The 256333-nt window shown below is 35.8% G+C and overlaps 12 protein-coding genes, 1 long non-coding RNA gene and 5 pseudogenes across 16 annotated transcripts; 8 read left to right on the top strand and 10 right to left on the bottom strand.

Moving 5' to 3' along the window:
• Positions 1 to 13437: 13437 nt before the first annotated feature.
• On the top strand, positions 13438 to 14910 carry LOC122318203 (EG45-like domain containing protein). The gene is made up of 3 exons (XM_043135405.1): positions 13438 to 13615; positions 14232 to 14508; positions 14626 to 14910. The coding sequence occupies exons 1-3, from the start codon at positions 13504 to 13506 to the stop codon at positions 14630 to 14632; spliced, it is 396 nt and encodes a 131-aa protein (XP_042991339.1). The 5' UTR covers positions 13438 to 13503; the 3' UTR covers positions 14633 to 14910.
• Positions 14911 to 20126: 5216 nt separating this feature from the next.
• Positions 20127 to 21549, top strand: LOC122318205 (EG45-like domain containing protein). Its single transcript, XM_043135406.1, has 3 exons — positions 20127 to 20313; positions 20893 to 21169; positions 21283 to 21549. Exons 1-3 carry the CDS (start codon positions 20202 to 20204, stop codon positions 21287 to 21289), a joined length of 396 nt encoding a protein of 131 aa, XP_042991340.1. The 5' UTR covers positions 20127 to 20201; the 3' UTR covers positions 21290 to 21549.
• Positions 21550 to 38992: 17443 nt separating this feature from the next.
• Positions 38993 to 40075, top strand: LOC122318935 (EG45-like domain containing protein). 2 transcript variants are annotated; one of them, XM_043136699.1, is made up of 3 exons: positions 38993 to 39239; positions 39456 to 39762; positions 39872 to 40075. In XM_043136699.1, the coding sequence occupies exons 1-3, from the start codon at positions 39119 to 39121 to the stop codon at positions 39876 to 39878; spliced, it is 435 nt and encodes a 144-aa protein (XP_042992633.1). In that variant the 5' UTR covers positions 38993 to 39118; the 3' UTR covers positions 39879 to 40075. The 2 variants fall into 2 exon arrangements, with proteins under 2 accessions (XP_042992633.1, XP_042992634.1); XM_043136700.1 differs by having other exon boundaries at positions 39019 to 39239; positions 39486 to 39762.
• A 674-nt stretch (positions 40076 to 40749) lies between these two features.
• LOC122318934 (RING-H2 finger protein ATL56-like) lies at positions 40750 to 41473 on the top strand. The gene has a single exon (XM_043136698.1). It carries the CDS (start codon positions 40901 to 40903, stop codon positions 41411 to 41413), a length of 513 nt encoding a protein of 170 aa, XP_042992632.1. The 5' UTR covers positions 40750 to 40900; the 3' UTR covers positions 41414 to 41473.
• A 6202-nt stretch (positions 41474 to 47675) lies between these two features.
• On the top strand, positions 47676 to 50319 carry LOC122318933. Its single transcript, XM_043136696.1, has 5 exons — positions 47676 to 47865; positions 48695 to 48779; positions 49460 to 49573; positions 49821 to 49922; positions 50071 to 50319. The coding sequence occupies exons 1-5, from the start codon at positions 47768 to 47770 to the stop codon at positions 50113 to 50115; spliced, it is 444 nt and encodes a 147-aa protein (XP_042992630.1). The 5' UTR covers positions 47676 to 47767; the 3' UTR covers positions 50116 to 50319.
• Positions 50320 to 51824: 1505 nt separating this feature from the next.
• LOC122318932 (cyclic nucleotide-gated ion channel 17-like) lies at positions 51825 to 58703 on the top strand. Its single transcript, XM_043136695.1, has 7 exons — positions 51825 to 52098; positions 52914 to 53481; positions 54870 to 55082; positions 55281 to 55561; positions 56413 to 56524; positions 56859 to 57095; positions 57609 to 58703. The coding sequence occupies exons 1-7, from the start codon at positions 52070 to 52072 to the stop codon at positions 58329 to 58331; spliced, it is 2163 nt and encodes a 720-aa protein (XP_042992629.1). The 5' UTR covers positions 51825 to 52069; the 3' UTR covers positions 58332 to 58703.
• A 14464-nt stretch (positions 58704 to 73167) lies between these two features.
• Positions 73168 to 77949, bottom strand: LOC122318547 (protein SUPPRESSOR OF MAX2 1-like). Its single transcript, XM_043136004.1, has 3 exons — positions 75929 to 77949; positions 75170 to 75470; positions 73168 to 75054 (listed from the first exon to the last, which is right to left on the bottom strand). The coding sequence occupies exons 1-3, from the start codon at positions 77143 to 77145 to the stop codon at positions 73459 to 73461; spliced, it is 3114 nt and encodes a 1037-aa protein (XP_042991938.1). The 5' UTR covers positions 77146 to 77949; the 3' UTR covers positions 73168 to 73458.
• Positions 77950 to 94180: 16231 nt separating this feature from the next.
• LOC122318597 lies at positions 94181 to 95225 on the bottom strand. Its single transcript, XR_006244883.1, has 2 exons — positions 94967 to 95225; positions 94181 to 94566 (listed from the first exon to the last, which is right to left on the bottom strand). It is a non-coding gene; the product is annotated as an uncharacterized LOC122318597 (long non-coding RNA).
• A 254-nt stretch (positions 95226 to 95479) lies between these two features.
• On the top strand, positions 95480 to 109621 carry LOC122318596 (diacylglycerol kinase 7-like). 2 transcript variants are annotated; one of them, XM_043136112.1, is made up of 12 exons: positions 95480 to 95828; positions 96720 to 96842; positions 97010 to 97147; positions 97231 to 97316; positions 97946 to 98033; positions 98837 to 98912; positions 99780 to 99862; positions 100871 to 100941; positions 103094 to 103171; positions 103437 to 103524; positions 103947 to 104063; positions 109183 to 109621. In XM_043136112.1, the coding sequence occupies exons 1-12, from the start codon at positions 95493 to 95495 to the stop codon at positions 109339 to 109341; spliced, it is 1443 nt and encodes a 480-aa protein (XP_042992046.1). In that variant the 5' UTR covers positions 95480 to 95492; the 3' UTR covers positions 109342 to 109621. The 2 variants fall into 2 exon arrangements, with proteins under 2 accessions (XP_042992046.1, XP_042992047.1); XM_043136113.1 differs by lacking the exons at positions 103094 to 103171; positions 103437 to 103524; positions 103947 to 104063; positions 109183 to 109621 and adding an exon at positions 102613 to 103001.
• Positions 109622 to 110433: 812 nt separating this feature from the next.
• On the top strand, positions 110434 to 132380 carry LOC122318454 (conserved oligomeric Golgi complex subunit 3-like). Its single transcript, XM_043135817.1, has 24 exons — positions 110434 to 110596; positions 110765 to 110965; positions 111378 to 111422; positions 111511 to 111585; positions 111720 to 111815; positions 112262 to 112339; positions 113333 to 113418; positions 113693 to 113759; positions 113900 to 113962; positions 114138 to 114239; positions 114444 to 114548; positions 114862 to 114954; positions 115638 to 115723; positions 118595 to 118814; positions 127577 to 127663; positions 128172 to 128288; positions 128388 to 128420; positions 128700 to 128786; positions 128877 to 128939; positions 129503 to 129619; positions 130357 to 130449; positions 131177 to 131302; positions 131635 to 131735; positions 131936 to 132380. The coding sequence occupies exons 1-24, from the start codon at positions 110510 to 110512 to the stop codon at positions 132066 to 132068; spliced, it is 2361 nt and encodes a 786-aa protein (XP_042991751.1). The 5' UTR covers positions 110434 to 110509; the 3' UTR covers positions 132069 to 132380.
• Positions 132381 to 132508: 128 nt separating this feature from the next.
• On the bottom strand, positions 132509 to 144648 carry LOC122318455 (annotated as a pseudogene).
• Positions 144649 to 145131: 483 nt separating this feature from the next.
• Positions 145132 to 151048, bottom strand: LOC122317975 (glutamate receptor 2.1-like). Its single transcript, XM_043135073.1, has 5 exons — positions 150628 to 151048; positions 147133 to 148445; positions 146583 to 146895; positions 146055 to 146464; positions 145132 to 145807 (listed from the first exon to the last, which is right to left on the bottom strand). The coding sequence occupies exons 1-5, from the start codon at positions 150890 to 150892 to the stop codon at positions 145250 to 145252; spliced, it is 2859 nt and encodes a 952-aa protein (XP_042991007.1). The 5' UTR covers positions 150893 to 151048; the 3' UTR covers positions 145132 to 145249.
• A 23472-nt stretch (positions 151049 to 174520) lies between these two features.
• LOC122318730 lies at positions 174521 to 181105 on the bottom strand (annotated as a pseudogene).
• Positions 181106 to 181219: 114 nt separating this feature from the next.
• On the bottom strand, positions 181220 to 187278 carry LOC122317985 (annotated as a pseudogene).
• Positions 187279 to 190358: 3080 nt separating this feature from the next.
• On the bottom strand, positions 190359 to 210965 carry LOC122318729 (annotated as a pseudogene).
• Positions 210966 to 211191: 226 nt separating this feature from the next.
• LOC122274206 (glutamate receptor 2.2-like) lies at positions 211192 to 215638 on the bottom strand. 2 transcript variants are annotated; one of them, XM_043083213.1, is made up of 5 exons: positions 215267 to 215629; positions 213218 to 214527; positions 212672 to 212984; positions 212155 to 212564; positions 211192 to 211933 (listed from the first exon to the last, which is right to left on the bottom strand). In XM_043083213.1, the coding sequence occupies exons 1-5, from the start codon at positions 215517 to 215519 to the stop codon at positions 211289 to 211291; spliced, it is 2931 nt and encodes a 976-aa protein (XP_042939147.1). In that variant the 5' UTR covers positions 215520 to 215629; the 3' UTR covers positions 211192 to 211288. The 2 variants fall into 2 exon arrangements, with proteins under 2 accessions (XP_042939147.1, XP_042939148.1); XM_043083214.1 differs by having other exon boundaries at positions 211734 to 211955; positions 215267 to 215638.
• Positions 215639 to 216669: 1031 nt separating this feature from the next.
• On the bottom strand, positions 216670 to 217452 carry LOC122318727. Its single transcript, XM_043136311.1, has one exon. It carries the CDS (start codon positions 217450 to 217452, stop codon positions 216670 to 216672), a length of 783 nt encoding a protein of 260 aa, XP_042992245.1.
• A 21658-nt stretch (positions 217453 to 239110) lies between these two features.
• On the bottom strand, positions 239111 to 256246 carry LOC122318726 (annotated as a pseudogene).
• Positions 256247 to 256333: the final 87 nt, after the last annotated feature.

Genomic DNA, 256333 nt, shown 5'->3' with positions numbered 1-256333 from the left:
ATATATAAACCCGGGTTAATCGGGTTATAATCCGGAATCCGGATTTCATACCCGGGTCCGGACCAGATACATGTGGTGGAAGATGGTTCTTCGAAGGCCTATCAAGAACAACACCACACTCGGATCTCAACACCGAACCCATCTTCTACATGTATCGGTTCTTCCTCCATGGAGGCACGGACAGGCCCCTGCTCCTCAGTTGGTCTGGCGATGTTGAAATGGGCTGCGAGGTTGAGCTTAACGAAGTACCGGCTTCCTCATAAGATCGTCAAGCAGATCGCGTTGGGATGGAAGCCATGTATTGAGGAGGAGGATAAGAGCTTTGTTCTGGGTGCTCTGGTTGGACTTCCAAATCTAGCGCCCCCTCGCCCGAGTAACTACCGGAGGGATGAAACCAATTTCTTCATATTTTTCAAAGTCCTGGATCCCGGTAAGCATGCGGCCGAAGGCAAATTTTTCACGCATCGTGCTGATAATGTGTTGTAAATCATTGAAAATAAAGAAAGCCTCCAGGAGAAAGAAAGAGAGAATGAGAGAATTCTTCTTATTGATCTGTATATTATGACATCAATATATCCATATATAGAGGATTACAAAAGTCTTAAATGACGACTACTACTTAGTCAATTACGATTGTTAAATGTGGTCATACAATACAAGTTGTTTTATAACATATATATATGAGCTTTGCTATTCATAAGCTTCATACACTATATATCACATAATTTTTTATTTTTTAATTTTTTATTTTTTTTTAAAAAAATTAGTTTTATTTTTCTTAAAATAATTGAATTCTTTTACTCATCATCTATATACTAGGCCTGTAACCCGATCCTGCACAGCTGGATTTCAAGTCAGATAAACTAATTTATGGTGCCAAACCGATATGACCCGATTCGATCAAAATAAACTTGGATCGAACTGTATGACCCAACCTTTGAAAAACAAAATCTACTTTCTACCCATCAATTTACAATCTACCTATCGATTTACAAAATATCTCTCAGATATGAGATGACAACATGATAGTAAATTAACATTCATCCTCAATCTTAAGAGAAGATCCTGAAAATCAAAAACTGAAAAGGGCAGAAATCGTCTTCTATATGAACTTGATGCAATCGGCATGACTTCGCAGCTTCGTTGTGGTGAGTCTTTTTTTTGTCTTTCTAATTTTTTTTTAACAAAGCCCAGAGCAATTTAGATGTGTATTCCTTGTTTTTTGTCGACTACTACCACTTTTGAAAGTATCAAATGCATGATTTAAAGGCTAAGAATCATGAGATGGCTAGATCTCTGATTCTCTTGATCTACCAATTTTAAAGGGGAAAAAAAATACTGAAGAAAATAAAATTTATATATGATTAATATTCTCATTTCCGTTGATGTACCTTTTGATGCTCACGGTTATCCTCTTCCTTGTTGTCGTCTTCATCGGACGGAGGAGAGGGGTTGAGACAAGCTGCATCCTTAGCCCACTGGTGATATCATTTCCTTCATGCCCATTCCCCGATTACTTCAAGTTTCAGCAGCGACCTCCTAAATTCGAAGAATCAAACGATCGATCGGGAAGCCACTTCCTCCCTCGTGTATACAGGGTCTATGGAATGTGCGACGATGATGCAGATGCCACTGTTAAGACCCAGAGAAATCCTAGAATTCTCCCAATCCCCACCCATAAATTCTCCCAAAAAATAAAATACTGAAAACGATGATGAAAACAAAGAAACCTTGAAAGTAGCGAATCTAGCGAAGAGCTCATCACCCAAAATGGCCTTCAATTCCTCATCCTCATCACCAACAGAAGCAACTAATGGAATCAATTTCTGGGATTGAGACAGAGATATAGGGAGGGATGGTCGGGATTTGAGGGATTGGAAACAACACTCGAGATCGGTGTGGAGGTAGTCGAGAGGAATGAGGGACATGTGGGAGTCAAGAGAAATCAAGCTTACGAAGCAACTTGTCCTACGCTGCTTGAAGTAGCTCTTCAACCTTCTTCTCCTCTTTGGTTTTAATCACTGTCCTCTTAACTCTTCTCCGTCTTTCTTCCTTCTGTTGGGCGTTGAGTCAAGAAATATTAGGAAGAAAATCGTGTTTAGTCGATTTCAACGGGTTCGACTTTGTTTCAACCCGATATGTATATTTTGACCCGATGACCCTTCTTTGACTGGTTGAGTAGGGGCGAGTTGTTCAGACAAATTGGGCCCAAGCTCTATGTGCACAGGCCTACCATATACCACACATTTGATAAGAGAAAAAAAAATTAAAAAAAAAAAAACAAAAAAGAATGGTGTGTGGTGTGAGGCTTATGAACAGAATTTTTCACATATATATATATATATATATATATATATATATATATATATTTATATATATAACTTTCCCTAGATCGGGTTTCTTCCACAACAGCTAGCTAACTCATGCCTAATCTAACAGAGAAAATGGGATTGCTCATGACTTGGTCAGTCCAATTCCACATTTTAATATTTCTATAGCTTAATTAATTAAGGTGCATCAATTATGATTAACATTAATTAATATTAATTATTTAATGTTAAGAGATGATAAAATAATGATAAATATTACTTCTCTTTTTGCATATATATTAGAGATGGGCAGTAGGCCCTGCACCCCTTTCAATGGGCAAGGTGGACCCTCATCTACCAGATGCAAGTGGCAGGGTCACCCGCCCCTCATCTGGGCCCTTAGCGAAGGCGGGCGGCGGAGGTAGGTCTGCCTCCACCCACTTTTTAAATTTATAAATATATATTAATATTTTACAAATTATATATATAAATATATCTTATAAATTGTGAATTACATATTGCATTGACCTCCTAGGCCAGTCATATATAGAACTTCAAGATTATACAAGAGTCTTATTTGAGCAAAATGGAACTTCCAGTGCAATCTATATATGATTGGCCTAAAAGACTAATGCAATGAGTAATTTTATAAACAAATCTCATACTCTTATGAATAAATTTAAAAATTGATGACATAATTTTTAAATTATTAGTCTTTAAATCATTGTTATACATATAAATTTTAATTTACGATTTGAATTTATCTAAAAAAATATTTTTAGACTCAAAAATAATTTTTAAGTCCAATAAAACATAAGTATTTTTGAAGTGGGTAGAAAGCGAGACAGATTGGTTGTTCACCCCACCCCCCAATATATATATACTTTCTTTTGCACACAAACGAGGCATTAAAGATAGTTGTGAACTGCGACGTTTATAATTTGGAATGTAATATTTTATTGAAATACCTCCTTGATTTTAAAATTTTTCATATTAATAGTATGATCAGTTCGTACGTGCTACCAAAAAAAAAAATTCACACCGAATGCTTTCCCACCCAGCCAAGCTTCTAGTTCTTGAAATGAAGCACATGAGAGTTGAGTACACTACAACAAATTTGGCTTTTAGTGACAGATTATAAATAGTGACGGTTTCCAAACTGTGACTAAAACGTATTTATTGTGACGGTTTGTGAGAACTGTCACTAAATGTTGGGCAAAAATTTTAAAACGTTCAGACGTTTCACATAATACATTCGCACGTCACAATAACGTTTGAATGTTATGTATATTTACGTGTGAACGTAAAAATATTAGCGCGAATGTTCAAACGTTTTAATAAATTGCATGCGAACGTTAATATATTAGCGCCAATGTTCGAACGTTAAAGTGATAAGATTCGAACGTTATATGTTAATTTACATAAATTAACCATAATATATATTTTTTTAATAGTAAGGTTGAGTAACGGTATATTAAAATAAAATTAAGAGTAGAAATTAAGCTACACAATACATACATTAAATATTTGTGTCCATTACATATGTCAAAAATAAAAAATAAAATATGATAAATTTTTACAAATCACTTTCAGAACTGTTGGTTTATAAAAGATCGAAACTCCTCAGTCAATGTCTCAGCCTTATTGTTTAGCACATCTACATGATGTGCGACAGCCTGATCTATATGCGCAATCTATCTATCGATCTGTCGGTCTATATGCGCCTTCATATATGTCGTCATTGCATCAACCCAAGCAGGTCGCACATCTCCAGCAGATGTAACTCCTGGCTGCTGACTAGTACTCGCCGACGGGGGAGCAACATCGGCCCCAGACTCAGTCAGGGGAACAAGATTTGGCGTAGGACCAGACTGACGCCGATCTGAGCATCTCCCCTGTCCAATGCTCCGGTGGTGTGTGGTTATGTCGATGAGGCTCATCTGGTTTATCATCATCTCCTCCGCCTAAAGTGGCACTCCCCGGGCTAGTAATAAGCGGCTGATGATGACTCCGTACGGGAGATTATCCCTGGTAACGATGCTGGCCTTATAACGGATCCGCTCAAATATAACAAGGGGCAAGTCAATGGGCTCACCACGTGCCAAGCAAATCAGTAACTGTGCACGAGCCCGACTGAATGTGCTCTTATGTGCCACCGGGTCTACATTTGTTGCAACAAAAATGTGCAACATGCGAAAGAAAGGCAGCAGCTGATTCTGACTAAAGGAGTTTGGCCTATCTAGCTTCGTGCGGTCCGTGCCAGTGAGGATGTAGAAATCCTGGTCCCGCTCATCATCACCAACCTCAGCAGCAATAGGATCGCCCTCGGGTCGATCTTCTTCATAACTGGACATAAACTCAACAGGGCCTGAAGATGAAGCAGAAGCGGCTGGATCTGCCTCGAATATGCCCGGGAAAAATGCAGCCGCTATGTCACCAACCTGAGCAGCTGTCGACTCAGGTAGTATACGCGGAATTTGAAGTAAGTCGGCAAGAACATCCGTTGAGAAATGAAACTGTACACCGCGTACACTAAGAGTATGGATGATGCATCGTTAGGCATGGTGGCCATGCCAATGTAAAACTCTCGAACCATTGAGGGGTAAATCTTTTCCCTTAATGTGCATATGGGGCTGGGCCCCAGCCTCTGGTGACGAAGATGTCTCTCAGCGTCTTCTGCTCCCAGTTGAACTCATCAAACTCATTAATGAGGATTTCTCGTTCCCTCATAACAGTTCGTGCCCCCAGTCGAGCAATGTCTGGATTGCCTCCATTCCTCCCCCGCTTCCTTGTCATCATATACTAAGCTATATCCTGAAAATTTTTAAAAAAATATAAGTTATAATATTTAAAAAAAATGATTAGAATCACAGATACATACGTATTATGACATATATGGATTATACAGAAAATTAAAATATCATCCTTATAAAGTTACATAATTTTGCCAGTAAAATTTTTAAATAATTTCACTTTTTTCAATATCTAAAATAATAATAATAAAAAGAAATAATATAAAAATATTTTAATAGGAAACGTTCGAACGTTATTAAACGTACGTTCGCACGTTAAAATTAAAATTGTCACGTGGGAATTTACAAAGATGATACGTTCGGACGTTTTTATCGAACGTGTCATTCAAACATTCGATAAAAACGTACGAATGAGTTCATTACGTCCGAAAGTATGATATAAACATTCGGACGTAATGAATTTGAACCGGCATACGTTCGGACGTTCTTACTAGTCGAAGAAGACCAACGGTTTACGTTCGAACGTTTTATCCAACGTTCTGTTAAAGCGTTGGATAAAAATGTTCGCACATAAAAATAATACATTCGCACATTACAATTTAACATGCGAACATAAAGAATACTAAAGGTCACACATTCGGACGTTGTGTCGTGACGTCCGAACATTACGATACGAAATCGCTAAGTCGACTCAGCCATTACCGAAAGCTTCGAAATGCATGTTTCGAAGCCACAAACAATCAAAATAAGCATCTACTAACAGTGAAAAATGTTTCTACGGTCCTATTTTATCAATTTACTGCGAATGGTGGCCGGAAATGCAAGTGTTATAACCGGCCTACGGTGGGTTTCGAATTTTTGAAACCCACCGATTAAAATGGTACTAAATAGAAGAGGGAGAGGCACATTACCTTTTAGTGACGGTTGCGGTGGCGGATGGCGACGGTTGCGGTAGTGTGTGTGGCAGAGAGGAAGAGAGAGTTTGAGTTTTGGATGAATGTTATGGCCTAGAAACCGTCGTGCCTGACTTTATATGCAGTTAACGTTCGAACGTTCATTAATTAACGTTCGAATGTTTCCTCTACATGAGAACGTTATGCATTATACGTTCGGACTTAGAATCATACGTGCGAACGTATAACGTGTACGTTCGGACGTTATATTAACATGCGAACGTATAACATATAAGTTCGGACGTTAATTAACACGTCCGAACGTTTTTACACTATATATTATATTATATAATCTATATATTACTATATAATATGATATATTATATAATATATATTATATATTATATACGTATAATATACATATATTATATAGTATATAGTGTTAATAGTGTATACTATATAGTGTTATACGTGTATATAGTGTATATTATATACTATATTATATAGTATATAGTATTATAGTATATACTATATTATATATGTATATTATATATGTATTATATACTATATATAGATATAATATATATACGTATGTTATTATATATTATATTATATATACTATATATTATATAATATCTAGTGTATACTTATATAATAATTATATAATATTATTGTATATATTATTGTAATAATATTAATATATATATTATATACTATTTGATATGTTAATATATATAGTATATATTATATAGTAGTATATAGAGTTATTTATATATCCAATACTATAGTTACCTATTATATATATATATATATATATATATATTAATATAAAGTAGTATATATAATTATATATAATTATGATTTTTATCTTATTTATGTTAAACTATATTATTATAGTGAATAATATATATTTGTAGTATAACTAATATCAGTTATTTATATATATTATACTATAGTTAAAATTATATAGTATCTATATAATAACTATTGTATATACTATAGTGTAATATATTTGTTATATGTATAGTATACTATATATATAAAGTATATAGTATAGTATACTATATATTACACTATACTTAATATACTATTGTATCTATATAATAAGTATATTATATAATATAGTATATAATATAGTCTAATATTAACAATAGTATAATAACTAACGTATATTATACTATTGTTATATAGTTATTAACTATATATATAATATATTTTCCTATATAATACTATGGTATTAACTATGAAATATATATAATATATACTATAGTTACTATAGTATTAACTATAATATATATAGTAACTTTATATATTAACATAAAGTTATTATAAATATTAATTTTCTAAATAATATATACGTCTTAATATAATTATATATATAATAGGTTAGTATAATATATATATCATAGTTACATATAGACTATAGTAGTATATGACTTTAATATACTACTATAGTCCATATATATATTGTTGGATATATATATACACTAATTGTATACTATAATATAGTATATATTTGTAGTATATATACTATATTATTATACAAGTTGTATATATACTATATAATATACTAGTAGCATATTATATCTATAATATATACTATATATTATAGATACTATATTATATAGTTATTATATATAGATTTATATACTATATAATACTTATACTATATTATCTAATAACTTTGTTACTTTAATATAGTTATTAGATATAGTATAATATACAATTAGTACTATATAGTATATTACATATATATTTATTATAACTATAATATAAAATATAGTTATTATATTATAGTTATAATATAATAATATATTTTATATTATTAGTTAATATAATATTAACTAATATTATAATTTAATATTTAAATTATTTATATATTATACTAACTTCAGTTATGTAAAAATAAAATAATCTAATTTACGTTCGAACCTTCTTTAATAACGTTCGGACGTAATAATAAATTCGGAAGGAATTTTCTCACTTAAACCAAAAATTAACAGTAAGTTCGAACCTTAAGTATAATGTTCGAACGTTATTAAGTTAAGTTCGATCGTACTGTATAAATGGTAGGCGGGATAATTATAAGTTCGAACGTTACAAAGTGAACGTTCGAGTGAACGTTCGGTGGGTAAATTAACATTCGAACGTTCATTAATGAGCGTCCGAACCTTAATTATATAAGAAATAGAATATAAAAGTTTCACACACGGGAAAGCAGAGTCATTTATGCTTTCTGCCGTGCGTGAATTTGGAGAGAGAGAGAGAGAGAGAGAGAGAGAGAGAGAGAGAGAGAGAGAGAGAGTTTTAGAGAGAGGGAGAGAACGAGAGAGTGAGAGAGAGTTAGTGTGAGAGAGAGTTTGCAAAGGAATTATAAGCATTAAGGTAAATTATTTTTTTCTCTATTTTGTTTGTAATTTACATAATATTTGTCAATGTTTTTTTTATATATATTTAACTAACTAATATTGTGTATTTTTTGAAGGATCATTTGTTGTGAATTGTTGAGAATTTTTATTTTTGAAGAGGAATTTATTTTGAGCACAAGGTATATACTAAACTCTATTTAGTTACATTTTTATTGTGGATTTAATTTGTGATATGGATTGTGTTATTTGGATGAATTAAAAAGAAAAATTGTAGACTTTTTATATGTTTATTCTTAATGTGATAATGTTTTAGTATATTGTATGGTGTTGAATAATAATTATTTGTGAATTTTTGTGTATGTTTTAGTTGTAGTTTTAGTAATATGTTGTAATTAAAGAATATATATAATAATTTTGAAATAAATAAATAGTGTGATTATTTGTTGTGCATAGTAGATATTAATGTTTTAGTATATTGTATGGTGTTGAATAATAATTATTTGTGAATTTTTGTGTATATTTTAGTGTATGTTTTAGTAATATGTTGTAATTAAAGAATATATATAACAATTTCGAAATAAATAAATAGTATGATTATTTGTTGTGCATAGTAGATATTATTCACTAATTGGAGGACTATATGCAATAGATATAGTATATTTGAATAGTTACCATAATTATAAGTTATAATATTATTTACAACTATTATCTATATAATTAGTTAAATAACTAATATAATAAATATTTTATATTACTAAGTGTCAATTATAAGGCATAATTATATAGTAAGAATTAAAATTCGTATTAGTAAAATTATCAATCACATATAAGTATCTATATTATATATTAACAATTATTAAAAATTATAATTATAAAATAATAATTCCTAAAAATATAATAGCTCAATAATAACAAATATTTTATCTAATAATATATTGTATAGAGTTATTAGTATCAATCCCTAATAATAATTATCAAGTAATTATAAATAGTATTAAAGAAGGAATAATAAGAAATAGATAAGTAATTATAATAATAATTACTTATTATTATAATAATAATTATAAGAATTTTGGCAATAATAGTAATAATTATATAATAACTTATAACAATTAAGTGTTATCAATATATAGTATAACTAATAATTATAATCTAATTTACTATATATTATATTAAATAGAAAATAAATAAGTCTACAACAGAATAGAAAAACTCTAGACCGTGAACGTAATAGAAAAACTCAAAACTGTGGTGTCTTGGTCGAGGGGAGTCATGGAACAGATGATATTGATTATTATGGTGTCATTCATGATATTATCGGATTGAAATATTTGGGTGGGTCTATAACATATGTCTTTAAATGTGATTGGTGGGATCTAGGCGGTGGTCGGGATTCGATATATAGGGATAATTATTTTACGAGTGTCAATACTGCATCTAAATGGTACGAAGATGATCCATTCGTACTGGCTTGTCAAGCTACTCAAATCTATTACTTGATTGATCCAATGAAAAATGTTGATGAAGATATTGGAGAGAAAACTTGGCGAGTTGTACAAAAATTTGTCCTTCGAAATATATATGAAGTAGGAACGAGTGCAGATTACGATAATAGTGGAGATGAAGATGACACTCCAAATGTAGAGGCCTACCAGGAAGATGGAGGAGGGGGTATTAACTTATTTGTTGACCTCGGTGCACTCGAGTTGCTCCCCTTATGTAGAGATGACGTCCCACTCATCCATCTCGATCCATCTTTATTAAATTATCATTCAATTGAAGAAAGTGAGAAAAGTACAGAAGAAGAGTCAGAAGAAGAAGACGAACAAAAATCCGAGGGGGAAGTGGATAAGGATGACGAAGAAGAGCTTGATGATGATGATGAAGATGTTATACAGAGAGATTTTGAAACAAACATGGAAAATACATCCGAAGATGAAGACTAAAAGTACTAAAAAGTTCATTCATATACAGCCATTATAGAATTTTATAATAAATATAAATTTATTCTAATAATATTTTTTATTATATATAATCATTTCCAAGTATGCCGCCAAAAAGACAAAGGAGAAATGTGCCTCCTCCACCGAGTCCAAGTCTTGAACCCATTGAGGACTCCCCACCTGAGGAGTCCATTCCTGAAGATGAAGTTAACATTACAGAGAACGATGCACAGTCGACACCTACCGGTAAGGAATGTTTACGTTAATACTATATATAATCAAGAGGTTTGTTTCAATAAATAATATATATAACCTTCAAAATTATACTATCATCTATTAGTTGATGCATCTGCTTGTCGTGGTCGTGGCTATACACGCGGCATCTCACTTGAGAAAAATCGAAGGCATGGTAAACTAAAAATCACAATTCCTGATAATTCTACTGAAGGAGTGAATGATAGTGCAGCAGCGCTTTCCTTCTATATTGGCACAGTAGTTCGAGCTTATGCTCCATTTTATGTGCGCTCCTGGAGAGATATGCCAAATGAGATTAAGGAACACATTTGAAATCGTGTGCTGGTGAGTTTACTTATTATATTATTTTTTTCACCTACATTAGTTTATCATATTTTTAACGTAATTAATTTATAATTAGGATGAATTTGACCTCGACTTTGGCCGTAGCGAGGATTTGAGAACTGTGAATGAGTTAATGGCTACACTATTCCGACGTTCACAAGGGACGATGTCTCGACTATTTCAAGAAATTTGAGACGTTTGAAGAGACTGCACAATGCCCTTTCCAGCAGATTAAATTAGACGACTGGATAAAGTGTTGTGATCTTTTTGCCTCTCCAGAATATCAGGTATTCTAGATTTATTTTCTATAATTATTTATATTTATATTTGTTGTTTATATTATATGTATGTACATATATTACAATTAACGGTGGAAATTATTTTTGTAGCACTTAAGTTCTACAAATGTAAATAATAGATCTGCTTTGGCTATTCACCATCGTGCTGGTTCAAGATCATTCTATCGTCTTGCTGAAAAAATAGTAATTAATAAACGCAATAATTCATATTTTTTCTTATTATTCTTTTATAGAAGTACTAACACTGTCGTTTTCAAATTGCTAATGTCGTTTTTTTAGAAACGTGATGATCCTGAAAACTTTTTCCTCATTCATGTCTATGCTGCTGCTTACACTAATGAGAATAAATTGTATGAAATGAAAGTGGCATAGAATCCAGATAAGTATTACGTTTATTCTCTTCTAGGTTTTCTATCGATATGGAAATGAAAGAGAAATGTTTTATTTATGAAAATGAAATAAATGCTTTTATAAGAAAAATGTTATTTTATGTAACAAAGGAAAAGGAAATGTTTTCCTTGTAATGATGTTAATGTATTAATGTTTAAATATATGTATGTGATGAATTTCTTTGACAGTCCTTTTTACTTATCCTAAGAATAGTTATATGCATGTGAATGGATAAAAATTTTAAATAAATTAATTTTATGTAATTTTTAATTAAAAAATTAAATCAAAAATCTTATTCAATTTTATCAACTTTTTTTTATATAAAAACCTACACAAACTTTATCTATTTAAAATTTGTGTATCACATTACTCTCAGACGATGATGATGTGATGTTGTGAGGCTGGAAGTCATGACGTACGCCGCCGGCCATGACAATTTTGCACGTTCATTTGAATAGAGACCACGAGAAAAGGTGCTTCCAAGCAAAGAAAATAAAATTATTGTACGTACCTTTGTAGTGATAAGTGCAAAAATATAAATCGGTAGAAAAATATATTGTATTCACGGATTGATTCAAAACATTATAATATTGTATGAGTTTTATTATATATAAATAGAGTTGTATATTAATTTACGTATTAATACTGATTTTTTCATATTTAAAATTTAAATTAATATTATTTTTTATCAAATCTACTTTTTGATTAATCATATTAGATTGATTTACATATTAATGCACAATTATGCTTACAATTATATTTTTTCATATTGTATATATAGACAAGTGCACCCATAATTGATGGAATTACAAAGTAATTCAAAAGATTGTATTACATTGAAAATGAATGTATGCGAGTTAGAATTAAGGAAATAATGGATTAAAAATTAGAGGCAGGATATTTGACACTTTGTCATCTTGGTCGGTCTTTCCACACTTGTAGTTGACCATTACTCAAGCCACTAATTAAGCCTCTATCATCTCCATCTGAATATTTTCTAACATCTCCCGTCAATCTGATGGGTGAGATAGTCACTCTCAACTTGTCTCTTAGTAGCAAGAAACGTGATGAAGTAAGCTCTTTTGTAAAAATGTCAATTGCTTGATCAATAGTGTGAAGGTACTTGATAATGATATTCCGATATACAACCTTCTCTCAAATGAAGTGATAATCAACATTTATGTGTTTTGTTCTTGCATGAAAAACTAGATTAGTTGCTAATGATAGTGTCCCTAGATTGTCACACTAGTGAGTAGGAGATGTATTTAAGGACACTTGAAGTTCTTGTAGAAGCATTCTGAGCCAATATAGTTCAGTTGTGGTGAGTACAAGTGCTCTATACTCCTTAGTGCTGGATTTAGACACTATACTTTGCTTTTTGACACTCCAACTAATGAGACATGGGACTAGGTAGATAGCATATCCAGTACGTAGTTGACCTCCTTAGCGACAAGTAAGAATGAATCGAAAATATGTTTTAGCCCTTAAGGGGCTCTGATACCATGCAAAAATAGGAATTGGATGAAAAATATATTGTATTCACCGATTGATTCAATACATTACAGCATTGTATATATATACAAATGCACCCATAATTGATGGGATTACAAAAGTAATTGAAAAAATTGTATTACATTGAAAAGTAAATCATACAAGCAGGAATTAAGGAAAGAATTAAAGAATGTATTAAAGACTAAAGGCAGGACATTTGACACTTTGTCCTCTTGGTTTGTCTTTCCATACTTGTAGTTGGTCTTCACTAGAGCCACTAATTAAGCCTTCATCATCTCCATCTAAATATTCTCTAAGAATAACCACATATTATTTATTTATTAGTGTGGAAAAATATACCAATTAGTCTTCTTATATTACTCTATAAATTGGAGGCATTATTTCTACTTCTTTTGCATCAAAGAAGTAGAAGCGTCATAGGCTCATCGTGTAGTTTTTGATAGGCCGGGAAAAAAGATGGGGTTGGGTATTCGTGCTTTGATCATGGTGTTCATGACCATATTTACTCTCACGTCAGTAGCAAATGCTGCAGAGGGGACGGCTACTTTCTACACTCCTCCTTATGTTCGTGAGTATATCAATTTATAAGTATCTATTAATTAACAGATGCATGTATATACATGTATATATATTTTATGAACTTTCGTGTATGCTATCTATATCTTTCAGATTTTTAATGTTGACATATTTTCGATGCAAAGAGTTCTTATATTTCTTAAACTTCTCTTCTCAATCAAAATCTGTTATATATATATATATATATATATATATATAAATAATGTGGAGAATATATATATTCTTTGCATATTCTTTAATTTGCATCGCCTTGTAAATGTAAATATATTTCTTTCTATTTTCAAGCACTATCATGTTTCTTTTTTTCTAACAAGCTAAGATTCATAGAAATCAGAACAAAATTAATTAGATTTCTTAAAAATTCAACTTAACTAAAATCCCATCAAGTTAGCAATCTTAATTTATTTTCTTCATGTGCTCAAATTCATCTCAATAAAAGTAAACTCTGGAATATGAAATCAATCTAGCTAGCTAGATAGCATGCTCAATTAATTCATATGGGGCGGGCAAATGCTATGTACTTCCCTGCAAGCATCAAACTCCAATTACGTGATCAGATTTATAAGAACTTTTCACGAGTTTCAACAATTAATTATCGTTTAATACAGCCTCTTCGTGCTATGGATATCAAAACAATGGTGTCATGATAGCTGCTGCAAGCGATGCAATATGGGGGAATCGGGCAGCCTGTGGGAGAAGTTATAGAGTCAGATGCACCGGAGCAACAAATCAGGGTGTACCACAACCTTGCAAGGGTACCAGCGTTGTGGTTAAAATCGTCGATTACTGTCCAGCAGGATGTCAAGGAACCATCGATCTCTCTCAAGAAGCTTTTTCTGCAATAGCTAATCCTGATGCCGGAAAAATCAAAATTGAGTATACTCAGTAAGTCTCGATTCATGATTAATTTAGTACATGCTTCTGTTTGTTAAGTATGTACATTAAATATCAAAAGCATGTAATTAATCCATCATTGTTTTTCTTTTTATTTGTGATTTTCAGGGTTTGAAGATATTTAGATCAGTACTATGGCCTCCTAATAACGAGTTTTATATGTAGATGATGGTATTGAAATAAGCTGCATGCAGCTAGCTCGATCGTGATGGAGTACTTCTTTGTTTCAAGCGTATGTGGCAAGTTTTATATATATATGGTAACATTAATGAAATAATTAGCAACACGTTGAAACTTGTATGTATCAAATATGATGATGCCAAGTTGATGTTGAAATGTGCATGATATGTATGTAAGCTTCAATGCAAAAGGGTCCTTACTTTTGATCTTTTACTTTCATCTCGTGCGTGCTCGTGCGCGCGCATACATACATACATATACATATATATATATATATATATATATATATATATATATATATATATGTATGATACTTGGGCATCATATCATACGAGTTGCAAAGCGACAAAATTCTGCTATGAAATTTATCATGGCCTTGTTGCTAATAAAAATAAGAGAAATACTTTAACCACAAAGAGATTATATAAAAGTAATCTTACAAATTGATGTAGTTTAATGTGATTCGTCATATTGTAAAATTACTTTTATTATAAAGTAGATCTAATGGATTAGATAAAATTATATCAGTTTATAAAATTATTTTAATGTGATTCCTTTGTGGATGTAGTAGTGCTCTAAAAACAATTAAAGAAATATTAAGCGTAAAAATTTGGAGAGAATCTCTATCCATATGTATTATTGCTACTCATACATGGCACATGCCGAGTATACTTTATGTTGCGTGCTTCGAATACCCACAAAGCCCTTTTCAATTTTCACTTTCCTGCTTTTGTTTGCCAATTCATGCATAGAGAAGGTCTGGGTTTGCTGTTGTATGACTTGGCTTAACTTTATCCCCCGGAAGATTTAAGTCCCCAAGTGTTTGGGGTTATCTGCATAACTCTTTTTTTTTTTAATATAAAATATTTATTTTAACTAATCACATTAGTAAAATATCAAAAAAATACACAAAAGTGACTATATATAACAAAACTCGTTTGGATACAAAAATGGTTTCAACTGATCTCATATAATAATTACAATATTTTTAAATTTTCACACAAAATATAATAATTAATTTAAAATTTTCAAATTCTAAAATAATAATAATATTAAAAAATTATATTTTAATAATATTTTATTTAACTTTCATCTCATCTTAACTTACTATCTAAACCTCATATTATATAGACGATTTGGGAAATCAAGATGGTGTTAGTAAAATGTTGCATACTTGAAGTTAAGGACAACAACCGTCAACAATGAGCAACCATTCAAAATAGAGAGATGTTTTAACTAAGAAAAGATTTCATAAAAAAATTCTATAAACTGACGTGATTTGATGTATTACGTTAGATTGTAAATATATTTTTATTATAAAATAGATTTAACATGTTATATAAAATCATGTCAATTTATAACTTTACTTTAACAATATCTTTTTACGATCATAACACTTCTCTTCAAAATATGACATATCAGTAAATATATATTAAAAAATAAAAAGGAATTTATCTAAAAAGAGAATTGTTATGATAATAACATTATGTTAAAAAGTTTTGTAGAAGTTGTGCAATTATCATGTCTGTATCATTTCACATTTATTTTTTAATGTATTTATGCTAAATCACCGCCAAGGAATACGCATGGGTACTTGATGAGGGTGCGCAATTGTTACCATAAAATGGAAAAGAGTAAAATCTACGAAGTAATTATTATGAAATTTTATAATATGGATTCGTGATATTCACGTCCTATTATATCATGTCGAGTCAATTAACTCGATATTTGTATAATTAATTTTAATTATATAACATATCATAATTATCACATTATCTATATGAGTAAATATTTTTATTTTACTATATCACATCTTATATTATAAGATAAAAATAAAATTATACTGTGATACATAGAATTTTCTATCTCGAGAACGTTTGATAGTTGGTAGGTTTTCAAAACTATAAGGAAGAAGTAAGATATAGGGCCGTGGATTGACCTGTGAAACAGATTTGATAAGTAGGCCTTTTTTTACATGAGTCATGCTACTCTGCCACCCACCGGTCATTGCTGGACATGGGTTAAATGTAACTTTTATTTATTTATTTTATATTTTTAAATATTTTTAAAAAATAAAAATACATCAATATATTAATATTTATTTTTTTAAATAATAAATAAAAATAATTAAAATATATGAGTAGTCAAAATAAATAGATAAATTCACGAGGGACTTTAACATTTTTCTTATTACGGGGAAGACACTATAATGGGGGAGGTGTATGGGTGTTAAATCGTGTTAACGGATCGTGTTCGTGTCGTATCAAAGTATATATATTATACTATATAGGTTAACCCTAATCCAACCTCTTAAACTTATCGTGTCAAAATCTCAAATCCTAACACGATCTGTTAACATAACGAGTTTGTCGTGTCAACCCGTTTTGATCCATTAGTAAATATTATGAAATAGGTTAACACGACACAATACGACCCGTTTCAAATTTTTTATGTAAATAGATTGAATATACTTGAAATTAACCCGTTTGATCTAATTAAATTTAGCAAAATTTTATATAAATGTTAAAATCATAATATCTACAAAAATTATAAAACTAACTATAAGTCCAAAATTACAATCTAGATAATAAAAATATCGAAATTGAAATTCTAACAACTTTATTTTTAGGTATAAGGGTATAATTATAATTTTAACTTTCTTAACGTATCATAACGGATTATAACGTGTCAAAACGGGTTGACTCATTATTAACCCGTTAAGCAATCGTATCTTAATGGGTCAACCCGTTTTAACCTGAATCCGTTAAGACCAAACCCTAACCAGTTATTATCGTGTCGTGTTCGTATTAGATTAACAGATTGTGTAACATATTACCACCCTTAAAGAGGTGGGTCTGTTTCCAACCATGCTCGTTCATTCTTTCTTTTATATTTTTTTTTAATTTATTTCACTTTAATTTTTGGGTGAGATCCATATCTCGGCCCACCTTTATTGTTGGAAAATGAGTCCCGGTTGTTCTCAAACCAAGATAGGCCTGTGATTGGCCCGGCCCATCTTCAACCTCGAATCATTCTTACCCGCATAGTCAAAGGCAAGGCACTAACAACTTATATAAATGATTTAATGAAAAATATTTTAATTATTTAATAAAAATTATTTTAATTAAATTTTTATAAAAATAAATTTAAAAATTATACGAGATTGACCCATCTTTAACCTCGAATCACTCCTACCAGTATGGTCAAAGGCAAAGGCACTAGCTACTTATATAAATGACTCAACAAAAAATATTTTAGTTATAAAAAAATTTTATAAAAATAAATTTATAATCGACATGATTTGATATGATATAGCAGATTATAAAATTATTTTTATTATAAAATAGATATAATATATCATATAAAATTATATTAATTTTTATATTTATTTTTATAAAATTTTTTTGCATAATAATACTTTATCATATAAATATGATTTGAATTTTTTCTGTTTAGAGATATAATGCAATTGTCGGTATGTACGTACTATATGTTGAGATAAAGAATATATTTTAACGTTAAGTGACTTTTGGGCTGAAGTGATCATGAATCAAAAGACAAAAGGACCATCGATAGATCAGGTTTCTTCCACGACAGCTAGCCAACTTATGCCTAATCTAATGGAGAAAGTACTACAATTTAACCAATACGAATTATAAGGATAATTCATATGAGAAAGTACTACAATCAAAGTCAGGACCTACTTTTTCAGAATATAATTAAAGGATTAGAACAATGTTACGTTCAGCCTCTATTTAAATATTATATTATAGATATAAATAATTTTATTTTTAAAAATTTTTAAAATTATTAAAATATTTTTCTTAAAATAATTTTTTTTTTTTTTTAAATAAAGAATCTGTACATATAATTTCAATTGAGGACGGTAAATAAAATTTCTTTAACGACTAACGTAACAAAATTAAGAAGTTAGAATCGGAATGCAAGTTGCAACGAAACAAACAAACAGACAAATAAATAAATATCATGGTCAACGTAACGAAAACATTCAAAGTTAAACACCCTATTTATCTACGTTACATTCAAAGTTAAACACCCTATTTATCCATAAATAAATAAGCACGACAAAATTGAAAATACATCAAGAAGTTGGGACCATAAACATAGTACGTATTTTTTTATTTTATTTTGTTTTGGTTTGTATTTTACGAATCCCGGTCAAGACTAATTCATTTATAATAGGAAAATGATAATATCACTATCAAATATTTCTATTAAATATACATACTCATATATATATATATTCTTATTAATTAAAGAAGTATTTATTAGTAAATTTGTATTTTTTTAGTTTTTCATGGTTAAAGATGTTTAAAAAATATTTTAAAAAATAAAAAATTAAGAAATTAAAAAAAGGACTTATTTATATTAAAATACACATTTTAATCGCATTTTATAAACATTTTAACATTATACTTTGTAATATTAATTCATGAAGAATATTATTCGGTATATTCCGTGGACAATTATGAAGTCCCTCACGAGCACGGCAATTTGTTCTCACTCCCCATTGTGGTCCAAAAATTGAAAAAAATAAAAATAAAAAATGAACGCAACCTCTAGTACTACTCATCCTAGTGCATTCCTAATAGTTTATGAATCCTTTTTTATTTTTTTAAATATATCATCAAAATTTAATTTTTTTTTATTTTACATATTAATTTTTATAATATATTATATATCAGTTTATCTATTTTTATTTTTACATCATTTAAATATTATATTATTTAATAATTTGTTGAAAAAATAGTACAAAAAGAGAGAAACTATCATGGGAGACAAAGTATATGAAAAGAGAAAAAATAAATAAAATATTTTTACATTTGTGTACAATTCACACTAAATCTAGCTTAATATTACAGCAAAATATAAAATAGATTTAAAGATACATAATCCGTAGTTTTGAACTACTTTTATTCAAATTTTACGTAAAAATAAATTTTACACCCATTGTGGACGTGCCCTAAATCTAGTACTTTCCAAACCTGTTCTCGAAATCGATATAGATTTATATAAATTTTAAATAGATAAATTTTATACAATTTTTTATAAAAAAAAAAAAAGACATAAAAAAATTTATTCAATTTTATAAATAATTTTTTTAAAAATAAAAACCTAGACAAAACTTATCTATTTAAAATTTGTATATCACATTACTCTCAGACGTTGATGGTGTGATGTTGTGAGGCTAGAAGGCATGACGTACGCCACCGACCCTGACGATTTTGCACGTTCATTAGAGTAGAGACCACAAGAAATTAAGGTGGTTCCAATTGGAAGAATATAAAATTATTGTACGTACATTTGAGGTGATAAGGAAGAAAGGGAAACCACATATTATTTATTTATTAGTGTGGAAAAATATACCAATTAGTCTTCTTATATTACTCTATAAATTGGAGGCATTATTTCTAACTCTTTTGCATCAAAGAGGTAAAGTGTCATAGAGTCATCGTGTAGTTTTTGATAGGCCGGGAAAAAAGATGGGGTTGGGTATTCGTGCTTTGATCATAGTGTCCATGACCATATTTACTCTCACGTCAGTTGCAAATGCTGCAGTGGGGACGGCTACTTTCTACACTCCTCCTTATGTTCGTGAGTATATCCATTTATATGTATCTATTAATTAACATCGATGCATGTATATATATATGTAAAATATATATTTTATGAATTTTCGTTTCATACATTATCTATATCTTTCAGATTTTTAAAATAGACATATTTTTAATACATAGAACTTTTATACAACCTCTCTTCTCAATTAACATGATCTGTCATGTTAATAATGTTGATAATACATATATTCTTTGTCTCGCTTTGTAAATAGAATTCTTTCTATTTTTAAGCACTATCATGTTCTATCAAGCTAAGATTCATTTAAATTAGAGAAAATTTAATTAGATTTCTTAATAATTCAACTTAACTAAAATCCCATCAAGTTAGCAATTTTAATTCATTTTCTTCATGGGCTCAAATTCATCTCAATAAAAGTAAACTCTGGAATATGAAATAAATCTAGCTAGTGTGCTGCATGCAAATTAGCATGCTCAATTAATTCATATGGGGCGGGCAAATGCTACGTACTTCCCTACAAGCATCAGACTCCAATTACGTGATCAGATTTATAAGAACTTTTCACGAGTTTCAACAATTAATTATCGTTGACTGCAGCCTCTTCGTGCTACGGATTTCAAAACAATGGTGTCATGATAGCTGCTGCAAGCGATGTAATATGGGGAAATCGAGCAGCCTGTGGGAGAAGTTATAGAGTCAGATGCATCGGGGCAACAAATCAGGGTGTACCACAACCTTGCAAGGGTACGAGCGTTGTGGTTAAAATTGTCGATTACTGTCCACCGGGATGTCAGGGAACCATCGATCTCTCTCAAGAAGCTTTTTCTGCAATAGCTAATCCTGCTGCCGGAAAAATCAGAATTGAGTATACTCAGTAAGCCTCGATCCATGACTAATTTAGTAATGCTTCTGTTTGTTAAAGTGCATTAAATATCAAAAGCATGTAATTAATTAGTCATTATTTTTCTTTTTATTTGTGATTTTCAGGATTTGAAGATATATAGGTCAGTATTATGGCCTCCTAATAACGAGTTATATGTATATATATATATATATGATAGTATTGAAATAAGCTGCATGCTGCTAGCTCGATCGTGATGGAGTACTCATATGGTAACATTAATGAAATAATAAGCAACACGTTGAAACTTGTATGTATCACATATGATGCCAAGTTGACGTTGAAATGTGCATGACATGTATGTAAGCTTCAATGCAAAATAGGCAGGCCTTACTATTGATCTTTGACTTTCATATCGTACGTGCTCGGGTATACACATATATACATGATCTTTGACTTCCAAATATACTTTATATTTTATTTATAATTTTATAAATATAGCAAATAGCCTTCCAAAAAAATTTACACTCCCCATATGTTCTTTAAAATTTTTTAAAATCTTAATATATTTATTTTCAAGGATGTATCCTTACTAAAATTAAATTAAAACTAAGTTTAGGAAAAATAATAAATTTATTAATATGGTTCTCTAAGTTTTTTTTGTTATACAATATTGGACTTCTTAATACAGAATCTGAAATAAAAATTTATGAAAAATCATTTAAGATTTATAATTTACTTGAAAAATAGTTGAGAGATTTTATCTCCTAGACTTTATTAAGTAAAAAAAATTTATTTAAAGTCTTAATTATAACATTATATACTTAATGTAACATGAAAATATTTAGATTTTAAATGAAACTTGATAAACTAGCTTACAAACTAGAATTAAAGATGACATTTTAAAAAATCACTTGATAGCTTCCATGATCAAAATAAATTGTAAATATTTCTTTATAAAAGTAATAATGGATTAATATTATTCCTTAAAATATTCTCGTTAGAAATTTGAAACATATATTAGGTTGTGTTTTTTAAAATTTTATTTTCATATATATATAATAAATTGTTAAGATCTAATTTTATATATAATTATATTTTATTTTTAATTTTTTTTAATTTTATATAAACGTCATACAATTAATAGAAAAGTTGACCCTCTCAAGAAATTCAAGACGAATATACAAGTACGTACTTCGAGCCCAGCCCAATCAAATTAACATTCGAGATTTTAAATGGCTAGTAAAGAAAATTACTCGATTTAAAACAGTAACAGCGGATTCATTTTTGTTCGGGATGAAAATTTAAACTGAAAAATCGCTCTGGACCGATTTAATGTTTTTATATATATATAATTAATTTTTAATGATACATAAAATATTATATATAAAATAATTTTATTTATAAGTTATAAGTTTATAACATAAAATTATAATATTAAATATGAATATTTATTTGATCATACATTATTAATATAAACTATATATTAATTATATTTTTAGGCCTAATAAATTTTCAACATATTTCTTTAAATTATTTTGATAAATATATAATACATTAATAATACTAACAAATATTAGAATATTAATTACATTTCACTTTAATTAATTGGTATATTAATATATATTAATGCTAATACTTTATTAAATCACTATAGTATACTAACACTATATTAAATCACTATAACTTATTAATATTAGATCACTTTTATATAATAATATTAATACTAGTACTATATTAATATTAATACTATACTAGTACTTAGTGATTTAATAAAATTGACACTTGATTAAAATCGGATCGAATTGGTAAAAATAAAAGTACCAATTTAGAAGAGTAATTAGTATGGAATCAGTTTTTGAAAATTTAAAACTAATGTAACGGGTTTGGTTCTAAAAATTATACAAAATTGAATCGAATCGGACCGATTACATCCCTAATTTTTATTTTATTTGGCAATCAAAAGAGCTCCCCTAAAAAGATTAATATCAAGCATTCAAATATTTGTGTAAATTATTACGCGTGCAAAAATATTATATTTTGGTATAGAATTTTGTTATGTACAAACGAATTTGTGTATTGATGTGCATATCAATATTATTATCTTCATATTTAAAATTTAAATTAACATTATTTTAATTAATATCTAATTTTCTAATTAATCATATTAAATAAGTGTACATATTGATACACAAAATCGTTTCCTATCAAATTTTTCTTTAGAGATATTAAATTTATCGAGGTGGCTAGATTTTGAAGTTTCGTATTGATAGGCGTACGTGCTCCCAAAACTTTCAATTGTCATCATAACGATGGAAGTGGACAATTGTCATAAGCTTTTATTGACCTGTAAATATCAATTGGTCCAAAGTCTTCCACTAATGCCTTCGACAAAAGGATAGACAACTTATCTAAACATTCATAATATTACAAGTGCTAATCCTTTATTAATTGAAAAATGTTACTTCCTCCGGGTTGCTTGATAAGGTTAATTATCAAGAATTTTGAGTACAAAGTAAATAAAACACTTGCTTAATTATTAAGTAAAAAAAAAAACACATTCGTTTATGCAAAGTGCAAAATTCTTGATAATTCTTGAATTTTGTTTCAAGAAAAATATACAAGTACGCACAAAGTGCTTAACACATATTTGTTTTGTATTGATAATACAAAGTGCCAAATTCTCGATAATTTGGAAGGTATAAAGAATAAAAAAAAAATCACGAAAAATGCTTTATGCAACCAACTTGTGGGGTAGTCAACTGAAGTGTAGTTAAATGAAACGACCGTGTCTCATGAAATGTAGCAGCATATGAAACACTCTTGGATTTGGGTGGCCGGGAGCTCAAAAATTTCAATAGGTTAGGGATCGATATAATATACTTTACCTTACGTGAGTTCTTCGTTACCACCCTTCTCTCTTCTCCTTCAAAAACCCTTACCCTCCATTTAGAACATTGTTAATAGATTATGTATATATAAATGACACTTTTGATGTATGTAAAATGAATTTAGATTTTAACTTTTTCATTCACATAAGTCTTCACATTAGAATAACTATTTTTTATTATATAATAATAAAATAATATGAGATGAATTTGATTTTGACTATTCTATTCACATCAAATCTCTACTTTAGATTATTCATTTATTCATTATATAGTAATAAAATAATATTAACCTTAAAAAATATTTAATATTTAATTATTAATTTTATTTAATTTTATCATATTTTACCATTCTACCTATCATATATTGTTGGTGAAATTACACAATAATGTAATAAAAATTACAATAAAGTTAAAACTGAAACGAAGTCAATTTGGACTGAGGTACGGAAATCTTGCTTTCTTTAAGGAGATTCAAGCCCTTTGCGGTGTACAAGATCTCAAATTCACCGATGCAGCAGAATTCTTCTTGACTTGACTCCTCCAGAATACAACAGTCTAACTTATCGTTGTATAGTTCAAACCAACTCTGCACAAGTAATTAAGCTCAAAGGTCCACTTAAAGAACACCTCTCTATTATCTAGAAAATCTCTCTAAGTATATATATATATATATGCACGTATTTTTTTTTTCTATCTTTATATCCATCAAACTCTTCTTCATTATATCTCCAAAAAATAAGTCGTTAGACCCTTTTTAAAAACACCATACGTGCTAACCCCTCTAGAAGATATTGTTTCAAATCAAGAAATAAAAGCCAAATAAATAACACCTCAATAAAGCTGAAAAATATATGAAAGAAACGTACAAAGCCATAAACTCAGTTTTACGTGCAGTTATCCCTAAGGGTACTAAAAAGTTCAGCTATGAGGTATTATTAACACCAACGTTCGGTTAAGAATAAAAAGATGACAGTAAAAAAAATTTACTTTCACATATAACAGTTTGTTTTTATTCAAAAAAAAAAAAAAAAACTGGGCTATTGAATGGAAGGATAAATAAACAGTAATGTTTTTTTCTTTTAACAACCGAACGGCTAAAGAAAATAACTGTAGCCAACGTTAATCATAAACTGTAAATATTACCCACTTGAATGTCAAAGTAAATAGTTACTAGACAATAATGACGCTTAAGAAAACGTTATTAATAAATATGATTTATTAAAAAGAAAACCAACATATATTAATTAGTAATTATATTCTAATTAAATTATTAGTTAACAAAGTATTTTCAAAAATCATAATCTACTGGAAAATAAACGGAATAATAAGTTTGTGTCATGTCTTTTTATTTAGCTGAATTAAAGCTACTGGGTGATGCGATGTGATATTTTCAAAAATTAAAAAATTATAAGTTCGTATTTTTATTTGAGTCATGTGTTTTTATTTAGCACATGAATTAAAACTAATGGAAAATAAACGGAATGATATTTGGGACATGTCTATGCGAGAGAAGAGAGAGAACGTGCTAAAAGTAATAATAAAAAAATATTTGGTTTATCTACCGTATACATAAAATTTGACTTCTCTTTTAAATTTATTATAGCAAAAATTAACTTTTAAATGCTTTGTCTAATCCAATGTGGAATACGTTTTATCCCAACAGCTCTCCACATCTTTTTTATTTTTTATTTTTTTGACTATTCCATTAGGACTGCTCTAAGCCCAACGAGGTCCTTCTCATAATCCTAATCCTCATAACCATCTATGGGTGAAAATAGGTTGGTGCTAGAATTTCACACCAAACCAACCAATCATCTCTCAAGTTTAGTTCTTATTGTTTCCGTAGTCCGAGAAAGCAAAGTTCTCTCTATCTCTTGCTGTCTGTACAAGTAAACTTTCTTTCTCATCCCCACACAAACACTACCTAACAAGTTGTGATGAATAGGAGCATAAGTGTTCCTTTTTCTCTCATCCCTGCAAAAACCCAATAACAGAGTTGTAAAATGAAAGGAAAAGAAAGAAAAGTCAGTGTTAGAAAGAGTATTCTTGTGAGGTTTGATAAAAAATGAGTAGATGCTGAGAGTTGCCTTTATTAAAAGCAAAGAGAGACATGAAGAAAAATACCTAGCGTTGAATTTATTTATAAAGAAATTATAGATAGTGTGTTAAGTTGAGATAAAAGTTTAAAATATTATTTTTTAATATTATTATTATTTTAAAATTTGAAAAAGTTAAATTGAAATTTTAAAAAGTTAAATTATTTATTATATTTTATATTGAAAGTTAAGAAATTTGTAATGATTAAATGAGTTGAGTTGAGTTGGGTAACCAAACATAGCTTAAGAGTTGCAAAGCAAAAGCTTGCAGAAACAAAAGCAGCAAAAAATAGAAAGAGGAATAATTCTTCCAGAATCTTCATTTTCTCTTATTTTCCAAATCGAAATTAAAAACCGACTCTTAAGCATGTAAACCATGCAGAAAGAAGGTCGTCTTTTGGTTTTCTTTTGTTACTAGTGTCTTCTGGTTTTCTTTTGTTACCAGTCTCTTAGAGCACTCTCAATGGTTTTTCTATCTTATCCTTCAAAATACATCACAAAAATTCATTTTTTCTATTTTACATACTGATTTTTACAATATACCATACATCAGCTTATCTATTTTTTTTTTCATATCATTTAAATATTATACTTTTTATTCTTTTTTATTCATTTCAAATATTTTTAAAAATGTTTACACATGAGAAGGAAATGGAAAATCACATGAGGAGGAAGTAATTAAAAATATTTACATTTGATGAATAGGATCCTCTACATGTAGAGGGATCACTGTAGCAAAATGTATAATGTTTTCAAAATACAAAATCCAATAGAGTAGCATTTTAAGAACATTTCTTTATATTTTGAAAGAAAATACATTTTACAAAAGTCATTATGAGTGCTCTTAGAGCATTCACATTGGACTATGCATCCCCATATGCAAAGTCAATTTTGCATAATATTAACATAAATTAGTCTACATTGGATTCTCTATCTCTAAAGTTTTAGCTAACTATGAACAGTAACATTACAATTTTCCATAGCCACTATTTACTCTCCAAGTTTTATTTTAATGTTTATTTCTCTCTCCTCCCACAGTCTCTCTCCCCGACCCCCCCCCAAACGGGATTATTTCCACACTTTCTCTCCCTCGGTTTCTCCTTTCCGAATCCCCATCCCTCTCTCGACCCAAACAACCCCATCGGAAGAAGCTTGGATCCGTGCACCTCTCTCTCACGACGGTCATCGACGGAGCCTGTGACTGTTGCTAGGAATCACTGGAGGTTGCTGGTTTCCTTAATTTTCTGCTATTTCAGGTATGATTTCTCCCTTTCTCTTCACAGTTTCGGTTAGGGTTTTAGATCGTGCATGTGTTTTTCTGTTTTTCTATTTTTCTGTTGCCATTTCTTCATTTGATTTTGTTCTTGGTTTAGATTAGGGTTTCTGATTGTGTGATATTATGGGTTTCTTGGTTTCGATTTTCTATTCTTGGGTTCTATTATCTGAATTTAATGGATTTGGTTGCTGTTTTAATTCGATCATAGCAATTAACTTTAATGGATCATGGCTATTTCCTTTAGTGGAACCCCAAAATTCCTATAAGGAAAAACAAATTGGGATCTGCTCTCCGATTGTGTTTAGGAGAGTTTTCCATTTATTTGGTTTGAAATGTTCATTGATATTAGAGTGGTTGTTTATTGAAGCATGAAGATGTTAGGTGAGGGTTGAATACCGCTGAAAACAGAGGCTAATTATGATCTTACCATTCAGTTTAAATTAGTTAATATTTGGAAGTGTCATTTGTCCTTGAGCACCTTTCACATCATAATTTGCAACTTAGTATGAGAACAGTTAGATATGGCACTCTTAACTGGAAAAGTGAGGGGGGGGGGGAGGATAAACTTCTTCAAATTCATATAAATGAATATATAGGATATAGCCAGTTGATTTCAGTAATTAGTAACTTTATGCTTAATTACCCAGGGTTGTGTCTAATGAAAACATATTCTTCCTACTTATAAAAAAAAAAATGAAAACATATTCTTCCTGTTTGAGTAAAGAAAATAACAACAATTAATAGGTCAAGTCAAATTCAAATTCTTCTTATACAAGTCTTGCATACTCAGTCTATGCCCTTTGCATTTTCTAATGATAAAATTTATAGTACTTATAAAACACTCATAAATAGCATTTTCTCGTGATATTATTGTCTGGTATAAATAATAAGATGATTGCTTCAGTGATTGAGTACAAATCGATTACAACATTGATAAAAGCACTTCACAACATATTTTAAGTCTTTTTTCTCGGTAGTGACCATCAACAGATGCCAACACAGTCATCAAGGCAACTAGAACTCCCAATATTCAAATTTTACCAACTAGAAATTCTTGAGGAACAAAGAAATAAGGCCTAGGGTGGTACATAGTTGTCTTTTTTGTTTTGTGCAGTTTTTGAATGTGTATTTAAAACAGTCTTGGTGACATTGTTGTGGATATTTATATACTACTGGTTGCTATGAACACCAAACCTTTTTTTGTACCTCTCTTTATGGGGAGATTGTTTTGTTGGTGGTTGGTGGTGGGTGGGAACATTTTGTTGGATGAATTTTGTTGTGGGTGGGATATTGTTGTATTGCTTGCTGCTTGTTAGTGCTGGAGCTGCTGGAGGACCCAATGGCAAGGCTGTTTTTGTTGCTGCTGAAGAGTGCTGGAGCTGCTGAAGGGTGCTGGAGCTGCTGAGGCTGCTGGAGGGTGCTGGGCGTGCAGTTATTTTCTGGTTGCTGAACATATATGCTGAATTTGTTGGTTGCTGAATTTGTATAAAAATCAACTTTTTACAACTTGTATTAAGTTGATTTTGATACATAGAATTAGTCACATGTAAATTCTGAAGTTGATATTAGTCAAATGTAATCTGAAGTTGATATTAGTCAGAAATTATTATATATAGAATGCTGGAAATTTGGATGCATGAAAGGGTGGTATGGATGCAGTACATAGTCTATATTATTTCATTGACAGGTTCGGTTTTAATGGATATTATCTATGTACTGGGTATTGATTGCATGTACAAACCAGTACATGGAAATTGCAAGGTAAAAAAATTAATATTAGGCAAAAAAAAAATATATTAAAATAATAATATTTTTTTATTATTTTGCTTTAAATATGCATAAGCCAATGTGGAAGTTTTGTTGAAATGCCAAAGTGGATATGCAAAAGAGTTAATTTTGCATATGCATATCCATATACCAATGTGAATGCTCTTATAAGTTTGGTAACTCACCTTTTTAATTTAGATGGCCTTCTTTCCCTTTTTCAGAAATGCAGTTTTTTTTTTTTTTAATTTTTGTTAGATGCTGCCACATCACACACGATTACACAGCAGTTCAGCATGGGCGGTTGTACCTAGCAAAATTGTAAAAAAATAAGAATGGATGCGAAAGAGAGGGGGAAATGGAGCAGTCCACATCTCCTTACTTTATCAAACTTATTATGCCACTGAGATGATAAAGGGGCAGATAAAACGGAATTATAAGGCAGACTCCAAGAAATATAAATCACATGGCACAAACTTGTCTGGCGGCCTATGAGTGAAGCAGGAGGGAATTTCAACGGTACTGTGGAGTTTCGTGGCTTTGGGGCAGGTGATAACGAGAACATTTATATATTAATGTTGCTAGTCTAGTGAAATATTAAGGCACGAATAAATATTATAAGTCCCATTGGGCTAGATATTTTGTTGGTTGTGGAATTGATAAAGTAGAAAAAGCAGAAAGATAAAAGATGCTAAGGAGTTTTCTGTATATTGATGAAAAACTTACTGCGTACAGTGTGATGACTAGCTCTATATATAGTAAGTACAGTAGTGTAAAAGAATGAAGCAGAGAGAAAAAAATAAAGAATCTTTCTAACAAACTTTGCGGAAGATGCTAACGGAATGCTAGTATTTTTATTTTTAGAAGCATCTTGTGATTGGCTGATTATTTGGATGACTCGTGGCATCTTGCTGTGATGAAGTAGCTGGCATGGTGTGCTGCTGTGATGACTGTATTACTTGATTTAATATCCCCCCGCAAGATGGGGAGTGGAGATCAGTAACTCCCATCTTGAGCAACAATGAGTAGAACATGGGGGAATGGAGGGCCTTAGTTAAGAGGTCTGCAAGCTGCTGCTATGAGGGTGTGTAGGCAGTGGAAAGAACTCTTTCTTGAATTTTGTCCCGAATTAGATGGCAGTCTAATTCAATGTGTTTGGTTCTTTCGTGAAAGACGGGATTTGAGGCAATGTATAAAGCTGATTTGCTATCACAATAGAGAGTGGCTGGTTGAGGATGAGGAACCTGAAGATTAGTGAGGAGATATTTGATCCATACGATTTCACATGAAGCATATGTCATGGAGCGATATTCTGCTTCAGCAGAACTTCTTGATATGGTTGTCTGTTTCTTGCATTTTCAGGAGACAAGAGATTGGCCAAGGAAGACACAGTAGCCTGTTGTTGAACGCCTGGTGTCTGGACATGATGCCCAATCAGAATCGCAGTAGACAGTCAAGTGACATGAGGATGAAGATGAGAAGAACAAACCCTGTCCTGGAGATTTTTTGAGGTACCTCAGCACTTTATAAGCAGCATTTAGATGAGGAATCCGTGATGATGACATGTATTGACTCAAGATATTAACTGAGTAAGAGAGGTCAGGCCGTGTAATAGTGAGGTAGAGAAGTCTTCCAACCATGCGTCTGTATTTACTAGGATCATCCAATAATTGACCTTCATCTTTGCACAATTTAATATTTGGATCCATTGGGATTAAACTTGGTTTACAACCAAGCAAACCAGCATCATGTAATATATCTAATGTATATTTCCTTTGACAGATTTGTATACCAGTAGCATTTCGGGCAACTTCTAAGCCCAAAAAATATTTTAGATAACCAAGATCCTTGATTTTGAATTTGGTGGCTAAAAAAGCTTGTAAGGCAGAAACAACCTTGATATCATTAGAAGCTACAATCATATCATCAACGTAGACAAGTAATGCAATGAATGAAGGACCATTGCCTTTGGTAAAAAGAGTGTAGTCAGCCCGAGATTGAATGAAACCAAATTGAAGTAAAGATGAGGAAAATTTGGCATACCATTGTCGAGAGGCCTGCTTGAGGCCATACAAACTTTTCTTTAACTTGCACACTTTATTTGGGTTGGAAAGGGAGTAGCCAAGAGGCATCTTCATGTAAACTTCTTCATTTAATTCTCCATGTAAGAAGGCGTTATTTACATCAAATTGATGCAAACTCCAGCCTTTAATAGCAGCAATGACCAATAGAGATTTGATTGTGACAAGTTTGGCAACCGGTGAAAAGGTTTCATTGTAATCAAGTCCTTCTTCTTGGGTATACCCTTTAGCAACCAGGCGTGCCTTGTGTCTTTCTATAGAGCCATCTGAGTTGTATTTGAGGCGATAAACCCATTTTGAACCAATTGCTTTCTTTCCAATAGGCAGATCAACAACATCCCAAGTATGATTCAATTGTAAAGTATCAATCTCAACCCATGGCTTTGCGCCATTCTAAAGATTTGACAACTTGAGAATAAGTGGTAGGTTCAGAATTTTGAAGAATGGTAGCAACAAAGGCAGCATATTTTGGAGACAGATTTTTGTTGGATAAATAAGAAGACAAAGGGTAGAGAGAAGCATTACCTTTTACCTTGGAGGTTGGTTGTGAAGAGGGAGTCACAATGACCTGTTGACAAGAATAATCTTGTAAATAGGAAGGAGGTTTCTTTTGTCGAGTGGATCTTCGTGGGGCAGAAGGAATGTTAGGAGTAGTAATTTGAGTGGTGGGGGATTGTGGGGTGGACTGAGTGTTAGGGAAATGAGGCTGGGAGGTAAAAATAGAAGTGTGAGGTGGGGGGTAGTATGTGTAGGTAAGGGATTGATTACTTGATAAAATTGGAGGGGTAGGATTGGACTTGTTCATGGATTACTCTATTTCTTAGAAACCAAATTGAGTCCAAGGCAATGGTTGCAAATATTTGAAAGCTGTGGTGGTCTTCTTCAAGGATTTTTAGTATAAAACTAGGATTGAGGATGGTTTGGATCCAGCTTGTGATTGGTTGGTTTGCAAATAATGTGGAATCAATCGGCCAATTGGAGTGTCTCTACAAAATTTTTGAGTATAAACAATGAAGAAAAGATGTGGGAGATATTCAGCTTCAGTGTGACAAAGGGGCCAGAGGAGTTGTTCCTTCTCAAGAGTAATAATTCTATGGATTAGAGATTTTGTGGGAAGAATGTTGTTGCATATTTTCCATAAAAACAATTTCAGTCTATCTTGCATTTTCAATTTTTAAAATTTTTTCCAATTTATTGTATTTTGCAATAGAGGAGGGCTATATCTGGTTTTTACCAAGGCGCATAAGTAGATTTGATTGAAAAGATTCCTGATGAGTGGTGTAGCCATTTGATTTTATCATTGATGGATTGAAAGTTATGAGTAGATAGAGGAATTTTTTGAATTTCACTAACGGTTTCCTTTGAAAAGAGGGTGTTGAGAAGTGGCAAATTTCATCTTCTTGGTTCTTCCAGGGTGAGCTTAGAGACTGTTGAGCTAAGATCAATGAATGAGGAATTGGGGTTCGATTTGGTCTTTGGGATGGCATGGTGGGAATCCAGGGATCACTCCAGATTTTTGCATTGGTGCCATTGTTGACTTGATAACTGTAGTTATTTTTCAGGAAATCTTTTTGTTTGAGAAAGCATTTATAGAACCAAGAATATGGGGGTTTTGGATTGACATTGATGAAACTGACAGAACCCAGGTATTTCTTGGATTAGATTTCCATCGAGGGACTATTTAACCTTTTTAGGAAAGATCATGCAGATTTCAAAAGGAGAGCTGAGTTGAACAAGGGCATTTGTTTAAGTCCTAATCCTCCCATAGATTTTGGTAAGCATATGGCTTTTCATGACTTAGGGGTATATTTCTTCTTTGTGGGATCATCAACTCCCCACCAAAATCTCCTAAAAACTGCATCAAGTTTATTAGTAATAGATTTTGGGAAGAGAGTTGTAAACCATGGCATAGCTAGGAACTGCACTAGCAACTGTTCTGATGAGGACAATTTTGGAGTTTGGCTTGAATTTTTTCAACTATATTCAAGAAGAATTTCCTTGTATCTCCTCCTCTGGCTAGTGGGAGTCCGAGATATTTTGTATAGGGAGGAGAGATTTTGAAAGGGAAAATGGATTTGATCTTAATTATGATGCTTTGAGGGGTGTTTTTACTAAAATGAATTGATGATTTTTTTTTTTTAATTAATGCTGTGTCCCGATCAATAGTTGTAGGTTTGAAGACACTCTGAGAAGGCTTGAGTTGTATCAATTGAGACGAACCAAAAATGAAAAGATCACCAACAAATAAAGGGTGGGAAATCGAGGGGCATCTTCTAGACATCTTTAATCCTTTGATAGAGTTTAAATATTCACTTATAAGAATTAGACACAAGAGTACTTCACTATCCAAAATGAAAGGAATGGAGAGAGGGGGTCGCCTTATCTGAGGTCTCTTGTTGGATGGAAAAATCCATGGGAGGATCTATTGACTATAATTGAGTAAGAGACTATAGTGATACATTCCCTTATCCAGTTGATCTATTGTTGATTGAACACTACATGGTGTAGGACAGAGAAAATGTAAGACTATTCCATTGAGTCGCTTTGCCATATCAATATTTGTGGCCATTTGTCCTGTCTTACCTTTCATTTTATTCATGTGATGGAAGATTTCCTAGGCCAGGATGATATTCTCTTGAATAAATCTTCCTGGAATGAACGCTGATTAGCAAGGGGAAATAATTTGAGGAAGGACATATTTGAGATGATTAGTAAGAATTTTTGCTATGATTTTATAACACACGTTTGAAAGACTTATGGTTTTGAATTGATGCACATCGTTCGGGTTGTCCACTTTTGGAATCAAGATTAGACTAGTATGGTTAAGCTCTTTTAAGAGTTTACCATTGAGGAAAAAAAAAACTTTGAATACCGGCGATCAAATCAATTTTTATCACCTCCCAGTAGGTTTTATAGAAAAGGCCAGTGAAGCCATCTAGACCTGGAGCTTTTGATGATAGGAGTTGGCGAACAATTAGGGCAATGTCCTCTTCAGTGGGAATTGAACAAAGGAAATCATTTTCCAAGACTGAGATATTTGTTGGGAATAGGTTATCTAGGTTTTCTGGTGTCGATGGATTGGAAGTTGTGAAGATTTTCTTGAAGTGATCATGGATTTTGGAGATAATGGTGTTATGATCAGAAGTCCAAAGGTCTCTACCTTCCTTTAAACAATCAATTGTGTCATGTCTATGTTGGATGCCCATAGATGCATGGAAGAATTTCGTATTGAGGTCAAGAGTGGTGAGCCAAGTGATTATGGATTTTTGCTTCCAAAGAGTTTCTGAAATGAAAACAACTTCAGGGTTATGTGCCCTAATATTTGCCCTCAAAGATATAATTGCACTTGGTCAGGCAATACCTCGGCAATTCTAAGATAACAGCTTCATGGCTCATTGGGTGACAGTGAAGACCCTGTCTCCTCAGCCGTTGGATTTGTAGGGAAGAGATTCATGGTTTAAGTATGTACTTTGTTACCCAAAGCATGTAGTTCCTGATTTTGATATGGAGCATATCTGATGGTAGTCTACTCGTCGGGTTCCTCTTTGGTTGTTTCCTTTGGACTTTTTCTTTCATTGCTTTCTAAGTCAACTCCTTCTTTTCTGGAATGGTGGGAGGCATTGCTTGAAGATTTGTAGGTTCTGTCTCCTTTTCTCCATCATCTTTAATCAAGAAAGTTGAACTAAGAATACATCTCTTTTGGGGAAAAATAGGTTCACTCTTTTTCTCGACTGAGCACTTCCTCTTATTAAAAGTCTCACTGGTTAGATTTTTTTTGGGGGGGGGGGGGGGTGGGTTTCATTTTGGGGCAGAAGCTAATTTTCCATTGGAGATTTCTCTGTGAAGATATTTGCTATCGAGGGCGATGAGATGGTCTAAGTGTTTGGGAAGGATTGAGGGAAGACTTGGGTGGGGCTTAGATGGAAGGTGTTAAAGGCAAGACAGGCCCGATCAGATGGGCTAACTAGCAGAGAAAGATTGTGGTTGGGCTTGAGGGATTTTAGGTGGGCCAGCAATCTGTTTCATTTGATTAATGATTTGATTAAAGAAAGATGGATTGGCCCCTTCTATGTGGTCCTCCGCTGAAATGAAAGGGAAAAGAGGCTTGGTGGGCTTGAAAAGGTCCAGAGAAAACTAGCTTGAGGGATTGGCTAGGAGTTGAGGGATATTATTTCCTGACTCTTGAGACATGTGGATGGTTGGAGTGAAGTTGATTTTGGTGTGTGCGGCATAAGTGAATGCATTATGGAGGTTGATGGGGATATATTGGTGTACTTTGCTCAATAATGGAAATTGACAAACATGTCAGTGAGATTAGATCCGCACCACGTGGTCCTAGGATGAAGGAATCTGACCTTACTTTGCATTAACTTTCTGAAGGTTGAACATTGTTGTCTTCTAGGGTTTGTTCACTACTCCCTAAACCAGAGAATAATTGCTTGATGCAAAATTCTTTTTTCTTGGGTGATGATGACCTTCACTTTTCCTTTACCAAGATGTTCAACCTCGGTTTACTTTCTCTTTCCAATGTCTCGACAATGACACTTCAGCTGAGAGGTTTCAGAGGGCTCTCTTATTTTCACTAGTGGCAATGGGCGATGGATAACTTGTGGTTGATCAACCTGTGGAACTACTTGGAGTAGGTTGTGAGGGAGCTCTTCGGTTTTGCTTGCTTGACAAAGTTCTTGTGAGTCTGCATGCATCCAATGTCCATACCATGGTTCTCCATCAGAGTTTATATAGATAGGGCAGCTTTGTTGAAGGTGTCCTAGATGTCCACATCCATAGCAAAATTCAGAGAGCTACTCATATTTGAAATTGATCTTTGCAGGACTTTGTTGACTCTAGGGAGAGTAAAGCCTTCAAACAACGGCTTTTATGTGTTTATTTTTACTCTAATTATGAGGAATGGTATTGCACATGAACTAGGGAGATATGTTAGGTCAATATCCAATAGATTACCGAGAATTTTCTCTATTTTTTCAGCATTTTTTTTTTCATCATTTCGAGTGGAAGCCCATATATTTGTATCCAAAATGCAAAGAATGTGAGATCAATTTCCTGAAGGCTAAGTCCTGGATGCCATTCTTTAAGAACCATAAGATACTCTTTGAAATTCCAAGGATGATGCAGAAACACATGGTATTATTCTAGAGGAGAAGGAAATATGTTTGTTTAAGGCTTTTGCAGTAACCAACTTACCAACTAGAGTGTGGCCTGAGATCTTCATGGCTAACGCAGAAGCAGGTTTGAGAATTATATCGTTCCATTTGAGTGCCTTTGTCTGTTGGATGAATTGGTCAGTATTTCTTTTTCCTAAGCAAGCAAACTTCATTAAAATAAAAGATGATACAAGTTAAAGAGAGTGAGGTTCCCCAACAAAACACACCAAAATAACAACCACAACACAAAAGAAGTGGAAAAAAAAAAAAAAAGGTTGTGAGACCAATTTCTTGGTCTCTGTCGAAGCCCTACAAAGAGGATATCGTCTTAAAATGCATTTTGAAGGTAAGCCACCACTGGAGGTGGTGCAAGCGGATGTACTGTAGTTGAAAGTCTTGAGGTATTTGTTGGTAAAGTCCTTAGTCTCTTTCACAAGATCACCGATTAGGGAAAGTAATAACCAAAATAGACTGGTATCAAAATGGCAGATATGCAGTGGCGGAATAGTCAACCCACACCTCTGGAGTGGCGCGTGAGGACCACGCGCATGTTGAATAGAGGTGGGGTTAGCCAATCTGAAAGATCAGAGGGTGGGAAATCTACTGGTACAGTACGTATAGCCAACAAAGCTATCAGAGCGTGGCGGCATATGAAGACCACACGCAGAAACAAGTAGCACGTGAGGGCAACTCGCAGACATTTTGGGCGTGGTTCTGTATCGTCCAAGTAGATCTGTGGGAGGGGAACGTCATGGTAGGGTGCATGTTGACTGTTCATGGCTGGAGTGCTACAAATCTGAAAAAATTTGAACTGGTGAAAAAATACTACCATAGAAGCATATACACAAAATGGTAATGAAAATGAAGACAAAAATAAAAAGAAAATTGAGAGGAAGGTGAAACCAAGACTCGCACCTTCCTCTCCTGCAACAGCATTTGAAATGATTGGTTTTCTTTCTAGAAAGAAGGTAGAGCTTCTTTGCCTAGAAAGAGACAGTAGCTCTGTATAGTAGCACTGAGTTGGTCAATGTTTGTTGGTTCTTTGAACATTGTTTAAGATAGGTGGATCTAGTTTCTAGGATGGTAGTTATGGCAAATGGTGGGGTTTAGGTGAAGGGAATAAAGGTGTTAGGTGTTTGGTGGGTAGGAGAGACTACAAAGAGGGGGAAAGACTCATCTTCGGAGAGAGAGAGTTGGCCTTTATGATAAGGATAATATTCTATGTCGATGGTCATGCAAGATTTTAATATTAAGAACATTGTTAATATATTATGCATATGTAAAAGATATTTTTTTATAAATATAAGATGAATTTAAATTTTAATTATTGTATTTACATAAGTTATTATATTGGAATAGTTATTTTTTTATTATATAATAATAAAATAATATGAGATGAATTTGATTTTAACTATTCACATCAAATCGCTATATTAAATTATCTATTTATTCATTATATAATAACGAGTAATTAATAATTATAAAAATATTTAATTTTTTTTAATTATTAATTTTTTTTTATTTTATCATATTTTACTATTCTATCTATTATATCTTAATTAGTAATTATATTTTAATTAAATTATTTAAATGTTTGTGAATGTAAATAGAAAAAAAAAAAGAGAGAGTGAATACTGTAGATCAAACTCAAATTATTTAACTCTGCACCATCCAATGTGAGCTTCTTTTCATTCATAATAATTAAAAAGTATTATTTTTTTACATATATATAATCCGGTGCTCTAACATGAGCAAAAGAGCCAGCTTTGTCGCGGTGAAATACACTGACAACACGTAAAAGAAAAATAAGAAGGAAAAAGTACATTTTATATCCTCAAACTATAAAGGGTTTTTACAGTTTATTCTCAAAACTATCAAAACTGAAAACATCATACAATCGAAAACTTATATTTGATACTGTAATTCAATTAGGACTGTTGGGGTATAACAAAAATAGATAACATGGCGTAATACCGATGGCCCAGATTTTAATGGTGGGTACTGATTTACTAATTTGAGGTGGAAAGTAGCCAAGAGTGTTGGTAATAAAAAACAAAAAAGGAGACGGTGACCAGAAGAAATGGAGTACACGTCATATCGAGCTTTTATGCCTTCGAAGTGATCTTAACTAATACAGATAATTTAATTTAATTTTTTTTATAAATTTAAAATTTTGAACAAATAATAATTTATACGGTATTAAAATAGAAATTATGAATTTGAATAAGTTGAACTCACTCGTGGAGAGATGACCAATAAATAAGGAAAAAGTATTAAATATATAATATAAATAATTACAATTACCTCTCCTCACATATTTAAATTTTTAAAATAAGCAATAATTTCACTGGTGTAAAAAGAGAATTAAGAAGTTACTCTCCATGGAAAATGAAACCTCAAACTAGGCGGCTCAATTATTTCCATGGCTATGATTGAGTTGGAGGCCAGAAGTCAGAAACCGTGTGGACCTCTTGTCTCTGGGTACTGTTGCTAGTCTATTAAAAAAAGACATGCTTTCGTCTCTGGGTCCTGTTGCTAGTCTATTAAAAAGAGACGTGAAGAATTGAAGATCATACATTTGCCGGAGCTCCTTCTCCTCCTATAAATTAGAGGCAAATCTACTTGTCTGCATCACATAGTAAGTGTAATAACATCATCAGATAGTTTTTTCGGAGAGAAGTAAGAAAAATAAACAAAAAGAAAAAAGAAAAAATGAGAGCATTGGGAGTGGTTATTCTCGGTTTCATCATGCTGATCATAGCCATATGTCTCATGCCAGAGGCAGCAAATGCCGCACAGGGCACTGCTATTTACTACGATCCCCCTTATATTCGTGAGTATGCTTACTTATATGCATCATTAGCTATATATATATAGACATGACACGTTTAAATAATTTTTTTATTTATAAATTATTGGTTTATAAAATCACTTTAAAACAGCCTGCAACATCAAATGGTGTGACTTGATAGGACAGAAGAATGATAAACAGTAAAATTAAGTTATATATAGATATATTATAACTGTAACATTTTATTAATTAACGTAGGAGTTTTAACAATTAAAATCCATTCGACAGCCTCAGCATGCTATGGAAGACAAAACCTTGGTGTGATGGTAGCTGGAGCAAGTGATCAGATTTGGGGGAATCGAGCAGCCTGTGGTAAAAATTACAGAGTCACATGCATCGGAGGCGCAAACCTGGCGCCACATCCTTGCAAGTCTGGCAACGTTGTGGTTAAAATCGTAGATCACTGTCCGTCACCGGGATGCAATGGAACCATAAATCTCTCTAGAGATGCTTTCTCCAAAATAGCTGATCTTAAGGCCGGAAAAGTCAAAATTGAGTATACTCCGTAAGATCTATCTATCTATCTATCTATCTCTAACATTATATATATGGCTAAAGAATGTATGTATGTATGTAATTAATGGTTGCTTCTGCATTTTGCCATCCATTTGCAGGGCTTGAAGTTCTCTGGCCTAGAACATGGTCTGCCTCCTAACAAGCTAGGGATTTTTAAAAATACTGAAATGAGCAGCTAGCTCATGGATGAAACTTCTATCTGCTCAATGCATGTCAACATGATGTAGAAATCACTGTATATGCAAGCGATACATGTTCAGTGCTGCAATAAAGAGAGGCCATTAGTACTTTAGAATCGATCATTATGATGAGTACGTCGTTGGTTACGCATGCAATCTTATAGAACCTGGAAAAGAAGGCAAAATTCATTTCACGAATAAAATGCGAGAATTTGGCTTGGTTGAGGGAAAAAAATATATATATTAAAACAGAAATAATTAAAAAAAAAAGGAAGAAATAATTATTGCTCTTTGAGTTCATTTATTAGTGTATAATAATAATAATAATAATAATAATAATAATAATATGATTTTATTTTTATTTTTTCCCAATTTTTGAGAGTCTAATTTTAATTTCCAGAATATGACACATTTTTTTTTATTTATTTTAAAAGTTAATAGACATCATCTTAATCCTCTTCTACATCATAAAACAATGTTACGCGTGCACGACAAAGGAGAATTTTCGTGTAACAAACATGATAACTACTTCACTTGTAGCCAAGTGCTATTTATTTATGCCTGCTTTTATCATCGTCGTACTCATTTTTTATTTGAATAATATTAGATAATTAAAAATTATGTAATTTTTTTTTTAATTTTAATAAATTAATTTTTTATATGAATTTTATATCTATTCATATTTTAGAATAAATATGTAGACTCAATATTCATATTATTTTATTTATAATTTGAGAAGATAAAAGAAAGACGGCAAAACAAGTCTACGACCCCCGGAAAAGAAGCCCACAGATTTGCCATTTAGCCATGGCGGATGGGTACGCATTCCTATGATTAGAGGCCTGTCGTTTCCCATTTAAGGTCGGTGTCGCTCTTTAAAACATGAAATTGCACGCCTCTTCCTTTCTCGCGGATCACTCCGATCTCTGAACAGTCCGAGGATTAACAATGCCTGCCCATGACCAATCATCACCACCAACACCGTCAAAACCGAATCCAAAGCTCCTATCCCTCTTCCTTAAGGCCATCATCATGACCCTCCTCACCTCTCTCTTCTTCCTCTTCCTCGGCCTTGCCTCCGCCGTCTTGCTCCTCCTCCATATTTCCCTCTCTTCCCAACGCCACCGCCGCCCTTCTCTCCCCTCCACCTCTTCTTCTGGGCTACCCCCCAGAGACCTCAACACCCTCCCCTACTTCAGATTAAAGCGGCACGCCACGAAGAACGGCGCCGCTGAAGATGAAGATTGCGTGGTCTGCCTCGATTCCTTCAGGGACGGTCAGTGCTGCAGGAAACTCTCGGCTTGCGGTCACCTGTTCCACAAGCGGTGCGTGGACTCGTGGCTCGTCAAGGTAGCCGCCTGTCCGATGTGCCGGGCACGTGTTCAATCAAATGTGGGAACGAAGGGTTCCATGGTGGGTTTGGAGGAGGATGGGGATAAGAAGCTTTGGAGGATTTGGTAGGCTTGTAATTATTGTAAGTTCTTGTAACTCCGAAATTATATACTGCATTAATTTTTGTTCCCCCTTCCTGTTTTCGGTTAATTTATAGCGTCAGATATAATTTGCTCGCATGTCCATCCTGACTTATATTTGCTTCCGTTCTCTTGTTTTTCCTATGATGGGTTTTGTTTGGTTGCCGAGCAACGTAAATTGAGACTATAAAGTTACATTCTTGTTGCAATATACCAGTTCAGATATAAAACTATTCCAAATGCGTTTGTCCCAGCTAATTGGCTTGCTGGATATAATTTAAAAGGATGAATGGGGGGAAAAGTAGAGGGCTAATACCGGTGAATTGCACTCCTTCAGACCATATATTCCCGAAGTCATTGCTCTTATGGAAGTTGGAAAAAATATTGGGTTGTTTACACTGGAGCCTGTGTAAAACTCTCTCGAGATGGAAGAGCATTCACATCCGGTTTCCTATCATTTTCCTTAAATTTTAGGTAGAAATTATATTTTCTATAATTTTCTTCTAAATTTTACTCATCCTTACAAAATTTCTTACGTCTCATTTCTTGTCATTTTTCTATTCTATTAAAATAATATTTTTATATTCTTTTTTTATTATTGTTTCTATAATTTTATTTCTACATCTTTAACTATTCTTTATAAAATATATATAAAAATTGATTTAGTGAACGAATAGTGACTCTAAATATAGGGAGTCACTATTTACATCCTAAACCCATATCTTAAAATAGGGAACCGGATAGAGTGCTTATTTTGTCAAAAAGTTAAATTGATTTCCTAAAATTTAGAGATTTGGAAAGTATAGTTAAATTGATTTCCTAAAATTTAGAAATTTGGAAAGTATAGGAACCGGATGGGAATGTAGAAAGCACGAGGAAAAGAAATAGGTGAAATCAAAGTGCTGTATTGGTTAGCAAATCGAGTTCCTTTCTTCAGCAAGTGACAACTTTTCTTTCTATGCGTCGTTCTTTCCAAGATTCATAGGGAGGGCGAATCGTTGAATCTTTGCATTGCGTTTGACTGCGTTGTGCCCTGTTGTATCAATCTTTTTATGATCTCTTTTCAAGTATTTTTATTTTATATTGCTGCACTTCAGGCTGTGTATAGTTCACTATACATATTTCCTTTATTCTCCCGTAGAATGTGGACCAAACAAGAGTTTTAGGCCTGTTTGGATAGTGAAAGTATTTCATCTTATCTCATCATTATAATTTTTTCAAATTCTCACACAAAATATAATAAAAAAGTCAACTTTTTCAAATTTCAAAACAATAATAATATTAAAAAGTAATATTCTAACAATATTTTATTTAACTTTCATCTCATCTCAACTCACTGTACAAACAGCACCTTAATCTTTGAACACTGTACCTAAAAGCCCCCAGCTAACATCATGAAAGGATACTGGCTTCAATGAGTTAATATATGTCTTTCGTAGGGACCTGGTGCAAGTTTCTTGAGGGGTTTATGAGAAGGGGATTGGTTTGAGTCTTCTTTACATGTATCGGGTTCCATTAATTACGTATGATTAAAATATCTAGTAGCTACTACAATCCTCCCTTACATAGAAACTCAAGGTGATGGTTTTTGGTGTGGATAATTTGCTAGAAAGTAGGAAATATAACTTGATAAGTTGAGAAGTTTGCTGTTTGGATTATTTCGTACTCTCATCTTTTCTACTGCATGTTAAAATGTTTGACTTTACTCTGTATGTGTAATTCCTTTTGGCATAAGAGTGATTAAAGGGCAGTCAACAGAATCTGCCCTTCGTGAGACTACGCTGTGCTATTAAGCCTATTATGTGGATCCTGCTTTAATGAGCTTTGTGTTTGATGAGTTAATCCTCTTTTAAGCTTTGCAAAGCATTCTCCTATGGGAGGCTTGGGAGCATTGTGCATTGCTCGAGCTATCCACGGAAAGTAGTCTAGTCTGCCAAAAGTTCATGGGTATTTGAGACTTTCTTTATGGATTTCTTCTTAATGATTTTATTAGATTTCAGAATTCATTTAAACCTGCTGAATTAACTGCATGGGTAATCGTTTGTCTGCAATTTTTTTTTTTGGAATGGTTATGAAGATATCATTTAGAGAGGAATGCATTATGGAAAAAGAAAAATGTAATAGATGTTAAATATGGGGGTATGTGGGGGAGTTGGTGTTCAAATGAAGTAAGAGGTGCTTATGGGATGGTATTGTGGAAGTCAATTTGTATGGGATGGGGGGACTTTGTTAAACATGTCAAATTTAAGGTGGGGGATGGATCAAGAATACATTTTTTACATGACAATTGGTGTGGTGAGTCAGCTCTCAAGAATGTCTTCCCTTCACTTTTTCAGATTGCAAGGCAGCATGATGCAACTGTGGCTGATTCTATCTATTTTTTGCATAATAGTATTCAATGGAATGTTGATTTTGTGAGAAATGTGAATGACAGAGAAGGTAATGTTTTTAGTAGAATATATGAGTTGAAGATTGTCCAAGGAAGAGAGGACATATTGATGTGGATTCATGAAGGAAATTCTAAATTCTCTCTTCATTCCTATTATAATGCATTAATCTGTCAAGATGTGTATGTGATTACCCTTGGAAAAGCATTTGGAAAGTTAGGTGCCGAGTAAGGTGGCTTTCTTCTGTTGGCTGGTGTCTCATGATAAAATTCTGACTAGATAATCTATGGAAGCATGGATTTTGTGTAGTAGATTGGTGTTGTATGTGCAAGAAAGAGGGTGAATCAGTAAATCACTTATTTCTATCTTGTGGGGTGGCTAAAAGTTTGTGGCATGATATTTTTGGAAGGATGGGTATAGCTTGGGTGATGCCTAAGCAAGTCGTCGATTTATTAGCTTGTTGGAGAGGAGTTGGGAGGAGTCGATGTATTGCTACCATTTGAAAAAATGATTCCTTTGTGCTTGATGTGATGTTTATGGCTAGAAACGAATGAGAGATGTTTTGAAGACAAAGAAAGGTCATTGGAAGAAGTTAGGGAATTCTTTTTCAAAACTTTATGTAGATATTTTCTTTTGTATATCTCTTATGGACTTGGACTATTCCTATTCTTGATAATAACACTCTTATTTAAAAAATAAATAAATAAAAAAGATTATGCACCCAACCATGTGTGATGTGAGAGATATTGACTTTTTGGGAGAATGGTCAGGTTGTGATCCTAACTTTTTAGAATTTTGTGAATAACAATAAAAATAAAATAATTTAAGCCAAGATGTTTTATTAGATTTTGAGAAATAAGATAGAAAGTTAAATAAAAATATTGATTTTGTAAATGTTGTATTGATTTTTGTATTTAGATAATAATTAAATGAAAAAATTAAAAATTTGAAGCTGAAAAATATATTGTGTTTTAATGATATTTAAAAATAAAATTAAGAGAAATTTTAAGAATTCTTCGACGGTCCAGGCATGTCCTTATTAAGTAGGGATGGGTTTCCGACTCTGGCCAACATCTGCTCCCATTTTGACTCCAGCGGAGACGGAGTAATCGGGATTCACAATCGGAGTAGAATTATTTTTTAAAATATTGTTGGAGTTATCCGACTTACGAACTCCGACTAATAATATCTCTGCTCTTTGTTCACTGTATTTCCTCCACTGCCTTAATATTTACCATTCTCCTACTGTAAAGAAATAAGAGTGCTCGATTTCCTATGAATGTTTATCCTTTTCACTTTTATCGGCCTTGCAGTTGGACTTTCAAATCTTTAATCGCTTAATTTTTGTATTCTCGCTCAACCGAAACAACTTTAGTTATAAAAAATAAAAATACTGACACGATTCATTCGCTTTACTGCCTAATGGCTAATGATGAACCAACTTAACATTGACATCATGCTTTTTATCTGAAGTTATGAAGCAACGCAGTTTTTCTTTCGCTTTTGGTCTCTCGGTAAGCATAACTAGAAAGATGGAAAGCACATTGAAAAAGTCTTTAATTTTTTATTCACTCAAGTCTCGAGTCTCTCAGCCTTTGGCTTCAAATCACTGTCGTTTTATTTCTTTCTATCTTTCTTTGTTTTCTTGATTTTTGGTTCTGATACATGCATGTCAAGTTTTATAGTTGGTGCTAGCTTCGAAATACAATTCTTGTTCACTTTTTACAGTGTACATGAAAACTAGATTTTGAAAGATAGACCCAATAAAAGCAGAAAAGGAAATGAGCAGACTGAGAGGAGACTCGGTGTTGAGGCTTGGAGCAATTGAGAGTCTCGCCATGATTGAAGGGGAGGAGGGATTGCCACCATTCGATAGCGATATAAACCCGACCGACCAAGCTCTCTCTCTCTCTCTCTCTCTCTCTCTCTCTCTCTCTCTCTCTCTCTCTCTCTCTCTCTCTCTCTGACACTCTGCCTCTCGAATTTCGATTCCAACAATTTTGATCTGAGTCAGAGTCTGTTCCTAATTGGAGTTGAGAGTTTAGAATTGGATTTTCTTACTCTGATAGAGTCAGAATCCAGCCCTATTATTAGGTGATAATGATGGGAAATGCCACAAACTGTATAACCAAAAAAAATGGAACTGAAGGGATTACTTATTATTTTCTTTAACATGTTGCATCCAAAACCATTTCCGACCAAAGGAAAATTAAGCAATTGTTGTATTTTTTAATATGTAACGTAAAAGTTACCCTGCAAAGTTGCTCCAACTCTCGCCCTAAAATATTTTTTCCTCTCTTTAAAACGAAAGAGAATCCCCCCAATATATGGATTAGCAACCTTCTCTATTCTCCTCTAATATCCCATTACTGCATGTAAATCTGTGGGGGTTTTTTTTATTCATATTCTTCCATGTTAGAAATGGTATGATCTACTGACTTTCAGCTATCCAAAATCTATACGCCCCACTTCACTAAACTCTGCAACTGTAGATCTAAAAGAAGACACTAAAATCGTTGCCTTCGGGCTAGCATGTGATCATGTGAGGTTCTGAAGTACCTACTAATTTCTCTTTGTAGATGTTGTTAGAGGTGTAATTAGTCCGATTTGGTTCAACCTGAGCACAGATCAAAAATTTCAATTCATCATTTTTGTGAGCCGGACCATTAACTATTGGTCCATTTGATCTATTAACATTTTTTACATCTTTTTTTTCTTTTTTGACAAAAAAATTAATTAAAATTAAATATTTTTTAATATTTTATATCTAATTAATGAATATTAAATAATTTCACTATATATATTATCATTGACGATCCCTTTGATGAAAATTATATAAAATAATATATTATATATATATTGACGATCCCTTTGATGAAAATTATATAAAATAATATATTATATATATAATATTTTAATATATATATATACACATTTAGTCAATCTTGATTTAATCCGGTCCAAAAAAATTACATTTTGACCTTGATAAATAAGACTTTTAATCCAATCTGGACCAAATCATTCAGTTTAGTAGATTTTTCCAATCGGGACTAATAATCTTAGAGCATCCTCAATGGATTAGCCAAATGCTAAAATCCATCTCCTATTTAGCTATTATACCTCAAAATATCATCACAATGGATTAGTCAAAATTCAAATATTTAGACTTTAGCTATAATAAACACCAAAATTATTTTCGCATACAACTCAAATAAAATAAATTATAAAATTGTAAAAAGTGATAAAATAAAATAAATTAATATATAGTTAATTATTTCATTACTATATAATGAATAAATGAATAATTCAATATGAAAATTTGATGTGAATAGTTAAAGTAAAATTCATCTTATATTATTTTATTATTATAGAATGAAAAAATAACTATTCCAATATGAGACTTATGTTAATAGATTAGTTAAAAACTAAAATTAATCTCACATTCATTAAAAGTGCCTTTTAATTTTGACTAATCCACTGAGGATGCTCTTACACCCCTAGATGCAGTAATGTTGGGTTCTTTAAAATCGACTCCACTCCGTCTTCAACTATTAATCAAACATGTTCTAAGGTTTTTTTTTATTATTATTATTATCAAAAATTCTATGTGTAGTAAATTTTATGTATTTTTTTATATAATTTATTAATGTGATTGTCTTTTAATAAAATAAATTCTACAAAAATTCACCTTTGCTCCCTCCTTGAAAAAGAAAAATTATAATTTTATCCATCTAAATGAATTTCTGGTTCCCGGCCAGTCAAACAAAGAAAACTGCAAAAACAACGTTTGCCCAAGAAAAAGCAAAAGACCAAAGTTGTTTGTTTGTTTGTTTTTGGTTACTGAAGTATGAACTAAAAATACTTGCAAATGCTAAAAAACATGGACCAAAAATATTAAACGCTACGGATAGAAAACAAGGAACACGTAAGGAAGTCCTCTGGAGTCTGGACTGTAGATGGCTTCCACATCTCTGCCCCTCATCAATGGAGGCATCATTTTCTCCTCTCAATACTCATCCCTTTCCAAACACCATCACTCCGCAACTCCCCTCAAGTAAGTCCAATCCTAACGCACCCAATTCTCGACCTTGCTCATACCTGTATTTCTTTTAAGATTTTCTTTACTCCTCGTTTGGTTCCTGAGACTGAGTTGGAGATAGAAAATAATTATTTTTTTTAAATATATTTCGCAGTTTACCCACCTCTTCGGTTACTTGATTAATTGATTTCTTGAAATTTTCTCTACTCCAGATGTGTAGTCGCCGAGCAAATTGCTGATATGAATATGTACTTGTTCTTCAAAATATTTGACTTTGAATTTCATCTTCCCCTCCTCTTACATACACTAATGAGTGGTTTGCTCTGCTTATTTCTTGGATTTTTTTTTTTTAATCTTTTGGTTTCTAGGGAAACTATTGAAATAATCTTAATCTTGAAGAGATATCCATCCATAATCTCTCATCTTCACTTCTCCATTTTCTCTAATACGTGGATGGTTTACATTGTTCCAATTTTCAGATTTTCTTTGGCCTTCGTTTGTTCGCTGAGAAAATTAATGGAACTAAAAGAAAAATGAATAGTTTTTATTCTTGCCATGTGCGTTGCTTTGATTTCGACTGTTGGAAAACCTATACTCTTGTACTGACCTTTACTTATAAATCACTTAAACCTTTATAAAAAAGTATAAATGAGCTTAGGGCGGGGGAATTCACAAAATGGTTGAGCCATTCATTGTCAATATGGTCAAATGGTATGCATCCACCTTTATAAGTTCATATTGTACCATCTCTACTGAGTTAAAGCTTAGTGAGAAAGAGGCTGGAATTTCCTTACCCTTTTGAGTTACTGATTTCCTAATATTCTTAAGTTTCTATTCTTCTTAGGCGGGGATTGAGAAGAGACCAAGACACAAGCATGGTCATTAACAGAACCAGAGGACAAGCATTTCAAATCTTGGCTAATCCCAATGTACGCTTTAATCCAAGGCTCCCACATGTCTAATGCACAGATATATTTGGTTTAAATATTATCGAAGCTTTTTTAGGTATGTCATTGATGCTACAATTCTTGTGGGAACAAAATGTTTTGACTCAGCTTGTGTGTTAGATGGTTCAGTTTAACTGTTTGATTTGTATTGTATGATAAGTTTATGTAATCTACCTTTTGCAGTGGTGGTTACATATTTGTTTTTCTTCCTTTTTTCCCCACTTCAATACATTCCAGTTCTTTCTTCCGTCTGAAATTATCAATAGGTCGGTTCAAATTCCCATTAGAGGCAAACATGGCCGTCAATAAATTGACTTCTTTATTGTTTCCTGATCATGGTTCCATACGAGCACCAGATTGGCATACTTTTGTTCAAACTTGCCTACACTTTTATCTTTTGAAAGGAATTTTGTTACATTCTTAGCCACAGATTCAATGAAGTTGCAATTCGCAGATTTTCTATTGTTTTTCCTTTTCTTTTTTATTTTCCTTTATCTTCTATGTTGCTTGAGAGAATTGCACAGCACGTGAAGAAAATTTTTTTTTTTCTTTATTGAATTTCCATTCGTGCAAATTAATAAACTGGCAGCAGTACCATTAAGATTAACTGCTGCTTCTTGTCCATTATGGGCTGTACCTAACCAAAATAAATAAGTGTACAGGTGTCTTCAGGGAAACGAGGCTCGGTTAATGAAGTGATCATGGTTGATCCTTTGGAAGCCAAGCGGTTGGCTGCCAAACAAATGCAAGAAATTAAAGCAAAACAGAAATTCAAGGCATGTTTGGTGCAGATAATAACTATGAATTGACTTGTCTAGCGAACTCTGGATGTTATTTTCAGAGCATATTTTTGCATTCATGGGTTATGTTCTATGTTAGATAAATTTTCATTATAAGAAAAGAGGAGCAAGTTTTTATTTTTGCTCCCAAATGCAAGATGGACTGCATCAGTCAAAGATGCAGAAGAAGTCCACAATCCTCATGCATCAAGTTACTTATCAGTCTGGCTGGTTGTGTTTGCAGAGGAGATGTCAAATTGAAGCAATTAACGGAGCTTGGGCAATGATTGGTCTTACAGCAGGTCTGGTAATTGAAGGTCAGACTGGAAAAAGTATTTTGGCTCAGGTAAACTTACTTTTGCTCCATGTATGCTCACATGTATATGGTTCATTCTCTCACACACTGATAATAATTTGAATTTGGTTAATTGATAGCCTTGGATTGACTGGTACTTGGAATTACTGCATATATGATTAACCGTTTTCACGTTCAGTTGGCAGGATACTGGAGCATTGTTGTCAGTCTTTTTGTGCAGTAATTGTAAAGTTTGAGAAATTGCAGATTTTTTCTCAGATAATTCTTCAAAACTGATGCTGTGAGCCTGTGAGTTCTTTCCAAAAATGTTGCTTCTGTCCACAATTCTTATACCATTTTAATAGTGAGTTGTATAAATATTATATGGTGGTTGTATGCATACCATTTCTCTTGAAAAATGATAGAATTACAATTGTTTTTTTAATTCTATTTTAAATGTAGGAAATTTCAATAAAATAAAATTGTAAAAATCCAAAAATGAGTTATGAACAAGTTGCTTGTATTCCGGCTGTGCAATTACAGTTTGTTGGGCGAGTTGTTATTCTCAATAACTCGTTTAGGCCTCGTTTGGTTTCGTAACATAAATTATCTCATCTCATTTCATTTAATCATTACAATTTTCAAACTCTCACACAAAATATAATAAATAATTCAATTCTTTCAAATTTTAAAATTAAATTAATATTAAAAAATTAAATTTTAATAATATTTTATTCAATTTTTCTCTATCTCTTCTATGTAATCAAACGAGTTCTCATTAGGAGAAATTAGGAGTTAAAGGTGTCGTGATATGCATCTTGCGGGTTATTGAATTATTGGCTTTTGTTCAAGTTTTCCACATTGTTAGATGTACAACTTTTATCTCATCTCTACACATTGTTGATATACAAGTTTTCCACCTCAAAATTATAATGAGTCTCACTAAAAGTGATGTACTATCCCACTTATTTATATGTAGTAAAATTTTTTTATCAATAAGAAATGTTTTAATTATAAATTTTTTTTATAAAAATAAATTTATAAAGTGATACGATTGCGTTAGATATAATTTCTTATATTATAAAATTATTTTTATTATAAAATATATTTAATATATTATATAAAATTGGGTCAGTATTTATATTAATTTATGTAAAATATCTGTCCGGTTGAATATTCTTTGCCAATACCTGACAATATCTGACAATTGTCCTTTGGGTCGAACCATGAATCGGCCACGTTCGACGTCCCAACAATTCTTGCACCCAAGTTGGGTTAAATTATTGGCCTCCACATTAAAGTAAAAAAATAATATCAGGGTTACTATTAAATATACTAATTAAATATGCACAACAGTATAAATAATTTTTTTTTTTTTAAAGTTTTTTAAACATCTTTAATTATTAAGAAAAAATTAAAAAAATATAAATTTATTAACAGTTATTTTTTTAACCATTAAAAAAATAAATAAATAAAATAAAATAAAATAAACATATATGAATGAACATATTTAATAGTTAAACATCTTTATTTTTTTATCATTTTCTTTATACATTTTTTATAATCTTAGACATTTTAAAAAGAATAAAAATTTACAAATTTATTTAAAAATAATTCCTTAATAATTAAATAAAAAAATAAAATATCAATAGACGACTTTTGTGGTGATGCAGCAGCATTTTCCTTTGAAAAATAACTCCAAGATGAAAATTGAACATCAGATATTTTTTGATAAAGAATTATGAATATATATATATATATATTTTATTTCCCTCAAGTCTTCACGTGCTGCTGGCAATTCCAGTGCATTGGCAAGATGTCACAAAATTCAAACCGGGTCTAAACGATGGTTCAGACATAACCAACCATTGGTGGAATCGGTCCAATTAGACGTGTCAGAGGTCAATATTTATGTCTACGTAAGTATGTTTGGTTTGCTTTTAAATCAGATCTTTACATTCTTAAACACGTTCCCATTTCGTCCAGCAAACACCTCGTAAACATTGCGATACCCTGCAAAATCCCATCTCGCTACCTTTACCTTTCGCTCGCCTCCACCTACACCCCACGTTACTCTCCTACTCATTGAACTCTGATTTGGTCTCAAAGAGAGTGAGTTCTCGAGGGCTTGGAGTAGGGTGTGAAAGCAGGGGTACGCTTGGAGGATCGGATTTCAGCTGTCCTCCCTCCTCTTTGGCATGAAACTGAAGAAGGAAAAGTTTGTCAGGTAAGCGTCTATTCTTCATGTTCTCTTCTGGGTTTTGCTTGGTTCTTGGAATATAGTTTCTGGGGAAGCCTTTTTTGCTCTTTATGCTTTGTTTGGTTGGTGAAACTAAACTTCTGTTGAACTAGAGCCATGGCTTAAATGAGCTCGAATATCGGATACTTTATTGCCTGAACAGCACAAAGCACGCCATTCTCTAAAAGAAAGGAAAACAAGCTTTTTTTTTTTTTTTTATATAAGAAAAGAAAAAAAAAATTGCCTACTACTTAGATGTTCTTTCTTTGCACAGAAATCAGGATCTTAGATTCCTAGAAGCTCGAACCCTACAATCCGACACAGCCCGTCCTTAATGCGTAATTTCAGCTGATGGGCATAATTGTGGCAAATTTTTAGTTGTTCTAACATAAAATATCAGATTCTCTGAAAAAAAAAAACTCACGGATCTTTCATTTCTTCAAATGGTCCGTCCGATTGATAAGACACATGTTACGAGAATATGTGAATCTTCATAAAATATATTACTTTAATCTAAAATTGTAAAGGAGTAGGTAGTCTATCATTTTTCTTGTTTGAAACCCAATAAAACTTGAACTCTACTTTCACTTCTGTTTTTCTCCAATTCTCTTGGTCCTTGGAAACCTAATGGAGGGTTTACTAGAGCATGCCTTCTGGGAGAAATTTTTTATGTTTATTAAGTTCCTTTACATGAAAATCTTTATTTTTCTGCACTTCAAATTACGCTTTTTTAGAATTTTATTTTTAATTGAAACTCTGCTTTTGGAAATTATGACAATTTTGTTTCCCATAAAATGTTGTAGGTTTTATTCTGATGGAAAAAAACAAAACGAGTCTCCATGGGGAAGAACTGAACCAACACAGCTAGAAAGGTCTTCATCTGCATATAAGGTTCCGCCATCTTTGCCAAAATCTGATAATGGACTAGTTGGGGGTAGAAATAGATTCACTGAAAATCTCAGAACTGGAAAGTCTAAGGTGTTTCCAGAGGACCATGAGCCATGGCGCAAGAGAATACTTGACCCCGGTAGTGAGATTGTGTTGCAATGGAACTGGGTTTTCATGTTTTTTTGCTTGGTGGCACTTTTTGTTGACCCATTGTACTTTTACTTGCCCACGCTGGGAGGAGATGCTGACTCTTCATGTGTAAAGACAGACTTGAATTTGCGAATTGTTGTGACCTTTTTCCGGACAATTACAGATATATTCTATTTGTTGCATGTGATTATAAAATTCCGGACTGCTTATGTTGCACCTAGCTCTCGGGTGTTTGGCAGGGGTGAACTTGTCATGGATCCGAAGAAGATTGCACAGAGGTATATTCGATCTGACTTCTTGATAGATCTCATTGCCACACTGCCCCTTCCTCAGGTATTTTGTTGCAAGTGTTATTCACTCTTCTATGCATGATAGTTCTTCCTGCAAATATACCTCACTTTTGAGTTTTCTTTTTTTAAAATATAATTTAAATTTGAAGCAAAGAGACACTATTTAATGATGACAACTCATGAAGAGAGCTTGGATTTTGGTTTATACTAGGTCCACTGCATCATTAATTAGATAGGAAAAATAATGTAAATATCCATTTTGCAATTCTCCAATAACTTCCCGGATTGGTTACATAAAACCAAAAATCTCATCTCATCTCATCTCAACTCATCTTTACAACTTTTTCAAATCCTCATACAAAATATAATAAAAAATTTAACTTTTTCAAATCTCAATACAAAATTAATATTAAAAAATTATATCATAACAATATTTTATTCATTACTATTTAAAACATCTCATCTCATCTCATCTGTGTAACCAATATACACGGGGCCTTAAGCTATTGGTCTATGCTTAGATATCACGATAGGGAAGCCCAAGAAGTACGATACTCATAATTAAGCATACACCTTACTAATGTGGGATTCCTTTACAATTAGATTGAATTGTGACTTAATTTCACTGTTGCTGTGTCCAACAATACCTTGTGGAAACCTTTGGTCTGATCTATTCTTGCTGAAGAGTAGTGGGTAAGGGCTGTCCTTTTGGTGCCATAGTGCCATCATGCCCCTGTGTGTGATCTTTGGGGTAATTTAACTCCTTTTAAATTGAGGAGTTTCTATAGTGTCATGGGCTAATTTGGCTCTTGTTGGATTGAGGAGTTACCATAGTGTCACTGATAGTTTCTCCCTTTTTAGATTCAGGATTCAATAAAAATAGATTTAAGCGGTTTTTTATGTCTGTGGTCAAGGTATATTTATTCCCCCTTTTTTATGCTTCTAGAGCCCCTTGTACCTTATAAAGAAATGTATTTATTACTACCACACATGTGGGAGCTTTTGGCTAAATCTTATTCATGCATGATGATAGGCTTGCAAATCATGTGAAAAGTGGATCTGAAAGTTGATTGAAATATTGGAGGTTGGCCATAAGTGAGGTTTTATCAATAAATTACTTTTTTTTTTAAAGAAAAAAATAGGGGAGGTTGGAAAATCTGTGCTGTGTCTTTTTGGACTGTTGGTAGGTATCAATGAGTTGAAAGAGAACTAACATTAAAATTTATCCCAATTTAGATTACCACGGATAAAATTTTCTCTTCTTGTATGGTGGGAAGCTATAACTGATTTAGTTTCATTAGTCCAACATATTTAGCAAATTTTGATCTTAGCTGTTTGTTTTGTCACAATTTTGTTATTGTCCTGGCTTTGGTCCAAAACTTTTCCAGGTGTGAAGGTTGAAGCATAGTTGATTCGAAATATTTTATGCAGATAGTTATCTGGTTTATTATACCAGCAACAAGAAGTCCCCAAGCTGATCACAAGAACAATACCCTTGCACTTATTGTTCTGCTTCAATATGTTCCGAGATTATATCTGATTTTTCCATTAAGATCGCAAATAATTAAAGCAACCGGACTGGTCACCAAAACTGCCTGGGCGGGGGCTGCATATAATCTGCTGCTTTATATGCTTGCTAGCCATGTATGTACTTCCAGTGCTTTTTTTATCCTCTCTCTCTCTCTCTCTCTCCCCATTTGTCTAATCTTGTTGACCAATTTAGAATGTTATTTACATGTGATTAAATATTCTTTTTTATTTACATGTGATTAAATATTCTTTTTCTTATTTTTCTATGAGTTCTGGGGTTGTGAAGCCGGGTTTGTACTTCTATAATTGCAGGTTTTAGGGGCAGCATGGTATTTGCTGTCTATTGACCGTTATACCTCATGCTGGAAAAAACTTTGTAAACAATCTACAGGTTGCTCACCAAGCTATTTAGATTGCAGTCCGTCTCGCAAGATGTGGGAAAATGTTACAGACGTGTTTAAGAACTGTAATCCTGGTAATGAAATTGAGTTCAATTATGGCATATTTGAAAATGCAGTGAAGAAAAATGTTGTATTCTCAAACTTCGTCAGGAAGTATTTCTACTGTTTATGGTGGGGCCTACAGAATCTGAGGTATGCTTTCTGTTACCAATTAGTGGAGTCTTAGTTATGATTTCATACTAATTATATGTAATGTATAAATGTTTAAATGCATGTCTTGCTGTCTGCTCTTATATGAAATATAATTTATGTAATGGACCAGAATTTGTTACAACAAATGCCTGTTTAGGTGCTATGCCTTAACTTTGTGACCCGTATCATGATCCATAACTGAAAGACTTTAAAATTATGACATTTTTTATGTGCAATCACTGCATGAGGATTGACCATAGTTATTTTCTTTCGGAGAAATTTCTTATAGCCTCTCAAACTACCACCCATTTTGTGATATAACCTCTAAACTATTAAAGTTTTCACTTAGTCCCCAATTCAAAACATAAGCTGCAATGTGCTCTGTCCATTAAGATTTGATCCTTAAGTTTTTTACCTTGTTGCGTGTTTTTTTCATATTGATGATCATATCTTCACTAGGGTTAAAATGGAACACATAAAAAAAATGGTTTAAATTGAACAATCTTATTTAACGGAGGGAGCACATTGCAATTTATGTTTCAAATTGGGGACTAAGTGATACCATCGATAATTTAGAGGTCAGATTGCAAATGTGATAGTAGTTTGGATGTCAGAAGTGTAGTTCTTCCTTTTATTTTCCTTTCTCTTTTGATTTACATATCTTGTGATAGTTGAAAACTCAAAATGATAATTCAGCATGAACAGATAAGGGAAAAATTAAAAACAGGTTAGGAAAATGATATACAGGACCCCTAACTCCTACTGTTGACATTCTTATTGAGAAAGTATGTTCTCCAACACACCTTCCCAAAAGGATTTTGTTTACATTAATCCTCTCTTTTCTGTATCAGTTCATATGGGCAGAATTTGTCGACCAGCCCTTTTATTGGAGAGACTTCATTTGCCATTCTCATTGCCATCTTGGGTCTTGTATTATTTGCCCATTTGATTGGGAACATGCAGGTATTTGAAAGATGATTTTCCTTTATTACCCCTTAAACTTTCTAAGTACTTTTTTTTGTCAATTAAAGACAAACTCTTGAAATAGCAGAAGCGAATTTGAGTCTTTGAGTAAATCTGAAGGCAAGGGAAACAATTGAGCCAAATGGTTTGATTAAATGTCTTTTTCTCTGTTCTTGTGAAGTCTTGTAAACTTTGATTACATAATTTTTATGCATTTTGCTTTGTAAGTTTTTCATTAAAAAGTTATAAGGTGCCATTTTATTTCTTTCTTCCCCACTCTACAGCTTATATCAATCCAAAATTTGAATTTTGGTACAATTTTTTTCTGGTGTAGACGTACTTGCAATCTTTCACTGTGAGGTTAGAGGAATGGAGACTCAAGCGAAGAGACACTGAAGAGTGGATGCGGCATCGCCAACTCCCTGAAGATTTGAAGCAACAAGTTAGACGTTTTGTTCAATATAAGTGGCTTGCAACTCGCGGAGTTGATGAAGAAGCCATCCTCCATGATTTACCTGCTGATCTTCGCCGTGATATCCAGCGCCATCTATGCTTGGACCTTGTTCGACGAGTATGGTTCTCTTATCACTCATGGGTCATCTGTTGTCATAATCTATCCAAAATAATGGGTTTGGAGGAGTTCTCACGCCGGACTTACAGCGATGAAGATCCTTGGCAGTGTCATTTCAAACTAACCTCCTAGGCTTATGTGTGAAATCCTTGGAAGGACAGCCCAACAGTAATATATTAGAAACAAGCCATTTGATCCATTTTGAGCATAACTCCGCTCCTAATGCTGTTAGTAGCGTCCAATTCACAGATTGTGTTTTAGATAATATGATAACATGTTATGGCCTACCAAGCGAACCAGGCTTTAGATGTCATAATTACTGTAATTTATATGGGATACCAGCATGCATGTCTTTTCGCTCAGATACTTCTTAATATCTGTGGTATACTTGAGACCTGTCCATCCCACATGGCCTAGGCAATGAGGAAAAAAAAAAATGGTGATAGCTTTGTTTTTACTATATAAAACTTACATCATTAGAAGCATATAAACTCTTGCTTTTCTCATTTGCAGGTGCCCTTCTTCTCGCAGATGGATGATCAGCTGCTCGACGCAATATGTGAGCGTCTGGTGTCCTCCCTAAGCACTGCAGGTACCTACATTGTTCGTGAGGGTGACCCTGTGACAGAGATGCTTTTTATTATCAGAGGTAGATTGGACAGCTCTACTACCAATGGTGGTCGAACTGGTTTCTTCAATTCAATCACATTGAGACCTGGAGATTTTTGTGGAGAGGAGTTGCTTGCATGGGCCTTGCTTCCCAAATCTACAGTCAACCTGCCATCCTCAACTAGAACAGTCAAAGCACTGAATGAAGTTGAAGCTTTCGCACTGCGAGCTGAAGATCTGAAATTTGTGGCCAATCAATTCAGACGCCTTCACAGCAAGAAGCTGCAGCACACCTTCCGGTTTTATTCTCACCATTGGAGGACATGGGCAGCCTGCTTCATACAGGCTGCTTGGCGTCGGTACAAGAGGAGGATGACTGCAAAAGATTTCACCATGCAGGAATCTTTTGCTTTGAACGTTGTAGAAAACAATGAGACAGACGAAGAGGAAGAGGAACATTTTCCTGTTGATTCAAATTCTTCACAGGCAGAAATGAACCTGAGGGTCACAATTCTGGCTTCGAGGTTTGCTGCAAACACAAGAAAAGGAGCTCATAGGATAAAGGATGAGATGCCAAAATTTCAAAAACCTGAAGAGCCTGACTTTTCTACTGAACCTGATGACTAGTAAGTAGTTACTTATATATTAGGCTAGCGTTACACGTTTGATGTACCTCTCTGAAATCCGTCACCAAGACACTGCAGAATCCTTTCATTTGGAATATGGTAATCCAAATTGCCGGAAGGCTCACATGATGCTTCTGAATGTTCCAGTGTACTTGGTTATACCTTTAGAGGTGAGTCAGAGAGAAGATTGTATTGAAAGAGAGAAGGGCAAGAAGGGGGAGGGTGTCAGGTCAAATATTGGGATCTTGGTTAGAGTAAGCTGATAAAATTCAGTGGAGTGAACCATGAGCTGTAGACCTGGCTCAGTCAAACTGTTTAGAAGGATACTTGGAACTGTTTAAATTCAAATAAAAGGACATTAAATTTTATACTATTAACTTTTCTAGGTGCAGTAACCTATTGTGGGATCAATTCAATGGCAATTATCTCTCTAGAGGCTTCAGATGGGTGTTACTAAACCATCATGCAGCATGTATTAGGTGAATTCAGTTACACGAGGTTTTTAGTACTTCTATTATTTCTTAATGAGTATTGAACACATGTCTACAGTGCAACCCAAATCCTAATGTGAGGGAGGAATGTGGGGGAGAGATTGAGTGAGGGTGCCAATGGGCATGTTTTGTGTTCCGTACAGAACGTGTTAAATCGACCTAGACTATATAAGCCTTGGGGCAGTTATCCGGTATCATCAGTTTGAGTCTCTTCCCTGTTATGAAGATTCAGCCTTGGGGCAGAAATGCAGTCGGATATCGGCCTAGGGTTGATTGTAGACAAATACAGAGACTGCAGAGCCAAATCTGAAATGGAAAGTATCAAATGCCATCAAAACAACACTTGAACAGAAACTCAGATCTCTCCATTATAAGTTCTCCTGCAATTAAGTTATGGGCCATACCTTTCAATATCGTAAAACTCTTATGTTCTTGTACTTCTGGGATAAAATTTCACCCTGAACTTTTTCTTGCTGTGTCCGTTGCACAGCCAACAAGAATGAGAGAAGACGTCCCAGCAAATCCCCGAAATGAAGCTAGGCGTGTGGTTTGTTCAATAAAGGATGGACCAGCTGCAGCCAGGATTGCCAAAAAGGGACATCCGACTTAAAAAAGAAGAAAACCGAACCCATAATGGAGACTGGACAAGGACTTGAAATGACAGACCTCTGGCCCAATTTATACTGGGTTTTCATCCATGAGGACCACCCCTAACTCCCAACTCCCAAATAGCTTTTCCCACAAAACTAAAGGCGGGCTCACCGACCTTGGATAGACTGTGGGCCGGATGCACGGGGCCCGTAATTTCAACTAGGCCAGACCACCCCCAGTTCTTCTCTCCCCAGAGCTTGTGTAGTGTCTTTTGCTTGGGATGAGAATACCTTAATTATACTCTACCGGTCCACCATACCCATTAAAAAAACAAAACAAATAATAATAATAATAATTTTATGTTCAGTTATTTTTATGTATTATTTTATGCACTCCTCTAATGTGATTAACTAAGTCATTTTTTATTATAAAATAATTACTTTAGTCAATCACATTAATAATATGTAATAAATACGTAAAAGTGATTGTATATAGCATAACTCAAAAATAAAAAGGAAAATGGATTGACTTGGTCAGGTCAAGTTGTGCCAGCTGTAGCATGAGATTTGGAGCAACTTGTTCCATTAGATTTGGCTCCCTTTGCATGCAATTCATTAAAATTCTGTTCACAAAATCTGCTACAGAAATATATATATATAATTTCGTAACAAGTCGGGAAAAGAGTGGATACGGTTGGGGGAATTTTAGTGGACAACCACAACTTTAGCTCTTATCCCCTTCCTTCAAAAGGTTTTCTCAAAAGTTGAGACTCAGAGTATTGTATACTCTTTTTGAAAACCCAAGTGAGGTGTAGTTGAGAAAACCTTTACAATAATATTGAAACGTCGTGTTTCTTTATAATAATAATAATAATAATAATAATGTGTAGACCATTTACTTTAATTTGAGAGATTTGGGGAAATTCCTCTACTCGTTAGTCTATATGACAACACATCATTACCACGTGACCCATTATATGAATTAAGATTTAAAATGATTTGAAAATGGAACGAAACATGGATCGATGTACCTAGGATGAGTCATCACCATTGTAAAGAAAAAGGTGAGAGAAAATCCAAAGCAGATTGATAATTCAAGTCATGTGGTCAGAGGGAACAGGTAAGCATGCCTGGTGCTCAAAAAGCCTGCATATACCTATGAAAAGATGAGCAACGAATTAAAAAGGCAACTTGTGCATTGTCATCTGCCTGTTCCTTGCAGTTGCAGAAGGTAGCTGATCCCATTCTTGTACGTATTTCTAATATTTAAATAAAGGTACGTAGGGCACATCAAACTTTCTACCCTAAATCAATATTATTTATATTAAACTTAAAATTTGGACAATCGATTCCCTAAAATCTACTTGTAATATTAAACTAAATGCAGCTTGCAGGCAGCAGCAGCTTCGATGTACCTAATATTTTATTCCCGACTGATCATGATCTTCCAGTGGAAAACATAAGATATGGAAAGGAAAAGCATAGTGGTTAATAAACAAATGAAAAAGGAATATTTGATCCTACCTTTCCAACCTCCCAACTTTTTGTTTGTTTGTCCTTTCCTTCAAATGTCGGCATTTACCTATCTTAAAAAAATTAGAGGAAAAAGGGTACTGATCTGGGCATTCCTTCCAAAACAATCCTTTTTCTTTTTAAGGGTTTAGGTATACCAAGCTGGACCTACATTATTTTAATTTCAAGAGCCTAAACTGCCTCGTTAAAATAATGCATAGTTGGAAGGATAAATGGATGGAAAAATCAAAGACATGTCAAAAGCAAAAGGCTAAGAAACAAAAGCATGCTTAATTTTATGATTTGAGTTCTGTTACGTATAGTTATTTTTTTATATTTTTTATTTATTTTACTGATCATATGATTGGTCTAAATAATTATTTTATAATAAAAAAAGTGATGCAGTCAATCATATTAGTAGAATACGTAACGAGTGCATAAAAATAATTGTATATAAAATTCTTGATATTAATTAATGCATAATTATTACATGTTTTATCATGATCTTTTCTCTATTAATTAATCCCATCTTCCTCAAACAAATTAACTAGACTGATAATCATCAACACAATTAACCCTTAATTTCCACTTTGATTTTGAGTTAGTGCTTGAACTTGCACATGATAGACATGAGTACTCTCTCATCCTTACCAAAAAAGTAATGAATTATATGATAAGATTGAACAGATCGAAGGTTTACTTTAGCTTCATCTTTTTCCCTAAGATTTTTAAATATAGATGAAGATGGACAGACTTGGGAGCATAATGCGGGCAATAATCATATAGAATAAAAGTGGATATATTTGATACTATATATATATATATATGAGGTCAAATCTCTGGCATTGACCAAAAGTAGTGGTTTAAGATCTGAAAATTAATATCCCATTGATCCTCAGATAAACAAAAGGGATTGATTATTTTTTTCAATGTCTTCGATCGATCTGTTTTGTTTAGGAAGTCACGTTACTGTCGATATCTATATATAATATTTTTGGAAGATTTTTTGCGCTGATCATTTATTATTTCGATCCATATATAAAATGCAATTATTAATGCAGAGTCAGGCAATTTATTAATTGTGAAATTCTGAGCAAGGACTGGAGCAAGCATTCTCATCTAGCACTTGAACATGACTGCTTGGAGATACTGCTTGCAGCCTGTAGGTGATGTCAGGCATGCATGTAAAAAGCATTTTTATGCACGCTCTTAATTTTGACATGAATAATGTTGCCAGAAAACCTGATTAGTCACAATATCGTACTCGCGCGATCCCTGCTATATATATATATATAAACACACACACAATATTATTTTAAAAGTGACAGAAACGGTAAGCCGGAGGCCGCTGGCCTGTAGCTTTTTCTTCATCTTTTACCTTTTATCAGTAGCCAAAGTTGACAGCTAGAGGTCTATATCAATACCCTTTAATTCAAAGGAAAGAAGAGTACCCCCTGGGGTCTGGCTTTTCGAAAAGGCATCTTATTTAAAGCATGGAAATTGCGTGGGAAAGCCATGGACAGGCTTTTAGGGAAAACCTTTTCAAGGGTTAGGCTGGGTACTGGTCCTTGGGAAAGTGGTTACTGGCCGGTCGAATCAAGAGATATATGTCTGGTCTATAGTCATCTGAATCCGTGAATCGTTCCCATGCATGCATGCCCACTCAATTGTGCCACCGACACGCATGGTCTCAGGTCTCCACCACCTTTTTATGTATACCGACCAATCTACCTTTTAACCCACTTTTCTTTTTCTGTTTTCAGCACATACAAAACGCCTTTAGTGGGTGGAATTGAACTAGCTAGCCATGTATATAGGCTTTGAAATAAATCGTGCAGTAGCACCATATAACGTACAGCTTTGATTACTCAAGACATGATTCTTTTCATCGTGTTTGTTATATATTTATCTTCTGGATTTAGTACAGTACGTAGTTGGAAATGAATGCCATACTCAGGTCACGTGACATGTGCATGGGTTAAAGCCCCGGGAAAGAATGATCAGGTGCGCGCATGAGTTCAAGATGAGTTTAATATTACAATCGATCCAAACCAAACCCACGTTTGGAACCAAACACATGTTCGAATATTGTAAAAATGTAATGCTAGGTACAAATTTTGAATGTATAAATCTTGTACAAACATCTTGTAAAAATTATTAAGTACTCAATCGAAGGTATGTATATATAACTTGATCAAATACTCCTTATCTTAACATATTAATATGTCATATAATTGAAATTATTTATGTAAATACTAATTTTAATTAACAAGATATCTTAAGCAAAAATGAGAGTTTGCCGTGTCCTGAAATATTTAATTTATAACTACTCTCATGCATGCATGGACCATAGCTTTAAAGAAGATAAAAAGAAATGTATGTGTAACTGATCATGTGTATGTATTGAAATGTTCAAAAGGTCATTCCATACAAGCACACTAGGTGTTTGCTGAAATGCCTTAACAGAAGGAAGTAAGCTACCCGAAATGAATTTTCCTTTCACTTGTATATCTCCAAAGGTTTCTACACAGTGGTGTTTATATACATGTAGAGCAACTATGAGAGAGAAGGAAAAACATTGTTTCCGTATTTACAAAGCACGCCAATCTCATATCTCCAGCTCACTATTTCCAGAGAATATGCTAAGTAGTCTGTGGCGTGTTGCTCTGTTGTGGCAGAGGTGGTTTGTCTTGTAGTGCAGGTGCAGGAGCCTTTGTAGTGCTGCCACTGTAGTGCTCTGATGAAGACCATTGCTCTGCTGAGGCAGGTGCAGGTGCAGCTGCCTTTGTAGTGCTGCCACTATAATGCTCAGATGAAGAGTTTGCCTTAATAGCCCCCCTCGAGTCAAGCGGCACAGGAGTGATAGTGAGGCTTGATCGAAGAAAATTAAAACGTCCAGTGGAAAGAGGTTTGGTGAATATGTCAGCCAACTGGTCCTTGCTTGAGATGAAGGAGACTCGAAGTGCCTTTGACGCCACACGCTCACGAACAAAATGATAATCAAGAGCAACATGCTTTGTGCAAGAGTGTAGGACTGGATTAACTGACAAGTAGGTGGCACCAAGGTTGTCGCACCATAAGGTAGGAGGCTCGGGAAGATAAATGCCAAGTTCAGTGAGGAGGGACTGAAGCCAAAGTAGCTCACATGTAGTGTTTGCTACAGCTTTGTATTCGGCTTTGGTTGAAGAACGGGCAATGGTGGGTTGCTTTTTGGAACCCCAGGAAATCAGGTGAGAGCCAAAGTAGACGCAATAACCTCCAGTAGACTTGCGGTCATCGGGGCATCCAGCCCAGTCAGCGTCGGAGTAGGCAGACAACACAAAGGAAGAGTTAGTAGAAAAATGAAGGCCAAGATGTGAAGTGAGACGTAAATAACGCAAGATGCATTTCACAGCTTGCCAATGAGGTATTTTGGGAGAGTGCATATATTGACAGACTCTATTAACTGCAAAGGAGATGTCAGGCCGAGTGAAGGATAGGTACTGCAAGCTTCCTACCACACTACGATACATTTGAGGGTCCTCAAAGGAGGAGCCCTCAGTGGCCGTGAGTTTGATAGAGGTGGACATAGGCGTAGTGACAGGCTTGGATTGATGCATGTTTGTCTTTTTTAAGAGATCTGTAATATATTTAAACTGACTCATGAACAATCCATTTGATGACCGTGTGATCTCAATGCCTAAAAAATAATGCAACTCCCCCAAATCTTTTACAGGAAAAGAAACACGCAAAGCTGAAATAAATTGTGAAATGAGTTGAGAGTTTGATCCAGTCACCACAATATCATCAACGTAAATCAAAAAATAAACAGAGTCAGTGCTATTGAAGAATGTGAACAAAGAAGAGTCGGACTTGGAAGCAGTAAATCCTAGTGATAACAGTTTATTGCTAAGCTTAGAAAACCATGCCCTGGGGGCTTGTTTCAAACCATAAAGGGATTTTCGCAACTTACATAGATGGTTTGGGTAGTCCGGATTTGAGAACCCCGGCGGTTGATGCATGAAAACGTCTTCTTCAAGGTCGCCGTGAAGGAACGCATTTTGGACGTCCAACTGATGTAAAGGCCACCGAGAGGACACGGCTATGGAAAGGAGAAGACGGATCGTAACTGGCTTCACAACCGGGCTATATGTTTCTGTGAAGTCGATACCGGCTTGTTGGTGGAATCCCTTGGCTACAAGCCGAGCTTTTCGGCGTTCCAAGGTCCCATCGGCGCGGCGTTTGGTTTTTAATACCCATTTGGATCCGAGTACATTGAGGCCGGACGAGAATGGGACAAGATCCCAGGTATGGTTGGTGAGGAGGGCTTGAAATTCGAGAGCCATTGCTGCACGCCACTCAGGGTGCTTAGATGCCTCGGAGAAGGATGATGGCTCTTCGGGAATGGGAGGAGGAGAGGTCTCAGTGAGATTCAAGGTGGATCAGGGAGGGGGCCAGGGGATAGTACCGTCGGTGCGCTGAAGAGGACAGTGAATGTTGTTGCGGGAACGTGTGGTCATTTGGTGCTGAGGCCGTGAGTTAGACGGTGGAGAGGGAGGGGTGAGAGGAATAGGTGACGGCGCTGAAGAGGGATTGGGAGAGCTCGGCGTAGAAGCAGAAGACCTAGAAGAAAGGTTAGAAGTTTGGGCTGGGGCCGAGAGAGTGGACTGGGGTGTATTGTTTAGGACGGGCCGAGAGTGTGGACTGGGTTCAACGGCTTGATGTAAAATTGGGAAAGGAATTATTTGTTGAGGTTGTAAGGCTGGAACGGAATTGGAAGTGTGTGGGCCGGTTGCAAATGGGAAGGTATTTTCGTGAAATTGCACATCACGGGAAACATACCGGCGGCCCATGGGTAAGTGAAGGCAAATATATCCCTTGTGATCTGGGCTGTAGCCCATGAAAACACAGGGTTTGGAACGGAAATCCATTTTATGATGATTGAATGGCCGCAAATTGGGCCAGCAAAGACACCCAAAAGTTTTGAGAAATTTGTAGTCCGGAAGTTTTTGAAAAAGAATTTGGAAAGGTGACATATTTTTGAGAAGAGGTGTGGGAAGCCGATTAATTAAGTATACGGCGGTTTGAAAGGACTCGGCCCAATATTTTTGAGGGACGGAGGCATGGGCCAAGAGAGAGAGCCCAATCTCAACTATATGGCGATGTCGCCTTTCAACCGTGCCATTTTGGGCGTGAGAGTACGGGCAAGATAGTCTATGGGCAATGCCACGATTTTGAAAAATTTGTTTAAGGGGTTTAAATTCTGCTCCTCCATCAGTTTGGACAGTTAAGACTTTTGAGGAAAAATAATTGGAGACAAAATTAAGAAAAGCTGAGAAAAAGGTGGAGACATCCGATTTTGATTGAAGGGGAAAAATCCAAACATACTTAGAGTAATCATCAACTACGCTAAGATAGTATTTACATCCAGTGGTAGACAACACAGGGGCTGGTCCCCATACGTCTAAAAATAAAAGGGCAAAAGCTGATGAAGAGCGAGATGGTGATGGGGGGTGCGGGAGTGCATGAGCTTTTCCTTGAGGGCAGGCGGAGCAAGGTGAAGACGGGGCTGAACTGGATGTAACAGGAAGCTGAAAATGCTTTAATGTGTATGTTGTAGTGCGAGAAGACGGATGTCCCAAGCGAGAGTGCCAAATTTGTGGAGTGGTTTTCTCACTGAGCTGAGCTTGTGGTGATGGAGTTTTGTGCTGAGGTGAAACCGAAACATCAGTTGGCAGTGCATAAAGTCAATCCTTAACGTGACCCTGAAGGAGCACTGCCTGGGTTTGCAAATCCTTCACAAAAAAATAATTGGCATGAAACTCAAAGAAGACTGGGTTATCAATGCAGAATTGACGTACAGAAAGCAAGTTACGAGTGATAGAAGGAACATGAAAAATTTTGTTGAGATAAAACGAGCCAGAGGTGGAGTTTAAAATGGAAGAACCAGTGTGTTGGATCGGTATGGTTGAGCCATCTCCTACGCTGACTTGATCCGGGCCCTGATAAGCTGCTGCATCCAAAGTAAGATTAGAGAAATCTGAAGTAAAGTGGTTAGTGGCTGCAGAGTCTGGGAACCAGGCAGTAGGAGGGGGCGAATAATGTCCAGAGGGCACACTGGTAAAGTTGGCAGTAAAAGAGGCAGGTGGGGGGGCCTGGTAAGCATGATCAAACCGGTGATAACAGGTAATGACGGAATGACCTGGTTTTTGACATAGCTGACAAACCATCCGTGGGCGAGTCGAATTTGAAGAACCACCTCTGTGGTTGCCACGACCACGTCGTCCACGCGAAAAAATTCCACGGCCACGACTAGGGAAATTATTAGAAGCAGGGGAGGAAGGCATAGTCGTGTTGCAAGCTGTGAGAGAGCCAGTGGAGAGTGTGATATTATTCTGATGAGAGAGACGGGACTCATAGTTTAGCAAATAGCTGTATATTTGAGGGATTGAGAGTGGGTCCGGTCGAGTGGTGAGTGAAGTGACAAGGGACTCATAGTCCGAACCAAGACCTGCGAGAAGGTATATGGTGAACTCGGAATCAGGGAGGGGCTGCCCAGCGGCACCTAGAGCAGAGGCTAAGGTTGTTGCTTTGTGAAAGTAGGTAGAAACGGAATCTGAGCCTTTTTTCAGGGTGGTTAGCTGCAGCTTGGTCTGCATTATGTGTGCAGAGGACTGGGCAAAGAATAAAGTGTGAAGGGTGTTCCAGACTTCCGAAGAGGTGGTGCAGGTCAGAACTTGCGAGAGGACCGTGTCGGACAAAGAGGCATTTATTGCCGAGACAATGAGTTGGTCCTGTAAAATCCATTTCGTGTGTTCGGGATTTACAGAACCGTTGACTAAGGGAGGAGGCATGGGAAAGGTGCCGTCCACATAGCCCAACAACTGATGTCCTCGGAGAAACGGGACGATTTGTGCCTTCCACAAGAGGTAGTTTTCCAAGGTAAGTTTTATTGTAATGTAGTGAGTTGAGGAGTTGATGGAGGTTGGGGAAGACAAAGGAGGTTGGGTTATGTTGCTGTTTGTATTTTCTGATTCGGCCATGATCTAAGGGAAGTAGGGAAATAGAGGACGTTGGTCCTAGTGGGGCTCTGATACCATATTGAAATGTTCAAAAGGTCATTCCATACAAGCACACTAGGTGTTTGCTGAAATGCCTTAACAGAAGGAAGTAAGCTACCCGAAATGAATTTTCCTTTCACTTGTATATCTCCAAAGGTTTCTACACAGTGGTGTTTATATACATGTAGAGCAACTATGAGAGAGAAGGAAAAACATTGTTTCCATATTTACAAAGCACGCCAATCTCATATCTCCAGCTCACTATTTTCAGAGAATATGCTAAGTAGTCTGTGGCGTGTTGCTCTGTTGTGGCAGAGGTGGTTTGTCTTGTAGTGCAGGTGCAGGAGCCTTTGTAGTGCTGCCACTGTAGTGCTCTGATGAAGACCGTTGCTCTGCTGAGGCAGGTGCAGGTGCAGCTGCCTTTGTAGTGCTATCACTATAATGCTCAGATGAAGAGTTTGCCTTAATAGTATGTAATCCCACATGATTTTAATGATCATTTGGATTTTCATTGAAAACCGAGGATTAGATGGAAATCAAAATACAAAAACTGAATAGTACTCGTGTACTCCTAATTGGTGATTGAATTTATTAGCAATTAATGACGCTGGTGAGAGTGGCCGGGGTCATGAAGCATGCAGTACCACTGTAGCAGACGGGAACAATAAAACAAAGAGAGTTGTATATAAAGGTGTGCGTACGTACGTACGTACGTGCATGCTTAAATCGCGTTGGCTGTGCTTTTGGCGCTTGAATTGCCTGCCTGAATCCTGATGATCATGGCCTTTTATGGCTTGTTTCCTCTTCATGTGTTCCTCGCTGGAGGTGTACTTTCCTTAATTAATTACGCTGCATATATATATATAAAATATATATACATGCATGCACCGGACCCTACCCAAAACCCCAGACACAACCAATTTGAAGTGAAATATATCGTACTTGTACCCTTTTTTGTCTCTCAAACCGACAGAATTTTTTTTACTGGCTCGACACATACACCTAATTTAATGATCTAAGTGTGTCGGGTAAGTAAGAAAACTCATCAAAATCTCTCAGGAAATTGATGATGCAGGTGGGGTACGTACGTACTAATATTGGATCGATCTCAAACCCTAGCTAGCTAGCTAGCTTGCTCGATCTACACACGATGATCATCTAGCTAGTACTGCTGCTAGCTTGTTCTACACCGCTCAGCTAGCTAGCACACATCAATTAATTAACAACGAATACATACATACATATATATATATATAGTACTTAGTATATTTAAACCCTCAAAGTACTTCAATTATTTCTTACACGATCGATATGATGGTGTTTTATTTGTTTGAATAGGTAATTAGAGATGGATAATGACGCACTCGATCTGTTCAACGGTTCTAGAAATATGAAAACTTAAATATTGTCACATGATTTTCGATCTAGCTTTTCCACGAATGTTTTAATCTTTGTTATGAAGATAAAAAAATTTTAAAAAAACTTAATAAAAGTCAAAGTCCAATCATTTATTCAAATCTTATATATCAGTGTTATTATAATGTATTTAGAGCTCACATCCACTAAGGAATTAAATATCATAATGGTTTGGCCACTTGTCAATATGATTGCGAGATTAAATTAATTAATTGAGGGTGTAGATCATCTCTTCATGCATCTTAAAATCATCAGCTAGCATTGGAAATATATATCTATTATGCATGAAATGATGACCAAAAAAATCCCGAACGTGATCAGTACGGCCAGATCCAAATAATTTTCTCAACATTTTTATAATGTGAATTTAATAAACATTAATTGACTTATGGAGTAGGTGAGCCCTAGCTAGCTATTATATATATATATATATGTATGGTTATATATGAAATCGGGCTTATACAAAACGAGACATCAAGATGAAATTAAATATCCTAAATTACTTGTCACGCATTTTGGTCCTAACCCTCCCTAGTAAAAGAGTTATAAAGGATCATTCTATATATGCACATGACATGCTCACGCGGAATACACGGGTTGGATGTAAGGCGTGAAGTATACTATATGTTACCCAACAATCTAATTAACAATCCCTATGAGTGACTCGTACGTTGTTAATTAACACTATAACCTTATTTTGGCCTATGAAAGTTAAATTATGTTGTATCAATCCTTGTAAGCCTATTATATACAAATTAACAAATGCATATAATTAATTATGGATTTTAGTGAGAAATTTCCTTCCCATTCGGTAGCTAGCCAATATCATGTGCGACTTCTTGCATGTTATATATCATCATGTTCAATTAGTATAAAAAGCCATCCATGCATGACGCGTGGAATTGTATTGGCTTTGAAGAATGAAAAAGCCGGTTTTGATGGAAACCAAACCGAAAAAAAGTAAATATATATATATATATATTTACAGTTTTATGGGTAGATGGGTTAGTTAAATAAAAGAATGGTGGTCTAGTTGGTGGCCGGGAAAGGGAGGATGAGAGTGGTTGGGTTTTGTTTTTATTCCAAAAAGCTGGTTGATATGACACCAGGAAGGGGACATAAGTATAAAGTTGTAAAATGTGAATGGATTGGAGAAGAAAACCCAGTCTGCCTAGCTTTGTTTCTTTCCCTTCTCCTTTTTTCTGCATATAGACAAAAAGTGCAGCGATGGTTTGTGATCAGAGTATATATATTCTGCGAGGAGAGGATATATCCTGCATGACCTTATCTCTCTCGATCTCGACAAGTTTGTATACAGATCTATATATGCACATATACATATATATATATAATGTTAACGTAAACGTCATTTTCCCTTCCTAATAATTCTTTGTTGTTTATCTAGATATTTTATCAAGATTATACTATATATATATTGGAGTGTTACGCGTTATTCTTTAGTTATTCATAAAAAAAAGGAGAGAATTTACTTGTATTTGCTACGTTTTTGTCGCTAGCTTCGGCACTCTATGTTTTTTTTTTTTTTTTTCTTTGTGCAAATTCAAGGCCGGAATCGTTGAAAAAAGCTTTTGCAATAATATTCTTGTTACATTGAATGGTGTGTTTTGTGGCGTACGTCCACAATATTTCTCAAAAAACTAATTACTAGCGAGCTAGCTAGCTAGAGATCGCTCATCGCATCATCCTAACTCTTGCAGTTGCAAAATCCAGGAATATTAATATGGTCAGAAACTAATTGCAAAGACGAAATAAATATCTTTTTCTTTTTAGGTTGAAAAAGGTAAGATCGATGGGCAGACTTCGGCACAAATAACTCATCCATCCCTTAATTAATCTTAAAAATTAATCTGATCGATCTATCTTAATATATATGAAGGGTTGAGGGTAAGAAATTAAGGAGCATCGTTGCTGCATGCATGCATGCTTGTTGTGCATCGTGCATATAATAGAAATGATCAGAAGATGTGAAAAAATTGGCACAATAATGTTGGAGAAATTAACGTGAGTCATCGGTAAAAAGGAAGAGATATGTAATTGATCGAGTCATAGATCAAGTTGAATATTGACAAGACATGCATGCATATATATATATACACGTGTACGTATTAATGTAAGCTAGCGATCGAGAGTAAAAAATATATGAACATCATGTCATTGAACACGTATGCTTGCATGCAGTAACTGGCCGGCTAGCTAGACTGGAAAATGTCACTTTTTTATCTTCCGCCTTATATATTAATCTTATCTTTATTTTATTTCTTACAATTATTTTTGTTTTAAAGCGAGAAATAATGACAGATAATGTAAATTTAGGGTGTAATTGAGATAAGATTGAGACGTTTCAATCCTTATTTATCCCCCCCGCGCGCGCGCACACACACACATACTATATATATACTTGATGTAATTACTATGAGAAAAAAAATAAAAGGCTCCCTGGAGCAGTTACGGCAAAGCTGTCTACTTGCAGAGATTATTCGTGAAAAGGAAAAAGTGGCTTTATATATATAGGCAGGCGTAGGAATTAGGAATGCAATAATAATAATAAAATTAGTAAGTACGTAGTGCGTTAACATTGAGGGTGGAATTAACTTGTTGTAGCTAGCTAGGCCTTGGAGAGCACGGCATCAACCCACACGATAATGGAAAAGGAGATGATGAGATCTAGAAATTAGGATCAAAAGATAAGAGAAAGGTGGACAAGCATTAATATTTATATTTATATTTTTATATATATTTGAAAGAAAATGATAAGTAGATATATATATATATATATATATAGAAAGAAAAAGAATGGTCCTTTTCTATATATTAATTAAAAGAGAGAAAATAATTAACATGATCTATCTGGCCATTGATGATCATCAGCAGCTAGCAAGCTGTAACATTAATACAAAAGAGGTCCATTGTCTTTTAGTGGTGGTGGTCCTTAATTATACTGATCATGATCACCTCCTTTGATTGGCATGCATCTGCATGTGTGTGTGTGAATGGAATGTCGAAATATTTTGCCAGTATTATTTATCAAATATTTCCCTAATCCATATTCTAATATTGCTTGGGATACCAAACTCGTCAAATCACATACATACATACATATATATATATATATATAATTGATCTGTAACGTATTCCAGAGTAAGTACAGAGTAGTGTCTTATTCTAAAAAGTGGATAGATACATGCGTGCATGGAGCCGGCTCTTGGAGGCCCGGAAGAGAGAGGATCACGGCAGAAGAGGAACGCAGATTCATGCAGCGTGCATATAGTCGCGCGCGCACATAATAATTGAAAGGAACCTCGCGTTAATCTAGCTTTGATATACCATACCGCGTATACAATCGCATGATCTATGTGCATATAATAATGATCTAATTGTCCGTAACACTTCAACGGGCATGATCATCCAGTACCACGTCAACCCTTCGTCTTGGCTGGTGACCAAATCAGATCCCTCCTAGCAAGCATATATCTCTTCAAAATATTAAATTCATCCCAGAATTACAGGCACGTACAACCTTTGTTTTATTTTATTTAAAGGTGAGAAACTTCAAATTAAGCCAACATGCTGCATGCAGTCACATGACACATACCATATATACATATATTCATCTTTATACAAAATGACAATAGAGGAGTAGGAGGACTGCCTCTATTTTTATTGATCATCGGACGTCCGACGTCCATGTTATTGCTTTCGAATATATATATTTTTTAAAATTTTTAAAAAATACTATTACTCTTCTATAAATGTATATGAAATAAAACTACCATAAAAAAGAAATTAAATAAAATAATAAAGAAAAGGGTGAGACGACACGTGATGATGAGTCTGGCTCTGGCTTTGCTAAAACGATCCATCAAATCTAACCAACTTTACTCACTCCTCATCTTCTAACGTTTTGTTTTTTTTTTTTTACCCCTTTACCCTTTCAACCATCTTTACTCAACACCCGCCAAATATTTTGATCTCACCATATTTACATGTCTATTCGACACAAGTGTCAAAATTCCTGCTGAATCCTCTCCCCTACGTCTCCCCCCCCAACCCCCCAATTCTCACAACGCGTCCATCTCTACGTTCACGCTACTTGGGAGCCAATCTTCACTGTTCCGGCTATCTGAATTGCCATCCTGTTCGAGCCTAACAACCGTCGCATCGTCACAGGCGGTGCTGGGAAGGCATGCCTTGAGCTGGTGGAAGCTCGGACCCAATACTTTCTCTGTCCATTCTTCTAAACCCACTCCACCTTGCCATACCCCACTCATTATTTTCTCGAGAGCCTCCTCTTGAATTTCCATTGTAATTCTGTCGCCCATGATGGTGGCGAATTGTTTGGTAATGGAGCTCTTGAATTCACTGCAAAAGGGGCCAAAGTTCACCGGCTTGAAGGCAATGGCATCGTCGACCGCGTCGAGCACCTCCCAAGGTACCATCGATGAAGTCATGGCTGATCGCAGGTTGTGGTTGAGGCCATGCTCGGATTCGTGATCCACCGTAATTTCACTGGAATTGTGCGATCCATCCGTCCTGTCATCCTCGGCATCGGCAGCCTCATTTAGATCAAATGCTAAACCTGAACTTTTTTCCTTCCTACTAGGTTTTGTTGGCCTGCCTTCTCCGTGTAGCCAATTGGCCCGTCGTTTTGCGGTTCTCTCACAGATAGACAGCCTTAACTGCCAACCGCCTTTCGCTAAACTGGCAAGCTTCTCTTCTTCGAGCGTAATGCCACTGGACAAGTATTTGAGATCATCTGGCAACCAATGTGCAGTAAGAATGAAGATGACATTTCCGAGACTAATTTCACGTCCATGGGTGTCAGCAAGCCGTCCTCTCTCCATTGCCCGTTTGATGCTCACTCGAACTAGCATGTCTGCTTCGTTGAAGTCCTCCAGCATGATTACAGAAAAGGGGTTCCTCCTAACTGCCTCTGCAATTCGATCCAGGGCAGTTTTACCACGGAAACTAGTATCCAATTTCCCATCATTGCGTCGAGAGCCAAGACAAATCATTATTAGATTAGATCCAGATACCAGCTCTGCAAGAGCTGATGCCATTTTCTTCTTGCCAACCCTGTCGGGACCCATAAATAATAACCACATGTCACCTTTTGATCCAGCAGCACGTTGTCTTCCATTGCCAACTTTGCACTGGGTCACGGTTGCAGCTACTGCTGATGCTGCTTCCCGCTGCCACCATACCTTCTCCATCAGACCCTTGAGGAGCTTCTTGAATGAGTCAGCATCTAATGTGCTAAGTGGTTTATTGGTCTGCACTTCATGCAAGTTGTTCTGTGGTTCAGAAGGCATGCGGCGCAAAAAGTCTTTGATGTGTTCTTTAGGGGTTTGATCTTGGCCGGGTTCGGTGACCTTTGTTTGCCAAAGGACCAGGTCTGTCCTCACGGGGCTTCCTGGTGAGGAAACTGCATTCTCAGAGGGTTGAGCGGCCACTTGATCAGTGTTGGACTGCAGAGTTTCATCGAGACTTCTGTTCTGCTGTAATTTGGGTTGAATGGTTTGGTGACCAATCAGATTTGGATTGTACAAGCCTGTAATCGAGAGATTCGGCTTGGGATGAAGACGCAAGCATGTATCATTCCATTTCTTAAGTAACTCTTGACTCCTCTGCTTCCACATCAGCTCTTGGTCCTTAGCCTGCAAAGAATAAGAATGACAATATGATTCATCTGAATATAACAAGTCTTGTACCACCCAAACGATAAAATGAAAAGAGAGACGGGGTGGGGGGATCAGTTTGTGCTGAATTTACCTGTGTCTGATTTATTGTCTCGGACTCGCCCTCATGGGCTTTAGCATTTTGCAACCACTGTGGCAGTGGCGATCGAGTCGCTTCTGATTTAACTTCGGAAGATGATTTTTCAAACCCCTTGGGTAAAAGTTTGGCAAGTTCTTGCTCATAATTCAGCAAGCACTGTGCACAACAACTTGTTCTTCGAGCAGAATCCAAATTTTCAGAGAGACGTCTTGGTGGAGCAACTGTTGCCGTGGGAAACCCCTTCAATGGGGATAAAGACTCAAAAGAGTTACCAAAGATCCCATTGGTGCCAAGCCTGTATGTCAAGAATAATAGAATTAAATAGAAAATACAAGTTAGCATGCCTTCAAACCTAAGATATGATATGAAGAAAAAAGTTATATATGAAGTCCTATACTATAAAAACTATATGAAATTTCGTCAGTTGTTGAAGCTTCAAAGGCTGAAAGAAAATCCACGAAAATCGAAAAGCCAAGGATGTTTCTGAGCTGAAACGGAATCTGATTTCAGGACATGATTAGTTTTCAAGGAACAATGGGTTCTATAAACACTTTTAAGGTCACCCTGCATAGAGGACGTCATGCACAAAAAATTTCCTTCTAACTTCAATCTGAAGCAAATTATCCACCCTACATAAAGATCGACGTAATCGATGTGCTTGAAAATATAACTATTACCTCCACGATCAAGTGCCAACCTAATAATTTCAAAATAAGCTTTAGAGTTGTAACAAAAAGAAAAGAACAAGGATACCTCTGAAACATCGCCGAAGGCCCTCTTGCAGCGACTGGCATTGCTTGGAGATCCCAGTCATTTTCCATGGATGGATGGTAGACCTGGCACCTCAAATAAGTCTCACAAGTAGCAGTCCCAATCAACCAAAGCCGGCCCCCAGTCCCCTCTCTGAACCGCCCCAACAGCCTCCCCATCTCCACCACTGCCGCACGCCCCACCTCTGAAACAACCTGTTGCTGCACTGCCGCACCTGAACCAGCCGCCCCGAAACTTACCGGCTGCTCGACCAGCCATTTCAAATCACCCAAATCAAGAATAACACCACCACCACCACTCGAATTGGCAATCCGGGTCTCAACCATATCCCCCAATTCCTTAAATTTAGCTGGTATTTGGGCTTTATCCGAAGAAAACTCCTTCCCCCAAGAAATCACCTGAGCGTTCATGAGAGGTCCTACACCCAATTCCTTATTCTCTATCCTCCTTAATAGCTCCCGTACCACCACTTCTGGCTCCTTCTCTCCCACCAATACCGGATTTCTCTTCTTTGTTCGTAACAGAATATCCATAACCCGCTTCACCTCGTCACCTCTCTGTTGTCCCGATTGGGCCGCACTTCCCTGCTGCAACCGTGGATTCAAATATAGATTCCTGTTCGTCGCCGATGGGACTGGGGTTGCTCCAGGTCTAAATCCCAATCCAATTGGAGAAGAATTAGTGACCGAAGCAAACGAACTATGAGACTGTTCAATTGTGGCCTTGACAGCCGGACTGGAGAAGCTGGCCTCGCGCATGACTCGGCTCACACTGGGGTCGTCGAGAATGGAAATAATCAGCTGCTCCAGCTCGACTTTGACGGCTAAAAGTGGCTGTTGCTGCTGCTCGGGGCAGCCGCGGCGCTGATGCGCCTGAGCACGCTTCAGCGCCGCCATTAGAGCATTGGAGATGGGCGGCTCCATCCCTGGGCTCATGTTCTGGGCCGTCGGGAGGCGCTCCAGGGCGACGCTGAAGCAGAGCTCGAGCGCGCGGCACTGGAGCGGGTGCGAGGAATTGGGGTGGGATTTGATGCAGGCCTGGCGGAGGAAGCCCGAGGGCGAGGCCAATAGGGTCGCCGCCACGTGGAGCGGCGTCGTCTGTCCGTGGTTGCGACGACCAGCCTCGGCGATCGAGTTGTTGAGCACACTCGCCGCCTCCGGCGTTAGGGTTTGCTGGATCGTGCTGAGTCCGGCTCTCATTTCCAAATAACGAATTTGAAAAAACGCCCCCACGAACACCAGACGATTTTGGGTATGGATAATTAGTCGAGAAAAAGCCCAAATGATCTCTTTACGGAATTGGGCGATGGTGGAGGAGAAGCTATGTGTATTCCGTGAAACTGAGTCGGTGAATAAACCAGAAACACAGACGGCAGAGACACGAAGCAGCAATGAAAAAGGTCCTAGTGCAAACGGTTGATTCCAAAATGGACAAATTCGCGACTTTCGGGAGGAAAAATGAATCGGTGAAAAGAAAGCTTTTTTTACAAACACGAACAAAATCAAGAAAGTTAACACCTACTGAGCTTTTAGTTTCCTTTAGGGATCTCTGTATCTCTTATTTCTTCTTTCTTTGTTTCTTTGTTTCTCCCACTATCCACCTCTCACTCTCTCGTGGCGTCACACACAAAAAGCTATACATGAGAGAATTCAACGCGAAAAGGAGAGATCAGATCCCCTGCTTCACATGAAACCTCCCCCATCCCTCTCCGTCTCTCGTTTATATCTCTATCCATCTGAATCAATATCCCAGACAAAATACCCAACATCAATAAAAACTCTATAAAGCCGAAAACAGTAAAGAAAACTAGAAAAAGGAGGTGGTAAAAATGGACCCCCCAAAAAAAAATTTGTGTTAAATTCTTTACAGGGTGTTTTAAGAGTAAAGAGAAGGAAAAAAAAAAAGTTTGTATTTTATTGGAGAGAGAAAGAGAGAGAGAGAGAGTTGGAAGTGCTGTCAGTAGCTTTGCAAGGATTTCTGGAAAATGCTTTCTTTGGCAGTGCAAAACCTGCAACTCTCCTTTTCGTGTCACCTTTTCTTATATTTTATATATTTACGCAACTTATATAAATACTTTTTATTTTTCTCTAAAAATTGTCTCTTGTCTCAATGCATGAGATAAATACAGGAAGAATAAGAGAGAGACAGTACCTTTTTTGTTTTTCTGGGCAGAGACAGTGCCTTTTAGTTAGAGACATAAACAGTGTTTTATTTTGTTCTCTCTACCAATTTTCTGCTTTTTCACACGCAACCTCTACGAAGGTATCGCACCGCTTTTGACCTTTTCATACTTAAAAACACCCCCCCCCCCCCCCCCCCCCCTTCTCTCTCTCTCTCTCTCTCTCTCTCTCTCTCTCTAACTTTATGTCATCCCTTTCTCTTCAATCTCCAAATTTTTGGCACAAAACTCTGTTCCTTCACACGTTAGTTTAGGTTCGGTATCGCAACTGAAAATTTTCAATGACAATTTTAAGTTAATTTTAAGTTTTAAGATAAAATCTCTAAATATTATATTTAAATATTATTATTATTTTAAAATTTAAAAAAATTAATTATTTATTATATTTTATATAAAAATTTATGAAAGTTTTAATGATAAAATATAAATTTAAAATTTAAAATAAAAATTTCTAATAGCCAAACTGAATTATACTTTATATCCTCTATAGATTATAAACCTTCTTTTTCTAAGTTGATTTGTGGCAATTAAGAGATTTTATAAAATTAAAACTATAAATTAATATATATTTATATAATTTATTAGATTTATTTTAAAATAAAAATAATTTTATAATTTAATATAACACATCATGTTAATTTATAAATTTATTTTTATAAAATTTAAATAATTTTTATTAAAATTATTGTATATTTTTTATAAAATAAAATAATTTACAATATTGTTGATACTTTTAATAACATATAATTAACTACAACAAGGTGTTTGTTGAAATGTACGTACGCCGCATCTATTAATAGTATTAACGACTAATTGCTTCGTTTAATAAAGGACTCACCTCTAACGTACTTGATATAAGACGTTAGATAGGCTCTTGTTTTTAGAATTTTTGTTTCATTTAATTATTATAATTTTTTAAAAATTTTATATAAAATAAAATAAAAAAATTTAATTTTTTTCAAATCTCAAAATAAAAATAATATTAAAAAATATATTTTCACAATAACTTTTAATTTTTATCTCAATTTATTTTATTTCATCTCATTTTATTTATAAAAATAAACTAAAACAATTTAAAAAATATATATCTATACTTAGAGGGATTGTTCTAGAAGATTGAAACAATGATAAAATTGAAAGGTAAAATGAGAAGAAGCATCTTTCTTTCAAAGTTACCATTAATGGGTGTAATTTGGTAAGTTTCAAAGTTTGTGTGCTTTGACGTAAACTACAATCTACAATTTTTCTTTTTCTTATTTCAGATTTATAGTGTAAGGACCATGCATCTTGATGATCTTCGTGTGTTTTCTTCTGTAATGAGTTGTTAAAAAACCTTTATACACCGTGTTTGTGTCATTGACTCATTGGTGTAGATAATATATTGCTAAATGGAGATAATAATTAATTCTATAAGTAATGCTATATATAATAGTAGAGTGTGTAAATACCGTGTAATCATTTTAAAAAAAAATGAAGTTTAAGATTAAAATATTTTTTATTTATTTAGATTTCATATTAATTCATTTTTTTAAAAGACTGTGCAACATTTGTATAACTATAATTATAAATATTATTTTTTTATTTTAATTATTTATTAGAAATTAAGAAAGAAAAATATGAATATATATATATATAAATATATAATTTTTAGATATTTTTAAATTTTTATGTATTTGATTTTTTATTTTTTATTTTTTATTTTTTGTATTGTTGGTTTCTTTTGAAAGGAAAGTGTTCATTAAATGCCTTGAAAAATGGTGCCATCCTACCCATCACGAGACACAACCGCCTAATAAACTCAAGCAATTAATTGAGTCTGAAATGGACCAAACTTGTTTTTTTAGATTGAGGCTTCAATTAATTTGACTGTGACCTATGTTTCTGTTTTTTTTATAGGGGTGGTAATATGTTATATAACTCGTTAATCCAACACGAATACGATACGATAATAACAGGTTAAGATTTAGTTTTAACGGATTCGGGTCAAAATAAGTTGACCCGTTAAGACACAATTGCTTAACGGATTGATAACGGGTCAACCTATTTTGACCCGTTATAATCCCTTATGACACGTTAAGAAAGTTAAAATTACAATTATACCATTCTACCTAAAAGTAAAATTGTTACAATTTTAATTTCGATATTTTTATTGTTTAGATTATAATTTTAGACTTCTAGTTAATTTTATAATTTTTATAGATATTGTGATTTTAATATTTATAGAAAATTATGTTAAATTTAATCAAGTCAAACATGTTAATTTCAAACATATTCAACCCATTTATATAAACAGTTTGAAACGTGTCATATTATTTCGTGTCAATCTATTCGGTAATATTCACTAATGGATCAAAATAGGTTGACACGATACGACACGTTATGTTAACGGGTTGGATTAGAATTTAAGATTTTAACTCAATAAACTTAACGGGTCGGGTTAGGATTTACCTATATAGTATAATATACATACTTTGATACGACACGAACACGACCCGTTAACACGATTTGACACTTCTAATTTCTTACCTCGTTTTAATTGATAAGTTGGCAGTGAGATCTATTATAATTTTTTTTTAAAATTAAATTATTTAATTAATTATTTAATAATTAACGTGGAAGTTGGATTTCACTCTAGCCAGGTGTTGAGGGTGTAAAAAATAAGAATTATAAATATATTTTTTTTTATTCTAAAACTTAGAAAAGAAAAAAACTAGTTTAAATAACTGTTTAAAATCTAAAACTAGTTTGAATAATTAGCCGCCATCTATAAATTCATTCTAAAATTAAATACCTATAATATGTTACAACACTCATAAAACATGTGCTAAGTAGTCTAAACTTTGACTTGTAATCTCTATGAATAATATATTCAATATTTGCAAAATGTCAGCTCTAACGATAATTATAAAGATGAGATAAAATGATATAAGAAATTTATGAATAATATTAAAGTAATTTATAAATCGTAATGAAATAGTTTGAATTAAGATTTTTATAAAATTTTAGGAAATAAGAGAACAAATGTTGAATTATTTTTTATATTTTATTTAAAAGTTTGGAAAAGTTGTAATGATTAGATGAAAAAATTAAAATTTTAAAATTAAAAAATATTTATATTTGAATGATGTTTGGATGTTGAGATGGATAAGATGTTTTTTGTCCATGAATGAACTCAATTACTCCATTAAAACTCCAACACCCTAATAAATTCAACAAAAAACTTGAAGAACAAGATGATCAAAAGATCAACTCAGTAATAATCTGTTGATTAGAAAAGAATTTACTTTGGTTTGAATGGCCCCTCTTCTTGGGCAGAGTATTCTCTCTCTCTCTCTCTAAACATCTTGATAGGAGACCTTATGCAGTATGACTTAAATCAAGGTTAAAATATTTAAGACTTAAGAAACATTTTAAAAAATCTGGTAATTAAGCTCGATCGTTAAGCAAATAAATACTCGTGAAGTGTTGCTGATCAATCAATAGTTGCTCGAGCGCGCGCCTAGCACAGAAGGGTCCTTGAGCTATCACCTTTATTCAGTTAGCATGCATCTTTACATCCGTTTGGATACAAAAAGTGTTTTATCTCATTTCATCTTAATCTCATCTCAATTCATTATCCAAATAGCACTTAAATTATCAAAACTTTCATTTTGCATTCTTAGGCCCAGTTTGGTTATCAAGATGATAAATATAATTATTAGAACTTTTTCAAATTTCTACACAAAATATAATAAACAACTCAATTTTTTTAAAATTTTTTTAAAAAAAATGTAATATTAAAATATTTTATTTTAACAATATTTTATTCAACTTTCAAGTTTTATTTTATTTCATCTTAACTTATCTCATCTATACAACCAAACGATATATTAATGATCAATTTCATGTCCAAACTAAATAACTAGCTGGTGATAGTTTTATAGGATGTAAAATGCATTCAATTTCCTAAATATTACATTTACTGATGTACTATAAATGATCAAGAAGTATATTGATCATTAAATGATATTTATCTAAAAGTAAATATGTCTAACAGCATAAATATTTACTTTTAGATAAATGATGTTTGGAATTTTAGAGTTTGCAAGTCTCGTGCATATTTTTTAAAAAAATAGATAAATTTAAAATTTACATAAAAAATTTTTATTTTTTAATGACGAATCCTATTTTTTTCAAATTAATATAATGGGATGCACGCGATTTGCATAGTCTAAGAGTATATCTGATATTATTCTTATTTTTAGAACTTATTTTAAATCCATCCGAGCACAATATCAAGATCTATTGCAAAATAGGGGGTAATAAACACAAGGATAAAGTCAAACATTGATCAACTTGTAATTTACAAGATCAATCCAAAGCATAGAGAGAGAGAGAGAGAGAGAGAGAGAGAGAGAGAGAGGAGGTAGTTTGTTTTTACTTTTAGGCAAATTTAGGACCCAAAACAGCATGCTTCTTTAAGCCTTAACCATCATCATTTATGGTCGTTAATTTTTAATTTTTAAAAATCGCTACAGATTACAAAAAGGAGAAAAGAGAGGTGGGGGGTGCCCTAATGATTAGCGCTGCTCATCAGGGATAGTATATGGTGTGAAGAGGAAAGGGGAGGCTTGAAAAATGATAGTTTACTACAACTTTTTGGGATTCCTAACTTTGTACTATGTATCATCATCATCATATTCCCTTTTCATAATGCACGCCCTCTCCCGCTTTCCTTGCCTTTTACGCCCTACAACTACTGCTACGTACATGACCACATTTTTACACTTGGTTTGTTATTCATCATTTCATATATTTCATATTATATTTAATTTATTTTTTTATTTTTAAATTTTTCTTAGTTTTATTCTTCTGAAATTAATCAAAATTTTCTATTTATTATCTATACATTACATATTTAATAAAAAAATAAATAAAAAATTATATATAATATGTAACGTGAAAATAATAAGTAAAATTTTTCTTTTAAAATTAGTCTCTTGACTCACTTTTCAGTTTTCACACCCTTTGGCTCCCCCCTACCTACTGTACTCCTCCACCCACTCTCTCTCTCTCCCCATTAGTCAAGGTAAAGTTGATAAATTTTCCATAGGTAAAATGGGATACTCGATCTCCCTTAATTAGGTCAATCAAGGTCATTATTTACTGACTGAAATGAAACTTTGAAAAGCGGCATTATTTACATATATAGTCAGTAAACGAAAGATATTATCCAATAAAAGAAGTTCATAAAGAAATGGCAATTAATTAATTAGAAGAAGAGCCGTATGCTAGCTGCTTATAGCTTTGTTGATGGACTCAAAATTCAAAAGTAATCGGCCTGCTTTAAGATGGGATCATGAAAAGTATGACCGTGAATCCTAACTTGCTCTTATATGTATGACTGGACTCTGTGATATGGGGATTCAAAGTAAGGAGTTGTTTGACTTTGAACGACTCATAAAATCATTCATTCGCATGACCTTTGAAGTACTGAGTTTGAGTCATCCAATGTTCCTTGAAATCCTTCTTCTTTTCATTTTCTGCGTTTCATTCAAACTAATTAAGCAAATGCCAAATGAACGGTCCATTTCGTGTAGATATGAACTGATTTTCTTAAAAGACAATGCCAGGATGAGTATCAAATATGCATTCTAAATATAAACACTAGTGCAATTTCAATTTTTTATTTAATTATTTTAAATATTTGTTAAACATCCTTAACTATTATATAAGTAATTTATTCTTATAATTTATACACAAATTCACTAAGTAAATTAAAATACAAGGAGGGTATATTTGGAGTACATGCACATTTGGTATGCATCCAAGCACTTTCCTTTCTCAAACTCGACAGCCCTTTTCATATGATCAGGGAAACAGCACTAGTATGATCTTGTTTTGTTTTACATGTGAATGTCACATATCGATGGAAACAGTTTATGTTATACATACATGCATATAGTTTCATGTCAAAATGAATTAAATCGCGAACAGATCATCATCATGTTTACAAATATTTTGTTCAAAAAGTAATGCTTACCATCATCATGCATCCTGAAGTCCGTCGTGCTTGGTACATATATATATAGCTAGGGTCATTACTTTATCTTTCATCGATGTGGATAATTTTATTTTTGAAAGTTACCTGCAGCGCGCCTTACAATATAGCTATTTTGATTGTAATTGCATTAATTTTAGAAAGACATCAGTTGTCAGTGGGTAGAACAATAAATGTTAGAACTGCATGGGGACGCGAAGGCGAATGAACCAGCTTAATTCCAGTAAAATTCATGAGCCAGTAATTACGCCTCGTTTGGTTTGATTTGATAGATGAGATGAGATCAATTCAATTTTTAAAATTTTAAAATAAAAATAATATAAAAAAATAATATTTTATTTACTTTCTATTTATCTTATTTAATCATATATGTAACCAAACTAGGAATGTCCCAACAATACTGTTCCAATCCGGACAGTGCATGCATGCAATTAGGAGAAGGTTATGGAGTTGATCATCTGCAATTCTGCATAAGTAGTTCTCCAATTCATGGGGGGTGGAAAATGGAAATAGTTAGGAAGGTTTCTTGAAGGAGCTCCTTAATTTATTTTCTTTTGTCTCTAGCAAACCCACATGACATCTTAAGCATGATACCCTAATAATGGCTTCCACTTTAAAAAGCCTTTTACGTGACCTCATCAACCCTAACCCTTTTGATCTCTTTTCCATCATTCTACTTCTTCTCTGGGTTTGAAAATCTGAAGTTATTTCTTTATTATTTTGCCTTTTAGCATGAGTACGTACCAAAAGGTGGTGGGTTTTCATGTATTCTATCGGTTTCCTTCACAAGGGAAAAAGCCTCTTTTCCTCGCTATAGCTTTTCAAGTCCCTCCCCTAACCCCACCAATAATAGAGGAACCATAATTCAAGAAACATTTTCATACAAGCAAGGATTGCTAGATCAGCTAATGACCCCAGCTATACATATATATACATGCATACATACATAAATATATATATATATATATATGTATGTATATTAATTAGGATATAATTCAATCGGTCTTCTCCCATCCATATTGGCCGATCGGATCTCTCTGATCACATAATAATAATAATTCGTTTATGAAATATCCATTTATTTGACCAATTAGAAGCTCAAAAGGTCACATTTTCCCACCGGTTCAAATGGAAAATGGAGAAAACTATGATCAAATACAACTATAAGTAAAACTTTCCGCGGGCCCAGATGATCATCGAGGGCTAGCAGCTAGCAATTGATTGAATATTATGAGACAGAAGTAGGTCCCATGAAAATATTCTTTTTCACTAGTGCAAGCTAGCCGAATTTAGTACCCCACCAAGCTCTTTTGTCACGGATATACACATGTTCAAAATTAATCATGTCATCTAGGTCAAACTTTAAGCATACACAAAAAATATAACAGCAATCACTCACCGCTGGGAAAAATTGAGGGCAATATGCCATCAATGATCTCTTTGATCTAAAAAGTTTCGGTAGCTTCTTGCACTCAAAGCAAGTAGACTTTTAAGCCACCTCCCTTTTTGCCTTTTGTTTCCCCCACTTTTTCTCGTCTAGAATAAAGGAGCTAAAGTACTGGTGGTAATCTTGCTTTTAATTTGGTGAGGTGAATTCAGCAAGGAGAAGCACCAATCAAGCAAAAGATGATGAATTAGTTCCCCAATTTCACAGTATTACTACTATTAGTGTTTAATTTATCAATATTAAGAAAAATAAACTAAAGGGGAGGTTTATATGAATGTATTGTACTAAATAATTATGATAATCCGACCAAACAAACAAATATATAAATATTGATTTACTTAGAAGAGAAAAAAAACTCATTAGAAAGAATTATAGAGAACTGCTATGTATATAAAGAGATTACACAAAATAAATTCACAAACTAATATAATTTTATAGAATCTGTTAGATCTACTTTATAATAAAAGTAACTTTATAATTTAATGTACAACATCAATCCACATCAATTCATGAGTTTACTGTTGTGTAATCCCTTTATGGATACAATACTTTTCTTAATTCTATATATATATATATATATGAGTGTTCTCACTACATTTTTTACTGCCTTTATGACGCGATAAATAGCATCTAATAGGTTTGATTTCGTTGCCAAAAACTCTACATACTGTTCATATTATCTGAACATTACTGTATTCAACAATTTGGATGAAAACTTTTATAGCTTTTACTGCGAATATTTGTTGCTAATTTATTGGTAAAAAAATAGTCAATATGCCATGCTTAATTAATTTCTTGTAATAAATTAAGCTGACATATTGGGGACATTGAACTTTTATATGCCACATGATTATAAAGAGTTACAATATTAGTGGTTTTGGAACTACATTTGGATTAGATTTTCATTTTAAATAATAGATAATTTGGAGGCACAGCCCCATCCAAGACTTGAATTTTTTATTTTTTTTTACTTTTTTATTTTCATAAAAAGGAACAAATTAATTAATTAATTAATTATATTAGAATTAGATTCTAAATTCCCATGCATGCTGTCTCAAAATTAGCTAGCTGTGGTTGCAAGAACATGCATGCATGGCATCTGCTAGCTATCTAGCTAATTGTTTTCTATTTAAAACTTTATTTTGGAGTTCTTGGATAATTAAAGAGTTACGTACCAACTATAGAAAATCCCAGCTAGATGAAATTAATTATAGCTACTTTTTCTCCACTAATCATGCCTAAACTTGGCTTTATCAACCACTAATTAATAATAATTAATCCCTATCTAGCCTTATACTTTACACACAAGCTAGCTAGCTAGCTAGCTTTCTTTCAACTTTTTATATAGAAATTAGCTACCAAAAAAGTTTCTAAGAATGACTAAACCTTTTGGCCGGGTTACATCGATCTATCTTAAAAGGGAAGACATGCGTATGTACTAAAACACTCGAGCATTACATATATCAGTGGAATGTTGAAGTGCTAGCTGATGAGATTGATCTATCAAACCATACATATGCATACAGTCAGGTTTTTAAATTCTATTTTAAAGTTAATTAAGAAAAAAGCTTCCAAATATATATCTTTAGAGGGACCGAATTATATTATATGCTAATTCATTTAATTATAATGATCAGAGGTGAAAAAATATCCATAAAAATATTTGGTTAAAAGAGCACTGGCATCGGAACCCTTAGCCAAATGCCAATGAATCTAAAAATTTTGGCTTTATATTAGCGAAACCCTATGTATTTGAGTAGTCAAAACTTGGCCGGGAGCTCCAAATATGAGCTACAGTACTAAATCCAAACATTTCTTCATCTTTGACTAGACACCTGCATGTTCATAGCCAAAACACATTTTATTTTAAAATATTGCTATCTCCAATTATTAATTAAATGATTTTGTGCATGGTTATCAATATTGTTATCTCTAATTATTAATTAACATATGCAGGTTAGTGTAGTTAAAAAATATGAAAAAGAATTTAAAATAAAATTATTAAAAAATAATATTATATTAATATTTTGGCTAATATATGAATAATCCTATGTGGGGTTATATGTTGAATGGTTTTGGCTTTAGGCAAAATATGTAGTTTTAGGCAAATTTTGGTTTTCGCTTTGACTAAACCATTCCAATTCTTTAAGTAGTTAGCAAATGGGAATTATTCATAGCGGTTATTTTTTTAACGAAGAGGACGAAACTCCAAATTTATTTTTCTATCCTCACTTTTGGCAAATAAACGATATACATGTATAGAAATTTTTGGAGGTTATAATAACTGGAATTAGTAGTTACTTATTCTAAAATGTGTAAGTCCTACATATTCTTTAAAAAAATGAGTAAATTTGTGACTCATATGAAAAAAAATCATTATTTTAATTATAAACCCCACTTTTTAAAAAAAGGCAATGCGAGAGGTGTGCACATCACATGACTATATCTAACATTAGTCAAAAAATAAGTATAAAATTTACAATTTAGCACTTCTGAACTTCTAGCTACCACTCATATTGTAATATGACAATCAAATTAAGGAAATTATCTTTTAGCCCCCAAATTGTCACCCAAATTTACAATTTGTACGTGGTACCATAATATATATATATATATGCATAATTAGATCCAACCGTTAGGACCTAGTCATGTCAGTTGCGCGCCTTAGGCCCCAGATGGCATTAGCCTTGATTGATGAATCAAGATTCAAATCCCCCACACCGTTACTTAGCAAAAAAACAAAAAACGAAAACCCACTAGGCATTCAAAATTGTATGCATCAAAATTGTTTGGAATTGGAATTCCCTATATATATATATATATATTATTTAATTAGTTCCAAGTATAATTTATATAAAATTAAAACCGAAATCCAAATATGTACCCGGCTCCACATCTTTTACCATAATATATAGATAGAGATAGTCACGCATGTCATTACTATCCGTTTTATGCATGTAAATCATATAAACATGACATGCATTGGACATGACTTGAATGGAGCCCTTAATTCTTTCAACTACATCCATAAATGCATGCATATTGGGTCATCACTAGATCTCTTCCTTCATCCATGATCCTCATGATTCAATAAGTTAAACTATTAGGTGGCATGCTGCATGTTCTGTACATGAAAGGGGGTCTTGAAAAGACAATCAGATCACATTTTGGGAAACATGCATGGTCCTGATCCGATGAATTGAATTATATATCATGTCCATTTCTTGTCTTTGAATGTCTATAATTCTCATCATCTTCTAACGTGAGATATGATTGAGCAATTAAAGATGATAATTTATGTTAACTACACTATGTGCCAACATTAATTAGCATTTAGCTGGCATAGTCTTTTTAATTAGTGAGCATTATTTACAAGCACCTCATCATGTGATAAATATAACGTACAAATTAGACACGTACGTCCCATATTTAACGGGTCCTGCCAATTTTATTAGTAACTAATTAGGCCGAAGTTTGATCCAATTTTATAAAATGATAGTTTTTAATGTTTTAATTTTAACTCATGTAACGATAAGAATGATGATGATGATGATTATGATGAATTTATAATTAGCTAGATATATAATCCAAATAAAAGAAGATGGCCATGTTGTGCTGTCTTTTGTTTCATAAAAATAAAAAATCAAAAAAATACGTTGTCTTTTAAAATTTTGTCTACAAGTGCTTTCTCTGTTCTGTTTTAGACAAAATATGAAATTATTTAATTTTATTTTGGATAGAGTTGTGTTATCTCTCATATTGTAGATTTATAAATATTTACAAAATGGACAGGATCATGTTAGTCACGATAATGTCTTGAGAAACTATTAATATTGTTGTTAGTTTGTAATGTATATTTCAGATCCAATTGTAATATCCCTTATTTTTTATTTAAAAAAAAAAATAGACCATGTTGATTCATCCCTTGCCCTGGGAAAGCATTGGAAAATACAAATTATTAAAGTAAAAAAAGAGCAGCATGCATTTCTCAAGGAAAAAAGACATTATGAAGAAAGCAAAAGTAACCCAAAAAAATCCAGAGCTCAGATTTTGTGTTTTTGCAGGAAGGAAGAAAAAGCTTCAAAGTTTTTTTTTTTTTTTTTTTTTTGAAGATGTGAATCCATTCATCATAACGAAGTTACAAATGTGATTTAACAAATCAGGACAATCCCAACTGTAAACCAACCTACGCAACTGCTCTGGAGTACCCCGCACACTAAGTGACGGACTTTGTCTTTTAACTTCTAAACTTCTCCGAAGAGAAAAACACTCTGTATAAAACAGAATGACCAACCCTCCAACCTTCTAAAAAGGTGGATTAAGGGACATCACTGTTTGGACTCTTAAGTCCAAAAAACGCACTCCTAAACTATCACTAACAAAATAACATGAACACTACACTGCCAAACAACCAAACCGAGCAGCAGCGAGAGCCCCGGCGGCACACCCACCCCAGACGATGGCAGCAGGAGCCCAAGCACAGCACGGGTACCCAGCTCGCGTGCGGACCACCGAACCTCCACCAGAGGTTGGCCGTACGTCCACTGGCCGTAACCCCGACTGTCTATCTCCCCAGCACAAGCCCCGGGTTGTGTCCGGTCCAAAAAACTCCATCACCCGCTCAGAATACAACAAGTAAAGCAAAACAAAAACCAGAAAAAACTAACTGACGGACGGACGAAAACTAGAGAAACAAATAAAACAGACGGAAGAAACCAAGACAAACCAGTGGTGCGTGCAACGCAACCACTCTTAGAGGGAGTCCGACGGACGTTCGATGAACACCCGGAGTCTTAGGACCCAGAAAAGCCAAGATTTGAGCCGGCAGGTGGCTCCCCGGTGGCGCGTGGCAGCCACGTTCTAGCTCGGTCCGAGACTCCGTCCCGCGCGTACGGGCTACGCTCCCTCCCTTTTGGCGTCGCGTTCGGTGTTCTTGTAGATCGGCAGCTGGCCAAAGCCCTGGTGGGATGCGTGTTGACGATCGTTGGCTGGAAACGGACCCGCCGGAACTCCCCTCCGTTATTTACCTGAAAACACATAAACCCAAACCAAAAGGAAAAAAAACAGAAACAGCAAAAGAGAGAAGAAGGGGAGAGGGGAGGGGGGAGGGAGCCGAAGCTCCCACCCCCGTCGGTCGATCTGGTTTTTAAGGTTTTTGGAAGAGAAACGGAGGGTTTGTTGGGAGAGAGAACGGAAAGTTGGATGGTAAAAAGCTTCAAAGTTGATACTTGATACATGCGCCTGCTAGCTGCTCCCAGAAAAGCTGATCTTGCTCAGGAACTTTCGGTACGTCGGGAACAAGTGAAGACATGTCACACTCGTCAATAACTATACACCTTTTGAACACCTTTGAGCTGCACAGGCACGGCAAATTAAAGGAGAAATAATTAATATATAAATTTTAAGTAAAGGAATATTTTATAAAAATAAATTTATAAACCAATATAAATAAAAGAAAACTTCTTATTATGAAATAAAAAAAATTAAAGTAGAAGTGATGTATGCACACGAAAAAAATTTCATGAAAATAAATTTATAAATAAATATAATTTTTATAATAATGTAAAGGAAATGGAAGAGAAACTAATTTCAATTTCAACACGATAACCCAAAGGAATTCCTAGGCATTTTTGCTAGGTGGTACCATTCCCTTGACTTTTGATTTGCCTTGTTAGGGGAGTTTTGGATTCCTTTTGGCCCCGAATTCAAACTTTTTGCTTTGTTCACATTAAATGGGTCGGAAAAAGATATAAGAAAACAGAGAGAGAAAGAGAGAGGGTGACATAACATAAATGCAAAAAGTGGCAGGATTGGGCGATAAGAGGCAACTTCCGAAAATGGTGCCGAGTCTTGGCTTGGATTGATGATTGAAATTCCTATTTTTTTTGCATGGGAAAGGAAAACGACTTTTTAATGGGTATATATTAATACAACCACATTTTCTTGAAGACCTTATGCTTTTTCATGTGTTCACATTGGCTTCAAAGGAAAAAAAATGAATTCATATTCTAATCATGAAGTGATTTGTGTGACCAGTCCTAATCCACTCGGATGCCCTCCAAATTAAGTAAACGCGTTCTTTGACGGCCGGACTTCATGGTCGGAAAGTCCTTAAATTCGATGCTCTGAGTCCAACTGAAAAGGATCTTGTAAGGAGTCAGACTTGGAAGGAAAAGTATGTCTTTACTCTTTAGTGTGATGCATACGTGTATCAAACGCCATGGATTAGGAACTTTGTAAGATGAGTTTTACTATATATAAGTACAGTCGTACATTAATCTATGTACCAATACTGATTTATTCATATTTAAAATTTAAATTAACACTATTTTCAATCAAATTTACTTTTTGACCAATCACATCATATTGGTGTACAGATTAATGTACAATTATGCTTGTAACTATATTTTTTTTTGTAAGATATACCAATACATAGTAGCTATTTTATGGACGTGGCCTCTTCCAAAGGTCATGAAAGTTTACCGAAGTAGAAAAATTCTATTCATTATCTCAACATATGTCACATCATATATAGTTTTTTTATTTTTTATTTTTTTATTTTACTAAATATATAATATATAGATAATGAATAGAATAATTCAATTAATTTAAAAATAATTAAAAAAAATGTGTGAAAATGATGAATAATAGCAAAGCTGGTTATACGTTGAGTGCGTTAGTTGCTTTCTTCTTTGTATAGTGTTCGCAGTTCCTAGGGCCGTTAATGAAGGGCTGAAGGCTACTACATTTTTGTGGACATAACTGGCTGGGCCGAGCATCTTGGGCTCTGCCGTTTCTGTTTGCAAACATTTCGGATTGTGCAGGATGTGTCGACAGAGATATAGGCCAACAAGGACATATACAAATGGTGTTTGATGTTGAATATAAGCGGGTCCATCTCTTCCTTAAATATATATTATTATCTTACAAATGAATGTTTGATGTGATTGTTCCATCTTTTGGAAAACGGTTAGAAAAATATAAACACACAATTATTTTTGTAATTATTTTTATATAGTTATGATTGAAATTAGGAATAATTTTATTGAAATACTTTTATTTTAAGGAAAAAACTACTTTGCCGAATCAAATGTGTCGTTCCTATTAATCCCTCACCAAAATTTTTTATTTATTTTTATTTAATAATTAAAAAAGTAATTTTTAGTATATTGGTATATTTTTTATTTTTTAAACATTTAAATCTATTAAAAAATATGAATATATATAAAATCCAAAATGGGCTAGCGAATACGCCCACAGTCAAAGCTGGGCGACATACTAGCTTTACTCTTATTTTAAAATATAATTATATATAAATATTTTAAAAAATTGTAAAAAGACAGCAAAAAATCCCTTGTTTGTAGTTTTGAAAGTTGAACTTTGGGCCCCTTTTTTTTTATTGTGTTGGTATTAAGGTGAGATTTGGATAGTGAGTTGAGAAAAAGTTGAATAAAATATTATAAGAATATTTTTTTTAATATTATTATTATTTTGTGATTTGAAAATATTAAATTATTTATTATATTTTGTATGGATATTTGAAAAAATTGTAATGATTAGATTAAATAATATGGGATGAATTGAGATCAACTCTAAATTCAAATGAGGCAAGTCCATCACCCACTCAAAAACTAGTTTTCAGACCTGTGTGCTGTTTTAATGGTTCCTCCACCTACCCCACCACACCACTAGGCCCATATTATATGAAGAGAACTGCTACAAATATTAAATAATTATATAAAAATAAAGTCACAAAATGACATACATTCATGGAATCTGTTAGATCGATTTTACAATAAAAATAAATTTACAATCTGATGTATCACATCAAAACCACGTCAGTTGGTGAATTTAATTTTATATAATTCATTTGTGATTAAAGTATTTTTCTTATACAAAACTCGCTTGATAATTATTAATTATAGATTCAATATAACAAAATTCAAAGTTAAATAATTTTACAATACCCATTATCCGTGATATAATATAATTTAAAAAATTTAAAATTTATTTTTTAAATTAAATCATGGCACATGGTGTGTGATGTAAAAATTTTTAAATATAATTATTATTTTCATCCTATTACAAAATAACATATCATTAAAAATTAATTTTTAGATAAATAATATTGGCGACAGGATCTTAATCACTATGATTGCATGCTTTGGGGGACTCCCCCTCACAATGAAGATTTTCTTTTTTTGATTTTTTGTTTGTTTTATTATCTCAATTAAATTCTCATTGGTAATTTTACAAAGATTGGGATTGAATATACCCCATCACAAGATAATTATTTTCGATTTCACTATTGATAAATAATGTATTGATTAATTGTTAATGTTAGTAGATAGAGAGACTAATCAATTTGTAGAAGGATTCTTATAATCGACTGTTTCAAATATATATATTCTTATAATGCATATGTTTTTTTGGCAAGTAATGTTATATAACGTAATATTATTTTATTATATAAGATGTGATATATTTATAATTATTTTATTTAATAAAAAATTATTTAATAATAATAAATATGTTATAAACTTGGAGAAGTGGCAAAAGAATCTCGGATGGAGCACGTAACGTGCAGGTTTCTCTAACGTATGAATCATGGGGGGTAATGTTACAGTTACCGCTGAGTTCTACTACCACTTTGTTTTCCCGCTTGACGTGTTATACCATGTGGCATGTCATGTGTTTTTTAATTCATTAAAAAAAAGAGCAAAACACGGCTCCCGCCCTAGGCCCCCGTTCAGAAGTCGAAAATCTCCAACTCCCATTAAGCTTGCCTTCATTTCCTCCGGCTCCTCCGTCAGACCTCCACCGGCGTCTAGTCCGCGTGGCAGAAGAGATCCATTTCCGGCCCAGTCTTCCGGCTCTCCTCCGTCCGACCTCCAGTACGAGAGGTACATATCTATATTTTTCCCTCAAATCGAATAAGGTTAGGACCAAGAGATCTGCAAGCATTTTGAAAGAAAGAAAACTGAGACATTTCGTCAGACAGATTGTGCCCGTATCGAGACATTTATTAACAACCATCAGTGGGAAAGACTGAGCTCAACATCTCAATACCCATCGAAAAAGCAGTCATTTTTACGCAAAATACCTTTAAAAAATCCCAGAGCACAAAACTACATTAATAAAAAAAAATATATATCTATTTTTTTTCTCATGAATTAATCAGAATTGCAGAAAAATAAACCCAACAAAGGAAAGTTCCGAATCAATGAAATGGAAAAAAATGGAAAGGCATAAAAATTGTTTTATTGTTTACAAGAGGGACTAAATAAAATAGTTAACTTCACTAAAAGCATCCAGAGTAAAAAATCTGGGTTGTGGCCTGACGTTGATTCTCACCTGAGGCTCTGAGTTGTGACCAAATGTTTATCCGTCGAGACATTGTTTCCGGCGAGGTGGAGGAGATGATGCGGAAGAGAGAATGACGAGAAGCCTTCTACGATGTGGAGTTGGGATGAATGATTCGAATAAGGCAAGAACAGGGCACGAAAATTGCTATGAAGTGGAGTTCTGAGGGTTTGTAATTTGGGAGAGAAGGACAAAAAGGAAGTAAGCAGACTGATTCAATTTTTTTTAATATTTTAAGTGGATGCTATGGGGCCATGCCACATCAAGCGGGATGAGGCAGCGGTAAAACTCAGTGGTGGGCGTAGCATTTTCTCATCGGTATGATGTCCAAAGATTCCGAAGTGATCAACTATGGACGAACTAGGAAGTAAAATCCTGCGTGGATTCGATATTTCATTAAATAAATAAACGTACTCCTACTTTCCAGAGCCGCCCCACCAACCACTCTCCCAGACAAGAAGTCAGTTTCTACTCATTCTGCGTCAGCGTCGGTGGCGGCAGGGAGGCGCTGAGAGATATGGGGTCTCCGTCGACGGGCGAAACGACGCGGATCGCGGCGAGGTTGTCCATGATTGATTCTTTAAGGGGGTGCGGGCTGTCGGGGATCCAGATTGACAAGGCCGAGCTCCGGAGGAGGCTCCTGATGCCGCAGTACCTCCGCCTTGCCGTTCGCGACTCCGTCCAGTCCAAGGACCCGACTGCCGGCATGACCTGGATGCACGACCGTGGCGGCGACGAGGAAAACCTTGAGCCACCCGAGGCCCCGATGATCGTCTTCATCAACCCGCGCAGCGGTGGGCGTAACGGCCCCATGCTTAAGGAGAGGCTCCAGCAATTGATTGCCGAAGAACAGGTTCCAATTTCTTGTTTTTTCTCTTTTTAATAAATTCAAATTATCATAAGCTTTTATGTATATGTATGAATGTGTCCGCGGTTTATTGTTTTTATTGGATGAAATGATTGATTTTTTTTTTTTGGTTTGGTAAGTTTGGTTGTAATTTTTATATGTTGATGAAAGTATCATATGCTGCTTAAAAAAAGGAAAGTACGATATGCCGGGACGTGTGATGAAGTTGTGGAGTGTTAAAGAAGCACGGATCTAGCGTTGTGGCTCTGTGCAATGTGTGAATTTGCTTGTTTTGTGGGAATAATGCGTGCGATTGATATTTTCTTGAGGTCATTGGCTGGGAACCATTTTACCTGTCAGGGGGTCCTCATCTGATATCTCGTTCAGCATTTCCTCGTGGAAGCTACATCTTTCGGTACTATGTCAGACCCATCAAGTTTCTAACTTTATGGCTATGTTGAGAGAGCTTGCAAGCAAACTTGTGAAAATTGGAATGTTAGAAGGGGAAAAGTGTCTTCTTTCAACCTGGTCCACGTGAACTCTTAGCTATTGGTTTTTGATATCCAACAAATTTAGAATTTCACTCCGAGGGTAAGAATAACAATCCTAATATAACTCAACATGTTAATGCCTATGTCTCTGTGTGTGTGTACACGTTTGTGTGGGTACGCACCAATATATGCATGCGTGCTTGGAACTACTTCAATAATATGCAGCTGTAAGCTAGTTCTGTTCGTGCAACTTAGATGTAGGCTGCGAGGAAGTTATCCTACTTTAAGGTTTTTAGTTCTTTTTCTGGGTGGGGGGTGGGGGCGTTTTAGTTATTATTTATAATATTTTGGTGTTTTTATTTTCTGGAAATTTTTGTCTTTGAACTGGAAATACTTTGTAATGCAGGTTTTTGACCTGGCAGATGTGAAGCCTTTTGAGTTTGTCCAATATGGGTTGAAATGCCTAGAGATGCTTGCTGATCTTGGCGACTCTTGTGCCAAAGAGACTCGTGAAAAGATGAGGGTTATGGTATGGTCACTGGACGCATTAGCCTGGAGCACACTTTCACATATTGTTCTTCAATATATAGCTCAGTTGCATTTACCCCCATTATTTGGAAAAAAGATAATTGTATCTTTAGTGAATTCTTAAAAATGTATTCGTGTTAAATGTAAGCTATTGAGCTTCTTGAGCAGGTTGCTGGAGGTGATGGTACAGTTGGTTGGGTGCTGGGAAGCCTTGGAGAACTTAGGAAACAGGGTAGGGAGCCATTTCCTCCTGTAGGAATCATTCCACTTGGTACTGGAAATGACCTATCTAGGAGTTTTGGTTGGGTAAGCTTTTATGCGCTCTGAAGATTTGAGTTCGCTGAGTGCTGTCTTGTTTGTTGAACTTTGGATTTTAATTTTTTCATTAGGGTGGTTCATTTCCATTTGCATGGAAATCAGCTGTCAAAAGATCACTCCACAAAGCTATTACAGGTCCTATCTGCCGTTTGGATAGGTAAGTTTTCAATTATCTGGTAACAGCTAGTAATATATTTTGAATTTTAGGGGTGACAATGCCAATTATTTTTTCCAATTATAGGTGTGGTAAGTGAAGAGCAAAACATTAAAGATATAAAGTATAATTGTAAATTTTCTGGCGGGTAAGTGATTGTTTAATTAATTGGGGTACCTCTTCTGTAAAAAAAGTGATTGTTTAATTAATTTTTCAGCAAAAGAAAACTTTTTGTTTAATTATATTAAAAATTGGCACATCTCTTACATATTGTAAAATATCTTTTTTGACTGGCACCGGGTGTCCGAGAACAAAGTCCCGACTAATCATGGGGTTGCACACCTCGGCAAGGAGTTTCTTGCAAGTGCACTAATGTAAAATATCTTTTTTTATAAGTTATTTTTTAGAATATCTTCTCTGCATAAAAGAGAGAGTATCTTCCCTGCTCTTTTATGTTTCAAACAATTCTTATACTTTCCAGTACAAATGATATACTTGTTTGTTTCTTATGAATGTCTGATTTAGCTTAGGGTCACTTTGTTATGGTCACCATTGTTTTTAGTAAAACTACTTTATATGAGTGCTTATTGATGTGGCTAGGAGCTATGTAAAATCGTTTTTTGATGGTGCAGTTGGCATATTCTGCTGTCAATGCCAGTCGGTGAAGTTGCTGATCCACCTCACTCCCTGAAGCTTACAGAAGAGTGTGCTCTTGATGAGGTTGCTGATCTACTTACTCCACATTCTACTATTTTAGATGGCTACTAACATGTTAGTATTTTTTCTATTAAGTTTCTTCTTGCATTTTTTTTACGTTGGGGCTTCTTAGCTGCTAATGCATTTCAGGTGCAAATGCTTGTTGAGTTGTTTATCTGCTCCGAAAAGATTCTACTTTATACCAGTTAAATCTGTTAATTTGATGATCTATATTTGTTTTTTTCTTTTCTCATTTGCTTTATTTAATTTGATAAACTTGTGGTGGTAAACACTCACTAGTGTTGTGTGCTGCACAATGCATGAATGTTTAAGTGAATCGTTATTGTTACTTATTAAGATTGAACTTATGTTCGTGAAGGTAATAACAGTTGTGGTTAATGGGTTTCACGAATTTTTTTTGCCTTGTGTGTTTGCCATTAACTTCAGTTTTTCTTTAAAATAAATTATAACATACTTGTTGCTTAAAGGTTTTTATTACAATCTATATTCTCAGTCAACGAGACTCTCTTTCAGTGGCAGGATAATAATTATTAAAAATTTATTTAAAACCATTTAAATTTACATATTTTTGGCTTTAGTTGGTATTATGTATATTGTACATGTAAACTCTAGTTAGATACCTCTCATGTACACATCATGTGTACTTTTTCTATACCTTTTTTGCTTATGAATGAAACTTCTTGATTACCGATAAAAGAAATGTCTACTGTATATGTAAAGATGACAATTTGAAGAATCGAAGTGCTTAGGTAAAAAACTTGTTGAGTCTTTCTTTTTTCAAATGTGGATATTTTCTTTTGATGTAGGGTTTGGAAGTCGAGGGGGAGTTGCCTGATAAAGCGACTTGCTATGAAGGAGTGTTTTACAATTACTTTAGCATTGGTATGTTGACCTGACTGGTTGAATTTAATTTATCCACTCATAGTATTTGACTTGGTGGGAGATAATAACATGATCATATCTGCCCATTTCTCAGCTTATTGGCATGTTGTAACGCCCCAATGGAAGACCCAAATCACATGGTCTATACTCAAAAAGAACTAGTCAATGATATAATTGGAACTCCTTTAGAACCTTATAAAGAGCAATAACTTCTTATTCCCAAGCAATGTAGGATCCCATATATCCCATATTCCTATCCTTGTCATATGGGGTATCACAATATCCCCTACTTAAATTCCCCACATCCTCGTCGAGTTAGTCTATTGTAGGTATCACGGCTCAAGTCCTACATTTCTAGTTGGAATAGGCCCATATACTATCTGTAATGCTCTAATAGAAAGCCCAAACCTCATGGCCTATATTTTAAAAGGATTAGTTAATGATACAATTAGAGCCCCATTAGAACATTATAAAGTGCAGGAACTTATCATTTCTAAGCAATGTGGGATCTCATACACCACCTAAACTTATCCTTATCATATGGGTATCACACGTCTTAGATGGCGGAGTAACTACCCAAAAATTTATTAAAACGGTCAACCTAAATTAAATTTTTGTATGACCAGCAATCCCTTACTGGTGCTTGTTTGCATCCGTTTTGGTTTCTAGAAATCACTCAAGGTTAATTAAGAACGGATAGAATTTAATCTTCAGTGGTACTGTTTAGTTTACCTTACATGTTCACTCAAATGAGAATGCCATGACACACACATACACAAAACTAGTTTACCTAACTTGAGATTCTTTCTTATATGGAACTTTAGATTAGTTTTTTTGGACCCTATATGTTATCATTTATTCATGCAGGAATGGATGCTCAAATTGCTTATGGCTTCCACCATTTACGCAATGAAAAACCTTATCTTGCACAAGGTCCAATTACAAACAAGGTCAGGTTGAGTCTCTTGACTGCTTTATCTCTGAGTTCATATAGCTTGAGGTTTTATACCATTAACATTAGATTTTACTATTGATTAAAGTTCCTCAATAGATTTTCATTTTACTACTTGCCTTATGTGATTTATTTGTTGGTCTTGCCTAGAACTCCAAGGAAATATATATGAGGGGGCGGGGAAGCACTTTAATAGTTTCTTTCAATATTTTAACATTCTGTGTTCCTTCTCCCCTGAACCCCCGAGAAAACACGTTGGTTGATGAATAATATCGGGTCTAACTAATTTTCTACTGCGTTAGTGTTTTTTCCTTTCTGCACACTGCACTGGAACTTTTTTTTTAATAAGCCGCACACTGTACCAGGACACAAGTAGAAATTACTCAATCCAGTTTACTAGAATGTAACTAGTTGTCTCACTTTGTATACTTCCTGTGTACTTGGGCATTGCCTAGTTTCTTTCTATTCAATAAAGATTATTACTTATTAAAAAAAACAAGTAGATATTACTCAACTGTTAAATATCATCTATTGTTGTAACAATATGAAGCTTGGTTGATTTTTAAATATGACTGTTGAAACTATATTCATTCCACTGCTCTTGAACTTTCTTATGAGTACCCTCTTTTCTAAGCCACATGTTCTCAAACTTAAGAAACTCCTCTGTCTTTGTGAAATCTCAAACATAATCACTTGAGGTGGAAGAAAATTTCTGAGAGGCATTAGAAAACAGAGCAGCCAGGATGGTAGATAGACTTGGAGCATGCATTTAGATATCAGTGTTCACGATTATTCAGTTGAAGCACTTTTGTGTTTTTATTTTTGCTTCTGTTTTGGTTATAATTCATAATCAGAAAAACTCATTTTTGAAAGAATAAGGGCTTGTTAGGGAAACGCATTTCATCTCTCATCTCATCAAAAAAATTTTCATAGTTATCTTCCCAAACATCACTCAAGTATCTAGGTCATTCTAACACGAATGTGATTTGATCAATCTGTCATGCAGCTTATCTACTCTGGTTACGGTTGCACTCAAGGTTGGTTCTTCACACCTTGCGCGAGCAGTCCGAGTTTAAGGTCAGATATCTTCGAACTGACATTATTTTTGTTTATTTCAATGGCTTTCTATGCTTGTTACTTTCTCTTAAAATGACAAAAAAAAAAGAAAAGGTTTTACTCTTATGAGGAGGTCCCCAATTCAACTGGTCATCAAGAAATCTAATCAGACAGAAGTGCTTCTATGTCATTCTCTTCTGGTTGATAAGACATCCTTGATTTTGTGGATGAGCAGAACCATAATGGTCTCAACTAGTTTTTCTTGGCTGTAATGTTGACATTTCTATATGCTTGTAACTGGTAGTTTGAACTACTTAAATCATAATCACTTATTGAAAGCTCAAAAATAAAGAATATATATTTTTTTGTAGAGTTAAAATGATCAAATATATATATTTTTGTTTTGTGTTTCAAATGGGGACGATAGGTTGGCTACTTTGGCAGTGACATTCTTTTGAGGAAGCTTGTGCTTTGGGTTTTACATTCTATATCAGTGTCATAGTTATGAAGTTACTTGAGCTTCTAAAAGACTTTTTGCCTGCAGTTTTTGTAGAATAGGGGTTGCATGTGCTGAAGATCATTATCTAGGCTACACTTCCCCTATGAATGAATGTGTCAGATTCGATTATCTCCCTCCTTTTTGGGGTTTACATCTCTCTTCTCCTGAACTGATTATTCATTTTTTCTCTTCGTGAGAGCTTCTACCAAGAAACTCATCCTGCCAATCTAGTTCCTGTTAGTACTGATACAGAATTTTCATCTCTCTATCTCTCTATTCCAACTCTTTTTCTGGATTATATGTTGGTCTTTCTCTATCAGTCACAAAAAATGATGTGATACTTAGCTTGACTAATAACAATGTCTTGCCAGATGTGCAACATAATGGGTAGGAGAACTAGACATGTATCTGTCATTGTTATTTCTTCTTTGTTGATCATACTTTTTACCTGGACTCCTGTTAGTACTGATATAGAATTTTCTCATATCTCTATCTCTCTATTCCAACTCTTTTTCTGGATTATATGTTGGTCTTTCGCAATCAGTCTTAAAAACTGATGTGATACTTAGCTTGACTAATAACAATGACTTGCCAGATGTGCAACATAATGGGTAGGAGAACCTGACATGTATCTGTCATTGTTATTTCTTCTTTGTTGATACTTTTAACCTGGACCACTGTCTTGGTAGTCTTGTGTCACTTTATGTCAGGCTTCGTGTACGAGTCATTTTAAAGGATGGGTTTTCTTAGGGGTTGCCACCATGCTCAGTAGGAGCCACCGAGCCAGAGCTGAAGGTTTTCATTTTTTTTTCCCTCTTTCAGATGAAATGGATGATGGAGAAGAACAATATCATATATTTCTTTTTCATGAGTAACATAAACTTCTTCGACATGCATGATTACTTTGATTTTGTGTATGAGAGTTTCAAAGGTTTTCTCTCCCTTATTTCTAGATAGGTGTTTCTCTTTTGTGCATCCTGTGTGGCTAGGTTGCACCTTTTGCTATTTTTAATGAAGTTTATTACTTATAAAAAATTGGTTTTCCTTCCTCATTAAGGATTCCTATAGCCTTCATGTGAATGTGATTTCTTTCTTCATAGTACTTTTGCATGCTATCCGATCTTTCAGTCATCAAGTTAGTGATTTTCTACATTTTTGGGTCTGTATGTGCATGATGAATTGAATCGTCAAAGGATGCCCTTTTGGGGGATGCGGGTAATTTGTGGTAGGTTGCATTTCTCTAAATTTTGGAGTATAATTCAATTTATTTGGCCTTTTGCTCAGCAATGGATCACAATTTTAAATTCCTTGAAATTCTGTAGGGGTGGATTCTTCTGCCTTGGTTATTTAGGCTAGAGCCTCTCTCTCTTCTTTCTTTCGTTAGAGAGCATAGACATAAGGATATGGTGAGGAAATTGCATGCAGTGCCATTCACCAAATATGGTTTTTAAATCGATTGTCTAAATGAGTATAAATCTCAGTTTAGGAATTTTTGGGGTAGGTTAATTTATTCTGATTATGTGGGAGATGAATCACTCTTTCCTGTTTGTGGTGTAAAATGTTTTTCTAAAGTTGTTCGCAGTAAAATTCCATTAGTAGATTTTTGTATTGACACTTACCATTCATAAGGTAATATGCATTTGTTAAAAAATTGAAAACCCTCTCTCATTGTAGGGGCCTAAGGAACATTTTAAGGATACATGTCAAAAAGGTCAATTGCTCAGAATGGGAGGAGATTCCAGTTCCTTCAAGGTAAAGTTCTAATGATATAACTTTTGCTGAGTTATAAAAAACTTATACTATTAGAATAATGTTTACTTCCATGCATCAGTTTCAAGTACCATCATCTAGTTCTGAGTATATTCATATATCTCTTCATCTTGTTGATCCTCTTCCTTCTCGAAGATAGATTGTTGAACTTAGCTTGATAACTAACTTTTAGTACGAGTAGGATGCCCTTTTTGTTATTGTGTTACTTTATTTCTCCTGACAATGTTATATTTCCTTTTTCTTCCAGTGTAAGGGCAATAGTCGCTTTAAATCTTCATAACTACGGAAGTGGAAGAAATCCATGGGGAAATTTGAAGCCAGAGTATTTGGAAAAGGTATCATGTAGTTGTGCTTGAGATGACATATGTTGCTTTTCAGCAGATTTGTAGGCTACGATTATGCACACACATGCATATGTTTTACTTTCTTTCATTATAAACTGACATAGTTCAGTTGTGCATTTCTGTATTTTTGTTGCATTTTGTAGTAGTTGAAAGGGCGTCTAGGTTTCGTAATTGTTTGTTTCAGTTTGGGTGATCTGTGTTGGTTGTTACTTATTGAGAGGATGCAAAGACTTCTTTTAACACTCTTTGTTGCTTGACAGCTTGGTCTTTGTTACTTCTTCTTCTTCTTCTTCTTTTTTAAGAATGGTCTATTGTCAAATGTGATAGCAATTAGTCTGGTGAAAGCATACTTGTCATTGTGTGGTGGTTCCAAGAGTTGATGCTTACCTGGATTTTTTTGGGGTTATTCTTAGAGAGGCTTTGTTGAGGCCCATCCTGATGATGGTCTACTAGAAATATTTGGTCTAAAGCAAGGATGGCATGCATCATTTGTCATGGTTGAACTCATCTCTGCCAAACACATCGCACAGGTACTGCATCTAATTTGAACTTTTTATTGTTTGTGCTATGTAACGATCTGGCCCAATAATTCTAAGGTCGAGATATTAATAATTTTTATTGGGCCTAAATTATATTTAATGTGTTATATTGAATAAGTCCATGAGTGATAAATTATTGAAGTTGATTAGGAGTTTTAATTAGGCTCAATAACTAGGTTAAATTCCATTCATTATTTATTGAACGAGTTAGAATCCTTATAGGGCTTGTATGGATAGTGAGATGAGATGAGATGGTTTTAGATGAAAGTTGAAAGTTGAATAAAATATTGTTAGAATATTATTTTTTAATATTATTATTATTTTGAGATTTGAAAAAGTTGAATTGTTTATTATATTTGGTGTGCGAATTTGAAAAAATTGTAATGATGAAATGAGATGAGATGAGATGAGATAGTTTTTGAATCCAAACCGCTTCTTAGAATTTAAAGATCGACCATTAGAAATTTATTTCAATTTAAAATCATCACTGATTGAAGTTCCATGTACAGCCTCAGTCACTGCCAATCCTATATTAAATGAACTACTAGATCATGTTTTTAAATTCAAATTCTCTTTTTGAATGATCATGACTGAGTCCAACTCGAACTTGAACTTGTCGGCATCCTATTCCAACAGGGATACAACTTTACAAGTCATCTTCACGTTAAACTCTTTAACCGAATCTAACTCAAACTGGTCGTCACCGACTCCCAAATCTCTCTATAAATATCTCCCTTCTGCATGTTATTTGAAAAAAAGCCATAAACCTCCCAGTCCAGCACCGTGATCGATTTTTTGTCGGAAATTTAAGGAAGTAAAACTATAAGGTAAGTAACTTGTTCATAAATTAGGATCAGTATACGTTAGCTAGTTATATATTTATTATTATTAAATCCAGTTCTTTCGAAACCAGTGTTTACGTACCATGCATGTCATGATATTTGCAAGCACGTCATTAATTATGTTTCATTCCGCATATTATAGATATGTATGTATTATACATCTCATGCATCTTATGTTGCATAATACACGTAACCTTTTATAAGATCAAGTGCAAGATAAGCTCATAACAGTTTGTTAGGATATAGTGAAGGAAGACATTCTGGAAGTATTTGGAGAATTCTATTCTTTCTTGAAATTTGAAAAGAGTATCAATACTACTTTCATTGCCCTCATTCCGAAGAAAGTGGGTGCTGTAAATATGAGAGATTTTTGCCCTATTAGCTTGATGAATGGGGTGTATATGATTATTTCTAAGGTGTTTGCTAACTGCTTAAGTGTGATTATATTGAAGACTGAAAATGCTTTTGTGAGAGGAAGACAAATCCTCGACTCGGTTTTAATAGCAAATGAATGCTTGGAAAGCAGAATAAGAATGGGTGAATCTGGAATTCTAGTTAAATTGGACATGAAAAAGGCGTTTGATCATGTCAACTGGGAATTTCTCCTTTACTTACTTGGTAGACTTGGTTTTGGGGAGAAGTGGTGTTCATGGATAAAATTTGTATTTCAATGGTCAGATTTTCTTTATTGTTGAATGGAACTCCGGTTGGCTTTTTTAGTAGTACCCGTGGTCTAAACAAGGTGATCTTTTATCGCCTTACCTTTTTGTAATAGTTATGGATGCTTTGAGTCATATGATTGAAGCGGCTGTGGAAGGGAGTTTTTTGTTTGGATTCATAGTGGGAGATGGCTCACGGGGCAGCATTACAGTTTCACACTTACTTTTTACAGATGACACTTTAATCTATAGTGATTCAAACCAGGATCATATCTGAGCTTTGAGAGCCTTACTGCTTTGTTTTGAAGCTGTTTCTGGACTTAGAATTAATTTATCTAAGTCTGAAATTGTTCCTGTGTGTACAGTCAGGAATATTTTTGATTTGGTTAACATTTTGGGTTGTAAGAGCTTCTTTACCTTTGAGATATCCTGGTCTACCTCTGGGTGCAGCTTCTTTACCTTTGAGATATCCTGGTCTACCTCTGGGTGCTCCTCACAAATCTATTTCTATTTGGGCTGGGGTTATTGAGAAGATGGAGAAGAGGTTAGCTAGTTGGAAAAAGCTCTACTTATCTAAAGGGGGAAGAATTACCTGATTAAAAGCACTTTGTGTAATCTTTCTGCATATTTCCTTTCCCTTTTTCCTTTACCTGCGGGGGTGGCAAAAAGATTAGAGAAGATTTTCTGGAATTTCTTGTGGGATGGTAATGGGGAGGAAAGAAAATTCCATTTGGGGAGTTGGAATAAAGTTTGTCAACCGGTTTCATGTGATGGTTTGGGTGTGAGAAATTTAAAGATTTTCAACCACGCTTTATTTGGGAAATGGTTTTGGAGATATCAAAATGAGAGTAATGCATTATGGAGACAAATTGTGGATGTTAAATATGGGAGGATGTGGGGATATTGGTGTACAAATGAAGTAAAAGGGGTGCATGGGGTGGGTTTGTGGAAGTCCATTTGGATGGAATGGGGGGATTTTGTCAAAAACATAAAATTCAAAGTGGGAGATGGGAAATTTATTTTTGGCATGATAATTGGTGCGGGGATTCTGCTTTGAAGTCTGTATTTCCTAATCTTTTTAGGATTGCTAGAGATAAAGGGGCTGCAGTGGCTGATTGTTATCAGTTCTCTAATAACATGTTTCATTGGATTGTGGAATTCAACAGAGATGTGCAGGACTGGGAAGTGGGTGAAGTATCTGATTTTTTTGGAAGATTATATGATATGAAGATTGATCAGAATAGGGAGGATAGGCTGCTGTGGGTGCAAAATAATAATTCCAGATTTTCTGTGAAATCTTTTTACAAGGTGTTATCTAGTCAGGGAGCTAAAGACTACCCCGGAAATGTATTTGGAGGGCCAAGGTGCTTAGCAAAGTTGCTTCTTTTGTTGGCTGGTGTCTCTTGGAAAATTCTAACCACGAATAATTTGAGGAAAAGAGGTATATTGTTGGTTGATTGGTGTTATATGTGTAAGAAGGATGGTGAATCTGTTAACCATCTCTTTCTTCATTGCGAAGTGGTGATGAAGATGTGGAATGAGATTTTTGCTAGGGTAGGCATTGCTTGGGTGATGCTTATGCATGTGGTGGACTTCTTGTCTTGTTGGCAAGGTCTTGAGGGGAGTAGAGTCAGTACAACAGTGTGGAGGATGATCCCCTTGTGTTTATTTTGGTGCCTATGGTTGGAGAGGAATGGAAGATGTTTTGAAGATTTTGAACACTATGGGGGAACTTGGGGAGTTTTTCTATAGTACTTTTAAGTTTTTGGGTGAAGAATCTTGTAAGGGATGGGAACTTTTGTAATGTTCTGTTTTAATCTTGTTTAATTTTAGTAGTGTTCTGTTATAGCTTGTATTCAGGTGTATTCTCTTGTATATATTCTATGTACTTGGGCTATGCCTATTTACTTGGAATAAAATTCTCTTATTAACTATAAAAAAAGAGCTGATAACAGTTAATCAGATGACCATTTATATGCATGATACCAATGCAATTTATCTGACCATTTAGATGCATGGTATCAATGCAATTTATGGTTGAATGTGCAAGTTACAGAGTTAAGCATGGTCCACCAAAGTATGATAGAATACCATCAGCGGCTCCCTTTGTGACCGCGGGATGTGGGGCCAATGTACAACTTTGCACACATGATTAAGTGTGTGGGTCAGCAAAATAAGTATGATAAGTCAGATAATTTAAGACAAGTTATGCATGACATAAGCATATGTATGAATGATCATGATTTTAAGTTTTTAGTATAAAATATTTTATGAAAACCTTATGTTAAGTATGTTTACGTTACAATGGGTTTCTTATTGAGTCATTGACTCATTTTAGTTTGTTTTTATATTTTTAAACACCCCAGGTGAGCATGATAAGGAGTACGAGTAGATGGGCTAGGATTAGATGGAGTAGTTGATTAGATTCCATACTTCTTAGAATAAATTATTTTTATGACATAAATTATGTCCAGTTTATTTTATTTAAAATTATTTGAAGACATGTTTTTATTAAATAATTATTTTATGAAATAAATGTTTATTTTATTTAAATGAGATCTCTTGGCGGGATATTTTTATGAAAACACGTGACATCTCCAACCTTCAAGAAGGGGGTGTTACATGTTACCATGTTAAAATTATGACTATCTAGGCAATCATCAGGCGATGATCATTGAAATCTTGTTTACCAAAAGAAAGAAAAAAGTTCTGACTATCAAAGGCTAATGGATAAGACTGGCACTGGCGAGGGTCTTTATAATATTGGTATGAACCCGGATATTTTCCTTAAATATTTAGAGTGGAGGTGCTACATGGCAGCTCCCCCATAGTTTGTGTTTCTTCCTTTTTTCTCACCGAAATTATCAGGTTGCTTTCAGATTTTGTTAACTAGGTGTCATATTTTTTTCCCCTAAATATTTTGTAGTTTAATATGGATATATCGTTAGATGGATGGGCACAACATAGTGGAAACAGAGAGCTTGATATTTCTGTATGATTGACGAATCCTGTTGAAGCATCAGATCTTAACTAAAGCAAGAATTTTTATTTGAATACACTTCTATGTAGAAAGCACAAAGCCTTTATTTGTTTTTGAAATTTGATGTTACAAAACATGTCGGTTATGTTACAAAACCTACGTGCATTCTTTGGCCTTTGATGTGCTTGCTGTTCCCCTTTGAGAGTGAGTGCATCCACCTGAATATTCAAAGATTTTCCTTTCTGTTTGTTGCCGATATCAAGACTTTTCTTATGATTTATCTAGACTTTAGGGACCGCTCAGCTACTTTAAGAAGCATTTTAGGAGCTTGAAAACTTTATTGTATGATTAAGTGATATTTTCCACATATGTGGAACTCAATGGTAAGGTTGTTTGACTTTCTTAAAAAGAAAAAAAGCTGTTTAACTTTCTGGCCATGTTCCACATCCTCGAGTTATTTGGCAAAGTAAATCCGAATGGCTTACTCCAATTTATTTCTAACTGCTAAATGGAAATACTAAAATAATGAAATAAAATTATAAAGTGTTTTTGCCATTGTGACGACGAACAATGGTTGAGCCCTGTTAATCAAACATTGGCACTCATGAAGTTTTATTTGGTATCTCCAGGCTGCAGCAATTCGATTGGAATTTAGAGGTGGGGAGTGGAAAAATGGATATATGCAGATGGATGGGGAGCCATGGAAACAGCCAATGAGCAAGGACTACTCAACATTTGTGAAAATTAAGAGGATCCCTTTTCAATCACTTGTGATAGGTGGAGAGTGATATCAATTACTTGCCTTCCATTTGGGAATGGTGCTTGTAAATCTTCCCTGAGGTCTTGTAAATTTTAATTATGTGCCTCACTTAACAGTGTATCTGTTGTTGTAACAATTCCATTGTTAGTGAAAATCTAAACTATCACCTTTCCTTTTTGGATGTCATACACAATTTAGAGTGCTACCAGCTACAGGGATTCTTCTGGGTTAATAATCTTATGTATTTTGTAATGATCTCATGTATAGAACATGCTAATTAATTGAAATAAATGGGCACACTGCTTGAATCTGGTGTTTGATCTGTTCAATATTTTGGAGTCGCGAGCACACTAGTTGCAATGGCCTATCGTTTCTGGTCTATTAGCATTTGTTAATTTATTAAGAACTACCCTTTGATTTTATAATTGTTAATCTTTACACTCTTATGCATTTGATTTATAATATATTTTTTTAAAATTTATTTCGGTCCTTACTTTAGGGTTTAATTACATTTCCTCTCATGAACTCTCATTTGCTATTACTTACATCTATAAATAGATTTTCATAAAATAATCATAAGAACACCATGGTGATGTATCTAAATGACATGTCGTTTAAGCGTAGTGAGTGGCTCTCCTCCGGTTTGAGAATTGAGATCCTTTCCGTTTAGGTTACTCTCATTGGATTATGCAAATGTAAATTCAATGGCAGTATTTGGTTAATAGAGTATCAAATGTGTTGCATTGAATTAAGTAAAAAGAGATGGTTTTTGGTTACAGTAAGTTAGTGTGTTGTGGGCCAAATTTATTAATTACTGTAGCATGACCAAAAGGAAAAAAAAAATGTTTTCTTACGTACTTCTTACCATGATTTGGTTGCAGTAATTTTTTGAAAGTTGTAATGTTATTACTAATTAACATATAATTAATAGAATGGTAAAATATAATAAAATTAAATAATTTAAAATTTTTAAAAATAAATTAATATTATTTTATTATTATATACAAAAATATATGGATAATCTAGTAAGAAGATCGGCTATTTTAAGGTGATGGCTTTCAACAATTAAGTTGGCACGTGTGAAGAAACGAACCCAAAGATTAACTACTTGCCACATCACCTCTACCGCTAAAGAATCCAACCTCTAACGTTCTTTGGAGTCCTCGCTCTCGGAAAGCTGAGGGCTGAGTTCGCACATGGCAAGCACGAAGCCGAGCCCTCCCACCCTTCAGAAATCGGGAGCCATTTCTAAAGGCTACAACTTCGCCTCTACTTGGGAACAGGTAAAATTTGCTTTCAGAAGATTTCTTCTTCTTTTCTATTTAGGAAAATTTGGAGCTTAACGATCTACATGTTTGAATCTCAATTTTGCTAATTTTTGTGAATGATTCCCAAACGCTTCTTTTGGTTTGGATTTTTTTTCCTGTTTGCTTGTAACTTTGGTGGTGCAGAATGCTCCTCTAACGGAGCAGCAACAGGCGGCAATCCTAACGCTGTCTCATATGGTTGCGGAGCGGCCTTTTCCGCTCAATCTACCACCGGACCACGTTTCCCACCCGGATAATGCCTTGTCCATCTCTGCTTCCGCTAAAGACTCTTTTCTCCAACATTCTGGTCCTGCCATCCAACCGTTCTTGGTCAATACAAACCAGGTAACGTCTTATCCTTTTTTTTCTTTTTTTTGTCCCGGCCTGCATCTTAAGCTCATGCTTCTCCTTTGGACAGTATTCTCGATTACTCTCTCATTAAGACCAATCTTGGTCATGTGTGTGCCCAAGATCAACGCCACACCCATTTATATGTAACACGTTTAGATTCCAACCCAGCCCCTCCCCCCCCTCCCCTCTCTTCGGGGTTGGGTATTCCTTTCTTCCCCTCTGTGTGTGTGTGTGTGTTTTACCCAAACGAGCTTTTGACATCAGTACTATCAATTTAAGACGGTGATACACCTACAACTATTTTACTTATTTTAAATCAATCCATGTGATTGTGCCTGTTCATTAAAAGAAGAAAAAGATCTGAAGCTTTTGCTTTGCTTTATCTGCCCTTTCCTTTATGCTGCAGTTTTACAAATGGTTTACCGGCCTTGAGGCAGCCATGAAGTCAGAGGTTAGAAGTGATCTCTCATTGTAACATATTTATTTTTGTCATATATGTGAATAATTGCTAATTGCACCTCATTCTTTTCTTTCTTCAGGCAGATGAGAAATATCAACAATATGTAAACACTTTGACAGAGCGCATACAGACATGTGATGGTTTACTTAAACAGGTATGGCTATTTTGACATCTATGGGGCTACTAATTTTGTTCATATCTCATTGATTCCATCACATTGTATTTTTTCTAATTATATAATAGGTTCCTGTTTGGATATTTAAGATGTTTGAGTTCCCTTTGGTGCAGGTGGATGACACCCTAGACTTATTTGATGAACTACAGCTGCAGCATCAGGCTGTAGCTATGAAGACTAAAACTCTTCATGATGCATGCGATCGGCTGGTGTGTTTTTCTCTCCCTTCCTACCCTTTTTTTGTCGATGTTTCACTTACACACACTGTTGGCTGGTGTAAATCTCAATGTCACTTCATAATCAGCGAATTTTATGGTATCAAGTCCTAAAAACTCAAAAAAACCTTCATTTTGACATGATAGAGTGAGCAGGATATTTTTCAGAGTCAAAAGGTATAAAGGAAATTCATTAGTTAGTTGAATATAATTCAATAACTCTGCTGCACTCTCTGGAGATTCGACAAAAAGCACAAGCAAGGTTAATGTTAGGCGATACCTCTCATGTGTAGTATTGGTATTATTGGTTCTGTCCTCTTATGTTGGAGATATGGTCATTGTGGCTTTGTAATTTATGACATATCTTACAAACTACCTTATGTAGCAAAAGTGCAAGTTTGAAAGTCAATTTTATTCTCACTTTACTGTTCATCTTGCAGGTAATGGAGAAGCAAAGACTGATTGGGTTTGCAGAAGCACTTCGTAGTAGGCTCAAGTACTTTGATGAATTGGAGAATGTAAGGTTTGAGTGCTATCTTACAAAAATATTTTCTGTTTGCTTCAAGTCTTTTAATTAATATTCTAGTACCATACATTATGCAACTGAAAAGGCCTAAAATATAAAAATATTGATGAAGTGATGGAAAAGATTTGAACATTATTTTGATATGTGGGCTATGCCTATTGGTACTTTCTTGTGTACTTGGGGCGATGCCTATTCTTATCAATATAATTGTTTACTTATCAAAAAAATTATCAGTAATAATTACAATTACATAGAAAACATTCTTTTGATATGTAGCAACAAGCAGTCTACTTATTAAGTCATGATTGTTTGTTGAAACCTCTTCCAGCGTCACTCTAGCTTATCCAATCATCCAAAATGTTCAAAAGAACTGTACTCCGTTAGGGATTCTTGAGTCAACAATAAACTAGGGGGTCATTCATGTAGCTTTTGTGCCAAGATGTATAGGAGCTATGTGAATGCAAAATTGATTGTGGAAGAACCATCTTTATTAATTATGTAAGAATCAGGACAAGTAATTTGCAAAGAAATTATAGAAGGGTTGAAGGGGGCTTTTCATTCAAACAAAATACAACATTGATCAAGTATGATGTCATTTGAGAACAGGTTCTTCTAAGGAGTTATGGGGTGTCCATGAAGATTTTATCTCTGATTCTCTTTTTTTATAAGCACTTTTGATCACAGATTCTAACAACAATATAGTCACTTTAAGTTGCACCTATATGCTTTTTTGCCTGTGGTTTTTGAACCAAATGCATCTCCACTTTCCATAAAGCTGGGTTGGTGGGTGAGGTTGCAGGTTCCATCCCTCATGGTTGGATGACTTGTATTTATACAGCCATAAGCTTACATACTATTCAGATAGGGTTATTTTACAATCTTTCCTATCTATTTTTTTTAAGTGGTTAGATAAAATTTATGTACCTGATATAGTAGTTGGAATTATTGCATGGAAATCATGGCTTATCTAATTTTATGACTGCAGATTGCTTCCAATTTTTATTCTCCAAATATGAATGTTGGAAATGAAAACTTTGTCCCACTGCTCAAGCAGCTTGATGACTGCATTTCGTAAGTGGATAGTTTTCTAAAGCAGTGATTTTCTATAATTTTTTGGTTCTGGCATTACTCAATTAAAAGCCTTGCAAGTTTGTGGTTAGTGCTGGGAATTATTGATATTTGTGGTAACAGGAAGTTGTGGTCTTATCATTTTACTGGACTTTGGGCCTATTTTAGTTGTGTTAAAAGTAATAAAAACCTTGCAAGTTTTTTGTTGGGTTGAGTTGGTATTTGTGGTAACCAGGAATTGTGTGCTTATCATTATTGGGCTTTGTGCCTATTTTAGGTATGTTGAAAGTAATCCAGAGTATTTAGAATCCAGTGTTTACTTGCTCAAGTTCCGACAACTTCAGGTACACAAGTGACTCGTTAACATTTTGTGAGGTGATTGATTGAGTGAAAGCCAACAGTTTTCCATGCTTTACTATTCTGTGGAGTTTGTCAGTGTGATTTGTTTTACTTCTAATTATCTAGAAATTTACGTGTTTGACAGTCTCGAGCTCTGGGCATGATGCGCTCTCTTGTACTTTCTATCCTCAAAAGTGCTTCTTCTCAGGTGAAGTGAGTGTATGAACTTGAATGTTTGTCAAGCTCTCTCTCTCTCCCCCCCCACCCCCACAACAAAAAAAAACCACCACCCACACACACACACACACACACACATGTATAGATGCATGGGCAAGATAATGGAGGGCCCTGGCCTCAGTCATGTAGCGATTTCTTTTTTTCAGATTCAGACAGCAATTCGATCTAGTGGCAGCGGCAAAACAGCTGTTTCTGAAGGTGTAGAGGCATCTGTTATATATGTTCGTTTCAAAGCAGCAGCGAGCGAGGTAACCATTTTCGTTGGGTTCACAATAAGGCTGTTATATGGATGGGAGATCTACAGATTTGGAATTGGAATTAGAGGAAAAAAAGCATAAATCCTTTTAAATGCTATTGGGATCCATTTGATTTGGGAATTGGATGTGTACCACAACTTTGACCTTTCTATATCTTATTTGTGTGGAGGCAACTTAAGATTCGTTGTTTTGCAGCTTAAGCCGGTGCTGGAGGGAATTGAAAGCAGATCATCGAGGAAAGAATATGTTCAACTTCTTGCAGAATGCCACAGATTATATTGTGAACAGCGGCTTTCCTTGGTGAGCTGCTGATTGGTTTTTCAGAAGATAAAATTCATTATTTCATTATGGGTGCAGCCTAATGGCCAAAGTGCAGGCTTGGGATGAGGTGTAGGCTTAGATATCTTGGGTTCTATTCCACACTAGGAGTCTCCCTGGATTTTCTGTTACATTATTTTGATGGGTGGTGCCGGTTTATCCTGGGTTTACTCCCATGTGTGGGTTCCAAATGGCCCGCCTTGGTGAGGTGTCATATCATCAAATTTTTATTATTATTTCATTTAGCTGGTCAGGTAGTTTTAACCATTTGTTTCTTTTGTCTTATGCTATCCAGGTAAGAGGCATAGTGCATCAACGGATATCTGAGTTTGCAAAGAAAGAGGCCTTGCCATCATTAACTAGATCTGGATGTGCATATCTAATGCAGGTAGAATTGATTTTGATGAATTGCTGATTTTTTATTTTTTGATAAGAAGAATTTATTAATCCACATAATTAGGCAAAGCCCAAGTACATAGGAATTATACAAGAGAAAAACCTAATTACAAGCTAATTGCTGTGAAAAGCAGCATAAAAATCATTGATGAATTGCTGAATTGATGAAGATAGAGGTTGTGGTCAGCCCCATTTGTCCTTGTTGATTAAAGCAAGTATGAGGAATTCCATATTTTAGATGGGTGAATAGCAACAAATTTTCTACTTGCATATTTAGCAAGAATGTAATTGCCATTTTGTTGTTACTCTATTTTGAATTGATCTAAACAGTTGATTGAACTCTTCTGAAGCTACAACTTAGCAATATTTGATTTTTGCAACTTTTGGCCAAGCTATATGGAAAGACTGTTCTCATTGGACTTTCTTGTCTGTTTGCACTTATAAAGAAATAATCAGAACTTTGACTCATGCACAATTTCGAGGGTTCTACCTGCATCAGGTTATATGAACCTGGTTCAACTCAATCCCCCATGAAAAGGGTGCAGCAACATGTCCTTTAACAATTGGATTGGAGTTCCATGCTACATTTCAATATTTTATTTTGAAGCCTTTTGCTTTTATATATCCCTTCTGTTGTCTGTGGGTCATTTTGATTGGCACCATTATAATTTGCAGGTCTGTCAGCTTGAGCATCAGCTGTTTGATCATTTTTTCCCATCTTCTGAGGACATTTCAAGTTTGGCTCCCTTAATAGATCCCCTGTGAGTTTTCAAGTCTGTTCTTGTCAAGCTGATTTTTCTTTTTAATTTTTTTGAGTTTAACATGAAGTGGCTTAGGTTTACTGTTTTTACCTATGCTAAACTCTATAGCAATGAGTGGGAATGGTGCCCTGGTTCCATGGAAATGAGAAAAATTCCATAAGTTTTCTTGCGACAAAGATGAGCTAAGCTCTGATATGATATGTTCACGACTAGGGCTAAAATCACTCTAGGAAAAGGTTGTCCTTTCACATGTTTCTGGGACAAAAGGAATTCTTATGGGGAAAATTAGAAGCTTCTTTGTGAGTTTGTAAGGCAGATTGTGAGTTGGACATTTATTTATTCATTATTTTGTTGGCTTTATTTTTCTCAATTTGGGCCCCAGTTATTTGGTTTTTTTTTTCCCTTTTTGATAAGTAAATGGTAGTATTAATAAAGATAGGCAACGCCCAAGTACACAAGATGGTATACAAGATGTAGATTTGATTTGATGAAAAATAGTACTCTGTTATCTTATTCACAGTTTACATACAAGTGTATATATATACCCTAAATACAAGAGACTCATATACCCTTATACAAACACATTATAGACAATATATTCTAACACTCCCCCTCAAGCTAGGGCATATACATCATATAAACCTAGCTTGAAACAAATAGGTTTTAATCGACTCCAACACAAGGATTTAGTAAACACATCTGCGAGTTGATTTGCGGACTTCACAAAAGGTGTAGCAATGTCACCACTTAGTATCTTATCTCGAATGAAGTGACAATCAATCTCTATATGTTTAGTCCTCTCATGAAACACAGGGTTAGAGGCAATATGCAGTGCAACTTGATTATCACAAACTAGCTGGAGAGGGATAGGAGCTGGAAATCCAATCTCTTGAAAAAAGTGTTGTAACCATGTCAACTCACTAGTAGTATGTGCCATTGCCCTGTATTCAGCTTCCGCACTAGAACGAGCTACTACTGTTTGTTTCTTGCTCTTCCATGTAACCAAGTTACCTCCTATAAAGGTACAATATCCCGTAGTGGATCTTCTATCTGAAGGAGATCCTGCCCAATCAGCATCTGAAAATGCTTCAACTCTAAGATGTCCATTTGGTCGATATAGTATTCCAAGGCTAGGTGCTCGCTTGAGATAACGAAGAATATGAGTTACAGCATCCCAATGTGAGATCCTAGGCGTTTGTAAAAATTGACTCAGTACACTCACTGCATAAGAGATGTCTGGTCTAGTGATGGTAAGATAGTTCAATTTCCCAACAAGTCTTTGATACATACCTGGATCTCTAAACAACTCCCCTTCTTCTTTCAAGAATTTACGATTGGGATCCATAGGGGTGTCAATAGGTCGTGCACCCAACATGCCGGTTTCTTCTAAAAGATCAAGTACATATTTCCTCTGAGATAGGTTGATGCCCTCTTTAGATCTACTGACTTCAATTCCAAGGAAATATCTAAGCTTGCCCAAGTCTTTCGTCTGAAACTGATCATGTAAAAATTGCTTTAGTCTAATAATTCCAGCAGAGTCACTCCCAGTAATTACAATATCATCCATGTATACAACCAACAAAATGTGACCTGCATCACTATGCAAGTGAAATACCGAGTGATCTGTTTGGCATATGTGAAGACCAAATGTCAATACAGCATCAGAGAACCTTCCAAACCATGCTCGAGGAGATTGTTTCAAACCGTATAATGCCTTTTTCAACCTGCATACAGTACCTTGATACTCCCCCTGAGCAACAAACCCAGGTGGTTGCTCCATATAAACTTCCTCATGCAAGTCGCCATGGAGGAATGCATTTTTTACATCCAGCTGAAATAAGGGCCAGTCTAAATTAGCAGCAAGAGAGATTAGCACTCGAACAGAAGAGATTTTGGCAACTGGAGAGAATGTCTCTTCGTAGTCAATGCCATAGGTTTGAGTGTAGCCCTTTGCAACCAAGCGGGCTTTCAGACGTTCTACAGAACCATTAGGATGAAATTTGATAGTGTATAGTCAATGCCATAGTTCGTAATAGTGGAAACAAGAAAATATGCAAATTTAGGCCATTAAAGCCTACAGCTATAGCCCAAAGGAATAAAATACGGGATTTTTTTTTTTTTTTTGATAAATAAACAAACAAGTTTTATTGATCAAAGAATGGCAAGGCCAATAACAAACTCTGATGCCCTAACTAGGTAGGCACATCAGAGGCAAGAAAATCATGAAGGACCATGCCATTAAAATCCACAGCAATTGCCCAATTACAAAGAGTTTTAAAAAATAAAACTTTAAGCTCCTCCAACGGTCTTTCCTGGTCTTTGAATGTCTGTTCATTGCGCTTCTGCCACAAGCACCACATAATACATAGAGGGATCATCTTCCAAATTGCTTTGATTGGTTGCCTGCCTCTTATGTTTGTCCAGCTAGTCAAAGCTGCCTCCACGGTCTTCGGCATAACCCAGGCCAAATCTACTCGAACGAATACCTCATTTCAGAGAAACCTTGTTGTATCACAATGCAAGAGGAGGTGGTCTACCGACTCTCCCCTCATCTGCAAATGCAAGTATGGAAAAATAAAGATTGAAGCTCCTCTAAAGACCACTCCTTATCTTCAAATGTCCTCTCATTACGTCCTCGCCATATACACCACATAATGCAAATGGAGACCATCTTCCACACATAACTAGAACCGATTGGCTTTCAATCTTGTATAGTGACTTTCCTTGTCCCCACCATTGGTTTTCTTGGTATTAGAGATAGGAATTTACAATTCATTCAACCGATGTTTCATTGTTTATTCTCATTATAAGGTCATATAGATTCTTTTTGATAATCTCATATAATTATGACAGTGAGAACTTATCTTGCAGGTCTACATATTTGTATGATGTACTCCGCCCAAAACTTATTCATGAAACAAATATTGATTTTTTGTGTGAACTTGTTGATATCCTCAAAGCTGAAGTCTTAGGAGAACAGCTAAATAGGCGGGGTGAACTGTTAGCTGGGCTGTGCCCTACCTTACAAAGAATTCTAGCAGATGTTCATGAGAGGTTGACTTTTCGTGTTCGAACACATATTCGTGATGAGGTATGTTTAGTTCTTGAGCCATTGCTCATATTAATTGTGCCATGTATATGCCTGCCATTTTGCAAGATATTCCTTGCTGACTAGCTCTGAAAGCTTGCTGACTTGACTTTAGTGCACTAAATTGTCTTACTTTTTTAGTCAGAGATAGCATTGATTTTCTTCTACAATGAAGACGTACTTTAACAACTACACTTTTTATTTAATCGAATATGAAGATGGTCACAGATGTTGGTTCCATTTTTTAGGCACTAACTCTTTCAGCTATCGGTGGGGAAATAAATGGAAATGGAAAACTAAATTCCTCCCTATATGATCATGTACTTATTAAACCATCATGGTAAATTGAATGCTAAATTGATCTCTATGATAATTTTTTAGAACATAGTCTAGAAAAACTGAAGTTTACTTTTCGCATTCATACAGAAAATAGATTTACAAGGGTTTATTTATAGATTACAATGCTGAAATAGATAACTAATTGATAAGGAAAGAAATAGATAAGGAAAGAAATAACTACTAAAAAGGAAAAGATAAATCTCCTAAAGAACTCTCCTAAGATATTCACAAAATTTACAACAAACTCCCTAAAATACATTCTGATTGAATTGTCCAACACTCCCCCTCAAGCTGGCTTGAAGATATATTCAATGGCCAGCTTGCCGATCAAGTTCTCAAACTTTTTCTTTGGCAGTCCCTTGGTAAATATATCAACTACTTGTTCAGCAGTCGGAATATAAGGCAAACAGATCAGTCCACTATCTATCTTCTCCTTTATGAAATATTTGTCAACTTCAACATGTTTTGTTCTATCATGAAGTACCGGATTGTGAGCAATGGCTGTAGCAGCTTTATTATCACAATATAATCTCATAGGTAGTGAGATTATATGATCATGTACTTATTAAACCATCATGGTAAATTGAATGCTAAATTGATCTCTATGATAATTTTTTAGAACATAGTCTAGAAAAACTGAAGTTTACTTTTCGCATTCATACAGAAAATAGATTTACAAGGGTTTATTTATAGATTACAATGCTGAAATAGATAAGGAAAGAAATAACTAATTGATAACTAATTGATAAGGAAAGAAATAACTACTAAAAAGGAAAAGATAAATCTCCTAAAGAACTCTCCTAAGATATTCACAAATTTACAACAAACTCCCTAAAATACATTCTGATTGAATTGTCCAACACTCCCCCTCAAGCTGGCTTGAAGATATATTCAATGGCCAGCTTGCTGATCAAGTTCTCAAACTTTTTCTTTGGCAGTCCCTTGGTAAATATATCAACTACTTGTTCAGCAGTCGGAATATAAGGCAAACAGATCAGTCCACTATCTATCTTCTCCTTTATGAAATATTTGTCAACTTCAACATGTTTTGTTCTATCATGAAGTACCGGATTGTGAGCAATGGCTGTAGCAGCTTTATTATCACAATATAATCTCATAGGTAGTGAATTTTCAACCCTCAATTCTTCAAGTAATCTTTTAATCCATAACACTTCAAAGATCCCATGGGCAACAGCCCTAAATTCAGCTTCTGCACTGCTTCTAGCCACCGCATTCTGCTTTTTACTGTGCCATGTAACCAGGTTTCCTCCAACAAAAGCACAATAGCCAGACGTTGATCTTCTATTTGTTATACTCCCAGCCCAATCTGCATCAGTGTATATCTCAACTTGTAGATGTCCATGGTTTCCAAACAATAAACCTTTACCTGGAGTTCCCTTTAAGTACCTTAGAATTCTGTACACTGCATCAAAGTGGTCAGGTCCAGGTGAGTGCATAAATTGGCTTACCATACTCATTGCAAAAGCTATAGCAGGGCGTGTATGTTAGAGATAAATCAATCTTCCAACCAGTCTTTGAAACCGATCTTTATTAGTGACTTCTTCAGGCTTGGCAGGTTGTAACTTTAGATTTGGTTCGATGGGTGTCTCTGCAGCCTTACACCCTAATAAACCTGTTTCCCCAAGCAAGTCAAGTATATATTTCCTTTTTGAAACAAAAATACCTCTCTTAGACCTTGCAAATTCCATACCAAGAAAATACTTCAAGCTGGCCAAGTCTTCATGTAACAGCCCGCTAGAAATTCAATTGTGAAATTTCTATTAACTTTAGGAACCTCGTGAAAACCTCATAAGTTTTCACGAATCCATTAATCGTATAGGTTTTTGTTTAACTATATAGTTAGTGTTATTATTTACTATGGTATCATAAGTGTATTTTTGATTATTGGAGATAGTTAGAAGTGTCAAAATGTATTATGGTTTGTGCCATTAGACTCGGAGGGTTATTTAAAGTCTTATGGCGCAATAACATTTTTTCATATTTTCGGACAAAACGTCTGTTCAAAACTGTAGATATTATTAGATAAAAAGAAATATCTTGAGGTAATTTTCGTGAATATTATTGGGTAAAAATATTTTGAGTTGATAGATATTATTAGATAAAAATATCTTAAGTTGATTTTTTTTAGATATTATTGGATAGAATATTATAAGATAATCATTTATAGATTTTTTTGGGTAGGAGAAAACTACACTTAACTCTCACTCCAGCCTCATCTCTTCCATATCTTATCCACAAGTATCTCCAGCCACCCCTCCCCACGAAATTATCTTCATTTATGTTTTCCATTGAAAGAATATCAAACACTCTCTCTCGGACAGCTTTTAGGAGTTCTTTTGCACACCCATTTCGAAGCTTTTGTAAGTGTTTTATCATAAAGTCTCCTTCATATAAGTTGTTCCTCTTTGAGTCTAGTTTCCGTAGATGTATTTTTCGTATCATTCCATGGTCATTTGGTCGGTCAAAAGTATTTTTAACCATGGAAAGGTCATTCTGGGCGTGAATCTGGAGAGTATGTTATAGTTTGGAGTTTTTGACCAAGCTAATGGATAGATATTGGTCCGAAATTTTTATGGAGTATTGTTAACATGTATATATGACTATTGGTTGAGGATTTTGCATGATTAAAGGTTTTGATGAAAGATTTTCTTAGATTTAGAAACTTAGAAACTGGAAGAGGAAAAACAGTTTCTGTTTTGAGAAAGTTTAACTCTTTGGTGGTCTAAACCTATTCTAATAACTTTAATAATTTTATTGGAGGATCCTAAGTATCTTATATACATGTTATATTATTATTTTGAAGATATTTGATGTTAGTTTCAAAGATATGAAATTTTATGCAAAGAGATGTTCAAATAAGCCAAAGTGTGGATATTCTTGGCTAAATTTATGTTTTGGTTAATTTCTAACCATGTGATCTTGAATTAGAAGCTTATATATGTTTTAGGACATCTTTTTAAACCATGTGATGGTTTGGTTTGAAGATCATATAATTATAAGTCATAGATCAAGAGAATTATCAAAACTAGTTGAGGAAAAAGTTTCTGTTTTTGGACTAAGTGTAAAACCAAAAACTCCAAATGTTATTTTGTGATTTTGGTGACTTTAGATTGATGATTTAAAGCATGGTTGATGTTAGGATGATATTATGAATATGTTAGAAGTAAGATATGATTTTTGAAATTCTTGGAGATATTTTGATTTAAGGTCAAAATTTATGATTCAAGTGCTTAGATCTTTTTATAAAAAAGTTTGGTGTTAATTATTAGCTTTTTCTAAATGGATGTTTTAAGTATGGTTTTGAACTTAGAATTAGAAGATATTTGTTGCAAAATTTTGGTTTAAGCATGAGTTTTGAAGTTGGAAGGAATTGCAACAAAAATCAAGGGAAATGGCCTATGGATGTTTCGGCCATAGTGTGTTTTCCATAGTTGTGTTTTGTTTTAAATTTTTCTGAGTTGATATTTAAGTTTAGGACAAAATTTATATGAGGAATGTAAATTTTGGAAACTTTTGGAGTTAGTATGCAAAATCCTTAAGTTATGGGTAAAACGGTCATTTTCCCACATGTAGAGAGTAAAATGAAAATTTTACTCTTTAAGTTATTATTTTCCATATTTCAAATTATTAGTGATTTAGTTCTAACTTTTAGAATCACTAATTACAGTTCCTCATGATCGCACTTGAAGTTTTATAAGAATCGCGGAGATCGAGGTAAGTTAGCTTTTAACTTACTAGCAGTCTACTGTGTATGTGTGCTAAGTAAAAGAACTACAGTGTATGTATGTATGTATGTTATCATATGTGTCATGCCATGTCAAGTTATCATGTAATTGTCTATTATACAGAATTTATTCTGTCATCAATTTTTATCTGTTACATAATATATTCTGTTATGTATTACTGTACATTACAAGTACGTCATGCTAAGTATGTCATCTATTACATGTAAGTCAAATCATGTAATATTCACTGTTGCAAGTATGTCATGTTAAATATGTTGTCTATTATATGTTATGCCATGTTACGAAATGTTTCTATCTCAAGTTGGTCATGTATTCTAAGTTATGTTCAAGTCACGTTATGTTACGTCAGGACTTCAGTCCTTTCGTATTCCAATCACATTTCATCTTGAGTACATTATGATGTGTAGAATACATGGGGCCACAACAACTGTGGAGTATGTATATAACTACAATTGTGATGCGTAAAATACATGGGGCCACAACAACTGTGGAGTATGTATTTTTAAATGTTAAGTCAAGTTTGTGTAGAATACATGGGGCCACAACAACTGTGGAGTATGTATTTAACTACAAATGTGATGCGTAAAATACATGGGGCCACAACAACTGTGGAGTATGTATTTTTCATGTTAAGTCAAGTTTGTGTAGAATACATGGGGCCACAACAACTGTGGAGTATGTATTTTTAATGTTAAGTCAAGTTTGTGAAGAATACATGGGGCCACAACAACTGTGGAGTATGTATTTACACGTAGAATACATAGGGCCACAACAACTGTGGAGTATGTATTTTTCATGTTAATTCAAGTTTCAGAGCAAGTTCATGCTAAGTCAAGTTTCAGATCAAGTTCATGTCAAGTCAAATTCAATTCATGATTCAATTTAAGCTATGTCAATTATGCTATGTTGTACGCTAAGTTATGCTTTAATTACTTATGAATTTGATTATGCATTTATGCTTTTACTGTCATACATGCATCATTAGTCTGTATGGAAGTTTTTTGTTAACTTGCTGAGATTTGTAATCAAATCTCACTGCGGTAGTCCCAACTACCATTCCCCCCGAATGGTAGATCTTGTTACAGGACCTGAAGGAGGATCAGGAGCTGACCAACTAGACACAGTCGACTGAACGACGGTGCGTCATTAATGTTAATATAGTAGTTAAATTACTACTTGTACGATGGAGTTGCATCTCCAGTACTTTTGGATCATAACTATTTTGGAATAGTGCTGTGATCTTAGTTATTCAATGGATCTTTATGTATGAAGTATGTTTTAAGTATTGGGATATTTTCAGTTTGGTGCATAGTATTGCTAAAGAAAAAATTTATCCGCTGCGAATATTGCATAATGTTAGATGCATGTTAGGATTATTGCATCTTATATGTCATGAACGGGGGCAGGTAACCTTGTGTTGCATGTCTCGACGCTTCAAATGTCCGTCCGATCCCAAACGGAATTTGGGGGCGTCACACTTCATTAGCAAGCACCTTATTTAATCTTTCAATTTCACTGCTGTCATTTCCTGTCAGAATAATGCCATCAACATAGACAATTAAAACAGCAACTTTCCCTTCACTTGAGTGCCTGTAGAATATAGTGTGATCAGCTTGACCTTGAACGCAACCGTGACTCTTTACAGCCCTCCCAAAGCAAACCAAGCTCTAGGGGATTGCTTGAGTCCATACAATAACTTTTCATTTTGCACACTTTTTCTCTACCAAGTTTACCTTTAAAACCTGGTGGTAACTCCATAAAAATTTCCTCCTCTAGATCTCCATTTAAGAAGGCATTCTTTACATCTAACTGGTGTAAGGACCAATTAAAATGTACAGCCAAAGATAATAACACTCGGATTGAGTTTATCTTTGCCATGGGAGCAAAAGTTTCTTGGTAGTCAATTCCATAGGTTTGTGTGAATCCCTTAGCTACGAGTCTTGCCTTGTATTTTTCTACATTGCCATTAGCTTTGCATTTCACAGTGAACACCCACTTACATCCTACACACTTCTTCTCCTTAGGTAAATCAACAATCTCCAAAGTCCCAATCTTCCAGAGTGCATTCATCTCTTCAAGGACTGCTAATTTTCAACCTGGATGATCTAGTGCTTCATGAATATTCCTTGGAACAAATAGGTGAGAAATATTGGATGTAAAGACCTTATAATTATCCAAAATTCTATGATAGGACAGAAATTTAGCAATAGGATGTGTGGTACAGGTTCTAATTCCTTTCCTAATGGCTATCGGTTCATCAAAGTCTGCAGGTTAAATGGATTCGATACCCCTTAACCCCCTAAATTGAGCGGGAAGACCACCTAACTTTAACCCCCTAAATTATGCCTGATGTTCAGACAGCAGCGCTGTGTGTAGCCTCCCTCTATTTAGCAGCGTTGACTAGCCTACCTATATACAATCTAAACTATTACAATAAAATGTGGACTGTTGTACATTGACAGCCCCCCTCAAATTGATGCCCGTAGATCAACAAGCATCAATTTGATACTTGGGAAGCAATGTCGATGATGAGTCAGAGCCTTGGTGAAGATATCAGCAATTTGTAGTTCGGTGGAAATATGTGGAAGAGTGATAACACGAGTTTCAAATGCTTCATTGATAGAGTGACAATCGACTTCAATATGCTTTGTGTGCTCATGATAGACAGGATTGGCCGTCTAAATAGCACTTGTATTATCGGCATGTAGAGGTGTGGGATCGGTCTTTGAAAAATCTAGCTCAGCAAGCATACCTCGAAGCCAAATAATTTCAGAACAAGCTAAAGACATCGCCCGGTATTTAGATTCCGTAGATGACTTAGAAACTCTGTCTTGCTTTTTACTCTTCTAAGAGATCAATGCATTACCTAAGAACACACACACCAACCAGTGATAGAGCGACATGTATCCGCACAACCAGCACAATCAGCATCGCTATAAGCAGCAAGACGAGTAGAGTTGCCGGCCGGGAAGAATAAACCACGGGCAAAAGTGCCCTGAACATAGCCTATGATCCTATGGACTGCAGCCAAATGAAGATGACAAGGAGTCTGAAGAAACTGACTGACTTGCTGTACAACAAAAGAAATGTCTGGTCTAGTAATGGTGAGATAAACAAGGCTACCCACCAATTTTCGATATAAACGGGGATCAACAAGTAAGTCACCCTCCTCTTTGCGAAGCTTGACATTTAATTCCATAGGAGTATCAACAGAATTAGCCTCCTGTAGGCTAGCTGTAGCCACCAAGTCACTAGCATACTTATGTTGATTGAGTGAAATACCAGAGGGACTATGATGCACCTCAAGACCAAGAAAATCTATGAGAGATCCAAGATCTTTCATATGAAAGGACTCTAAGAGATGAGTCTTGAGCTGGCCAAGTAAGACAGAATCGGAACCAGTGATCACAATATCGTCAACATAAACTAAAAGAACAACAATACCCATGTCTGATTTCCGAAGAAACAATGAAGTATCATACTTGTGCTGCTTGAATGAAAATTGTAATAAAGTTGTGTGGAATTTATCAAACCAAGCCCTCAAAGCCTGTTTGAGACCATAAAGGAAGCGACGAAGCTTACACATATGTGAAGTCGGAGAGGTGTACAATCCCGGGGGTGACTTCATATAAATACACTCTTTTAAGATCCCCGTGAAGGAAAGCATTCTTAACATCTATCTGATATGGTGGCCAATCACTGGAAGCAGCAACAGCTAGAATCGTACGAACAATAGTCATCTTAGCCACAGGAGCAAAGGTCTCTTCATAGTTGAGACGAATATTTGTAATCTAGACAGAATGAGACTCGGTATGGGTAGGTTTGTGATCAGTGCTTGTCTTGATCAAGGAAAGGGTTTGGATGTATCAGACATGATGAAAGAAAGGGATTAGGAAAGTGAACAAAGTGGAGAAAAAAAGTAATAATAGTTTAAAGGTTATGGCTGCCGGTAGGTTTAGAGGGTGATAAAAAAAATTAGAATGAGATACCTAGGTTCGGCTGTGATACCATCTAGAAAAACTAAAGTTTACTTTTCGTATTCAAACAGAAAATAGATTTACAAGGGTTTATTTATAGATTACAATGCTGAAATAGATAAGGAAAGAAATAACTAATTGATAACTAATTGATAAGGAAAGAAATAGATAAGGAAAGAAAAAACTAAGGAAAGAAATAACTCCTAAAAAGGAAAAGATAAATCTCCTAAAGAACTCTACTAAGATATTCACAAATTTACAACAAACTTCCTAAAATACATTCTAATTGAATCGTCCAACACATACATTTTTCCTCACTTTTCTGCATGGGAAAACATTCTGACTCTGGATTAAGTGATTGATTGCAACTAGCATCTGAATGCCGTGCAACTATGCATGAATAAGTTTGCAAACTTTTATGCTTAGAAACCATAAATGTGCTTGTGCAGTGATTAGAATGATTGGTATTACCCTTCTGGAGTTGCCTATTTATGTCACTTGATGTTTGTGACTTGCATGTTTTGGTGAATTCATACTGTCCAAGATTTGGACATTGAATTCCTATTTTCTTCATCTGGGGCTCTGTGATAGTCTCTCTTTCTGTGTCCTAACTATTTGTGGAAAACCATTTCTTTCAAACATGTGGATTTTGTTTTGAAGCTTTTGCTTGCTTCTTATGTAGATAGCAAACTATTTGCCTTCTGCTGAAGACTTGGATTACCCTGCAAAGCTGGAACAATCTGTTGAGAATGAATCAGGGACTACTGCTGTAATTCACCTCAAACTGCTTCTTTCTTTAGTTTATATAAAGAAGTATGACTTTACGATTTATGTCGCTTGGTAAAGATTTTTTCATGCAGCTTCAGTTGTCCTGCATTAAAGTGTCTTTTGCTGATTTGGAAGATCTAATTTCAAAATTTTACAATTCATTTATTTATTCTTCAATGCCCTTGAGCAGAATGTACGGACGTATTATGGCATGCTGACAACCTATCTGTAGAGACATATGCGCGCACACACACACATATGGGATGTGAGATGGTTTCTTCATGTAATCAAGAAATTAAGCATGAGATAACTGAACCAGATATCTGCTGGGTGTCAAGCTTGTCGGGGTGTTAGTTGTGCTGAATTTGCAGGAGTTGCTCCTCCTTTCTTTTTTGTGGTTCTTGCCTGCATATATTATATATTCACTTCTTGACTCCCTGAAATAAAGCATAAATCCTTTTTGAGTAAAAATCTCATATATTTATTTATGCTTGCTTATGAAATTGTAGGCTGAGGAAAACCCAGATGTATTTAAAACTTGGTATCCACCACTTGAGAAAACTTTATCATTGCTTTCAAAGTTGTATCGCCGCTTAGAACCTGAAGTTTTCACTGGTTTAGCACAGGTATTTTCATCGCTGGATTATCAATTTCTATGCTATGCATTTTTTAAATTCCCTTTCTTGCTTATTTTTGAAAGTTTGGTGGTTTGATACTTATATCAGGAAGCTGTAGAAGTTTGCTCGAAGTCTATCCAAGTGAGTATGTTAAAGAAATTATTATTTATTTAGTAGGATGCACTACTTTGTGCATTGATACTGTGTTACACATTGTGATATTATCCCTATCGGTGGAAGTTGTGATTTTTTTTATGTTGCTATGTTATCATCTTCTACGGAGAGGAGTGGTTATGGCCTTCATATTTTGACCTACTCTTTATGGTTCCCATTCAAGCATGTCAACAAGCAACCACATTTTACATGTAGCAGTTTGCTACGTGTTGTTTTGTAATTGGTGCTTCCTTCTATCCGCTGCAGAAAGCAAGCAAACTTGTTTTAAAGAGATCAACCCCAATGGATGGCCAGCTCTTCCTCGTAAAACATCTTCTTATTTTAAGGGAGCAGGTAATATCTCTTTGCTCTCAAATTTTCCCCTTCTTGTTAGTCTACTAGACAATATTATTTAATTATCAATACTAAATTGTCATCTTCCAGATTGCACCTTTTGATATTGAATTTTCAGTAACACACAAGGAACTTGATTTCTCTCATTTGCTGGTAAGTATCTCGAGTGTTGACTATTATTAATGTTTCTTGCTTCTGCATGCAAGTAAGTCATGTGCTCAAGCACTGCTTTAGTTAACTGCATATTTTTTCATTTCTCCATTTTTCCATCTCAAGTTAATACATGCTCTTCTGCATTGTAGCAAAAAGATTCCACTACTTAGTTCTATTCAGACTGAACCTTGCATGTGATCTGGATTCTCTTCATTTTGTTTGGCTTGTACAAAGTTTGAGTACTTTGTACATTGGAAAGGTCAAACAAATGGCTGTAGTAGGGTGCTGCCATCCATTTTGTTGATTCTAAAATAATTTTTGAATTAAAATGGAAAAAATTGGTCTAGTTGTTAGCTTATACGCCAGCAGGAAAAGGTAGAACCTAGAAATCATTAGATAATAGTCATTCAAAGTGTCTTGGACTATTTTCTGGAATGTGGTGCATTAAGATCAGATATAAAGGAACCATTTAGGTTTGTTATTTTAACATTTTTTTCTAATTAGAGAAGATCTATTATCTACCTCCTTAATGGAATCCTCATTTTGGTTGATTCCACTGTCAGGAACATTTAAGACGTATTCTTAGAGGCCAAGCATCACTATTTGACTGGCCAAGATCAACTTCATTGGCAAGGACCTTGTCTCCCAGAGTTTTGGAAAGTCAAGTAGATGCAAAGAAGGTTTGTGAGTTTTCCTTACAACACGACCTTTATATGAGTTGTACCGGATACTCCTTAGTTGACTTGACCATACTGCAATGTTTTTGAGGTTGCCTGTGTTGTATTTCGAAAGCAAGAGAATAGATTGTTTGCTGATAAAAGGTTATTGAAAAGATTAAGTGTACCCCAAATGAAGGCATATAACTTATGTTCTAGTGAAGTCAATTCTGGAATTTGAGTTTTATATGCAAATTTCACTGTATCTTTCCCTGAGCGTTTAATTATTATGCTATTAGAATTAACTAGATGTTCTATTTCATATATTTCTTTTGTACTTGGGGTATGCCTATTCACTTGATTCAATATATCTTTTTTCACATATAAAAAAACTTATTATGCTTTTAGAATTGATGGTGATACTGCCATGATTTTTATGAAAGCTCCTGTTACTGAAAGCTGTTGATGTCATTAATTTGTGCATCTTTTGTTTATCACTCAGTATCTCTTATGTGCTGCGGATTTTAAATGTGCAACTATCAAGTTGTGATTTCCACATAGACCATGGCTTTTGCTTTGTTACTCTCCCAGTTATGATCCCAACTGCTCAAAATAATGATTTTTGACAATAATTGAAGTTTTGAGGATGACTAGTTGTCAGTTTGGTTTCAAATTCTGTCAATACTGTGATATTTTTTGTTAGCAATATATCTTTGAATCTACTGCTATTTCCCTTACTTGGGTAATTCATTTTTTTGAAGGAACTTGAGAAAAGTCTGAAAGCCACTTGTGAGGAGTTCATTATGTCAGTTACTAAGCTAATTGTGGATCCTTTGCTTTCTTTTGTTACCAAGGTTTGTTTATTTCGACATTAATTTTGTTGTTAGACTTGCTTCAGAATACCATGCTAGAAACTTTTAGTTAGAAGATTGAGAGACCAGACCCTGGGTCTTAAGTATGGAAGTAGTAGAAAAATCGAAGTAATAGTTGATATGGGAGAAGGTCCAGTCCATCTGATGTGCACTTCTTAAAAAATAAGCAAATAAATAACCTGATGTGACTTCGAAAATACCTGGGACAGACATGAGAAAATTTATGGCTTAGTTCTCTTGAATCAGATGTATCTTTTTTCTTTGTTGTCTCTCTTAAGATGACTTTTGGTGGGAAATTTGGCTCGCTTATATGTGTGAAAATAAACTCCACAGGAATGGGGCAATGCTTATAAAGAGGCCATTCCCCTTTTGATGATGCAACTTTACTACGTGGGAAACTTGGCTCAATAAAATGTGCGAAAATAATGAAAACTCCACTATGATGGAGTGAGTTTTACAATACCTTTGTGTGGCTGTAGTTGTCAACTTTCACAAAGTTTTTGCAATACCTCTATATGAGTGGACTGCCTAGCCATGATAACTAGTAATCGACAAAGGTTTAAATATTCTCATTTATGCATGGCAAATTTTAGTTTCATGAAATTTTAATGAGGGGCTTATTGTCTTTTTAGAATAACCAGAAAGTCCCTCTTGCAAAAAAAAAAAAAAAAAAAACTATAGTGTACATTTTTCCATTTTGTTTTTGTAGGTGACAGCTGTCAAATTTGCACAATCCTCTAGCAATCCAAATGAAAAGCTAGAGTCAGTTATGGCCAAACCACTTAAGGATCAGGCATTTGCTACCCCAGATAAGGTGGCTGAACTCGTTCAGAAGGTATGTCACGCACTTTTTATTGATTTTATAACAGCTCAATCAATAGTAATGCGAAGCACTTTCTGAATGAGGAACATTCTCTAAAACATTTTCCTCATTCCTTGGCCACAAGCGAGGGTTTATAAATAAATTATTGAGTCGTCCTCTTTCACAGTTAAAAAAAAAAAAAACAAAACATTTTCCTCATTTTTGCTTTGCAAAAGGGAATTATATTAAACACGAGGGTGCTGCATGCAAAATTCTTTTCCAATGATAAATCTCATATAAAAGGATCATCTTAATTCTTAACCCCGTTTGAGGTTTTTTATATTTGATTTTGCACTTTCGAACAGGTAGGAGCTGCTATTCAACGAGAGTTACCAACAGTAATGGCAAAGATGAAGCTTTATCTGCAGAATCCGTCAACACGAACAATCCTTTACAAACCAATCAAGTAAGTTATCACATGACATAGTTGTCAACTTAATGATCATCCAAATCTGTGAGTCTGTTGGTTATGATTTATGCCGTTTTTCTTATTCTTGCTAACAATTCAAAGCAAAGAAATATTATTTTTAGATAAGTGGGAGGAGGAACAGGAGCTTTTTGTAATCTAGAGCACTATGGTTTTTTTTCCCTATTTGGGTAATGCAGGACAAACATTGTGGAAGCCCATGTAAAAGTACAATCCTTACTAAAGGCAGAATATTCTGCTGAAGAGATAGAGAGCATCATCAATATGGTGTCTATACAGGATCTGCAAGCACAACTTGATGATCTGCTGTAAGGTGCTTGGGAAGCCCAATGAATTACTTAATGCCAAATCTTTCCCTCAAGACGACAACATTGATAATACAGAACGGTATTAGATTTCATCTGTGGATCCTCGATGTTGCTGATAGATAAATAGGAAACCCAAACACGCACAGCTTAGGCTTTATATTGTTATATTAACAAAATTTTATATACCCATTTTGCTTGTAATATCAAATAGCACATTAATTTACAGCTACCATAACAAATATCGTGATGATTACATGTCAATGAGCAGACAGTATCTGATTAATTAAAAAAAATTCTGATTAACTTTTTTACCGCATTAATGGTATGTTATTGATGGCATATAAACCATCTATATTAGGAATTGATGAGGTATATATTTTGCCTGAAGATTTTATCAGAAAGGGGAAAGAAGTACTTCCATATAATTAATATGGAACTCCCAACAAACACCTCACTTGTAAGGTCGGAATTACATGATTGGTTTTCCATATTATCAAATATTAGGTTGAAGGTTCAATTACTTTAGGACCTGCAATGGGATGTGCCATGGTTGTATTTCTTTCAATGAGATGTGAAGAGGGATCTCTCTGGTCAAAATGCTTTGCCATTTCAATCAACTTGGCCCAAAAGGAGCTCTCAGGATTGCTGTTGCTCAAAGTTGGCCCGTGTGAGCCGAAGAACTTGAAGTAGCAAACCAAGAGTGAGAGCAAGGAAACGGTTCCGGTGATGATGAAGAGGCCGAAGCTGTGCAGACTGAGACTAGGACTATTTGAAGAGATTGAGCCGCTTGGATCTTCACAACTAGTACTACCAGTCTACCACGACTTGAAAAGTAAGTCCGCTCAATTGCTTCCAATTTGTCTGTGTCTTGAGTGACGTTCAAGATTGCCCTTGAAATGTGTGGGACTAAAGGAGATCCTTGAGGGAAGGCCTGAAGAAACACACGAGAAAGACTACAACATTTAAAAGAACTGAGTAAAACAATAGACAAAATGACTATTATAATGGGAATGATATCTATGTTTTAAGTTTGCTGGAGATTTATGTAACATATAGAGGGAATCACCAAGAATTACACTATAATAATGACACTTAAGGCATTACTCATAATCATAATAAACTTGAGAGAGAGAGAGAGAGACTCACAAAGCCAAATGCATCAGACTTATAGGTTGGACCAACCATAGTGTACTTGGAGCAGTACTTTGCAAGGAAGAGCTTAATGTAAGAAATTTCATCAAAGACAGCAGCAACCCCACCATTTTGGGATCCTTTCGACAATGCTTCATGATACTCCTCATGGGTGCTAAAAGGCTTCAACTTAGACCGATCGAAGTTTAACTGTTTTATTAGAAGCCCTTCAACATAGGAATTCTTTTGATATCCAACAAAATAACCCTTCTTTTTTATCTCTTTTACGTCAACAAAGGTAGGCTGCAATCTCTGTACAGTTAACATTGAGGCTAAACTTGCGGTATAACTCTGTGTCAGGATGAGTACCAAAAAAATCCATACGATCATCACAAATCTCGACCAATTGCTTACCAGTTTCTCCCCTGGTTCCATTAAACTATTAACTATAGACACATGCACTAATTCAAGCATATTGAATTGGGAGGAAAAAAGAAAATCTTTTTATAGGGTTGAAGATATTTACTGTGAGCAAAGACCAGTGTTGAGAAGGAGAACCAGAAAATCATGTCGAGTTGTTGATTTGGTGGGCCTCTAAACTCTCCATTTATTCGATGTTCAAGAACCCATATCACTAAACCCGTAAAGACAAATGCCGCGCATGTTGTCACCCACAAATCCAAGCTTAGTGGCTTTAAGAAAATCCAAAACTTGTTCTTCTCATCATCCTTCACCAGAACCACCATTGACACCCCTGATTCTGAGTAAGGCAAAGTGAAATCAACGTATAAAGAACGATTGACCACAATTGTTGTGGCTCCCACAACAGCATCATAATTCTGCATTCAGAAAGAGAGAAAAAGATTTTTATTGACCCATAAATCTTGAAAAGACAAAAGTTCTCTTAAGGGTTTTAATAACTACTTTGGGAGCAATATTCTCCCTCTCACATGACAATGATTGCCACCATTCTTACTAATTAACACAAATACTTGGCCAGAAAATAAAATCACCTTAAGTTTTATTTGGTAAATAAGTTCATCAATTGTCCCAGCACTCTGTCTATCTTTATTCATGAAGGGAATATACTCAAAAGCAAGGGGAAATGGTAATGCCTTGACTACTACAATGAACACATCATGGGAGAACCCTGATATAATAGGCTTATCAGTACGAGGATCCCAAACCACTTTTAGAAATTCATCAAAACCTCCTTTCACCGGAACCCCAATCCTCAACTTTGGTGGCTGCTCTGTTGTGTCTCCTGGCCAGATTGGTTGCTTCAGGTTGTCCTTTGAAATTGAGTATGCTACTTCACTATTGTTGGCCAATTCCTGTGAAAGTCCTCTCTGTCTGGTCCAGTATCCAATAATTCTCTCTGTTTTTCCAATCACATTGAGTATTTCAAAGGCTGAAGGTTCCAACTGTCCTTTAACCAATTGAAATTTCCCGCTCAAGCCTTGAAATTTGGTGGTGAGAATTGTATCACGAAGCATTGGACCAATTTCAGAAATGCCTAAAGCTGCAAGATCCACGTTACTTTGGCTAGCATTTTTCTTTAAGAATTTAGAATGTACGATGCCGGCCTTCTCCACTGCCATAGCTAAAGCGAAAACTGTATCGTATGCCCATAAACCAAAGAGGTACCCAGTAATCTTAATGTTTGGTTTGCTGGAGGTTAAATTTCTTTTCAATCTTCTTTTGAAGTCTTCAAAATGTTTCGATCTGGGTATATATGGCCGTAGTCCCAGTACACCTTGCATCGAGTGCTTAACTTTTGAGCCCATACGATCTTCCAAATCTGATAACCCTTCAGTGAAGATCCATGCAGACCCTTCCCTCAACATTCCAGCATTATTTGCTAGTACAAAGAGCTTCGAGCCAAGTGAAGCAGTTATGTGCACAAGAAATATTCTGGTATGATCTTCCTTTAACTTACTTATCTTCTTGGCGATTTCACTATTATTGGAAGATGGTATTGTGAAAAACGATGACAATGAATTGAAAAATAATATCGAACGAGAAAAACACACACTCAATCACACACGACACAAGATGTACATGGTTCGGCAAATTGCCTACGTCCACGGGAGCTGTAGAGGATTTTATTATTGAGGAATATCACATTACGAGATGGATCTCAACACTGTACGTCCACAGTGTTCACTCATACAGTAATCGTACAACCATATGAATTAAAACATCATATATATAGTTACACGGTGGAAACCCTACAAAAATGTATGTTCGCTTGAGCGGCGTGTCGAGCGTGCGTCGAGCGAACTTCCCTTCTGCATCCTGCTTGAGCTCACTGTCGAGCTGATATCGAGCGTTAGACTCTGCCTGACTTCGCTCGAGTGAAAGCTTCCTGCTCGAACTCACTGTCGAGCTAACATCGAGCGTTCGACTCTGTCTGAATTCGCTCAAGCGGCCAATGCCTCCGCTTGAGCGGTGTGGACCAGACTCCACAGCACTCAACAATTCTCCCACTTGGAGACTGGTACACTCGCTGCATCGCCGTCTTCCTCAAACATGATATCCTCCACCTCTGTAACTCACTACTCCTGTATTCATGCTAGAAGACCAACTGAAGTTGTGCACAATTTCAGTTTCTCAAGCGTAACACCCTTAGTCAACATATCCGCAGGGTTCTTGCTTCCACAAATCTTCTCAAGTAATAACTGTCTGTCATCTAACAATGACTGTATGAAGTGATACCTGATCTGAATGTGCTTGGTCCTGGAATGGAATGCTGGATTCTTGGTAAGGAATATGGCACTCTGATTATCACTGTAGAGAGTGCCCTTCTGATTCTTCTTACCCAACTCCTCCAAGAAGCCCTGTAGCCATACCATCTCCTTTGCAGCCTCTGACACTGCAATATACTCAGCTTCTGTTGTAGACAAAGAAACTGTTTTCTGTAGATTAGAACCCCATGACACTGCAGTACCACCAAGTGTATAAACAAAGCCCGTGATACTCTTTCTGCTATCAATATCTCCAGCTAAATCAGCATCAACAAAGCCCTGCACCTCCAAGCTCTCTCCAGAGAAACACAAACAGGTTTCTGAGGAACCCTTTAGGTACCTCAAAATCCACTTCACTGCTTCCCAATGTTGCTTTCCCGGGTTACTCATGTATCTACTCACAACTCCCACTGCATGTGCAATATCCGGTCTTGTGCAAATCATAGCATACATAAGTGAACCAATAGCTGAGGCATAAGGAACCTTACTCATGTAATCTCGTTCCTCCTCTGACTCTGGTGACTGATTTTTGCTGAGTCTGAAGTAACTTCCCAAGGGTGTGCCAACTGGTTTGGCCTTGTCTATATTGAACCTGTTGAGTACCTTTTTCACATACTCAGCCTGTGAGAGTCTCAACGTACTTCTGACTCTATCCCTGACAATTCTCATACCAAGGATTTGCTTTGCAGCTCCCAAATCCTTCATTGCAAAGTGCTCTGACATCTGCTTCTTCAGATTATTGATCTCATCAATACTAGCACCTGCAATCAGCATGTCATCCACATACAACAACCAAATAATGTAAGAATTGTCAAAATGACTGATATAGCAACAGTGATCTGCCTAACATCTAATGTACCCTGCACTGTGCATGAAGTTGTCAAATTTCTTGTACCACTGTCTAGGAGCTTGTTTCAGGCCATACAAGCTCTTCTTCAGTCTGCAAACTGAACCTTCCTTTCCCTGTACCACAAACCCCTGAAGCTGGTGCATGTAGATGTCTTCTTCAAGGTCTCCATGAAGAAAAGCTGTCTTCACATCTAACTGCTCAAGAAATAAATCTTCAGTAGCAACCATAGCCAGTACCATCCTGATGGTTGTGATCTTCACCATAGGAGAAAAGATCTTAGAGTAATCAATACCCTGCTTCTGCTGAAAATCTTTTACAATAAGTCTAGCCTTGTATCTCTTACTGCCGTCATACTCAGTTTTCACCCGGTACACCCACTTGTTGTGTAATGCATTCTTTCCTGATGGAAGTTCTGTCAACTCCCATGTCTGATTCCCTAACAAGGAATCCATCTCATCCTTCATGGCCAGCTCCCACTTGCTAGAATTTTCATCTTGCAAGGTTTCTTCGTAACTCTGCGGTTCTCCACCATCTGTCAACAGAATGTAATTCAAAGTAGGTGAGAAACGCTGTGGAGGACGTATAGTCCTACCTGACCTACGAACTACAACTGTAGGAGTGGACGGTTCTGAAACTGCTTGCGGAATAATAGGAATGGGTGCACTGGACCCACTCTCCCCGTCACTCACATCTCTACACTGCACTGTGACCTCTGGTAGGTCATCCAATCTTACGAACTCGGACTCCTGAGGAGCTACTGCAGAAGCTGTACTAGACTTATCCTTGTACATAATTTTCTCATTAAAAATCACATTCCTGCTTCTTATGATTTTCCAACCCTGATCATCCCAGAAACGATAGCCAAATGCTTCATCTCCATAGCCAATGAAATAACATTTCTTTGACTTAGCCTCAAACTTACTACGAGCATCAGAATCAATAAGCACATAAGAAAGACAACCAAAAGTTTTAAGGTGAGAAAATTTAACCTCTTTCCCGCTCCAAACCTCCTCAGGCAATCCACAATCCAGTGGAACTGATGGCCCTCTGTTTATCAAGTAAACGGCAGTGCTGATTGCATCTGCCCAGAAAGTGGGTGGTAGTCCAGCGTACAACCTCATGCTTCTAGCACGCTCATTGATGGTTCTGTTCATACGCTCAGCAACTCCATTTTGCTGTGGTGTCCCAGGAATGGTCTTCTCCATTCTGATACCCAGAGCTGCACAATACTCATTGAACCCGCCATCAACATACTCACCACCATTGTCAGACCTCAAACACTTCAGTTTCAAGCCTGTCTCTATCTCAACCATGGCTTTCCAAATTTTGAAAACATTAAATACTTCAGATTTATGCTTCAAAAAATAAATCCATACCTTCCTACTATGGTCATCAATGAACGTAACATAGTAGCGAGAACCTCCAAGAGATGCAACTGGGGAAGGACCCTACACATCTGTGTGCACAAGATCAAGTCTTCCTGTCTTTGGCGTTCTGCCACTTTTCAAGAAGCTGACCTTCTTTTGTTTCCCCATAACACAACTATCGCACATACTGAGATCAACTGTCTTCAGTTCTGGTAGCTTGCCTCTAGACAGAAGTTCCGTCATGCCCTTCTGACTCATATGGCCAAGCCTGCAATGCAACAAATCTGCTGTGCTTTCTACAACGGTAGTAGCAATAGTGTCAATTAAACCAGTAGTCATATATAGTGTACCCGTTTTCTTACCCCGAGCTAGTACCAATGCCCCTTTTGTGACCTTCCAGGTGCTATCTGAGAACACCACTGAATGACCACACTCATCAAGCTGCCCAACAGAAATGAGGTTTTTCTTCAACTCAGGAATGTGCCTGACCTTTTGCAAGGTCCATTTGTTCTTGCCAGGGAGTGCAATATCAATGTCTCCCATCCCCACTACGTTCAAAGCCTCTCCATCAGCTAGATACACCTTCCCAAAATTACCTGCAACATAGTTCCGCATTAGCTCTTGGTGGGAAGATGTATGGAAGGAAGCCCCTGAATCCAGTATCCAGTCATCAACTGGACTGTGAACTGCAAGCAATAGTGCATCCTGTACTTCTTCAGTTACCACATTAGCACTATCATTCTCCGTCTTCTTAGGGTTTTTGTAGTTCTTCTTTATGTGGCCAGCTTTGCCACAATTCCAGCAAGTTGCCTGCTGACCAGGCCTCGACTTGCTCTGGCCCCTATACTTTGATTTTGATATTCCTCTGTTTGAGTTCCTGTCATGTGATCTCCCTCGAAAGTCAACATTTAGGTCTGAACTCAAACCCGAGGTCTCGCCTGAATCTTTCCTGCGCACCTCCTCAGCCAAAACCAAATCACGAATATCATCATATTTCAGTTTAGTTTTACCAGCAGAATTACTAACAGCCATTTTCATGGCTTCCCAACTATTTGGCAGTGAAACCAATAGTATCAGTGCACGTATCTCATCATCAAATTCAATTTCAACAGACGACAATTGATTTGTGATAGTATTAAAATCATTCAGATGTTGTGCAACAGACGTACCATCTGCCATTTTCAAATTGAATAACTTTTTCATCAGATGTACCTTGTTATTCGCTGACGGCTTTTCATACATACCTGACAAAGCCGCCATGAGATCCGCAGTCGTCTTCTCCTTGATGACATTGTGTGCAACGGATCTCGACAGGGTTAATCGAATAACCCCCAGAACCTGTCAATCCAACAGGTTCCAATTAACATCATCCATCTTTTTCGGTTGCTGCCCCAATAGTGGAAGATGAAGTTTCTTCCCATAGAGGTAGTCCTCTATCTGCATCCTCCAGTATCCAAAATCCGTGCCATCAAACTTCTTGATCCCCGATACCTTCAAATCATCTCCAGCCATCGTTTTTCCTCAGACCCGAACATTGGCTCTTGATACCAATTGTTGTGAAAAACGATGACAATGAATTGAAAAATAATATCGAACGAGAAAAACACACACTCAATCACACACGACACAAGATGTACGTGGTTTAGCAAATTGCCTACGTCCACGGGAGTTGCAGAGGATTTTATTATTGAGGAATATCACACTACAAGATGGATCTCAACACTGTACGTCCACAATGTTCACTCATACAGTAATTGTACGGCCATATGAATTAAAACATCATATATATAGTTACACGACGGAAACCCTACAAAAATGTATGTTCGCTCGAGCGGCGTGTCGAGCGTGCGTCGAGCGAACTTCCCTTCCGCATCCTGTTCGAGCTCACTGTCGAGCTGACATTGAGCGTTCGACTCTGCCTGACTTTGCTCGAGCGAAAGCTTCCTGCTCGAGCTCACTATCGACCTAACATCGAGCGTTCGACTCTGTCTGAATTCGCTCGAGCGGCCAATGCCTCCGCTCGAGCGATGTGGACCAGACTTCACAGCACTCATCAGGACCAGAGATCCATTGCACACAAAGGTGAAGTGGATTTTGAGGTACCTAAAGGATTCCTCAGAAACCTGTTTGTGTTTCTCTGGAGAGAACTTGGAGGTGCAGGGCTTTGTTGATGCTGATTTAGCTGGAAATATTGATAGCAGAAAGAGTACCACGGGTTTTGTTTATACACTTAGTGGTACTGCAGTGTCATGGGGTTCTAATTTACAGAAAACAGTTTCTTTGTCTACAACAGAAGCTGAGTATATTGCAGTGTCAGAGGCTGCAAAGGAGATGGTATGGCTACAGGGCTTCTTGGAGGAGTTGGGTAAGAAGAATCAGAAAGGCACTCTCTACAGTGATAGTCAGAGTGCCATATTCCTTGCCAAGAATCCAGCATTCCATTCCAGGACCAAGCACATTCAGATCAGGTATCACTTCATACGATCATTGTTAGATGATAGACAGTTATTACTTGAGAAGATTTGTGGAAGCAAGAACCCTGCGGATATGTTGACTAAGGGTGTTACGCTTGAGAAACTGAAGTTGTGCACAACTTCAGTTGGTCTTCTAGCATGAAGACAGGAGTAGTGAGTTGCAGAGGTGGAGGATATCATGTTTGAGAAAGACGGCGATGCAGCGAGTGTACCAATCTCCAAGTGGGAGAATTGTTGAGTGCTGTGGAGTTTGGTCCACACCGCTCGAGCGGAGGCATTGGCCGCTCGAGCGAATTCAGACAGAGTCGAACGCTCGATGTTAGCTCGACAGTGAGCTCGAGCAGGAAGCTTTCGCTCGGGCGAAAGCATTGGCAGCTCGAGCGAAGTCAGGCAGAGTCGAATGCTCGATGTCAGCTCGACAATGAGCTCGAGCAGGATGTAGAAGGGAAGTTCGCTCGACGCACGCTCGACACGCCGCTCGAGCGAACATACATTTTTGTAGGGTTTCTGCCGTGTAACTATATATATGATGTTTTAATTCATATGTCCGTACGATTACTGTATGAGTGAACACTGTGGACGTACAATGTTGAAGATCCATCTTGTAGTGTGATATTCCTCAATAATAAAATCCTCTGCAGCTCCCGTGGACGTAGACAATTTGCCGAACCACGTACATCTTGTGTCATGTGTGATTGTGTGTGTGTTTTTTTCATTCGATATTATTTTTCAATTCATTGTCATCGTTTTTCATAACAGATGGAGGTATTACACTTCTGTAACGCACCCGAATGTCAATCTCTAGAAAAGCGTCCATTAAATATGGAATCAAACCATTTCCATAATCTGTATCTTCATAAATAAGGAAAATTTCCCGACAACCATAGGCCTGAACAATGGTTGCTATGGCTTTCACTTGTGCGGAGTCATCTTGGGCTGTGCGTATGAAAAAGGGGTTTTGGACAGGAGAGAGAGAGGGACTTGTGGCTGAGAAGGAAAGGATGGGAACCTGAGCTGTCCGGCCTAGTTCAATAACAAACCTAGCTTGTGCTGAGCTTTGAGGTTCTATGATGGCCTGCACTTCATCATTCTTCATTAATTCCAGTGCTGTATTTCAGTATTGGAGTTAATATATTGGAGGTAAAGCGTTTTAATGAAAATGTTCGATAAGAACAGAGCAACAATAATAAATTCTATCACTACCATTAACATTACTCCATTCACGTATTAAGAAAAACATGTGTCCATCTATGGGGAGGCAACGGAGTTTCTCAGTTGCAAATTGACACCGTTACAGTATGCTTCGAATTATTCCTTAATGTGAATAGATGCTGAAGGCAAAAACATGAGCTCGTGAAGCAGAAACAAAAACCTGAAACCAGTTTTGAATTTGAACAAAAGCAGGTGATATTTAGAAACTCGTATCACATATATCGGTAGGAGAATGGTGCTCGTGGCAGTCCTTCCCACCTGTGGTACCTCGATCCGGCAGAACAGCAGAAACCAGTTTGTCAAGTTTGCTTTTAAAACAGGTCTCACTGCCGATCTCTTGCTACCACCGTTTTGACCATGCCTACCGACGATAGAAAATCCAAATTTGGTTGTCTTCATCAGTAGTACGTACACCACAAAATCTCATGTCTTGTATTGGGTGTTACTGATCAACATATTAAAAAAGCCTATTGTTTTTCCTGCATCTTTGTTCCACGTGAAAGGTTTTTTTTTTTTTTTTTCTCTCTCCAAATTTTTCCCTCCCCTTGGCTTCGCCCATGAATGGCTTGCTGGAAGGACGGTGTTCTGGTTCTATAGAAAAATGTCAGAAAAAAATAACGAAAAGAGATCAAAGAAAAGGTTGGGAAGACTTTGCCGGGGAGAGAGAGGAGGCTGTTGGAACAAGAGGGACTGTAAAACGAAAAATAGTGATAGAAAAGTTTGCTTCAAAGTATGTTATAATGTGACTTTTTTTAAGATAATAGTATGCACACGGTTACAAGTAAATTTACTTTTAATATATAATAAAATCTAGAACAAGTCTATTTATTTAATTGCATCATATACACACAAAATTAGATCTCGAGTATCTTAAAAAATTACTATTTAACGAATAGATTAGAAATCTGTTTTATGTAGAATGAATAGATCCTAATTATATGTTTTGAAAAAATAAAGATTTTTAAGAGAGAATTTTGAAATTGCCTAGTCCTTTATGTAACTATACAATTCGTAGGCCAATAAATTTATTTATAAAGGGTCAAATGATGTGAATATTCGTTTATAATATAATACAAATAGGTATATTTATCCTGCCTGTTACCAACTGACACAATTGTTGGATCTAGTCCAACGGTCACGGTGCTTTCTCTTCAACAGGCTTGTCCAAATTTGAGTCCCAACTTGCACGATTTGGGAATTTTAATTTTTCCCGTTGTGCTAGTGGTAATACACCCCTTGTAGGGTGTAATTGGTCTAATTTTGAATATATTTTAGAATCGAATTGTTATATATCGATTTTGAGATTTGAATAACTGATATCGCACTGATTATATTCTTAAATCGATACTTCTGTTTTACCGATTTCAGTCTAGTTTTTCTAGTATATTATATAGTATATAATAATATAGTTATTATAGTATATAATAATATAGTGATAATATATTATAGTATATTATAATATATATTATAGACTATAGTGATATATTATAGTATAGTATATAATATAATGAGATATTATAATATATAATGATATAAGATTTTAAAATTAAATACTATATTAATTAATAATTTATTCTGGTTCAGTCCTACGTTTGAAAAAGAAAAATCGAATCGGTTTTAAGAAAAATAAAATTCATACTGGATCGATATTTTTTTGGATTTTGCTAAATACAGTCGGCAAATGCAGTCGACGTGCAGTCGGCTGTACGGAATGAATAAAAAAAATTATAAATTTTTTTTTTTATATTCAGGGAGACCTATATGAATAAAAAAAAGTTATAAAAATAATTTTTTTTAATGTAAATCCCATATTAATTTATTTTTTTACAACCGATTGCACGCCGACTGCAAAAAGTATTTCTCTATTTTTTTTCATAAATTCGTAACCCCTTAACGCCATGATCTGCGTGGGGGAGAGGAGTCTCCATTAATCAACAAAAATACCTCCTTGGAAGGAGGCGTGGCTCGAACGCAGCCCAATGGGTAAATCTAGAAACTCAGTACCACTAAGCTAGTATAGACGTAAACTCTCCCTAGCTTCTCTTCCCCCAAACTAATTCACAACTTCTACAATAAATCCAAAATATTATTACTTATAAATATAATATATAATTAATTATTTTAAAAATATTTCTAATAGAGATGCTAATTGAATGAAAGTCAGAAATGGTTTCAAGAAGAATTATGCTAAATAAGTCACTTTTATGCCCAATTTTATTATTCTTTTTCACTGCTGTGCTTAAATGTGTGTGCGTATGTGCAGTTGTGAAAGCTTTTAACGAACCTGCAGATGCTGCGGCAATGACATCATTTCCAGAATCCTTGGTCAAAAGAGCAAGCCTGGTGTTATAATCATCATTGGCAGCGTAGAAATCTGAGAGTGCCATGGACATGCAATGCTCTGCCACTCTTCCTACCGGGGAGTTTAAATCAAGGACCACGCCCACTGGTATCACCTCCTTTGCTGCCATCAATGGCTCACCACGGAGGGTCAGCAAGAAAAAACAGAGGAAAGAAAGTAGGCGTTTCTGGCTCGCCATTGTCAAGCCAAGGTTGCTTCCTAGATTATTACATGAATGGTCTGATGCCGATGTCTTGGATAATGCAGCTAGTTGTATAGATAATTGATTAACTAGGACCCATTAATCACCTCCTTTTTATGAATTATCTCTATCTGTAATGCTGGTTCCGCGCAATTATGGGGCGTACCTCTTTGGAAGGATTGCTCTTCTTTACACCGAATAAAGTCGAGTGTGTATATATATATATTTAAAAAAAAAAAAAAGAATAATGTCGATTAGTATCTATCAACATCTTATATCAATCATTTAAATAAAAATTCTATTTGGATATATTTCGTAGAAGTATGAAAAACAGAGGTAGAAAATGGATTAGAAGCAAGAGATAAGGCCGAAGTGAACACACGATTTACTCGGCCAATTTTTTCTACCCAAAATCTGAAAAATAAGGATATATACAAATTTAAAATGTATCAGTCTCTTTTATAAAAAAATAGATCTCAACATAAAAATAGTGAGACATGCAACTTTTTTATAAAAAACTTATACAAAATTTATACGTTTAAGACATATCCCTAACTTTATTTTTTTTTTCTTTTGAAATAAAAAGTTGAATCTGAATGGGATTAGAATCTCTCTCTTTGAAGCCATTTGAATTATTTTGACATTGACCCATCAATAAATCGATTAAATTCAAGCTTATAATGATTTTTAAATTTGGAGTCAATTGCATTATTTGGTATAATTTAAATAATTTTATATATCAATATATTAAAATTCGTTATTACAAATATGACTGAAATAACAAAATCTAAAATAATGAACTACAAACAATATCCATGGAATAATTAAGTCTATTTTTATTTTTATTTTCATATCTTTATATTAAGATGGAGTATCACTGCGCCGAGAAGGAGAACCCGTTGAATCAAGACTTTCATCACTGTCTCCTGCAGCGTGGAAATTCCTGGAGTGGTTCTCCATGTTATGAGGAAGTTCTATACCTTCAGCACTTGATACAGCGTTTGCCCAAGATGTATGTCTTTCATGAATATTGGGATGTGAGGAGGGATCTTCTCTCTGGTCAAAACGCTTGGCCAGTTCAATCAACTTGGACAAAAAGGAGCTCTCAGGTTTGAGGGTGCTCACGGTAGGCCAATTTGTGCGAAGGAACTTCGACACATAAACCAACACCGAGAACAAGGACACAACTCCGGTGATAATGAAGAGGCCTCCGAAGCTGTTGAGACCGAGACTATGGCTATTTGAAGAGATTGAGGCAATATTTGAAGAGATTGAGGGACATGAATCTTCACAAGTACTAGCACTTCCACTACTTGAAAAGTACTTCTGCTCAATTTTTCCGAATTTGATTGCGTCTTGAGTCACATTCAGGATTGCCCTTGAAACGTGTGGGACTAAAGAAGATCCTTTTGGGAAGACCTGAAGAAACACATGAGCAATCCTATAGCATTTAAGAGCGAGAAAAAACAAGCGAAGACAAATTAAATTATAGAAAATCAGTAGCTCGAGATACCAAATTGTTGGTTTTTGAAGTTTGAGGTGGAGTTTATACAAAATAGGTAATAATTTGGGATTGGATGATTATTTATGATTTAAGTTTAAAACAAAAATTAAAGAGAGAGAGAGAGAGAGAGAGAGAGAGAGAGAGAGAGAGAGAGAGACTCACAAAGCCAAATCCATCGGTTTTGTAGGTCGGTCCAACCATAGTGTACTTGGAGTTGTACTTTGCAAGGAAGAGCTTGATGTAGGGAATTTCATCAAAAATAGCTGCAACCCCACCATTGTTGCTTCCTTTCAACAGTGCTTCGTGATACTGCTCAGGGGTGTTGTAAGGCTTCAACATGGACTCATTGAAATTCAACTGTTTTATTAGAAGCCCTTTGACAAAGGTTTGATTTTGATATCCAACAAAATAACCGTTCCTTCTTATCTCGTTTACATCAACAAACGTAGGCTGCAATCTCTCTACTGTCAGCATCGAGGCTAAATTTGCAGTGTAACTTTGTGTGAGGATGAGTACCACAAAAAACCAAACGACCATCACGAATCTTGACCAGTTGCTTAGCACTTTCTCACCTGGATCCATTATATCGATATCAATATACACAATTAAGTATATTAAAATTTGGGTTTGTTTTTGGGGTTGGGGGTTGGGGTTGGGGGGGGGGGGGGGGTGGGTTTGAAGAATATTTACTGTGAGCAAACACCAGTGTCGAGAATGAGAACCCAAAAATCGTGCCAAGTTGTTGAACTCGCGGGCCTCTGAACTCATTGTTTATTCGGTGTTCAAGAACCCAAATCACCACACCTATAATAACAAATGCTGCACCTGTTGTTAACCACAGATCCAAGCTTAGTGGCTTTAAGAAAATCCAAAAGTTTTTCTTCTTATCATCTTTCACTTGAACCACCATTGACACGCCCGATTCTGAGTAAGGCAAAGTGAAATCGACATATGAGCAGCGATTAGCCACAATTGTTGTATCTCCCACCACAGCATCATACTTCTACATTTAGAGAAAAATATGCATGGTTATTAATCCATTACATTGAAAAGAAAAACAATACAAATTTTGTTGAAGTGCTTTACTGAGTTATTAATCATTGCCTTGGGAGAAATCTTCACCCTCTCACATGACAATGATATCCCCACCATTCATGCGAGAAAAGGGTGTATATTGCTTTCAATGTATTGAATAACTAATTTTTACAGGTTAACACAAATACTTAGGCCCAAAAATCACCTGGAGTTTAATTTGGTACGTAAGTTCATCGTACGTTCCAGCACTTTGCCTATCCTTATTCGCGAAAGGAAGTAACTCATAAGGAAGGGGGAATGGTAATGCCTGAATTACAGCAAGAAACACATCAAGGGAGAACCCTGATATGATAGGCTTGTTAGTGCGAGGATCCCATTCCACTTTCAGAAATTCTTCAAAACCTGGTTTCACCGGAACCCCAATCCTCAACTTTGGTGGCTGCTCTGTTGTGTCACCTGGCCAGATGGGTTGCTTAAGTTTGTCCTTTGAAATTGAGGATGCCACTTCATTATTGCCGTCTAATTCTCGTGGAAATCCTCCTTTTCTGGTCCAGTATCCAATAATTCTCTCTGTTTTTCCAATCACGTTGAGTATTTCAAAGGTTGAAGGTTCCAACTGTCCTTTAATCAAATGAAATTTCCCACTCAGGCCTTGAAATTCTGTAGTTAGAATCGTATCAAGAAGACTTTGACCTGTTTCAGAAATGCCTAGAGCTGTAAGATCCACGTTACTTTTGCTAGCATTTTTCTTTAAGAATTCAGAATGCATTGTGCCAGCCTTCTCTACTGCCATAGCCAAAGCCCAAGCTGTATCATATGCCCATAATCCAAAGAGGTTTAATCCAGTAATCTTAACGTTTGCTTTGCTAGAGGTTAAATTAATTCTTTTCCATCTTCTTTTGAAGTGGTCCAACTGTTTTGATCTGGGTATGTATGGTCGCAATCCCACCGCACCTTGCATTGATTCCTTCACCTTTGGGCCCAAAGGACCGAACAAAGCTGATAACCCTTCCGTGATAATCCATGCATACCCTTCCCTCATCATTCCTGCACTATTTGCAAGTGCAAAGAGTTTCGAGCCAAGTGAAGCCGTCATGTGCACAAGGAATATCCTAGCATTAGTTTCATTCAACTTTTTAATCTCCTTAGCGATTTCACTATTATTGGATAATGGAGGAATTGCACTTCTGTAAGGCATTCGAGTTTCAATCTCTTCAAAAGCATCCATCAAGTATGGAATTAAACCCTTTCCATAATCTGTATCTTCATAAATAAGGACAATTTCCCGCCAACCGTAGGCCGTAACAATGTCTGCTATGGCTTTCACCTCAGCGGAATCATCTAGTGCCGTGCGTATGAAAAAGGGGTTTTGAGCAGGCGAAAGAGAGGGGCTTGTGGCTGAGAAGGAAATGATTGGAACCTGAGCTTTTCGTCCAAGTTCAATAACGAACTTAGCTTGTGCTGAGCTCTGAGGTCCTATGATAGCGTGCACTTCTTCATTCTTCATTAAATCCAGTGCTGGATTTCAGTAAATAGTGAATGATTAATTAGAAGATATAAAATTTCACTGAAGACGTTCAATTAAGTACAATAACATGTCAACAACGAGGATAATAATCTTTATCATTATCATGTGGATCGTTAAGAAATTGATGGTACAGATGTCACAAAGCAAAGTCAACGATGGTATTCTAACAGCTTGTATATAATAAAATAATAACATTTTTAAATTTTATTTTAACTTTTAATTTTGATCTGATATGTTTAAATATAATAAAAAGTATTATTATATTTAAAATTATTTGTAAATGAGTTGTTAGCCTATCACTATCTCTTTAATATACCATGCCCTCGTTTGTATTAAAAAATTATTTTTATTATAAAATAAATTTAACAGATCACATAAAACATATTAATTTATAAATTTACTTTTATATAATATTTTTATTTCTATAATACTTCTTGTTTTCAAACACTCTACATCTTACTCTCTATTTTTTCTCTATGCTTTTGAAATATTCTTTTATATTCTTTCCCTACTCGATCTATTGAAATATTCTTTCTAATTTTTACACTATTAAAAAATTATTTATTTTATTTACTAATTATATTTTTAAAACCCTATTTTTTAACTGTTTAATTTCCAAGAATTCATCTGTAGTATAAATAAGAACAATTCTTCTCCCATAAAATAATTTATGTATTATTTGGACTGTGAAAATGTGTGTTTGTTAACAAAAATTAGTTAAATGTTTAGGAAAAATGATTTTGATTAATATATTCTACCTCACGTTAACAAAAATAAGAAAATTTTATTTTTATGATATTGTTTCTAATTTTCAAGAAAGAGTAGGAATAACAAATATATCTAAATATATACATTCAAAAGAATGGTTTAGCTTGATACAATAGCTCCCCAAATTTGAGATTCAAATGTAGCAAGACTAAAATTTTTTGGGCATGTTTGGATATTGAGAATTCTCAAAATTTTTAAATCTTTTTATAATTTCATTTTCTAATACAAACACTTTTTAATTTTAAATTTTCAACTTATTTTTATGTAATTATTACCTAATCATTATTCAAACACAAAAATCAATACAACTTTTATAAATTAAAAAAAAAGTAATATTAAATATTATATTTAATTTTTTTTTATTTTATAATCTTTTAATTCAATTTTTTTTATCTCATTTTTCAAAACTCAATAAAATATTAATATTATTCACAAAATTATAAGAAAATTCAAGTGTCCAAACATGCTGTTAAGCTCGATGTAGCCAACTTTTTATAACCTTTGATTTTCCTAAGAGCACTCTCAATGGATTCTTCATCCATCATAAAACTTACTTTTTCTATTTAATATACTGATTTTTACAATATATTATACATCAATTTATCTATTTTTTCTTCGTATCATTTAAATACTTTTTATTTTTATTTTTTTTAAACAGTTCATTTCTACCAATAAATTTGTAATATCCATATATTCTTTTATATTTATAATATATTATTATATACAATGTAATGTAATTCAGTCCTATATATACAAAATAAAATTATATAAGTTACATAAAAATTAAAAATAAAATCAAATATGAAAAAATTGGTTAAATAATATTTCCAAGATATTTTTTAGAAAAAAATAAAATAGAGGTGCTTTAAATGATAAAAAATAAAAAGAATTTACATTAAAATGTAAAAAAAGTAATAAGAAATGAGAGAGTAAATAAAGTATAAATAATAAAAAAATATATTTGAAGGATGAACAGTATCGATCCGCTACATATAGCCGGTTAGTATAACAATTTGTATTTTACAAATTCTTCTACATAATTTAATAGAACTTATTTTATAAACAATTCTTCAAATATTTTATATTTTTTGTATTATACATTAGATATTCGTAGTGCTTTTACTTTTTGGGAGTATCAGTTATTTTTGTCATCCAGAAAAAGACAATTAACAACTTTATCATGTTTTTTCCTATTATATTCATTTGAACTTTAATTTAAGAAAAAAATTTAATTATAAGGACAACTATACATTAATATTTCTGCCAATCTAATGTAATTGATTAAAAAATATATTTTATTAAAAATAATATTAATTTAAATTTTAAATATAAAAAAATCAATATTAATATATAAATTAATACGCGACTTTATTTATACCTAACAAAACTCTTAATTTAATATACCTGCAGATGCTGCGGCAATGACATCTTTCCCAGAATCCCTAGTCAAAAGAGCGATCCTGGTGTTATAATAATCATAGACACCGTAAAAATCGGAGAGTGCCATGGACATGCAACGCTCTGCAACTCCTCCCACCGTGGAGTTCAAATCAAGAACCACGCCCACTGGTACGACTTCCTTTCCCATTGAGTGCTCGATATGGAGGTTCACGAGTAGGAGAAAGGCAACGAAAGAAAGGAGGTGTTTCTGGTAGTACGCCAAAGCCATTGTCGATCGAGCTAAAGCTTGCTACAGATTGCAGAAATAAATGGTCTGATCGATGCGCTCTGTAGTTAAGGACAGATGACATTAATGCTGCCACTAGAGGTCTTCTTTACAAGAAACTATAGGAGCCACAGCTTAGCTGAACATTGACTGTTTGGCAATACTTCCCCCCGCTAGAGTACAGAATAAACGCGGGTTGTATGACATTGACGGATCTTTGTATCTTCTATAAGAATTGTTTTTTATTGAAGGAATTGAATCTCAACGAGAAGTAGACCAAATCTCTACGCGTATAAATTAATTAATATGGATTTTTGAACCAATTACCAATTACCCACGTAAAATCACATTAATAAAGTATATAAGGAGTAGAAAAATGCCATTTATTTTATTAATATCATTTATGTTGTTTAAGAACGTCAAAATTACACTGAATTATTCTTTTTCAAACTATTATAAAGAATAACAATTATAAGAATTTGAATGCTACTTTTATCGCAAAATGAATTGTCGGTTGTATAAGTTCCACGTTTCTTTATATCTTCTTTAAGATTTGTTTTTTAATTGAAGGAATTGAGTCTCAACGAGTCTATCATTAAAACTAAAATTTATGTGAATTGTAGATTTATTCATGATTTTTTTCAAGAGAGTGTATGAGACTTACATATTTTTTTTATTTTTTATTTTTGCATACTTAAAGAATGAAAATATCATTTCTAATATAATATTTAGATCTTACTTAAAAAGATAATTAGTGAGTAGTGTAATTAGAGTCCAAATTATTATAAAGCTAGAAAAATAATCATCACGCGTCTAGTTTAATTATTGTTAGACATTTGATACGGTCGTATATATTAGTCAGGATTCTACTCTTTCAGCATCTGATATGAATACAAAGACTCTTATGCGCGTCCACTTATTAACTAGACCATGTTCCTATATGTTCCCCGGTACAAAACAAAAAGGAAAAATCACATGATTTGTGAGGCTGTGTTTGGTTTCAACATGTATGTGGCCAATATTATCACTTTCTTGGTCAAGATGTCATGAACAGCAGAATGGTCAGTCTAATCGGAAGAGCGAGCTACCATGCACCATTAAGAATGGTGAGTTGGACTCGGTTGATCGTGTTACAAACGAAATCCATTCAACAAGTATGTGGCCAATATTATCACTTTCTTGGTCGAGATGTCACTACAAGAAATCTAAGATTTTTCCAAGGAGCACCTTCATGGCAAAAGTCCGTATTTTCGTGAAAAAAAAACTGTACACACCAATTTTGTTCGTGGGAGCCTCGTGGCGTATACTTCGTGGGAAAAGGTATTTTTCTCCACGAGACCTCTAACTCGTGGGGACTACATGGAATTAACCACAACATATTCTGTGGGCAAAAGTCATCCTTTTCGTGGCAAAAACCCTTTTAAATACTGTAGAACTCGTGAAAGATAGACAATTCTCACCATCACATTTCGTGGTATAATTAATAGCCACCAATTATTTTGTGGGTATTTAGCATATTTTGCCATGAACTCCTTCGTGGGTATAACTATTACCCACTAATTGTATTCTGGGTAATGAAATGATTTGCCATGAACTTCTTCGTGGGTATAACTACTACCCACCAAATTTCTTGTGGGTAATTAGGATCTTTTTCCATGAAGTCCTTCGTGAGTATTACTATTACCCACCAAATAGAACCAAGGGTGATTAGCATGTTTTTCTATGAACTACTTCGTGAGTTATACTATTACCCACCAAATTTCTTGTGGGTAACTGCATGTTTTTCCATGAAACACGTCGTGGAGAATAATTACTACCCACCATGTGTCTTCTGGGTAATTAAATGTTTTGCTATGATATTAGTTTCGTGGGTATAACTATTATCCACCAAATCTCTTGTGGTTAATTAGCATGTGGTAGCCATGAATGTAAGCTGATTTACCCATAAACGCTATTGTGGTAAAATATTACTTTCCATGATAATGTCTTGTGGAAAATAATGTCATCATATTTACTTAAATGCTATTCCCCACCAAGACCATTCACTAAAAATGTAGAATTTCCCACCACCACAATCTTAGCAAATAATCTTTTCCCATGAAGTTTATTTTCGTTATATTGTTTTGGCAAATATAACATACCACGTTTTTGCCACAATTGCTTGCTCCTGGGGAAAAACAAATACACATTCATCAGAAAAGTTCCCTTCCATAAAGGGTCGTAAATTGGGCTTTACCTAGTTGAGATATATGGCAAAAGTACTCAAAAACACAATCACAACCATATCACATAAATTCCCCTGTTCATATACATGTACATATATATAATTAATTCAAACATGTTTCAATGTTTAGATTGCATATACGAAATACATCAATGTATTTCGTGTGGGAAGGAAATGGGAGGATCAACATAATAGTTAGAACTATTGTATAGCCCATAAAACACAAATTCTGCTACATATAGTTGGGATGAACTTTGCTCCAGCCTAGAAATAGTGCATAGCTCCATTGCTTTCAAGGTTTCTATCATTCATTTTTTATCGTCCAAGGTGATGAGATTCCAGCTGTACCAATGTAGCTTCTGTATGGATAGATTTTCAACTTTTTGAGTGAATGAAAAACACCTGGACAATGGGAACAAAAAAAACAAATTCAGTTTGTTAACAATTAAAGTTTGCATAACAGGACTGATCTTTCTCTTGACATGGCCAAAAAAAAAAACAGAACATTACAACTTACAAACTAATAGTGATCTGAGTAAGATATCCTCACATACCATCTCCCTTAATATACTTGGGCATTTACAATATTAAAGTCACAGACAATATATGGTAAAATCCTCCACCAAGCTGGCAAATTTTCTGCAATATGCAGATTATCCAACATGTAATTATCACAAAATTCATGGCCTTTCTTCAATACAAGATTTTCCTACCAGAAACCTAATATGCAAATCATTTCCAAGTTTGAAATTCACTGGGCACTCATTATTAATATCTAGTAATGTTCTTCCAATGCATACATATATATATATATATATATGTTACCAATATATCTCAGTATGCTCAATATAGTTGGAGACAAAAACATCAACATTTCTGTATATTGGCCCCTTAACATCAGCAATTGATCATTCACAAAATTACATGTCTCCAAGATGCAAGTAATATTGATCAAACAATGGTTTTAGGGATAGCCAATTTCCAACACAAGCTTCTAATTTTGTGACCTCAATTTGTGTTCAACAAATCAGACCTTTCCCACAATGAAGTGAATGAGAGTTTGACTTATAGCGAGATAAAATCCTATGGGTCAGTAAGGATTGATCAAACAGCATTTATGAGTGCTGTTACAATATCTATCAAAACCAAGTAGACTGAATATGTCAAAAACTACATGTATGAACTACCTTGGTGATCACATGTTTGGCCAAAATCTGACCCTATGACCCATATACCATATGACAGTTATAAGATACCCAAAAATATTATATATGAAAACAGTAAACTGGGTCTAAACTAGACTATGAATATGCTTGACAGCTCCAAAGCACATTTCCTGCAACCACTAGTTTAAAGATGAAACTGGCCAAATTAATCTTTGTTGTACAAGTATGTTATTTGCAAGGCCATATATAAGTTCACTGACATTATACTTTTTTTTCCTTCCTTCTTTCGATAGCCTATATATGTCTCTAAACTGTATATACGCTGCAAAGAGATCATTTTAAGATAATATGTAAGAGCTGCAACCATGCATACACATTTTTTTGACAAAAACTAATTCTTATCTTCCACCAAATAGTTTAACCACAGAGAATAATTTCCAGCTAGTTATGGTGTTAAATACAACAGTCAATATACCAAAATCCCATATATTTTAAACATACATGTTGTCTAGGAGCAAGTTCCATATGCTAACATAATGCACTATGAATTGATCGGATGTAAACAAGAATAGATCACAGTAACATATACCATCACCAAATCTGAAGCTCCTATCCAGTTATATTTTCCTGACCATTTCCTGAATTGGATCTCAACATCTTGTAACTGTGCTGGAACAACATCTACATACTCACAGAACCATTGTTGGCTGGAACCTTTACAAATATGCAGCTAATGCATGCAGCAATATCCCTGAATTAAAGTAGCAAAATATTTTAGTCAACTGTGCACACTCAGTTAAACTATAAACAAGATTACTATAAACCCAAAATTATCATTGTAGGCTTGAAGATACAGCCAGACAGGAGAATAAAGATTACCTGATTGTTATGACCACCACCAAACATTCCTTACAACCTACTTCCATTAAGATACCATGTTACAATAACAACACAAAATCCCACTTATCCAACCACCTCCAACCCTTTCTATTTTTTACCTGCCCACAATACACATCAATTTTCAGAAGGCATTTAACACTGCCATTTCCATAGGGGGAACAAAAAACACAAAAATCCCCAACACTTCAAAAAGCTAAACTATATGAGAGATGCCTAAGCATCTCCGAGAGTCTCTTGTTGAGACTCCCGATTTGACTCTAACTGTGAGCTTATCATGTTTATCTGTCTGTCATGCTCTGAAAATTGTTTGCGCAGATCAGCCATTTCACCCAAAAGTGACTCTAGTTGAGTCTTGTAATGGTTTGCACATGTCTTGTTCCTTTCATTCTCCTCCGCCAATCGTTTAAATGTCTTGTTCTTTTGCATAAAAGGGGAGGGCTCAGGAATGACTGAGTGGCCCAGTCCAAGTGCATATCCAGATTTATAGCCTAAGACCTCTTTGAATACATCAGCAGTAGCATCATCATCCTGATCCTCTTCTGTCCCTTTCTCATTCAACCTCTCTAACATCAGATTCTGAAATTATAAAGATAAAAAATATATTATTTTCTGAAGGTCAGTCATGCATAAAGAAACTAAATCATTAGAATCTGGATAGGGTTCAGCTAACTCACATAGTTGAACTCACTTGCTGCATTGATGAATTTCCCTTTCTCTCTTGACCAATGTGTTTGTTTGTAAAATTCAATCATATTTGGTGCCTCCTCACCCTTCAATTACAAATTATGAGACATTTAAACCATTATCATTTCCTGGACAGCAAGTATTTAAAATTAAGGTAAAACACTAAATATGTTACCCTCTCTTCCATAAGCCTGACAAATGATTTCCTCCCACCAGTGTGTTTAACTTTCTGTTTCTTTCTATTATTTGTGTTTCTACGAGACCGCTCCTGAAATATATTCCAAAGATTTATTGTCATGCACTTACACACCAATGCTCAATGCCTCAACAAAACTAACCATATATTTTGTAAGCATGTTATTAAAGGATAAAAAAATCTGCCTCAGTTTTATCTGAAAAGGTTATAACACAAAAAATACTTACCTTAAATGCCCCACTCGCCCATCGTTCATAGAGCCACTCCCAAACATGTGGCTCCACTGACTCTTTCCGACCAGCTAGTGCTTCCTCATGCGTTGCAAATTTACGGTAGTGCTTGTGTAGTTCGTAATGGTATGCATTATACTTATCAGCTAATGCATTTACTACAGCTTCACGATGATTTTCCTTTGTCCAGTCCAACTCAAAATCACCCTGCAATGTAGGAAACATATCACATACAAGAAGTCACTCAAATATAGGCCATCAATATTCATAAATAAAAATTACTAGGCATATATATTAAACCCCTACTCTAACACGAGTGATGAGCTCGTGCTTCTCCTTGTCGCCAACCGCACTCCAACTAGCATGGCGCATTTCAGCATGTACTCTTATAATCTAGCTCACTCGACTACTGAATATAGTAGCATTTTCGCATGAAGGACCCCTATGCCCATCCTTTATATTTAAAGGGATCTTACCATACTTTCTCAACCTTTCAAATGCAGTACCCTTCGCAGGCCCTCAGCCTCGTTTTTTAATGGGGGGAACTGTATTATAAACATGTATAAACTTATTCAATACAGTGAAGCATGGCTAAGGATTATAAACATCAAAACTAGAACCCTATACATGTTTATAATACATCATAAACTTTACCGGGCATATCAGTGAGATTATCTCTCTCATTGATGTCATGTTGTACTTCGTGATTGGCTTCTTCTATGCCCATTTCTGGTACTACTTCAGCTAAGGCATCAATAATGGGATCCTCCTCATCTCGTAGAACTGTAGTCGGAGGCACCAAGTCTGGAACTTCTTTAATAGGGCTTGAGTTGATTAGGGGACGTCGAGGTCGTCCCCTCCTAAATCTCTTCCCTGATTTGTACATGACTGTATTTTCAAGTCAACCACAATACATCAATCAACATGGAATATGAACATTACCACATACCAGTAGTTATCAACACTATACATAATGTTTTAACTTTTCATATTTACTATCTACTCCTAATTCCCCACCAACATCACTGTGTAAGTAAACATCATTGTGTGAATGTTTCTGAAAATATACATAATTCTTGAATGTGTGATAATACTGCTGAATGAAACACTTTTAAAGATAAACTAACATTTTCACAAAATTAAATATACCTTCTATTTACTAGTCACCAATTATTACCCACTGATCACATGCAAATCTGCATAAACACTCTTGCATCAAGTTATGTACCAACCCATAGAATACATTGTATAATCACATTATCATGTACATTCTGGCCTCTTCATCATTTGTAATTGCCTTTAAAGTTGCAGGTGTTATCACATTCTGGTCTCTGTTAAATTCAGAGACCAGAATGACATTTCAAGTATGTTAACAACATCCTTATCTTATCTCAAGCCATCTACTTTGACAAAAAAATTATGACTAAAAATGAGGTGTGTGCAACACACTATCCAGCAGGTAAGATGCTGCTCCCTAGGTTCACATTCACTTAGTTACATGCCTAGTGTATAATGTTTAGGGCATGTTAACAACATCACCTTTAAGCATATATTCAAGCCTCTATAAATTTTTATTTAATCTTTTATTGAAACACTAGTATCCATTTCATCATTCAATATCTTTCTTACATCAACCCATAGCTGAAAAACTCTTAATAGTTCAGTTACAACATTCAGAAATTTGCTAGATACAATGTGGGTTTAGATATTTTCCTGATTTGTTCCATTGTTATATCACACAGAAAAAATTGCATTTGTGTCTTTGCAAAGAAAAGTAAAGAATGTTATTGTAGGGTTAGAAAAAACATACCTTTTGCTCAGCTTTTTGTTGGTTAGGTCTACAGCCAATTGGTTGAAAAAGTCTAGTGATATAAATACCACAGTGCGTACAAGGAATTTGGGGTTCAGCCTCAAAACCCACTTCTAGATCTTCTTTCCTTACTCCTTCAACCTGCTGGAACCCAGAGCATGAGGAATGGACTGGCCTTTGGAACCCACGAAGATTTTGATGTACAGCTTCTGTCACTTCTGAAGTTATAGACTGGCACCAAGTCACCACTTTCCAGGCTTTAAAATCTCGCCTCTTCCAAATAATACTTTCCCGCGTATGCCGCAACATGTAAAAGAGCCAATTAAGTACAATCATTTGACGTCTTGGTAAGAGCTGGGCGAAAATACATGTAGTATTTTGAAAAGGTTATCACAAGAATTTGTTTATTTTGATATCTTTATTAATGAAGACAGCTGGCAGTTCTTTTGAGGCTGAACATTGTACACATGTTACGTATATGGGGTTTCCAATATGCAATAAAATAAATGTACCACTCTTATTTTTGATATCTTGATTATTCCAAGACAGCTGGCAGCATTTTAGTACACATAATATTGTACGTATTCAGCTGGAGGAAAATGGGTTCTCCAAGTTACAATAAAAGGAAATAAAAACTTTAAGTTGATATCTTGATTATTTCAAGATAGCTGGCAGCATTTTAGTACACATGATCATTGTACGTACACATGTGGAGGAAAATGGGTTCTCCAATATGCAATAAAAGGCAATAAAAACTTTAATTTGATATCTTGATGATTCCAAGACAGCTGGCAGCTGTTTTGTACACATGTTAAGTCTTTTGTACACATGTAAGTGATAGGGTAGACTCCAATATGTAATTAAATAAACAATCTTAATCAATTTGATATCTTGATTAATGAAAGACAGCTGGCAGCTCTTTTGTACACATATTAAGTCTATGACAGACTCTAATATGCAATAAAATATTTATCTCTTTATTTCTATAACTTGATTAATGAAGATATATCTCATTGTTTTGTTCACATGTTAAGTATATGTGGTCCAATATGAAATAAAATAAAAATCCCTTTAATTTTATATCTTGAATAATGAAGACAAATGGCATTCCATTTTTATACATGTTGACTATATGTTAGACTCTGTTATGCAATAAAATAAAAATGGAATTTTATACACATGGGCAGTATATGGTAGACTCCACTATGCAATAAAATAAAAATCTCTGCCTTCATTATATCTTGATTAATGAATATAGTTGGTATACCGCTTGTACATATATTAAGTATATGGTAGACTCCAAATACCAATCAAATATAAATTTGGACAAATTTTATATCTTGATTAAGGTACATATCCGGCATTCTTCTATACACATGTTAGCTCTAAAGTAGATTGGTGAATATGAGTATATTAAAATAAAACATTAATATTACGAAATACATGCACCTTCATATAAATTGGGGCCCGGCTGCCGGAAATGTATCTTTGTGTCCAACCTGTGGGGAAGTATTGGAAAAATGAATTAAATAAATCGTGCACTTTTTCTTAACGTAAATGTCCAGTATGTTTTGGACATTGGATTTTATTGCTAACGTGTTAAAATTTCTCATTCTCATAATTCTACCTATGCAACATATGATGTATCTTTAATTGGGAAGCTTGTTTACTCAAACCAATACATGAACATTTTTCAAAGATTTCATGTTACAACAACACATCCATTTTGTAGACCTACCTGTGTAAATTATAAATGGTAGATCGTAAGTGATACTGAATATTGCAATGAAATTTTTTTATTAAATTCATTGTAATACAAGGTACATTACTCTGTGAAAAAGTATGTCTAATTTTTCACAGAGTATATAAATACTCCTTCCATTTGGCCAAAAGATTACCGGGGAATTAAATTTGCACCTAAAACATATATGGACCATGGCAATTGAAAATGAGACATTAATGCTAGCGATGGACGTTTTGACTTTGAGAAATATATCTTGCCGATGCACTAACATCATGTGATTTGTTGTCAATGGTTACAACAACAATCCACAGTTTGAGTGCAAACTACAGCGATTACATAATATCAGATTATGCCTTCCTTATCACATTTCTAGTTAATGACCTTTTATGCCTTAGTTATCACATTTCTAGTTAATGCCCTTTTACTCCATATTTGAGTGCAAAATATTATAAAATGTACCATTTGCTCAAACCCAATGGGCGCAAAAACAAAGACACCTTCCAAAACGTTGTCTTTTCTAATATTAGCATATACATTTCCACTATTCTATATTACAATTCCGCATGTGACTTGGCTTTTTATGTATAAATAATTTTCACCATTATCTAACAACAAAGCCATGGAATTAAAAAAGCCAGCATCCAAGCAACAAACCTTTTATATATGTGAGAAAGGTCAAAGTACTTCATTGTCACTCTTTATTTTTCATTTTAAAGATCTAAATTGTTAGTATATAAGTGAGAAATCATTAGTAGTGTTGATTCTGGTTTATATATGGCAATTAGTATGGTATGTCCCACCTGTTCAAAGGTGACATACACATTGGTCACCTCTCTTTGCACCTAAGAAACTAGTAGACGTGTACTCACAATTGCCATATACCATAATCGAGATACCCAAGTGTATAACTAGTGGTAAGTTTAGATCCTCCATGGCATTTTAAATTCTTCCTCAAACCCATCTTCTTATACATGATTTCATCCAATCATTGTTTAATCTGGAGACCTACCTGTCCAGACATGTACCATTTGGAAAAACTGTGGTAAGGTCAGTTTGAAATTGACCTCACAACCGTGCATTTGCAATGGCTAATATTTGTAATTAACACTAAGCAAGCGTCCTCCAGCCCAATCTCATTTAGTAATGTAGCATATTTTTGAATATTTAACATGAAATATTATATTCACCAAGCAAGATGTGAGAATGAATTCTTTAGAGTAAAGATCTAATATTGAGATGCTTCCATGTGAACGTTGGATTAATGTAAGACTAGGATAGACATGATGGACAGCCTAGAAATCCACTAACCTTTATCAGCAAAAAGAAAATTGAAAAAAAAGGTGAAACATGTATATTTTAGATTTAACAGTAATATTATAAAAGTCACATTTGAGGGAATAAACAGACCTTGTATGGACTAGTGGGTGTGGTCATCATTTGTAGATACATTGCTGGTTTTACTAGGCATTTATCTACTAGAGTTCAAGCAAACTAACAAACTGAATATCAGCTATAAACAATTGTACACATTTATCTTCCCTTGACCATATTAGAAAGATGAACGTTGGATTAGTCCATTATTTTTATATATCATATTCAGTCTATTTTTTTTTATATATCATGTTCAATCTCTCTTTCTAACAGGCACTATCATTTGTATTTACTAAATTCTGATAGGTTGCAGTGACTGATATGTAGTTGTATAAATCATGTGTATTGGGCTGCTCACCTTTTACTCATGTCAACAACATTAATAGTTAAAAAAGGTAATGGTTGGAGTCTTTAATAATTTAATTCAGTCAAGTTGGGTTTTTGACAAAAATGTAAGGCTTTCATATATAGTAAACATTCTGAATGAGCATGGGGCCAGCACTGGTTGAGAACCAAAATCCAACGTTGCAAGTCAAAGTAAAGAAAGCATACAGACAGTGGCCATGTTTATGCGAAATAATGCCTTTACACACACATAGTCTTCAAGTGTGGAGATGATATCCCAATGCGTAAAGTCAGGCGCTCTCTGCAAACACACAAAATATAAATTATTAAACACATCAATATAAGTCCCATGGTAAAATATATACCCAAATGATAGTGAATTAATAATACTCTTTTTATTCCCATAATAAAAAGCATGTGTAACATATACCATCATGGACACCTAGTGCATGTATGCTAGAATATCCAAATTAAAAGCATTCAATGACATAAATAACTATGGTTTTTAATGATTAACATTATCTATAATTAGATAAACCATTATCATAAAAATAGGATAAGATAACCATCAGGATAAATCTATATAATAACTAAAAAGATTCAAGATTCAACTAACCATCGCTATCCCCCTCATCAATGTTCTCCAACACAAAAGCGTCGTTAATGTCTTCGTCATCAATGAAGGCCTCATCGTCACTTCCTTCAGCCAAATGTTCATGTGACAGTGTTGAAGGATCAACGGGCAAGTTGTCTTCATTTACTCGGATCAATGGATTGAGCATGTCTACTAAATTAGTTTCATTAACACAGCCATAGTTCCTAGGATCAGTGTCACTCTCATCGTTTATTTCACCAACGTCGGATTCATCATCAAGTTCATGCAACTTGGAGGTATTGTGGCGAATATTGTAAACATTCCTATTTGTTATCTTGTGTACGACGTGCCAACTACCCCCCAAAGTCGGGTCTTTTATGTAAAAAACTTGCAACGATTGGCATGCTAGAGCGAAAGGCAAATCTTTGTACCATTGCCTAGACGTGTTGACACTCGTTAAGTGATCCCCAATGTGTATCCCCCTTCTCATGTCACCAATGTCCCACCAATCACATTTAAACAAAAAACACTTACGCCAACCTAAATAACGTAATTCTATGATGTCCTGCAACACACCATAGAAGTCCACTGGCAATCCTTGATGGTCGCCATGGACAACAACACCACTGTTTTGGGTGCGGCGACGCCCCTCGAGTTCCTTCGTGTGAAACCGAATTCCATTCATTATACACCCAGAATATGATGCGACCAGTAGATCTGGACCACATGCTAATGCATATATGTCATCGGTCACCTCGGGGGGAATCTTAGCATGCAACTCGGCGATCTAACATGGATATTTGATTGAAAAAAAAAATAAAGAAGTCAATTCAAAGGTTAAATAACGGGAAATGTTTGTAAATGAAAAGATAGTGAATGTTACGTGTGTTCTAAACCACGTTGGGAATTGACTTTGGTGCCTTCGCTCAATGTTGCTAAGGTCCTCTTCTTTCATCTTGTTATAGTGCTCACTACGAAAACCAAATCCACCAATAAAATAAGTTATCCACTTACAAATGCTGAGACAAATAAAATGCTGAATTGTGGATAGATCGTGCACTTACTCTATATAGTCTTCAATCTCTGCGCAATTATTAAGAACGTACCACTCGGCCTTGGCCAACAGTGCGTCTGGTAATTTTTCCACTCTTGCTGCCCCTAATGGGCGCACCTTTTGGGAGAAAACCGATAAACTTGACTCTTGGGAGGTTTGCCCAACTGTGTCACTGTTTCGTTCCTCTCGGTTATGTCTAGTCTCGATATCATTAAGGTACATAGAGCAAAATGTCAGACATTCGACATGAACATATGCCTCAGCAATTGAGCCTTCTGGACGAGCTCTGTTGCGGACATACCGCTTGAATTTACCCAGATACCTCTCAAAAGGGTACATCCACCTGTACTGAACAGGGCCTGCTAGCAATGCCTCATCTGGGAGATGAATAGCAAGGTGCACCATGATATCAAAAAATACCGGTGGAAATATCATTTCCAATTTGCAAAGAATGACGGGGATATTAGCTTGAAGTCTTTCCAACACCCTTGTGTCTAGTGTTCGTGAGCATAATTCTTTGAAAAATGAGCATAACTCTATTAAAGCTCCCCTAATATCTGGTTGTAGGTACCCACCAATAATAACCGGCAACAAATATTGCATAAAGATATGACAATCATGGCTCTTCATTTCCATGATTTTTCCTTCATTAACGTTGACACACCGGGCAATATTTGAGGCAAAACCATCAGGAAATTTGACTTCTGCCATGCGTGCACAAAAACTTCTTCGCTCAGTTCCATTTAACATGTAACATGCAAGACTCATATAAGTATGATTACCTTGATGCTGTAAATGCAATTCTTTCCTTAGTCCAAGATCTTCCAAGTCCCTACGCGCATTGACAGTGTCCTTACTTTTGCTTTCAATATTCATCAGGGTTCCCAAAACGTTATCACAGATGTTTTTCTCAATGTGCATGACATCTAAGTTATGCCGCAATCCCAAGTCTAACCAATAAGGAAGCTCAAAGAAGATACATTTTTTAGTCCAATTAAGTTCATTCGGGGTACGTTTCCGTTTCTTTGTTGATTTACCATACTGGATGTTGGAGACCTCATGTAATTGATCCATTAAAGCCTGTCCCGCAATGGTTTTAGGTTGGAGACAGCATTCATCCTTTCCATTAAAAGCATTTTTTTTCTTCCTCCAATTGTGCTCTATGCCCAACCACCGACGATGGCCCATATAAGCATGTTTTCGGCCATGCTTCAACCATAATGCATCTGTTTCAAAGTTACATGTCGGACATGCCATCTTACCCTTTGTACTCCAGCCTGAAAGATTTGCGTATGCAGGAAAGTCATTGATTGTCCAGAGCAACGCTGCCCTCAATAGGAACATTTCGCCTTTGTATGCATCATATGTTTGAATTCCATCTTCCCATAATTCTCTCAACTCATCTATTAGTGGACGCAAGAACACGTCAATATCATTTCCCGGTGCCTTTGGTCCAGGGATTAACAACGACATCATCAAGTATGGATCTTTCATGCATGACCAAGGAGGCAAGTTGTACGGCACAAGCAAAACTGGCCAACTGCTGTACGGTTTGCTCATGTTATTGAAAGGGTTAAACCCATAACTGGCTAGAGCAAGTCTGACATTACGAGGATCTTGGGCAAATGCCTCATATTTGTTATCAAAGTCTTTCCATACCCTAGAATCAGCAGGATGTCTCATGAAGTTGGGCTCGTCAACACGCTCTTCTACATGCCATCTCATAGCTTGGGCAGTCTTCCGAGAAATAAACAACCTTTGCAACCGCGGCTTCAGAGGAAAATACCGGAGGACTTTTTGGGGTAGCCTCTTTTGGTTAGTTGTGCTTGAGGCCCACCTAGATGCATTACATTTAGGGCATGCATCTTTATTGGCATTATCCTTCCAAAACAAGGCACAATCATTTGGGCATACATGTATCTTTGTGTAAGTAAAGCCCAAACCACGCTGTAAGCTGCGAGCCTCGTTATATGAGTCAGGGAATAAAGCATGAGGAAAGGCAGCTTGCAGAAGCTTTATAACCATGTCGAACGACTTCACAGTCCAACCACCAACTGTCTTTATGTGAAGCAACTTGACTATGAATGATAACTTCGAGAACTCTGTGCAACTAGGATAAAGTGGTTGAGTGGCATCGTCTAGCAACTGGTCGAAGTTAAGGTGTAAAGGAGGAGACGAGGTGTGTCGGTTTTGACCCCCGTCTGAAAAAAATTCTGTTATACCAGAATTGTTCATAAAGGATCCCACACGGATATCATCTAACATCTCGTCGACATCATCAATGTAGTCATTGTCGTTATAGGCAGCATCACCATCTTCGTCAGAAGATGTGGTGTCTGGCAAAGTTTCCTCCTCGCCATGGAAGATCCATTCCGTATAAGATGGATCTATCCCTACTCTGAACAAGTGATCCTCAACCACTGAAAAAGGATGGAAAGTTCGATTTCGGCATCTCCTACATGGACACCTAATGCAGTCTCTACCCGATGCATGGGCCTTCGCCATATCCATGAATTGTTTAACGCCTGATGCGTAATCGTTAGAATGCATTCTATCTCCAATATGCATCCAAGCCTTATCCATATGGTCAGGTCGCAGGGAACTGTACAAGTTAAGCAAGGCATATGAGTAGTATAAATGGTAGATCAAGGACTGTATGAAAGTTTGTAATTGTTTATTGCGAAAGGAGATGTAGGAAATCACAAAGGTATCGAAGGGATAGAACTATTTAAATGGAGTTGAATGGTTATGTACATGTAAGGATCCGATACATGTGTTAGGTCAATGATATTGAAGGGAGGTGCCTATAGGTCATAGGTCATAGTTGATGTTAGCATAGGTTTCTAGTGAGATGGAGGGTAATTCTTTCATGTCATTAGTAATGGAGGATATTTCGACCAGCTTATATTTTTTTAAGTATAGGAGTTGGTAGATCTACCTTTGGTTGGGGAGAGAGGAGGGGGGGGGGGGGGGGGGGGGGGGGGAGGATATATGTAACTCTAATCTTAGAGGTGGCTCAAGGCTAGATAGATTCCGTGTTTCTCCCTCTCCACAATCTTATTATCCGAGGATAAGTCAAAAAAGAATGCATGGTGATCACATATTATGTCTTGAATGGTAAAATATTTACCAAGTCCGCCAAAAACTCTACATTATACATGATATTATTGGCCATGTTGTATAAATATATATATACATGTTAAGTATACGTACTGTAGTCATAGTACGTACCCAAATTAAGGCCTCAAATACAAAACCTGATCTGAAAACTTGATTAGATCACATTATTTCTCTATAAGTTATGGTGTTTTTTCCTATCAATTTAGCTAAATGCATGAAGTAATTAAATCAGCTGATCTAACATCTTAGGTTAGATTTTAGATTTAATGTTAGAAGTGATACATGTGACAAGAACTTTGAGAATATATATATAATATGCATCGTCGATCGTAATACCTTTGTGACAATAAGATATATATATTAGTTCAAGTCAACCACACAATATTGAAAAGTGACTCATGATAGACAGACAGAGCCATCTTAATTAATTCCTTTCATCAGGGCAATAAATAGTCTACTAAATTAATTTCATAATTTAAATTACATTCATAGTTGTAACTTTATTGAAAGTTGACATGGCCAAGTGTGGAGTTAAGTATATATTGACATTTAGTAGTAAACATGAATAAAACATGGCCAATGACAAACATGGAGACTTCCCACTGCGTCCACTTTGATCCACAACCACTATATTATACAATGACTTTTGTGTATTGGATTTATTTTATTCTACAAATCCAATATTTGTTTTGCCGACCAATTGCATACAAACACACAAAGACAAACTACTGCAGATGATATCTCCAATATATTGGTCAAAATATTGAACACAAACAACTGCAGTTGAAGACTTACATGTGCGTCGGGTATATGTTTTCTTGTAAGAAGATCAAGAGAACATCATGTAAAAGCTAAAAATTACACACCGGTGCTCAGGTGTAACTCTTCCTACAAAGAAAAATGAAGCGTATTAATTATTATTTTTATACATGTAAGAGGACTTTAGAGCTCACAAGGTTCATGGCATAAAAAAGTATGTAAAGATAAAGAAATAACACAATCTTGTTATTTCTACAAGATAACACACTTGCGCTGTGTATTAGATAAAAATGAGACACCATCAATCTTTGTTGTTTAATGGCTACATGTAAGTCTAACTTACGCCAACATACACGTGCTTTCAAGTAAGCCTTTTCCCCAACTATTCAACATGAAAAACAGCTGGCGAAATCATGCTTAGATGCTAAAACATCAAGAATTGGCCAAGACAGGCGTGTAGAATATTTTTTCTACACGCCTGTCTATTATTCATCAAAGCTAAACAGTTTAAATAGGTAATAACCTCTTGAAAAACAAACTCAAACAGGTTGGTTCTTCACTTGCCAATTCAAGTTATAGGATAAATTCAATTATGACTAAAAAATCAACAAAGTAAAATCAATATTATAATGAAAACCATCAATTGCAAGATCCACTTGGTATATCTTGATTTTTGCTAAACTACAGCTATTTACTAATAGCTTAAAGATGAATGTAAGAAAATAGGACAGACAGTGCAGAAAATGTAACAAAACAGGACAAGAATAACTTATTAAGTTTAGAAAACAAAATTAGACCATCAAAAAAGAAAAGAACACGTTAAAAATAACCACATGGCAAAACATTTCATCTTCACAATACACAAATTCTGAATGCCCACATCAATATAATACCAAAATCAGATCAAATTACAATATAAAAAGCAAGAACCCAACAATAAAACCCAACATATCCATGGGCCCTTACATCTCCAATTCCACATATATCAAAAATCCAAACATGGTTGGAAAAATCTGTATGTGTGTGCATGAATTATGCTTCTAATTATAGGCCATCTACTCATGTTTTAAACCCATATAAACACCCAAATAAATACCCCAAACCAACGAACAGTAATGGTGCAAATGGAACCATTTCTGTTCTTCATCTCAAAATTTGACCACCTTCAAGAACTGATCATACAAGGTCATACATCACCTCATACACCACCTATAAAGGTACCACAATTTTGTTATAAGCCACCAAAGCAGTAGCTAGCATTCTATTTCCAAATCTGTCCAAAACAAGGAATTACAAAAAACAAAAACTGCATTTTGAAAAGGTTTAACCTTCTGTTTTCTCTTCACTTATGTGTTTATTTTCTGCATGTTTGTTGGGTAATATTACAGTGTTAAGGTGTTCACATCCTTCTAATTGGAATCACAACAAGAACCCTTCATAAGCTCCAAAACAGAAGACACAAAGCATACACAACAGGAACTTCTACCAAAATTAAACTCTGAACCCTAGTATCCATTCTTTTGTTGTTACCTTAAGCTCTCCTACTCATTTAGTCCTATGTAATACTCCACCATTCAGGCCTATCATATGCTCATTAGTAAACCTATTCAGCTGGAAAATATTTTACCACAATTGAACCAAAAAAGAAACCATAAATATTCTGTAGCAGTAAAATTAACAAAGTGATCCTAAAAAAAAGAGATCATTTTTCACACAGCAGGGCTCTTGACTTAATCCTAGCAAAAATCAAGCATGTGAATCTAATATTACAAAAAAGAACAATAGAAACCAAAGGTTTTCGTGATTTGGGCGAGATATGGGCGAATGGGAGAGAAGTGGGGCAACCTTTTCTCAGCTAAACCAATATAAAATTTACTTTTACTTTTCATGAGTTGATGCTAAAATTATTGAAAGTCGTTGGAAGAGGTCATTGGTTTACTCAACTAATTTCCTGGGGAACTAATTACTTAACTAATTTCATTGATTCCCATAATTAAATGCTACTGTCCTTGCATTCCCTACGACTTTTCCACATTGCATTTATTTTGTAAAAGAGTACTCATAACTGCCTTTAATGAAGGGTTTCCGCAAGCTTCGAATGGAGGGTGTATTGGAGTTCTACCAAATTCCCCAGAAGGCTAAAAAGTAGAAACAAAGACTTAGGACGTTGCTCTGTAATTTTTAGTTTTGACAAGTACTACCTATGGATATTGTTTTCAATCCTAAGCGAGTGGTAATTCAACCAAGCTCAAGATCAAGGTCAATTACTTGGAGAAGAAGGATTACAAGGTGGAAAAACAATGGGAGATATATAGAAGCTAAAGTTTTACCTCCATTGAGCCAAAGAACAAGGGGTTTCTTCTCAGGACAAGCTGTGGCTTCTGTCAACCAGTAGAAGAGAGCTCGGCCGTGTTGCTCGTTGACGGTAACGTATCCAGAAAATTGAGAAAATGTCACTTGTGGTTGTCCAGGCAGCGCTGAAATTCGATCTAGTTCTTGTTGTTTTGGGACAGCAGCAATGACCAATGTGGTTGAGGAGAAGAAGAATAAGGACATGAAAAGAAGGGCTACACTTGGGAATGTGATTGGACCCTCTATATAATGTGTGTAGCACTCTCTCTATCTCTCTCTCTTCTTCAAGTGAGATAAGAGAGACAGAGAGTTTCAATATATATCTAACTAGTTCATAGAACTGGCTGGGTGAAGATATTGATGCCTCAATTATAGGTTAGTAGGGTTGGCCTTCCATTCTTATGTTGCTGCATTACTACACAACTGCAAGTTGGGCTGCTCGGTGGACCTTCTCTCTCTCGGGATTGTGTGTGTGTGTGTGAGAGAGAGAGAGAGACAGAGACAGAGAGAGACTAGCTGGTCCTACAAGCTAGGCATGCAATTGATACCTGGATCAGAGCTTACTTAATAACACAGAAGCAGCATCATAAATGCATCACAAGAGATCTCATTTCAAGGTTACAAATACAATGTACAAAGCCATGAGCTTTGAGACATTAAGAGGCGCCTTCTGAATGAGAGAGCTAGGTTCACCTTTTGTGTCAAAACCTTGATATTTCCCAGATTATTTCTCGAAACAGGGGAAATAAGAAAAAGAAAAATGGGTAATGCCAGTTTGAGCATGACAGTAACTCATTTGAGAGGTTGTGTCAAACTTACCTATCTAGTTGAGTTTGGCTTGAGATTTGGTCAACCAAACTTATTCTCTCTCTCTCTCTCTCTCTCTCTCTCTCTCTCTCTCTCTCTCTCTCTCTCGCGTTCCTAAACATAAAGAGAGAGATTAGAGAAAGGCTAACTACAATAGGTGAATTTGATGTAGGGTTGCAGCTCTTGGACCTCTTCTCGGGCACTTAACTGTTTCCAGCTTTGGATAAAGGAATGAGACACGCGACCTTGGAGGCCCTCATGACCAAAGAGTTCCTATTAATATAGACACGAGTCCCTATCACTCTCTTCTCGTGGGGGGTAAAATGCAGCAAGATTCATGAAATATATATATATATATATATATCTGGCACAGGCCAAAAGTAATAGGGTTTTTTTAAAAGGTTGTTCGATCGGATTTCAACGACGACCACAATCTTAGTACTGCTTCAAACTGCTTGACATGGGTTGATCTCCCATGTGGTGGGTTGTTCAAAGAAAAACTTGTCTAAATTAGTGGATAGGGATCTGGTCCAGTAATATTATAGGAGTTAAAGGGTTGGTCATCCTTCTACACAGATTGACCAGATTCTTAATGCATGCATGGACTTGCTTACAAAGTGGTTCACCAAATTTTACACTTTTTGACTTTTATTTCACATCAAACAACAACAACAACAACAACATTTTTCTTAATTTCAGTGCAATTATTTCATGATTAATAAAGATAATACTACTGCTTGCATTTCTATCTCTAAAAAAGAAAATCAGAAGAATGATGTGTATGCAAATGTATACGCTTCAAAACCTGAGTACAGTGCAGGAACACCCATATGCATATATGCATGCATGCAGTTTTAGTTTGTCAATGAACTCGAAGAGAATCATGCTTACCATAATATGTCCAGGGGAGAAATAAAATTAAATAAAAGCAAATATAGGGTTGGAACTGAAGAAGATCGATCTTATTAAGTGCAGATGAGTTTGGCTAAGAGAAAAAGAGAAGGAAAAAAAATGATATTTTGTAAGCATTGTTTAAAGGAAAATGATCATAGACATAAAACCATTTTTACAACATATTATGTATACCAGAATGTTCTAAATGAGGGGATATTTTTATAAAGTAACTTATAAAAATAACATAACTTTACGTAAATACACTCATTTTAAAACATGATTCTATAAAGGGTTGAAACTTTGTAAAAATAGAAGAAGTCTGCCATATGAAAGGCAAATTACTAACAAAAGCTAGCACATTGAAAAGGATTGTATACCGGTTCATGGATAGCACCAATCAACAGCTTTTAGATAGTAATATTATAACTAGCTAGCCGATAATGATATATATGACGACAACAACAAAAATAAAACAAAAATACTAAGATACAAATAGTAATTTTAATTTCTTAGCTACAATTAACCTCTTAAATGCTATTCCCCCAATTATACATATCAAGAAAAGCATCTAACTTTACACGGTATTTCGAATGCAAGCTTTATAGATTTATGGAGATTAAGATTTCTGTCTGAAATTTAAGAACTAGAACTAAAGAAAGATAAATGAAAATATAGATCATACAATATATATATATATATCTTTCTATACCTGGAAGCGGCAGGGGATCGTTGGCTGATGGACCGTGGACGATCTGGAGAATGAGGAGCGGTGGGGGTGAGTGCGGGTTGATCGGCGTAGGGGAAAGTGAGAAAAGGACGCGGAGGAGCTATGGGCAACAATGGGGACGTGCTGTGGAGGAAAGGCGGCAGAGTGCTATTCTAGAGAGAGAAACAGAGGAGAGAATGGAAAGGAGAGAGATCTGAGAGAGAGAGAGGGAGAGATCTGAGTGGCGTCGTATTGGGTGTGCCGCGGCGTCTGTGGTGGCCGGAGAGAGAGAGAGAGAGAGAGAGAGAGAGAGAGAGAGAGAGAGAGAGAGAGAGAGAGAGAGAGAGAGAGAGAGAGAGAGAGAGAGAGTTCTCGATTTGGGGGGTGGGGGAATACGGTGTCTGGAGAAAGGGCGCCCGGGGGAGAGAGCAATATCATTCTAACCGGCCAGTCAAAGTGATTGTGGGAGTCAGTCAAATACACCTTTCCTCACTCTTTTCACTTTAGGTTATTTTTAACATAAAGCATTTTTCACAAATTATTATTCGTGGACATGATTTCAATGGCAAAATAGTATATTTTTTTTCCACGAACAGGTTTAGTGTCATAAAGTAAGTATTTGCCACGGATGTTTATTTTGGAAAAAAAATTCATGAGAAAAACCTAAATTTCTTGTAGTGTGTCATGAACAACATAATGGTCAGTTTAATGATAAGATGAGATGAGAATTTATTCTCATCCCACTTGTCAAAATTTCTAACAACGGCATGATCAAGTTCATTTTCCTTCTTCAAACTTATTGGTTTACCAAGATTGAAAATGTTAGCATATTGGTGATTCATCCTATATATATAATTTGTTTTTGATAGGTAATCAAATATATTATATGCATAGAAATAGGTAAATCTCAGGTGTACCGGAAGTATACATGATGAGGAACGCCTAGCCTATCATATATATAATTATGGTCAGAAAAAAAAGAAAAAAACCAGATTCAATATTATATTGATCTCTTTCTTCAACTTTAAAGAAAGATAGAAATAAAATGCAAATTATGAGTCGGATTCAAGTAAGTAGTAGTTTTATCACTAAAGAAATCAAACCAAAGCGGAGTAGTAATTGAGTTTTTTGTGTTTGTTTTGAGTTTGAAACGACTTTAATTATCTTAATGAAATAATTGAATTTGAGCAGTGATCAGAATTAGAATCAAGTAAAATATCAAGCACTTGGTTTTAATTAATTAATTCTTATGTTATATGACCAACATGGTATATTAATTAAGAAAAGCATGCATGCATGGGCCCATCTATGGGGGAGGCAACATACAGAGTTTAAGAAAGGGAAAAGTATAGTTGCAAGCACGATTGTGCACTAATTTGTACACCAATGTGATGTGATTGATCAAAAAGTAGATTTTATTGAAAACAATGTTAATTTAAATTTTAAGTATGAATAAATCAGTGTTGGTACACATATTAGTGCGCGACTAAGAAAGATACAAATTGATACTGTTACCAGTATGCTTATGTGAATTGATGCAGAAGGCAAGAACATGAGCTCATGATCATGCAGAAGACAAAAACCTGATCAAAATCATCAGTTTCTGATTTTTGATTTTGAACTAAAGCAGATGATATTCAGAAACCTGTAGATCGGTAGGAGAAGCAAATATCTATTGGTGGCAATATGGCTACTAAAAGTTCATCTTCTTTTGCCCACCACAGACAATGCTCCTGTTGGTCGAAGCTCATCTTCATTACGGTGGTGGGAACAGAGGAAGGGGACATGCATGGCGCACGTGACACCAGAAACTAGTTTGTCAAGTTTGCTTTTCAAAAAACGGAAAACTCTTGCTACCATCGTTGAGACCATGCCTACGGACGACCGATTCAATACAACGAAACAATCATATGTTTAGGAAGTCGAAGAAGAGAATAAAAGCTTACTGTGTGTTCCGTTGCATTGTAATTGGCTAGATTGTTAGCAAGCACATTACTTTCTCTGTAAACATGATTGATATTAAAAGGGAATTGGATCTTGAAATGTAAAATATCATAACAAATATTAGAGTAATTCGATCCAATGGGAGAACAATCTTTATTAGTCCAATTAAAAAAGAGAGGTAGAAAATGGATTAGGAGCTAAAGAGAAGGTCGAAGCGAACACACGAAATCTGAAAAATAAGGAAAACAGAGGCCAAAAATCTAAAATATTGAACCCGAATGGGAGTGAAAAAATAAATAAAAAAAACTATAATAACCTCCTGCAACTAATTGTAACCGTGTCTTTCAAGACAATAGAATTATTTTGCATTGAACCATCAAGAAATATTTTTTTCTATACAGGGTGGGTTCAAACCTGATTCTTCGGGGTGGAAATTAGGACTTATACCATCTAGTCCAAAGGATCTAGGCAAACGATCAATAAATTGAGACTTATATTAAATTTGGAGATAATTACGTTATGATATAGCATTTTAAAAGAAATTTTATATATCTTAAAAAATGTATTATGTTACAAGTGTGACTGAGTTAACAAAATCGAAAATAAATAAAGGAATACATTTTTCAAAGTTACAAAACAATCTTTGGGGAAGAACTTCGTCTCTTTACGTTTCTTCTTTCATATCTTTACATTAAAAGCAAAAAAAAAAAAAAAAAAACAAAACCTATGTTTAATTTGGTACGTCCTCATGCGAAGATGTAATATCACTAAGCCGAGAAGGAAAACTTGTAGAAGGACTTAAATCCCTGTCGCTTACAACGTCGAAATTCCTGGAGCGGTTCTCCATATTATGAGGAAATTCTATTACGTCAGGACTTGATACAGCATGTACCCTAGATGTATGTCTTTGAATATTGGGATGTGAAGAGGGATCTTCTTTCTGGTCAAAATACTTGGCCAATTCAATCAACTTGGACGAAAAGGAGCTTTTAGGATGTGTGGTACTCAAAGTAGGCCAATGTGTGCGAAGGAACTTCAACACAAAAATAGATAGTGAGAACAAGGACACAACTCCAGTGATGATGAAGAGGCCTCCAAAGCTGTCAAGGCCGAGACTAGGGCTATTTGAAGAGATTGAGGCACTTATATCCTCACAAGAACCAGTTCTTCCACTACTTGAGAAGTACTTCTGCTCAATTGCTCCAAATTTGTCTGTGTCTTGAGTCACATTAAGGATTGCCCTTGAAATATGTGGGACTAAAGAAGATCCTTGTGGGAAGGCCTAAAGAAACACATGAGTAATCCTACAGCATTTTAGAATTAGAAAAAAAAAAGCAAAGATAAATTGAAGAAAGTCAATAATTTGAGATACCAAATTGTTGGTTTTTGTAGTTTGAGGTGGAATTTATACAAAATAAGTAATAGTTTTGAAATCTATGCTATAAGTTCAAATATAAATAAAAAGGGGAGAGGCAGAGAGAGCGAGAAAGAGACTCACAAAGCCAAATCCATCGGTTTTGTTGGTCGGTCCAACCATAGTGTACTTGGAGCAGTACTTTGAAAGGAAGAGCTTGATGTAGGGAATTTCATCAAAAATAGCTACAACCCCACCATTGTTGATTCCTTTTAACAGTGCCTCGTGATACTTCTCAGGGGTGCTGTAAGGCTTCAACTTGGACTCATTGAAATTCAACTGTCTTATTAGAAGTCATTTTACAAACGTATTATTTTGATATCCAACAAAATAACCGTTACTTTTTATCTCTTTTACATCAACAAACGTAGGCTGCAATCTCTGTACTGTCAACATCGAGGCCAAACTTGCAGTATAACTTTGTGTGAGGATGAGCACCACGAAAAACCAAATGATCATCACAAATCGTGACCAGTTGCTTACCATTCTCTCCCCTAGATCCATTATAATGATGTCAATATACACAATCAATTTTGTTAAACATTTTTTTTTTTTGGAAAGGAAATATTTTTATGGGGTTGAAGGATATTTACTGTGAGCAAACACCAGTGTTGAGAAGGAGAACTAAAAAATCATGCCAAGTTGTTGATCTGGGGGACCTCTGAACTCACTATTTATTCGATGTTCAAGAACCCAAATCACCAAACCTGTAACGACAAATGCTGCACCTGTTGTTAACCACAGATCCAAGCTTAGTGGCTTTATGAAAATCCAAACGCTGTTCTTTTCTTCATCTTTCACCAGAACCACCATTGACACGCCCGATTTTGAGTAAGGCAAAGTGAAATCAACATATAAGGAGCGATTAGCAACAATTGTTGTATCTCCCACCACAGCATCATACTTCTGCATTTAGGGAAAAATATGCATGGTTATTAATCCATGAGATCGAAAAGAAAAGCAACAAAAACTTTGTTGAAGTGCTTTAACGAGTTCATAATCATAAACTTGGGAGAAATATTCTCCCTCTCACATGACGATGATATCCCCATCGTTCATGTGAGGAAAGGGGGTATATTGCTTTCAATCTATTAAAAAAAATAAGTTTTTACAAGTTAACACAAATACTTAGGCCCAAAAATCACCTGAAGTTTGATTTGGTTAGTAAGTTCATCGAATGTTCCATCACTCTGCCTATCTTTATTCATGAAGGGAATAAACTCATAAGAAAGGGGGAATGGTAATACCTTGAGTACGGCAAGAAACACATCATGGGAGAACCCTGATATGATAGGCCTATCAGTATGAGGATCCCATTCCACTTTCAGAAAATCATGAAAACTTTTTCTCACTGGAACCCCAATCCTCAATTTTGCAGGCTGGTATGTTGTGTCTCCTGGCCAGATTGGTTGCTTGAGTCCAACCTTTGAAATTGAGTATGCTACTTCTCCAGTGTCATCCAATTCTTGTGAACGTCCTGTTTGTTTGGTCCAGTATCCGATAATTCTCTCTGCTTTTCCAATCACATTGAGTATTTCAAAGGCTGAAGGTTCCAACTGTCCTTTAATCTAATGAAATTTCTCGCTCAGGCCTTGAAACTCAGTAGTTAGAATCGTATCAAGAAGTGTTTGACTCATTTCAGAAATGCCTAGAGCTGCAAGATCCACGTTACTTTTGCTATCATTTTTCTTGATGAATCCAAAATGCATTATGCCAGCCTTCTCTACTGCCATAGCCAAAGCCCAAGCTGTATCATATGCCCATAATCCAAAGAGGTTTAATCCAGTAATCCTAACGTTTGGCTTGCTTGAGGTTAAATTTCTTTTCCATCTTCTTTTGAAGTCTTCCAACTGTTTTGATCTGGGTATGTATGGTCGCAATCCCACCACACCTTGCATTGATTCCTTCACCTTTGGGCCCAAAGGATCGAAAAAGCTGATAACCCTTCCGTGATAATCGATGCATACCCTTCCCTCATCATTCCTGCATTATTTGCAAGTGCAAAGAGCTTTGAGCCAAGTGAGGCCGTCATGTGCACAAGGAATATCCTAGCATTAGTTTCATTCAAGTTTTTAATCTCCTTAGCGATTTCACTATTATTGGAAAATGGAGGAATTGCACTTCTGTAAGGCATTCGAGTTTCAATCTCTTCAAAAGCATCCATCAGGTATGGAATTAAATCATTTCCATAATCTGTGTCTTCATAAATAAGGACAATTTCCCGCCAACCGTAGGCCTTAACAATGGCTGCTATGGCTTTCACCTCAGCGGAATCATCTTGCACCATGTGTATGAAAAAGGGGTTTTGAGCAGGCGAAAGAGCGGGGCTTGTGGCTGAGAAGGAAATGATGGGAACCTGAGCTTTTTGTCCAAGTTCAATAACAAACTTAGCTTGTGCTGAGCTTTGAGGTCCTATGATGGCATGCACTTCTTCATTCTTCATTAAATCCAGTGCGGGATTTCAGTAAATAGTTGATTAATTAGAAGATGGAAAATTTCAGTGAAGATGTTCAATAAGTACAACAGCAACGAGGATATTAATCTTTACCGTGTTGATCACTAAGAATTGTTGGTAGAGATGGCACAAAGCTAAGACCAATTCTAAAATTGAACTAAACCAGATGGTATTCTGAAAGTCATGTTTTAGTTCGAGTAGGAGTAAATTCTAATGGGGGCGTCCTTGAAGTTTGGTGGAATAAAGAAATCAAAGCACCAAACGGTGCATGTGCGTTCGGTGCAGCAGGCCACTTGGGTGGCTTTCAACAATCACCCACTCCACCCAAATGTGCCATACCATGCTGCTTGCAAATTGATTCATTCTTCAAATGAATGCACCTCTTTCTTTGACATGAGAGATTTCTGTTATCGAATACGCTCCAATGCACCCGACGGTGCTCAGCAGTGTACAATACTGATCAAGTCCAAACAGTGTTAGAACTTGATCCCTATGACGACTTTCATCAACATATCTGCTGGATTATCTTTAGTGCCAATCTTCTAAAATTTGATGTTATCTTCTTCTAATATTTCACGTATAAAGTGAAATCGGACATCTGTATGTTTTGTTCGAGAATGATAAACCTGATTCTTGGCCAAATGGATTGTACTTTGACTGTCACAGTAAACGATAACCTCTTGCTGCTCAAAGCCCAAATCTATTACCAATCCCTGTAACCAAATTTGTTTCTTTCACGGCTTCTGTTACAGCCATGTATTCAGCCTCAGTTGATGATAGTGTAATTGTCGACTGCAGAGTTGATCGCCAACTAACTGGTCCTCCAACCATAGTGAACACATATCCAGTTGTCGATCTGCATTTGTCAAGATCACCTGCATAGTTTGAGTCAACATATCCAGTTACGAGACTATCTTCACTCTTCTCGAACTTCAAACCAACATCTACGGTCCCAGCAATATACCCTAGAATCCACTTAGCCGCATGCCAATGAACCTTTCCAGGATTATGCATATAGCGACTAACTAAGCTAACGGCCTGGGAGATATCAGGTCATGTACACACCATGACATACATTAAGCTTCCAACAACACTTGCGTATGGGACATTCCTCATGTAGTCCCGCTCTTCATCGGTTTTAGGAGACTACAATGCACTGAGCTTGAAATATAGGGTCATAGGAGTACTCACCGGCTTCGTCTTCTCGTCGATGTTGAAGCGTTGCAGTATTCTCTTCAGATACTGTTTCTGAGTAAGGTGAACTGTACCTTTCACCCTATCTCTGCTGATCTCCATCCTCAGTATTCTTCGTGCTTCTCCCAGATCTTTCATTTCAAACTCATTACTTAACTGAGTTTTTAAGCGATCTATCTCCCCCTTGTTTTTACATGCAATTAACATATCATCTATATATAAAAGCAAATAAATGAAAGATCCATCTGCAAGTTTTCTGAAATATACACAATGATCGTATTGGCAACGAGTGTATTTCAGATCCATCATAAAGCGGTCAAACCGCTTATACCATTGCTGAGGTGACTGCTTCAAGCTATAGAGAGACTTCTTCAGACTGCATACCCAATTTTCTTTGCCAACTTCTTTGAATCCTTCTGGTTGAGACAGATAAATCTCCTCTTCCAGATCACTATGTAAGAAAGCTGTCTTTACATCAAGCTGTGCTAACTCAAGATCATATTGTGCAACCAAAGCTAGCAATATTCGAATGGATGAATGCTTCACAACAGGAGAGAATACTTCACTGTAGTCAATTCCCTCTGTCTGAGCGTAGCCCTTGGCTACCAACCTAGCTTTGTATCATACTCTATTTTTAGCAGCTTGATCATCTTTCTAATTGAAGATCCACTTACAGCCAATTATCTTCTTTCCTTTTGGAAGCGGCACAAGCTCCCAAGTCTGGTTCTGGTGAAGAGACTGCATCTCTTCATTCATCGCTTTTGTCCATTCAACTTGTTCACTAGATTGTACGGCTTCTCTGTAAGTGGTTGGGATCTCACCCCCTTTAGCTGGTAATGCATATGTCACATAGTCTGCATAACGTGTCGGTACACGTTTCTCTCGCCTCGGTCTGTTGGTTGCTATTGATTCGGGTTGACTTGGAGGTACTGTGACTGAATTATCAACCTCATCTTGTCCATACTTTCCTAACTTCTTTGAAGTAATAAATTTCACACTCTGCAAATCATCTGATGTTTCGCCATCACTGCTGCCTTCACTGGAATCTTTATGCTTATGTGACTTAAGCATTTTAGATTCGTTGAATGTAACATCCCTACTGATGATTACCTTTTTGGACTCTATACACCAGAGTCTATACCCTTTTATACCAGTACTAAAGTCCAAGAATTTTACTTTTTTGGCTCTAGGATCAAGTTTACTTTTTTTAGCATGATAGTAAGCAGGACATCCGAAAATGTGTAAAAAGTCATAATTAGTAACATGTTTACCTCTCCACATTTTAATGGGTGTCTTTCTGTCATTGGCAGCTGCGGGTAGTCGGTTGATGAGGTGGCAAACATATGTCACAGCTTTAGCCTAAAATTTCTTACAGAGTCCAGCATTTAGCAACATACGTCGCACTTTTCTCTAATAAAGTACGATTCATTCCTTCTGCCACACCGTTCTGCTGTGGTGTACCTCATACTGTGAAGTGTCTGACAATTCTCTCTCTCCGGCATACTTCCATGAAGGAGTCTGAAGTGTACTCACCGCCATTATCAGATCTGAGCAGCATGGTATGGCACACTTGGGTGGATGGGGTGATTGTTGAAAGCCACCCAAGTGGCCTGCTGCACCGAACGCACATGCACCGTTCGGTGCTTTGTTTTTATTAGGCGCCTCCCATATTTTTAGCAGCAAATTGCTGCACCGAAATCAACTAGCAATTTGTTGAGGAGAACTTCTCCTATAAGTATGAGAGTTCTGATTTGCAGAGCAGGCAGTGGGGAGAAGAGAAAAGAAAGAGAAAGAGAGACGTGAGAGAGATAGAATTTTGTAGATTTATTTGTAAATCTCGTATAAATTCTATAAAAGAGGCTCTAGTGGACGTAGGCAATTTGCTGAACCACTTAAAAATTATTTTGTGTGATTTTTGGACAGGCCGGAGGCACAACAACATCATTCCTAGAATCCATAGTCAAAAGAGCGAGCCTGGTGTTATAATCATCATTGATAGCGTAAAAATCGGAGAGTGCCATGGACATGCAACACTCTGCAACTCTTCCCACCGCGGAGTTCAAATCAAGAACAATGCCCACTGGTACCACCTCCTTTGCCATCGAGTGGTCGCCATGGAGGTTCACGAGCAAAAGAAAGGCGACGAAAGAGAGGGGGTGTTTCTGGTCCGCCATTGTCGACCGAGCGAAGGCTTGCTACTGAAATTAAAGTGCTGAAGAATTATATTACAAAATTAATATGATGATGAGGTGTTGGACCAGACGCGAAGTATTCATGCAATTGGACTTATTTAGTTGGCCCCATTGTAAAAGAAGCCTAATAGAAAACAAAGTTTGCAACGGAAGAACGGAATGCAAATAAAAAAAAGAAAAGAACCGAGAAGTGAATTAATACGCAGAACAAAAAGAAACGGGAACTAGTCAGATATCGATTAAAAAAAAAAAAAAGGCAAGCATGAAACGTAAAGAGAAAGATGTATACACGGCATGAGAGAGGGCACGCCAAACGGTGTGAAATCAGTAAAAGAAAGAAAACGACTCAGCGGCGCTAAACCTAAAACAACAAGACCTATGTTTAATTTGGTACGTCCTGCAAAGATGGAGTATCACCGGGCCGAGAAGCAGAACCCGTTGAATCAAGACTTTCATCACTGTCTCCTGCAGCGTGGAAATTCCTGGAGTGGTTCTCCATGTTATGAGGAAGTTCTATACCTTCAACACTTGATACAGCGTTTGCCCAAGATGTATGTCTTTCATGAATATTGGGATGTGAGGAGGGATCTTCTCTCTGGTCAAAACGCTTGGCCATTTCAATCAACTTGGACAAAAAGGAGCTCTCAGGTTTGAGGGTGCTCACGGTAGGCCAATTTGTGCGAAGGAACTTCGACACATAAACCAACACCGAGAACAAGGACACAACTCCGGTGATGATGAAGAGGCCTCCGAAGCTGTTGAGACCGAGACTATGGCTATTTGAAGAGATTGAGGCAATATTTGAAGAGATTGAGGGACATGAATCTTCACAAGTACTAGCACTTCCACTACTTGAAAAGTAATTCTGCTCAATTTTTCCGAATTTGGATGCGTCTTGAGTCACATTCAGGATTGCCCTTGAAACGTGTGGGACTAAAGAAGATCCTTTTGGGAAGACCTGAAGAAACACATGAGCAATCCTATAGCATTTAAGAGCGAGAAAAAACAAGTGAAGATAAATTAAATTATAGAAAATCAGTAGCTCGAGATACCAAATTGTTGGTTTTTGTAGTTTGAGGTGGAGTTTATACAAAATAAGTAATAGTTTGGGATTGGAAAATTAAATTATCCAAAAATATATGAATATGATCGTAAGGATGATTATTTATGATTTAAGTTAAAAATAAAAATTAGAGAGAGAGAGAGAGAGAGAGAGAGAGGGAGAGAGACTCACAAAGCCAAATCCATCGGTTTTGTAGGTCGGTCCAACCATAGTGTACTTGGAGTTGTACTTTGCAAGGAAGAGCTTGATGTAGGGAATTTCATCAAAAATAGCTGCAACCCCACCATTGTTGCTTCCTTTCAACAGTGCTTTGTGATACTCCTCAGGGGTGTTGTAAGGCTTCAACATGGACTCATTGAAATTCAACTGTTTTATTAGAAGCCCTTTGACAAAGGTTTGATTTTGATATCCAACAAAATAACCGTTCCTTCTTATCTCGTTTACATCAACAAATGTAGGCTGCAATCTCTCTACTGTCAGCATCGAGGCTAAATTTGCAGTGTAACTTTGTGTGAGGATGAGTACCACAAAAAACCAAACGACCATCACGAATCTTGACCAATTGCTTAGCACTTTCTCACCTGGATCCATTATATCGATATCAATATACACAATCAAGTATGTAAAATTTGTTTTTTTTGGGGGGGGGGCGGCGATGAAATCTTTTAATGGGTTTGAAGAATATTTACTGTGAGCAAACACCAGTGTTGAGAAGGAGAACCCGAAAATCGTGCCAAGTTGTTGAACTCGCGGTCCTCTGAACTCACTGTTTATTCGGTGTTCAAGAACCCAAATCACCACACCTACAATAACAAATGCCGCACCTGTTGTTAACCACAGATCCAAGCTTAGTGGCTTTAAGAAAATCCAAAAGTTTTTCTTCTTATCATCTTTCACTCGAACCACCATTGATACGCCCGATTCTAAGTAAGGCAAAGTGAAATCGACATATAAGGAGCGATAAGCCACAATTGTTGTATCTCCCACCACAGCATCATACTTCTACATTTAGAGAAAAATATGCATGGTTATTAATCCATTACATTGAAAAGAAAAACAATACAAATTTTGTTGAAGTGCTTTACTAAGTTATTAATCATTGCCTTGGGAGAAATCTTCACCCTCTCACATGACAATGATATCCCCACCATTCATGCGAGAAAAGGGTGTATATTGCTTTCAATGTATTGAATAACTAATTTTTACAAGTTAACACAAATACTTAGGCCCAAAAATCACCTGGAGTTTAATTTGGTACGTAAGTTCATCGTACGTTCCAGCACTTTGCCTATCTTTATTCGCGAAAGGAAGTAACTCATAAGGAAGGGGGAATGGTAATGCATGAATTACAGCACGAAACACATCAAGGGAGAACCCTGTTATGTTATGCTTGTTAGTGCGAGGATCCCATTCCACTTTCAGAAATTCTTTAAAACCTGGTTTCACTGGAACCCCAATCCTCAACTTTGGTGGCTGCTCTGTTGTGTCACCTGGCCAGATGGGTTGCTTAAGTTTGTCCTTTGAAATTGAGTATGCCACTTCATTATTGCCCTCTAATTCTCGTGAAAATCCTCCTTTTCTGGTCCAGTATCCAATAATTCTCTCTGTTTTTCCAATCACGTTGAGTATTTCAAAGGCTGAAGGTTCCAACTGTCCTTTAATCAAATGAAATTTCCCGCTCAGGCCTTGAAATTCTGTAGTTAGAATCGTATCAAGAAGTGTTTGACCTGTTTCAGAAATGCCTAGAGCTGTAAGATTCACGTTACTTTTGCTAGCATTTTTCTTTAAGAATTCAGAATGCATTGTGCCAGCCTTCTCTACTGCCATAGCCAAAGCCCAAGCTGTATCATATGCCCATAATCCAAAGAGGTTTAATCCAGTAATCTTAACGTTTGGTTTGCTTGAGGTTAAATTAATTCTTCTCCATCTTCTTTTGAAGTCTTCCAACTATTTTGATCTGCGTATGTATGGTCGCAATCCCACCGCACCTTGCATTGATTCCTTCACCTTAGGGCCCAAAGTATCGAACAAAGCTGATAGCCCTTCTGTGATAATCCATGCATACCCTTCCCTCATCATTCCTGCATTATTTGCAAGTGCAAAGAGCTTCGAGCCAAGTGAAGCCATCATGTGCACAAGGAATATCCTAGCATTAGTTTCATTCAACTTTTTAATCTCCTTAGCGATTTCACTATTATTGGAAAATGGAGGAATTGCACTTCTGTAAGGCATTCGAGTTTCAATCTCTTCAAAAGCATCCATCAGGTATGGAATTAAATCATTTCCATAATCTGTGTCTTCATAAATAAGGACAATTTCCCGCCAACCGTAGGCCTTAACAATGGCTGCTATGGCTTTTACCTCAGCGGAATCATCTAGTGCCGTGCGTATGAAAAAGGGGTTTTGAGCAGGCGAAAGAGAGGGGCTTGTGGCTGAGAAGGAAATGATTGGAACCTGAGCTTTTCGTCCAAGTTCAATAACGAACTTAGCTTGTGCTGAGCTTTGAGGTCCTATGATGGCGTGCACTTCTTCATTCTTCATTAAATCCAGTGCTGGATTTCAGTAAATAGTGAATGATTAATTAGAAGATATAAAATTTCACTGAAGACGTTCAATTAAGTACAATAACATGTCAACAACGAGGATAATAATCTTTATCATTATCATGTGGATCGTTAAGAAATTGATGGTACAGATGTCACAAAGCAAAGTCAACGATGGTATTCTAACAGCTTGTATATAATAAAATAATAACATTTTTAAATTTTATTTTAACTTTTAATTTTGATCTGATATGTTTAAATATAATAAAAAGTATTATTATATTTAAAATTATTTGTAAATGAGTTGTTAGCCTATCACTATCTCTTTAATATACCATGCCCTCGTTTGTATTAAAAAATTATTTTTATTATAAAATAAATTTAACAGATCACATAAAACATATTAATTTATAAATTTACTTTTATATAATATTTTTATTTCTATAATACTTCTTGTTTTCAAACACTCTACATCTTACTCTCTATTTTTTCTCTATGCTTTTGAAATATTCTTTTATATTCTTTCCCTACTCGATCTATTGAAATATTCTTTCTAATTTTTACACTATTAAAAAATTATTTATTTTATTTACTAATTATATTTTTAAAACCCTATTTTTTAACTGTTTAATTTCCAAGAATTCATCTGTAGTATAAATAAGAACAATTCTTCTCCCATAAAATAATTTATGTATTATTTGGACTGTGAAAATGTGTGTTTGTTAACAAAAATTAGTTAAATGTTTAGGAAAAATGATTTTGATTAATATATTCTACCTCACGTTAACAAAAATAAGAAAATTTTATTTTTATGATATTGTTTCTAATTTTCAAGAAAGAGTAGGAATAACAAATATATCTAAATATATACATTCAAAAGAATGGTTTAGCTTGATACAATAGCTCCCCAAATTTGAGATTCAAATGTAGCAAGACTAAAATTTTTTGGGCATGTTTGGATATTGAGAATTCTCAAAATTTTTAAATCTTTTTATAATTTCATTTTCTAATACAAACACTTTTTAATTTTAAATTTTCAACTTATTTTTATGTAATTATTACCTAATCATTATTCAAACACAAAAATCTATACAACTTTTATAAATTAAAAAAAAGTAATATTAAATATTATATTTAAATAATTTTTTTATTTTATAATCTTTTAATTCAATTTTTTTTATATCATTTTTCAAAACTCAATAAAATATTAATATTATTCACAAAATTATAAGAAAATTCAAGTGTCCAAACATGCTAAAGCTCAATGTAGCCAACTTTTTATAACCTTTTATTTTCCTAAGAACACTCCCAATGGATTCTTCATCCATCATAAAACTTACTTTTTCTATTTAATATACTGATTTTTACAATATACTATATATCAATTTATCTATTTTTTCTTCATATCATTTAAATACTTTTTATTTTTATTTTTTTTAAACAGTTCATTTCTACCAATAAATTTGTAATATCCATATATTCTTTTATATTTATAATATATTATTATATATAATGTAATGTAATTCAGTCCTATATATACAAAATAAAATTATATAAGTTACATAAAAATTAAAAATAAAATCAAATATGAAAAAATTGGATAAATAATATTTCCAAGATATTTTTTAGAAAAAAATAAAATAGAGGTGCTTTAAATGATAAAAAAAAAAAGAATTTACATTAAAATGTAAAAAAAGTAATAAGAATGAGAGAGTAAATAAAGTATAAATAATAAAAAAAAATATTTGAAGGATGAACAGTATCGATCCGCTACATGTAGCCGGTTACTATAACAATTTGTATTTTACAAATTCTTCTACATAATTTAATAGAACTTATTTTATAAACAATTCTTCAAATATTTTATATTTTTTATATTATACATGAGATATTCATAGTGCTTTTACTTTTTGGGAGTATCAGTTATTTTTGTCATCTAGAAAAAGACAATTAACAACTTTATCATGCTTTTTCCTATTATATTCATTTGAACTTTAATTTAAGGAAAAATTTAATTATAAGTGTAATTATGTATTAATATATACATCAATCTAATATAATTGATTAAAAAGTAAATTTTATTAAAAATAATATTAATTTAAATTTTAAATATAAAAAAATTAATATTAATATATAAATTAATACGCGACATCATTTATACGTAATAAAATTATTAATTTAGATATTAATATATAAATTAATACGCGACTTCATTTATAGGTACCAAAACTCTTAATTTAATATACCTGCAGATGCTGCGGCAATGACATCTTTCCCAGAATCCCTAGTCAAAAGAGCGATCCTGGTGTTATAATAATCATAGACACCGTAAAAATCGGAGAGTGCCATGGACATGCAACGCTCTGCAACTCCTCCTACCGTGGAGTTCAAATCAAGAACCACGCCCACTGGTACGACTTCCTTTCCCATTGAGTGCTCGACATGGAGGTTCACGAGTAGGAGAAAGGCAACGAAAGAAAGGAGGTGTTTCTGGTAGTACGCCAAAGCCATTGTCGATCGAGCTAAAGCTTGCTACAGATTGCAGAAATAAATGGTCTGATCGATGCGCTCTGTAGTTAAGGACAGATGACATTAATGCTGCCACTAGAAGTCTTCTTTACAAGAAACTATAGGAGCCACAGCTAGCTTAGCTGAACATTGACTGTTTGGCAATACTTCCCTCCCCCCGCTAGAGTACAGAATAAACGCGGGTTGTATGACATTGACGGATCTTTGTATCTTCTATAAGAATTGTTTTTTATTGAAGGAATTGAATCTCAACGAGAAGTAGACCAAATCTCTACGCGTATAAATTAATTAATATTGATTTTTGAACCAATTACCAATTACCCACGTAAAATCACATTAATAAACTATATAAGGAGTAGAAAAATGCCATTTATTTTATTAATATCATTTATGTTGTTTAAGAAACGTCAAAATTACACTGAATTATTCTTTTTCAAACTATTATAAAGAATAACAATTATAAGAATTTGAATGCTACTTTTATCGTTAGAATGCAAAATGAAGGTCGGTTGTATGAGTTCCACGTTTCTTTATATCTTCTTTAAGATTTGTTTTTTAATTGAAGGAATTGAGTTTCAACGAGTCTATCATTAAAACTAAAATTTATGTGAATTGTAGATTTATTCATGATTTTTTTCAAGAGAGTGTATGAGACTTACATATTTTTTTTTATTTTTTATTTTTGCATACTTGAAGAATGAAAATATCATTTCTAATATAATATTTAGATCTTACTTAAAAAGATAATTAGTGAGTAGTGTAATTAGAGTCCAAATTATTATAAAGCTAGAAAAATAATTATCACGCGTCTAGTTTAATTATTGTTATACATTTGATACGGTCGTAGATATTAGTCAAGATTCTACTCTTTCAGCATCTGATATGAATACAAAGACTCTTATGCGCGTCCACTTATTAACTAGACCATGTTCCTATATGTTCCCCGGTACAAAACAAAAAGGAAAAATCACATGATTTGTGAGGCTGTGTTTGATTTCAACATGTATGTGGCCAATATTATCACTTTCTTGGTCAAGATGTCATGAACAGCAGAATGGTCAGTCTAATCGGAAGAGCGAGCTACCATGCACCATTAAGAATGGTGAGTTGGACTCGGTTGATCGTGTTACAAACGAAATCCATTCAACAAGTATGTGGCCAATATTATCACTTTCTTGGTCGAGATGTCATGAACAACATAATGGTCAGTTTAATGATAAGATGAGATGAGAATTTATTCTCATCCCACTTGTCAAAATTTCTAACAACGGCATGGTCAAGTTCATTTTCCTTCTTCAAACTTATTGGTTTACCAAGATTGAAAATGTTAGCATATTGGTGATTCATCCTATATATATAATTTGTTTTTGATAGGTAATCAAATATATTATATTCATAGAAATAGGTAAATCTCAGGTGTACAGGAAGTATACATGATGAGGAACGCCTAGCCCATCATATATATAATTATGGTCACAAAAAAAAGAAAAATACCAGATTCAATATTATATTGATCTCTTTCTTCAACTTTAAAGAAAGATAGAAATAAAATGCAAATTATGAGTCGGATTCAAGTAAGTAGTAGTTTTATCACTAAAGAAATCAAACCAAAGCGGAGTAGTAATTGAGTTTTTTGTGTTTGTTTTGAGTTTGAAACGACTTTAATTATCTTAATGAAATAATTGAATTTGAGCAGTGATCAGAATTAGAATCAAGTAAAATATCAAGCACTTGGTTTTAATTAATTAATTCTTATGTTATATGACCAACATGGTATATTAATTAAGAAAAGCATGCATGCATGGGCCCATCTATGGGGGAGGCAACTTACAGAGTTTAAGAAAGGGAAAAGTATAGTTGCAAGCACGATTGTGCACTAGTTTGTACACCAATGTGATGTGATTGATCAAAAAGTAGATTTTATTGAAAACAATGTTAATTTAAATTTTAAGTATGAATAAATCAGTGTTGGTACACATATTAGTGCGCGACTAAGAAAGATACAAATTGATACTGTTACCAGTATGCTTATGTGAATTGATGCAGAAGGCAAGAACATGAGCTCATGATCATGCAGAAGACAAAAACCTGATCAAAATCATCAGTTTCTGATTTCTGATTTTGAACTAAAGCAGATGATATTCAGAAACCTGTAGATCGGTAGGAGAAGCAAATATCTATTGGTGGCAATATGGCTACTAAAAGTTCATCTTCTTTTGCCCACCACAGACAATGCTCCTGTTGGTCGAAGCTCATCTTCATTACGGTGGTGGGAACAGAGGAAGGGGACATGCATGGCGCACGTGACACCAGAAACTAGTTTGTCAAGTTTGCTTTTCAAAAAACGGAAAACTCTTGCTACCATCGTTGAGACCATGCCTACGGACGACCGATTCAATACAACGAAACAATCATATGTTTAGGAAGTCGAAGAAGAGAATAAAAGCTTACTGTGTGTTCCGTTGCATTGTAATTGGCTAGATTGTTAGCAAGCACATTACTTTCTCTGTAAACATGATTGATATTAAAAGGGAATTGGATCTTGAAATGTAAAATATCATAACAAATATTAGAGTAATTCGATCCAATGGGAGAACAATCTTTATTAGTCCAATTAAAAAAGAGAGGTAGAAAATGGATTAGGAGCTAAAGAGAAGGTCGAAGCGAACACACGAAATCTGAAAAATAAGGAAAACAGAGGCCAAAAATCTAAAATATTGAACCCGAATGGGAGTGAAAAAAAAAAAAAAAAAAACTATAATAACCTCCTGCAACTAACTGTAACCGTGTCTTTCAAGACAATAGAATTATTTTGCATTGAACCATCAAGAAATATTTTTTCTATACAGGGTGGGTTCGAACCTGATTCTTCGGGGTGGAAATTAGGACTTATACCATCTAGTCCAAAGGATCTAGGCAAACGATCAATAAATTGAGGCTTATATTAAATTTGGAGATAATTACGTTATGATATAGCATTTTAAAAGAAATTTTATATATCTTAAAAAATGTATTATGTTACAAGTGTGACTGAGTTAACAAAATCGAAAATAAATAAAGGAATACATTTTTCAAAGTTACAAAACAATCTTTGGGGAAGAACTTCGTCTCTTTACGTTTCTTATTTCATATCTTTACATTAAAAGCAAAAAACAAAAAAAAAAAACAAAACCTATGTTTAATTTGGTACGTCCTCATGCGAAGATGTAATATCACTAAGCCGAGAAGGAAAACTTGTAGAAGGACTTAAATCCCTGTCGCTTACAACGTCGAAATTCCTGGAGCGGTTCTCCATATTATGAGGAAATTCTATTACGTCAGGACTTGATACAGCATGTACCCTAGATGTATGTCTTTGAATATTGGGATGTGAAGAGGGATCTTCTTTCTGGTCAAAATACTTGGCCAATTCAATCAACTTGGACGAAAAGGAGCTTTTAGGATGTGTGGTACTCAAAGTAGGCCAATGTGTGCGAAGGAACTTCAACACAAAAACAGATAGTGAGAACAAGGACACAACTCCGGTGATGATGAAGAGGCCTCCAAAGCTGTCAAGGCCGAGGCTAGGGCTATTTGAAGACATTGAGGCACTTATATCCTCACAAGAACCAGTTCTTCCACTACTTGAGAAGTACTTCTGCTCAATTGCTCCAAATTTGTCTGTGTCTTGAGTCACATTAAGGATTGCCCTTGAAATGTGTGGGACTAAAGAAGATCCTTGTGGGAAGCCCTAAAGAAACACATGAGTAATCCTACAGCATTTTAGAATTAGAAAAAAAAAAAGCAAAGATAAATTGAAGAAAGTCAATAATTTGAGATACCAAATTGTTGGTTTTTGTAGTTTGAGGTGGAATTTATACAAAATAAGTAATAGTTTTGAAATCTATGCTATAAGTTCAAATATAAATAAAAAGGGGAGAGGCAGAGAGAGCGAGAAAGAGACTCACAAAGCCAAATCCATCGGTTTTGTAGGTCGGTCCAACCATAGTGTACTTGGAGCAATACTTTGAAAGGAAGAGCTTGATGTAGGGAATTTCATCAAAAATAGCTGCAACCCCACCATTGTTGATTCCTTTTAACAGTGCCTCGTGATACTTCTCAGGGGTGCTGTAAGGCTTCAACTTGGACTCATTGAAATTCAACTGTTTTATTAGAAGTCCTTTTACAAACGTATTATTTTGATATCCAACAAAATAACCGTTACTTTTTATCTCTTTTACATCAACAAACGTAGGCTGCAATCTCTGTACTGTCAACATTGAGGCCAAACTTGCAGTATAACTTTGTGTGAGGATGAGCACCACGAAAAACCAAATGATCATCACAAATCGTGACCAGTTGCTTACCATTCTCTCCCCTAGATCCATTATAATGATGTCAATATACACAATCAATTTTGTTAAACATTTTTTTTTTTGGAAAGGAAATATTTTTATGGGGTTGAAGGATATTTACTGTGAGTAAACACCAGTGTTGAGAAGGAGAACTAAAAAATCATGCCAAGTTGTTGATCTGGGGGACCTCTGAACTCACTATTTATTCGATGTTCAAGAACCCAAATCACCAAACCTGTAACGACAAATGCTGCACCTGTTGTTAACCACAGATCCAAGCTTAGTGGCTTTATGAAAATCCAAAAGCTGTTCTTTTCTTCATCTTTCACCAGAACCACCATTGACACGCCTGATTCTGAGTAAGGCAAAGTGAAATCAACATATAAGGAGCGATTAGCAACAATTGTTGTATCTCCCACCACAGCATCATACTTCTGCATTTAGGGAAAAATATGAAAGGTTATTAATCCATGAGATTGAAAAGAAAAGCAACAAAAACTTTGTTGAAGTGCTTTAACGAGTTCATAATCATAAACTTGGGAGAAATATTCTCCCTCTCACATGACGATGATATCCCCACCGTTCATGTGAGGAAAGGGAGTATATTGCTTTCAATGCTTAAAAAAAAAAATAAGTTTTTACAAGTTAACACAAATACTTAGGCCAAAAAATCACCTGAAGTTTGATTTGGTAAGTAAGTTCATCGAATGTTCCAGCACTCTGCCTATCTTTATTCATGAAGGGAATAAACTCATAAGAAAGGGGGAATGGTAATGCCTTGAGTACGGCAAGAAACACATCATGGGAGAACCCTGATATGATAGGCTTATCAGTATGAGGATCCCATTCCAATTTCAGAAAATCATCAAAACTTTTTCTCACTGGAACCCCAATCCTCAATTTTGCAGGCTGGTATGTTGTGTCTCCTGGCCAGATTGGTTGCTTGAGTCCGACCTTTGAAATTGAGTATGCTACTTCTCCAGTGTCATCCAATTCTTGTGAACGTCCCATTTGTCTGGTCCAGTATCCGATAATTCTCTCTGTTTTTCTAATCACATTGAGTATTTCAAAGGCTGTAGGTTCCAACTGTCCTTTAATCTAATGAAATTTCTCGCTCAGGTCTTGAAACTCAGTAGTTAGAATCGTATCAAGAAGTGTTTGACCCGTTTCAGAAATGCCTAGAGCTGCAAGATCCACGTTACTTTTGCTATCATTTTTCTTTATGAATCCAAAATGCATTATGCTAGCCTTCTCTACTGCCATAGCCAAAGCCCAAGCTGTATCATATGCCCATAATCCAAAGATGTTTAATCCAGTAATCCTAACGTTTGGCTTGCTTGAGGTTAAATTTCTTTTCCATCTTCTTTTGAAGTCTTCCAACTGTTTTGATCTGGGTATGTATGGTCGCAATCCCACCACACCTTGCATTGATTCCTTCACCTTTGGGCTCAAAGGATCGAACAAAGCTGATAACCCTTCCGTGATAATCCATGCATACCCTTCCCTCATCATTCCTGCATTATTTGCAAGTGCAAAGAGCTTCGAGCTAAGTGAGGCCGTCATGTGCACAAGGAATATCCTAGCATTAGTTTCATTCAACTTTTTAATCTCCTTAGCGATTTCACTATTATTGGAAAATGGAGGAATTGCACTTCTGTAAGGCATTCGAGTTTCAATCTCTTCAAAAGCATCCATCAGGTATGGAATTAAATCATTTCCATAATCTGTGTCTTCATAAATAAGGACAATTTCCCGCCAACCGTAGGCCTTAACAATGGCTGCTATGGCTTCACCTCAGCAGAATCATCTTGCACCGTGCGTATGAAAAAGGGGTTTTGAGCAGGCGAAAGAGAGGGGCTTGTGGCTGAGAAGGAAATGATGGGAACCTGAGCTTTTTGTCCAAGTTCAATAACGAAGTTAGCTTGTGCTGAGCTTTGAGGTCCTATGATGGCGTGCACTTCTTCATTCTTCATTAAATCCAGTGCTGGATTTCAGTAAATAGTTGATTAATTAGAAGATGGAAAATTTCGCTGAAGATGTTCAATAAGTACAACAGCAACGAGGATATTAATCTTTACCGTGTTGATCACTAAGAATTGTTGGTAGAGATGGCACAAAGCTAAGACCAATTCTGAAATTGAACTAAACCAGATGGTATTCTAAAAGTTATGTTTTAGTTCGACTAGGAGTAAATTCTAATGGGGGCGTCCTTGAAGTTTGGTGGAATAACGAAATCAAAGCACCAAACGGTGCATGTGCGTTCGGTGCAGCAGGCCACTTGGGTGGCTTTCAACAATCACCCACTCCACCCAAATGTGCCATACCATGCTTCTTGCAAATTGATGCATTCTTCAAATGAATGCACCTCTTTCTTTGAAATGAGAGATTTCTGTTATCGAATATGCTCCAATGCACCCGACGGTGCTCAGTAGTGTACAATACTGATCAAGTCCATACAGTGTTGAAACTTGATCCCTGTGACGACTTTCATCAACATATCTGCTGGATTATCTTTAGTGCCAATATTCTAAAATTTGATGTTATATTCTTCTAATATTTCACGTATAAAGTGAAATCGGACATCTATATGTTTTGTTCGAGAATGATAAACCTGATTCTTGGCCAAATGGATTGCAATTTGACTGTCACAGTAAACGATAACCTCTTGCTGCTCAAAGCCCAAATCTGTTACCAATCCTTGTAACCAAATTGCTTCTTTCACGGCTTCTGTTACAGCCATGTATTCAGCCTCAGTTGATGATAGTGTAATTGTCGACTGCAGAGTTGATCGCCAACTAACTGGTCCTCCAGCCATAATGAACACATATCCAGTTGTCGATCTGCATTTGTCAAGATCACCTGCATAGTCTGAGTCAACATATCCAGTTACTAGACTATCTTCACTCTTCTCGAACTTCAAACCAACATCTACGGTCCCAGCAATATACCCTAGAATCCACTTAGCCGCATGTCATTGAACCTTTCCAGGATTATGCATATAGCAACTAACTAAGCTAACGGCTTGGGAGATATCAGGTCATGTACACACCATGGCATACATTAAGCTTCCAACAACACTTGCATATGGGACATTCCTTATGTAGTCCCGCTCTTCATCGATTTTAGGAGACTACAATGCACTGATCTTAAAATATGGGGTCATAGGAGTACTCACCGGCTTTGTCTTCGAGTTGATGTTGAAGCGTTGCAGTATTCTCTTCAGATACTGCTTCTGAGTAAGGTGAATTGTATCTTTCATCCTATCTCTGCTGATCTCCATCCCCAGTATTCTTCGTGCTTCTCCTAGATCTTTCATTTCAAACTCATTACTTAACTGAGTTTTTAAGCGATCTATCTCTCCCTTGTTTTTACATGCAATTAACATATCATTTATATATAAAAGCAAATAAATGAAAGATCCATCTGCAAGTTTTCTGAAATATACACAATGATCGTATTGGCAACGAGTGTATTTCAGATCCATCATAAAGCGGTCAAACCGCTTATACCATTGCCGAGGTGACTGCTTCAAGCCATAGAGAGACTTCTTCAGACTGCATACCCAATTTTCTTTGCCAACTTCTTTGAATCTTTCTGGTTGAGACAAATAAATCTCCTTTTCCAGATCACCATGTAAGAAAGCTGTTTTTACATCAAGCTGTGCTAACTCAAGATCATATTGTACAACCAAAACTAGCAATATTCGAATGGATGAATGCTTCACAACAGGAGAGAATACTTCACTGTAGTCAATTCCCTCTGTCTGAGCGTAGCCCTTGGCTACCAACCTAGCTTTGTATCATACTCCATTTTTAGCAGCTTGATCATCTTTCTGATTGAAGATCCACTTACAGCCAATTATCTTCTTTCCTTTTGGAAGCGGCACAAGCTCCCAAGTCTGGTTCTGGTGAAGAGACTGCATCTCTTCATTCATCGCCTTTGTCCATTCAACTTGTTCACTGGATTGTACGGCTTCTATGTAAGTGGTTGGGATCTCACCCCTTCAGCTGGTAATGCATATGTCACATAGTCTGCATAACGTGTCGGTACACGTTTCTCTTGCCTCGGTCTGTTGGTTGCTATTGATTCGGGTTGACTTGGAGGTACTGTGACTGAATTATCAACCTCATCTTGTCCATGCTTTCCTAACTTCTTTGAAGTAATAAATTTCACACTCTGCAAATCATCTGATGTTTCGCCATCACTGCTGCCTTCACTGGAATCTTTATGCTTATGTGACTTAAGCATTTCAGATTCGTTGAATATAACATCCCTACTGATGATTACCTTTTTGGACTCTATACACCAGAGTCTATACCCTTTTAGACCAGTACTAAAGTCCAAGAATTTTACTTTCTTGACTCTAGGATTAAGCTTACTTTTTTTTAGCATGATAGTAAGCAGGACATCAAAAAATGTGTAAAAAGTCATAATCAGTAACATGCTTACCTCTCCACATTTTAATGGGTGTCTTTCTGTCATTGGCAGCTGCGGGTAGTCGGTTGATGAGGTGGCAGACATATGTCACAGCTTCAGCCTAAAATTTCTTACTGAGTCCAGCATTCAGCAACATACGTCGCACTTTCTCTAATAAAGTACGATTCATTCGTTCTGCCACACCGTTCTGCTGTGGTGTACCTCATACTATGAAGTGTCTGACAATTTCCTCTCTCCGGCATACTTCCATGAAGGGGTCTGAAATGTACTCACCTCCATTATCAGATCTGAGCAGCATGGTATGACACACTTGGGTGGAGGGGGTGATTGTTGAAAGCCACTCAAGTGGCCTGCTGCACCGAACGCACATGCACCGTTCGATACTTTGTTTTTATTAGGTGCCTCCCATATTTTTAGCAGCAAATTGTTGCACCGAAATCAGCTAGCAATTTGTTGAGGAGAACTTCTCCTATAAATAGGAGAGTTCTGATTTGCAGAGCAGGCAGTGGAGAGAAGAGAAAAGAAAGAGAAAGAGAGACGTGAGAGAGATATAATTTTGTAGATTTATTTGTAAATCTCGTACAAATTCTATAAAAGAGGCTCTAGTGGATGTAGGCAATTTGCTGAACCACTTAAAAATTATTTTATGTAATTTTTGGACAGGCCGGAGGTACAACATCATTCCTAGAATCCATAGTCAAAAGAGCGAGCCTAGTGTTATAATCATCATTGACAGCGTAAAAATCAAAGAGTGCCATGGACATGCAATGCTCTGCAACTCTTCCCACCGCGGAGTTCAAATCAAGAACAATGCCCACTGGTACCACCTCCTTTGCCATCGAGTGCTCGCCATGGAGGTTCATGAGCAAAAGAAAGGCGACGAAAGAGAGGGTGTGTTTCTGGTCCGCCATTGTCGACCGAGCGAAGGCTTGCTACTGATCTGAAATTAAAGTGCTGAAGAATTATATTACAAAATTAATATGATGATGAGGTGTTGGACCAGACGCGCAAAGTATTCATGCAATTGGACTTATTTAGTTGGCCCCATTGTAAAAGAAGCCTAATAGAAAACAAAGTTTGCAACGGAAGAACGGAATGCAAATAAAAAAAAGAAAAGAACCGAGAAGTGAATTAATACGCAGAACAAAAAGAAACGGGAACTAGTCAAATATCGATTAAAAAAAAAAAAAAAAAGGCAAGCATGAAACGTAAAGAGAAAGATGTATACACGGCATGAGAGAGGGCACGCCAAACGGTGTGAAATCAGTAAAAGAAAGAAAACGACTCAGCGGCGCAGCGTCTCGTACGGATTGAAGAAAAATACAGTTATGTTTACATAGGAGTTTAATATATATATATATATATATATTTAGTTTCTTTTAAATATTACCTTGATGTTTATTTACGTTAAAATTTTAGAATTTATTTTTATGAATATGTCTGATTAAATATTCAAGTAAGGTTGAGGATGAAACCTCACTGACGATTATTAGAATTATTTATGAAATTTATTTTTTTTGTTACTTATTTATGTGTTTAACAATAAATTATTTTTTCTTCATATTAATTGAAAAAGATAAAGTTTTTGATATGAGTTCAATCATATTTTTCTAATTATTTAAAATAATCTTAATCAATTCAAAGCTTGATTTATAATTTTATAAAAAATAAAATCTTATATCTTTTGTTATTTGTTTTAACATATACAAGTGATGATTTGATTTTATATTTTCTAACGAAGAAGAACATACTTTAGATATTTTCATAAAAAAGGGTTTCGACGATACAAATTTTGATGATAACAAGATTGATTTCTAGATTATCATGTAGATGTTCGGGAAGAATCAATTTTCATAAATATATATTATTATGAATTAATGAGGTGGATTCCAAAATCTTAGTTCATTCTCTATTGATAGTTTATTCGTTGTTTAGATTAGTTTGCATCTTTAAAATTTATTTTAGTTCATTTTATTGTAATTAATTTATTAAATTAATTATTTATTGCTTTGGTTAATTGATTGTTTAGTACATAATTTCTTGTTTTATTTTACAACTCATCTTTTGAACTAGATTAGAATTGATTTGGTATATAATTAATTTGTTTCCTATGTTTTTACAAGTCCACTTTGAGTTTGACCTCGTTTTTGCTAAAACTATACTTTGGTACGGTTGGTGTACTTGCGAGTACAATTAAAATTTTACAATAAGTTTTTGGTACCGTTGTTGGGGACTTGGTCAAGAAAACACATTGAATATTGACCAAATTTATTTTTCTACTAGTTGTAGTTAGTTTCTTTAATATAAAAAAAAATGAAAAAAATTCTAAAACTTAGAAAAAAAACATTGCAATATTGTCTAGTGTATGAAAACGTGGATACGTGACGATCATACACATCGCCTCATTAGTCTAGATTATGATTCTTTGTCTACAATGAGGGAAAACTTTGAAGATACTAAAACTCTTAAGGAGTGGTTTTACCCATTACCACCAACCCTTCATCATGTATAGTGTTACCTGCAACTATTGCAGCACACTTTTAGTTGAGATTCCAAATAATTCAACTACTTCCTACTTTTCATGTTTTTGAGAGAGAAGATTCTTACGTACATGTAAAGGGTTTTTTTTAGATTTGTGCTACCTATAGGTTCCATAACTTCACTGAAGAGTCAGTTCACCTATGCTTATTTCCTTTTTCTTTGAAGGGTAAGGCAAAGGCTTGGCTTAACTCTGTCTTCCAGATCTATCACTTTTTGGGATTTTCTTATCACAAAACTTCTTTATAAATTTTTTTCAATGTCAAAAACTAATGTTTTGAGAAGAGAGATTGCTGATTTTTATAAAAAAGATAATGAAAAATAATTTAATTAAGATAAATTAGTCATGCATAGCATAAGCATCAGTATGATCAAGCATGACTTTAAGCTTTCAGCATGAATATTTTTATGGAAAATTCCTACATTTAATATGTTTACATTGTAATGAGTTTCTTATTGAGTCTTCAACTTATTTAATTTTTATTTCGTGTTTTTAACCACCCATGTATTTAATGATATCAGTACGAGCTAACAAGCCAGGCTCAGATGAAGCAGGTGGATTTAATTCCAAGCCTTGGATTTTTTATTTAATTGATTTATTAAATTATGAAATCTTTTACCGGGTTATATTTTATGAAAATTACGTGACAATCCTAACCCTTAGGAAGGGGGTGTTACGATTTGGTATCAGAACCAGGCCAAACAATTCTGCAGATTTAAAAAATATAGTTTAGAAATATTTATAGGATAAGATCGGCTAGGATGCTCCTGGCTTGCTCGAAAGTTACTAAGACGTTTCTATTTTTGATGGGATTTAATAGCTCTTATTAGTTAGCACTATTGATGTTAATAACTTAATGGTTAGGAAGCTTATACTGTTAAGATTGATTATACATCTTGTACGTGAGAAAATAGTCTTATGTATATTTTATGGTAAGCACGTGACACTCATAGCTATAGGAAATGGGGTGTTACAACATCTCAGGATTAGTCGAGATTTTGTTCTCAGATATCCAGTGCCCAAAAAAAATAAAAAAAGATCATTGCATTTCTTAAAAGATTATCAATTATGGGCCGATTTACTCCCAGGGGTATGTTTAAGGAGGTTCTACGTCATGACAGAAAAAGAGATATGCTTTAAAGCCAATGCCTTAAGTGATTTGGCAACTTACATACGTCTACTGAAGTGGAAACTCAATATTTTCAATATGTTTATACAAAATTACAAACACTCATAAACAAGCTCTCTATCTCTCAAATGACCCCCTGTTCTAGATTTTCCCAGAACCCAAATTTCACCCTCAACCCTTAGTCTTGATCTCTCACCGCAGTGAGGATGATTTGAATCTTCAGCAACTGACCTCTTTTTATAGGAGAAGCCGTGGAGGACAAAACTCCCACACTTTTTGACCAAGAGGAGGCTTCTTTCGGTACAGTAGCTTTGGTCAATATTTGCTGTCAGAGACTTTTGGTGGATGGGTGGGTGGCTGCAAGTTCAAATGGCATTTTACACTTGGGGGGTTTCCAACAATCACCCCCTCCCCCCAAGTGTGCCATACTAGGATGCTACAAACGGTTGCATCATTTAAATGATTGCACTCTTTCATTGGAATGCTTGTTAGCCCTGAGAGATTTTCGCTATCAAATGCATCTGCAGGTACGTCTTCAAATAGATGTCCAGATGCCTCTCCAAATGCATTTTCAAATGCATCAGCATCGTCTACATCCACAGAGCTTGCAAGGGATTTTCTTTAGAGGAGATTTACAAGTGCTTTATTGCACAATCTCAACTCTCTAGAATTCTTCTTTTGCTCGAGTCCATAGTCACTCATGTACACCTTAAATAAACTGAGCTTCGCTCGAGTCACAGCCGAGCGAACAAGCTGCCTGGTGCCTTTACAGCTTTCAAAACCAGGCTCCATAATCCTACAATCACACCAATCTCCAACTTGGAGACTGGTTCTCAACATGCTAGCCTCTATCTCCAGCATGATCCCTTATCATCTTTACAATTCTACAGCTCATGTCTTCAAATTAGAAGATTAACTAAAGTGATGCATAACTTTAGTTTATCACGTATAGTGCCCTTAATCAACACATCTATATAGGGCAACACATCTCCCACTGCACTGGGAATTAATAGTCTCGCACAGACCTTGACACATATCAGAGAACCTGTTGCTGAGGTCTCCATCTCTGACCTGGGCGACTGACTCATCATCCTGCTACTAACATATCCTGTCTTCAGTCGATGTGCCCATCTTATGTGCAGTCTCTACTAACTTTGACTTGCATAATCTCCATTCTTGCAAGATTTTTCTTCATGCCGTAATTCACTACCTTTATTCAGCAGGATGTAGTTTAAGGTAGTAACCATCATGGAGGTCTGATCATCTTGGCAGTCATTCAATCATTAACTTTAGGTGTAGATATCCCTGGAACATCTGACGTTCCATTTCCATCTCTTACACCTTTGCTTCATGTCGTGGTCTAGGGAGATTTTTTCAGATTTAGATGAGGAAAAGTAAAACTGAGTTCCTTTAACTTCTTCATCTAATTTACACGACCATTACCACGAGTCAAGACTAATGAATCATTCGTGACCTTCCACTCCTTTTTGAGAAAATACTACTGAATGACTGTTGTCTTCAAGCTGTCTTTAACAGCATTATGCACTGCAAGAAATACGACGTCATATATTTCTTCAGCCACCATATTCATGGCATCATTCTCAGTTTTCTCTTGATTTTAGCAGTCTTTTGTGGCCACAATTCCTAGCGAGTCATCTGTTATCCAGATCTTGACTTGCCTCTGCCCTTATTCATGGACTTTGACTAATCCAAGCTTTTGTCCTGATTATCAACATTCAGGACCAACAAACTCGAGATCTTGCCAGAATTTCTTATGCGCACCTTCTCATCTAGGATAAGATCTCTTATCCGCACCTTCAACTTTGACTTCTTTGCATAATTACTCATAGTCATTCTCATTACCTCCCAACTTTTGACCACAACGCCAAATACTATTGGGCAACAATAGTACCTTCTGCCTTTTCTGAAGTTGAACTATTTCTTCATTTGCACTTTGTTATTTGCAACTGGCTTTTTAAAGAAAGTTACAATGAGATCCGTTGTGGTTTTCCTCTTAATAACATTATGCTCCATGAATTGTATGACTGCCAAAACCTGCTGATATAACAAATTAATTAGCATCATCCAATGATTTGAAGTTTGCTCCTCAAATTTCACAATCCCAATTGGCTTAAATCAAGCCCAAACGAATTGAGTCCGGCAACATTGGACTCCAACTGGCTAACATCAAGCTCAAAACTAATGAATCTGGCACTACTCCAACTGGCTGAGATTAAGTCCAAAACAAATGAGTCCATCACGATTCCAGCTGGCTGCGATCAAGTCCTAAACAAATGAGTCTATCATGACTCCAACTGGCTAAGATCAAGCCCAAAACAAATGAATCCGTCACGACTCCAACTACCTGCGATCAAGCTCAAAACTAATCTGAAGTATGAACGGTCCAGGTCATTAGTACCGATGGCGAATCTCAACATTCTCATCGTACAGATGAGTTCAGAATGATCCAAATATTTTGTCAGCATTATTTGATCATCGCAATTGAACTCCAACTGTCGTAGATCAAGCCCAAAATGATCTGTAACTTTGAACAATTCAAATCAAAGGTACCGATGGCGAATCTCAATATTCACACTGTACCGATGAGTCTAGAATGATCCAAATAGTTTGTCAGCACTATTTGATTATCGCAATTGATCTCCAACTAGCGTAGATCTAGCCCAAAATGATTTGCGACTATGGACGGTTCAGATTGAAAGTACCAATAGCAAATCTCAACATTCTCACCGTACAGATGAGTCCAGAATGATCTAAATAGTTTGTCAGTACTATTTGAACGTCACAATTGGACTCCAACTGGCGTAGACCAAGCCCAAAATGATCTACAACTTTGAACAGTTCAGATCGAAAGTACCGATAGCGAATCTCAACATTTCCACCATATAGATGAGTTCGGAATGATATAAATAGTTGGAAAGTACTATTTGATCGTTGAAATCGGACTTCAAATGGCTTAGATCTATCCCAAAATCAATCTGAAAATGGACAGTCCAGATCATCTGGCGCGTGTCATACACGTGCTGCAGCAGAGCGTCTGAGGCGTGTGGCTTACACACGCCGAGTGCTCCTAGGGCGTGTGGGGACGCGTGCCTATCACGCATCTTCAACCCCAGGTGCGTGTGAGGGCGTGTGGACGCGTGTCCCTCACGCATCTTCTTACTCCAGCCACGAGTGGGGCGCGTGTTGCCCACTTGTCTTCTTCCTCTGGTGCGACTGAGGCGCGTTTGTACACTCTCCGACTTCTATGGGCGCGTACGGGCTCTTCTGACATCTGTTTTTGATGCCGTTTGCGGCAACGAATTCGTATTGATGCGAAGAACATAATTGTGTGGTCAAAAGTTGATTTTGAGCAACTTGATTTTTCTAGACAGCACGAAACCAAAGCTCTGATACCAAGTGTTGCGCCTCTGGCCTGTCCAAAAATCACACAAGACGATAGAGAAATAATATTTAAGTGGTTCGGCAACTTGCCTACATCCACTGAAACAGAAACTGAATATTTTCAATATGTTTGTACAAAATTACAAACACTCATAAATAAACTCTCTATTTATGAGTGTTTATGAGTGTTTTCTCATAAACACTCATAAATAAACTCTCTACCCTCATAGCTATAGGAAATGGGGTGTTACAACATCTTAGGATTAGTCGAGATTTTGTTCTCAGATATCCAGTGCCCCCCCCAAAAAAAAAAAAAGATCATTGCATTTCTTAAAAGATTATCAATTATGTATTGTTTATCTATGCAACCTTTTTACTTTGAATTGAATTAACTTCAGTAATCTCATTTCTTCAACGAGTATCAACTAGATTCAATTATTTTCAGTGATGTGCTCAAAAGAAAATTCCTGGCCGAGGGTCGTTATATAGAGTGTGACTTCCTTCAGTAACATTATTTTTTTTAATAAGTAAAAGTTCCTTTAGTAACATTAATATCAATCTCTTTCTCTCATTCTTTAGAATCTTCTAACATATGTACTTTTCTGTTTTGCACTCGTCAGTGACTAGCTTGTTCTTGCTTTGTTTAGTAGGATCGAGATTCTTTTCGACTACATTGATTGAGTTCTCATTTGAGACCAATCTGCGTAGTTGAACCAAGTTTATGGTTGGGATCGTGCGATATTGGCCATTTGGCCATGCGTAAAGAGTTGTGCATTTCAAGTTTTAAAGAATGGAGAGATATATGACTGATGTGGTGCAACAAAGGGGCATGGACACGTATGAAACTCATGAATGGAAATGGAAAGGGACGTCTTGACTTTTGAAATTTGGTTCAAAAGCTGAGATCAACCTAAGTTGTTGGGGGTTCTACTAGGAACACCATTGTGTACGTGGTGGCCCTACTTGTCAGGTGTTCAATTTGTGGTTTGCCTTGACAAGAGGCTTGCAAATGAATGTTGAGAAAACTAACCTATAAAAATAAACAAAACAAAGATTGTTGAGAAAACTAAAAGGTTTTCATTGAAAACTGAGGTATAGATATGCTATAAAGCCAGCATTAGGGTGCAGCTAGTGGTCAGCAGGCTTGTGATGAGCCGTAGACTCAAATTAACATCCCCGGTTCAATTATGGGCCGGTTTACTCCCAGGGGTATGTTTGAGGAGGTTCTGCGTCATGACAGAAAAAAAGATATTGTTTAAAGCCAATGCCTTGAATTGGCTCTGTGTCTGTGTAAAGGATTTTGTCTATATGTTCCAATACTGTATGTTTTTCCCAACTAAAGTTTGTTGAGTGAGTATGATCTTAAAGATGCACCTGATATTACATTCCTGCTTCCTGTTGAGATATATTTGTACACAATTGGATATGTGCTAGAGCTATTCGCCTGTGGCTTTATTTCATATAGCCTGGTGGATTTGGAAATGTCCTACAACTCCCCACCCACCCCCACGCCAACCTCCCCTCCCACCCCGCTCTCATGTAAGTAGATCTTAAATAATTCGGATAGGGGCTTTGCTGAGTCGTGCCCTTTAATTTATCTCCTTGGCGATTTCACTATTATTGGAAGATGGAGGAATTACACTTCAGTAAAGCACCCGAGTGTCAATCTCTAGAAAAGTGTTAGGGACTCAATAAATTGGGACACACGTGGAGAAAGGATTTAGAGAATTTGGCCAGCTGTCTTGTCTTATTTAATTTCTACTAATTTGTTGTTTTTCCTTTTCAATAACTCTAGCCTAAGTTATTTAAATATATGTTGTTGCTTTCCTTAATTGAGAGATGTGATACTATTGTAATGGCTGTTCAGCTATTTAAATATAGCTTGAGAATAAAATTAGAGTACTGTCCTTTTCTTAAATATATATATATATAGCTTGAGGCAAGAATGAATATTATCTCATGAGAATTATCTTCTACCTTGTGTTGATTTGGAGTCGTGATTTATCTCGAATTAAAACAATTAAAGAGGCCTAGGATCCCTCAAAGTATCCTATAGAATTATCACCATAGGTAAATTACGCAAGAACGATCCTTGCACTTTACCAATTCACAAACCCGTTACTCGATCATCTACGCAATGTGACAATTTGGTCTCAGAGCCAAACATGTCCAAGCACTGCTTAGATCATTTGGAGGGTGAACTTGGCTCGTTACCTGTGGGTCAACATGAGTTACTACAAGCAATGAAGGCTAGTGAGAAGCATCTCATGAAACACATGGAGAACATATTTGCCATGTTAACTAAATAAATGGAGGAAAGGCCGGGTGGAAGACATGACAGAGAGGGGAGTTCTTTTTCCCGCGGCAAGGGAAGGGGATCTATGAGTGGAGGCTTCACAACATCAAAACTTACCAAGTTGGACTTTCCACGCTATGATGGCATGGAAGATCCAACGGAGTGGATTTGTGGGGTTGAGCAACTCTTTGAGTTACAACAAATGGAGAATGAAGAAAAATTTCCCATGGCAGGGTATCATTTGGATGAGGATGTTCAATTGTAGTATCAATGGTTCAAAAATTAGAGGGAGTGCGTGAATTGGGAGATATTTAAATATGAGTTACACTTGCGATACAGGCCTTTGCGATACCAAAATTTTTTTGTCAATCTCACGAAGCTCAAACAAAATGGAAGTGTTCGAGATTATCAAAGGGAGTTCAATCATTTATTGAATCGGGTGGGAAATCTGACAGAGGAACAACAAGTAGGTTGCTTTGTGAGTGGATTGAAGGAGGGTTTACAAGTGGACATACAAGCTTGTAATCCAACGTCATGATCCGCGGCTATTGGTCTTGCAAGGCTCTATGAGTCAAGAATGCATTATCAAAGGAAGGGAGGCTACATGAAACCAAGGAAGGCCCCCGTGACAGTTGGGCAGCCTCCCTTGCCCTCAACTTCATTAACTCAAGTGCAAAATCCTGTCATCAAAAAATTAAGTCCTGCGGAGGGATTTTTCCTTCTTGGGAGGAGCCATTGAAAGAAAAGCATGTAGAAAAGGAAGAAAATGAGGAAATTCCTAAAATTAGTTTTCATGCTATTTTGGAAACTTCAACTCCAGAAACTATGCGTCTATTTGGAAAAATAGGAGAATCAATTGTTGCAATATTGGTTGATTCGGGGAGTATGCATAACTTTTTGAATTCAAAAGTGGCTGAAAAATTAGGACTCAATCCCACGAAAAAAATGAGAATTTTCAATGCAAGTGGCAAATGGAAATAAAATGACAAGCGAAGGAATCTGTGACGGCACGCCAATCTCGGTTCAAAAAATAGAATTCCAAGTGGATTTTTTCCTCTTATAGGTGGAGGGATGTGATGCTATTTTTAGAACTTCATGGCTCAAGAAATTGGGTCCAATTATTTGGGAATTTAATGAGTTATGGATGATATTTGTTTGGGAGGGAAAAAACGTGGAGCCAAGGGACCTAGCAATACAATAGTAGATGGCCGTGATTTTGGGGAGCAATTTTGAAAACTAGAAATATCAAGAAATATCAGGGGGTGGCCAAAATTCTTGTTCATGGCAGAATTTATCACCTTCGGATGCCACATGGGAAAATCTAGTTGATTTCGAGATACGATTTCCATATTTTTTTCCTTGAGGACAAGAAATTTTTAAGGAAGGAAGAACTGTTAGGGACTCAATAAATTGGGACACACGTGGAGAAAGGATCTGGAGACAACTGCCTTATTTAATTTCTACTGATTTGTTGTCTTTTCTTTTTCAATAACTCTGGCCTAAGTTTTTTTTTTTTTTTTTTTCTAAGCAAGCTTGTATTTATATATATATAGGAAAAGAAATTACAAACCATAAGAAGAGTCCATCACACTATTAATGTACAAAATACAAGTTGAAATACAAACTATAGGAATGCTACCAAACTTCAAGTTTGTAGCTGCCTACTGCTCCACTAAATGCGCAAATCGATTTTGAGATCTATCAATTTTTTTAAAGCTCCAATCTTTGTGAGTTTTCAGAGATTTTGATATGTCTTCCGAGATTTGCTCTATTTGCTAGATGACTGCTTCCTTATAGATAGAGAAAATGACTAACTGAGAGTCTCCTACCATAAGAATTTGTTGGTGGTTGATATGTTCTGCCATTTGGATTGCTAGTCTTGCTGCCAAAGCTTTTGCTATTATTGGAATCGTGGTGAGATTCTCCTCTGTCCATATTTCTATAGGCTCTCCTTGTGCATTTCTGCTTACTGCTAAGACTACAGAGAAGTTATTTCTAACAGCCGCATCAAAAGGATATACAAATTTGGTTTTGGAGAGGTTTTTGCCATGACTTATGAGCTGAAGAAATATGTTTGTCTTTCCAAGTATGTAGATTTTCTTGATATGAGTAGTTTAGTTGTTGCAAGGCTATATGTGGAGAGAGGCTTTTATTGTTGTGAACTAAGTCATTCCGGAGTCTCCATATGAAATCCATAATCAAGATTGCAAATAAGCGGAATGGTTGTTCATCTTGAAAATTGAGGTCCAGTTTTTTCTTTGAGTTTAAGATGAAAAGGAACCAATCCTGCATAGAATTGATAGGCAAGGAGCAAAATTTTAAAGGCCAATTACTCTGACTCCACAAAATTCTAGAGAGGGGACATTCTATGAAGAGATGAAGAAGAGTTTCTTCGCTACCCTCACAAATAGGACAATTTGTTGAGGGGATATTGGAGATAAACCGTTTTAATCTTTCTTTGGTTGGTAGAATATTCCATGGGATTTTCCACAATAGAAATTTATGGCGATCATGGATTTTGAACTTCCATATCTTTTTCCAGCAGATGCTTGGGATGTCTATATTGATGGGTCTGTCATGTTGGAAACTATATGATGGGCTGATTTGACAGAGAATCACCATTTTGAGTTTTTATCCAAATGAAACGATCTGATCCTTGTGTTGAAATAAGTTATTTACGTTTATGTTGTTGCTTTCCTTAATGGAGAGATGTGATACAATTGTAATGGCTGATCGGCTATTTAAATAATATAGCTTGAGGCAAGAATGAATATTATCTCATGAGTATTATCTTCTACCCTGTGTTGATTTGGAATTGTGGGTTTTCTTGAATTATACTAATTAAGGAGGTCTAGGATCCCTCAAAGTATTTTATAGAATTATCACCATAGGTAAATTACGCAAGAACGATCCTTGTGCTTTACCAGTTCACAAACCCGTTACTCGATCACCTACGCAACGTGACAAAAAGCGTCCATTAAATATGGAATCAAACCATTTCCATACTCTGTATCTTCATAAGGACAATTTCCCGCCAACCATACGCCTGAACAATGGCTGCTATGGCTTTCACTTGTGCGGAGTCATCTTGGGCTATGCGTATGAAAAAGGGGTTTCGGACAGGAGAAAGAGAGGTACTTGTGGCTGAGAAGGAAAGGATGGGAACCTTAGCTTTTCGGTCTAGTTCAATAACAAACCTAGCTTGTGCTGAGCTTTGAGGTCCTATGATGGCCCGCACTTCATCATTCTTCATTAATTCCAGTGCTGTATTTCAGTATTGGAGTTAATATATTTGAGGGTGAAGCGTTTTAATGAAGATGTTCAATAAGTATAAGAACAGAGCAACAATAATAAACTTTATCACTATCATTAACATTACTCCATTCACGTAATAAGAAAAACATGAGTCCATCTATGGGGAGGTAACGGAGTTAATTTCTCAGTTACAAGCCGACATTGTTACAGTATGCTTAGAATTATTCCTTAATGTGAATTGATGCTGAAGGCAAAAACATGAGCTCGTGAAGCAGAGGGCAAAAACCTGAAACCAGTTCTGAATTTGAACAAAAGCAGATGATATTCAGAAATTCGTATTACGTATATCGGTAGGAGAATGGTGCACGTGGCAGTCCTTCCCACCTGTGTTACCTCCGGCAGAACAGCAGAAACCAGTTTGTCAAGTTTGCTTTTAAAACAGGTCTCACTGCCGATCTCTTGCTACCACCGTTTTGACCATGCGACGAGAGAAAATCTAAATTTGGTTGTCTTCATCAGTAGTTCGTACCCCACAAAATATCATGTCTTGTATTGGGTGTTACCGATAACATATTTAAAAAACCTATTGTTTTTCCTGCATCTTTGTTCCACGTGAATGGTTTTTTTTTTTTTTCTGTCTCCAAATTTTTCCCTCCCCCTGGCTTCGCCCACGGATGGCTCGCTGGAAGGACGGTGTTCTGGTTTTATAGAAAAATAGGAGGAAAATAGGAAAGAAAAGAGAGAGAGAAGGTTGGGAAGACTTTGCCGGAGAGAAAGAGGAGACGAGACGCTAGCTGAAGGAAAGTCAAAAACGGTTTCCGTGGGGAATTACTTTCGATTTGGGAAACGAAAACACATTACTCGTAGCTGCAGGTACTAACTGGTTCATCATGTATAATGAGATATCCCCAACTTCATCATTCTTTTTCACTGCTGTGCTTAAATGTGTGTGCGTATGTGCAGTTGTGAAAACTTTCAACGTACCTGCAGATGCTGCGGCAATGACATCATTTGCAGAATCCTTGGTCAAAAGAGCAAGCCTGGTGTTACAATCATAATTGGCAGCGTAGAAATCTGAGAGTGCCATGGACATGCAATGCTCTGCCACTCTTCCCACCGGGGAGTTCAAATCAAGAACCACGCCCACTGGTATCACCTCCTTTGCTGCCATCAATGGCTCACCACGGAGGGTCTGCAAGAGAAAATAGAGGAAAGAAAGGAGGTGTTTCTGGCTCCGCATTGTCAAGCCAAGGCTGCTTAGTAGATTATTCCATGAATGGTCTGATGCCGTTGTCTTGGATCGATAATGCAGCTAAGTTGTAGAGTAGTACTTGAGTTTTTTGTTTTTGTTTGAGTTTGAAATGACTTTAATTATCTTAGTGAATAATTGAATTTGAGCAGTGATCAGAATTAGAATCAAGTAAAATATCAAGCACTTGGTTTTAATTAATTAATTCTTATGTTATATAACCAACATAGTTTATTAATTAAGAAAAGCATGCATGCATGGGCCCATCCACGGGGGAGGCAACGTACAGAGTTTATTAGCTACAAAGTACAAACTGATACTATTACCAGTATGCTTATGTGAATTGATGCAGAAGGCAACAACATGAGCTCATGATCATGCAGAAGACAAAAACCTGATCAAGATCATCAGCTTCTGATTTCTGATTTTGAACTAAAGCAAATGATATTCAGAAACCTGTATATCGGTAGGAGAAGCAAATATCTATTGGTGGCAATATGGCTACTAAAAGTTCATCTTCTTGTGCCCACCACAGACAATGCTCCTGGTGGTCGAAGCTCGTCTTCATTACGGTGGTGGGAACAGAGGAAGGGGACATGGCGCACGTGACATCAGAAACTAGTTTGTCAAGTTTGCTTTTTAAAACTGCCTATCTCTTCCTACCGCGGTTGAGACCATGCCTACGGACGGCTGATTCAATACAACAAAACAATCATATGTTTAGGGAGTTGAAGAAGAGAATAAAAGCTTACTGTGTGTTCCATTGCGTCGTAATTGGCTAGATTGTTAGCAAGCACATTACTCTCTCTGTAGACATGATTGATATTAAAAGGGAATTGGATCTTGAAATGTAAACCATCATAACAAATATTAGAGTAATTCCAATGGAAGAACAATCTTTATTAATCCAATTAACAACAATAAGAGAATCGATCTCAACAATCAAATCAGAAATAATCAATTTATAGCATAAAGTTAAACTAATTTTCGGAACTAACGATTCAGCAAAAGTGTTAGTATACTATCTGTCCTCAAAATGAAAAAGATAAATCTATAATAATTTAATAATTATGAGAACGTAAAATACCACAACAATCAGCATTTTCAAAGTTACATTTGGAAGCATTGTCAATGTCCAACTCGGTGTTTCCTAGAAGTAAGAAAAACAGATCTTTTTCTTCTTATGCAATAAAACAGAGAGGTAGAAAATGGATTAGAAGCTGAAGAGAAGGCCGAAGCGAACACATGAAATCTTAAATGTATTATGTAACAAGTGTGACTGAGTTAACAAAATTGAAAATATATAAAAGAACACATTTTTCAAATTACAAGTATGTCTATAAAAATTTTGGGGAACAAAGGAGTGTAGCTAATAAACAACAAAACAATCTTAGTGAAAAAACTTCGTCTCTTTACATTTCTTTTTTCATATCTTTACATTAAAAGTTAAAAAACCAAGACCTATTTTTAATTTGGTACATCCTCATGCAAAGATGTAATATCACTGCGCCAAGAAGGAAAACTCGTAGAAGGAGGACTTTCATCCCTGTCGCTTACAACGTTGAAATTCCTGGAGTGGTTCTCCATATTATGAGGAAATTCTATTACGTCAAGACTTGATACAGCATGTACCCTAGATGTATGTCTTTCAACATTGGGATGTGAAGAGGGATCTTCTTTATAAGGAAATTTTATTATGTCAGGACTTGATACAGCATGTACCCTAGATGTATGCCTTTCAATATTGGGATGTGGAGAGGGATTTTCTTTATGGTCAAAATACTTGGCCATTTCAATCAACTTGGACGAAAAGGAGCTTTCAGGATGTGTGGTACTTAAAGTGGGCCAATGTGTGCGAAGGAACTTCAACAAATAAACCGATAGTGACAACAAGGACACAGCTCCAGTGATGATGAACAGGCCTCTGAAGCTGTCAAGGCCGAGACTAGGGCTATTTGAAGAGATTGAGGCACTTGAATCTTCACAAGACCTAGTACTTCCACTACTTGAAAAGTACTTCTTCTCAATTGCTCCGAATTTGTCTGTGTCTTGAGTCACATTAAGGATTGCCCTTGAAATGTGTGGGACTAAAGAAGATCCTTGTGGGAAGGCCTGAAGAAACACATGAGCAATCCTACAGCATTTTAGAATGAGAAAAAAAAAAAGCCAAGATGAATTGAAGAAAGTCAGTAATTCGAGATACCAAATTGTTGGTTTTTGTAGTTTGAGGTGGAATTTATACAAAATAAGTAATAGTTTTCAAATCTAAGTTGTGAGTTCAAAAATAAATAAAAGGGGGAGAGGCACAGAGAGAGAGAGAGAAAGAGACTCACAAAGCCAAATCCATCAGTTTTGTAGGTCGGTCCAACCATAGTGTACTTGGAGCAGTACTTTGCAAGGAAGAGCTTGATGTAGGGAATTTCATCAAAAATAGCTGCAACCCCACCATTGCTGATTCCTTTTAACAGTGCCTCGTGATACTCCTCAGGGGTGCTGTAAGTCTTCAACTTGGACTCATTGAAATTCAACTGTTTTATCAGAAGTCCTTTCACAAAGGAATTATTTTGATATCCAACAAAATAACCGTTACTTCTTATCTCTTTTACATCAACAAACGTAGGCTGCAATCTCTGTACTGTCAACATCGAGGCCAAACTTGCAGTATAACTTTGTGTGAGGATGAGCACCACGAAAAACCAAATGATCATCACGAATCTTGACCAGTTGCTTACCATTCTCTCCCCTGGATTCATTATAATGATGTCAATATACACAATCAATTATGTTAAACTTTGGCGGGGAGGGGGGGAAGGGAATGAAAATCTTTTTATGGGGTTGAAGGATATTTACTGTGAGCAAAGACCATTGTTGAGAAGGAGAACCAGAAAATCATGCCAAGTTGTTGATCTGGCGGGCCTCTGAACTCACTGTTCATTCGGTGTTCAAGAACCCAAATCACCAAACCTGTAATGACAAATGCTGCACCTGTTGTTAACCACAGATCCAAGCTTAGTGGCTTTAAAAAAATCCAAAAGTTGTTCTTCTCTTCATCTTTCACCAGAACCACCATTGACACGCCCGATTCTGAGTAAGGCAAAGTGAAATCAACATATAAGGAGCGATTAGCAACAATTGTTGTGTCTCCCACCACAGCATCGTACTTCTGCATTTAGGGAAAAATATGCATGGTTATTAATCCATGAGATTGAAAAGAAAAACAACAAAAACTTTGTTGAAGTGCTTTACCGAGTTCTTAATCATAACCTATTTCTCCCTCTCACATGACAATGATATCCCCACCATTCATGTGGGGAAAGGGAGTATATTGCTTTCAATGTATTTAAAAAAAAAAAAAGTTTTTACAAGTTAATACAAATACTTAGGCCCAAAATTCACCTGAAGTTTGATTTGGTAAGTAAGTTCATCGTATGTTCCAGCACTCTGCCTATCTTTATTCATGAAGGGAATAAACTCATAAGAAAGCGGGAATGGTAATGTCTTGAGTACAGCAAGAAACACATCATGGGAGAACCCTGATATGATAGGCTTATTAGTATGACGATCCCATTCCACTTTCAGAAATTCATCAAAACCTTTTCTTACTGGAACCCCAATCCTCAACTTTGCAGGCTCGTTTGTTGTGTCTCCTGGCCAGATTGGTTGCTTGAGTCTGACCTTTGAAATTGAGTATGCTACTTCACCAGTGTCATCCAATTCTTGTGAAAGTCCAGTCTGTCTGGTCCAATATCCAATAATTCTCTCTGTTTCTCCAATCACATTGAGTATTTCAAAGGCTGAAGGTTCCAACTGTCCTTTAATCAAATGAAATTTCCCGCTCACGCCTTGAAACTCAGTAGTTAGAATCGTATCAAGAAGTGTTTGACCTGTTTCAGAAATTCCTAGAGCTGCAAGATCCACGTTACTTCTGCTAGCATTTTTCTTTAAGAATCCAGAATGCATTATGCCAGCCTTCTCTACTGCCATAGCCAAAGCCCAAGCTGTATCATATGCCCATAATCCAAAGAGGTTTAATCCCGTAACCTTAACGTTTGGTTTGCTTGAGGTTAAATTTCTTTTCCATCTTCTTTTGAAGTCTTCCAACTGTTTTGATCTGGGTATGTATGGTCGCAATCCCAGCACACCTTGCATTGACTCCTTCACCTTTGGGCCCAAAGGATCAACCAAAGCTGATAGCCCTTCTGTGATAATCCATGCATACCCTTCCCTCATCATTCCTGCATTATTTGCAAGTACAAAGAGCTCCGAGCCAAGTGAAGTAGTCGTATGGACAAGGAAAATCCTAGCATTAGTTTCCCTCAACTTTTTAATCTCCTTAGCGATTTCACTATTATTGGAAGATGGAGGGATTACAATTCTGTAAGGCACTCGAGTTTCAATCTCTTCAAAAGCATCCATCAAGTATGGAATTAAACCATTTCCATAATCTGTGTCTTCATAAATAAGGACAATTTCCCGCCAACCGTAGGCCTTAACAATGGCTGCTATGGCTTTCACCTCAGCGGAATCATCTAGTGCCGTGCGTATGAAAAAGGGGTTTTGAGCAGGCGTAAGAGAGGGGCTTGTGGCTGAGAAGGAAATGATGGGAACCTGAGCTTTTCGTCCAAGTTCAATAACGAACTTAGCTTGTGCTGAGCTTTGAGGTCCTATGATGGCGTGCACTTCTTCATTCTTCATTAAATCCAGTGCTGGATTTCAGTAAATAGTGAATGATGAATTAGAAGATAGAAATTTTCACTGAAGATGTTCAATAAGTACAGCAGCAACGAGGATATTAATCTTTATCGTGTTGATCATTAATTGTTGGTACAGATGGCACAAAGCTAAGACCAATTCTGAAATTGAACTAAACCAGATGGTATTCTGAAAGTTGTGTTAGCTCGATGAGGAGTAAATTCTAATGGGGGTTCCATGAAGTTTGGTGGAATAAAGAAATCAAAGAGACAGAGCCATAGAGGTGGCACAAAGCTAAGACCAATTCTGAAATTGAACCAAACCAGATGGTATTCTGAAAGTTATGTGTTAGTTCGATGAGGAGTAAATTCTAATGGGGGCGTCCATGAAGTTTGGTGGAACAAAGAAATCAAAGAGACAGAGCCATAGAAGAGGAGGAAGGAGGGCCGCGCCACCCGGGGGGGGGGTAAATGGTGGAAGAGGCAGAGGAAGAGGGAGAAGCATGAAGCATAAAGATCACGTAGAATGATGCAAGCCGTTAATTTCATGGAAAAAGAGCATGCCTCCCTAGATAATATCCTATTTTTGAGAGCTTTTTATTGATTGAAGTTGATCGCTTTAGGCGTAAACTACATAAAGAGTTTATTTTCCTCTCTTTTGGAAAAATTTCTTTTCGTCATTAAGAAAGAGACATTCACAACTTTATCTTGACTTTTTCCACGATAATAATTGTGGAACTTTAATTTAACATACCTGCAGATGCTGCGGCAATGACATCATTCCCAGAATCCATAGTCAAAAGAGCGAGCCTGGTGTTATAATCATCATTGACAGCGTAAAAATCGGAGAGTGCCATGGATATGCAACGCTCTGCAACTCCTCCCACCGGGGAGTTCAAATCAAGAACAACGCCCACTGGTACCACCTCCTTTGCCATCGACTCGCCATGGAGGTTCAGGAGCAAGAGAAAGGCGACAAAACAGAGGGGGTGTTTCTGGTCCGCCATTGTCGACCGAGCTAAGGCTTGCTACTGATTGCAGAAATAAATAAAAGGTTTGATGCGCGCCGTAGTTGTGGACAGAAGGCAATGCTGTCGCTATAAGTCCTCCTTTTGCAAGCAATCACGCGAGCCACGAGCGTTGACTGGGCTATACGACTTCCCCAACAAGAATACAAAATGAACGTCGGTTGGATGAGGTGTACGTATTTTTATATCTTATATAAGATTTGTTGTCTCTATTGAAGGAATTGAATTTCAACGAGAAGTAGACCAAACATCTCCATAATATTAATTTTGATTTTGATGGCACCAGACCCTTTGAGACCAGTCATCAGACCCACATGATACCAATTAATGAAAAAATTTAGTTGTAAATATAATTATATATTAATATGTATATTAATTAATATAATTGATTAGAAAGTATATTTTATTAAAAATAATATTAATTTAAATTTTAAAAATAAATTAATCAGTATTAATATTTAAATTAATATACGATCTTATTTGTATATAATAAAACTCTAAATTAATATCATTTGTAATGTTATTATTTCTAATGTTTAAAAAAGGTCGAAAATATATCGGGTTCCTACTTTAAAAATATTACTAAGTAGTATAATTAGAGTCTAAATTATTTTTAAAAATAATAATTTTATTTTAAATAATAAAAAATTTCGTATACCATTTACACAAATTATCAGAACGAAATATCACACGTCTAACTTAATCTTTAGAAAAGTTGTATGGAAGTTTAAAGGGTGTATCATAAAGGATCCCTTGGTTTGTAACGGTCGTATATTTTAATTAGGATTCTACATTTTGAGCGTAAAAGACTCAAAATGTATGTGTGTATGTTTATTCTAATGACTGAATATTAATTAGATCATGATCAAGTTATGTTTTCTGGTACAAAATATGAAAACAAAAGGGAAAAAGTCACATTTATGAGGCTGTGTTTGGTTTCAACAAGTATCTGTCCATTATCACTTTCTTGGTCAAGACGTCAGCAGCAGAATGGTCCGTCAATTCCGTGAACTGGACTAAGTCGTGTCAGTCACAAAAAATAAAATAAGGAAAGAAAAAATGAATTGGACCATCTTTTTTTTTTTTTTTTTTTTGAAAGAAAACCTCCTTTGTATTGCTTATGAATCACTCATATACAAGTATTCCTGTGTAACAACATTTTAAACTTTCGTGGACAACACTCCATCCAAATTTGTTCCTCATTGAAAGTAAAAGAAACTTTAGCAAGTAGGTGTGCAACTTGATTACATTTCCTAAAAACATGTTGAACTTTCCACCTTTGTCTGTTCTTAAGCACTCCCTTCATGTCTTCTACCATTTGTCCATACCATTCCCAGCTTTCTTTCTCACTGTTTACAGCATTCACAACAACTAAAGCATCTCCTTCAAAGATCACATTCTCAAAATTAAGCTCTGCACATAGCTTCATCACTCTCCATAAAGCCCGGAGCTCAGCTACAACTGGACTGCAACAGCCTTCATTCGAATAGCAGAGAGACACCATTACCTCCCCCCTTCCATCCCTCACCACAACCCCTATTCCCACTCTTTCATCTTTTTTATTTATACCAGCATCCCAATTGACTTTTATGCAATCACCAATAGGAGCTTTCCATTTACAACCATGTCTTCCCCTTTCATTACTTCCCATACCCCCCTTCTTTATAGTTTGTGATGTCTGAAAATTCTCAAGTGAAATGGTAGCCTGCTCTACTATAGTTCCAGGATCTGTAAACTTATTCTCAAAAATAAAAGCATTTCTCCTGAACCATACTCCCCTCATAACAACTGCTATTAGTTCCAGTTCCTCCTTTGCTATCAAAGCTGATAGCCTTTCCCATAATTCATAAAACTGGACTTCATTACTTGACCATTTCTGTAGAGGACTCTTCTTATCAGCCCAAACATCCATTGATCCCCTGCAGCTTCATAAGGCATGAGTGATCGATTCATCCTCAGTTTCACATATAGGACAGCGGGCATCCTTCACCACTTTTTTTTTTTTCAGATTAGTCCTGGTTGGTAAACAGTCATTTAAGGCTTTCCAAAGGAATACTTTAACAACCCAATTGGACCATCTTTTATTCTAACAGATGAGGAGTCAAAAGACATGTTGGCTATAGATGAAATAAAATTAGATGGCTATGTTTGTTAGAGGGATGATATGAGATTATTTTAATTATTTTATAGTATTTAATGTAGTGGGACTCACAAAGAAAGTGATTAATTTTTTATACTACTTTTTGGCTAACAACCATTGAAAGAGCCCACAACTGTGCGTGACGGAAGGGAACACGAGAGAGATGGGATCAAAATTTGAAAGAAAGATGGGAATTGATCTCTGAAATGGGGCTTTTTGTCGAACCACTATTGTATTTTACCTTTTTTTTATTATTTATTTGCTTTTTTTAAACATTTTGTAATAAAAAAAATACAACATTATTAAACAATACTTACTTAATAATAAAATTAAAAAGAAAAAAAAAACTAAAAGGTCAATGAAATGAAATATTGATTTATGATATTTTCAATAAAGAAAATATTGAGGCGATTTGTTGTATCCCTCTTAGTAGATTGGGGTATGAGGATAAAATGAGATAAGGCTTTTCACATAATGGCTTGTTTATTGTGAAGAGTGCTTATCACCTTGAGCACCCAAAGTTGATGGCAAAGAAGGGGGAAACTTCAACCATGATAGCACATGAGTTTGTTTAGAAGTCAATCTGAAAATTGAAAGTGCAGGGAGTAGTAAAACAGTTTATTTGAAAGGCTTGTCATGACTTATTGCCTACCATATTGAATTTAACAAATAATAATATTGTTAATGATAGCAGGTGTCCTATATGTGAAAGAGAGGAGTCTACCATTCATGTTTTGTGGGGTTGCCCAGCTACTTCAGATGCTTGGGCAGAGAATGACAATCAAGTGCATAAGTGGTCTAGTATAGCAGGGGATTTCATGGAGCTATGGAAACAGTTGAATCACTATTTGAAGGAGGAGGGGGTTGGTTTGGTGGCCTACATATGGAGGAGAATATGGTTAAGGAGGAATTCTTTTATATTTGAGAAGAAGTTTAAATGTATGAGAGTTTTATTCACTGTTGCTCAGTAGAATTATGTAGATTTTCGAGTTGCTATACTTGCTCTAAGCCTATGCTACTTGACAGAATCATGGCTAGATGGAATAAACCTGATGGTTTGGCCTGTAAAATTAATTGGAAGGCTACCCTTGATGCCAATAACAAGAAAGTGGGGATTGAGGTTATAGTTAGAGATTCAAAGGGGGAGATTCTCGCTTGTTTGTATTTAAGATTGGCTAACAATGTAGCTCATAGCTCATACACTGGCCAAATTGGCCCTTACTTGTATTGATGAAACTGTACGAATAGATGAGGGTCCTTCATAGATTAAGAATTTTGTATTGAGGGAGAAGTATTTTAATGATTGATTTGTTGATAATGAAATACGTAGGAGTCAATTTGGCTCTTACTTGTTTTCTTAAAACAAAAAAGGACTAAAAACAAATTTCCCAACGGGAAGCATAACTTTTTCCTTTGTGGAAATGACAACATGAAACAGACGATGGAGATGTGAGAGAAGATTCCATCTGTAGGTTTCAAAATTAGTGAACAGTATTGAAGTAAGAAAGAGATCTAGTGAGATGAAAACCAGCGGTTGAAAATTGAATGTTTGTATTTCACAAAACATCTGATTGTACGAAAACTTTGAGACATTTTTAAAGTTTTGTGTTTTATTCCTGAAAGGAAACCTAGGGCCTTGTTTGATTTTGTAGTTCAGATTGAGATGAGATATTTTATTAAAAGTTAAATAAAATATTATTATAATATAATTTTTTAATATTAATTATGTTTAAATATTTGAAAATATTAAATTGTTTATTATATTTTATATAAAAATTTAATAAAAAATTTGTAATAATTATATATATATATATAAAAAAAAAAAGATGAGACGGTTTGAAACAAACCAGGCTGTTAAAAACGATATCAATTCAAAATTAACGGCACTGTCAAGTTCATTTTACCTTCTTTAATCACGGACATGTGTACGAGAAAATGTTCTGCAAACTTATTGATTCACCTGTGGACCGTATATAAATCCCCTTCAGCCCAGTGATAATAGTTAAATGGTACTACATAATCTTATTATTTTAAATAAAATATTTTTATAATTATGCAGTGTTAATAATTATATTTTTATTATTTTTAAAATATTTTTTATCCTTACACTTAACTTTAAATTTTATCTAGATCAAGAATTGAAGTGGAGAAGAATTATATTTTAAAAGTAATATGATGTTGAGGTGTTACACATTGAAGACTAGACGTGCAAAACAATTCATGTACAAGAAGCCTAATAGAATACAAGCGTGCAACCGAAGAAGGGAATACAAAGAACAGAAAAGAACCAAGAAGTGGTGAAAGACGCAAAACAAACAAAAAAAAAAAGTGAACTAGTGAAAGATATTCAAAAAAAGAAGAAAGGAAGAAAGAAAAAGAAAGAAAGAAAAAGCAAGCATGAGGAGGAAAAGTATCAGTCTATAAGGAAAGAAACCTACCTTCGAAGTCTATAAATAGACGTATACACGGCATGAGAGAGGGCACGCCGAACGGTGTGAAATCAGAAAAAGAAAGAAGGCTAATCAGCACCATAGCATCTCGTATTGATTGAAGAAAAATATAGTTACGTTTACATAGAAGTTTAATTTTTATTTTTAATTTTTAGTTTCTTTTAAATATTACCTTAATGTTTATTTACGTTCAAATTTTTGAATTTATTTTCATGCACATGTCTAGCTAAGTATTCAATTAAGGTTGAGGAAGAAATCACATTGATGATTAGTAGTATTATTTATGAGTTTGATTTTTTTTTTCCTCAGTTATTTATGTGTTTAACGATATATTGTTCTTACTTCATATTAATTATAAAAGATAGAGTTTTTTATATGAGTTCAATCATATTTTTCTTATGATCTAAAATAATCTTAATCAATTGAGAACTTGATTTATAATTTTGTTAAAAATAAAATCTTATATCTTTTGTGATTTATAATCTTGAGTGAAGAAAAACATACTTTAGATATTTCTATAAAAAATGGATTTCAACAATACTATTTTTTATGATAACAAGATTGATTTCTAGATTATCCTATAAATGTTCGGGAGGAATTAATTTTCATAAATATATTATTATGAATTAATGAGGTGGATTTCAAAATCTTAGTTCATTCTCTATTGATAGTTTATTCGTTGTTTAAATTAGTTTGCATCTTTAGAATTTATTTTAGTTTTTTTTTTATTGTGATTAGTTTATCAAATTAATTATTTATTGCTTTGGTTAATTGATTGTTTAGTGCATAATTTCTTATTTTATTTTACAACTCATCTTTCTGAACTAGATTAGAATTAATTTGGTTTATAATTATTTTGTTTACTACGTTTTTACAAGTCTCTATGGGTTCGACCTCGTTCTTGCTAAAACTATACTCTGGTACGATTCATGCACTTGTGAGTACAATTAAAATTTCACAACAAGTTTTTGGCGTCATTACCAGAGACTTGATTGATTAGAAAAACGCATTGAATATTGACCAAATTTATTCTTCTATTAGTTGTAGTTAGTTTTTTTATATAAGAAAAATAAATAAAAAAAATAGAAAAATTAGAAAAAAAATTGCAATATTGTGTAGTGTATGAAAATGTGGATACGTGATCATATACATCGCCTCGTTAGTCTAGGTTCTGATTCTTTGTCTACAATGAGGGAAAACTTTGAGGACAATAAAACTTTTAAAGAGTTGTTTTCACCCATTAGCACCAACCCTCCATCATGTATAGTGTTGCCTATAACTAATGTAAAACACTTTGAGTTGAGACTCCAAATAATTTAACTATTTCCTACTTTTCATGATTTTAAGAGAGAAGATCCTTGCATGCATGTAAAGGGTTTTCTTGAGATTTGTGCTACTTTTAGGTTTTAGAACTTCACTAATGAGTCAGTTCGCCAAAGCTTATTTCCTTTTTCTTTGAAGGATAAGGCACAGGCTTGGCTTAACTCTCTGTCTTCTAGATCTATCACTTCTTGAGATTTTCTCGTCAAGAAACTTCTTTATAAATTTTTTCCAATGTCAAAAACCAATGCTTTCAGAAGAGAGATTCATGATTTTTTTTCAAAAAGACAATGAAAAATAAGTGAATTTGGATAAATTAGTCATGCATAGCATAAACATCGGTATGATCAAGAATGATTGTAAGCTTTTAGCATGAAGATTTTTATGGAAAATCTTTACGTATATTATGTTTACATTATGATAAGTTTCTTACTTAGTTTTCAGCTCATTTTAGTTTTATTTCGTGTTTTTAACCAACCAGGTATTTATTAATGATGATCAATACGAGCTAATGGGCCAGACTTAGATAAAGTAGTTGGATTTAATTCCAAGCCTTAATTATTTATTTAGTTGATTTATTAAATTATGAAATCTCTTGCCAGTTTATATTTTATGAAAATTATGTGACAATCCTAAACCTTAGGAAAGCGGTGTTACAATTTGGTATCAGAACTAGCTCGAGAGATTCTACAAACTTTAAAAAAAATATATAGTCTAGAAATATTTGTAGGATAAGGTCACTTAGGATGCTCATAGCCTTCTCGAGAGTTACTAAGACGTTTTTGTTTATGATAGGATTTTATAGCTCTTATTAGTTAGCACTATTGATGTTAATGGTTTGGAAGCTTATACTGTTAAGATTGATGATACATCTTGTGCGTGAGAAAATAGTCTTATATTTTATGGTAAACATGTGACACTCCTAACCCTAGGAAAGGGGGTGTTACAACATCTCCAGAATTAGTTGGGACTTTGTTCTCTGATATCCGGGGCCAATTAAAAAAAAAAAATCATTGCATTAAATATTCAGGCAAGACCTTGGATTTGAATTCAACTCTAAATGTTGATTCTCGAGGGAGATCACGAGACAGGAACTCAAACAAAGGAAGATTAAAATCAAAGTACAGGGGCAAGAGCAAGTCGAGGCCTTGTCAGCAGGCAACTTGCTGGAATTGTGGCAAATCTGGCCACATAAAGAAGAACTGCAAAAACCCTAAGAAGACTGAGAATGATAGTGCTAATGTGGTAATTGAAAAAGTACAGGATGCACTATTGCTTACAGTTCATACTGGATTCAGGAGCTTCCTTCCATATATCTTCCCACCGAGAGCTAATGCGGAACTATGTTGTAGGTGATTTTGGGAAGGTGTATTTGGCTGATGGAAAGGCTTTGAACGTAGTGAGGATGAGAGACTTTGATATTGCACTCCCTGACAAGAACAAATGGACTTTGCAAAAGGTCAGGCACATTCCTGAGTTGAAGAAGAATCTCATTTCTGTTGGACAGCTTGATGAATGTGGTCATTCAGTGGTGTTCTCAGATAGCACCTGGAAGGTCACATAAGGGGCATTGGTACTGGCTCGGGGTAAAAAAATTGGTACACTATATAAGACTACTGGTTTGATTGACATTATTGCTACTACCTTTGCAGAGAGTACAGTAGATTTGTGGCATTACAGGCTTGGCCATATGAATCAGAAGGGTATGAAAGAACTTCTGTCTAGAGGCAAACTACCAGAACTGAAGTTAGTTGATCTCAGTATGTGTGAGAGTTGTGTTATGGGGAAACAAAAGAAGGTCAGCTTCTTGAAAAGTGGCAAGACGCCTAAGACAGGAAGACTGGATCTTGTGCACACAGATGTGTAGGGTCCTTCCCTAGTGGCATCTCTTGAAGGTTCTCATTACTATGCCACGTTCATTGATGACCATAGTAGGAAGGTATGGGTTTATTTTTTGAAGCATAAATCTGATGTATTTAATGTATTCAAAATTTGGAAAGCCATGGTTGAGACAGAGACAGGCTTGAAACTGAAGTGTTTGAGGTCTGACAATGGTGGTGAGTATGTTGATGGTGGGTTCAAGAAGTATTGTGCAGTTCTGGGTATCAGAATGGAGAAGACAATTTCTGGGACACCACAGCAAAATGGAGTTGCTGAGCATATGAACAGAACCATTAATGAGCGTGCTAGAAGCATGAGGTTGCACGCTAGACTACCACCCACTTTCTGGGCAGATACAGTCAGCACTGCTGTTTACTTGATAAACAGAGGACTATCAGTTCCACTGGATTGTGGACTGCCTGAGGAGGTTTGGAGCGGGAAAGAGGTCAAATTTTATCACCTTAAAACTTTTGGATGTCTTTCTTATGTGCTTATTGATTTTGATGCTCGTAGTAAACTTGAGGCTAAGTCAAAGAAATGTTATTTCATTGGCTATGGAGACGAGGCATTTGCCTATCGTTTCTGGGATGATCAGGGTCGGAAGATCATAAGAAGCAGGAATGTGAATTTCAATGAGAAAATTATGTACAAGGATAAGTCTAGTACAGTTTCTGTAGTAGTTCCCTAGGAGTCCGAGTTTGTAAGATTGGATGATCTACTAGAGGTCACAGTGTAGTGTAGAGATATGAGTGACGGGGAAAGTGGGTCCAGTGCACCCATTCTTATTATTCCGCAGGCAGTTTCAGAACCGTCCACTTCTACAGTTGCAGTTCGCAGGTCAGTTAGGACTATATGCCTCCACAGCATTTCTCACCTACTTTGAATTACATTCTGTTGACAGATGGTGGAGAACCGCAGAGTTACGAAGAAACCTTGCAAGATGAAAATTTTAGCAAGTAGGAGCTGGCCATGAAAGATGAGATGGATTCCCTGTTAGGGAATCAGAAATGGGAGTTGATAGAACTTCCATCAAGAAAGAAGGCATTACACAACAAGTGGGTGTACCGGGTGAAAAGTAAGCATGATGGCAGTAAGAGGTACAAAGTTAGACTTATTGTAAAAGGCTTTCAGCAGAAGCAGAGTATTAATTACTCTGAGATCTTTTCTCCTGTGGTGAAAATCACAACCATTAGGATGGTACTGGCTATGGTTGCTACTGAAGATTTATTTCTTGAGCAGTTAGATGTGAAGACAGCTTTTTTTCATGGAGACCTTGAAGAAGACATCTACATGCACCAGCCTGAGGGGTTTATAGTACAGGGAAATGAAGGTTCAGTTTGCAGATTGAAGAAGAGCTTGTATGGCCTGAAGCAAGCTCTTAGACGGTGGTACAAAAAATTTGATAACTTCATGCACAGTGCAGGGTATATTATATGTCAGGCAGATCACTGTTGCTATGTCAGGCACTTTGACAATTTTTACATTATTCTGTTATTGTATACGGATGACATGCTTATTGTAAAGGCTAATATTGATGAGATCAATAATCTAAAAAAGCAGATGTCAGAGCACTTTGCAATGAAGAATTTGGTAGTTGTAAAGCAAATCCTTGGCATGAGAATTGTCAGATATAGAGTCAGAGGTACGTTGAGACTCTCACAGGCTGAGTATGTGAAAAAGGTACTCAGCAGGTTCAATATGGATAAGGCCAAACCAGTTGGCACACCCTTAGGCAGTCACTTCAGACTCAGCAAGAATCAGTCACCTGAGTCAGAGGAAGAACAAGATTACATGAGTAAAGTTCCTTATGCCTCAGCTATTGGTTTACTTATGTATGCTATAGTTTGCACAAAACTGGATATTACCCATGCAGTGAGAGTTGTGAGTAGATACATGAGTAACCCAGGAAAGCAACATTGGGAAGCAGTGAAATGGATTTTGAGGTGCCTAAAGGGCTCCTCAGAAACCTGTTTGTGTTTCTCTGGAGAGAGCTTAGAGGTGCAGGGCTATGTTGATACTGATCTAGTTGGAGATATTGATAGCAAAAAGAGTTGTGAGTAGATACATGAGTAACCCAGGAAAGCAACATTGGGAAGCAGTGAAATGGATTTTGAGGTGCCTAAAGGGCTCCTCAGAAACCTGTTTGTGTTTCTCTGGAGAGAGCTTAGAGGTGCAGGGCTATGTTGATACTGATCTAGTTGGAGATATTGATAGCAAAAAGAGTACCACATGCTTTGTTTATACACTTGGTGGTACTGCAGTGTCATGGAGTTCTAATCTATAGAAAATAGTTTCTTTGTCTACTACAGAAGCTGAGTATATTGCAGTGTCAAAGGCTGCAAAGGAGATGATATGTCTACAGGGCTTCTTGAAGGAATTGGGTAAAAAGAATTAGAAAGATACTCTCTACAGTGATAGTCAGAGTGCCATATTTCTTGCCAAGAATCCAGCATTTCATTCCAGGACCAAGCACATTCAAATTAGGTATCACTTCATACGATCATTGTTAGATGACGGACAGTTGTTACTTGAGAAGATTTGTGGAAGTAAGAACCCTGCTGATATGTTGACAAATGGTGTTACACTTGAGAAACTGAAGTTGTGCGCAACTTCAGTTGGTCTTCTAGCATGAAGACAGGGGCAGTGAGTTGCAGAGGTGGAGGATATCATGTTTGAGGAAGACAGCGATACAACAAGTGTACCAGTCTCCAAGTGGGAGAATTGTTGAGTACTATGGAGTCTGGTCCACACCACTCAAGCGGAGGCATTGGCCGCTTGAGTGAAGTCAGGCAGATTCAAACGCTTGATGTTAGCTCAACAATGAGCTTGAGCGGATGCGGGAAGGAAGTTCGCTCGACGCGCGCTCGAACGTCGCTCAAGCAAACATGTGATCTAGGGTTTTTTCCACCGTTTGACTATATATATGATTATTATATCATATGGTCGTACTGTAGAAACAATGTGGATGTACAGTAATTGATCCATCATTATAGTGTGTGATTCCTCAATAATAAAATCATTTGCAGCTCCTGTGGATATAGACAATTTGCCGAACCACATAAATCTTGCGTCGTGTGTGATTGTTTTCTTGTTCCATATTTATTTTTACTTTATTCTCATCGTTTTTTCACAACAGTGGAGTCATCTTGGGCTGTGTGTATGAAAAAGGGGTTTTGGATAGGAGAAAGAGAGGGACTTGTGGCTGAGAAGGGAAGGATGGGAACCTGAGCTTTCCGTTCAATAACAAACCTAGCTTGTGCTAAGCTTTGAGGTCCGATGATGCCCTGCACTTCATCATTCTTCATTAATTCCAGTGCTGTATTTTAGTATTGGAGTTAATATATTAGAGGATCAAGCATTTTAATGAAGATGTTGAATAAGTATAAGAACAGAGCAACAACACTAAACTTTATCACTATCATTAACATTACTCCATTCACGTATTAAGGAAAACATGAGTCCATCTATGGGGTTTCTCAGTTACAAACTGACACTATTACAATATGCTTAGAATTATTCCTTAATGTGAATTGATGCTAAAGGCAAAAACATGAGCTCGTGATGCAGAAGGCAAAAACCTGAAACCAGTTCTGAATTTGAACAAAAGCAGATGATATTCAGAAACTTGTATTACGTATATCGGTAGGAGAATGGTGCACGTGGCAGTCCTTCCCACATGTGGAACCTCCTACAAAATAGCAGAAACCAGTTTGTCAAGTTTGCTTTTAAAACATGTCTCACTGCCGATCTCTTGCTACCACCATTTTGACCATGCCTACCAACGAGAGAAAATCTAAATTTGGTTGTCTTCATCAATAGTACGTACCCCACAAATCTAATGTCTTGTATTGGGTGTTAGCGATCAATATATTAGAAAAGCCTATTGTTTTTCATGCATCTATGTTCCACGTTAATGGTTTTTTTCTCTCTCTCCAATGTTTTCCCTCCCCATGGCTTCGCCCATGAATGGTTCGCCGGAAGGACGGTGTTCTGGTTTTATAGAAAAATAGGAGAAAAAAGGAAAGAAAAGAGAGAGAAGGTTGGGAAGACTTTGTTAAATATTTTAACATGAATATTAATAAACAGATCTTCGATTTTATATGATTTAAAATAATAAATAGTAATAAATAAATACGTACATTTCTCCATCAGTTCGATGAATAATTAGATCTGGCTATGAGAGAAGAATCACCCTAGTAACTTTGTCTCACAAGTGCCTCACGATAGCCAAAGACACTCTAATGTTGTAGGTGAGAACCCTTTAACCCCTCAGTGTTATTTATAGATTTCTGACCATCAAGAAATCTTAGAGTTTGTATCTAACTATAATTAGAGATATAGAGTTTTAATCTTATCTCTTAGGAGTTTTCTTATCCCATTATCACTCATCTTTTATCTGATAAGTTTGAACTATTTCAAATTCTATTAAAATGGGTGTGTGGGACATAGAGTTTAAATAAAAACTCTTACATTCTCCCAGTTGACCCATACGCCCATAAAATAATATTTTCCGTTCATGGGTTTATTACAGGAAATTAACCATACTGCGCAAATTCATTTCTTGAAACTTTCATAGCTCAAAGTACATTATATGAGTTTTGTAATATCAATGTCAAATCAACTACGGATGCGAGTCATGGTGGTCCTCTGTTATATAATCAATAGATTCCCTTTCATATACCATAACACCAGTAACCAATTTTACATGATCTTTAATTGGGATAATTAAGGATAATATCGTGATGTCTTGAGTTCCAATTCATGTCTGTTGCAGACATTATCTTGTTATCATTCTTTCAAACCATTCAATGTACAAATAAGTGGAAAGACAAGAAAACATAAACAAATCAACTTTAATAGATATCATTGAGTGTCCAAAATAAAATAAAACATCTACAAGCTCAATAACATGTTTAAATCATAAGACCCATTCTATCAACATGCTCTTTAAACTGCTTCGCTACTAGACCCTTCGTTAATGGGTCTGCTATCATAAGCGTAGTACTAATATGTTCTATGGACACTGTTTGTTTCTGCACTTCCTCCTTGGCACTTAGGTATTTGAGCTCCATGTGTTTAGCGCCTTTAGAATACATATCATTTTTTGAGAAAAATACTGCAGAGAAATTATCACAATAAATTCTCAGCAGCCTGTCTATAGAGTCGACGACTCCAAGCCCTGAGATAAAGTTCCTCAGCCATAAACCATGCACTGTGGCCTCAAAGCACGCCACAAACTCAGCCTCTATTGTTGATAAAGCAGTGATAGTTTGCTTCATACTTTTCCATGAGATCACTCCACCGGCTAGTAGGAAAACATATCCAGAAGTAGATTTCCTACTATCAGAACAATCGGAAAAATCAGGGTCTGAGTATCCAGTTACCTCTAAGTTGGTAGTTCTCCTAAAGGTAAGCTGTTAATCCTTAGTTCCTTGCAGATATCGCAATACCCTCTTTGCTGCTTTCCAATGAGACATCCCCGGGTTACTCTAGTAATGTCCAAGCATGCCAACTGCAAAACTAATGTCAGGTCTCGTGCAAATCTGTGCATATATCAAGCTCCCCACAACCAAAGCATAAGGGATTTTTGCCATCTTTTTACTCTCCCATTCAGTTTTACGACATTATGATAGGCTAAACTTATCACCTTTTGATATCGGAGTATTAAGTAATGAGTAACTTTTCATGCCAAATCTCTCAAGAACTCTTTCTATGTAACGTTTCTGAGACAATCCCAACAGTCTTTGTTTTCGATCCCGGAGGATTTCAATTCCGATCACAAAAGATGCCTCACCCATATCTTTCATTTCAAAGTTCTTAGATAGAAAACCCTTGGTTTCATAAAGTAAGCCAAGATTACTACTAGCCAACAAGATATCATTAACATACAAGATCAAAATTATAAACTTACTCCCACTGACCTTTATGTATATACATCGATCAACGATGTTTTCTTTAAATCCAAAGGCAGTAATGGTATCATTTAACTTTAAGTACCATTGTCGGGAAGCTTGCTTAAGCCCATATATTGATTTCTTAAACCTACATACTAGGTGATCTTTACCCTTTTTCGAGTAGCCCTTTGGTTGCTCCATGTAGATATCTTTATCCAAATTTTCATTTAGAAAGTCTGTTTTAACATCCATCTGATGTAACTTTAAATCAAAATGAGACACCAATGCCGTAATGATTCTGAAAGAGTCCTTTTTAGATACTGGAGAAAATGTCTCTTTGTAATCAATGCCTTTTTTCTAGGTGAAACCCTTAGCAACAAGTCTGGCCTTATGTCGTTCAACATTGCCTTTATAGTCTCGTTTGGTCTTAAAGACCCATTTACACCCGACTCTTTTACACCCTTCAGGCAACTCAACGAGATCCTAAACTTGATTTTGATTCATAGATTTCAACTCTTCTTTCATAGCATCGATCTATTTACTAGAATAACATCTTTCTATAGCTTGTGAAAACGTTAGTGGATCTTCACTTGTCCCAATGTCAAATTCAGATTCTTGGAGATATACCACATAGTCTGCTAAAATAGTAGGTCTCCGATCTCTCTGAGATTTGCGTAAGACTATCTGTTCTGGTAACTTCGAACTTGGTTCATCAGTGATATTATCATTTTGAGATGGGTGATCATTTTCTTGCTCCAATGTATCATTGTGATGATCAATTAAAGGAACCATTATCTTTTTTGAGGATGTAGGTATAGGGACATCTACCCGTACTTCCTCAATGATCACATCTCTAGGTTCTATTTTTCCACTGATTTTGCCAAGTTCAATAAATTAGGCATTTCCTATTTCCACTATTCTCGAATTGTGATTAGGACAGTAAAACATATACCCTTTGGATCTCTCTAGGTAGCCAATAAAGTACCCACTTGCTGTTTTGGGATCCAATTTCTTTTCATGTGGGTTGTAAAGTCTCACTTCTGTTGGGCAACCCCAAACATACATGTGTCTTAAACTTGGTGTCCTACTAGTCCATAGCTCGAAAGAAGTTTCTGGAACTGATTTACTAGGAACCCAGTTTAATATATAAGTTGTCATCTTAATGGCTTCACCCCATAGTGATTTGGGTAAAGTAAAATTGCTTACCATACTTCTAACCCTATCCAATAAAGTCTTATTACGCCTTTTGGCAACACCGTTCTACTGTGGCGTCTTTGGCATCATGTACTGTGCAACAATGCCCCGCTGTTCAAGAAGTTTGGCAAATGGGCTAGAGTTACGACCCGATTCGTCATACTTTCCATAGTATTCTCCACCTCGATCCGACATGATAATTTTCACCTTTCTATCTAACTGCATTTCCACCTCCATGAGAAATACCTCAAGTACTGAAATAGATTGAGATTTCTCATGTAGCAGATAGATATATCCAAACCATGAAAAATCATCTATAAAGGTGATAAAATACTTTTCTCCACCAAAACATTCAGCGGAGAATGGTCCACATATGTCTGTGTGAATTATTTCAAGAAACTCTTTACTTCTTGTGGCACCTTTCTTAGTATGTTTGGTTTGCTTTCCTTTAATACAATCCACACATACTTCAAGATTATTAAAATCTAAATGCGGAAGTATCCCTTCTTTTACTAATCTCTCTAACGTTTCTTTGGAGATGTGCCCCAATCTCTTATGCCACAAGTCATAAGAATGTTCATTCATCATGTTTCTTTTAGTTCCAATACACATTTCATGGTTATGGGTATAGGTATTATGAATAAATGTATTATCGAGACAAAGTCGATAAAGACCATTGGAAAGAAACCCAAAACCAATAGATAAAGAGTCTCTGAACAAATTGAAACTACCACTATGAAATGAAAAGGAATAACCATCAGTATCCAGTCTAGAAAGGGAAATTAAATTTGGCCTCACAGAAGGTACAAAAACTGTGTTATGAAGGTCTAAACAATGACCAGTACTCAAAACTAAACAAAAAGTCCCTATGGCCAAAACTTCAGCCTTATTATCATTTTCCATAAAAATGAATCGCTCACTAGGGCTTGGTGTTTGGATTGTAAGGTATCCCTGCATGGTTATAGAAACATGAACATTAGCACCTGAATCTAGCCACCAAGAATTAGTAAGAACATTTACAAGGTTTGATTCAAAACATACAAGGGCAAGAGGCTTACCCTTCTTTTCAAACCAAGCCTTACATTTTTTACACTCAGATTTCATGTGTCCATTTTTTTCACACCAGTAGCATTTCGTACTACTATGTTGAACCTGATTAACTTTTCCAGGCTCCTTTCCTCTTGGTAGTCCAATTCGTTTCTTTTTACTATAATGGTACTTTTTCTTTCCAGCTTCTTTGGTCACAAAATTAGCAGAGTAATGCCCTTGTTGCTTCAGTCTTACTTTCTCCTGAACTACCATACTTGCCAGCTCATTCACATTCCATTTATCCTTAATAGAATTATAATGCATCTGGAATAAACCATACTGAGGTGGCAATGAGTTCAGAATAAACTGAACAATAAAGGACTCCTCTACTTTCATCCCCAAGGTTTGTAATCTGGCAGCAATATTAGTCATTTCAAGGATATGCTCTTGCATTCCTTTGGCTCCATCGTATTTCATGGCGGTAAGTCTAGCCATCAGTGTTCCTCCTAAAAACTTATCTGCAAACTTAAATCTCTCCTCAGCATTTTTCAAAAAATTTTGGGCATCCTCAACACTAGGGAGTGAATTTTTAATATTTTTAGATATGGTTATTTTCATGAACATTAGATTCAGCCTGTTTGATCTCTCTTATTGTTTAAATGACTCTTTCTCAACCTTGTTACTCTTCTCAATGAGGGGTGGTGGTTTTGGACTTGTAAGGGATGAGTCCAGGTCTAGGAACCTTAAGGTGAATCTGACTCGCTCAACCCACTCAGAAAAATTAGAGCCATTCAAAACAAGAACTGATGAAATTTGTGAATGTAATGATGTCGATACATTTACTTCAAGAAAATATTTGTCACATAATGATTTGAGTTAGACACTTATAAACAATAATCAGAATTTAAATAATTATGGATGAACTAATAGTGTCATCAAGAGCCTCCTTTAGGAGTAGATCTTAATACACAAAAAGTTCTCACCAATATTAAATTATGTGGATGAACTAAGTGTATCATTAGAATTCTCCTTTGGGAGTAAATTCTTACATATAAATTGTTCCCTCCAACTTTTCTTTAATGGATGAACTAGAAGTGTCATCAAAACCCTCCTTTGGGAGTAGATCTTGATACACAAAGTATTCATTCCAACCTTAATTTGATAGATGAATTAGTAGTGTCATCAAGATTCTCCTTTGGGAGTAGATCTTGACACACAAAATTGTCCACTCTATCATATCCACCTTACTATGGAATTTAATGATTGTTCACCAAAATTTAAGAAAATCTTGTACCTTTGGGCAACCAAGTTTTTCTTTAATTTTGATGTGAATCATTTATCCATATTGGATAAACAATTATATATGACATGATAATAAGAGCCAATTCATACAAGTATATAAAATTTATGTATGTAATAATAACATGCACATGACATTTAATAAAATTTAATACATGTATTTAACAATAATAACATGCATATAACATTTAATAAAATTTAATACATGTATTTAACAATAATAACATGAATATAAATTTATCAATAATAAAATTTTCATACATGTAAATAACAATAATAACATGTATATATAAATAAATAAAAAAATTTTGATTTTTTTTAATAAAAAAATTAAAACAATAATATTTTAATCTGACCAGTCTGGTCCAAGTCTGAACCGGACCAGTTCAGCAAACCAGACCGAGACCCAGTTTATGGTCAACTGGATCTGTTGACCTGGGCTGGACCTACTGTACAGGCTCGTCCCACTTTTTTTTTTTTTTTTTGTTCTTTTATTGGGTTGGGCCACATCAGTGGCCCATTGACCCGTTTGCTATCTTTTGTCTTGGACTAGGCCAAGCCTAGTCGACCCACAGTCCAGACAATGAACCCTTATAGCACAATTTAATGCAATGCACTGGGCCGAAGCCCACAGCCCACAAACTTTAAGTCTATAACATAAAACCCTAAAGGAAAGAGTCTTCTTCCTTAGGAAAAAACTAGCGCCGCACGCATCAGACCCAGACTTGTTAACACCTTCTTCCTCAACACGCACGCAGCATCATATTCTCATGGCAACTCACGGTGGTCCTCGCCGGCGAGAAGGAGAATGGCAAGGCATTCCCAGCCTCTACCTGCCGCCGAGGTCCACCTCCTCTCTACCTCTTTTTTTTTTTTTTTATTAATCATGGAAACACCTCGGTAGTGGGCTTTGGAGTCCTCTGCCGCCATTACAGAGATGCCGGTGAGGAGTTTCTCAGCCTCATCGCTGCACCATCCGCCCCCCCTTTTTTTTTAACGAAAACCAGATGAAAACCACTATCCAACATCATTCAGTTTCCATCTCAAAACAGTTTAGAGTTTCTAAAAATGGAGCAATTTCATATGCATAAATATACAGAAATTCACATATGCAATTTCACACACACACACACACACACACACACACACACACACACACACACATATATATATATATATATATTTCATATACAAATCATTAATATCAATACAATAATATTACACAGAATCAAAATTATAATTTTATGCATGTGTGGCGTTGATGCATAATATCGGTACAAAGCAGTATATATTTTTATCTTTCATGACTAAAAGAAATATCAAGTGATATACGGCATGTGCAATATTATATCGAGATCATAAAAAATCTATAACCTAAAGTTATGATACCACATGTTAAATATTTTAACATGAACATTAATAAACGGATTTTTGATTTTATATGATCTACAATAATAAACAATAATAAATAAATACGTACATTTCTCCATCAGTTCGATGAATAATTAGATCTGGCTATGAGGGAAAGATCACCCTAGCAACTTTGCCTCACAAGTGTCTCACGACGGCAAAAGGTACTCTAATGTTGTAGGTGAGAACCCTTTAACCCCTCAATGTTATTTATAGATTTCTGACCATCAAGAAATCTTAGAGTTTGTATCTAACTATAATTAGAGATATATAGTTTTAATCTTATCTCTTAGGAGTTTTCTTATCCCGTTTGACATTCATATTTTATCTGATAAGTTTGAGCTATTTCAAACTCTATTAAGATGGGTGTGTGGGACAAAGAGTTTAAATAAAAACTCTTACAGACTTTGCCACAGAGAGAGAGAGAGAGGAGAAGAGACACTAGCAAAAGGAAAGTCAGAAACGTTTTCGTGGAGAATTGCTTTGGATTTGTGAAACAAAAACACATTACTGGTAGCTGCAGGTACTAACTAGTTCATCATGTAGAATGAGATATACCCAATTTTATCATTTTTTTTTCACTATTGTGCTTAAATGTGTGTCCGTATGTGCAGTTGTGAAAACTTTCAACATAACTGCAGATGCTGCGGCAATGACATCATTCCCCAGAACAAAACTTCTATGTCACTTTTGCGTATTTTTTTTGTGCACTCAAGTGTTGTGACTAGTTGTGTATTAAAAAAAATTGATCTGGCCAATCATATCAGTGGAGTGCGCAAAGAGTACGCAAAAGTAACTGTACGCAAAAGCCTGATGCCGTCGTCTTGGACAATGCAGCAAAGTTGTAGAGATGATTGATTAACTTGGACCCAATAATCACCTCCTTTTATGAATTATCTCTATCTGTAGATTGTAATGGTTGTTCCGAGCAGTTATAATGCATACTTTTTTGGGAATGCTCTTATTTACATCGAATAATGTCGAGTGTATTTAAAAAAAAAAACAAAAAAATAGAGAGAATAATATCGAGTAATATCTATCAACATCTTATACCAATCATTTAAATAAAAATTTTATTTGGATATATTTCATAGAAGTATGAAAAACAGAGGTAGAAAATGGATTAGAAGCTAAAGAGAAGGCCGAAGCGAACGCACAATTTACTCGGTCCATTTTTTTTTTTTTTTTGCCTAGGAACTGAAAAATAAGGAAAACAAAGGTATTTTCTTTGAATAACGATATACACAAGTGCAAAAGGTATGCATACCTTTTATAAAAAATGAACCTTATCATAAAAAAAAAAAAAAAAAAAAAAAAAAAAGTGTAAAAAATTTTATGGTTAAGCGCATTTTCTTACAAAAGGTTTACATAAGACTTGTTCTTACTTTTTCTTTTTCTTTTTTTTTCCTAATCAAGCATGAGATGGGGAGGAATCCAGGTCCAGGTCCGCCGTAGATGGAAGCAGTTTTGGCAATCCAGGTCCAGCAGGAAGGGGAGGAATCCTACGAGATGAGATGGAGAATATGGTATTTGGTTTTCCAAAATTCTTTGGGTCGTGCTCTAACAACGAAGTTGAGCTGAGGGTGTTGCTTGAAGGAATTAAATTATGCAAGCAGATGGGTTTTTCAAATGTTGAAGTAGAATGTGATTCGGAGGTGGTTGTTAATTGGGTTTTGAAGAATAGATGTACAGTGTGGTATTTTTGGGATTTCTTGGGATCAGTTGAAAGACTTGATTGTGGGGTGGGTCTTTTCAATTCATCATTTTTATAGAGAAGGAAATAAGGTAGCGGATTCGTTAGCTCAAAGAAGATCTTTAAGTGAGAATAAGTTTTATGAGGAAAGTTTTCAACTGCCTCTTCTTACAAAGGGGTGGTATAGATTAGACAAAATGGGTACTGCCTATATTCAAAGCTTATGAGGTTGATTAGTTTGATTGGTATTTTTGGTATTGTTATAGGCCTATTTAGAATGGTTGGTTGGTTGGTTTTTTTTTTTTTTAATCCTCCCAAATGCTTGGCTTCTTTTACGGTTTTTTTCTACCGTAAGTGAGGGTTATTTTCAATAAACTTAGGACGGGGTCACTATGTGTGAGGCTTCCGACTCTTCGAAAAAAAAAAACATGATATATATACATGTATATATATATATCATGATATATATAATAATAAAGGTACAACTAGATAAATATTCAATGTGTATGCTTCTAAAAACAAAATTGGTGGCTGCTCACTGCGCTGTTAAGTGCACAGATTGATTTGCAGATCGATGAGTCTTGGCTAATTTGCAATGACGATAGATATGAAAAAGATGTTAGATGTCACCAATGATGGAGGTTATGAGTCAGTGAGGGGAACAATCTAAGTCTTCGATGGCTAAGATAATTAATTGTGAGTCTCCTTCAAAGATAACCCGAGATAGCTTACTAGAATTGTCCATTTTAGTTGCAAGAAGAGTTGAAGATGCTTCCGCCACCAGAGGATTTGGAGACAGAATTTTTTCAGTCTGAATTTCAAGGATGACTCCAGAGTGATTTCTACATATGACCGAAATAGTTGAAAATGTATCTCTTGTTGTAGTATCAAAAGAATAACTTAAATAGTTAGATGGGGGGACGCCATTATTCAATTTTTTTTCTTGCTTTCCCTTTCAAGCTTCTTTGTAATTTTGGTAGATATAGCCGAGTTGAAGTTTTGCCTCTTCAATGGCAAGAGAAGAATAGTTATCGACTATTTTGTTTCTCTGCTTCAAATGTAATCGATGATTATAATTGCAAAGAGTTGAAATAGGTATTTTTCATAATCTTCCATACCCAAATCCTTCTCTCGAAGCTCATTAGCATTACTCTTTTTCTTTTCAAAACAAAGATTCAAATAAAAAATTGAATTTGAATGAGTGTAAAAATTAAGGATCTATTTGGAAACATAATTGTTCTTATATATTCTCAAACTAAGTCACTATTATTTATAAATTATTTTACTACTATTTACAAATTATTTTATTATTATTTATAAATACTCTAAAATAGTTTTAGTCTGCGTTTGGATATTGAGATGAGCTGACCTAAACTAGTTAAGTTTTTTATATATAGTAGTGAGTTGAATAGGTAGAGTGAATTATGTTGGGCTCATCTAAAATGAGTTTAAATATATTTGGATATTAAGATGTGTTTAGTACTATTTATAAGAGATTGAAAAAAGTTATGAATCTCACGTATAAAGATGTGTTGACTTGAAAAAGATTATAAATCGCACATATAAGGGAGTTTTGAGTTGAAATGAGTTTAATAATTTGAGATTTGAGTATTTTGATGTTAGATTCAACTTAAAATTATATTAGACTGAATTGATCTACCAAATGAGTTATGATACCAAACCAACCTTAAAACAATCTCGTGTAACTGTAACGTGCCTTTGAAACCCATTGAATTATTTTGACATTGACCTATCAATAAATTCAAGCTTATAATGATTTTTAAATTTGGAGTTAAATGCATTATTTATTATATCTTAAATAGTTTTATATATCAATCTAAAATAAATGTCACTTATAATGCGTTATTACAAATATGACTGAGATAACAAAATCTAAAATAATAAACTACAACCAATCTCATAGAAATAATTTCGTCTCTTTTTGCTGTGAAAAAAAAAATCTCTATTCATTTTATATTCATATATTTATATTAAGGTCCTGTTTGAAACTTAAATTGAAATAAGATTATGTCAGTTTAGTCTAATTTTAATCTAAATCTAACATGCAAATAATCAACTATCAAATCATTAAACTTACTACTTTAATATCTAAACACATATAAACTCATCTTAGGTGGGCTAGCTCCACAAAACTTATTTCATCATTTTAACTCACTACTATTTATAAAGAATTCAACTCATTTTAACTCAGTTTAACATCCAAACGGGGCCTTAACCTTTCTTCTAAGCATGCAAGTATTTCATTGATAAATTAAATAGTTACAATATACAAGATTCAATAGGGTGAAAACCCCCAACAATCATGCCGAAACCAACAGATAAAGCACAAGAGAAATAAAACATAGGGATTTGGAGCCAAAGATTTTGCTTCCACCCATTTTCCACAAAGGGGAAGCCACTTGAAGTGGGTTTTATATAGTTTGATAAACAAAGTATAAAACTACATTTAGAAATTACAGTGGATTGTTGTGTGTTGCATTTTGCTGGTTTGGACTAGCTGAATGAGACTTCCATAACCACTTTATCTTAATTCTTGGTTAGGAAAAGTGAGAATATAGGAAAGTAGAAATCGGAAGATGAGTCGATTCGTCGACAAATGACCGACACTGGTTGTTGAGGCATGTATAGGTCATGTGTCACTCTTAAAAACAAGGTGAAAGTCAGATTTAAGATATCCGAAGCAGCTGATTCGAATGGTGCCATGCGTGGCGGTGGCAAACTTCACATGGCACGACAGTGCATGAAACTCACGCATAGTGTGAGCAATGCGTGAGACATACGTGCCGCTCTTTTGGTCAATTTTATTCTACCATTTGATAGATCGAAGGTTAGAGAATCTGGTGGAGGGACACATCAAGGTTGTAGGAGGCCGATAGGCAGCAGACGGTGCTATGAAAGGAAAATAAAACAAAAAATGGAAAAAAAAAAAAAAAAAAAAAAAAAAAAAAAAAAAAACTAAGAACAGATCCAAGGTTGGACAGATAGTAGGAAGAGAGAGAAAAAAATTGCTTGCAAGAGAGGGAGAAATAAGTTGATGTTTTTTGACGTTTTACATTAAGAGCTAGTTTAGATATTAGAGTATTCTAAGAATATTTCGCTGTAATTTGTTATTTTATCATTATTTTTTACCTACTTTTCATTAATTTTTACTACTATTTATTATTTTATCATTACTTTTGTATTTTTACAGAATATATGAGATCACCTACTAAATCTAAATCATCACAAACAGTTAGTGTTTAATTTGGTACGTCCTGCAAAGCTGCAGTATCACTACGCCGAGAAGGAGAACCTATTGAAGAAAGACTTTCATCCTTGTCACCTCTAGAGTCGAAATTCCTGGAGTGGTTCTCCATATTATAAGGAAATTCTATATCGCTAGGACTTGATACAACATTTGTCCTAGATGTGTATCTTTCATGAATATTGGGATGTGAGGAGGGATCTTCTCTCTGGTCAAAACGATTGGCCATTTCAATCAACATGGACAAAAAGGAGCTCTCAGGTTGATTGATGGTGCTTAAAGCAGGCCAATGTGTGCGAAGGAAATTCAGCACATAAACGAATAGGGAGAACAAGGACACAACTCCGATGATGATGAAGAGGCCTCCGAAGCTGTATAGGCCGAGACTAGGGCTATTTGAAGAGATTGAGGAACTTGAATCTTCACAAACACTGGTACTTCCACTACGTGAGAAGTACTGTTGCAAGAACCCCAAGGATCAACGTCATGTTAAAAACCAAGAGGATAAATTACAGAGTCTCTCTATAATCGTTGGAATCTCTCCAAAATAAAATTCAACTTGTATTCAAAACGGCAACTGCCTTCTCCATTTCATTTCCTTTGTTTATAGGATTACATTGATTGCGATAAACTAGGAAATAAATTAGGAAAGAAATAATCAAAATAACAAGAATTCAAAACAAATCAAATAAACATGAATTCAAAAAAATCGGATAAAATCTTCCGTGAAGAAGTAATCTCCATTCCCCTTGAATCACGGAACATCCTTCACGGAGCAACCTCTGTATTTTCATCAACTACAGCCCATTCAGAAGAACTTGACTCTGGCAAGTGTTGTTGAACATACGCAATAAATAAGTCTGAATGTAGCCGCTTGAGCTCTGGTGCTTGTAGCCAGACTGAATCAGACTTGGGATGATTTTTCCACTGGACCAAAAATTTATAGTAACCTCCATGGCGTGTAGTAACGAATTGGTGATCCAAAATAAAAGCAACCTCATCTTTAGGACCTGTATTCTTAGGGACCCGAATAACTGTTTCATGCACAGCTGGTGTAGTTGAAGCTTCCTTAGTTGATCATCATGACCATGAAACTCAGTAAGATCTTCAATGTTAAAAACTGGGTTGATGCCAAAATCAAGGGGCAATTCTATTACATAGGCATTTGAACCCAACTTCTTAATAACTTTGAGAGGACTCGCGCCTTGCATGTAACTTGGTAAAGCTACCTGGAGGAAAACATTTTGATCTTAGGCAGATAAGGACCCTATCGCTGATGTCAAATTGCCTATCCTTACGCTTAACATTAGCAGAGGCTACATATGCTTCAGTACTGAGGGATAGTTGTCGCTTTGCCTTTTCGTGGATGTCTCTCATATAACCAGAAAAGTCTAGCGCAGCTTCACTTGGTCTAGGAGGTAGAGGTAACGGCTGGAGGTCCAAAGGAGTTTGGGGCCGAAAACCATAGACGACTTCAAATGGAGTGCACCCTGTAGAACAATTCACCGAATTTTTCAAAACAAATTCCGCCTGAGGTAATACCAGATCCCAGCTTGTTTCATGATCTGCTGTGAGGCAATGCAGTAGATTTTCCAAACTTCAGTTGGTCACTTCAGTTTGACCGTTGGTTTGGGGATGGAATGCACTGGAAAAGAGTAACTTTGTCCCCATTTTTGCCCACAACGTTTTCCAAAAATAACTCATAAATTTGACATCTCGATCAGACACGATGGTGGTTGGCACACCATGTAACCAAATTACCTCCTATAAGAAAGAGCTGCAGTTTTGGAAGCATCAAAGGTCCTATGGCAAGGAATGAAATGGGGCATCTTTGAGAAACGATGCACTACTACCATAATGGAATCATGTTGGGGTGAAGTCTTGGGTAATCCAAGAACAAAATCCATACTAAGATGTTGCCACGGTCTATCTGGAATTGGAAGTGGAGTGTAGAGCCCTGCTCTCTGCTTAGTACCCTTGTTAATCTAACATAGTTGGCAATGAGCCACCACCCTATGCACATCTCGACGTAATCGTGGCCAAAAAAATCAATTGATGACAATAGCAAAGGTTTTGTCAAAACCAAAATGCCCTGCTAAACCTCCTCCATGGAGTTCCGAAACAATAAATTCTTGGTAGGATCCTTGAGGAATACACAGGCGGGTTCCAAAGAACAAGTAACCATCCTTTAATGAATAATTTCAGAGAGTTGTGCCTCCACCTTCAGTTAAGTTGTTCAAAGTGTTACCAAAGTCTTCATCTGCCGCATACTGAAGTTTAAATTTATCAAACTCCATGGAGTTGACTGATGATACATAGAACAAGTGGGGTCTCCTGCTCAGAGCGTCGGCCACTTTATTTTTAGTTCCTAATTTATGCTTGATAACAAACTCAAACTGCTGCAAATAATCCATCCACCGAGCATAGGCCTGAAAACTGACATTTTCGGTTCGGTAAAGGGCCGAACCGACGCCGACCGACCAGACTGTCCCACCCAACTTTGCCGACTGAGAACCGACCGTTCAAGGGGCTTGAACCGGCCGAAACCGATTCCAGTCGGTTCACGGTCGGTTCAGCGGTTTGGGCCGGTTTGGGCCACTCTTTTGGGCCTCTTTTAGGCCCCTTTCAGAAGGCTTTTTTTGCTCATTTTGGGCTTTTTCTACTCAATGTAGTGAATTTATTAGTCAATATTTACAATATTTTAAATTTTTATTCTTGTATTTTTAAAATTCATTAGTAGTTTATAACAATAAAACTAATATTGTTTTAGAAACTAATAATAGTAACTAGTAAGTTATAATTACTAAATAATACTTTAAAATCTAATAAGTTAGTTAATAACTAACTACTAAGTAATCAATAAAAGTATCCACTAAATGAGTAGATGTTTAATACAAATACAAACCAACACAAATTGTTTTAAGCAATAAACAAGCAACTAACACAAATTAAACATTAAAATCTTGGATCCTTAATTCTTCATTCCATATTCAAAAAGTCTTCAATCTTCAATAGTTGTGACGCCTGATTGTGCTCCCATTTCTATATAAATATGAAAAAACAAATTAAGATTAAAGTTAAACATCAAATTTTAATAAATTTGGATAATCAATAAATAAATGAAATTAAATTATAAAAATAAATTAATATTGAATGAATACATTACCAGATTCTACTACAAAGCTCTCCACATTATCCATGGCCTCTCGAAGATCAATTGGCGCCGACGGATGTCGTAACCAATTCTGAGTACAAATAAGTGCCTCAACTGTTTTCGGAGCCAATGAACTCCGAAACTGATCAAGTACACGCCCTCCTGTACTAAATGCTGACTCTGAAGCAACAGTGGAAACAGACATGGCTAACAAATCTCGTGCAATCCTTGCGAGTATAGGATAATTAACCTCATTCTGTCTCCACCAGATCAACAAATCAAAAGATGAACTGAGTGCCTCACAACCATCTGATAAATATCGGTCCACCTCTGTTTTAGCAGCAGTTGATTCAATCTCGTTATCTGGCTCATACCAATCCATATACAATTGTGACTCTTCTTCACTTTCTATTGAGGGTATAGATGTCGAAATGGGCACATGTTCTCGGCTACTCGAAGTAAAACCAAATGTAGCATTGTACTCATCGTATAAGTCGAATAGTAACTGTCTCACACTAGACACCAAATGTAATACTCGAGTCTCATCATAAATCCTTGTCCAAACCAACTTCTTAAATCCTTGTCCTTCAACAATTCTAAATGGCAATTCATCAATAATTACCATTTCCGCAATGGCCAACCTCACTGCATCTTCACTATATTTGTGGGTTACAATATTTCTTACTACGCTACTATCACTCTCTCCAACTTCCTCACCCGCCAATGTTTGTTGATATCTATCTAGAGGCCCGCGTTTATGAGGATTTCTTGGACATGCAGATAAGTGGTTTTGCATAGTTGAAGTCCCATTCCTCTTTGAGTGGCAAGCATAAATCTTGCCACAATAGTTACACTTAGCCTTCGGATCATCTACGGGACAACCCTCAACTCTCGTAAAATGATCCCAAACAACTGACGGGTCCTTCCCCTTCCGTTTCCTAGGAAGTGGACAAGTACTACTAGGGGCACTTGAAGGTTTTGGTGTTTGGGTCTCTCCCAAATTAACAGTTTGTTCATCATTATCAAGATCAATTGGAGTTGATGAGGAATCCATCTAACATATGAAACATTAATTTCAAAATTAATTAAGAAACATAGTTGATACAGTAAAATATATAGTGATAAAATATTAAATAGGCCAAGTCTTTCATTGCAATTTGCAGTCGCCAAATATAAATCTTTCTTCCCCCCTTTTATGTGATTATCGGAGTCACGTATGAGCAATCTGTTACCTACACACACACACACCCTTGTGTTTCTTTTAGCTGGAAAATGCATCCCAAAACATGATATTTTCTAGGTTTGGTGGCTACTAGTTACTCTCATCACTGCTTCAACCTAACAAACCTCACATGAAGTGTTCTTTCTACACCTTTTAACCAATAATAGGCAGCCAAACATCTGAGATAGACCTTTATGAGTTATTTATCCTTACAGATTGATTCAGAGTATGTTGTATAACTTTTTAACCCTCATATAGGAAGATGTCTTTTGAATGTTGTTCTATTTTTGTCATTGATATAAAATTACTTACAAATTACCAACAAAATGTCATTAGATTCAAAACAAAATTACTTATAAATTACCACTTACCCAAATTCAAAACTTTTGAAAATCCCAAAAGAATGTAGCACTTCGATATAGGAAGAACTAGACAAACTAACAAATGTACAGAAAGGCAACTTGCACAATATCCATATTAACTACCAAAAAAAATCTCTTATTAACTACCAAAAAAAATATTAAATAGGCCAAGTCTTTCATTGCAATTTGCAGTCGCCAAATATAAAATGGCAGCACAATATCCATATTCCATATGACTATGAGAGAAACGCAAGCATCTAGCTAAGGTCACTTAGGTTAGCAATAGCAACTAGCAAGATCCTATCCAAAAAAAAAAAAAACTTGGTAAAAACTAAAAGTATTTTTACCAGAGGAAGGGGCGTCGAGCAGTGACCGGGAAACCGAGCAGTGACCGAGCAGTAGAGGAAGGGGCGTCGAGCAGGGGGTTGAGCAGTGACCGGGAGACGGCCAGACGCAGGAGAAGCGATCGCCGAAGGGGGTTTCTGTTTTCAGAAACTGTAGCGGCCAGACGAAAATGGAAAGGCCGAAGGGGGAAGGGGGGGTATTTTACCCTAATACCAAACGGCGCCGTTTGGCTTAAACCAAACGGTGCCGTTTTATATTTAAACTGAATAACTTAATACGTCCGAGAACGACGCCGTTTCAATTATTAAAGTGAAACGGTGTCGTTTTATATGTATAAAAAGAAAAAATATATATATAGTTTAGCGGTCGGTCAGTTTAGCGGTTTATTTAGCCCTGAACCGCACGCCGAACCGACCGATGTCGGTTCATGAGAAATTCTCTCGACCGCCGACCGGTTCTTGGGCGGTTCCGGCCGGTTCCGGCGTCCTAAGGTCGGTTCCGGTCGGTCTGGGGCGGTTTATCGGTTTTCTGTACACCCCTAACCGAGCATGCTTGGTATTTAATTTGCTTTGAGAATTTAGGCGCTTCAAAGAGTCATGATCTATATAAAGTACAAATTCTCTGTGAATTAAATAGGGACGCCAATGTTTGAGAGTTTAAATCAAGGCATAGAATTCCATGTCGTAAGCCGAATATTTCCGCCGGGCCTCATTTAGCTTCTCGTTGTAGAAAGCGATAGGATGCCCCTCCTGACTTAATACTCCTCCCACGCCTACATGTGAGGCATCACAAGCAACCTCATATAATTTTGAAAAGTCCAGCAACACCAAGACTGGAGCCTCTCCCATCTTAGCCTTGATCTCATCAAATGCTTTGCCAGCAGCTGTTGTCCAACTGAAAATTTTGGACTTTAGGCACTCGGTAACAGGTGTCATTATGGTGCTGAAATTCCAGATGAAACACCGATAAAATGTGGCGAGGCCATGGAAACTTTGTACTTCCGAAAAGCTACATGGTACCGGGCAATTTTGTATAGCTTGGACTTTGGTATGATCAGCACCTACACCTTGGTCCGAAATTATAAATCCCAAGAAACTCACCTGCTGCTTCATAAAAGAGCACTTGTTTCGATTGATAAATAATTGTTCTCTCCTCAACGTCTCCAGAACTTGTTGCACATGGTTTAAATGGTCTTGCACACCATGGCTAAAAATTAAGATGTCATCAAAATAAACAATTACAAACTTACTCAAGAATGGTTTAAGTGCTTGGGTCATGACTTGCATAAACGTGCTTGGTGTGTTGGTTAGCCCGAAGGGCATGACCAACCACTCATACAAGCCATCTTTTGTTTTGAACGCAGTCTTCCATTCATCTCTGGGATGGACTTGAATTTGGTGATATCCACTTCGAAGATCGATCTTTGTAAAAATGGATGCACCATTCAATAAATCCAACATATCAAGGAGTCGTGGAATGGGAAATCTATACTTCACTGTTATTTTGTTAATGGCTCGGCTGTCTATGCACATCCTCTAACTGCCATCTTTCTTGTCTGTAAGAAAAACTGGAACGGCACAAGGACTTAGGCTTTCTCAGATAAATCCACTGTCTAACAATTGCTAGACTTGTCGCTTCAGTTCCTCATTTTCTGTTGAGCTCATACGGTAGTGCGGCAAATTGGGCAAGGATGAACTAGGGATTAAATCAATGGTGTGCTTCATGTCCCTCTTTGGTGGTAGCTGCTTTGGAATTTCGTAGGGCATAATGTCCTAAAATTTCTTCAGCAAGTCAGCCATCTCCATAGGAATAATACCGTCCTTTTTTTTTGCTTCTCGATTTACCACTAGCAGCAACATTTGCTCAGCCTTTAGAGCCCGTGTAAATTGTCGAATGGTCAACACAATGGCTACTTCTTGTTTTGGTTGTGCTTTAAACTCTAGAATCTGCAAAGGGTCTGAAACAAATTTCTTACCTTTAAATTTAAAGGAGTAAGAATTAGCGTACCCGTCATAAGACACCCTCCTGTCGTAAAGCCAAGGCCGTCCCAGCAACATGTGACAAATGGTCATGGGAATCACATCACACCAGGCTTCATCTTCGTAATTTCTTCCCAATGAGAATTTTACCAGGCATCGATACTTGACTAAAATTGGATCGTCTTCATTGACCCAACTGACCCGATAAGGAGTGGGATGCCTCTCTACTTTCAACCTTAAGCGCTCCACCGCATCTTCAGAAATTACATTCATACCGCTGCCGTTATCGATAATGACATTTAGAGCATGGTTACCATGTTCCATACGTGTGTGAAAGATGTTCGTGCTTCGCCAATCAACAATAGCTGGATTCTCCTTTTTGGTGCCAGTTAGCACTCGATGGATTGCACAACTAGGCAAGTCAGTGGCGCCTAGATGCTCTACCTCAGCTTCAACATCCTCGTCAGCTTCCTCTTCTTCACTTTCTTCAGCCTTGTCAATCACCCTTAATTCTTTTTCACAGACAAAGGCCAACTTCTTTTCTCTTGTAGGACAAACGACAGCGTAGTGCCCAAACCCCTTGCACTTGTAACACTGGGGCCCTTCACCCGTAACTTTGGCCTTGCCTTTTTGGTCTCCCACCACAAAGTTTTTGGGTTGGTTATTCAGTAATGGGGCCTTTTGAAATGATGAGTTTGACAATTGTTCTTGCCGAAAATCCATTGAAGCCACTCGCCTCCCACTTATAGATCCCAACTGCTTCTCAACACGCAGTGCTAGTTGATAAGCCTCATCAGCATTCATCAACTGTGCGGTCAACGTTTCTTTATGCACGTCACTACGTAACCCCGCACATCACTACGTAACCCAGTGCGATAACAGGCTAAAGTTTGCTAATCATTTTCTATAATCTTATTACGGACAGTAAGCTCAAGAAAACGGTCTGTATATTGATCGATCAGAGGCGCTTCACGCCGGTCGGGCTGTAAATCAGATAAAATCAGCCCTCCATTCATCTTATGCCACGTAAGAAAAACCAATGTAAAACAAATGCACTCCACCACAGGGAATCATCAATTCGTATAGCCCCTTCCTCCGTTTGCCTTATGCCATTCTCCCCTTCTCGCATAAGCCCTTCTCCCATTCATCACCGACGCTGTCGGACTCATCCCAGCACAACGCCCATCTCAGCTCGACGCCGACGGACCCCCGCATCCCAGCACGACGCCCATCTCAGCTCGACGCCGACAGACCCCCGCATCCCAGCACGACGCCCATCTCAGCTCGACGCCGACAGACCCCCGCATCCCAGCACGACGCCCATCTCAGCTCGACGCCGACAGACCCCCGCATCCCAGCACGACACCCATCTCAGCTCGACGCCGACAGACCCCTGCATCCCAGCACGAGGCCGAAGCCCGCAATCTCAGCCCGACGGCGACGCCGACTCAACCATCTGAGTGTGAAGCCGACGGAGATGTAGGTCAGAATCGCACCCTTCTCAGTCTGAAGCCGACGCCGACGTCGCTGTCCCTCTCTTCCGACTTGATTGCACCGCCCTAATCCATCTAATGGAAGTCTGAATATTGGGATTAAATATGAAGGGATTACAGTTCCTAGACAAACAGATCGTTTATTCATCGATAATAAATGTATATGATAAATTGTAGGCTTGTAGCACAGACAAATTGTACGTTTATTCATCTCAGTGCTAAACAAGTTGGCTGAGCTTCGTGGAGAAATTGCGATGGCTGAGCTTTGTGGAGAAATCGCGAGGCTTGGATAAATCTCAGCCCGAAATCACGAGCCACGGCTGGGAAATAGGAGAGGTCGACGACGGTCGGGCTACTTGGTGGAGAAATCGTGAAGGCTTGAAGAGGACGCTTGGAGATGGATTGAATATTGCGAAGAAAGAAATTCTGAACGCCCAAATCTGTTTCACATGTAATGCTGGTACACGAACGTCTCGGTGGAAGTATTACGTGTCGAGCTGTGATTGGTTGGCTGTTATTTGAGTATAACCAGCCCGACCGGTTCTAAGGATTTCTCATTGATCGATAGTTAATGATCCCTGTCTCAATTGTAACATCTCTTCAAACATCATTTGCTCGTAATCAATAACAAGTATTTTCCTTCAGTCATTCCTTCATCTCTTCTCAATTAGAAATTGGTGCGCAATGAGTACGTCGCAATTGCTCTTCCACACTTCCCCACCAAGCCCGCACATGCCCCTTTAACTTCATTCAAACATAGCAAACTTTCCCATCTTCCGACACAGCAAACCAATCAAAATAATCTTCAGTGGCCATTAACTAATCTTTGAATGCATTGGGTTCTAAATTCCCAAAAAAATATGGAACATCCACCTTCATCCTCTTAGTAAGTTCATCAAGAGGTTGATGGTTAGCATAACGCCGTCCACGTCCCCTGGGAAAATAATGTCCACCACGTCCAAAACGAGCGCCACGATGACCAACTCCTCTGTCTCTTTCTCCATATTAGTCAGCCTCTTCTTCCCAGTCACTGTCTTCCAATGCGTCCTCCTGAAATTGCCTATGCTCTCTTCTATTGTGAGGATTAACTTCCTCTTGATCACGACGTCCCTCCAGCAAATCCAATCTCTGGGTAATTTGCTCTAGAACAATTGTGAGTTGAGTTATCTGGTCTTGCAATTGGGGAAGGTTGGTGTTTGTGTTTTGGTTGTTTGTCATACCGTAAGAATTTCCACTGCGGGTTACCGGCATGAAAACTAGAATTCCTTGAGGAAGGAACCTTGCTCTAATGCCAAAATTGGTGCAAGAACCCCAAGGATCAACGTCACATTGAAAACCAAGAGGATAAATTATAGAGTCTCTCTGTAATCGTTGAAATCTCTCCAAAATAAAATTCAACTTGTATTCAAAACGGCAACTGCCTTCTCCATTGCATTTCCTTTGTCTATAGGACTACATTGATTGCGATAAACTAGGAAATAAATTAGGAAAGAACTAATCAAAATAACAAGAATTCAAAACAAATCAAATAAACATGAATTCAAAAAAATCGGATAAAATCTTCCGTGAAGAAGTAATCTCCATTCCCCTTGAATCACGAAAAATCCTTCATGGAGCAACCTCAGTATTTGCATCAAGTACTTTTGCTCAATTGCTCCGAATTTGTCTGTGTCTTGAGTCACATTCAGGATTGCCCTTGAAATGTGTGGGACTAAAGAAGATCCTCGTGGGAAGGCCTTAAGAAACACATAAGCAATCCTATAGCATTTTAGAATGAAAAAAAAAAAAAAAAACAAGTGAAGATAAATTGAAGAAAATCAATAGTTTGAGATACCAGATTGTGGGTTTTTTGTAGTTTGAGGTGGAATTTATACAAAATAAGTAATAGTTTTCAAATCTATGTTGTAACTTCAAAAATAAAAAGGGGGAGAGGCAGAGAGAGAGAAAGAGATTCACAAAGCCCAATCCATCGGTTTTGTAGGTTGGTCTAACCATAGTGTACTTGAAGCAGTACTTTGCAAGGAAGAGCTTGATGTAGGGAATTTCATCAAAAATAGCTGCAACCCCACCATTGTTGATTCCTTTTAACAGTGCTTCGTGATACTCCTCAGAGGTGCAGTAAGGCTTCAACTTGGACTCATTGAAATTCAACTATTTTTTTAGAAGTCCTTTCACAAAGGAATGATTTTGAGAGCCAACAAAATAACCGTTCCTTTTTATTTCTTTTACATCAACAAACATAGGCTACAATCTCTGTACTATCAATATCGACGCCAAACTTGCATTATAACTTTGTGTAAGGACGAGCACCACGAAAAACCAAATGATCATCACGAATCTTGACCAGTTGCTTACCATTCTCTCCCCTAGATCCATTATAATGATGTCAATATAAACAATCAATTATGTTAAACTATGGGGGTGTGGGGGGCGGGGGGAAAGGAAATCTTTTTATGAGGTTGAAGGATATTTACTGTGAGCAAAGACCAGTGTTGAGAAGGAGAACCAGAAAATCATGCCAAATTGTTGATCTGGTGGGCCTCTGAACTCACTGTTTATTCGGTGCTCAAGAACCCAAATCACCAAACCTGTAATGACAAATGCTGCACCTGTTGTTAACCAAAGATCCAAGCTTAGTGGCTTTAAGAAAATCCAAAAGTTGTTCTTCTCATCATCTTTCACTAGAACCACCATTGACACGCCCGATTCTGAGTAAGGCAAACTGAAATCAACATATAAGGAGCGATTAGCAACAATTATCGTGTCTCCCACCACAGCATCATACTTCTGCATTTAGGGAAAAATACGCATGGTTATTAATCCATAAGATTGAAAAGAAAAACAACAAAAACTTTGTTGAAGTGCTTTACCGAGTTCTAAATCATAACTTTGGGAGAAATATTCTCCCTCTCACATGACGAGGATATCCCCCACCATTCATGCGGGGAAAGGGAGTATATTGCTTTCAATGTATTAAAAAAACATATAAGTTTTACAAGTTAACACCATTAGTACTTAAGCCCAAAATTCACCTGAAGTTTGATTTGGTAAATAAGTTCATCTCATGTTCTAGCACTCAGCCTATCTTTATTCATGAAGGGAATAAACTCATAAGGAAGGGTGAATGGCAATGCCTCGAGTACAGAAAGAACCACATCATGGGAGAACCCTAATATGATAGACTTGTTAGTGCAACGATCCCACTCCACTTTCACAAATTCTTCAAAACCTTTTTTCGCTGGAACACCAATCCTCAATTTTGCAGGCTGGTTTGTTGTGTCTCCTGGCTAGATTGGTTGCTTGAGCCTGTCCTTTGAAATTGAGTATGCTACTTCACCAATGTCAACAAATTCTTGTGAAAGTCCTGTCTGTTTGGTCCAGTATCCAATAATTCTCTCTTTTTTCCAATCACATTTGAGTATTTCAAAGGTGAAGGTTCCAACTGTCCTTTACTCAAATGAAATTTCCTGCTCGGGCCTTGAAACTCAATAGTTAGAATCATATCAAGAAGTGTTTAACCTGTTTCAGAAATGCCTAGAGCTGCAAGATCCACGTTACTTTTGCTAGCATTTTTCTTTAAGAATCCAGAATGCATTATGCCATCCTTCTCTACTGCCATAGACAAAGCCCAAGCTGTATCATATGCCCATAATCCAAAGAGGTTTAATCCAGTAATCTTAACATTTGGTTTGCTTGAGGTTAAATTTCTTTTCCATCTTCTTTTGAAGTCTTCCAACTGTTTTGATCTGGGTGTGTATGGTCACAATCCCAGCACACCTTGCATTGTGTCCCTCACCTTTGAGCTCAAACCATCAACCAAAGCTGATAGCCCTTCTGTGATAATCCATGCATACCCTTCCCTCATCATTCCTGCATTATTTGCAAGTACAAAGAGCTTCGAGCTAAGTGAAGTAGTCGTGTGCACAAGGAATATCCTAGCATTAGTTTCATTCAACTTTTTAATCTCCTTGGCGATTTCATTATTATTGGAAGATGGAGGGAATACACTTCTGTAAGGCACTCGAGTTTCAATCTCTTCAAAAGCATCCATCAAGTATGGAATTAAACCATTTCCATAATATGTGTCTTCATAAATAAGGACAATTTCCCGCCAACCGTAGGCCTTAACAATGGCTGCTATGGCTTTCACCTTAGCGGAATCATCTTGCGCCGTGCATATGAAAAAGGGGTTTTGAGCAGGGGAAAGAGAGGGGCTTGTAACTGAGAAGGATATGATGGGAACCTGAGCTTTTCATCCAAGTTCAATAACGAACTTAGCTTGTGCTGAGCTTTGGGGTCCTATGATGGCGTTGTTGCGCTTCTGGCCTGTCCGAAAATCACACAAAATAATTTTAAAGTGGTTCAGCAAATTGCTTATGTCCACTGGAGCCTCTTTTATAGAATTTGTGCGAGATTTACAAAACACTCTACAAAATTCTATTTCTCTCTCACGTCCCTCTTTCTCTCTTCACCCACTGCCTTTCTTCTACCCACTGCCCCAAATTCTGCAACTGAGCTCTCTCCTATTTATAGGAGGGAGCAGCCTACAACTTATAATTTCGGTGCAGCAATTTGCTGCTGAAAACATGGGGTGGGTGTCTGGAGGTGCCTAATATGCCAAGGGAGAGTGGGTGGCCTAATAAGCCAAAACACCTTACAGTGCATGTGCAAATTAGGCCACTTGGGTGACTTTCAACAATCACCCCCTCCACCCAAGTGTGTCATATCATGCTGCTTGCAAACTGATTCATTTTTTAAATGAATGCACCTCTTTCTTTGACATGAGAGACTTCTGCTATCAAATATATCTGCAGGTATGTCTTCAAATGGATGCCCAAATGCTTCTCCAAATGCATCTTCAAATGCATTCGCATCGTCTACATCCACGGAGCTTGCAAGGGATTTTCTTTAGAGGAGATTTACAAGTGCTCAACTGCACCATCTCAACTCTCTAGGATTCTTCTTTTACTCGAGTCCATGAGTCCGCACTCATGTACACTTTGAGCAAACTGAGTTTTGCTCGAGCCATAGTCGAGCAAACAATCTACCTGGTGCCTTTGCAGCTTTCAAAACCAGGCTCCATAATCCTACAATCACACCAATTTCCAATTTGGAGACTGGTTCTCAACATACTGAGCTCTATCTCCAGCATGATCCCCTATCATCTATACAATTTTACAACTCATGTCTTCAAGTTAGAAGACTAACTAAAGTGATGCATAACTTTAGTTCATCACGTACAATGCCCTTAATCAACACATCTATATAAGGCAACACATATCCCACTGCACTGGGAATCAATGGTCTCGCACGGACCTTGACACATATCAGAGAACCTGTTGCTGAGGTCTCCTTCTCTGATCTGACTGACTCATCATCCTGATGCTATCTTCAGTCGATATGCCCATCTTGTGTGCAGTCTCTGACTTGCATAATCTCCCTTCTTGCAAGATTTTTCTTCATACCGTAGTTCACTACTTTCATTCAGCAGGATACAATTTAATGTAGTAACCACCATAGAAGTCTAATCGTCTTGGCAGTCATGCAATCATCAACTTTAGGTGTAGATATCCCTGGAACATCTGACATTTTGTTCCCATCTCTCACACCTTTACTTCATGTCGTGGTCTAGGGAGATTTCTTCAGGTTTAGATGAGGAAAAGTAAAACTGAGTTCCTTTTACTTCCTCATCTCATTCACACGACTATTACCATGAGCCAAGACCAATGAATCATTCGTGACCTTCTATGTCTTTTTGAGAAAACACTACTAAATGACTGTTGTCTTCAAGTTGTCTTTAACAGCATTGTGCACTACAAGAAATGCAATGCCATGTATTTCTTTAGTCATCATATTCACAGCATCATTACAATTTTCTCCTGATTTTAGCAGTATCTTGTAGCCTGTCTTGCCACAATTTCTAGCAAGTCATCTGTTGTCCAGATCTTGACTTGCCTCTGCCCTTACTATCAACATTCAGGACCAACAACTCGAGATCTTGCCAGAATCTCTTCTGCGCACCTCCTCACCTAGGATAAGATCTCTTACATTGAGAAACTTCAACTTCTACTTCTTTGCAGAATTACTCATAACCATTCTCATGACCTCCCAACCTTTTGACTACAACGCCAAATGCTATTGGGCAACAATAGTACCTTCTGCCTTTTCTGAAGTTGAACTGTTTCTTTATCTGCACTTTGTTATTTACAACTGGCTTTTCAAAGAAAGTCACAATGAGATCCGTTGTGGTTCTCCTCTTAATAACATTATGCTACATGAGTTGTATGACTGCCAAAACCTGCTGATATAACAAGTTAATCAGCATCGTCCAATAATCTGAAGTTTGCTCCTCATACTTCACGATCCCAACTGGCTTAAATCAAGCCCAAACGAACTAAGTCCGGCAACATTGGACTCCAACTGGCTGACATCAAGCCCCAAAATCAATGAGTCTGGCACGACTCCAACTGGCTGCGATCAAGCCCAAAACAAACGAGTCTGTCACGACTCCAACTGGCTGCGATCAAGCCCTAAACACATGAGTCTATCATGACTCCAATTGGCTGCGATCAAGCCCAAAACAAATGAGTCTGTCACGACTCCAACTGGCTGCGATCAAGCCCTAAACACATGAGTCCATCATGACTTCAACTAGCTGCGATCAAGCCCAAAAAAAATGAGTCCATCACGACTCCAATTGGCTACGATCAAGCCTACAACTGATCTGCAACTATGAACGGTTTAGATCGAAAGTACCGATGGCGAATCTCAACATTTCCACCGTACCGATGAGTCTGGAATGATTCAAATAGTTTGTCAGCACTATTTGATCATCGCAATGGAACTCCAACTGGCGTGGATCTAGCCCAAAATGATCTGCAACACGTGGACGGTTCAGATCGAAAGTATCAATGGCGAATCTCAGCATTCTCACCGTATCGATGAGTCCGGAATGATCCAAATAGTTTGTCAGCACTATTTGATCATCGCAATGGAACTCCAACTGGCGTAGATCTAGTCTAAAATGATCTGAAACTCATCGACAGTTCAAATCGATAGTACCAATGGTGAATCTCCACATTCCAACCGTACGGATGAGTCCGGAATGATCCAAATAGTTGGAAAGCACTATTTGATCGTTGACATCGGACTCCAGATGGCTTAGATCAAGCCCAAAATGGATCTAGAAAACGGACGGTTCTAATCTGTCTGGCGCGTTCAACCTCCGATGCGCGTGGGGGCGCATGGGTTGCAGCAGATGCACGCGCCGATCTTCTAGGGGCGCGTGTGGGCTCCTCCGACCTCCGTTTTCGATTCCGTTTGCGGTAATGGATTCGTCTCGACGCGAGGAACACCCTGGAGTTGTCAAAAATTGATTTTGAGCAACTTGAATTTTCAGACAGCTTGAACCAGAGCTCTGATACCAATTGTTGCACTTCCGGCCTGTCCGAAAATCACACAAAACAATTTTAAAGTGGTTCAGCAAATTGCTTACGTCCACTGGAGCCTCTTTTATAGAATTTGTACAAGATTTACAAAACACTCTACAAAATTCTATTTCTCTCTCACGTCCCTCTTTCTCTCTTCACCCACTGCCTTTCTTCTGCCCACCGTCCCAAATTCTGCAACTGAGCTCTCTCCTATTTATAGGAGAGAGCAACCTACAACTTATAATTTTGGTGCAGCAATTTGCTGCTGAAAACATGGGGTGGGTGTCTGGAGGTGCCTAATATGCCAAGGGAGAGTGGGTGGCCTAATAAGTCAAAACTCCTTAAGGTGCATGTGCAAATTAGGCCATTTGGGTGGCTTTCAACAGGCGTGCACTTCTTCATTCTTCATTAAGCCCAGTGCTGGATTTCAGTAAATAGTTGATTAATTAGAAGATGGAAAATTTCACTGAAGATGTTCAATAAGTACAACAGCAAGGAGGATATTAATCTTTATCGTGTTGATCATTAAGAATTGTTGGTACAGATGGCACAAAGCTAAGACCAATTCTGAAATAGAACAAAACCAGATGGTATTCTGAAAGTTATGTGTTAGTTGGATGAGGAGTAAATTCTAATGGGGGCGTCCTTGAAGTTTGGTGGAATAAAGAAATCAAAGAGACAGCCATAGAGAGGGGGGGAGGCGGAGGAAGAGGGAAAAGCATAAAGATCATGTAGAATGATGCAAGCCGTGAATATCATGGAAAAAGAGCATGCCTCCCTAGATAATATCCTATTTTAGATGCTTTTTATTTATTGAAGTTGAACGCTTTGGGCGTAACTACATAAAGAGTTCATTTTCCTTGCTTCTGGGAAAAGTTCTTTTCGTCATCTAGAAAGAGAGTCACAACTTATCATGATTTTTTCCACGATAATAATGTGGAACTTTAATTTAACATACCTACAGATGCTGCGGCAATGACATCATTCCCAGAATCCATAGTCAAAAGCGCGAGCCTGGTGTTATAATCATCATTGACAGCGTAAAAATCGGAGAGTGCCATGGACATGCAACGCTCTGCAACTCCTCCCACCGGGGAGTTCAAATCAAGAACAACGCCCACTGGTACCACCTCCTTTGCCATCGAGTGCTCGCCATGGAGGTTCACCAGCAAAAGAAAGGCGACGAAAGAGAGGGGGTGTTTCTGGTCCGCCATTGTCGACCGAGCCAAGGCT

This window comes from Carya illinoinensis, chromosome 8 (genome assembly GCF_018687715.1).
Source record: "Carya illinoinensis cultivar Pawnee chromosome 8, C.illinoinensisPawnee_v1, whole genome shotgun sequence".
Classification (NCBI taxonomy): domain Eukaryota; kingdom Viridiplantae; phylum Streptophyta; class Magnoliopsida; order Fagales; family Juglandaceae; genus Carya; species Carya illinoinensis.
Note: the sequence above shows the minus strand (reverse complement) of the source record. Positions and strands in the feature narration are given on the sequence as shown.

What these genes read in the sequence shown, in the direction of transcription:
- LOC122318203 (XM_043135405.1), top strand. Translation starts at nt 13,504, where the DNA reads ATGGGGTTGGGTATTCGTGCTTTGATCATGGTGTTCATGACCATATTT. An exon ending in CTACACTCCTCCTTATGTTC is followed by an intron (nt 13,616 to 14,231) that starts GTGAGTATATCA and finishes CGTTTAATACAG; the next exon opens with CCTCTTCGTGCTATGGATAT.
- LOC122318205 (XM_043135406.1), top strand. Translation starts at nt 20,202, where the DNA reads ATGGGGTTGGGTATTCGTGCTTTGATCATAGTGTCCATGACCATATTT. An exon ending in CTACACTCCTCCTTATGTTC is followed by an intron (nt 20,314 to 20,892) that starts GTGAGTATATCC and finishes CGTTGACTGCAG; the next exon opens with CCTCTTCGTGCTACGGATTT.
- LOC122318935 (XM_043136699.1), top strand. Translation starts at nt 39,119, where the DNA reads ATGAGAGCATTGGGAGTGGTTATTCTCGGTTTCATCATGCTGATCATA. An exon ending in CTACGATCCCCCTTATATTC is followed by an intron (nt 39,240 to 39,455) that starts GTGAGTATGCTT and finishes TAATTAACGTAG; the next exon opens with GAGTTTTAACAATTAAAATC.
- LOC122318934 (XM_043136698.1), top strand. Translation starts at nt 40,901, where the DNA reads ATGCCTGCCCATGACCAATCATCACCACCAACACCGTCAAAACCGAAT.
- LOC122318933 (XM_043136696.1), top strand. Translation starts at nt 47,768, where the DNA reads ATGGCTTCCACATCTCTGCCCCTCATCAATGGAGGCATCATTTTCTCC. An exon ending in CACTCCGCAACTCCCCTCAA is followed by an intron (nt 47,866 to 48,694) that starts GTAAGTCCAATC and finishes TATTCTTCTTAG; the next exon opens with GCGGGGATTGAGAAGAGACC. An exon ending in AAATCTTGGCTAATCCCAAT is followed by an intron (nt 48,780 to 49,459) that starts GTACGCTTTAAT and finishes ATAAGTGTACAG; the next exon opens with GTGTCTTCAGGGAAACGAGG.
- LOC122318932 (XM_043136695.1), top strand. Translation starts at nt 52,070, where the DNA reads ATGAAACTGAAGAAGGAAAAGTTTGTCAG. An exon ending in ATTTGATTGGGAACATGCAG is followed by an intron (nt 56,525 to 56,858) that starts GTATTTGAAAGA and finishes TTTCTGGTGTAG; the next exon opens with ACGTACTTGCAATCTTTCAC. An exon ending in GCTTGGACCTTGTTCGACGA is followed by an intron (nt 57,096 to 57,608) that starts GTATGGTTCTCT and finishes TCTCATTTGCAG; the next exon opens with GTGCCCTTCTTCTCGCAGAT.
- LOC122318547 (XM_043136004.1), bottom strand. Translation starts at nt 77,145, where the DNA reads ATGAGAGCCGGACTCAGCACGATCCAGCAAACCCTAACGCCGGAGGCG. An exon ending in CCTTCGGCGATGTTTCAGAG is followed by an intron (nt 75,471 to 75,928) that starts GTATCCTTGTTC and finishes CTTGACATACAG; the next exon opens with GCTTGGCACCAATGGGATCT. An exon ending in AGACAATAAATCAGACACAG is followed by an intron (nt 75,055 to 75,169) that starts GTAAATTCAGCA and finishes TATTCTTTGCAG; the next exon opens with GCTAAGGACCAAGAGCTGAT.
- LOC122318596 (XM_043136112.1), top strand. Translation starts at nt 95,493, where the DNA reads ATGGGGTCTCCGTCGACGGGCGAAACGACGCGGATCGCGGCGAGGTTG. An exon ending in AATTGATTGCCGAAGAACAG is followed by an intron (nt 95,829 to 96,719) that starts GTTCCAATTTCT and finishes TTTGTAATGCAG; the next exon opens with GTTTTTGACCTGGCAGATGT. An exon ending in AGCCAGAGTATTTGGAAAAG is followed by an intron (nt 103,525 to 103,946) that starts GTATCATGTAGT and finishes GGTTATTCTTAG; the next exon opens with AGAGGCTTTGTTGAGGCCCA.
- LOC122318454 (XM_043135817.1), top strand. Translation starts at nt 110,510, where the DNA reads ATGGCAAGCACGAAGCCGAGCCCTCCCACCCTTCAGAAATCGGGAGCC. An exon ending in TCAAAAGTGCTTCTTCTCAG is followed by an intron (nt 113,963 to 114,137) that starts GTGAAGTGAGTG and finishes TCTTTTTTTCAG; the next exon opens with ATTCAGACAGCAATTCGATC. An exon ending in GTGAACAGCGGCTTTCCTTG is followed by an intron (nt 114,549 to 114,861) that starts GTGAGCTGCTGA and finishes TATGCTATCCAG; the next exon opens with GTAAGAGGCATAGTGCATCA.
- LOC122317975 (XM_043135073.1), bottom strand. Translation starts at nt 150,892, where the DNA reads ATGGCTTTGGCGTACTACCAGAAACACCTCCTTTCTTTCGTTGCCTTT. An exon ending in CATTGCCGCAGCATCTGCAG is followed by an intron (nt 148,446 to 150,627) that starts GTATATTAAATT and finishes ACTGAAATCCAG; the next exon opens with CACTGGATTTAATGAAGAAT. An exon ending in CGTACCAAATTAAACTCCAG is followed by an intron (nt 146,896 to 147,132) that starts GTGATTTTTGGG and finishes CTCTAAATGTAG; the next exon opens with AAGTATGATGCTGTGGTGGG.
- LOC122274206 (XM_043083213.1), bottom strand. Translation starts at nt 215,519, where the DNA reads ATGGCGGACCAGAAACACCCCCTCTGTTTTGTCGCCTTTCTCTTGCTC. An exon ending in CTTACCAAATCAAACTTCAG is followed by an intron (nt 212,985 to 213,217) that starts GTGAATTTTGGG and finishes CCCTAAATGCAG; the next exon opens with AAGTACGATGCTGTGGTGGG. An exon ending in AACAATGGTCTTTGCTCACA is followed by an intron (nt 212,565 to 212,671) that starts GTAAATATCCTT and finishes TAATGAATCCAG; the next exon opens with GGGAGAGAATGGTAAGCAAC.
- LOC122318727 (XM_043136311.1), bottom strand. Translation starts at nt 217,452, where the DNA reads ATGGATGTTTGGGCTGATAAGAAGAGTCCTCTACAGAAATGGTCAAGT.